The following is a 274,212-nucleotide window of genomic DNA, read 5'->3' as shown; positions in this document are numbered from 1 at the left end:
GGCGCCAGATACCATCAAAGCTCAAGTCCACCTGTTCTGTTTTTGTTTAAACGATCCCCACAAGATCAAAAAAATTTCCCCGATAAAGTTAGAGAGGAAGAGTTGTTTCTGAGGGCAATTTAGGCCCCACATGTTCCGGAACACCATCTTCATAGAGAAAGATTTGGGTTTTTGGGGCCTCCTAGCAGAACAACTGTGGATTCGACACCCTTAGGATCGATAGGGACAAGAGGCCGGAGCTAAGGCTGACTCGGTTTGAATAAAAAAAAATAGTTGTTCAAGTTCTCAAGCTTAGTCGGACTAATCGAGCTCAACCGAGCTTGATTGTTTGATCAATCTCGGCTTGTTTATCTGTCCGAGCTTGCTCGGCTGTTTATATACCCGAATAAGTTCGAGCAGAGCTTAAACGAGTCATGCTCAAGCCGAGCCCGAGCTAGCTCGGCTTGTTGTGCATCCCTAGGCTCCATATCACAACTGATACCCTCAAGAAAGGCTCCATATCACAACTGATACCCTCAAGAAACAAAACAAGTCATCCCGAGTTTTCATGCCAAAAGCCATATAACCTTTCAGAAAGGTGTGCCAACCCCTAACAGTTTCCCACGGGACGGGCGTTTCCTGCGATGTGGCTTTCCCACATTGTCACGTGTAACATACCACCCTTAGACGAGAGCGATTGTCTTGAGGAAATTTTTGTCACACACTTTCAACCGCAGGCTCCATAGCCGTTCATTTAAGACTGTGAGCCAACCAACCTTGACGTTCAACGCTAGATCCCCCAAGTTAATTGTTGAATTGGATGACATTGACAATTTAAGGGTACTGTGTATCGGTATAGGCCCTGAATCGTTTGGCCACCGATATACTCAACTGAATCTTCTGTGTCAGCCCAAAAATAACAAAAAATTATTATGTGTCAATCATAATGAGACGTGTTAAAACCATTAAAATAATATTACAAAAATATTTTTTGATATTTTTTACATTTATTAAAAAATAGTCAATTCAGGCTTGCAGCGTATCAAATTTCTGCTGATTCTGATAGGAAACCGATACTGATAACATTGGGTACTGTCATCCCTAAACATCAAACCACCGCGACTAGGTCTTTGATCCCAAGGGTGGTTTCCCCGTCCTTCATAAAAAAAAGAGGCAGTTGATATTGACAACTCCAATATGATTTATCTTCGAAATTATCTTTAGTAACAAATAGTCTATTAAAAATTTGCATGTATTGTTTACTAAAGCACACCATGCAGATGTAAAGAGTGATTTATTCCAAATCAAGTTTAAACATAAACATTTCTTGATTTATCCGTTCTCCATTAAAAAAAATGAGATCACATTTGTAATTGTAGGGTTAAATCTACAAAGCATTCAATTCCAACCAGGCCAAGTTTTCGTTAGTGTAACAGTGCATTGTTACCATTGATTCTTTTAGCAATGGGAGAACAGAAGGGAAGAATTCCCATTTCCCTTGTTGGATCAACTCCCTGTTTGGAAGTTGGGTGTTCGATGGAATTTACAGAATTAAAAAAGCCAAAGCCATCATTTCCTGGATTTGGCAAATACTACATCTAGAGATATTATTTTCCAATGGTGCTTTTAGGAGCAAATGCTGAGACGAAAATGTCCTGACTACCTCTTTTTCTCAAATGCCTGCTTAATTCCTTCATCTCAAACAACCATTGCCATAATAGTTTCACAGAACTCCAACCCAAATCTTCAATTCCTACCCCCAACAACTAGTGGCTAAACAGAATTTAAAATTATGCGCATGAAACTCTAAGATGAAGCTTTGCCAGATTTTTGCTAAAACTTGTTTTGGTGTTGATCCACCAACCCAATTGCTGCATAACTGATTGGAAACTCTTAGAAGGTGTTGGGATTCCAAAACTGTGATAAGTTGGGATAGAGCATTATGGAGCAAAGTATTCTAATATTTTGCTGGATTCACAGATTTTAATGTTTCCAATAATTTCTCTTCATTAACTGAATGAGGGAGGTTGTAACACGGTTTTGCAGCTTTTGCTCAAAGGCCATCAACCTTTGAGAAGGAAAGATTTGCAACATCCAGCAAATAATTCAAGACCATTTCAACTCCTAACATATCTAAGTTTTTTGAAGCCAAGCCCAAACCTGGCTTCCCAGATGTCTCCAAAGGCACCTTGCTTACTATCTATCAATTATAACCACAAGTTACCTTCCCACAACAAACCATGTAGAGATACAGTGAAAGCAATAGGTCATAGACAATATCAAATAAGAAAGACTCGGCCAAAAGCATAGTATTTCAACAACTATGAAAAAATTGCACGACAATGAGGTTGGGTAAGAAGAAAGATGATACGATACCACAGCCCTGGAGAGAGTCTTGCTGGTAACAGATAAAGCAGGTTACAGATTAAAGAAAAAGAAATCATGAAGGAGATACAAGAATTGCACATTCAGATAAAAGTTCAAACATTCTTACAGATTGGAAGCCCCTCAGAGTTTTCTCCAACAGATATAGTTGGCAGTTAGGTTAAGAGACTTAAGACTTTTGGAGTAACTGTCATTCTTGAAAAAGGGACAAAAATGTGATTAATTGAAATGTTATAGATCCAACTAAATGAGTGAATAAATGAAGATGGGTATCAATATAATAAAGAAAAAATACATTGAACAAATACATGAATATTCAAGACAGGAGGCCAAAAGGTAGCCAGAATGAAGTAGAAAGCTTAGCCAACAAAAACTATTGGCACTCCCTCTGCATGAATACTCACATTCAAATAAACGAAGTACAAGAGACTTGGCATGAACAATTTTGAAGTAGCACAGCAGTAATCATGTGAAACATCCATAAGATGCATGCCCTGAGAATCAATCCTACACAGTTTCCTCCTCCAAATATGCTTCAGTAGAGATTCTTGAGGGGTCAGGGAAAAGGGGACAATCTTCTCCATCTTGCAATTATTGCTAGCCTAAGCTAGCATGCTCGTCACTTTAAAAAAAATGATTGAAGTTCGTGCTAACTGGGCACTAGAAGCATTATATTATAACTAGGGATGGGTGGTTTAGCCTTTGAAATAGATTTCAGGGATGAAAAAAAAATATAGTGACATTGACCATACTCTCTTTAAGAGCAACCTGTATATCAAACAGAAGTAATTTCGGTTTGATGCCTTCTGTAAGCCAATGGATATATGTGCAGTTAAAACTTCAAACTATGCGTAGTTGAAACTAATGTATGAGATCTTCAGAAAACGAAAAGTGGTAACCAGAAAGCACAAATTCTGAGAAAGTATTCAGGTGGAGCAAACTACAAGCATCCAGAAGATCTGTAATCGAAAGAAACAAAACACTATCTCAGGCAGCATAGAGCATTACCTTCCATGTGAAACATTTTACGATCTAGGTTTATATAGCAACTCTCTTAGAAGCACAATTCCAGATGAGAAATGAGCCTCCAAGCTCCATGAGAGGCCTCTGGTAGGTATTAAAACTCCTGTAAGCACTAATTAATGCAGGGTACCAACTAATATAATGCTCCAAGATCATTTGCTCTGTTTACATCCACTAACATAATGTGCAAGGGAATGATAATATAGCCAACTGTATAGAACAATCCAATTGTCAGTTCTGAAGTTCTTAAGTTTTTTTATGTCAGACGTTAGCTCAAAATTTATTACTCATAGCATTTACAAACAAGTGAGCAGCAGGAATGTCTTGATAAAATAAGTCTTAGATTGAACAAAATGGTCTAGAAGCAGGCATCTTTGAAACAATAGCATTAGCATATCCGGCAGCCATAAGTTCACATCAACCTAAGATTTAGCATAACAATTAAACTCTTCTATTACTGAATTTCTCAGGTAAGGCAGCATCAAGAAAATTGTTGCACTAGTTAGGGGATTTCGCCTTTTCTAAGAAGGGAAAGTGTGTACTCAGCGGCATCCATGAGGTCAGCAATGTTGTGGAGAGATTGTTCTTCAGAAGCAAGCAAGAAGATGGTCCTTGCCTCTCCCTTTTTAGCTAGCCGAGCCGCCAAAGTTAGTGGAAGCTTTGGGGAGTTCAAACAACGAAGGATCTGGCGGTAGAGAGAGAGGACGTTTGCTCGATTTCTCGCCAAATCTTCTGCTGTTGCCCAGATCAAACCCTTTGCCATCTTTAGGATAACCAGTACTATTCAGGTCCTAAGATTGTTTCAAGGCAGTTAACTCCAGCATTTCAAGAAGTTATGAATCTGCCATACCTGGATAAAAGAAAAGGATAGATGAAACATTATTAGGATTCAAGATGAAAAAATAGAATGTTTTCAAAACAAATCATCGCAAGGACAAATGCAAATGGCTGCACTGTATTGTTGTGGAAGGCATTGCAGCAAGTGCACGGCAATTCTTGAAGTAGGGTAGGAGCAAAATAATGCATTAAAAGCAAATCTTTGAAGTTGGATACATTTACAACTATGTCACATGGGTGCGGGTGCGGCACTTTCAAAAACCTTGGGTGCGGGTGCGGCAAAATATATATATATATATATATATATATATATATATATATAAGGGGGGCCTGGGGGTTCCCCCGGCGCGGGTGCAAGCACAACTACAGAACCCAACACCAAATGGGGGTAGGAGCACTTCTCCCTGTGGTGGGATGTTGCATGTTCAAAACCTCATTTGTACGTTGAATAATAGCTGGTGGGTCTGCTTAACCCCAGCTGGACTTAAAAAAAAAAAACCACGAAACTGTCCGACCCAATTGTATTGTTAGGATCTATACATCAGGCAGGCATTAGGGTGGGCCGTTCAAGAAATCCCATCTATGAGACTCTTAACTTGGCCATCTTTTCCATCCAAGTTCATCCAGCGCATAGAGCCGTCCGACCCAATATCACAATGACAGTTGTGACTGAACCGTGAATGGAAAGTGTAAAGAAAAATGTCCATAAAGCCCCTTCTCACATAAAACTGCAGTATCATCCATAATGGCTTGTGGTGGGGACCAAACCAATCACATCGCTTCGTTCTACGTGGGTCCCACATAAAAAAACACGAGGCCATGTGGTAGGTCCACCGGCAGAAACATCCAGACACGATTGTCTTCGCAGCGATAAGCATTTTGGGATACGATGGTCATTTTGGAAAAAGAAACGGCAGAGAACATGTACCCCAGTTGCCAACCATTTTCCCAATAAAATGAGGAACCATATATATATATATATATATATATATATATATATATATATATATATATATATATATAGAGAGAGAGAGAGAGAGAGAGGTCATGGCGCTGGCTCAGCAGGATGGGAAGCTGGAGGAGAGGCTTCTGCTGCTGCCCAAGTCGAGGGGAGACGGAGCCACGACGTCCGCGGTGCAGGTGGACCATGGTGGTGGTGGGGCGTCGTTCCCTGGGGCGGTGCTCAACCTGTCGACGGCCATCATCGGCGTGGGGATCATGTCCATCTCGGCGACCGTCAAGGCATTGGGGGTCGTCCCCTCCCTCTTCCTTGTCTTCTTCCTCGCCCTCCTCTCCGACGCCATCGAATTCCTGCTGCGCTTCACCGACTCCAACTCGTCCACGTCCTACTACGGCGTCATGACCGAGTCCTTCGGTCGCCTCAGCTCCCTCACTCTGTAGATTGGACACAAATTTTTTTTAATAAAAAAGTTGGACACAAATGACCCTAGGTGCGGTCAACGCACCTAGGATCGGGTTGACCGCACCCGCGTCGAGTCGCGTCGACGTGGGTGCGGCACCATGCTAGCCGAATCCCTGTGACATAGATTTACAAGGAGAAACTGCCCCAAGATCAGAGACCTAGCAGCGAACTGATTGTAATACCAAGAGAGGTTTAATTGCTGATGTAAGTTAGACAATTAAATGGCTTTCCTGTTTTGTAAGGCATGTGTTAATAAGAAATTTTTTGATTGGTCTTGAATATATAAATTTATTTGGTCTTGATTTGCCTCGTTTTAATCTTCTTTAGTAGACTCACTAACCATGGAGAGATGGTTATGTTAGAAAGTGACTTTGAATATTTTAGGTTCGATAATGAACCCATACACATGCACATTAAGTGCGAATATACCCACTTAAGGGAACAACACAAGCACATCAAGTGCTAATACATAAACCCATAAAAGGGATAAATATGACTTAAAGTCATAAGTTGAATATTATTGAAGAAATATGAAGAAGAGGGTAAAAACCCTATACAATGGAGCATAAGCTCCTCCAAGGAGTAAAGAATACAAAGGGGGAAACCCCTATTTATAACACAAGAGAGGAGCCACATAGGGGGCTCCCAAAGGAGTCGTTGGGAGCCCCCAACGGTCACATTTGTGACCGTTGGGGGCTCCCCAACGACTCTTTGGGGAGCCTCCCTAGGTGGCGCAAACCACAAAAAATAAAAAAAATAAAAACTAAAAAATAAAAGAAAAATTACATACATATTTCAATTGGGATATGCGTAAAATGACAAATTACAAGAATACCCTTGAGGGTATTTTAGGAAGAGAAAATATATATATTTATATATATAAATAGAGATATGTATACATATATATATATACGTATCTTTATATATATATATATAAATATATACTCGTACATTTAAGGATTATATTTCAACATACATATATGTGTACGAGTACACATATTTTAACACCCCCCCTCAATCTTTGCGGGGAAACGAAAAGATTGAAAAAAGGCGCAAGACTCCAAGAGGCTTCCGTAAGGATGCTATTGAAACTTGTAAATGCCTTCTTCCAATGCCTTCCAATGGTGAACATATGTCATGATCCATCCGGGGTACTTCCTTTTATCCTATCTCCAAGATCCTGTAGAATAACAACAAAGAAACAAGTAAAACATATCTTTGCACTTTACTCAAGTGGAACATTTCTAACAAGATTAAGCAAAACAATGGTGCAAAAATATAACTTATGATAGAAATTTGAAGCACATGATAGGATAATTATTTTAGCATGAAAAGTAAATTTAGAAAACCAAAGTTTCAAAATCATACATCATGTTAAAGAGTGAGCGGAAGCAAATTATGCGGAAATGAATTGCAAGAATGCATAATGCATTCATAAGGTCCAACATTGGACAAACATAACCCCATAATGGGGAATAACCATGGTTGTCAGTTGAGGAAGCGGGAGCGGGAAGCGATACGAGAAGCGGGAGCGGGAAGCGAGGCACTTTCAAAATTTTAGGAAGCGGGGAAGCGTGGGACCACTTAGGAGCGATTCGGGAAGCGTCTCGGAAGCGACCTAGGAAGCGTCTCGGAAGCGACCCAGGAAGCGTCTCGGAAGCGAGGGGGAAGCGAAAAAAATAAAAATAAAAAATACAAAAAATTTGAAAAAACAGGGGAAGCGAGGGGGAAGCGTGGGGGAAGCGTTGGGGAAGCGTGGGGGAAGCGCGCTTCCCATTAAAGGGAAGCGTGTCCCCCATTAAAGGGAAATGCGTCCCCCATTAAAGGGAAGCGCGCTTCCCAAAAAAGGGGGACGCTTCCCCCCACGCTTCGGAAGCGCGACGTTTCGCGCTTCGGGGAAGCGCGCTTCCCCTTTTAGCTAGGCGCTTCCGGTAACTCTGGGAATAACACAATGGTCCCTTAAGGGACACCACAGTAAGCCTACGAAGAGGCATAAGTTACATATGCTTTATTGAATGAGAGCCTAAAAGGCCATAAAGAGCATATGCATATACTATCATGAAATGAATTAATACTTAAAGGAATCATTAATGAACATGCTCCAAACATGTAATGAAGTGTCAAACAAGAGAAACGAAGTCTCCAAGCATACTTTAGACAAAATGAACACAAGAGTTCAAAAGGTTTTAAATCCATTTAGGAGGCAAAATAATGAGTGTTATTTGAGTAGAGAACCTTATACATTTAGAAAAATCTCACTCAAATGACAAAAAACCCATTTTTCATATCAAATACAAAAGTGGTCAAAAATATCAATTTGATTTTAAAATATGCATATCAAATATATGATTCACTTGTATCTAAAGTTCATTCATTACAAGCCTCCAAAGTATGTTCAGCTACTATAACAAGAGTAACAAGTCAACCATGGGCTAAAACACAATACATCTCTTGTCTACATAAGATGGCACTTGAAATGAGTGAAATAAGCCAACCATGGGCATACATCTCAGCGACTAGAAGAAGGACACAAATGCCAACATAGGCTAAAATCACACACCATGGTGTGAATCAACGTGCCTTGTCTACATATAATAACACTCAAGACAAGTGTGTTCAGCTACTAGACCAAGAGAGCAAAAGCCAACAAAGGGCTACCAACACACGAAGGTGTAATAAAATTCTTGTCTACATATGATGACAATTAGATAAGGGGCATAAAAGGAGAAGACTTTTGATGCAATAAAACTTGTAATGAAAAACATATAAATAAAACCTTGAAATAATATTCTTCAAAAAGAATACCCATAACAATATCATTTTGGAATAAATACACACACAAAGAACACTTGTGCACAAAAGCACAAAACATAAATGTGCAAAGCACTCACATGATTCATAGACAATAAAAGGTTTGGCAATAATCCCCAAAACCTTGATTTTAATATACCTTAAAACATTTAAGGTTTCAAACATCATATATCCATCACATTTATATATAAATAAGAGCATCCATAAAATCAATGGCCAAAAACAAACGAGTGACACACTCATATACCAAATCATTCTAGAGTCCCAAGGTGCCCATAACTCACCTCAACCACCATCTATAATATGGCAAGTGGACAATCTAAAATGACATAACAAAGAGTGACACACTCATAATTAGAGATCATATACCAAATCATTCTAGAGTCCCAAGGTGCCCATAACTCACCTCAACCACCATCTATAATATGGCAAGTGGACAATCTAGAATGTCATAACACAAGGTGCCCATAACTCACCTTAACAACCATCTCTAATATAACAATAAGGTCATAAAAAAAGAATTTGATGCATCATATAACATGTGATGGATAGAAGATAAAATGTCATAAAAAGGCAATGAATTCTTAGGGAAAACATTTTCCAAATATGTGATTTTTACAAAGAGGGCCGATTCAAAGGTCCAACATAATTAATCACAACAATATGCCATATAACAATAATGATGCATATATACAAAATTATGTTCAATCATGATCATTATACAAAAAAAAAACTTTAATAAACACAACATGAAATATTTAAGCTATGTCATGTGTGAGAAAGGATTTGGAATAATCCAAGAACAAATCAAGCTTTTATAATTTGCAATTATATGTATACCAAGATGCAAAATGACAATAATCTTAAACGTGCAAATTTAGGACAACATGTACTAAGATATTACGGAAGCATTTTAAAAGAAACAATCTTACAAGTCCATTAAGGGATAAAAACAAACACAAGCCCTAAAGAAGGCAATAAGAACATCTTTTTATTGAAAAGAGAGTACTATGTGAAAATGTCTATGAATATACAATACGCATACAAGCATAAATATTTTATAAAAGAAGTGTACGAAGACACTCTCACAATACTTGAACAAAATACGAAAAACGTAATAATATCAAACATGCAATAATGCATGCATTTCATAAAAGATGCAAATGCTTGAGACTCTCAAGCTTTAATGTAATTTAAGACAAAGAAGACCATATTATGGCCAATGTAGGCATCCTTAGAGATACAATCAAGAGGTTTTTGAAACCTTATGTGAAAAATACAAACAAATACGTTTGCATCATTAGAAGAAAATCAAAAAATAAATGAAATCTTTTATACCAAAGGATGCAATAGATACACTATGCATTCTATATAGTGTGGGAAATTCTTTTAAAAGATCTTTTACAATGGTTCGAACAACCTATTTATCACAAACAATTTTTCAAAAATCCTTTAAATAAACCAAAAACATTGAAACATCTTTAGGAGTTCTCATAAATAGTTATCATTAACAAGAACTACTTATGATTCATAACAAAGATAAAGATGTAAGAGATTCTTATATAAGAATTATATCAAGATTTTTCAAAAAAACACGCACTAAAATCCATAAACAAGAGAGGAACTCAAAACAAATTAGACTTTATATGAGAGAAAAGAGTTTTAAACAACGATCACTAATCAAGACATCATATATAATTTTTAAAAAGTAATAAGTCAATCATGAAATACTTATGTAAACATCATAAATCCCACATAATTGAAGACAATTTTAACAACATAAATTACTATTATATGGGATGAGGAATCGATAGCCAAGAATTATATATTTGAACAATAAACAAGTTCACCAAATTTAAAAATAGATATTTTAAAATATACGAACACACGAAATGTGAAAGGAAATGATTCAACTATCTAAAAACACTAAATGTGCAAGAAAAATAGTTTCATAATGCATAATATGTTAAGAAAAGAGATACATACCGAAAACTTCAAAAAAAAGAGAAGGAACAATGAATACTTCACCATTTCTTGAGCACCACGTTTTCCGTTGCGCCAAGAGACAACCCCATCGTAATCGGGTTCTGATACCATGTTAGAAAGTGACTTTGAATATTTTAGGTTCGATAATGAACCCATACACATGCACATTAAGTGCGAATATACCCACTTAAGGGAACAACACAAGCACATCAAGTGCTAATACATAAACCCATAAAAGGGATAAATATGACTTAAAGTCATAAGTTGAATATTATTGAAGAAATAGGAAGAAGAGGGTAAAAACCCTATACAATGGAGCATAAGCTCCTCCAAGGAGTAAAGAATACAAAGGGGGAGACCCCTATTTATAACACAAGAGAGGAGCCACATAGGGGGCTCCCAAAGGAGTCGTTGGGAGCCCCCAACGGTCACATTTGTGACCGTTGGGGGCTCCCCAACGACTCTTTGGGGAGCCTCCCTAGGTGGCGCAAACCACAAAAAATAAATAAAAATAAAAGAAACTAAAAAATAAAAGAAAAATTACATGCATATTTCAATTGGAATATGCGTAAAATGACAAATTACAAGAATACCCTTGAGGGTATTTTAGGAAGAGAAAATATATATATATATTTATATATATATAAATAGAGATATGTATACATATATATATGTATACGTATCTTTATATATATATATATATATATACTCGTACATTTAAGGATTATATTTCAACATACATATATGTGTATGAGTACACATATTTTAACAGGTTACTCAAACACCCAAGTCTTAATTTTATATGAAAATGGCTCTAAGTTTTGATCTTGGTATGACGCAATTTCAACCTCCTCTTAGCCCATCTTTTAATGGGATGGATCGCATGTTGCATAGGTGATAGGTTAAAGATGTATACAGTTTAATCTAGTTGTCTATGGTGAGTTTGGATCTGTTTGGTTGGATTGTGGAGTCCAGATCCAGATATGATCTGATAATCTGTGTTAAGTTAGTCTTCAATCTCGTGATCATGAGTCGGCTCATTACTTGATTGTTTTTTGTTCCATAACTGGATAGAGATCTATTGATCCATCTAATTTTTGTATATGATCATATATTTTGCATGACTAGTAATTTTTTTTTACTTTGTATTTGTACCCACCACAGCATCAAACGAAGCCATTTGGGTGTTTCTTATATCATGTATTTTTGTGCTCAGAAGCCTGAGTGACCCGGTTTGTAGGGGGTGGCGGGTGATAGATTTTGTCAAGTGACCCCATCAGGCCAGTTCAAATGCATCTTACTACTACAATAGGGGGGTCAAGCCCTAGGTCTTAGGGATAACCCGGCCTCCTAACCTCTGAGTGACCGAGGGGTTCATAAATTAAAGTATGTCGTATGTTCGAATTTTGTCTAATGCACATATTAAATCATACATGTATAGTGAATTGTGTGGCTATGGTTTTTTAGTGGGTGATCAACTTTGTACTGGATTAATATTAAGTCCATCTATGTGGTTTAACCACTTATGGATGAAAGGAGTGGAGAGACATACATAACGATGGCTAATTAAAATATACTTTGGAAATAGTAGCATGGAAGAGTGATAAAATGAAAAGGTTGTTTTATGAGATTGAAATATGAATTTGTTAACTATTTTTGTTGACTTATGGTTTTAATAAAATCATTATTTTCCTTGTTAAATAAATAAATAACTTATTGGTTCTCAAAATTGTAAAGTGCATTTAAATTGGACTTTAGACTAGCTTGAAAATTTATTTATTATTGTTTATGAACATTTTCATAAATTTAATTACTTGAGATAATGTTAACTATTTGTCTGCTCTATGGATTAGCCAATTTATAGAACTTTGTTCTTACTTCTTACATTTAAATGGAACTATCCTTGCCATTGAGCCAAAGTTGGATTCGATCTTAAGTGATTCGAACTAGATCTTTTGAGAGGGGTTGGATCGAGTTCATGTAAGGATCTTATAAGAGAAGGATCCAGTTGTAAAAGTTAGATCTAAATGATCTAAAACTTTATGGTGTGTTTTAAAGACCTGATATTAAATTTAATAGCAAAATTCATATGTGTTCTAGATCTTATTGAGATAAGATCAAAAATCAAGAACGAAGTCCTGTAGAAGACATGACTTAGTTGAGATTTCATACTAAAATGAAATTATGAAGTATATTATTATCCAAATGAGCAATTTAGATCTGGATGATATATGATGCATCAAATAAAAAGGAAAGCCAAATCATAGAATTTGGTGAAATACATAACTAAGTGAATTATTATGGATAAACTTTTGTAGAGACGAGGCTAAAGCCTATAATGCCAAACACCAATAGCAAAAACCCTACTTAGAATTCTTGAAGATCTCAAAGCTTAGGTTCAAAGGGACCAACAAGTTATTCAAAAATTAATAATACTTAATATAAGAAAAATTAAAAACAAAATCTTAAAGAATTGTTGAGAATTTCTAGCTTCATATGACTGTAATAATTAGTTAGATGAGATCCGATCTCTTAATAAGTCTATAGGCCTATAGGGTTTAAAAACTTTAATTACAAGGCTCTTTTGATGGATTAACTATATGGATGTGGAAGTGGTCAACTTCTTATAAGACTTAGGCAATCCTTAGAGTATCTACTATATGAGGATAAATATGATGGTGTAATATACCGAGTTTAACAAATGCTTAAATACGCATTTGAAATAGTATATGTGATATATCTGATTTATCAATTAAAGGTCTTTAGTTTAATATTTAAATTTACTTTAACATTTTGATGAATATTTACACAAAATGAACACAATCACAAGAGTCTAAAAATGGTTGAAATATACTATTCATCATATCCATAAATGCAGTTGAAGCATTTGTTAGTTTAAATGGCATCACCACGAACTCATAATGCTCATAACGAGTACGAAACGCAGTCTTTATATCCTCTGCCTTAACTCACAACTAATGATACCCAGATCTCAAATCAATCTTTGAGAAGACCTTAAAAGATCACAAACAACACATATAACACAACAAAATCACACAAGCAAACATCACTTACAAATCATGCACACAAAGATCTAAAGTAAAACTTAATCTTTGTCTTCTGCAACTGATTAAAGAGGTCTTCAATACGGGGTAATGGATATTTATTCTTAATAGTAACCTGGTTAAACATTCGATAATCGATGCATAACTTCATAGACCCATCCTTCTTTTTTATGAAGTGAACGGGCGCTCTCCATGGTGATACATTCGGTCGAATAAATCCACGTTCCAAAAGCTCTTGGAGTTGCTTCTTCAACTCTTCCAACTCAGTTGGCATCGTACGATACGGAGCCTTAGAGACTGGAGCAGTCTCCGACAAAAGTTCAATGTTATACTCAACGGCAAGAAGTGGAGGATGTCCCAGTAATTCGTCCGAAAAAATATCTGGGTAGTCACGCACTACCACCAACTCCTCTAAAGACGAGACCTTAGGCTCCTTAAAAGTCAAACTTATGAGAAAAACAATATCTCCTCCGCTCACATACTTTTGAGCCTTAAGAGATAAAACAACACGATGTCCCAGAGAAGGTCTAAACACACAATAAGCAATCTCGAGACAATCAGGTCATGATAGGACGATTGTGCCCTCACGACAACGGATAACAGCATAGTGCTCGTAGAGCCAATCCATGCCAAGGATAACATCGAATGCCATTATGTCAAGGACAACAAGATTGGCAGGCAAATTTTGCCCACCCAACTCAATTGACAAATTTGATAAATAATAAACACAAATACAGTAGGATTACTAACATTTAGTACATGCTTCAAAGGTTCTATAGGCAACTATAACTGACTAGCCAAACGAGCAGTAATAAAGGAATGTGTAGCTCCACTATCGAATAATACTAGAGCAGCTCGACCCGTAACCAAAATAATACCTTGGATCAAATTACTGTCCTGTTGTGCACTCTTAGATGTTGCGTACGCAGTAATAAAGGGCTTACCTTTCGCTACCTACTCAACTGCTCTCCTCTGATCGTTATGCTTTTTGAAGCAGTTCTGAATGAAATGCCCACCCTTGCCACAGTAATGGCAAGTACTCAACTTCGGTATTATATAACATGCTTAGCAATGTTAATAAACTATACTAAACATGTTAATGACAAGATAAACGAAATTGCTAATTTAATTCATGTCAAACCATCTAATTAGGCAATTCTAACTTAAGTTGCTAAATTTGTACTACACTGGGATTCCTACTCAACATAGTACTTGAAATATATGAGATTAATATCAAACAACAAGAATTTATATTCTACAAATTTAATTTACGAATCTTACATTTGCGATGCGATGAAAAATATAGCGTAACTCAAAAACCAAGAAGTCCTGCTAAAATCGCAACTATTTTGCCGCATAAGTGGAACACCAAACACGTGATGCACAACACGCAACACCAAGCGAAAAAACTCCAGAATGGATCAGCTAGCCGTTCTCTCACAGTGAGAGAGAGTGCTACAGTACTGCACACATAACAAAAAACTTATCAAAATCTGCTTTCGTACATGAGCAACAAAATTTATAACGTAAAACGGTCATCCGATTGGCGAAAATCATGAAACAACCAACTAAAGAATCTAAAACTAGATTGGTCAGCTGCAAGCTGTCCAACACATCACCCCAGTGATGGCACAAAAATTGAGGCACCCGATTTCAAGAAAAAATTACATTCTCTTGGGAATCAAATCCAAAACAGGGAAAACATTTAAAAAAAGGTTAGCAAAGCGAAGGAAACACCTTCTGTCATGGCTGACAAGGGTGCCGACAACAGCCTAGCCAATGCTGAAAATTGGGCACGCAAAATGAGAAAATCTAACACACAAAACAAGAAAATCTAACATCAATGAAAATCAATAATAAAGGTTTTGATTCAGCACATTTTGAGAAAACACATTTTTTTTAATATAGCATGAGATTTTTCTTCCCCACTATTTTCTTGAGAGCAAGATATAATCAGATAGCTTCATTCTTGAGAGCCACGGATTGTGCTGCAATCAGGATCTTCAATTTATACTTGGCATGGAAATGGAAGCACTAATGAACAACAACAGTTAGCTGTGGAAAATTTGCCGAGTTCCTGAAGGTGTGTTCAAATTGATCAGATACCATGTTCTCCTCTATTACAACGACTAACCAAAAAGAGCTTAACAACAAAGTTGCACATGTTATAGCCGTCCAAATCCTCATTAAACTCAACCCAGATGCACTTGAACGAAATTCGAGGACAGCAGTACCCTCTGTGATTCCTCGAATCACCAACAAACCCGTAAACCAAAATCTTAATAAAAATGACCACCAACAACGATAGATCAATAATCCGAGAGCCACTAACCAAAGACCAAGGAACATCTGCTATGAATAGAAAGCGGATCGAACGATTCATATAAATGAGAAACGATCATTACCTGAAAATTAGCGAGAATGCAGGCTACAGAAAGAGATCTAGAAAGCGGAGGCCAGTTGTTTCGAGCCAAAGGCAGCACCAACAGCAGAGGGATGGAGCCCTAAGGGTCTTGAAGACGGCATCCAGTGACGGCGTTTCTCCGTCGATCGTGGGAGCAGAGAAGGGCAGAGAAAGAGAGAGAGATTTTGGCAGGGGAGAAGAGGACGAAGGAGGCGTAGACGGGGGTCACGGCAGTGGCGCAGGGTCGGCCTCCGGTCGGCGCCCGAACGGGGAAGAAAAGAAGAAGAGAGGGGAGGGGTGTCGGTTGGGGTTTGGAGAAAAGAAAAAGAAGTGAGGGGCGAGACGTAGGGATGGCAGTGGACCGGGGCGGGGACAATGTCTCCACCCCCGCCCCGTTTCAAAATCTAAACCTTCAGCCCCGCACGGGGATGGATTTTAACCTCCACCCCCCCCCCCCTCCATCCTCGTTTGATGTCCTCCATCCCCTGTCCAAACGGGGGCGGGGCGGGGCGGGGCCCCATTTTCCCTCGGTCTATAGTCATTCCTTAAAAGGATTGGGGACTGGGCGGAGCCAGGATTGAGACGGGGATGAGGCAGGGCGGGGGGAAGTGTAAGTCCATCCCCGCCTCCATCCCAGCACGGGAATAGATTTTAACCTTCATCTTTCCTCCATCCCCGTTTCATGCCCTTCATCCCCAGTCCAAATGGGGCGAGGTGGGCCCCATTATCCCCCGGTCCACTGCCATCCCTAGAGAGATGAAAAGGAGAGAGGGCACCCTAATGGCCTCTCCCGTTTCTCTAATGTGTGAAGTGTGTTGGGTTCGCATTGGGCCCGATTTGATCCCAAACCAAAAGACAAAAATAGTTATATAGTAATAATAAAAAAATAAAAACTTAAACCTAGTGAACGAATAACAAATTATTATTTTTTTTTATAAAATCCTGTTTTAAAACAAAGCCATGATAAAAATGTAATATATTACTTGTTTTATTGTGAAAAAATCTTAAAAATTTTATGTTTGGGTCGACCTAGTTGAGTCCAACCCATATGGAGTTTTGGTTCCTTATAAAATCATCATTTTTTTTCAAATTTGTTTCTTATGTTTTATTCGTACTAATTACTCATCTAATTTTAAATAGTTCAAGGGTTTTGGTATTTTTCTAAAATAATTTATTCAATTAAAATATTTTTATAATTTATTTTATGACCAAAATACTCTTTATTAGAATTTCTTTCAAAAATCACCAAAAATACATCTAGTTGCGTTTAAAAGACATTGAAAACACCCAGATGAGTTTGTGACCCTCTTAACAATATTTTATCTAAAGTAATTATTGAAATAACTATTTTACCTTTATTGGTTAAAAAGATATAATTAAGCATATAAAATATCCAAAATTGACATTAAAAAGATAAAAGCATAATTTTTAACTAGGGATGGCAGTGGAACGGGGGGAAGCAGGGCCCGCCCTGCCTCTTTCCATTTGAATCGGGGATGGAGGACATGAAACGGGGATGGAGGCGGGGATGGAGGTTAAAATTAAAACCCATGCGGGGATGGACTTACGCTTTCCTCCGCTCTGCCCGATCCTCACCTTGCCCTGCCCCGCACAATCCCCAATCCTTCATGGTGTACTCTTTGGAAAGAAAAATTGATGTACTTTTTTTTTAAATATTTTTTCAGAGATTCCGAACCAGGTGTGTGTCACCCATATCGCCCATTGCTTCATTAATCAAAATAAAAGGTGTAACACCATACTCTGATGTACCATTGAAACAAATCATTGATTTGCACTGAAACTTGCATTCAACGCCATTAAATACCTTGATTTCTAAAATTGAGGAAGTACCAAGTCCTTGCTTTGAAATAGTGAAAGTATTCATCCACCGGGCTGCTATTTAAATTGGTTGTTGATCAACTATCTGTGTTTGATTTTATGGACTCAGTTCTCCCATAATTGATTTTCTTTGTTGGTTCATATGGCCGACCCCAATTGTTTTGGGATGAAGGCGTAGTAGTTGTTGTTGTTGTTCTCCCATAATTGAGCCCCACAACCCAAAAAAAAAAGGCGACCCAAGTTGTAACCTATGTCATAAATATCGCTGGTATTTTTTATTTTATCACGTTAAATACTCAAAAACTTTAAAAAAAAAGGCGACCCAAGTTGTAACCTATGTCATAAATATCGCTGGTATTTTTTATTTTATCACGTTAAATACTCAAAAATTTAAATCCGAAAAACATCACAGTAAATTCCGGGGACTTCAGCTCAAATATGTGTGGATCTGGATCAGTTTTGGAGCACATACAGTTTGTTTGCAATCAGCATAACACAAGTTTTGGATCTAGATCTAACTCTACTTCTTTGAATCTAGTTTGGATCTGGATCTGGATCTGGATTTGAAACCACTGTTGCAATGGTTGGATTTGAACTCGGATCGATGCTGACATGTCCTGATCAGACCCAGATTAATTCAGGCAGATTATCATGATTATCTTGCTCTAATCTGTGGTGTTTTCGTCTTTTACTATTTAGTAGTCCAACACTATATACGGGTCATCAGATCCGAGTACCCGATCAACCCTGCAATGATGTAGTGGTCACTAGTTGAATCAGGTACTGAGACCCCTGTGTCTAGGATAAGTTCCAAGACCCGATTTCCATAGTGAAACGGGCTAGCAATAGCACAAACTCCTTTTTTATCAAAAATATCTCATGACTTTATTGAAAGCAGGAACTCTATTTAAAATATGAATTTCCTCTATTATTCGAAACATTATGCATATTTTTTCTATATTTTGCACAAACTTCCTGCTGCTGATATTATATATATATATATATGGACGTCACACCCATGTCAGACGAGCGCATGCCTTTGATTGCGTGCACTGCTTTTGCATACAAACAGCCTTTAGTTCTGTCACGAGCCTTACATGCATTTTGACAAAAGCATTTTGGCAGCGCTCGACCTCAAGTCTGCTCATTCGATGCTATTACTCGTCTGACATTACTCTCAGCTGTATATATATATATATATATATATATATATATATATATATATATATGAGAAATGTCAGAACCCCATAGTTTGGAAGTGTTTTGTGATAGATCTGAATAGTTAGATGTGTCTAGCATACTCCATTTAGTGAGAATCAGCTCTTGGATCATGTTTTCTTGGTAAAAAAAACATGTTTTTTATGAGCTGAGAAAAATTGGTACCTTCACAACCACTGATTTTGGATCATCGGAAAAAACATGTATAAAGTTAAATTACGGTGATCCAAAAGCTGATTCCAACTAAAAACACTTAATATATCACATTTATGGTGTTATATGTGAGAAAAAATGCCCAAAACAATGATTTTTGAGGGGGCAAAATAGGGCGGAACGAGGTGAGCAAAAGCGTATATTATATATATATATATGTGTGTGTGTGTGTAATACCCACGAATTTGCTAAAATTTATTTAGATTAACTGGCATTTTATTAAAAATTTATGAGGTATTTGGATTTGAACTTCAGTAGAGACCCATGATGATCAACCCTCACAAGCACAAGCTCAAACTATTCGAATAAGCACATTGGATCCACTGGATCTTAAATTATCTAGATTTGGATCTATGAATAATTTTGGTCAACCCAAATGGGTTTGGTAAGGTTTAGACTCGTATTGAGGTTTTAACTAGACATAGAAGAATTCTGAATCTATCCGAGACCCCAATAGGTCTTGCAAAAGATTTGGACTCATTGAAGACCCAATTGGATCTTTCAAAGGTAAACAATATTTTACATCCATTTAAGACCCAAATGGATCTCGTTAATACTAAATGATGATTTGGATTTATTTAAGACCCAAATGGATCTCATAATAAAAAATTAAAGAGGGATTTGGATCCATTTGAGATTTAAATGGATCTCGTTAAAGTAAAAATGATTTGGATTCATTCAAAACTAAAAAGAATCATATTAAATATAATATATATAATGGGTTAGATTTGATAAGACCCGAATGGGTCTACCAAAATCAAAGCCCAAACCCCATGGTTTTTATCTCATAGTTTCTCTCTCTCTCTCTCTCTCTCTCTCTCTTTACCTTGTGTCGATTTTCTTAGAATAAAAGAGTTCATTCTTTTAACAATTTTGCGAGTGAGCTTTAATTAGTTTTTCTCTAAATTCATAAAATTATGGTAACTCTCAAGTGTGGGAAATCACTATTGAAGAAGTTTATTATTTTTGGGATTTTTCGCTCTCTGTAAAACTGCATGAATTTTGAGGTATGAAAAATTTTACACTCTTCTATTTGTATTTGTGGAATTCTAATGCATGTGTGTTAGTGTTGGCATTTATGTTAATTGCTCATTAATTTACAATGTAATATATATATATGTTAAAACTGTGTATTTCCTATTTGGAGTTGAATATGTATATTGCATTCATGATATTGCTCATACCTTGGAAAATATATATATGTATGATTTAAACTATGTATGCATGGCCTTAATTGCGTAGAAAAAACGTAAGCTTGAGGTTTAACTATTTTGTATTATTGAATATGCATGCTTGGATTTACGTATGTATGCAAGATTACACGTATGCATCCTATAATTACCATATGCTTCATGTTTGAATTATGTATATTGAAAGATTAAATGCTTTGATATTCAATTTATGATTGCATGATGAAATGTGATATGCAAGTAGCTATGTTATGACATTAATACATATAACGAGATTCTTCTTTATGATTGAAATGTTACATGATGTGAAGTTATGAATGCATGTGATAAATGTTTAAGCTCATAATTGAGTTATGATTCATATAACTCTGTTGGTTATGCTAAATGCAAGATGGTATGACTTGAAATGTCGTATGATGTGATACATGTTGAATGTATATATACTTGTGCTTGAATTGGTAGCCATCAACCTTGCAAGTGTTTGTATGGCAATAAATTCACTTGATAAAATAACTCATTGATAAATTGTCTTTAAGAGAACGATCATGCAATGCTTTATATATCCAAGACCAGATAATATGGCCAAGATGAGCCTGTGAGAATGTATAAGTCCAACACCAGTAATCTGGCATATACGAGTTTATGAGGGTGTACAAGTCTAATACCTGTAGTCTGGTTAGGATGATTTCGTGAGGGTGTATTGTTCCAATATCAGGTAGTTCGATAAGGACGGGCATGTGAGGAGGTACGTTTTCAAGACCAAGTAATATGACGGAGAACTTGTTTTAATATGTGGTAAATCTCAATGAGTGTGAACATGTTAAATATATTGATTATGATGGATTGTGATGTTCGAATGAGCTGGTTGAGATAGCCACTTATGAATCTATGGATTTAGCTATGCTTCAATTGTTATAGCATAATTAGATGTTTAACTCAAATTGATTGTAGATCATGGTATGATTGAAATAAATATATTGATATATTAGGTAAATTACACATAAATATATTGATATATTAGGTGAATTACACATCACGCCTACAAACGAATATGTTGACTTATTAAGTTAATAACACATCGCGCCTACTTAATCATGTTGCTAATAAATGCATTATGCTTTTCTGATTGACATATATCACATATGTATACCATGATATATGTATATTATGGATATTTGATTAATGTTCTGGTGTAAACCTACCAGTCTTTCGCGAGTCTGGCCTATTTTATTAGTATATAAGTGATTACAGGTTTAGTTGCAGATGCGGAAAGCTGCGGCGGTATCGATGAGCCAATTATTTTTCTTTTTCGAGCACTGGATTTAAATACATTTACTATTGTGTTGGTTTTGTAATACTCTATTTTTTTGTGGAATGTCACCTGCCTAAGGTTTTAAACCAAAGTTTGAAATGTTTTCGCTGATGATTATTCAATAAAAGAAAAAAGTTTTAATTTTTATGTGTTTTACAAGTGATTAAAAATTTTGGGTGTTACATCGTGTGTATGTGTGTTTTAAAGTTTGCTACAATGGTTTGTATGTACAAACAACTCAACAAACATTTTTGCATTATTTGAATCTTACATTAGTCCAAGTTTTTTCAATGATGCAAAAATCAATGGCTATAAAGTATTTTTTTCAACTCAAAAACATTATTCAAAAATCCATTTTCACTAAATCAACCATGTTAAACACTTTTACGAGGTTAGATTGAGTTAAAACAACTTGAATTGTGAGATTTCAAGTAGATAGTAGGTGTTTTGGTAAACACAACCGACATCTCAACTAAAATTACTTTTTTGTTGAAAGAGCATTAACAATAGTTTTAACTGCTGGTAAAGCTCTTTTGGCTATTTTTTTTAGCATTGTTGGATCTATGCCGATCCAATTGCACTAGTCGCATCAGCCCTTGTTCACCCATTTTGGGCACAGGCGTCTCTCTCTCTCTCTCTCTCTCTCTCTCTCTCTCTATATATATATATATATATATATATATATATATACATATATGTGTGTGTGTGTGTGTGTATGTGGTTTATATTTGGTACAATCGATTGTACTTACAATCTAATTTAAATATCATGATGTGAGTTGTTTTGACATAATCTAACCTCATAAATGTGTTCAACATGCTAGATTTAACATAATCAACTCTTGGATCATGTTTTCGACAAAATAATCTTGTATTTGTGAGTTAAGAAAAATTGATGCCTTTATAGTGATTGATTTTTGGATCACCAGAAAACTTGCATACATGTCAAATTCTTGTGATTCAAAAGCTAGTTTCAACTAAACAAAATATGTAATCACATATATGGTGTTAGATATAAGAAAAATAACAAAAAATGAGGGATTCACCCCCATTTGCTAAGTCATTTGCTCATACAAACAATTGTAGCAAATCTTAACCCATATATATGAGAAGGCGGTAGCTCCTAATCACTTTTCTACTTAATTGTCGTGTTAACTGGGTTTTTTAAGGTTTTTTTGATGTTTTACTTAAACCTAACCGTACATATGTGTTTGATATGATCGATTTACTAGAAAACAATACTTGGATCATGTTTTTTTTTTATGAAAAATATAATTTTTTAAGCATTGAATATTCAAAAAATCTTAAATCGTTGCTTTTTTAAACCTTATAAAAAACTATCTGTGTATCATAATCCGATGATCCAAGAGTCAAAAGCTATAAAATCAAATATGTAGAACGCACCTTTAGAGTCAGATTTAAGTAAAATATAGAAAACCCCTTTGAAAGCCCAGTTAACAAGGCAGTTAGCTAAAAAAGTGGTTAGCAGCTACCACCTTTTATATATATATATATATATATATATATATATATATATATATATATATATATATATATAGGAAAATGAAAACCTACAGGACCTATCCATTAAGAAACATTTTTTCAGATTTTTTGTTTTTATTTTTAATTCTGAGATGTGATCTATGTGCTTGTTTTTGTAGGAATGGGACTTGAAGGATTTGATTTTGATGCAAGGATAGGTTTTTATAAGGTTTTAAAAATCAACAGCCTACAACTTTTATAAAAATTTTAGGCTCTAAATATCATTTTCTCATCCAAAGTGCATGATCAATTTACGATAAATCAATCATGCTTGTAAGGTAAAAGTTTTAAAAAATAGCAAAAATGTGATAAATTGTTTCTTAGTAAGTAGGCTTGGTAGGTTTTCATTTCTCTCTCTCTATATATATATATCTATCTATCTATCTATCTATATCTATATATATATATATATATATATATATATATATATATATATATATATATATATATATATATATATATATATATATATATATATATATATGAAAAAGTTTTTTTTTAGCCTCAAAATATTATGAAAATTGTAAGCTGTTGATTTTTGTAACCTTATAAAAACTTATCCATGCATCAAAATCAAATGCTTCAAGAACCAATTCCTATAAAAACAAACTCATAGATCACATATGTAAGGTCAAAATTTCAAAAGAACACCAAAATTCTGATAAAATATTTCATAGTGGCTAGGTTTGGTAGGTTTTCTAGTGAGTAGGTTTTTATTCTCTTATATATATATATATATATATATATATATATATATATATATATATATATATATATATATATAAGAGAGAGAGAGAAAGGATAACTAGAATATGAGAACTACAATGTGAGAACTAGAAATGTGGGCATTTCCAACAGTTTTTTGTAAATCCAACCGTGTGGATGTGCTTGGCACGGTGAATTTGCTAGGAATGAACCATTGGATGAAGCATTTTCGATGAAAATTGTGATTTTTGAATGCTTGAATATTTATGAAGATGATGAACCATTGATTTTAAAACCTTAAAAATTTTACATTTATGCATCAAAATCAGATGATCCAAGAGCAGGTTCTTATAAATCCAAGTATGTAGATCACATCTGTAAGGTTAGATTCAAGAGAAAAGAACAAAAATCTATGAAAATAACGGTTCACACATTAGTTCCCATATTTTCAGTTTTCATATTCTAATATATATATATATATATATATATTGCTAGGAATTAACTATTAGATCGTGTATTTTGATGAAAAATATGATTTTTGAATGCTTGGATAGTTATGAAGATTACGGGTCATTGATTTTTAAAGCCTTCAAAAAGTCTCATTTATTCATCAAAATCTTATTATTCAAGAGATGGTTCTTATAAAACCAAGCATATAGATTACATCCATATGGTTAGATTCAAGAGAAAAGAACAAAAAGTTCATGAAAATCACTGTTCACACATTAGTTCTCATATTTTCACTTCTTTTATTCTAGTAATTATATATATATATATAGTAATGGGTAGGTGCTAAATGAAATATGTTAAAATGATACATGCTAAATGAGTTTTTCAGGTTCTTTTGTTTTATGTTTAAATTTTGACTACATGTGATCTAGTACTTGATTTTATAGGGATCTTAAGTGTTCAATTCTGACACATGGGTGAGTTTTTATAAGGTTCAAAAAATCAAGGAATCAAAATCTTTGTAAATTTTTTAGGCTCCAAATGTTGTTTTTTTCATCATAAACACATGATCCCGGTGTGAATTCCTTGTAAATCAACAATGCTCAATACATTTATGGGGTGGGAACTGCAAAAAAAAACACGAAAAGAGCAGAAAAATCTATTTACCAGGTATCATTTAGCATATTTTATTTGGCACCTCTCTCTCTCTCTATATATATATATATATATATATATATATATATAAATATATATATATATATATGTATATATATAATGCCCCCATGATGCCCATTTTGGTAACCTGCAGTTGTATTACGGTCTTTTTTAGATTAATTTAAAGAACTAGTAAGTTTCTGCCTAACTTTAAATAACATATCATTTCAACACATTCTCGAACCAAAGAAATAACTCTCTCTCTCATCAGGGTTAGATCAATGTTACTGTTAGTTGGTGATAATGTGGTGGGGTTGGTTTTGGTATTAAACCTTTATGTGCCGCTGTTTTCCAATGGCAAAGGGCATGTGCATTAGGTTGACTCACAACAAGATGATGGCGATTATGAAATTGGACCCTAGGTGCCCACCTCAATCTTGGTTGATATTGTCCAGAATGTCCCATCCACCTCCATTCGCCCACAAAAGCTAATTTTCTAATCAAGTTTGGGGTTGCCGTGTGACTTTCTGACAATTGACTTTGGTAAACACTAATATTTTTGTAGCCGGGTCGGATTAGGTGGCCTGATCCGGTCAATTCTTGTGTGGTCAATATTGAACCGGATCCGGATCCAGCTGGTTCCAATAAAGCCAACCTGTTGCAGCTTTGAAAATTATGTGTAGACCAAATTCTTGCTTTTGTGTGATATGAACATCTCCCTAACTTATCTGATGTGAAGTTTTTTGGTTGGACAGTTAGGCTGGATTTGGTTGGACTGAACCATGATCTTAGGGTGTTGACCCGATCTTGTAGTCAACTCATATTTACCAAACCCTCCTCAAAGCCTCAACCATTAGGTTAGGTGCAAACTAGTATTAGGTCTTTTATTGTAACCCTAGCATTGGCCCCATCTCATTATCAAGGGTTTTCCTTTTGGATTATCTGTGGCTTGATACCCCAGAAGGGTGTAAACCTGGGCGCACCCCCTTGACCCCAGGGAGCCACCGGCTTACTCAAGGAGAATTTCGCCGGCTGGAATCGAACCCCGGCTGCCCATCTAACAGCTGAGGCCCATTCCAACTACATTACTCTATCAGGTCGGGTGTACCCATCCATGACTTACCGGTAGCGTAATTGTAGGGTTGATTTCAATCTCAAGGTATATATATATATATATATATATATATATATATAGAGAGAGAGAGAGAGAGAGAGAGAGAGAGAGAGAGAGAAATTGGTTGTTGCTCACACTTTAGGTGCAAAATGATAATGCTAAATGGGTTTTTCTGCTCTTTTGGTATTTTTTTGTAGTTCCGATCCCATAAATGTGTTGGGCATGGTTGATTTACAAGGAATCCACACTTAGATCATGTGTTTTCGATAAAAAAAAAAATATTTGGAGCTTAAAAAATTTACAAAGATTTTGGACCGTTGATTTTTTTGGACCTTATAAAAACTCACCCAAGAATCGAACGCTTCAAGAGCTAATCCCTGTAAAATCAAGGGCATGCATGACATTTGTATGGTCAGAATTTAAAAAAAAATAAAAAAAAAAAGTTGAAAACCCCATTTAGCACAGCATTTGGCACCTAACGTGTGAGCAGTTACCAATCAATATATATATATATATATATATATATATAGAGAGAGAGAGAGAGAGAGAGAGTAGTCAGTAACATCAAACACGCAAAGTGTTTGATGACGATTGAACAGTTTTCCGCTGCTGATCGCATGTGATCAGCGGTGGAAGACCTTTTTTTTCTGTAAAAGGGCCTTTTAGCGGCAGTCGCAATCACCGCTAAAGCACAAAAATAGTGCAAAAAAACACAACAAAAGCATTGGATGCATCCAACACCCAACCCGTCTGAGGATACAAACTACTATATATGTGTGGGTGTTCTATGGTAGTATTGTACCACCATAGCTATTGTGGTAGACTTTATTTATATTGATCTAAGCTCCAAAACCAAAATCTAAATGTTGGATCATATTTAGCATATGATATTTATTAATTTCATGTGTTAGAATTTGACTCAAATATAATGTTTCATACCATTTTTAAACTATTATTTTTCTGAATTGTGAGCCCATCTAAAAAATGAAATCTTATACCACCCAGGTGGTATCTCATGTGGTAAGTGGGATCCTAGCCCAGGTTCTAATCCCTCTGTCACTTGGGGTTTAAGAGACATCTGGTAGGGGTCTGCCTAACCCCAGCTTGCCTATATAAAAAAATTGAAATCTTATGGTGTATTAAGCATAATAAAACATTCTAATATAGTCAATAAATCATCCTAACTACATATGTATGGTTGTATTTTCATATATATAGGGGGGTGATAGGTATATGATATAAAACTCCATGAGTACTCCCTCTGCCTACCTAGAATAGTTTCTAATTTGGCTTTAGCCTTTAGCAAATGATGCAGACTCTTAGCCTCCTTCAACTTAAAGCGTTAAGTTGACTCACCTAACTAGGTAAAAGCCACATGGTTACATGAGGAAATGTTCATATTAAGCCTGGTTCATGTGTATAATTTTGTGCATGATTTTTTCTACCTTTAAAGATTAGATTTAACCATAAAAAGAATAACTCACTTCTTGTTCTCCTACTCACTACTAACACCTTTTGATTAATGCAGCGGGTGTGAGTTTATCTATGATATACACTCTGTGAAAGAAATTAATTAAAAAAAACTAGTTTTGGTGGTTATCCAAGATATTTGGATGATCTATATGTTCAATAGATATCTATATGATCAATTCATTGCACAATTCTTATGGTAGCTACGAAGCATGAATAAAGTTGTATATATATATATATATATATATATATATATATATATATGAGAACTGAACATATTAGACCTTCTTTTCTCGTTCTGCCCAGTTAGGCCGTATAGTTTTAAGCATTTTAAGATAGATTGGCACCATTAGGTGTGTTTATCATGCTCGATTTAGTGGGAATCGACTCTTGGAGCATGTTTTTCGACAAAAAAGAATATGAGCCAGATAAAATTAATGCCTTTGTAGCCATTGATTTTGGATCACCGAACAAAGTTGATTACAGGTCAGATTCGGGTGATCCAAAAGATGGTTTCCACTAAACAAAACATATAGTTCATATCTATCGTGAGAAAAAATATCAAAAACTATAATTTTTAAAAGGACCTAACCGGGCAGAACAAAAAAACAAGGCAGAATGAGCACATTCCTCATATATATATATATATATATATGTGTGTGTGTGTGAGTAATGTGCTCATTCTGCCCACTTTATCATTCTGCTCCCTTAAAAATCATAGTTTTAGTAATTTTTCTCACATCTAACACCATAGATATGATCTATAGGTTTTGTTTAGTGGGATCTGACCTGTATACAGGTTTTTCCAGTGATCCAAAATCAATGGCTATGAAGGTATCAGTTTTTCCTGCCTCATAAAAATATGTTTTTTGGTCGAAAAAACATGATTCAAGAGTCTATTTGCATTAAATCGAGCATGCTAAACACATCTAACTTTTCAGGTCTATCATAAAACACTTTAAAACTAGGGGGGGGGCAGAAGGAGAAATGGGACCTAATATATGCAGCTCTCTCTCTCTCTCTCTCTCTCTCTCTCTCTCTCTCTCTATATATATATATATATATATATATATATAAACTAATAGAAGGCATAACCTGTGGGCAGTCTAGAGCCTTACGGTCCATGGTCCTTATCTTGGGACCCTACCCAACACAACATGCTCACGATGCATAATGAATGAGGGAAGAAAAGGACAGTAAACCCATAGGTTTTTGCAACAATGTGGTATTTGAATTTGTAACATTGGGAACCAATGGACCTCCATGTACAGTGGGGCCCACATCCCGTGCAAAACTAATCTGGCCCACGCATCCAGGGCACTGAATTGGTCCCAAAGTGTGTTTGGATATTAGCAGAAAGCCATTCAAATTTCTTGTACGGTCTTAATAATTGTTAGTGCCCAAACCGGCAAATACAACACAAAAGGGGTATCATTGATGACTTGTCTTGATGGTACAAACTACAAAATATAAACCTTGAAAATCCAAGAAATTTCCAATTTTTTGGCAAAATACAACACAAAGGGTTCTTGGATAATGGTACAATTAATAATGTCTTACTAGGGCCAACTTCAAAAAGCCATGAGGTTCCCAAAAAATTTTGGTGGTACCAAGACCTAAAGCTAGAACATATCATAATTTGATGTGGTTACCCTTAGGTAGTACCTAAAAAGGGTCATCTAGATGTTGGTGATTATATATATATATATATATATATATATATATATATATATATATATATATTATAGTAATGTTATGGTGCTATGGGAGCACCTACTGGAAATAGTTGTAGGTTGCAGCTTGTCAATCAAACCTTATAGATGTGCTTGATACAGTTCATTTGATAGGAATCATGCCTTTATAAGGTCAAAGTAGGTTATTTTAAGTCATTAAATTTTGGTACATTGTGAGTTGTTGATGTTTGAAGATTATTAAATACCTTCATATACATCATTATCACATGATCCAAAACTTGTTTTTGACTAATTAATGATTGTAGATCATATCTATAGGGTCTGATCAACAAAAAAACATTCAAATTTTGAAAATTTGAAGCTTTTATTTGGTGAGAGTAGGTACCCTTTCATATATATATATATATATATATATATATATATATATATATATATATATATATATATATATATATATATATATATATATATATATATATATTCTAGTTGCCTACTAAGGTAAAAGAGTGTTTTTACTGCAATCAGAACCCTTTTCTTTCAAAAGGAGCCCCAGCGGTTTAAAACTTTTGAACATGGTAAAGGCTTTCCCAACATGTCTTGGTCACCTTTCATTGAAGAGTCAAAGTCCCAACCGTACACATTTGGGAATGGGCCTTAGTAAAAAATACAATAACATTGACTTTTCAAGAAAAAATCAAATTATTTTTTTGAGACAACAGGAAAAAATGACACTTTAGTTTTGGACATCTTGTTCCGGGTCGAGAGCAAGTCACCCTGTTCTGTTCTGTTCTGTTCTGTTCTGTTGGCTCAATGACTATCCATGAGGTCCAGAGCAATGTTATCAGTAAAGGCAGAAAATAGATACGATTCAGGGGGTGAATTGGCTATTTTTTAATAAATGCAAAAAAAATACTAGCAATTAATTTTTTTTTAAATTTTTTTTTTTGATAGTTTTAACACATGTCATGATTCACAAGTAATGATTTTTTATTATTTTTGAGCCGATACAAAACGATTCAGTTGAAATTTGGTATGGGCAGATACAGCTGAATCGGTGGTCAAACTATTCAGGGCCAATACCAATACTGACAACATTAGTACAGATAGCGATGGTAGTGGATCGGGGTGGGGGACAAGGTCTTCATCCCCACCCTGTCTCAAAATCCTACCCTCCATTCCTGCCTTCATTCGGCACGGGTTTTGATTTTAACCTTCATCCTTGTATGGGTTTTTATTTTAACCTCCATCCCCGCCTCTATTCCCATTTTATGCTTTTCATTCTCCGGTCTAAATGGGCGGGGCAGGGCGGTGCTCCTCTCTCTTCCGGTCCACTGCCATCCCTAGGTCCGAAGTCGGCAGAGGAAAAAAAAAAAAAGACAAAGAGAGTGATATTGAGATTTGATAGGGGTATTTTGTTTCAAAAGAATGAGTGTGTGTGTGTTTCCTCGCACCGATGAAACGGAGGGGGAGGGGGGCGAGGGACGGATCGCCGAGGACGGTGGTACACGGTGGGGTCCAGTGGAGGTGGGGCCCACATTGGGGCGAGTAAGAAGAAGCGGGTTTTTTCTGTGTGGGAGTTAATTGAAATAAGGGAACAGGCCCTGCGTGTCCTAACGTGGATGGCGTTATTCTTACAGTTGACGAGTAGTAAGTTTCCTTGTTCGCCCCCTCTTTCTCTCTCTCTCTCCCCTCTCTATCCAGTATCAACAATCTTGTTGATGTGAAAACTGAAAAACCCTCTCTCTCTCCCCCTCGTTTGACTAGAGCCCCTGATATTTGTTAATGTGAAAATACTCTCTTCTCTCTCACTGTGGAAGAATGAAGAATGTGATGGTAATTAATTTAGAGGGAGCGGTTCCTCTCTCTCCAGATGACTTTAACAATACCATCTCTCTTTCTCTCTTCTGACAAATAGTTGAAAGATCGCCTCTCTCTCTCTGGCACCCAAACCCCCTCTCTCTCTCTCTCCTGACAAATCGTTGAAAGATCACTTTTCTCTTTTAGAGCCGTTCAACCTCTCTCTCTCTCTCTCTCTGGGTCATAAGTGGTTTACTTTTCTCCTTTTAAAACCATTCGACTTTTTTCCCAGCCCACCTTCCCTCCCTGTCTCTCTTGGGGGTTGTTGCTGAGAAAATTACCTCTCTCTATAGAGAGAGAGGTCGAAGGTCACGTTTTGAGAAAGGAAAAGCAAATTCAAACAAGGATCGCTCGCTCTCGTCAGGTGTTGACTTTCACCTCTCCCCCTCGTTCCCTCCCTAAACACTCTTCTTCTGCTCTAAGAGAAAATGAATGAATGATGCCTTGCTTTTCTGTTACCCAAATCTGCACTTTTCTTAATCTTCTCAACACTAAAAGCGGCGTTAAAGCCACGCCCGAACCCTAGCTTTTCGCTTTCTTGACTATGATGCGTGTTGTTGAGGTAACCATTTATCTGTTAGCGAATTTATCGGATTTTTTCTTCTAATTAATGGTGGTCTTTGTGGATCAAGTCTTGTGTTCAGCTCATCTCTTCTATTGATTATAGATTTGTTTCGTTTTCTCTTTCTTTTCGTTATGTTTCTGCCATTTTTTGGTGAATTGCTGCCAAGTTTTCTGGAATTTGCTGAATGTCGAGCTCATCTTGTTTTTTTTTGGGGGGGATCTTCTTTAGTGTAAATTGTGAGATTCGTGGAGTTCTTCCATTTGTTATAGTGTGGTGTGGTGCGATTTTCTAGATTATTGGATTTTGGCAACCGTTTTCACTCGGTTCCTTAGAAATCGGATGTGGTTTTAGCCCGAAATGGTCTTAGAAAATTTGAGTTTCTTTTTTTCTTTATTGTAACGGTAGTTCCATATTTGGGAAGATGGCATTTTGAATAGCTAAATACGGGTTTGAGGGAACGTTGTAATCTCCATTTCACGCTCCTTCGGTCCTACCCTTCAATGATGGAATTCTTCCTTTTACTAAATCTGTTTTGTAAATCTAGAGAAATCTCGGTCAGTCGCTAGTTTTTTGTTGGTTGAGACTACTGACCTTCTTCACCTGAATATGGACTTCATAGATTACTTGGTATGGAGGAATTCTTCTTCTTCTTAGCCCAAGGGATCTTGGGTTCAGTTGTATGTGTGCCCACTAAAAGGAAAAGGAAAAAACAAAAAGGGCACGTTTTGGATTGTTAGTTGGTCAAAAATTGTGGGATGAACGGTTTCCAAGTATTAACTGAGTGATGTTGAACATGGCTGGTGCTTACTGGCGAGATATTAATGTATATTTTCATTAGGTTATCCTGTTGATTTTGTGAAATACAAGGCCGTTGGTTGTTATGGAATGAGTCTTGTGAGGTTTTTAGTCTGTGTAGATTTTATTTAGGTTCTATTCTCGGAATGATTCTGAGATTAGTCAGTTTGTCACCTGTTTCTTGATTTCCATTATGCTTTTGGAATTGAGGATTAAGCTCGTATGGTTTTTTCGTCAATGATTTTCTGTTATAGCCTATGGAGGTTTGAATAATTTGGGTCCCTTTTGGTTTGTTGGTTGCTTTTTCAGGTCATCTAAAGCGTCATGTGTTTTACAAGTCCACTATTTGGCCTGGGGGGATATTCAACAGGCTCTTATTGTCAAGGATTAGCTCTCCACTGAGATGTTGGCTTTGGTTGTAAGATTGAAGTGAGTGTTTGCTAGCAAAAATGGCAGAAGCGGTCGACGAAAAGGGTTGGCAGGACTTACTGAGAAGAATGCTTCCTCCAGGGGCTCCTCTCCCAGAGTCGGGCAATCTTGATTACTCCATTGCCGTCGAGTACAGTGGACCACCCATACCTTATGAAGTTCCTAGAGTTGAACCTGTAGATTCTGCCATACCGACAGCGGCCATAGCCAATTCTTTACCCGTTGCAGGGAGTTCAGGGACCTATTCCAGTCCTCCTGTGGTAGAACCCATCTCCTTGCAGAAAACAGTTCCTGCAAATTCTCGCCTTAATACTCCAGAGCCAGCTGGAAACCATGATCCTGACCTCGATGAGGCTGATCCTGATAAGTCAGGAAATTCCTCTGGCACCAATCAGTTGGTTTTGTCCCACTTAGCTGCATATTCAAGCCCTAGGCTGTCACATAGCTCGGAATCAGCTACATCAGCTTTGCAGAGACCCGAGTCTTCGGCATGTTCACTTTCAGCTTCTCCACGTTCGGTTCATAGCCTTCCCAGAAGTCCACCCAGGCCAGCTATGAATGAAGGGAAGAGGACTGCCATTGTAACTTTCAATACTGTTGATGGGTCTGGAAGGAAAGAAGCAGGTTCTGTCCGATCAGCTGAGAAGCTGCAATTTCCTAATGCACGTAGAGGAATATCTTCAGAGAAGGAAAGGAAACGGGGGATCTGTAGTAGGTGTGGTAGAGGTAGCAGGCTCTCGGATAGGGAGTCTTGCCTTGTTTGTGATGCTAGATACTGCAGTAACTGTGTGCTTAGGGCAATGGGTTCAATGCCCGAAGGCCGCAAGTGTGTTACATGCATAGGTGAACCCATCAATGAGTCCAAGCGATTGACTCTAGGAACATGCTCAAGAATGCTATCTCGGCTGCTTAGTCCATTGGAATTGAGGCAAATTATGAAGGTAGAGAGGGAATGCTCTGCAAATCAGCTTCAGCCAGAGCAACTAATTGTGAACGGACGGCCACTGAGACAAGAAGAAATGGCTGAGTTGCTAGGATGTCCGTGTCCTCCACAGAAGTTGAAGCCTGGACGATACTGGTATGACAAGGAATCAGGACTATGGGGAAAGGTGCCACCTCTCTCTCTCTCTCTCTCTCTCTCTCTCTCTCTCTCTCTCTCTCTCTCTCTCTCTCTCTCTCTCTCGGTTGTGTGTGTGTGTGTGTGTGTCCGCACACATGTGATGCTTTTGTATTTCAAATACTCATGCCATAGAGACTGAGTTGGGTGTTGGATTGGAATTGAATTATTATAAGAACTCATATCTGTTGCTTTCTTTTTTATGAAAGGAAGGAGAGAAACCAGACAGGGTTATTAGTTCAAACTTGAATTTAGGGGGGAAGTTAAGTCCTGATGCAAGCAATGGCAACACAATGGTTTTCATCAATGGTCGGGAAATAACAAAGATTGAATTACGGGTGCTAAAGGTAATCTGCATCTACCCAAATGCTTATGATATAACTGTAGCAGTTTGATGGTTTTCACAGTGACATTCACTTAAAAGCCTCATTATTGATGCTCCCAATGCTCCTTTCTGGTTTTGTAAGCATTGTCATGGGACTACGTGTCTTTAATCCCCATCAGTTGTAATAAATGCAGAATTTCTGAAAATACAGGCGATATCTGATCAATTCTTTCCCTTTACCAGATTTCTTACTATAGGTTATATAAGAATTTTTTTGATATTTTTTAATACATGCGACTGTTCTTGAGGTTTCCCTTGGGGACCAATATAATTTTTACTCCTTTAAACAAACTATTCATGACTTTTTGATATTGAGAATTATGTCTACTTGTAACTCGGAGACTGGTTAATTTTAGTTTACATCAGTAATGATGGTTACCGGGGTATTGTTTGAATAAAACATTGTCTCATGCTCATATGGATGTATTCATTGGAACTTTTCCATGAAACCATGGTTTTATTCAATGTGTGAGATAATTTGGTCAATTTGTTGTTGATTCTGTACAGTTTAACACAATTGACATAGTCATGTGAGATGACTAGGTCGATCTTGTGGTAGTTTAACATGTTAAACAATCACTTTTCATTCTTTGGCTAGCTTGCTTAACTGGCTTGTGTGATGTTGCAGTTGGCAAAGGTACAATGCCCACCTGAAACTCATTTCTGGGTCTATTCTGATGGGAGCTATGAGGAAGAAGGTCAGAACAATATTAAAGGGAAAATATTTGAGAAGGTACCACTTGATGATGGAAGTACATTAAATCAATGTTCTAAACTTCTCTTACTGTAGTAGAATACAGGAAATATACTTCCTTGTGAACAGTTTTCCTTCTGATCTTTGCTAGGCAGGCGTTCACACGGTTGATATGTTCTCTGTTCTCTCTGCCCGTACTTCATGGGAATTCTCATGGACCACATAGTGATGCTACCAACTACTCCGCCAGATCTGTGCCAGAGTATCTAGAGCATAAAAAGGTTCATAAGCTTCTACTCCTTGGACTTCCTGGCTCAGGAACCAGTACCATTTTCAAGCAGGTATGATATCTGTCTTTTGATATTTTGGACTTTTTCTTTCCTTGTAGTTTTGACTAATTCCAACAGGAAATTTCTTCAACTGGTTTTCCCTTGCGCTTAAGCACTGAGCACATATTTTTTGTGCAGTCATCCATACAAGCACGTGTGCATATTCATGCGTGCATATTCACATCCTTTGACGTGCTTGTGTATGTGCATATGTATGATTTATGGGCTTGCTAAAATTTAGGTTCTGTTTGTTAACCACTTTCTCTATTTTTTACGTCAGCCATATAAGCATTCTTGCATCAACAGTACAAACCTTAGATGGTCAATATACTCAATGTGCTTCCACTTGACGAGCATGTTCTTTTGTGAGTAAAATCATGGATTCAAAGGATAATTGGTAAAAATGCATACTTCAGTCTGGTCCAATATTTTCTAGTTGAAGAACCCATACTCCGTTAAACTTTGTGCACCTATCTATTTAATAGAACAGGGTGGAGTAATTGGATAGAGGTGACCCTTGTGGATCATGATAGTGTGGATTCTGCCAATGTGCTAGCTATTGAAACTGTCAGTCATGGTAAAGGCTATAATGGGTAACATTTCATATGTTTTGAAGTCTTTTCTTAAGCCAGTACCTTTTTCCTGAAAACTCCATTAAAGAGTGTTAATTAAGGGTTTTTTAACCTATAAAAAGAACAGTTGAAACAGAAATATGTGACATAATCATCAGTAGGTGATTGACATCTTCGACATCTGTTAATGATGCTTGATAGCCTTGTGGGCATTCCCCATCCAGCATCTGCAGATGTTCTATTAGCAGCAATGAACTTCTCAAGCCAATGAGAAATATCTAAGTATAGGTAGTGAATTGGGAGGCTGAAGAGGCCTTTCTTGATGAGGGTGACTCTTCCAGGTAATAGTTCATTCTGGCCTTTTGATAATGACAGCCTGTTTCTCAGTTTTCTTAAAGCAAGTGTCCCAGGAAGCCAAGTTCAGTGGCATTTGTGGGGAATGGGCCTAATTGGGTACGGGTATTTGTGGTAGATCCATTCTTGTTATTTGGACATTTATTTGAATCTTTTAAATCATATGTGGATATTAGATCTCAAATTAATCTATATTTAGAATTAGGGTTTCTTTAGATTTCTTTCCCAATAAATAGGGATTAGTGGAGACTTTTAGAAAAGTTCAGAGGTTGGATTGGTTATTTATAGTTAATTTTTTTATTTCTTTGGTTTTTGGTAGATTTTAGTTTATTATAGAATAGTGTGCCGTACTTCATAGATTGTAGTGTAGATCTTTGATCCCACTTTGGGCCCTGCATCACTGTGTATAAAATGCTATTAAGCAAATTATTGGTTTACCATGGGAAGTTCAGTAAACAATGACATGCGTTTGTTTCGTATGCTTGTTGCAATTGAGACCTGTTTTGGATGAGGTTTTTTCTGTGAGTTTAACAGATAAGATTATATTGAATCCAGAACTCATAGTGGTTTTTCCAAGTAGCTAGTTGCAACATTACATTTTCATTTTAAGATCAGATTGAGGGTTGCATGGACTTACCCTTCTTGACACCAGATCTCCTCTTACAGATTGTCCTCAAAATACTTTGATGTACCATTATGTCCTTTCTTTTATCTGAGACAGTGTCCCCTGAAAATGGTGTGATCGTTATCATGTCACCAGCTTTTGTTTAAATTATTCTAGCCCTTTTTAACACGATACTTGAATGTATCTATTCTTACAATGTCTTGATATGTTCATGCCTTTAATGGTAGCTTGGTGCATTTGTGGACTGATTGAGGCATGGTGTTGAACAACTTGGTGATTTATTGCATGTATCATATTGTCAGTTTGAACCTAACTTTACTAGAGGTGTGCACCATGGTGGGATTGTACTTGGCAAGAACATAGTGTTGATAACATCTTTGTGTAGCGACTTGCCAGAAGTGAGAATGCAGAAAGTTATGAAAGACGTTACTGGTGTTTGATTGTGAGCCATATCCTACTCCGGGTGGGGGGATGGATTGAATTTCCAAGTCTTTTTGTTGGAAGGATGTCCTTTACATAAATTTGCTCTTGGCATAGTTTCAGTTGGATTGTGGGGATTAAATACATTCAGAGAGGTAACATTTTGGCAGCACTGCATGCATTTGAGGGAAAGAGGCTGCTCAGGCGGCATTGTTGTGTTGTGATTCTTTCTCTACTTTTTTTTGGCCATGGGTAATGACTGTAGATGGCAGAAGTTATGCACATTTTTTGTTCAGTGCTAAGAGTGGACTATTATGATCATCACTTTGTTGCATCCTATATTCCTGCAATGGTTAATCTGTTGCTTCACAAAAAATTGGGGATTCAAAGACTAGATATGCAACTAGCATCTATTTGTATATTTGTTGTTTGCCTTTTAAGGATGATGTTTAATGGTTTGATTGGTTTCTGATTTGGTACATCTGTTCCAATGTTGAAGAAAAGAAGTAAACTAGGTCAGTTTCAATCTGTGAGACCTAGAGTCGTACTCCAGGCATCATCACTTGATAAGATTTCGTTCCATCATCATTTCCATCTCATTTTGCATCCTCATGATATTAATACCAGGAAATCTCAAGTTTGTTTACTTACATTTATTTTCACCATGGGCCCATTTATTTCACTCCCATGGAAAGGAAGGGTCTTTCATGGGAAGAGGCGCAGATTTTGAAAAGTCATGCCAGATCATCCTACCCATGAAAGTTCTTTCATATAAAGGGACATATGAAGAGATTTACATATGAAAAGAGGAAGATGGTGGGAAAACTGGAGCCCACTTGTGCCAGCATGGCACTTTCCTGCCATGATGCTTGGATGTTTGTTTCATCCATGGTGGAAAAGAGAAGAAAGGGGATGCCAGCTCAGCAATTTCCTGTGAAAGCTATATGAAACAAACAGGCCCTAAAAGTATGATGGGTGCACATTTAGCCTCACTACAAAGTTACAAACTCATATGGAGGATATTTCAATGAAGTCCATCTCCTTTGGCATATATTTTTCAACTAGCCATTTTACATATAAGTTTACACTTTTCTTGGACGGTTTTTATGCATCATTTTCCCAAAGGGTGTCTTGACAAACTCATTTAAGTACAAGTATTGATGGTTATTGTTACGTGTATGGTGTACCTTGTCTCTTTCATCTTTTTATTGCTATATGCTTCGTTAGCCACAGGAAAGTTAGTCTTCCTGTTATTTTTTTTTGCTACAATTTTATGATTTTTCTTTGGGAGACAATTGTAGGTCGTTTGTAGTATTTGGTTAAAAACTTTATAGTGTTTGTTCTATGGTGGTCAATATAGTGTCAGCTTTTTCCCATAAAATACATTTTGTATCTGTCCTTGTTTTGTTTTGTATTTTTTCTTTATGTTCATTTATTATTCTGTTTGGGATGAAGGCGTTGTTGTTGTTGTTGTTGTTGTTCATTTATTATTCTATTTTGTTTTGTGTGTCATACTTTCCTCTGATTATGGTAGTTACTAGTTTCTTAATATTCATATCTTTTCTTCTGTATACTTTTTGGTACCAATGAATAGGCCAAATTTTTGTATGGGAACAAGTTCACCTTGGAGGAGCTGCAAAACATCAAGCTTATGATTCAAAGCAACTTGTACAGATATCTGAGCATTTTGCTTGAAGGACGAGAGCGGTTTGAGGAAGCGGCTTTACTCGAGTTGAAATCTCTTGATCCTCATGACCAAAACAATGCACAAGGTAATTGTCTGCAACGTTCTAGTTAGTTATTTTTTGGTCCAAGTTAATCAGTTCTGTAATGTTCATTGCCTTTTTCAGCTTTAAAACTTATGTGCAATACATAGCTAGGCTGCTTCTGGAAGTACCCTTGCATGGTTTTCCATGCCTTTTTGGTGTTGCCTTTGTGAAATGTGGACCTTCTAAATGGTAATTAATAATTAAACTTTAGCCTGTAGTGAAATTGAAGATTGTGTGAACTCTTATGGAAATTCTCTATGGTCCAAAACTCCAAATGTTATCATCTTACATGCCCAGTTCCAGTTATGCACTTTCATGAAACTAGTCACAAAAGTATTTGGTTTGTGTTATGATGTACGAATCTGAATATTTATAAGCTAATGGAACGTGAAAAAATTATCCCATCTGTCTTTGAATGATGGGTATCACTTTCTGGCCTTTTGGTTCTGCACAGTGTCCTTTGCATCTGCAGCTCTTTCCTTTCTAGACTAGTACCCTTATGGTGCAAGTGTTGTACTGGAAAGTCTTATTTGCTGATATGGGTAAGGAGGTCTTTAATTAGAAGTTTCCAGTGACTTCTGAACACCTTTTTTTCTGTCCATCAGAAATCATTGATTTCATATAAATATGTAAATGTGGTGTATGTATGTATTTGTCATGGATTCATCATCATGATTATATAATATTATACTTTTTTATCTGTTTCAATTGTTATGGGTGCATGATCATGACTATATAATATTATATTTTTTCCCTTATTATGTCAATAGTAGGAAACTGGCTCAGTTTAAATTGACATCATACCAGGAGAGAGCAATAATGAAGGCCCACCTGAATGCATCTATTGTATCAGTCCAAGGTTGAAGCATTTTTCTGACTGGCTCTTGGAGATAATTGCCATGGGAGATTTGGATGCATTTTTCCCAGCTGCAACACGTGAATATGCTCCACTAGTGGATGAGGTATGGAAAGACCCAGCTATCCAGGCGACATACAAGAGAAGAAATGAGCTTCATTTCCTTCCAGATGTCGCTGACTATTTCTTGGACCGGGTATCCTTTCAACACCTTATTCAACTTGCGGTACTTTGTTTTTCATTCATTTTCTTTTGGGTATACCAGTGTCCACTGTATTCAAGCCCAAAACCTTGTTCATTCTCAATGTATATTATGCTTGCCAACAATCAATCCTGTCGATCCTGCAGTTGCCTTGGCTGAACTCAGAGACTGAAAGTTGTCGACTATGCTCAGTCACAGAGATTGGGCCAAATAGGTTCATCTTAAAGTTAATGGAGCTGACCTGATAAGAGAGTATTATCAAATTTGTCACCACGATTAGGGAACTTTATGGCTCACTATGTTAGTCTTGGATTATTGTTGCTCAGTTAGCGTTGGAGGCAGAGATGGCTTTTTGTCGCTTTTTGTGAATGTGGGGGTTTTGTCCTATCCTGCTCCCTCTTTGGGTGCTATCCTTTATAACTTGCATGATGGTTTTATCTTGATGATGAGGTTTAGCCCATCCATGCAGCACTCTTTTTTAGACTGTGGTGGTGCATCTTCTCGCTAATCTGACCTTGGATTCTCATGCGCATATGAACAAAAAATCCTTTTGAACATCAGAAGCTTCATTAACAACTATTCCCAAGAAAATTTATCCTTCTCTAAGTTGCATGATTTTTATTATCCCAATGGACCGGCCTAAACCAGGCCTAGGCCCGGACCATCAATTGGCGAGCAGGGCTTGACTGGCCCTGGCCCAGTCAGCAGTGTCAGAACGGTCTATTAGTGGGCTGGGCCAGCTCGTTGCCCACCCCTAATTTGAAGTCAAGTTGGGAGCTTTAACTCCAATATATTCACAGATAAAATTAAGCTACCAACTTTTAGGCTGAGGAATCACAGTCCTATACATTGAAAACTTGCATCTTTTCTTAGATGTTTCTCTTTTGTTGAATGGAGGATTTTATAAGTTATTTTAGTTGAATTTTGTTGGATTCACTATGCTATTAACATTTTGCAGGCTATTGAGGTGTCAAGCAATGAGTATGAACCTTCTGAGAGGGACATCTTGTATGCTGAAGGAGTTACTCAAGGAAACGGCTTGGCCTTCATTGAATTCTCTTTAGATGACCGAAGTCCCATGTCTGAACCTTACAACGAAAACTCTGAGTGCCCATCGCAGCCATGTATAAGGTGACTTTGTCATTGTCTACATTTTTTATCTTGGTTGTAGCATTTGGCTCACACACACACAATTTTATCTTGAAAAATATAATTGTCATCTTCAAGCATTTTCTAGGATTCAGCATAAATCCTTGCATATTTTGTTCAATCTATTTAGATACCAACTCATCAGAGTAAGCACAAGAGGGATAAATGAAGGTTGCAAATGGGTGGAAATGTTTGAGGACGTCCGCATCATAGTCTTCTGTGTTGCTCTGAGTGACTATGACCAGTTATGGGCAGATACAGGTACCAACACCCTTCGGAACAAGATGATGCAGAGCAAGGAACTGTTTGAGACAGTGGTCAAGCATCCATGTTTCCGAGACACTCCCTTCCTTCTGATTCTGAATAAGTATGATCTCTTTGAAGAGAAAATAAAAAGAGTCCCTCTTAGTGTGTGCGAGTGGTTCCCGGATTTCAGCCCTGTGAGGCCTCACCACAACAATCAGTCTTTAGCACACCAGGCTTACTACTATGTAGCAATGAAGTTCAAGGACTTGTATGCGTCGCTTAGCAATAGGAAAATGTTTGTTTGGCAAGCAAAGGCTCGAGAAAGAGTGACTGTTGATGAGGCATTCAAGTATATTAGGGAGGTGGTGAAGTGGGATGAGGAGAAGGATGAGAATTATTTTGTTGCAGGGGATGAGTCGTTTTACAGTACGGATTTCAGCTCTTCACCTTTCATCAGGCAGGAGTGAGATCACGTGATTTGTGATGCAATTTGTTCATGGAAAGATAGAGGGATGTTGATTGTATCTGAGACGTGTGGGTGAGTTGCCTGTTTCCTAGTAATAAAATGAGCATTTGTTACCTCTCTCTCGTGTGTGTGTGTGTGTGTGATTATGGTGTCCTGTTTAGGCCGTTCTTTTTTTTTTTGCTGTGGATAGCCATTGCCTTCGCCAGACTGCGTTCAGTTTTATGCTTGATTTTAGCATATGAACGATATTATACCAACGGGTCTGCCTGGAATGTTTGTCAGTGAGAAACCCTCTCCAGTTTTACTTTCTAACTTTGAAAAATAAACAGTACAATGCGCATGTCTAAACCCTGTCAACAAGGGGTGAAAATGTGAAAAAAATAGGCTGATGTAATCCATGACTTTTGAAATGTGGCTATCAATTTATGTGAACTGTGAAGTCATGGAGATTTGTTCTAAAATTGAACTTGCTGATTGGTTCTATTACCAAAAAATTGTAAACAGAATATGGCAGAATATGCCTTCTGCTTTACCAACCTGGTTTTAATATTGTAACATGGCACACTAGTCAAGTTATTCCAATATGGCTTAGGGTGGGTGACTTTTTTTTAAGTGGTCATCTAGATTGGGCTGCCAAGTAATTATAAGTTTCCAAGCCTTTTGGGCATTTTAAATTGGATGCTTCATTTTAAGTCATCCTAGGGTTTGCTGCTATTTAATGGCTACGAACAAGCGAAGGTTTGAAATTTGGATGGTCTCAAGAGATTGCAAACTTAAGAATTGTAGTCCATATAACTATTTAAGCCCCAATTCTTGCAATAGCAAATACCTGATCTCAGGCAAGACTACAAGAGTTAAGCAAATTAAAATCATAATATTGTTAGCATTTTTTATTGCAGTTATAAACATCATAGGTGACGCTAGAAAAATGTCCGCAGGGAGTCCCACAGTGCTATAAGAAGCCTTAGGAGGAATTTGTTACACTCCCAGACAAAGGAAGCCTCTTTCTTTTGAAACGGTCACTTTGCAGGGAAAGGCTTTCCCCGTGGGGGAAGGTATGAACCCATTTTAACAGGAAAGCTGTTTTTCACACTTGTCATTTTTGTCCCACCACATACTTCTCATGTTTCACCTTATATAAGAAAATGGCTCTATTTCTTATGAAAGAGAGCCTTTTTCATAGGAAAGGGCATGAGCTAAAGGGAAGGCTCTCTCCATCGAAACAACCACGTGGGGGAACCCATGTTGAAGAGAAAGTGCTTCGCCGAAAGGGGGGGGGGGGGGGATTTATTATGTGGGTTAATCCTTTGTAGGAAAGAGGCCCTATTTACTGTGAAAGAGAACCTCTTTCGGCATGAAACACGCTTGAGGCTCTTATTTTTTAACTTCTAAGCCACTATATTTTTCCATGGTATTTTTTTTTAATACAAAACAATATTATATGAAAAGTCTTTTCATTTCAATTTTTTTAGTTGTTGGTTTCACCAATAAGAGAACGTGAACCAATGAAAAGATGTGAGTCCCATTGAAAACAAAAATTTGAAAGTCAAATTAAAGTACAAAAAAGGTATACATAAACAAATACAAAAAGTAAAAAGAAAAGGGCAAAAGATGTGAGACCCCGGGCGAAAGGGGGGTGAAGATGAGCTGACGAGGCCTATGAAAGTCTATGAGAAATTTTCATTCAAGTGACAAACTTTTGCGACTTTCGCCATAATTTCAAAATTTTGTGCACTTTTTTGAATTTTATGATATGGGTCGCACGTTTCCCGAAAACTGCCAAATAAAGGCCTCAGTGCACTCTTTTCTATAGTGTGTTCGGGTCTGAATGAGCGTCACATATATAAGCACTTGGGGCTCGTATTCTCGTGTGTCGGCATCACTTAGCATAAGAGTCCGATGCGGTTGCAAAGACTTAAGTATCCTTTCTTGCTATTCTCGTCATGAAACGACGGTTTAAGAAAATGATAAAAATGCCCTCCATTCAAAAAAAGAAAAATGATAATTCGAGAAAAGGACAAAAATGTTCTCCATCTAGAAAGTCGAGGATGATGTTAACTCTTCAAAGTCCAAACAACAAAACGAACCTGAAGCGCTCTATATTTCTTTTTTGTTTGAACTTTTCGTCATCATCGTCTTCTTCTTCTTTCTTCTCCGTGAAACACTGTAAAACCCTCTCTCTCTCTAGAGAGAGAAATTAAGAGAGGCAAAGAGCTGGCGATCGTCATCCTATTCCTGCTAGCAGTGACCGAAATGCTGCCATCGTCTAGCGGGCAACCACCTGTGGCGGTCCCTCTGCCACCTTCGAGGGACACCTACAGCGGAATCTTCCTTCAGTATACCTACAACGAAGTCTTTCGAAGTACAATCCGTCTACCCCTACGTCGGCAATACTTCTGATCAGAGTTATGCCTTCCAGGTAGGGGTGGCAATTTCTGACACGACCCGCCAACCTGCCTCTTAGGCGGGTTCGGGTTGGGCTTAAGTCAACCCGTTTAATAAACGGGTCGACCCGTGTAACCCGTTTATTAAACAGGTCGGGTTCGGGTTGGGGGTATGCCAACCCGCCAACCCGGCTGACCCGTTTAATAAACGGGTTAGGCGGGTGGGTCAACCCGCCAACCTGCCAACCCGACCCGCCAACCCGACCTGCCAACCCGTCTGCCCGACCCGTCAACCCGCCAACCAGACCCGCCAACCCGACCCGCCAACCCGACCCGCCAACCTGCCTAACTGCCAACCCAATCCGTCAACCCGCCAATCCGACCCGCGAACCTGAAAACCCGTTTACCCGACCCAACCCATTTATTAAATGGGTTGGCGGGTTGTGTCGGGTTACCCATTTATTAAACGGGTCGGGTTCGTGTTTGCCACAGCCGACCCGTTTAATAAACGGGTCGGGTTCGGGTTGAGGTATGCTGACACGCCAACCTGACCCGCCAACCCGCCAACCCGACCCGATTGCCACCCCTACTTCCAGGCCACCCTGACGCTGCTCAACATGGGCGTTCGCACCCTCAAGTCCTGGCAGGCATTCATCTGGTTCTGGCACTGTAAGGTCCTCATCTCGACCTCTGGTGCCGTGCTCTCCGACAGGACCCACCTCCCCGCCAACATCGGGAATGGCACGTTCCTCTCTGGCTTCCACGTCACGGACCTCAAGACTGCCATCGGACTGGCTGGCGACTAAAGCCTGATCATAGTGAAGATCGTACTCAAGGAGGCAGAGTTCAGCATCGCGATTTACGATTTACACACAGTAGTGATTTACGAAAATCATGTAGCAAAAAAATGTCAAATCGTTATCGAGTAGCAATTTACGAAAATCGCATAGCGAAAAAAAAAATGGCAAATCGTTAAATCGAGTAGCGATTTATGAAAATCGCATAGCAAAAAAATAATAAATGGCAAATCGCTATGCGATTTTCGTAAATCGCTATATCGAGTAACGATTTACGAAAATTACGTAGCAAAAAAAAAATGGCAAATCGCTAAATCGAGTAGCGATTTACAAAAATTGCGTAGCGAAAAAAAATACAAATCGCTACGCGATGTTTGTAAATCGCATTGCGAAAAAAAGGCAAATTGCAATGTGGTTTTCGTAAATCGTGTAGTAAAAAAAAAGAAATTTTGTCCTTTTCTAGAATCGTTGTTTCATGACACCAATGACGGGGAAGAGTGTTACGAAAACCGCGAGTAAGAAACAACCAAAGGAAACAATAAACAAGAACAGTCAAACAAAACACAATGACACACAGATTTACGTGGAAAAACCTCCCCTCAAATCCGAAAGAGAGTAAAAACCCATGGCCGCCCAGAGGAAAAACTTTATTGCTCTTTTTTGACAGTTACAAGAGGAAAAGAAAAGAAAGAATTTATACAAGGCCCAAAAAAATTTCTTTTGGGAGGCGTTGCCCCAGATACCCCCCCCCCCCCCCGTCAGGGCCCCCGCCCGCTGAACGCGCAGCGAGACCCACGTCAGGGAACCCCCAGACCCCCCTTCTCTAAGGGCAAAAACTCTGAATCAGGTTCTACAACTCATCAAGTTGAACCATGCTACAGTCAGTGTGCAGGTCAGTCGGTGCTAGATGGAGCAGTGTAAGATCGTCTGCTAGATGTGCACAGAGGCAAAAAGAGAAGGGAGAGAGAGAGGGTTGATGTTCATGGCCTTCTTCAGGGAAATTCTTTTCTCGGATAATCCTGCAGTGCAGGGATTGGGTCTTAAATAACCATCTATGGGGTACTTAAGTCTTTGCAACCGGTCTTTTTTTAGAATCGCCATTTTATGGCACCAATGGCGAAAAGGGTACTTAAGTATTTACAACCGCACCGGACTCCGATGCTAACTGATGCTGACAAACATGGGGATACGAGCTGCACGTGCTTACATACGTGTCACTCATTGGGGCCCCAAACATGCATTGTAGCAAACAGGGGGGCATATAACCTGCTTCGTGTTATAACCTCCAATGTCTTAGAAAACGTGATTCTTTTGAGCTTTTTATATGGCTCTTTGGAATTTAATTTTTTTTTATTTACCCTAATAAAAAGAAAAGTTAGGCATTTTAACCATTTAAAGGTATTACTGACATTTGACTAAATGTTTTTCTTCGACGCTGGGGTTAGGCATACCCCTACCAGTTATACAACCATACCATTTGGGGTTGGAACTTGCAATGTCCCAACACAAAGTGACGTGCACTCTCTGCTCCTGCCAGACAAGCAGAAGCCCCTGTTGTACATTTGACTAAATGTTACTGATAGTAAGAGTGGGTCTCTGTTGGACAGTTTTCCGAAAAACAGAGGCTCATATCAGAAAATTCACAAATGTGAAGGCCTCTTTTGGGATTAGAGGCAAAAGGAAGGGCTAAATGAAAATTTCCCCGAAATTTCTTCATGTGAAAACATTGTTCAATAAAAAGAAAAAATACGCTCTTTTACACGGAAATGAGCTGTTTTTGGCCTGAAAGCTGAAACAAGCGTGCCCCCGAGAAATCTCTCTCTGCGTACGTGTGCTAACTTGATATCCGGTAAAACTTGGTGAATTTCGCTAGAAAGACAAGTTTGCATAGAAATTATAGAATCCAATATGCAAAACAAGTTGCAGTAGGCAACACTATCCTCTCCACAAGCATCCGTTCCACTCATACCCAAAGTTCTTCTTTGAGATTTCATTGATGCGAGTTGTTTGATCAAATGAGACTGCATAGATGTGATCTACATCATTCAGTTAGTGAAAGATCCGACATTTAAAACACCTAAATCTGACTTGTATGCATGATTTTTTGGTGAATTAAAGGGTTAACAAAACCACAAATTTGTGTGATTTAAAAAATCATATTTTTCATAAAAAAAAATATGATCCAAGGGTCTATTATTATCAAATCAATCATGGTGAATCCATCTATAAGGTCAGATTTGATCTAAACAATTTGCATCATAAGATTTAAGAGCATGAAGTCGGGGGGATGACATAGGGGATGAGTGGAACCGAACTAAAAAACACAGAGACTAGAGAGGCCCTTTTGGCAACAGCTCATCTCATCCTACTCCACCACCACCTAGAAAGTTACGTCTGCTCAGATGCACGTGAAGATAGCAAGCGTAGCAGAAGATGCCAACATCTCTTTATTTCAGCTTACAGTAAGCCAACATCTCTCTCTCTCTCTCTCTTATGAGGCTCAGACACGCTCCCTCTGTCAGACAAGCATACTCGTGACGAAGATGATGCCTGCAGCACTGATACACCACAGTGGATTGCAGCAAGTGCCTCTGATTTCAGCAGCACCTTGTCTATATTGAAATTTCAAGATGGTAGTGATTCATTATTTTTCATCTCATGCTGGTGTGGTATTAGTCTTTTACCATCTAATATACCAATATTATTGTCACTATCCTAGTGCACTTGATTGTGGAAAAAACTACACGTGACTCTTATTATTGTGAAAATTTTCATTAAAATCTAAAAATAATGAGAGAGTGAGACAGAGAGCTTTTCAGAATTCAATCACCCGTTTAGTGTCAATTTCTCACATGGTCTCTGATAATTTCTATCCATGGGAACATAAACATTCATAAGAATTAAAAAATACAGACCTGTCAAGTAGCAGCAAGTAAGAAAGGTGCGCCTCCCACCCCACAAAAATTTAAGCAAGCAAGACTGGAAACAAAGAAAGCCCTGGATCTGAACCAAGTTCCTTCCCTAAGTAGATCTGAATACCAAGATTGTTACAAAGGAAAAAAGAAAAAAAGGCAGATGCTTAAGTTCATGATGCCACTAGATCAGGCGTTTCAGCTTCTACGGATAACAAAGCAGTGTGGACTTTGTCCAACCAACCATCCAGACGATTCTGAAGTGCTTTGATCTGAGGTATACCTAGAACTCGTGGTTGAACCCAAGAAACGTGAACAGTCCCTTCAACTTGGTCTATGATGCCTTCAATTAGATGAACCTGTTGCAAATTTTTCTCTCAATGTCAAAAGATCCACGCAAATCAAGAGCAGTATAATTACCAGTAAGGAACCAGTCTTTAACATTATATGCAGCGACCTACCAGACAGCCATCAATCTTGGCATTTCTCCAGATGGATGCAGTGTCCATCTCAAGAAATGCCAATATGGATGGTCATCAGTAGTGGAGCTGCATGCTGAGCATGAAGCGTACTTCATAAAAAGTGACCTCTATAAATAAAAGGATGACAACCACCAACAGTATGGACAAAAATATCCAACCATACTAGCTTTTGCCTTCTGCCCAGGTGTCTGTGTGTGTGTGTGTTGCATCAAAATTATAGCATAGGTTGGCCAGGTGGAAAACAGTGATTTATAAGATCCTGCACAAGACACCCCCCTGCTTTTTTTTGAGAATTGAAAGAAATTCGCTATCAAAAGAAAATGCCGATAGAGAGAGGCCAAAACCGAATCTGCTCCTCCAGTTTCCAATTTTTGAGAGGATATGGGCCAAGAAGCCTGGAATTTGGACTTGGCATTCTACCACAATACATTTCCCAATAATGACAGCTACTAATACTACCGCTACAATAACACAACACAGAAAAGCCTGAATGATGGCGCCTGTTTGCAACATTTCTGCTCATCAGTGAAACACCTTGTCGCCCCATTTAGCTCAAACTGCATCATTTTGACCAAGTTATCATGACAAGATTCTGGGGAATGGAATTAAGAATGTTCTCGCAGTTACTCTTTTACTCTACCGATTGTTCCACTAAAACCAACAATATATCAATGAAAGTCAAAAAAGTTCTTCCAACAAGAATGTGTGTGCACACACATGCACGAACCAGCTCAATCATGTGGAAGTTAAACAACTAATAATAAGAAAAAAAACATAACCATCCACAACAGAAAATAGCATGATGCAAGCCAAAAACAAAAGGGTTATAAGGGGGGGTTCTATGATCCACCATGCACCTTCAACACTTAGACAAGTAACATAATCTAGGAGTTTCATATTCTGAATGTCAAAAAGGAACCAAGGATGACAAAACACAAGCATAAAGTCGACAAGAACAAAGTTTAATAACTTACAGATAGACTCTTCATAAGTAGGCACTCCACGTCTTCTATGGAAAGCCTAGTTCGCTGAGCAATAACACTTAAGGAGATGGTTCTATCTTCTGAAGGACGACTGTCAAGCACAATGGCGAATATGAACATAATTGTTCAATATATGAAACAATTGAATTCTTTAAAGAGAGGGTTCACATTGAGCTTCACCAAAAAAGACATCCAAACAACAACTAAAGAAAGATGATTTCTCTAAAAGAACAAGTGGCAAAGCAGATATTAACCTGAAGATGATCTCCATTAGACAAAGAACGTTAATTTTCTCAAGCAACTTTTTTTCATTTGCTACCAGTGCAGGCTGTGCATTAAGAGCAGCTGCATGGACACGACAAAGTTCTTGGTAACGAGCCAAATCACCAGTGTTGAATGCCTGTAAGATGTAGTAAAGCCACTCCACATTTGTCCCAAGAAGACTTTTTATCTGCAGAAAACAACAGAGAAGTTAGGAAAATGCATCAAATACTTTGACAAGAAAATAAAACGGAGAAAAACTTATGTGAAACATTGCAACCTTGAACGGTCACAGAATTAGGAAACACGTTATAAGATAACTAATCAAGCATAATATGCAAGTGGCATGTCTTGGCCGTGCATGTAACATTATCAACCAATCCAACAGGAATCAATGGAATAACATTTGGAATAAGATATTTCGATACCAGTAACAGATGGAGCCAAAAAAAAAACTCAAGCCAAGCATTTCATCATTAGGCATTTGAAAGTAAGGTACCCAAGGAAATTCCACAAAATACCCCACCTCCTCTCCAGTCAAAAAAACACACTTTTCTTTTCTTTTAGCCAAGATGAGGGATAGGCACCAGCTGGGTATGACGATATGACCCCAAGATCCCTTGTTTAAAGATAGTGCAACTCTACCACTCCAAGTATCACATTCAATTCACGGCCAAGGAAACATCAGCTACTAGAAAAGATGTTACAGCCAAGTACTCTAGAATGTCACCAAGGATCATGTCAACAAGCATGATATTTCTAGATAGCTTCAATTAAAGCTTTTATGCAAGAAAGCTTGCTTCACATGGACCAAGAAAACTTCAGGAGCTCAAAGATGGACACGGACAAGATTGTCAAACTAGAACCACAAAACTGCACATGAGAAAACAAATCCAGCCCCCACAGGTCTCAATGCTTTCACACCTACAACAACGTTGAGAGAAGCTTGGCTAAAAATAGGTTGTGCTTCATCAACATTCGTTCAAGCCATTAACTGAAATGTTACTCCAGGGAGTCCTCAACGGTGCCTCATAAAGACCAGGCCATCTTTTCACCTTTTCCTTAATGGAGGATTTTACTCGTACATTATGATAAGAAAACAATGGGCATGGTTCTAAACATGGATACTAAGTCTTGATATCATGCAGCCAAGAAGTTTCCACATTTAGAAAGCTTAGTCACAAAACTCAGACAATTCAGCACACTGAGACTAAGACCTGTCAAATAGGCCTTCAATGAGTCTGCAGAAACTAATGCAATCAGATGGATCAACTCAAGCACAAACAGGGTCAGAGCGCAAGCCAGCGACAACTTTTGCTGACCAAACAAACAATTTTGACAATCTTGTTAACAGGAAAGAAACTTGAAACAATAACTCTTTATCAAACAGTCTAAGAATTATTGAAAGTTTGTGTAATATAGTGTATCATAAAGGTAGGTAAAGTAACCTGTTAGACTAATATGTACATACCCTATAAATAAGGGGTATATTAAACATTTAAGCCTTTTACTTTTTGAGGTCTAAGGGGGTTAACCCCTTTATTTGTAAATGTCTCTCTTTCACGACAAGCATTGAATAGAATACTTGTTCTCTCATTTTGTATCGAGCTTCCTCTAACCCTAACCTCTCTCACTCCTAAAACATGGTATCAGAGCTAGAGGGTGCAGGGAGGAGTTTTTGCTGAATCTGGAAGGAAGAAGAGGAGCTTGGAGTTGGTACCCAGGTGACGTCACCGCTCTTGAAACGACTGGTACTTTTGTTCAACTTTTGGTCAGTTTGATTCGTTGGGTTGCTAGAGGCTGATTTTAGACACTCTACAAACCAAACCTCACTCGATTTGGAGCTGTTTGGGATTTTTAGTGATTTTTCCAAGATTTTCTGTATTCTTGAAAAGTTTCAGTCCAGATTTGGGAAAACGTTGATTCTGACTCATATTTTGGTTTTTAGAAGCCCAAATAGACTCTATTCAGGTCGTTTCTAGTTTTTTACTATGAGAGGTTGACCAAAGTGCTTGGGTTAATTATTTTGGGGTTTCGGCGAGGATTTGGATAAGTTTTGAGGCATTTCTAGCTTAGGGTAAGGCATTTTCTGTCTCTTCTAGGTGTCGATTGCACCTAGAGAGCAAGGATGTGCTGCTTTTGTGTAGATTCAACATTTTTAAGCATATTATTGTGTTTAGTTGTGCCTTGTGTCATCTACTTGTGTAACGACTTCATTTCATACCCGAGAAAAAGTGTCAATTTTTTTTTTAAATAAGTGCGGAAACATTTCCAGATACCCGGGGCCTTACAGTTAAACCCCACCACCACCACCACCACAAGGGATCTTATACTCATCTTTCATACCATACCATACCAAACCAAATCTTATTTATTAAAATGCATATAGTTTGAAACATAAGTAAATAAAAAATAAATAAAGCAAAATGAAAGAGCCACGCCGTTCCAAGAATCTGTCGTGCAGTCGTGTAGTCTCCTCGTGACTCTTCTCAAAAGCAAGTCCTCCTCACTAGGCATCTGAGACTGCGAAAAACACAAAAAGTAGGGTGTCAGAATCTAAAGAATTCTGCGTATGAATCCCTCAAATGAAACAAATAAGCATAAAGAACACAGATAAGATTCATGCAATAATTTAGAGAAACACATTTATGACAAATTCGTAATTCAATTAATCATTTATGCAATAGAAAACAATTGTTAAGCATGAAGGACAATTTAATAATCATTAGGGACCACAAGTTAAGCAATATAGACATTTAGCATGCAGTAGAGAAGAAACATCATGCATTCATCAATATATCATAATTAAGAGAACAAGTAAATATTCATGATCTAATACATAGCAAGAATATGCATGATTTCAATGCACATGTATGAACACATTATTATTTTTAGTCAAGTTTTCTTTTCAATATGCATGCCCCTATTAAATGCACACAATCTAAGTTTCTTTTTTTAATTATTATTGCCCACGGATACATCAAACGGGTAAAATCCCCGATGTCAAGTTAGGTTCCCAGGGTAGCTTAGCACACAATTTGTATTTTATTACTGTATTCCAAACTTAACCATCGACCGATATCAGGAAACAACACCATCCATCGGAACATTGAAAATCAGCATCTAATGTCAGGGACACCATAAAAATCAACATCCACTGACGTTACTTTCTTGGTATACCAAAACAACAGTTGTGTCCACACACCACCCCGGGCAAAGTGGCAGACTCTTCCTAAAACCGTGGCCAGAAGAAGAACCTCAATATCGGGTTCAATGTAACAATAGCGCACACGGAGTTTTTGTATCATTTCGGTTCCTCCAAAACCGCAACTCCAAGAGTCTCATACTCTCGATGAGATATCTCAGAAAGTACATTACATTGTTCTTTTTTTTATCTTATTATTAATAGTTACATCAATTTGCAATTCAGCATGCCAAATTAATACCACAAATTCGCATTTTCAAATGCGAGGCTCATCACGGGACTCCAGTCCGTGTAAAAATGCAGAACAATGCAATATAGAGAAAATGTCAGATGTGATTTTTGCGATGCATAAAAACAAGTAAAAGGGCAATCCAGTTCAGGGCTCATCAGGCCCACGATAATTTGTTTTGATCATTGATGCATCTTATGCAAAAACCATAACATGTCAAATATGCAATGAGGTCAACATGTTTCCAAATGCACATTCATATATGCCAATTTAACTATGTGCACGGAACAATAACATTCATAAGCATGGTCTCAAAGACTCATGTGCAAGAGTTCACGTATTCATGCCAAAATGCATGTTGTCATTCATTGATTAATTCTATTATAACAATGTGAACACCCATGTAAGGAGGTTCAAGCAATAAAGCATTAGTTTCATGATTGCTCATGCCCATGAAAACAACTAAGGCAATGATATCTCAATCAATCATAACAAATTCAGCCTAAGCATGTTAGCATATGTTAGCATATCCATTCACATGTATGCAAAGAGCCAAGTATAACACAATTAGCCAGTATTCTGAAAAAATTAATATGCTAAGCTAAGCTTCCATATAAGCCATACTATACATAAACAAAGATTCAATCGACCTGTCATTTGTCCACAGTCAAGGAATAGCATTCATCATATTTTTTTTGTAAAATATGGTCCAGCACCCAGCCAACTGGGTCGGCTGGGCTTGGCAGGGTATCACACGGCCCATGTTGGGCCTGTGCACCACTTGCCAGGGCCTGGCAGTCAGCCAAGTGTCCCTCGGCTGGCTGCCAACCAGCCCAAACCACCCAAAAACAAAAGGGTTGTTTTTTTTTCTGAGTAATCAGAAAAAGGAGAAAAAAAAGGCAAGTATTTTGTCAAGTAACTAAAAGCTCAAACAGGCTACAATAGATAGATGAAACACTTCTCATTATACAGATCTCTCATGATCTCATGCTCTTCTTACCACTCAATACTTATAACAAACCAAAAAAACTAAAATTATCAAAAACTATACAATGTTCAAAATAACTGGTTCTAACGCTAGTCAAAAGCAGATATTACAGCTAGCAACTCCTTTTGCCATTAAAAAGATGAGAAATTCTGAAAATCGGTATGAGCTGGAGAGGGATATGAGTGATTAAGAGACAGACACAATATATGGATACACATCTGTATATTTGACTAGTCAAATTGTCAATACAGAAAATATGACAGTGTGTGCAAAATATAGACACTAAATTCCTAAATCCCTAACACAAGTTACCAAGTCAAGACTTGATAGTACTATTAGAACAATGGAATGTCAAATTGTGAAAAAGAAAAAAGAAACAAAAAGAACAAGGGATCAAGACTTTAGAACATAACACAAATGTGCAAAATCAGGGGCATAGCAAGAACCAAGTCCAAGATATGAAGATGTGCATATTTTTACATGATTGCCCGTGTCAAATGTCAGCAAAGGGTCAAGTGATCTGCCAGCATGACATGTGATTGTAGCATACGCAGAAAAGGAAGACAAATCCTACTAGAGCAAAGAACTCATAATGTCTTGGTGCATTTGCAAAGAGAAGGATAAAGTCACAGGGTATCAATTACAATTAATTGCCAAGAGCATGGACATGGAATATCCAATGATGTTAGGAATGAATGCAGTTCTCAAGTTTAATACCACAGAAGTTGCTGAAAAGTGTTTTACATCACGGCTAGAAGGATAAACCATGCAGGAGGGTCACGGCAAACTTGGACAGATTTTAGCAACATACATATTTCACATGCATTCCTATATAGTTATACATGCACATGATCAAGAGTAATAATCATAAGCATTCACTGTATAAGATAGACATACGGATTCCTACCATGATCATGCAACTATTTAAGGGAAATACATGCTGAAAATCAGAAACAACTTGCATGCCTTCCACGATTCTACATAGATATTAATCTAACATAAACAAGACATGCGCTTTGGATCATGATAAAAAAAAATCTGTTTCAACAAAGAAAAACATGCACCAAAATTTTTATATGAGGAACGATCGAAAGAATCACAAGTATATCCGTGGGAATCGATATTCACCAAAAAAAACCTCTAAATAAGCACATCTACTACCAATAAAAATTCTGTTTTAGCATGTACATAATTTTTATTGCATGAAAGAATGAAAATAATTAAAAACATAACCATGGAGGAAGATCTACACATCATCCTCCATGTGTTTTTACGAAAACATAGATTTAAACATTCTTTCCATGAATTTTCATCAAATTATTGCATGAAAATCCAATCTATATCAATTTCTCACTTGATTCAAGAGAGAAAACTCATACCATGAATAAAAACTTAAAGAAAACGACGGTGAAAGTTGAAAAACGTGGGTAAATGGTTGGAGATGACCCAAACTCCTCTACCTCCTCTTTTTTCCTCACTTTATCTCTCCTCCTTTTTTTTCTTTTTCTTTCTCTTTTCTCTCTCTTTTTTGAGGTCTTTTTATAGGCCCTATAGGGTAGGTCGCCCCTCCCTTTTTCTTCAGCACTAATGGACTCTCTCTCTCTCTCTCTTAGTTTCCTAATTTTTTGAAACTCTCTCAAATGTTGACTTTTCCACATTTGAAATTTTTTTCTTTTTAAAACTCTTTTTTAACCTCTCTTAAGCAATAATAAGGACTCTTTTAGGAAGTCCTACTCAGCCCAAAAATGAAAACTTGGAATTAATATTTTTTAATTAATTATTAAATATTAATTAATAAAAATTATCTAAAAACTTCCAAATTAACCCAGAAGGCTCCCTAACCTTATTAAACCCCAAAATAAAGCTTTATATTAAATTTAAAGCTGGAAATCATGGGGCTTGGATTTGGATCCAGATCCACAAATCCAAACCCATACCGAAAACGAAAATGGATCCAGATCTAGATTAAATCCAGATTAAAGTGGGTCCTATATAAGATCCAAATCCATAATAATTTGGATCTTATGCATCCGATCCAACTCTGGATTTGTTTCGACAAACTGCTCAATTTTCAGAAAAATGTGATTTTCAGGCCAACCGTAGCCCGAATTTAGAAAAGTAAAATATTGTTGCGCTCAGAATTCCGAGACGCATCCAACGACATATTACACAAATATCGAAATCTGAATTTCATCTGAAAATAACCCGAATTCGCTCGAATTTCGCTTGAATTTAAATGTCGAAAGTAAAACTTTTTCTCACATTTCGATTGGCTCGTTTAGACCTAGTTGATGAGACCTGGATCAAACCCAGACTCAAAAACATCAAGTCAAAATCAAGATTCAAACAATTTTTCTCCCAGACTTAGCCAACTTTTTGAAAATCTCAAATTTAACTAAGTGTGAAAATACGTGACATTACAACTTGACCTTTGAAGTGCCTCTAATTGTTGGTGTTTTGTTAAGCTTGCTACTTTCTATCTTTGGTAATATTCATTGTTAGTGGTAACATGGATAAAGAGGAGATTCAAATTATCCCAGTTAAGCTAAATGGGATAAAATATGCTTATTGGGTTGATTTTTTGGAAGTGAAGGTTGTTAGAAAAGGATTGGGAGTGTAAAACCCGGAAGAAAAAAAAAAACTTGGATTCGGGTCGGACCCGAACCCAACCTGAAGCCATCGCCTCCCTTGCACCTTCTAAAGAAGGCGAGGCAGGGGAGGGGTTTCAAATAGAAACCCCCTTTCCCCTCTGCTATCTCGTTCTCTCTCCCTCTCTCACCTTCCTTCCGCTAGACAGACCTCCAGTGAGCTCCTGTTCGATGAACCCCCTCACTCGCAGCTCCCTCTCGTCTGCCGACGCCGACGTCGGCGACCTCGGTCCCTCTCGTCGGCCCCCTACAGGTAACCCCCAACTCCCCTCTCTTTCTTCTTCTTCTTCTTCTTCTTCTTCCCCTTCTACTTCTTCGTTTCCCCTTTTCTCTTCTTCGGCAAGACGGTAGGGGCGACACCCCCTGTCGTCTGCATTTCCTGACATCTTTTGACAGGTCGGCAGGGATGACATCCCCTGCCACCTGCGTTTAGTTGATCGGCAGGGGTTTTAGCCCCTGCCTTTAATGTTCTGACAGGTCAGCAGGGGCGACACCCCCTGCCACCCGTGATAAGGCTTTCGACGGGGGCTTGTTGGCCCCTGCCTCGCTTTTTGCTAGGTCGGCAGGGGCCTTGCCCCTGCCACCTGAGTATTCTTGGCAGGCAGGGACAAAGCCCCTGCCCCCGATCCTCCCTCTTTCCCTTTTTCGTCGGGGAGGGGCAGAGCCCCCTCCCTGTCTCTCTGTGGTGCAAGATGAAGGGGAGGGGCTTCGCCCCCTCCCTATTTCCCTTTTTCGCCAGGGAGGGGTCGAGCCCCCTCCCTGTCTTCCTGTTGTACCGATTACGAGGGAGGGGCTCGACCCCCTCCATGCTTCCTTTTTTCGCCAAGGAGGGGTTGAGCCCCTCCCTGTCTCCCTGTGGTATGAGTTACGAGGGAGGGGCCCTCCATGTTTCTCCTTATCGCAAGGAAGGGGGCTGAGCCCTCCCCCCTAGTCTCCCTGCTCTTGTTAGGGCCCGGGGTCAGGTTCGGCTCATCAGCAGAGCCCACCTTCACCTTTGGTCGCTGCAGGCTGGGTTGGGCCTAGTTTGACTGTCGTGCCCACCTGCCTCCCTTGTGTTGGTTGGCAGGGCCAGGTTCGGCCTGGGTTGTTGTCCCTTTGCCCCTCCCCTTACACACTTTCTCTTCAGGCTTTTGTGCAGCTACTTACGTTTTATCTTTTGCAACTCGTACGACGGATCCAGCTCGCGCCCCACGACCTGAGTCGTCCATCGCTTACACCCGCAGACGCTAGCAATCTTGCAACTCCACAAGGTAGGAGAAGATTGCACGGAGGACTTGGACAATTGAATTGAGTTCAATTAACTAAAAAGGATAATTAAATAAATATAGATGGATATATATATATATACGAGTACGCATTTAACTCAAGGACGCGGTTTCGCGATCCTTGTCCTTTACTTTCTATCATGTCTTTTCTTTATCGTCGCACTTTACGCCCAAGCTCTTGTTTTTGCAAATGTTTCGTTACTACCTTGCCATTGCAGATGATGCTCAAGTTTTCGCTCATTGCATGTGCTATAAAGGCATCCTCGTGGAGGATGCAAGGGGCATTTACCACTCTCTCTCTTGCAACAAGAGTTGAGTCAGGAGCTTAACAATACATCATCGTCTAAGGAGAGGGATTCCTAGCAGGGATCTTGGCTTTTCGAGTGAGCAGTCCTGCAAAGTAGACTTGAGAATTTAGGGAGCTGCGCAAAAACATCAAAGACTGCCCAAATCGAAGTATTCGGAAGGATGTGATTGGCTGGTTTTGTTCGTCTATCCGACATATCACAGGTAACCCCGAATTGGGGCTTGAGCGAACTTCTTAGAGGGGGTTCTGTTGAGAAACATGTATCCCATTTATCGAAGCCAGTATCGAGTCATGTGAGGCACGTAGATATCACGATAGCAAATGAGATTCTTGAAAATCGCATGCCAAATGTTGGCACAAGTTGTTAGTTATTTCAAAAGATATAGAATGTCAAAAGTAAAGTTTAAGAGACATTATATATTCGTGAAACACTTTTGTTGAGGCTCCTATTGAGAAACTATACCCCTTTCATCCCAGAGTATTTGTAGTCGTGCACTACACACCAGTATTGTGGTGATCGGATGAGACAGTCGTGCGACCTCGAACAGTGCTAAATGCACAATGCTGTAAACACATAAAAATGTGATCGCCTTCACAGGTAAGATGCTCATTTGGTCAAAAAACCAGAGCATATAGAATGAGTCGTCAGTTAATTTACCCCTGACGCACTCATTCGCTTCTTGTAGTCTGTCAAGAGAGAGGACAGAGCGGTACACACTGAAATGAAATGGGGATCTTCGAAACACGAGCTTTGATTAACAAGAGCAAGTGTCAAGAATGACACTAAAGCATAACCCTTAAAAAGGGTATAACTGGAAACGAAATAAAAATAAAAATGTATTCTTTATTGATATGAAAAACCAATTGCTTAAGAAGCATTGGAGTAAAATACAAGAGGGGCTGCACCCCTTTATATACACAGCTGAAAGAGGACTCAATAGAGCTGTTGGGCACAGTCCAACAGCTCTATTTAGAGCTGTTGGAATGTGTCAGTCCAACAACTCTATTAAGAGCTGTTGGACTGTGTCAGTCCAACAGCTCTATTGCTAGTCAAGTCTGGACAGGACTTGACTAGCAACAGTCATTCTAGTTCAAACTGAACTAGATGACATAAAGACAAAAAATAAAAATAAAGGAAAAAAAATACAGAAAAGAAAGAAATTAAAAATGTATTTATATATATATATATAATAATATAATATTATTATATATACATATATATACAGTTTTACATTTTAACACTCCCCCTCAAACTTACGGTACAATGAGCGAAAGTTTGTCTAAGAGAAAGTGAAATCGGGGAGCAGCGAGAGGCTTTGTAAAGAGGTCTGCTAACTGATATTCTGAAGTGACATATGGCAGATCAATTATCCCGTGTAGATATTCCTCTCTAACGTAGTGACAATCCATTTCGATGTGTTTGGTGCGTTCGTGGAATGTTCTGTTACTGGCAATGTAGATCGCACTTTTGTTGTCACAACACATTTGTGAAGCCTTTGTTGCTTCAACTCCCATGTCAGCAAGCAGTCGTTGGAGCCAAACTACTTCCATGGTCGTGGTTGCCATGGTTCTGTATTCAGCTTCGGTGGATGAGAGAGATACCTTCTGCTGCTTTTTACACCTCCACGAGATTAATGATTCCCCTAAAAAGACACAAAAGCCAGTGGTTGAGTGTCTGTTATTGGGATCACCTCCCCAATCAGCATCAGTATATGCAATTAAATCAAGAGAAGAGGAGGAAGATAAGAAAAGTCCTCGTGAAAGAGAGGACTTGATGTATCTGATAATACGCATGACTGCTCCCATATGAACAGAAGTAGGAGCATGTTGAAATTGACTTGCTGTATGAACAGCATGTGCTATATCTGGTCTGGTAATGGATAGATAGGAAAGTGCCCCGACAAGCTGTCTGTAAGGAGTAGGGTCTGCAAGAAGTTCTCCATCATCAATCTTCATTTTAACATTAACAACTTCTGGAGTGTCAACTTTCTTATCATCAGTAATACCAGACCTGAAAACAATATCAAAAGCAAATTTAGTCTGAGATAATAAATATCCTCTAGGAGAATAAGCAACTTCAATGCCTAAAAAATATCTCAACAAGCCCAAATCAGTCATTTCAAAATGAGATTTAAGAAGTGTTTTGATTGTTTCAACTCCCTGTTTATCGCTTCCGGTGATGATCATATCATCCACATAGAGAAGAAGCACAATGATCCCTGCATCAGAATTCTTAATAAACAAAGCAGTGTCAGTTAAACAGAATTGAAAACCAATATCAATCATAACACGACTAAACCTATCATACCAAGCTTTTGGTGCTTGTTTAAGTCCATAAAGAGCTTTTTCTAAGAGAAGGACTTTACCCTTAGGAATACTTAGACCAGGAGGGGGTTCCATATATACTTCTTCAACTAGCTTTCCATTTAAAAAAGCATTTTTGACATCCATTTGAAAAATAGACCATTTTTTGATAGAAGCTAAGGCAATTAAGGTTCGGACAGTAGTCATACGAGCCACCGGAGCAAAGGTTTCTTCATAATCAATCCCATATTCTTGGGCATAACCTTTGGCTACTAAACGGGCTTTATATCTTTCAAGAGTACCATCACTCTTGGTTTTAATTTTATAAACCCATCGACATCCTATAGTTTTCTTCCCTGGAGGAAGATCTTGAATATTCCATGTAGAAGCCTTTTCAAGTGCATCTAATTCAACTTTCATGGCTTCTATCCATTTGATATCATTTTTTGCTTGAAAATATGTGGATGGTTCTTCATATGAGTGAATTAATGCAATAACTGCCCTATATGTGGGTGAGAAAGACTCGTATGATACAAACTTTTCTGGAGGCCTCGAGATCCGGGATGATTGTCTAGTTGGAATGTTAGAATATTTCTCAAGTGCACATGGAGTATTAGACTCTTGTCGCCTGGAATATTGAATACTAGTATCTCTATGAACTTCTTCATTTTCAACATTAAGATCAATAATTCTTGGATCATCATCAAAGTTACAATCAAGGTCATATTCATCAGATGTTGATGTTAGATCTAGCAAAAAGGAGTACTCAGTGACGTCTTTTAATTTTCTAAAATCAAAGAAGCTCTCCTTTTCAAGAAAGGAAACATTTCTAGACACATATAGTTTATTATTTTTGAAGTCAAAACATCTATAACCTTTCTGGTTTTCAGCATATCCTAAAAAGGCACAGGGAATCGCACGAGGGGAAAGTTTATCATTTTTGTCAGTAAATATGAAACATTTGCACCCAAATATTCTTAATCTAGAGTAGTCTGGAGAAATGTTCATAAGTTTTTCAATGGGAGTGATATTTTGTAACGAAGAAGATGGCATCCTATTAATGAGATAGGTGGCAGTTAAGGCAGCTTCTGCCCAAAAGTCTTTAGGGACTTGATTTGCTATTAATAAAGTTCTAGTGGTTTCTATAATATGGCGATGTTTTCGTTCTGCCAGTCCATTTTGTTGAGGTGTATAAGGACAAGATCTTTGATGTGTGATGCCATGCAATTTAAGATAATTTTGAAAATCTGTGGATAAAAACTCTCCCCCTGAATCTGTGCGAAAAATAGTAATATCATTTTGAAATTTGTTTTTAACCATATTATGAAAAGTTTGAAAGTATGAAAATACTTCAGACTTATGTTTGAGAAAGTACATCCACGTATGTCGGGAGAAATCATCGACAAAAATAACATAGTAAACAAATCCTCCTTTAGAAATTACTGGTGCAGGACCCCAAACATCCGAGTGTATTAATTCAAGTGGTCTTGAAGAGAAAAAGGTTCTGTTCTGAAATAGTAATCTTTTCATTTTGCCGAGAATACAATCTTTACAATCAAATGATTCAGAGTTACAAAATTTCCCTAGATTTGGAAAATGTTGGATTTTGGCTATATGTGGGTGACCAAGTCTCTTATGCCACAGTTCCAACTCTATTTTTTGAATATTATAACAAAAAGCTTTCTTCGGCATTTCCAAAAAATCCATGTAATAGAGTCCTCCTTCTCTATGACCTTCCCCAATCAGCTTGCCTGACTGGCGATCCTGTACCCAACAACCATGAGAAGAAAAAGAAATATTACACCCATAATCAGAAATTTGAGATACAGATAAAAGATTTAAATTTAATTTGGGAACATGTCTAATTTCTGGAATAAAAAATTTTTTTGTTTTATAAATTTTTTCAAAATCTCCTATTCCTTCTATTTCAAGAGAAGTCCCATCAGCAGTAAAGACCTTTGACACACTTGTTTTATTTTTAACACATTTGGATAGACTTTGATTATTTGGGGTCATATGAAAAGATGCACCAGAGTCAAGAAGCCAAGAAATTTTACCTAAATCAGAAAAAGATGAGGCTGCTGCGCCGGTTGAAGCTTCAGATGAGGAAGAGGCACCTTTGATGAGAGGCTGAAGGATCTCCATTAGTTGGGCCAGGGAAACTGGTGCATCCTGATCTTTAGGCTCCGATCCAGCAATTGCAGCTCTTTTTTCTCTCAGCTCCTTAAGTTTGGGACATTGTGGCCTGTAGTGTCCCGGTTCATGACAGTGATGACAAATAACTTTCTTCTTATCATAGTCACCATTTTGTCGGTTAAAGTGAGGAGGCCTATATGATCGAACATGATTCCCTGGTCTAGACACGGCTAAAACGGAATCATCTTCAATTTTTAAAGAACCTTTCCGGAGACGATTTTCTTCCATTGTTAACTCTTCAATAGTTTCAACAATAGAAGGAATTTTTCCCCGGTGAAGTAGGGCCGATTTAGTGGTTTCAAATTCCGGCCTTAATCCAGTGATAAACTGGTAAAAATGTTCAACATCGAGTTGTTTCTGACGAAGCTCGATGTCTTCGGCACAATGCCACTTTGGTTCTAAAAGGGAAAGTTCTTCCCAAAGTTCGGACAACCCATTGTAATATTCACGAATAGTTTTGTCTCCTTGTGTCATCATTCGAACTTTTTCTTGGAGGTTGCACACGTGTGCAATATCTTTAAGGGAATACATATTCTTAAGGTATTCCCATGCCTTATCGGCATGATCAAATTTGGCAAGACTTGAGCATTTTTTAATGTCAACGTTATTGATAAGCCATGACATTATCTTCGCATGAGATATTCTCCATTCTTTCCATTTCTTCTCGTATGAGGCAATAGCCGTGATTTTCTCTTCTTCCGATAGAGGGACGTCTTTATCTCCCTCCTTTTTAGTAAGAGATAGCTTAGGTTCTGAATCGGAACCATCCACAATCCCCCATAAGCCTTTTCCCCATATATGGTGCTTCATGATTGAAGCCCATGTTACATAGTTCGTATCGCTTAGTTTCATAGGCATGATGGTGACTTTATCATTGTCATCCATCGATTACAAGGAGAGAAAGAATATGGATAGAAGAGAAACAAGAAGGAAAATGAGAAAGAAAGAAAAGAAAAAAAAACAATACAACAAGATGTGAAATCTTCTCCAATGAAGTGATAAAACACTTCTCTTCAAGTGGCGAACACTTTTGCAAACGGGCACGGAAACCGAGGCAGCTTTTCCTCAAGATTTAGTACTTCCGCGGCTCTGATACCATGAAATGAAATGGGGATCTTCGAAACACGAGCTTTGATTAACAAGAGCAAGTGTCAAGAATGACACTAAAGCATAACCCTTAAAAAGGGTATAACTGGAAACGAAATAAAAATAAAAATGTATTCTTTATTGATATGAAAAACCAATTGCTTAAGAAGCATTGGAGTAAAATACAAGAGGGGCTGCACCCCTTTATATACACAGCTGAAAGAGGACTCAATAGAGCTGTTGGGCACAGTCCAACAACTCTATTAAGAGTTGTTGGACTGTGTCAGTCCAACAGCTCTATTGCTAGTCAAGTCTGGACAGGACTTGACTAGCAACAGTCATTCTAGTTCAAACTGAACTAGATGACATAAAGACAAAAAATAAAAATAAAGGAAAAAAAATACAGAAAAGAAAGAAATTAAAAATGTATTTATATATATATATAATAATATAATATTATTATATATACATATATATACAGTTTTACATTTTAACACACACTTCAATGGACAGGTTGTTAACAACCACCCCACGGGCAAAGATCCGACCTCCCCAGTCATTGGAGTTAGAGGAAGGGACTACCAGACATTATCCTAGGTGGTAGATCCCATAGACTTCGGCAGAAGTTGAATGCATCCGTTGCCAAGTACCTGCCTTTGAGGAATCCTCTCTCGGCTAAAATCGTCCCCTTATGAGCGGACTCAACTAGTTATTCAGGTTTTGAAAATACATAGAATAACAGACGCCTGAACTAGTCTCAGTTGTTTCTACGATTTATCTGCGCGTACCCGCAGGCCAATAATATCGAAACATAAAGTCTGTTCACACTGGTTGATGGGTCCTAAGACTTTCGTGTGTTTTGGATACGTATTTTTTGTCAAGTAAAAGCTTATCGATGAAATTACGTATGACTTTGGTGTCCCCGAGATTCTTATGATTATGATGTTTATGTAGGTAAATGACATGTCACGCCTACATAGTTGTATTGCAGAAGATTGCATTATGATTGTTTGTGTGAATATATCATACTTGTATAACATGATTAATAAGTATTATGAATTTTTGATTAAAATGTCTGAGATATGTGTGTGAGTTACACGCTAGAAAGGTCGAATGTGATGTGCTTTGAGATAAGAATTGTGAATGCATATGATGATGCAATGATCTGAATATTTGCATATATAACTTGAATCCTATGTGATTTGTTTTACCATGTGAAGTGATACGATGCATTTTGTTGGTATACATGTTTGTGCCTATATTGGTGGCTATTGACCCCAAGAGTGGTCAATTGTTCGGAGCAGTCGATTGTATTGATGCATGTATCACTGAGTATGGTATCTGTTGAGGACCTGATCTCCAAAGGATTATCTGCGAGGGTGTGTATGATCAAGATCAGGTGACCCGGCTAGAGCGGTAGAATCTCTGTGAGGATGTACATTGTCTAAGAGCGGGTAGTCGCAAAGACGTTGAATTCCTGTGAGGAAGTGTATTGTCCAAGACCAGGTATATCATCTTAGGCGGTAATTCCTTGTGAGGTTGTACATTTCCCAGACGGCATTGATCTTGTTAATTATAATAGTGGCTATCGACCTTGAGAGCGGTCATTTGTGTTGATGCGTGTATCACAATAATTTTTATTGGATATGGCATTTGTCGATGACCGGGTTCCCAGAGGATTCTCTGTGGGGGTATGTATGATCAAGATCTGGTGATCGGCTAAAGCGGTAGAATCTTTGTGAAGAAGTACATTGTCCAAGAGCGGGTAGCCGCAAAGACGGTGAAATCCTGTGAGGAAGTGTATTGTCCAAGACCAGTATACCATCTAGGGGGGTAATTCCTTGTGAGGTCGTACATTTCCCAAACCAGGCGATCCGACGTAGAACTTGTGAATTTTGATTACCATAAAAAGTTATGGTGAGTTGTGATGATCTTCTGAGATTGATTGAAATAGCCAGTTATAAATCTATAGATTTGGCTTTCTGTTGTAGCATGATTTTATGTTGAACCCAGATGTGAGAATCAGTTCTTTATTGATTTTAGATCATGTTTTGGACCTTCTATGGAAGGATAGGCTTTTCTGAGAAAGTATAACGCCTTAAGTGAGTCATAACAGGTGACAGTTGGCCGCGTAAGGCCTTGAGAGATGGAAATAAATTAAGGTCGTTCAGGACAAAGATTTTGTTAGAAGTAGTGAGAGCGACAAACGATGACCTGATAATGATTAAATGCAGAGACCCAGTTCAATGAACGAAAACAAGCTAGAGCAATGTCGCTTTGTGTCTCTTTATCTGTGTCGAATCAAGTAGAAGATAACATTTCTTATAGTCTTCTGCTAAACCCTTTTTATGGCTCTGTATAAACTCTTGCGAAGACAAAAGTTTAATCACACATATGTTTTGTTCAATCGAGCTTTGAACTGCTTACCTGTTTAACTGCATATCTGCTTTAAACTGCTTAGCATGCTAAATTAAATGTACTTAATTCAGTTTTCTGTAGTCTCTCTTATGCACCAACTAGTTTTTTGCGAAACTAACACATTTTATGGGTACAGATGATGATTAGGTACACCACGGACGATGGCGCGATTGCAAGATGGTTGGCTAATTCTTCTTCCTCTGCCACTCATGTCTCCTCCTTTGGTACTTCTTTCTCAAGTATCTCAGGTCCTTCGTCTGGTTGGCTAATAGACTCTGAGACTTCATGTCAAATGACACCTCATGAGTCTGTCTTAAACTAGTGTCGTCCCTGCAGTGGTATCTTTCGCACTGCAGATGGTTCATCTATATTTGTCTCCAAAGTAGATTTCATCAATTATGATTCTTATCCTGATAGTCAATTCAATCTTTCTCAAGTTTATCATGTTTCATCTTTTACTATGAAAGTTATTTTTGTAGGTCAAATTACCAAACTATATTTTTAATGTCATCTTCTCTTATGTTGGTTGTGTTGTGCAGGATCAGTTGTCAGTAGGGATGCACACGAGCCGAGTTCGAACTCGACTCAATGCAAAACATTTTTGTCCAAGCTCGGCTCGAGCTCGGAGCCGAGCTTGAATGACTTTGTCCAGACTCGGCTCGGTTCCGAGCTCGAGCTGAGCTTCAAGGCATTACAACAACAACAACAACAACTACGCCTTCATCCCAAAACAATTGGGGTCAGCGATATGAACCAAAAAAGAAATTCATTTTGGGTCTTCCACATGAATCCTTTTCCTCCAATCATTTCTATCCAATGCCATGTCCTGGGTGAGGTTCAAAGCATTCATATCCTTTCCTATCATCTCCATCCAAGTCTTCCTAGGCCTACCCCGACCTCTTTTAACTAATATATTTTCCCATTTCTCCAACCTTCTAACTGGAGCATCATTAGGCCTTCGCCGAATATGTCCAAACCACCGTAAACGATTCTCTCGCATCTTATTTTCAATGGGTGCAACACCTACCTTATTACGTATCTTCTCGTTCCGAATCTTATCTTTTATTGTATTTCCACACATCCATCTAAGCATCCGCATCTCAGCTACACTCATTTTTTGAATATGATGTCTCTTGGCAGCCCAACATTCCGTACCATATAGTAAAGCGGGTCTAATAGTCGTCCTATAAAACTTTCCCTTCAACCGCAATGGCATTCTACGATCGCACAGCACTCCAGTTGCACTTTTCCATTTCATCCACCCAACCTTTATCCTATGATTTACATCTCCATCAATTTCTCCATACTTTTGAATGATGGATCCCAAATATTTGAAATAATCATTCACCGGTATTTCTTGGTCACCAAGCTTCACTACACTCCCATCACTACTTCGTTGCTTACTAAACCGACATTCCATATATTCAATCTTACATTTACTCAACTTAAAACCTCTAGCTTCCAATGTTTGTCTCCATAATTGTAACTTAGCATTAACCCCAGCTCTAGACTCATCAATCAAAACAATATCATCAGCAAACAACATACACCACGGTACATTTTCTTGAATTGATCTCGTAAGCTCATCCATCACTATCGCAAATAGGAAAGGGCTTAAAGCAGATCCTTGATGTAACCCAACCGTTATCGGAAAATTGGTTGTCACCCCTCCACAAGTGCGGACATTGGTTACTACTCCTTCATACATATCTTTAATTATACTAATGTACTTGAGAGAAACACCTTTCTTCATCATTGTCCACCAGAGAACGTCCCTAGGTACTCTATCGTATGCCTTCTCTAAATCAATAAAAACCATATCAAATCTTTGTTCCTCTCTCTATATCTTTCAATAAGTTGTCTAAGAAGATGTATAGCTTCCATAGTTGAGCTACAAGGCATTCAAAAAAAAATTTAAATATTGTTGAAGGTGGGTTTCGAACCCTAACCCTCTCTCAAGTTTCCCAAGTGACCCGACACTAAACTAAAGCACATATTTTAGTCATTAACACCGAAAATAATAATATATATACTAAAAGTATTCTATATTAACAAAAGAAAAGTGAAAAAACGGGATTCGAACTACGAGCCTTTTGATAAAAACCCGACAGCCTACCCATGACACTAATAATAACTTGTTAAATACAATTGCAAATATATTATATGTATACTTGTACCTAAGCCTTAGAACCATGTTCAAGCTTGGCTCATTTGCTCATCTAAGCTTTAGAACAATGTTCAAGCTCGGCTCATTTAAAGCACAGACGAGCTTCGAGACGAGCTTAACCAAGCCGAGCTCGAGCCGGCTCGGTTCGTTGTGCATCCCTAGTTGTCAGGGAAGAGGATGTTAAAATATGATGTATATTTATACATAGATTACGACACATACACATATATATGATATATATATGTCTATGTGTCTATCTATATATATAAATATATATATATTTATTTTGTAAAACCCGATAGGGGTATTTCTGTCATTTCACCCTGTACACGCATATCATTGATATGCTTTTCTCTTTTTCTTTTTCCTTTATTCATTTTCCTTTTTTGCTTTTTTGCTTTTTTTGTTTTTTCTTCACTTGAGAGGGGTCCACATAGAGTCGTTGGACCCCTCCAACGGTCATCCCCTCCTTGGGTCCCTTGCTGTGTATAAATAAGGGGCACAGCCCCATGTATTTCTTAAGCTTCTTTTGAAGCATTCTATGAAGTGAGATATATTTTTTATCTTCTTTTTGTGCTTGACCACTTTTGTGGTTTATTTTGCCCTTTTGTGGCATCTTGTGTATGTGCGTGCTTCCGTGCTTTCGCTTGGAGACGTTGCTCTTTTCATTTGGCACTTCATTACATGGTATCAAAGCCTTGGCTAAGAAGGCCTCATTGGATCCTCCATTGACAAGTAATACCTCTCCTCTCTCTTGTCTTATAAATTTTTCTTCTAATGGCCAATAAAGATGCAAAAATCGATCTCTCATTCAAATTGGATGGGACCAATTATCGCATGTGGGCGGCCGCTATGGAGAATAATCTCAAAGGTAAAAGGCTTTGGGGTTATGTATGTGGAACCATTCCGGAACCACAACTAAAGTTAACTAAATTTGAAGGAGGTGAAGAAAAAGCCTTGAATGAAGAAGAAAAAGAAAAGGCTATTCTTGATTACTCTTCTAAAATGGAAGATTGGGAAAGTAAACATGCTAAAATCTTAGCATGGTTCATGAATAACGTCGAATTGAAGATTTGTGCAAATCTTGCTAAATTCAAGAAGGCTAATGAAGCATGGTTTTTCATGAAAGGTATGTACACTCAAAGAGACCTTGCTAGGCATTTTTTTCTTCAAGAAAAGGTAAGAGCTACCAAGCAAGGTGATATGAGCATTAGGAACTACTATAGTGCCCTATCCTCTTTATGGGATGAACTTGTCCTTCTCAAACCGCAATGGGAAGGAAGTGCTATTGCTATGAGACAAGAGCAAATGGAAAAAGAGAGGTTCTTTCAATTTATTCATGGGCTTCGTCCCGAATTTGAACAACTTAGAGGATCTCTACTTCATAGAGCCTCTACTCCTCTAAACGATATTTTGGTCAATTTATGTCAAGAAGAAACCCGTTTGGCTTTAAAAAGGGATGTTGATGAAGTTCATGCCGTGTCTAGACCCGGCAACAATGTAAGATCATATAAACCACCACATTTTTGGAAGAATAATGGTGGAGGAAGGAAAATCATTTGTCATAATTGTAATGAACCGGGCCATATTCGTCCCGATTGCCCTAAATTCAAGAAGAAGGTAGCTTCCGTGGGAGAAACTCCTCCAATCATCAATGAAGATTCTAAGAAGGATGGTGACATAAAGGATTCCATCGCTCATCTAACCGAAACTCTCCAACAATTTATGAAGATGAACGCCTCTACATCATCATCCTCACCTTCCACTTCCGGTGCCGCCATTTCTTCATTCCCAGGTATGTCTTCTTGGATTCTTGATTCGGGTGCCTCTTTCCATATGACTCCAAATGCATCACTTTTGTCAAAACCAAGTCTCAATAAGTTTAAATCATATGTATCCACCGCCGATGGAACTTCTTTAAATGTTGAGGGTATTGGAAACCTTGAGAAAATTTATGATCGAAACAAAGAATTTTTTGTTCCCAAAATCCGAATCATCCCAAAACTTAATCTAAATCTTTTCTCCGTCTCTCAAATCACCGATTTTGAGTGTAATGTCTCTTTTTCACCAACCCATTGCTATGTGCAGGATCTCCGGTCCGGGAAGCGGATTGGGCAAGGCCATAGAAGAGGGGACCTTTACTATATGGATTTTTTGTCTTTGCCATCCAAATCATTTTGTAATCATGTTCAATCCAAAGATATTGAGACTTGGCATAAGAGACTTGGGCACCCTAGTATTTCCAAATTGTACCTTTTTCCATTTTTGGAAAAATTTTGTAATACAAATACATTTACATGCAATGATTGTATTCTTGGAAAAATTCACTCTCTTCCATATTCTCATAGCAATTTTGTGTCAAAAAGGCCTTTTGAACTTGTGCATTCCGATGTATGGGGACCGGCACCCGTTATGTCCAAAGGAGGCTTCTCTTACTATGTTTCTTTTATTGATGATTTTACTAGATACACATGGGTTTATATTATCAAGAATAAATCTGATGTCTTCACTAATTTTAAAGAGTTTCACGCTCTTGTTCAAAATCAATTCCAACACAATATAGCCATTTTTAGATCCGACTCAGGAGGAGAATACATGTCTAAAGACTTCCAAAATTATTTTAAAACAAATGGAATTTTGCACCAACGATCTTGTCCTAAAACTCCGCAACAAAATGGTCTTGCGGAAAGGAAACATAGGCATTTAATTGAAACCACAAGAACTCTTCTTGTGTCTAAATGTGTTCCTAAAAACTTTTGGGTTGAAGCTCTTCTTACCGCAACATATCTTGTGAATCGTATGCCCTCTTCCTCTTTGAAAAATGTTTCGCCCTTTGAAAAATTATTTAAAATTACTCCCGATTTTAATAGATTAAGAATCTTTGGTTGCAAATGTTTTGTACTTAGTTTAGGACAAGATAAGTTGTCACCTAAAGCTATTGAATGTGTGTTCATTGGCTATGGTGAGAATCAAAAAGGCTATAGATGTTTTGATATTCGAAACAATAAATTATATGTGTCGAGAAATGTAAACTTTATTGAAGAACAAAATGGTTTCGATATCCACACATCTAAGGAAGACATCGATTATTCTTTTCTATTTGACTTAGCTCCTAGAATTGAGTCTCCTGAGGATATTTCTTGTGATACTAGTTGTGATGGAATTTCACATTATAATGATATACAACAACATGATAATACCTCCCAAAATGAAAACCTTAATGATATAAATGTTTATACCCGGCGGATAGGAAATGAACATCAACCTGCTATTGATAGATACTCTCAAGACTTCTCTTTAGAAGAATCTACTGACAACAATCTACCTAGGAGATCTTCTCGTACCAGTAGGCCACCACAAAAGTTTGTGTCATATGAATCTTTTTCTCCGAATTATAGGACCTGTCTTATGTTAATACATTCGTATCACGAACCTACCTCTTTCAAGGAAGCTAAAGATCACCCACATTGGATTGAAGCCATGAAAATTGAACTAGAGGCTCTTAACAAGGCCCAAACCTGGAGCATTATTCCTCAACCTTTAGGAAAAAAGGCAATTGGGTGTAGATGGGTATATAAAGTCAAAACTAAATGTGATGGGTCTCTTGAAAGATACAAAGCTCGTTTGGTAGCAAAAGGCTATGCCCAAAAATATGGGATTGATTATGAAGAAACTTTTGCTCCCGTGGCCAGAATGACTAGTGTACGAACCTTAATTGCTTTAACATCCATCAAACAATGGCCTATATACCAACTTGATGTTAAAAATGCTTTCTTAAATGGCACTTTATGTGAAGAAGTTCTTATAGATCCTCCGCCGGGTCTTGAAATTGGGAAAGGTAATATTCTAAAATTAAACAAAGCTCTTTATGGGTTAAAACAAGCGCCAAAAGCGTGGTATGATCTTTTTAGCAAAGTAGTTCTTGATAATGGTTTCTCCTCATGTTACACTGATACTGCTTTGTTTGTTAAATCCTCTAATGAATAGATAACCATTTTGTTATTATATGTTGATGATATGATTATCACAGGTAATGATAAGAAAGGTATTGATCTTATTAAAAATATTCTTAAGAAAAATTTTGATATGTCTGATCTGGGTTTTTTGAGGTATTTCTTAGGAATTGAAGTTGCATACTCCCCCAAGGGGTATGTCCTATCTCAGATGAAGCTTGCCTCTGATATTATTGCTAGGTCTGGGCTAACGGATGACAAAAGGGTGGAGACTCCAGAAGTGATCAATACCAAGATGAGAGCCAATGATGGCACTCCTTTAGCAGATCCCACGCCTTATCGTCAATTGATTGGATCATTAACATATTTATCTATTACCAGGCCTGACATTTCCCATGCAGTTCATAGTGCAAGCCAATTTCATACTGCTCCTACCACCACTCACATGGCAGCAGTAATGAGGATTATCAGATATCTAAAAGATTCCATAACTAAGGGAGTATTCTTATCCTCTTCTTCACCTCTTACTTTACTTGCGTATACTGACTCTGATTGGGGGGTAACCCCGATGATCGTATTTCTACCACAGGTTATTGTGTGTTTCTTGGGGAGTCACTTATCTTCTGGAGGTGTAAAAAACAGCGTAAAGTTTCTCTCTCATCTACTGAAGCCGAATATCGTGCGATGGCCACTACCACAATTGAGATTATATGGTTAAGAAGCTTACTTAAAGATATGGGTGTCTCATTCTCAACTCCCTCAAAGCTATGCTATGACAACAAGAGCTCCATTTATATCGCTAGCAATCACACTTTTCACGAACGAACGAAGCATATTGAGATGGACTGTCATTATGTTCGAGATGAGTTTTTACGAGGCACCATTCAACTTCCATATGTTCCTACCGAATATCAGTTGGCGGACTTCTTCACCAAAGCTTTGCCTTCGCCTCGCTTCTACTTCCTCCTCAGCAAACTCTCGGTGATCTCACCATGTGTTTGAGGGGGGGTGTTAAAATATGATGTATATTTATATATATATATATATATATATATATATATATATATATATATATATACATAGATTACGACACATACACATATATATGATATATATATGTCTATGTGTCTATCTATATATATAAATATATATATATATATATTTATTTTGTAAAACCCGATAAGGGTATTTCTGTCATTTCACCCTGTACACGCATATCATTGATATGCTTTTCTCTTTTTCTTTTTCCTTTATTCATTTTCCTTTTTTGCTTTTTTCTTTTTTGTTTTTTCTTCACTTGAGAGGGGTCCACATAGAGTCGTTGGACCCCTCCAAATATGACCGTTGGAGGGGCTCCAACGACTCTATGGGAGCCCCTCCTTGGGTCCCTTGTTGTGTATAAATAAGGGGCACAGCCCCATGTATTTCTTAAGCTTCTTTTGAAGCATTCTATGAAGTGAGATATATTTTTTATCTTCTTTTTGTGCTTGACCACTTTTGTGGTTTATTTTGCCCTTTTGTGGCATCTTGTGTATGTGCGTGCTTCCGTGCTTTCGCTTGGAGACGTTGCTCTTTTCATTTGGCACTTCATTACAGAGGATTGAGATTGGTCGTAGAAAAAGACATTCGTACTATCTAAATTAGATTGATATGAGCGAGCAAAAGGGATTTCAAGCCGGATATGGAGTTTTAATTTTGGATGAGTCTGTTTTGTGGCACCAGAGACGGGCATATTTTAAGCTCTAGGTTGCAAAGTTTAGTGTCCTCAGGAAGTTTTGAAAAAATCAAGTGAATTGTGTCAAATCATGTTAAAATTTGTGTGAGTTATCGCTAGGCCAAGAGTCATGCGCTTTGTCATTCAAGTCTAGTGATAGAGAATCAAAAAGTCCTTTTGATTTGGTACATTCAGATGTACGGTGTCCTCCTGTTGTGTCAAAAGAATGAATCATCCTATTTTGTGATTTTGATAGATAATTGTACAAGGTTTACATTGATATATTCTATGAAAAATAGAAGTGTAACGACCAAAAATTTAACTCGAATTTCGAGGATTTTTTTTATAACAGAAATTTATTCCACGTTAAGCATCTCGAGCACGTCACGGGGGAATCAAAGCAATACCAATCATTCCATATTCAAATGAAATTTAACAATAAACCAAATATTTTGAACATTATAATAGCAGAAATGAAAATAACTAATCTATTTCTAAGTATCTCGGCAACATCAAGAATTCATGCATTACGGCCCATACATGATCCTGCAACCGCTCTGGTTCCGCTATTCTTCACCTGAAAATGGTAAAGTAATTGAATCAGACTATAACCAGTCTGAGTAGAAGGAATATGATCATGCAGATGTACATTGTAACAAGAATGTGCAATGTGGTTGAATATTCAATGAAAGGTGAAGTTATGACATAACATGGAATAATTAAATGAATATCAGAGGATCATTTAATTGCATATCTCATTTCTGATTACATGAATAAGCATAAATAAATAATAATAGGTTCCAGCAGAGAATCTCATAAAAATTTTACATGAATGAAGAACATACAAGGTTTAATTAAGTTTCTCTTTAAGTATCCCACGGATACTTGCAGGCCAAGGCAACCGTAACAGAAGAGAACATTCGGGGGTTTATTATGCTTGGTATTTTATTAACCCGAATGTTTAACTAAAACTGAAATCTTAAGGAAATAGTAAAATAACCGAGAGAACCTCCCGAAGGCCAAACAAACTAGATGCATCCCAACTTCTGCAGAATAACATGGACCTACCATCTAGGACAATTTGGTAGTCTGGGTCTCCTAACTCCGAGGACTAGGGACCAACGAGTCATTGCCGCTCGAAGCTAAATAGCACATCCCCGGAGTTGTGTACCACCTACCCTCTCCAAGGTAAGCCTGAGTCTGAGTGGTTTGCTTAACTTATAAATTTTGTTACATGTCTTTTCAATGTTTCCCTTGATTTGAACCCAAAAATTTAATATCGCAGGTACTCACACATGAATGAATCATACCACTGTGGTATCATACGCCCAGAGGTTTCCACCTTAAGTAGGTAGGTTGCTAATTATTAAGTTATTTATTTAATCTCACTCAGTGTGCTCCGGTACCTTCAAATCTGGCGAGCACAAATGCCCCAGTACCTTTAAACCAGTCAGGCAGAAAAATAAAATTTATATATACTTATGTATTAACATTATCAACTCGAGGGGCCAATGTAGAACCCTCCATTCCCTGGCTTAGCAACTCATATGCCAGTATTAAACCTTTATTTCACATGACGACTATTTACATATAAGGGTATAACCCGTGTGGTTTACTCGAATTGCAGGCTCGATTATGAGCTTATTTTTGCATGAATTGCAGTTAGCTTAACTCAACAGTTACTAAGCATTAATGCAATTATAAAGTTTAATAAAAGTGATAATTGCTAATGTCGCAACTATACTCTCGCTAAGTCGTCAATACCATATTAAAATTCTCATATGTACAGAAAAGAAATGTCAAAGGCCAAGCATGCCGATCCTGGTTTTATAATCAAGAACATTTTCATTTGATAAAAATTCTTTTGTTGTTTCATATATGCATTGAGAATGCAGAGGTTGTAAATTACATTCTGATATATATGCAGAGATGCAGAAACGCAGGCACATTGATGTGTAAAAAAAAATACAAAATCGCAGACACCTGCTAATTCGTATAGAAATGCAAAACTTAACTATCTTGAAGTGCCTGTAAATACAGAACACAGGCACATGCTATATTGCAGAAATATAACACTTTGCAATGCATCAAGATATAGAACACATACACATGCCGTTTTGTAGAAACATAACTTAAACTGCATCAAGATATAGAACACATACTATTGTTGTTTTGCAACAATAACACATGTTGTTTTGCAGAAATATACTTTAAACTGCATCAAGATATAGAACACATACACATGCTGTTTTGCAAAAATATACTTTAAACTGCATCAAGATATAGAATACATACACGTGTTTTGCAGAAATAACACATACACATGTTGTTTTGCAAAAATAACGTACACATGTTGTTTTGCATAAATAACACATACATATGCTGTTTTGCAGAAATATACTTTAAACTGCATCAAGATATAGATAATAGGCACACTCAGCTGGTGCATTGAAAACACAGGAAGTGTAGAAACATGTGTTGAACATGTAAGGTGTGCAAAAGACCTTCAAAAGTGTATTAAAATTTCAGCAAATATTGATTCCTTCTGAAGTGCATTGTAACGCAGAAACGCAGGTACATTAATGAAATGCCGATACACGCTGAGGTTGATTACAATGCCAACTGAGGTTGATTACAATGCCAAAACACAGGTGTAATGATGCATAAACGCAGACATTTCCAGACATGAAGGTACGCAGATTTCATTAATGTCTAACATCACACCTTTTCAGATATAAACAGAATGCCAATACGCAGATTCATAACATGTTACAAATCTTAATGTCAATAAAGATTAAAACGCAATGCAGAGTTTAATTGCGCAGGACCGAGATTCTCAGAATATTTTCTAAAATGAACTACATATATCAAAAATTGAAAACATTCTAGGATATATCCTACGCACACAAGATCATCAGAGATCTGATCGTATTATCCAAAGACCAAAACACAAATCCGAGTTGAATAAACTTCAGAAAACACGCAGATCAGGAGTATATTACCGAAATTAAAACTCGCAGAACAAGGATTTAACATCTTTCAGGAAATATAAATAAACACAGATTTTTTATTTTAACCAGAAAAATCTAGCATGCATTAAAATTAAAAACACGCATAGTATTATTTCACAGTCTGACTTCACGCGTATAACGCTCAGAAAACTTTCGATTTTACATCTCACCGAAACCTACCAAGTCAAAATATGATAAACAGGTGATTGAATATAGATTTCCTAAAATCAGTACATGAAAAAAATTCAATCTTTGTGTATAGCACACATGCAGAACCGAGATTCTGCGTTTGCACAAATTTAACCCACGCAGATGGGTTGTGCCGCGATATTTTACATTCTTGAAACAGGTACACTACAAAAACATAGTAAATCCTACCTTGTACGATGTTCTTCCTCTTCTTGCTGTCGTGGATATGTGAAATCTCCTTTCTGAACCGTCCAAGGAAGAGATAGGGGGAGAGAGAGAGAGAGTAAAAGTGGAATAACCAGAGGGAGACAGAAAGGGGATCTTAAAGAGATGTGTGAGAGAGGATTGGGGAAGAGGAGAGGGGTCGTGGGGTCGGTTCCCGCCCCCCCCCCCCTTTCCCCGCAATACTGCGTGAATAGGGGAGTTTCATGCCCCCCCACTCCTTCACATTTTCCCCTTATAACCCTATTTGTTTTTAAGTATACACGTTTAGGGTAAACGTGTTTAACCAAAAAAAAATTCATTTGCCACACCCCTCACACGTGATAATGTGAGCCCATTTAAAAAAACCATTTTCGAGTTTGGATCTTTTACATGGTGACCCGCGATCCATTATTTTTTTAGGTCCCAATTTGGGCTATCTGGTTCCATCCAAGGATCCGAACCTTTTTAATCTTAAATTACAAGGGTTCAAAAACTTTCGATATGGATCCAAATAAATTACCATGGATCCAAAAATAAAATTTTAATTGGACCCCATCGCTTCCGATGTAAAATCTACATTAAAACATCAAAATTTTCGATGTCCAAGATCCAAATAAAGTAATGTGGTTTCAAACATCCGGTAGACTATTACGGATCCAAATACAATGCTATGGATTCAATATAAGATTTTTCCCATTCAAGAACCAATTTAAAATTCGCAAATCCACGTAATACGCTTTGGATCCAATATCAAATATAACCATGATATCGAGGATCCGATATTAAGGATCTGAACCATTAACTGAAACGTACTATTAGATATCCAATTAAGATGTTCGGGATCCAATATCGAAGATCTGAATAGGATATTAGGGATCCAATATCAAAGATCCGAACAGGATATCCGAGATCCAAATAAGACTAAAATAAAACAATGAGAATATCCTCGTACCAACTTATGAATATGAAATTCAAGTTTAATTAGGCGATAAAATTTTACAAGTGTTACAAGAATAAATGTTTTTGAAATTTTTAAGAATTTTTGTGTGATGGTTGAGAATCAATTTGCAGCTAAGATCAAAACTCTGTGAAATGACTCTGGTGGTGAATACATTAGTTATGTGTTTGAAAAGTTCCTTCAAGAGAGAGGTATGGTTCATCAAAAGTCTTATCCTTACACTCATAAGCAAAATGGTATAGCCGAGAGGAAGAACAGGCATATCTTGGAAACAACAAGAGCTCTTTATGTTTGGAGGAGAAGTACCTAAAGTGCTTTGGGCAAGTGCAGTTCAATTGAGCGTTTATCAAATAAATCGTATGTCATCTGGAGTAATTAAAGGCATATCCCCTTTTCATAAATTGTATGAAAAAGTTTTAAATTATGATATATTAAAAGTGTTTGGTTGTGAATATTTTGTTTGGCTAGTTGACAAATACAGGGACAAGTTATCTCCTAAAGCTGTCAAATGTTGCTTTCTTGGTTTTGTTGAATGTCAAAAAGGATATAAGTGCTATGATCCGATTGGAAAGAGAGTGGGTATCAAGCCATGTGATTTTTCAAGAGAATGTGCTATACTTTAATAATTATGAAGAAAAGTTAGAAAATGAGAATGACCTGTACTTTTGTGTTCTCTTTGAAGAAAAGGAAGGTGAGAGAGAAAGGATGGAGAGTCGAGGAGAGCAAGTTATAGGTAGAGAATATAGGTTTGGTCAGACCTATTCAAGGAGACATGAAGGTGTGATTGAAATTCTATTTTTTGATCAAATGAAAGAGCAAGGAAGTGAAGAGACCAATCTTGATCTTATTCTTACGATAGTTGATCTGGGACATTCACAACAAAGCTTAAAGTTACCATCTTCTTCCACATCTTTTCAGGTACGTAAAATTTCTAGACCTTTTGTACTTCTTTCTTGTTTTGTGTCTTATGAGTCGTTTGTTCCTCATGATTGTGTTTTCCTAGCCTTAGTTCATTCCCATGTTGAGCCAGAGTCCTACGTTAAAGCAACAAAAAAGGAGGGACAAAGAGTCATGGTTGATGAGATGAATGTACTTGAAAGAATGCATGCATGGAAACTAGTAAAACCTCCCCCAAAGAAAAATATCATTGGTGGCAAATGGGTGTACAAGGTAAAGACAAAGGAAGATGGGTCAGTCAAAAGGTATAAAGCCAGATTGGTAGCAAAGGGGTATAGTCAGCGTTTTGGCATTGATTTTGCATAAACATTTGCTCTTGTGGCTCTTGTGGCTCTTGTGGCTCATATGACCACAATTCGTACACTGCTAGTTGTAGCTGCCATGCATCAATGGGATCTTTAGCAATTAGATATTAAGAATGCATTCTTGAATGAGGATTTACAAAGATACTTAGATCCAAAAGGCAGAGTGTGCAGGCTTCGCAAAGTTCTATATGGTCTCAAATAAGCACCTCAAGCTTGGTTTGAGAAGTTCAATTTAGCAGTGAGGAAACTTGGTTTTGAGCAGAGTTATCACGATCCTGCTTTGTTTATGTCTTCCTCTGCTTTTAGAAGATGTACATTGCTTCTTTATATAGATGATATGGTTTTCACTGTAGATGATATAAAGAAGACTGAAGAGACCAAAAGGAAGCTGCCCAATATGTTTGAAATGAAAGACTTGGGGCGTTTGAAGTATTTTCTCGGGCTTGAGATAACCTACTCTCCTAGGGGACTGTACTTGTCCCAACATAAATATCCTACAGATTTGGTTGTAAAAGCAAAGTTGACATATAGCTTCAAATAAGTAAATTCCTCCATGGAGGCAAACTCGAAGATGAGGGAAACTGATGGCGTTGAGCTAGAGGATCCTGTACAGACAGTTGGTTGGGAGCCTTATATATTTGACTATATTCAGACCAGATATAACTCATACAGTTCATATAGTGAGTCAATTTATGAGTGTTCTTAGATTAGTTCACTTGGCAGTCGTACTCAGGATTATCAGGTATGTCAAAGACTCTATGCACTATGGCATGTTTTTCTCATATTCATCTGACAAAGAGTTAAGAGCCTTTTGTGATGCTGACTTTGGAGGCTCTACTAGAAATCGCCTTTCCACTACAGGGTTTTGTGTTTTTCTTGGAAGAGCAAGAAACAACAAAGAGTTGCATTGTCTACTACATAAGTTGAATACAAAGTGATTGCTCAAGTTGTAGTTGAGATTATCTGGATTTGATGGTTATTAAAGGAATTAGGAATTCCATGTGAAAAGAAAACTCAACTATATTGTGATAATATGAGTGCTATTCATATTGCAAAGAATCCAGAGTTTTATGAGCGCACTAAACACATTGAAATAGATTGTCATTATACAAGAAGGGCTTAAGAAGATGGGATTATAACTTTGGAGCATTTCAGCTCAAATAATCAAATTCCATATGTGTTTACAAAAAGTCCTTCTCTTTGCATTTCAGTTCTTTCCTTTCCAAACTTAGAATGATTCCTTTACGTCCTTCCAGGTTTGAAAGGGAGTATTGAAAGTTTGTGTAATATAGTGTATCTAGTGTTGTTAAAAGCGCGCCTTGAGGCGAGGCCCTGTGTGCCAGTCTAAAGCATGAAGAAAGAAGAAAGAAAAAGAAGAAGAGGAAGAAGTGTGTTTGTGTGGAAAACCGATATACGTTAGGACATTATATTTTTTCAAAGCTATATAATTTGTTTCTAAGTTATATAATTAGTTTTTCAATCATATAATTAGTTTTTCAATTATATAATCAGTTTCTTAGTTACTTTTATATGTTAAGCTCATATTTTTTAGTATTTATTTGAGATTTTCTATTTCTTATTGGTTGTTGCTTCATCAATAAAGCATTTTTTATTTATATTTTTAGATATTTTTTATAGGTTTTTTTAAGTTTTCAAAAAAAAATTTAAGGCTTAGGCTTTACTCCTCGCCTCAGTTTTTGGGGGGAGGACCCGGCCACGCCTCAATGCTTTTCACAACATTGAGTGTATCATAAAGTTAGATAAAGTAACCTATTAGACTAATATATACATACCCTATAAAGAAGGAGTATACTAGACATTTTAGCCTTTTACTTTTTGAGGTCTCAAGGGGGTCGACCCCTAAATGTCTCTCTTTCACGACAAGCATTGAATAGAAGACTTGTTCTCTCATTTTGTATTGAGCTTCCTCTAACCCTAACCTCTCTCCCTCCTATATTTGTGATTTTCTAACAAGAATGTGCTTTCCAAGGCCGAGATGTGTTCCATCAACAACAAACAACTTCGACAGTCTTGTTAACAGGAAAGAAACTTGAAACAAAAACTCTTTATTAAACAGTCTAAGAATGTGCTTTGCAAGGCTGAGATTTGTTCCATCAACAGATACTATTGAAGATAAAATTTCAGGAGAAATTTGCACAGTTGCAAAGTAAATGTGACTACTAGAGTAACTAAATGACTAGACAGCACCTTAAACAAAAGAAACACATTATTTGCATCGCTTCAACAAATTGGCCTCCGAGATGATCAGGTATCTTACATGCAAGGTGAATTGGAAGATGCAAAGCTACTCAGTCTGACAATACATCAGCAAAATGCCTTATGTTTTCACAGGCTCACTCAAATAGAAATTCGAATGTTAGTTTTTCCCACTAATTCAGTGGTGAATTCCATTTCTGATTACACAATCAAAATTCAAAAAATAACATGTATCTGTTCTAACAACTAACGATTTTAAAAAGTGACATGCAGATTTCAGAAGCAATCAAATCCAGTTGTACACAGGTCAAAGGTTTCTGATAAGACACTCATCTTGCTATCAGCATTTACAATAATTGGAAGCCAAATATAAATGAAGATACTAGACACATTAAGAGGCAACACTACCTGGAAAAAGAAAAAGAAACACTTAGCAGTAGTAGGTTTAGAAAATGGCCGTTGTTTCCGTTAGGAAAAAAATTAATTACAAAGTACACATTGCTCTAGAATCAGATTAACATTCAAGTAATTGTTCAATTAGGAACTAGGGCATTGAAACTAAGCGCTTGGTAACTTCAAATATTCAATATGGTGGTGATCAATCATCAGCCTTATAACAATGTTGGTGATGATGAAAGTTATGAGTACTGATACAGTAACTACTACAGCATTTCCAGCAATTCAAATTAACATCCAAAATTATTCACCAAATGAGGGTTATCTGCAGTAGTCTTTTAGAAGAAAACAACTACAAGTATTAGACCACTGAAAAATGAACCCTAAGACCTCAAAAAGACACTCAATTTTCATAACAGCTCTCATTGAACAGCATTTAGAAATATGGATGCATGTTAAGCAAGACTTCTCAACAATAATAGCAAAAGAAATAGCTATAAAGAGAACTATATATTGCTTACAAAAATAACTAAAAAGGAAAGGCCTCATTCGATGTGATCAACAGATGCACATAGAAACATACGGATTACTATGCAGATACATACAGCAACTGTGTGCAAAATGATTTATGCAAATATGCAATTAGCAGGTTCCAGCATCCAATGAGCCAGCTAGGGTAGCCACAATCATCTAATGATACCTAATCCAGACAATCATTTTACACAAGTTCAAACTGAGTTTCAACGATCCAAACAGAATACAGGAAATAAGCCACCATTGAAGCAAGACCACTAATAGGTAAATAAAAAGAACTAAAAAAACTATCCAATTTATCTTACAATTGGATGTGCAAGAAGCTCTCCGAAGTTATAGATGTTGTCACCCAACAATGCAGCAAGGGAGAGATCAAAAGCCAAGTCCTGCGAGATAGAGAAAATCACTGAAGGCATAGCACATTTCAAAAGAGAATCAGTAGCAAAGAAGTGTCCCTGTTGAGACATTAAAGATTTTAAATTTTAGTGATAAAAGAATAAAAAATATTATCCACTGGACAAGATATAAATCATACATGCATCAGAAGACACTTTCATGACCAGGAGAAAAGCACTTAAAGAACATATACATTCTGCCAAACATAAGCTCGCTTTTCCCCTCAAGACAGCAATAAAACTCAGAAAGATGCATAAAGAATGACAAAGTGAACAAACAGATCATGTAATAAGCAGTTAGTTCTCAGTAGGAAAGAATGGAAAAAAACCAGCGCCCCACATTTAGACAGACATAGAGGACCTTAGGGAATTCAAAACAATCATATGTTCCAGGAATCAAGCGAAGCCTTGTCAATGCACCACCAGTAAACCATTGTTTGTATGTGGATGTGCATTTGTCAACATAGCCACCCAGCAGATGGTAATTAAAAATTTAAAACTTCCTAATCACACAAGTGGTTAGCAGCAAATCAAAAACATCAAAGAAGAAATGGTGAGACCTCAAACTCCTAACTGTAAAATGGTTTTACCCACTGGTAATCTATACCAAAAATGAGGCAGTGAAAAAAAAAACACAAAAGGAGGTCTAAAAGGAAAATTCACTGGAGCGACCTATTCATTGCAATAACTACCAGCTTCTTGATGAGACGTAGTGCCAAGTGCTGGTCATCAGCTGACACATGGACCTCATTCAGGTAGAAACCTAAGCCTCAATGGGGATTGGGGAGGCATCTGCCCCTGGTGATGATATGCCTGTTCATATATAAGCCTCAATAAGTGACTCAAGGAACACTAGCTCCATCTTTGCCTGAAGGCTGAAGGAATACACCTCATGCCTTGAGAAAGACACCGCTAAAATCTTGACTGACACCATGCGCAAAGACAAACTATACTTCTATAAAGTATAAACTCATAGAATTCACACTGTAAGAATAGCGATAAGAAACTTTCTTTCTTGCTAATCATGTGAATCTAGATAAGCCCTTTTACCATAAAACTAAACTCTAGCTATTGACATCATGTTATTAACCACCTAACAAAAGTAATAGACATTACCAATAGATGAACTGAAACAAAATTTTAAATGACCAGGCAATTCACAGGTGATGAGAAATGTACTGGTTGTGTGTGCATTAACAGGAACTAACCAATAACAATACAGTTATCTGTACTACAGAAGCCATTTGCACGAAATAAATAAATAAATAAAAATCCATCACAACATGACACATGTATGGCTACTTTAATCCACAAACAGTATCCTATTCAGCGTAATCTACAAGCTCTCTTCTTTAAGAACATGCAGGAATGCACACAATGTGTGTGTGTCTGATATAATATATATATATAGAGAGAGAGAGAGAGAGATTATAATACCAGCTTGAATGGTTCTGACAGAGTTTCTACAGTTGTGTATGCTAAATAAAGAAGAGCGCTTTTATAAAACTCTGCAAACTCCTGGCGAGATTTGTGATACTGAGATGAAATCCAATGATAGCTAGCATAAACTGAAGGATCAATATCAGTCATGCTGTCCAAAGTGCTTTTCCCTTCATCAAGAAGCTTCTTGCACTCTTTCAGATCCCCTTGTTCAAGCTTGAATGCAGATATCTGCATCCTTACATAAAGAATTGGTTCCTCTATCCTCATTTCTCTGGTGGCACAGAGCTTCTGAATTACTCCTTCAAGATAGCTAATTGCAGCTTCTCTTTCTGTATACTGACGTGAAACTATTACAGCAAAGTGTGCAAGTTTGAGCAGATTAATTTTTGTCTCAAAGTCGGTGATGAAATTGTGATACAATTGTATGAGTCGATCACCAGCCTGAAGAATGACAAAGCAAAGTCCACCAAATGTGAGTTCACAGAAAGCTCATGACACCATAATATTTAAAGTTATTTAGCATAATAAGAGCACCAAGAAAAGAACTGAAAAAATAAACTGCATATAGAAATAGGGAAGACAATCAAATGACTCATAGAAATTCAATATTATCTCTAATATCACATAAAAGTATCCAATACCATCTCTAGTTTTACATAAAAACATCAGAATATATATATATATATCATAGCCACCAATATCATTCTCAGCAAGGTTTTTCTCTGAAAAATCTCAGGAAAATATCTGAAGTTTTAAATTTTGAAAAACTATAATAAATAATAAAAATATAAGAAATAATAGGTTTTATAGTATTTTTCTTGCAAAAATATAAATAAACAATTAGAAAAGTTTTTTAAATATAAAAGAAAAATATATACTTAAAATATATAAAATAAAGATGTTTTTTTTAAATCTCAAGGAAATATTGTGGTATTTTAGGTTCTGGAAATATTTTGAAAATTTTGGGAAAATATAGACTGACCTTGAAATACCCTATCACCATATTTTCAAAATATTTGTGATATCGGTGACTATGATATATGTGTGTGTGAGTGTGTCATGTTTTCAATATAATTTTACATGCATAGCACATATCATCAATAATTTCATGTAAAAACAAGAGGCTACATCTGAAATGTACTTATTCCTTTTGTTCTTTTCAATTTCCCAATACTCTCAAAGAATAATATAGCGAATAAAAATGTTTATTGAATCTTACTCAAAGTTTACCTAAGCATAAATCACTCCTCACTGTTCTCAACAGTCAAATTAGACTGCCGCCACTCAGTTTTTTTTTTTTTTTTTTTTGGGGGGGGGGGGGTGCAGAAAGCAAGGTTTCAATTCAAACAAAAGGAATGACAAGATGTCATCAATATAAAAAGGAGAGGAAACAAACAAAAGGAAAGCAAGAACGAAAATCAATACAACATAAGAGAAAGTCAGAAAAACAACCAACATCCAAGCTATGTCACATGGGTGCGGGTACGGGTGCGGAGCAATTTCAAAAATTTTGGACACGGGGATATATATATATATATATATATATAAGACTCGGTCAAAGTTGTGCCCATTAGGGGATACAGCTATATATATAACAATAATAAGACTCGGCTATATATATATATAGATCAATTTTTTTTAGTTTTTATACATCTTTTGCCCTAAAAAAGAACAAAAATAGACTCGGTCAAAGTTGACCGAGTCCAAAATGTAGACGGACTCAACCCTAGTGCGTTGACCGAGTCTGACACTTGTTGACTGAGTCCGCCCCGTGTCCGAAGCCGCACCCGTGTCGGGGCGTGTAGACACGGGTGTGTCGACCTCCTAGCCGAGTCTGTGTGACATAGCATCCAAGCATTTCCACCATACCATGAAACAACTTAACACCCAATCCTAGGACATCCAATTCAGACGATGTCAAAACGCACCAAAAATTACATTCAAATAGAATAAAGTACAACAGGGTCACTAAATGGACCATTGATGAATCAGTAGCCTCGTTTTGACTATTCTCTTGTTATGTTCCAACTTCCAACCACATGTACAAACAGGCCAGCATTCACCATTTCCAAACTAGAAACACTTCACCACTTTTTGCCTATACCAAATGGCCATAAAAAACTGACATAGAGACATGAACCCACAAATATTAATTTCCCAATCTGATCATGCAAACTTAAAGATTCCTGGAAAAAAAAAGTGCATTCACTAAAAAGTTGGAAAGAAGATCCTCCCCTTGGAGAAGCAGAGGGGACATCCACTAGCCATCTAAAAGTCTCTCCCCTCGGGATTCTCTATTACGTCACAGCAGCAAGAGAAAAATAAATTCCCCCATACACCGCTCCCTACCCAAAATAGTCTTCTTGGGAGAAGGGTGGATTCTTGGTTCCAAAATAGAATAATAGATTTAACTGTCAATGTCCCTGAGCTTGCATACATCCATCCCACTTCATTTTCTTCCTCAATTGTGGACCTGCCTTCTAACATAAATAACATCTTTTGATATCAAGTTTCAACTGCACATCACCCTATATCTCTTGAAACAAACAGCCAGAGCCTGGGTCTTATACATGAGTTTTTTCAGTTAGCACCTTGATTTGGGCCTATCAGACTCCAACATGTCACTATAGATCTAAATCCTAGCAAGATTACTGCCATGCATGTTAGCAGCATCAGCAACTGATAACAACCAACATGCTCCGGATATTATTATAGCCAAGCACACACATGTGCTGATATGAAACCGCCAATAAGACCTAACAACTCTCACCATAGAATGGATCACCAATTATCAGCAGCTTAGGAAAAAAATGAATCTATTTAAGAAGACAAACAAGTGCACAGACAAAGTGATCATAGCACTGGTGAACACTTGATCCGGACTACAAATAGAATTATGGAGATCCGCAACCAAATATAATCTAATTTTGCACACAGTGTGCTCTCAGAACTCAGATAATTCATCCTTCAAAAAGTCAATTCTTCAGCATAGATTGTGTGGCAGTTTGTGTGGAAACTGCCACAATAGAATGTATAATAGCCAGGCACACTCTAAATAGCCTAGAGTACACAATCCTAGACTTGCAACTTCAATTCACAGTGAATAGCCCATACAGTTATGTTGAATGGGCTGCTAAAGCAGGAAGAAATATTCCACTACTCCCGTGACATCCACTGCAACAGTATCATAGACTCGTTCATGTAGCAGAAAACAGCTCACAGGTTTGCAGTCTCTAAAAGATCTAAGAAAATGCCACTCTTTATGGTGCCATATCCCTTGTAACACCTCCAATATCTCATGCATCGACCAACAACAACTATGTGAGATGACACTTCATGGGGAACTCAAGAACAGTTAAGTCTCCACCATGGCTTGCTAATATATTCACCTCGACAATGCAACAATATCATACACTATCATCCAACTTTGCCTTGGACGGGAAGTAGCAACGCAAATTGGAGGACAAGCCTACAGTGCCATAACATTGTCCACATCATAATCTAAACCAGCAGCTGCTTCAACCACCCAGAGGCAGAGCTGGGGGGGGAGGGGAGGAAACAGTTAAAAAAAATATTTTTAAAAGCCCAGTCCTAGCCCAGCCATGATTCCATATGAAATAGATTTTTATCCATTTTTTTAGCCCAGCCCTGGCTGCAGCAAATAGTTTGATTTGTCCATATGAAATAGATTTTTATTAATAATTGTAGCCGTTTTTTATTTTATCTCAAAAAAAAAAAAACGGGGGCGCTGCCCCCGAACCACCGACTATCACACCAAATTTTTTTTTTTTTGCTACACCCCTGTTTGCCCCCCCCCCCCCCTCACATGAATCCTAGCTACGCCACTGCAACCACCAACACATCAAGCCACACTGCATTAGCCAATTCAATGACTTGCTTCCCCGTCAATTATAAGCAATCGCATTGTCGCTGTTTGTAACCAAATCCTAATAATATATTTTCACTTTCACATTTCGTAATCAAGACCCCGTTATAAGAATGTAACTAAATTCTATACACAAAATCACCCAAATCACCCCACCAGATCATGTTGTCACCTTGGTCCCCCACAGCATGACGAAATTTTTCAATAACTCCCTCTTTTCTCAATCATATACCCCCGCATATACTTCAACTTAAACAATTAGGAGGTTGTTTGGATGTCACCACTTATCCGAAAGTCTTGGAGAAGTCGGGGCATTTCGTCATGATCCCTGAAGCAAAATCCTAACTTATCCGAGTTTTCTGGATAAGTACGTGCACCCAATCACGATATTAAGGAAGCAACGCTTGGTATGCATCTACGAAAAGGAAAAACCAATTCAACAAGAGAGAGAGAGAGAGCACAATAGACAATCACAGAGCTAGATAATAGTATCAGAAGAAGCAGGCGACAGGAGGGGAATAATAAAGGGGGGATCAGCTGGACCTGGAAGACGGCTAGGGCGACGAATTGCTCGAGCTTGAGGGTGAGTTGGTGCCACAGCTTCCTCTGGTACAAATCGGCGAGGGAATTGTACCAGTCCGCGAGCTCCGGCTGAGCGGAGCTCTGCGATTCGAGGTACTTCAGTGCCGCCATGGGATTTCCGCCGGGAAACGGCGATCCTAGGGTTACCTTCCCCAGTTAGGGTGTTCGGGAAGAGAGACGTTTTGCAGAGAGAAACCCTCTCTCTCTCTCTCTCTCTCTCTCTCTCTCTCTCTCTGGTAGGAGGGTTAGGGTTAGAAGGGGAGCGTCTTCGGTTGGTTGCACTCGAAGGAAGAGGGCGAAAGAAAGAAGAAGGGAGGAAAGATTTTTTCCCTTTGTCGATTCCTCTCAGGTCCCTCTCATTCCGATCATGGACCATGATGCCCTCGGTCACTATGTACCGGGTAGTATGTCACAATGACACGTGGACACGAAGGCGCGCGCTAGGGGATTGAAGTCGCACGTTCTAAAAAAAAATAAAAAATAAAACACGAGGACACAAACAAATCTAAATTTTAATCATTTTTTTATTTAATGCTAAAAATGTATTTTTTATTGAAACAACATTTTTAAAAATATTAAAATAACATCAGCCCAATAACGGATAGGTGTCGCTAATGCTGTTGCGGTAAGCTCGCTTCTTGTCTTTTGGCTTGCGTCCTATGGGGTGTGGTGGTTCCTTAGGGCTTGTTTGATGGTACGTTTTGCACATTGTGAGGGACAAAAAGCTGCTTGGAACACATTTTCTAACAAACGTTGGATGCGGCGGAACGTTGTTAGTCGTGTCCATAGTAGGAGCTAAATACCACTCTACCCCTATTACGAAAAGAACAAGAACAAGAGAACGGTAAGAAAAAAAGGTCAGGAGTGAGTGTTCCTTGACTCTTTCTCTCTCTCTCCTCCTTATGCAACGGTTGGGCGGCGAGAGCAGGGTGTCGTTGCCTCACCGCCAGTGATGGCACCCTAGTCTCTCTCTCTCTCTTCTTCTTCGTATTCTTCTCTAAATAAGGCTCTCAGACTTTTTTTATTTCATTAGGGTTTTCCTTTTGATTTGATTTTATTAGGGCTTTGAATCAAATTTCTTAAATTATGGTTTTATAGTTATTTTGATAAGGTTTTTTTTATTTTTTTTTAAATTATAGCTTTGAATCAAAAAATTAAATTAAGGTTTTTTTATAATTAATTTGATTAAGGTTTTCTTTTATTGATTAAAGTTTATTTTTTATTTTATTTGATTAGGGCTTTGAATTTTTAATTAAGGTTATCTATAGTTGATTTGATTAGGGTTTTTCTTTTTTGACATGGACAAAGTCAGGGAAAACCTCTTAAACTTGCAAGGCTAACTACTCGTGGGTGGCCAATAGCAAAGTAGTACCGTGAGGAAAAGGTGAAAAGAACCTCCATCGAGGAGTGAAATAGAACATTAAACCATGAGCTCCCAAGCAGTGAGAGGATTATTTGATATTCGAGTATTTTTAAAAGAAAGCATGCCTTTGAATCCCAACATCTTGATTTCTTTCTTTGATAAATAAACCAACAGTCTTTGACGTTGTCCCCGCATTTTCTTGATGATTAAATAAACCAAGATCTTACAAAAATAGTTGTAAATAAATTGCGTCCAATAGGATTTTAACATATACCAAAGGTACGAGTAAAATATCCATGAATGATGATACAAAAGCGTATTTTTAATCGTAACAAAAACTGCTCAACAACAATCGAACAAGTGCGAATATTTACTTTTTTGTATTCATCTGCTTTATCCGTAAGGTCACTTCATAACCTCTTAAAAAAAACAATTTGCTCCCGACGAATTATTGGAATAATTGTTAGAGACTCATATGATGGATATGCAAGAATGATATGTTATATGTTGTTCTATATCTCTATGAATCTAGGAACTTTTGATTGCATTGTATTATTTGGTCTACATACTCAAACTTATAACATTTGGGATTATGTAGGATTATACATGAAAGATCCTTTTTTGCCAAAAGGGAAAAAGATATTTGAGAGTTGTTTTATCTTGTATTTGATTAGGGTTGTTTTTTATTTTCTTTGATTGGGGTTTGAATTAGAGTTTTTTATTTAATTTTATGTTTTTTTATATATTAGGTTTTTTTTTATCTATTTATGATTTATTTTATTGTATTTTAAGGTTTTATTATTTATTTATGGTTTTTACATTTTACAACAACAACAATTACGCCTTCATCCCAAAACAATTGGGGTCGGCGATATGAACCAAAAAAGAAAATCATTTTGGGTCTTCCACATGAATCCTTCTCCTCCAATCATTTCTATCCAATGCCATGTCCTCGGTGAGGTTCAAAGCATTCATACCCTTTCCTATCAACTCCATCCAAGTCTTCTTAGGCCTACCCCGACCTCTTTTAACTAATATATTTTCTCATTTCTCTATCCTTCTAATTGGACCATCATTAGGCATTCACCGAATATGTCTAAATCACCATAAACGGTTTTCTCTCATCTTATTTTCAATGGATGCAACGCCTACCTTCTTACGTATCTCCTCGTTTTGAATCTTATCTTTTATTGTATTTTCACACATCCATCTAAGCAAACGCATCTCAGCTGCACTCATTTTTTGAATATGATGTCTCTTGGCAGCCCAACATTTCATACCATATAGTAAAGCGGGCCTAATTGTCATCCTATAAAACTTTTCCTTCAACCGCAATAGAATTCTACGATCGCACAACACCCTAGTTGCACTTTTCTATTTCATCCACCTAACCTTTATCCTATGATTTACATCTCCATCAATTTCTCCATACTTTTGAATGATAGATCCCAAATATTTGAAACAGTCATCCGCAGGTATTTCTTGCTCACCAAACTTCACTACACTCCCATCACTACTTCGTTGCTTACTAAACCGACATTCTATATATTCTGTCTTACTCTTACTCAACTTAAAACCTCATGCTTCCAATGTTTGTCTCCATAATTCTAACTTAGCATTAACCACAACCCTAGACTCATCAATCAAAACAATATCATCAGCAAACAATATACACCAGGACACATTTTCTTGAATTGATCTCGTAAGCTCATTTATCACTATAGCAAATAGGAAAGGGCTTAATGCAGATCCTTAATGTAACCCAACCATTATAGGAAAAATGGTATAGTTTTTATATTTTATATAAAAAATATTAATTCTTATTTTTTTCTAAAACTACCCCAAATTTAAACATTTTTTTGTACTTGGATCCAGTTTGAGATCCATATTCGAGGCTAAAATCCACAATTTTTTGATAAACTTTTATAATTAGATCTAATATGACACTGATTAAAGCGTTTATATATAAAAAGAATACTAATAATTATTTTTTTATTAAATTACTAAAATTTTAAAAAATTGATATTTAGATCCATATATGAAGTTAACATCCATAATAAGCATGTTAAAACACTCATATGGTTGGGTGGATCGAGTCGTACGATCCAAAATAAAGTTATCTGACATGTTATCCATGTGTGTCCATGCTCTGAGCACAATGGATATAACAAATGTTGAACTTTGGAACACAGCGTCTATGTACAGTCAAAACAAACATTGGACTTGATACCATTATTACAAAACAGACAGAACATGTGTTTTGCCCGTTTTGTTTGTTTATTTCATCCAATTTTGTACAAGCCCTTAGGGTATGTTTGATGGCTCGTTCAAGATTGGACAGAATAGGATGAACATAACATTTTGTTTTGTAACAATTGTACTAAGTTCAACATTTGTTTTTCACTAAACAAGAAGTTGTGTTTCTTGCGTCCAGTGTTTGATTTTTATGTTGTGCGGACAACTTGGATACATATGGATAATGGGTAAGATAACTTTGTTTTGGATCATACGATTATATCCGCCCAACCATATGAGTGTTTTAACATGTTTATAATGGATGTTAACTTCGAAGATGAATATCTAATTAAATTTAAAAAACTAAAAATTATTTAAAATTTAGGTGATTTGAGAAAAAAACAATAATTTAAATTTTTTATATATAAATATTATAATCGGTGTCATATTATATCTAATTATGAAAGTTTATCAAAAAATCATGGATTTTAGCCCCAAACATGGATCTCAAACTAGATCCATGAACGAAAAAATGTTTAAATTTTGGGTAATTTGAGAAAAATAAGAATTCATATTTTTATATACAAATACAAAAACCATAATTAAATCACATGACCCTAAAATGCAAGCAAATAAATCACAAATAAACAAACAAACTCTAGATTATAAGAAAAATAAATCATAAAACCAAATAAACCATAATTAAACTATAAAACTAAATGTAAAAACTTTAATTCAAACCCTAATGATAGAAGATCAAAGAAAAAGAACTCTAATCAAATACAAGAAAAGCACAAATTAAAGAATTTTGATTCAAAACTATAATCAAAGAAAACCCTAATTAATAAAAAAAAACTAATCAAAGGAAAAAAACCTAAGAAAAAGAAGAACGAAGAAGTGGGAGAGAGACACACACAAAGAGAAACAAAGAAGGAGAAGAAAGAAAAAAAAGGGGGGGGGGGGGGGGGGAGAGAGAGAGAGAGTTCATCCTTAGTCGTTGCACATGTGAGAGAAAGAGGGGGGAGAATGAGAGGGTCGGGGTTAGACCCTCCTCTTCTCATTAAGGATGATAGTAGACCCATGCAGGGGCGAGAGACAAGGTCTCCCACCCATGCCACGTCACAAAATTTTGCCCACCATCCTGCTGTAAACACCCTAAAATTTTCACATCCATTCTCAGACACACCCATCGTGCAGTGCCAACCTTGGTAGGTCAGTGTAGGAGTCAAACTTCGAGTCTGTGTTAGGAAATTACCATTTTACCCACTATTATTAGGAAAATTACCATTTTACTCTTAGGTCATCCTAGACCCCAGTCAGTCGGAGTCAACCAAACTCATTGGTCAGTTCAGAGCAGTTAGAATATCAGTCATTTCAAGCTCATCCGAGCTCATAATAAACAGATCATTTCCATTTCTGACAATTCTTGCCAAAATGGGATCATTTCTTCATAAACGAGCTTATTTCTCACTCAAATCCAAGCCAATTATCTTCCAGTCAGTCATTCTCAGTCAATCCTAGTCTTTTGAGTCTAGCTTGAGCTCACCAGAAGTTCAATTACTCCAGTTTCAGTTCAAAACCGTTTCCAAGTATTCAGGAGCCCATTTTAGCTCATTTCAGCTCTTTCAGATGAAATTGAGCTGAGTTCAGTCAGTTAAGCTAGTATTCGAGCTTTGATTTTAGTTCATCTTAGTATTACTCACCTTTGTTCTAGCTCAAACCCAACTCAGATTCGTAATTCACTTAACTTCAGTGACCATTCCGTACCATTTCTCTAAAAATGACAATTTTTCTTGAAAATCTATTCGGGGAGTTCAGTTGAGTCAGTGTCTTGTGAGCTCATTTGAGTTCTGAAACCCTACAACCCAACTCAATTCAGTACATTTCAATCCAATTTAGCTCAAATCCCAAGTTTCAGTATCACTATGGCCTGGTAGAACCCGAAAACCATTTCTTGAACTATTTTGCAAATTTTATCAATTTTAACACTTTTTGAATTAGTACAAGTGTCAATTAAGGTCCAATATCTAAATTTCTTCATTCAGAGTTAGCATTTCGCGTAGCATTTCATGTCATTTCTCATCATTTCATATCATTTCTCAGCATTTCATTAATTTCTCATCATTACATATCATTTCTCAGCATTTCATAACATTTTATCACATTTCATTTTATTTTCGAAGTCCAGAACTCCAGTTTTATAACTTTCAATCCAGATTGAGTTTTAAAAGTTTTCATAAATCAATTTCAAACCCTGGGTTTCCAAAATTGACATTTTACCCCCAAGAGTCTAAATTTGGAAATATTTTCTCGAGAAAAACAATCCAAATTTCTTTCAAACTCAAATTTTCAAATTCTACACTGGATTTGCTTCACAATGGGGTATTAAACTTTAAATTCCAAGTTTATTTCAAAAACTGCAAAAAATAGCTCATTCCGTCTAGAAATTTTTTAAAAAGACCATTCTAACCCTATGATTCTCAAAATAAAATTCAAATTTGGAAAGTGAGCTCACTCTGAGATGGCTTATCTACCTACATTTTAAATATATATATATATATATAAACATTTCTTTTGCCTTATTTTATTATTTTATTTATTTATTATTATTCTTTCCTTTTTTTCTTCCTCTCCTTTCCTTCTCCTTTTTCTTTTCTTTCCTTTCTTTTTTTTTCCTTCTTTCTTTCTTTTCTTCCTTTTCTTTCTTTCCTTTCTTCCTTCTCTTTTCTTCTTTTTCTTTCTTCCTTCCTTCCCTCTCTCCTTGGTCCAACCCACTCACGTATCACATTTCCTTTCTTCTTCTCCTCTTCCTCCTTTCTCTTATTCGTCTTCTTTCCTTTTCTTTCTTTCTTTTTTCTTTCCTCTCTTCTTTCCTCTTTTCCTTCTTTCCTTCTTTCTCTCTTTCCAAACCCCTAAGACCATATACGGCTGGAGCATTCCCTTAGCCTCTCATTCTCTTCTCAAGCCCTAACTATCTCCTTGATTAAAACCTAAGCTTTGGGTTTTAATTAAGGAGGATGTCATACAGCTGAGGCAATTGAGAGCACACATCTCACGCTACCCTCCCTTGGAACCTCTCTCAGCCCCTAGCTATTATTCTCTCTCTCCCTCTCTCCTCTCTAAGCTCTAACTCCAACCTTCTTCAACCATCCTGTTGTTGCAACCATTGCTGCCATCACTTCTCCTCCCCCAGCTTCTCCATATAGTGACAGTCATTCTAGCCAAAAGCTCAAAACAAGGAACTACAACAACAAACGTTGGTGCAGCCCCTCCAGTGCCGCCATCTCCTCCAACAACACCACCTTCTCCAATCCTTGGCTCCAGCCATCACCAACCTCCTCCATCGGTTCAGAAGCACAACCTCCACTTTGAAGCACTTCCAGAAGGCCCAACCATTGCAGCTACATCATCCATGCAGCTTCCTCTTCAACGCCATCTTCAACTTCTCAACCGGTGCTAGCAATGTTCCTTCCCCAAGGTAAATTCTTTTCCACCCTCTTCCTATTGAGAACTTGGCTTGAATCCGGTCCAAACTGGGTTCACGTTGCTAAGAAAATGATTACAATGCAACTGTGATATTGGTTTTGGCAAATAGTGTAAGGGAAAGGATCCGTCTGATCTATGGATCAGATCCTCCCATTATTAGCCAACATTAAATGGAGCATCATGCCGCCCTAAGTTTTTTTTTTTTTTCTACTTCATTTAGGTTCCATGTTTAAATAATTATTTTAGATTTATTTCATAACCATGTCATTCATATAGTTTGCATTTGTTTATCTTCAATTGATAGCTTATAGTTTTTTTTTTATGTGCGCACTCCTATCGGTATTGCATGTGAATTTTTTTTCAGTAAATCTTAAAAAACTTATGTTGAAAATATGATTATATTCTCGAATCTCTGCCAGAAATTTGGGTTAATTTGATGTATGTAACCCCACTTTAGAAATCGGATGCTATATCAGGTTTTGAACCCTCCAGAAACTCCAATTTCTGTTTTAGCAGACAAGAACCTCTGAGATCACCTAGACGGACAATTTGAATTCCCCTCAAAAAAATACAGTGAGTCACTATTAGAGTCTATTATTTCTCAGTACTTTCCTAGCTTTTTCTAATATCTTTGATCTCTGCTAAAAATTGATTTTCTTAAACCCCTGAGAAAAACTCTCTTTTTTCTTGTGAGGGCCTAGACCGACCTTAATCCACTGTGTTCGTTCAACCCATAGGCTGGATGCCAACACTTCAAACATAGAAGTTGTTTCTAACCCTTTTCTTTGTCATTTCCCAAAAAATGGGAATTTTTAGAATAATTTAAGTATTTTTCTCGGAATTAATTTATTGGTCTGTTAGATTCCCATGTCTCAGAATTTCAGAGATCTAGGTCTCTAATAATCCTCTGCTCTCTCTCTCAAACCATAACTAAAATCCCAATATTGTAAAAAGAGGAAACCTTCCTCTGTTTGTCAGGGACATTTTCCTAGAATTTCAACCATTTTCTCATATGTCTGCTATTTTTCCCATAAATTTTTCCAAAACCTGTCTGTCTGCCCTAAATCCTAGAGTCGTCGGACTTTGATCCAACTTGTCGGAGCTGTCCAGCTCCGACCATAGGTCAAAACCAGAATCTGTAGAAGGAAAAAATCTTTTCCTAACTGTCCTCTTTGACCCCATAAAATTTGGGAAATTTTTATGGAAGTTTAGTATCTGAAATCCAATTTAGAGTTAGTATTTTAGGCAAAATCTTAATTTTTAGGATTTTTAGTTATTTTATACATTAAAAAATAACAAAAAAATAGATTTTTGAGCTTCATTCTATTTTTAGGGTTAGTCTAGGTGTCCATGTCAAATTTGGCTCAATTCCAAGTTCATTTTTTTTGTATGTTAGTTTATTTTTAAATTCAGAGGCGAAAATTAAGTTAAATTTGATATTTTGTGATATTTTTTCCATTTTAGGGTTTTTAGCATGTAAATAAGAACATCATGTCATATTAGGGTTAATTTCAATGTCATTTGCATTTTAATTTCTCATTTTTGCAAAAAAAAATCAGAAAACCCTGGTTTCAAAGCCATAATCTTGTTATCGGGGGCATTTTGGTCATTTTGACCTAAATTTTGAAATTCCAAACTTCAATTTTCCAAATTTTTGTGCATATAATCATATTTCATCATATTATGTTTGATTTTTTTTATTTTCAAATTTCCAAATTTTATAAAAATTATTTCAGAAAACCCTTATTTCAAGGTCATCAGGGGTATTTTGGTCATTTTGACCCCAATTTCGAATTTCCAAGTTTATTTTCAAATTATTTTACTTTTTTCTCATGTTTATATCAAAGGGGGTACGGATTTTTGTTTATATCTGAATAATATCTGATAATTTTCAATATTTCTGGATAAATTCAGAAAAACCTACATTCATGTGCAAACATGTTTTCTAGTTTTGCAGGAACATTCAAGAAGAAGACTTTTATTTGCTTATTTTATTTCAACTCAATGTAATATCAAATGTAATAATTTGGAATAAGAGTTACTTTTTAGCTTACAATAGGACTGCATTGCATATAGTTTAATTTCTGCAAATTTTAATATATAATATACCACTCATGTGCATATTTTTACAAATCCACTATGGTTGACACAAATGGCATGTGCATAATTTCTTAAGGAGTTCACAAATTTGGTGAAATTCGTATTTATAGCCATAGTCAGAATACAAAGAAAACCAAGATTTGTGATCTTCGTATTAGCCACATTCAGCCTACACTCTTAGGCTAATTTAAAAAATGCACTGCAATTCTCAAAATTTCAAAAGGATTTCCCAATTCTTCAAGGAATTATCTTTCAAAATCATATTCATTCATTCAATATACATCATTTTCAAAATCATGTTCCAATTCTATTTCAGAAAAATCAAATTTTCCCAAGAATTTCCAAGTCTTTCTCAGGATTTGATTTTCTCATAATTCTGAATTTTCAAATGAGATTTCAAAGTATTTCCCAAGTTCAAAATCATGATTTCCAAAGGTTTCCACGTTCTTAATTTCATTTTCAAATCCCAAAATCTATTTTCTCAAAAACTTTGAATTATTTCTGAAATTGATTTTCCTAGAATTATAAAATCCTATTTAGAAATCGATTTTCTTAGAAAAAACTATTCCAATCTCAAAAATCAATTTTCTCAGAGTTCTCATTTTCCTGAGAATCTATTTTTCATTTTAAAAATCATTTTCTAATGAACTTCATGATTTTCTCAAGATTCTCAAATCCATTTCCTCAAAAAAAGCGATCCAAATCTCAAAATCGATTTTCTCAAAGTCCAAGTTTTCTTGAGAATCTGTTTTCCAATGCAAATTTCTTATTTCCAATGAAATTCAATGATTTTCCCAGAAATTCCATTTTCAATCACTTTTCCATAGTATTTTTCAAGCACATTTTAATTTTCCAAGGCAAACATCATATTTCTCAGAGTTGCATCTTTTCAAAATTTTATAGCACATGCCTGATTCTTTGTGCATTCTAAGAAAATAGAGCATAATTTAGATATTTGAGTCAAGTTAAAACGCACAATTGATCCTTAGTTTGATTACCTCTGGTAAGGGCGCCAAGAACGGTTGAACCTCGTACCGACAGGCGGATCTCATTCCACGAAATTTTCTCGCAAATTTTCAAAACGGAGGCGAGTAATTTTCAAAACAATTTTCAAAACTTTGGTCGAGTTTGACTCGCAGAATCGTTTCTTCTTCTCTCTCGCAGAAGGAGGGAGAAAATTTTTGCGATGCTAACACTTGTCTCCATCTCCGATCAATTCCTCATTTCTTATTCTCCCTCCCCAATCCAAATGGGGTGAGGTGGGGCAAGGCCCCATTTTCTCAATCCTTTTGCCACTACTGCCTTCCGTTATTGACGCCTTCCACCGTTAAAAAAGGGAGAGGAAAGAGAGGAGAGAAATGGCAGCTCGCCCAACTCATTAGAGGAAGGAGAAAGGAGAGATTTGAGAAAGGGTTTTATGTTAATGTTAGGAATATATATGTAGTTGTTAGAAAGTTAAGACACATATCTCAAACTTTCCTATTTTGAGTAAGATCCAAAATAACCCTCCAGGCTTCTCATTAATGAGATACAAATCCGAAACATAAAATTGTTCTGCAAAATGTTACAATCAAATAGTTTGTGTTTCAGAAGGTATTTATTTTCAACAATTCATCAGATCAATGTGATCTTGGTGACGTTGGAAAGTTAACATCTTGATCTTCCTCTATTTTTTTTTCTCGAGTTCTTGGCAGAGGTGATAACAAAATATCATATAATCATCGGGATAGGCACAATTGCGTTTGTTTATCTCTTGTTTTAGGAACGTTCTCAAGGTTGTATTTTAGTGCCCATTTATCATTTTTTAGGGAATAAAATATTATTGGAAAGATATTTTTGTCTAGAATTTCTATTCTTTTTTTTTTTAGTTTTTTTTTGGATTCCTTCATTTTTTGGGTAAAAAATCAGCGACAAGCTGAAGTGTTGTCGATGTGTGTTTCATCAAAAATGAAATATCGCATTTAATGCGGCAATATTTTCACACACTGAAAAGAAATTTGGCATCACTGCATACGAAACTTTATTAATTCTGCAAACATTTCAAGAATTTTGCAACCAAAGACTCAAAACTCTTAACGAACTACATAAGTAGTGTCACAATTTTTGTACTATAGATGAAAAAATTCTTAGGAATTTTGCAACCCCAAAAATAAATTCAGAATTTTGCATTAGGGTTGCGAAATTCTCCTTGAATTTCACAACCCTTATGTAAAATTCCTTTTTCTTGCAAAATTTCTTATTCGCCTCCACCATTCATAGGAGATTCGTCAAAATAATCATTTTTGAGGGGGCAAAATTCAGTGTTTGCAAAAATAGAGCATCATGATGCAAAAAAGGGGTTGAGAAACAAAGCGTTATTCTTTTACAAAATAAAGTCGCTCATGGATTGCATTCATTTTATTCTTTCACAAAATGAAGACTCTCATACATTGCACTCAATCTATTCTTTCATAAAGTGAAGTTGACCATACATTGCATTCATTCCATTATTTCATAAAATGAAGTCACTCATACATTGCATTCATTTCATTCTTTTACAAAATAAAGTTGATTATAAATTGCATGGGGAGAAAACATCATCATCACCCAACACATCTTAGAGGCTTTTCACAATGCACTCACGAAGAACTCATGGACTTTTTGCTTCCTATCACACCCATGCCATAAGATCTCACCATCGATGTTTTGACCAAAAAACTCATTATTGATGAAGTACCGCCAATCTTTTCACCGTCAATGCTTTTATCGAAAAAACTTATTGTGGATGAAGTGTCATTGATCTTCTCACATTTGATGCTTTTACCGAAAAAACTCACCATCGATGAAGTGTTGCCCATGCTTTTATAGAAAAAGTTCACCGTCGATGAAGTGTTGTCCATGCTTTCCGGGTTTTCCATCACAGATAAACTACTATCGATGAGGGATTTTGGAAAAGTGAGAATGTCACATGTGTAACACTTCAAATTTTCTATCCTAAAAAACGTGTAAAATATTTTTTTTGAAACAGTTTTTATAAAATTACAACAGAAATTCAAATGAGATAAAACTCTGGCGTATTACTTCACGATCACATTTTTTTCTAAATATACATTGAATTTAAAATTTAAACATCCATAATTAATCAAATATCCATTATATATCAAATTTAAAGAATAACAGTCCATTCCAAAATAAATTAAAACCAGAGTCTTGAGCATTTGTAAATGCTTGCAATCCAAAACTATCCAAAAGTGGGAAAGACTTGGCTCGGCCCCCGTCGCAACCTCCCATCATCGTCCGCTCATTCATTCACTACCTAAAAATATTTAAATTAAATAAGTCAGACAATTAAGTCTTAGTAAGGTAGAGCTATTCAAAACACATAAATTAAAACAAGTAGACAAAAAATAATTCGATTTTTCACACATCCAAATAAGATTAAATACAACAAAATTTTATGCAAAAATTTATAACATGGCATTCAAGTATACATTTACAAAATTTCTCTCAATCACTCACTCACTTAACTATGAACAATTAAAGATGCATGAATAGTTAAAAAAATGCATGCACTTACCATTACAGGAGTCGACTATATGCATGAGTTATTTATTATTTTTAATTAGGTTTTCCTTCTTACATGATGCATGTCATGCCTATCTAAATGCACATTCAATTTATGTTACACTTCTTATCCCTGTGAGTACAAACATACGCAGTAATCCTCGATCAGGACCATGGTAGGCGGTGTTTTCAAATAAGGGTAGCTTTGGCCTGTCCGGGAACCATTCATCAGTACTGGGTGAGGGACGACAAGAGCGAGAGAATCTCCCAACAACACCATCCCGATGTATCAAACTTTACTCATAAGATTTTGTTCCTCCATGTTGCAGTCTAATGTGGAGGTTTTCCCTATCTTCATAGCTGGGAGGAGCAACCTTCTGTGCTCAATTACGATACCCACGAAGTCATACTAGTACCGCTTACATTCTCCTTGTAAGCATTAATCTTTAATATTACATGGTTATACCTTTTTAAATTAATCATTTTTTATGCAATAATTACATATGAATCCACTTCAGGGATTCAACTTCTTCAAGGCTCATGGATGCACATTTTTAAAACATATGTTTCAAGTATCATTGCATATGTTTTTATTTCATTTTGGACTTGAGCATATACGCAAAATAAAGCAATGATATTAAACGACTAAATGCATCCAACCATTTACATCATCATGTGCAGGTCATTTGTATAAAAACAACATACATGATCCATTAACAATTGCATTTGATTCAAAAGGCAGACTCTTTTCGCCCCATTTATTAGCGAGAGACCATGAAGGCAAGATAGTGCATTAGGACTTTCTTCAATGCATACCTTATATTTGGTACTTAATTCCGTTCAAAAATTGGTCTTAACAATGCATATACACTGTGATGTTCATTCACAAAAGCACACATGAAAACATATAGAAATTTACAAGTACATGATAATGGGGACTTGAACCAGTTTAAAACTTATAAAAACTTAATTTTGTCTTATTGTTATAGAGGTCACATAAAAATATACACTCATTAGAGAGTGCTAAAATTTTTAAAGTTTATAGATCATTTCGTCAGCTTTCTGATGTCACAAACCGTTCAAAAAAATTCTTCTAGATGAGGGAGATACGATCAGTTTAGTGCACATCTATACTTTTTTGTTCCGACTATCACGGTTCAGTGTTCATTCTGATAACAGAGCTCAAAATTTAACAGAAGCTATAAATTTTTGTTAGCTTTTCAACGCAATAAACCATTACTAAAAACTTCTCCGAACGAGGGAGATACGAATGATTTACCGATCAGGTGTTAGGCTGAAAATACGTAATAATGGGAAATATGCATTCGGGTGAGCCAAAACAGGCCACACAAATTCATAATTTCATTATTTTTTTACATGAACATATCAAATAAAGCTTAAAAAACAATATCACATGGTTTATAAATAATCTACTATAGACAAATCTCATTTTACAGCTATTAGGCTGAAAAATCGATCCATCTCTCTAAACCCTATTTCTTAAAAAATAGTTTCGGTATTTTTAGAATAACACACGTAACAATGATAATTTTTCATGATAAAAATAATAAAAAACATGCTAATCACCATAGTACATGTACAAAAACATTAAACTAAGATTTCTAACTAAAATTTTGCAAGAAATAAAGAAACATTTCATGAATTTCAATAAATTATAATTTTTACTTCTGACAAAGTCTATAACATATGTTGCCTTATTTTTTTGTTCATCTTTAATTTCAGTAATTCGACCATTAGGGGGTGGAACAAATTTCTTCTAGGGGAAATCAACACCAACCCTCCTTAATTAAATCAAATTTGGATTTTACGCAAAATTATTTCTTTAACAATAGCTTGAATCGAATTAAAAAATAGCAATTTTGAACAAAACGATTTTTTAGAGGGGTTTTCTTCTGAAAACCTTCTATTAAATTTTTTGACAAACCCAACGCCAATCTCATGTATGGGGAGGGGGGGGGGGGGTTGGCACAAGGTTTGTTCTTGAAAAAAAAAGCATAATAACTTGTATCTATAAGTTTTAATTTACGTATAGAGAATAGAACCCCTTACCTATTTTGCGAAAACACCTCTTTTGGTTGTGTAGACGAACTCCACAAGTGAACCGGCCATCTGCTTCGTACGGTGATCACGTTAAGACAACCTTCATACTCCAAACATGTATGTTAAGACAACCTTCACACTCCAAACATGTATGTAGGTTCACCCCCTCAGTTGGACAAGAGGAAAGCACAAAGGGATAGAGGATAAGAGAGGGGAAGGAAGAAGGAACAAGAGGGAGCACGAGGGAGAAAAGCCAATTCCAAGAGAGGCAAAATGAGGGGGGGGGGGGGGGTTGAGCCCTTCCTATATATTTATAAGGTTTAGGGATTAGGTCAAGAGGTGAGCTAATCTCAGGCCTTGAACTAATTCATGTTCTTCTTTTCATTCTTCTACCTCTTCTAATTTCCTTCTCTTTTAGTTTTTTTTCATTAGTATTTTATTTAGCTTAGGTTAGATTATATCATATGTACATATTTTTTTATAGTATATAGGATATACTATATCTAATAAGGAAAATATGGGCCGGTCGACCCTCATGGGGTTCAACCTTTCCATTTTTCAAGTAGCCAAACTTGCTTGATTGGCAAGCAAGTTTGACTAGTCAATTTTCTTTTTTTTTTTTCTTTCTTTCCTTTTCCCATGTCACATTCCTTTCTTCTTCTTTATTCCAGCCTTCCCATCCCTTAAGGCTCTGGGATGGGATGCTCCCCTTTCTTGGGTGGCTTCCCTCTTTTTAAAATGATAAGTTTTGATTTGTATTCTTGTTTTTTTTTTTTTGATAAGTTTTAAAACCTTATGAATTTAAAGTGTTAAATTTCATTTTAACTTTTTAAAGTTGAAAAGGAGGTGTCATATAGGATGAGACGGCCCACCTATGGACTCCTATCACTTTATTAAATTTAATTGAACCATATTTTTCATTCTAAATAATTATTTTCTAATTAATGAAACTTGGTAATTTGGATTTCAATTCTTTCAAAATTAGAATTTAGATTTAAATGGAATGACTCTAAATGCAACTCAAATTAGGTTCAAATGTATGTAAAATGTCTCTAAACCAAAATTTTAGCTATATTGATTTTTTTTTCTTTTTTTTTATAAAAATTTGAATTCTTCACAAATGGATTTTGAAAGAGAATTTTCACTAAGGTCGATAGGACCCCTTTTGGCGTGTGAGTGTATTTCCTATATTTTTTTCTAAGTCTTACATAATCTATGGTATAACACTTGGTACATATTAGCACTATCAATTGATCACATATAAATGCGATTGCGAAAATTTATGAAAATTCCTCAAAAAATTTGCAGGTATTACAACATGAATGTCGCCGAAATGATTGGAGACCAAAAGAACCCTAGGGTTGCAAAAATAGGGCATCCAAATGCAATTAAAGTTTTGAAAAACAAAATGTTATTTTATAGATAGAAATTTCGCAATAAAAAGGAATTTTACAATTCAATTGTGATACTCCTTGAAAATTTTGCAATATAGGATGTTCACAAGTTTCTAGTAATTTCACAATACTTCATGTGATACTCCGTGAGAATTTTGCAGGTTAAATGATTTCCACAATAATTTTTGAAATAGCACAATATAAGTTGTGATTTGTTGACGAATTTCGCAAGTCCATCAACTTTTAATGTCATGACTTGCGAAAATGGAAATTTTGCAGTTGGGAGGAGTAAAAGCATCAAGAAAAAACTGGGAACATACAAAATTATCCATTTGGTGGATTTGATAAATTATGGGGCATTTCGAAAAACATGTCAAATTTATTGTACAATACGATCATTTTCTAATATTATTATTATTATTACTATTTAAGTGTGTTTCCCCAGTCTTGTTCTCAGCACAACAGAGGGGGTGGAATGATGTTGAGCCCAAAAAATAGATGTGGTCATCAGCCGCATCCAACGCTTGTTAGTACAATCGTTCCCAGTGACCGCAACATCTGAAATCCACCATCGAACGATAGATTGAACACCCTTTGTTTGTTCAAGATTGGATAGAATAACAAGGACAAAACATGTGTTTTGTCTGTTCTTCAACAAATGTTCTTCATCTAGTGCTTATTTTAACTCAAATAAGAGATCATATTTTTCTTATATGAAAATAAATAAATTGTGAAAAAAATCAAAATAAATCATAAAATCAAATAAGTTATAAATCATCCATAAATTAAATATAAAAACATCAATTCAAACTTCAATCAAAGAAGAAAAACTTAATCAAATTAAATATAAAAAGCTTTGACTAAAGAAGTATTATTTAAATCCTTAACTAAAGAAAAGTCTTATTTTTGTATTTAATTCAAACCATAAAATTAAAATCAGAGAAAAGTCCTATCAAAACCTAATTTGAAACCCTAGATCAAAAAGCCCTAATTAAAGAGAGAGTGAGTGTGAGAGAGACAAAATATATATATAAGAGAGAAACAGAGGTATGAGGAACAAGGGAAGGGAGAGAGAGGAACGAGGAGGGAGATGGGGGTATACCCCCTCTGCCACAAACCTTATTTTATTTTTTTAAGGGTGAGAACGTTGTTTTGTTTCCACCATTCTAGGGGTTGAAATGTTGAAAATAATGTTCCTAGGATGCGAGTTCCTTTGCATCCATCGGTTGTCATGATGCACATTTCGTGCCATCATAGTGTCCTGTATGATCAATCAAACACTCCCTAAGTGCATGTTGGCAATTAGGGATGTAAACGGTTCAAGTGCAATCCAATACCTTACCTGAATCTCAGCCCATTAAGTAGGTTTGGTAGCCAAATCTCGATTTGATTAATAATCGGATCTGGGTTTGGTATTTAGTTTTGCATTCAACCCCAAACCCAAATCTGACTATAAAACCCAACCCGATTAAGTGTAAATATTGGGTTTGAAGTTAGTCGAGTCTGGCTTTGGCTTTATCTTTTTTCCCATTTACATCTAACTCTGAACCCAATTAAGTCATTCTTGGTAATGTGTAGATTCGACCCAGATCCGAATTGTCTACATCCCTACAGATAACCAACACGGCTCCATACCCATTTTGGGATTTCATTATGGTTTGTATCTGAATTTATATTTTGGGATTTAAGATATGATCCTTTAATTCTCCTTTAAGAACTCCCATGGAGTGGTGAACTAAAGGAAGAGGACCTCGACCAGCACTGCGACAAATTTATTGTTAAGCATTGGGGCTTGTTAAGGTCTTCCCCGAGGGTTGGGTGATGGTAAGTCATTTCAATTCAATTCCAAGTCATTCATGGAGCTCTAGTCTATGTTAAATTGTATGTTAGCAAGACATCCCATCACAAATATGGTTCAGAGTTGGAGATTAAGAAAGAAGCCAAATCCATCAACTTTCCTACCATAACCACTTGTGCAAGCTTGGTCGCGATCTCCACAACGAAACCACTGTCATTTTCATAGACAATAAGAGCTTTGCTCCTTCACCACCGCGAGGTTGCCCACATGGCCAACGAGGTGGTTGTGAGGGTGTTGAGTTAAAGACCCTAGATCAAACCTTGCAGGAACACAAGTATGTTTGTAGCTTTCAGAAGTAGGCCACGTAAGGTAGGGTGGCCATGGGGTCCCACTCGGTGCTTTGTCTCTCTTCGACAAGATTCCTCATCATAAAAAAAACTGCTTCATCCAAAACTAAGCATCATTGAGTTCCAACGAGCAACCAACATATATTGCTTGCAATATAGAAATCAACGCAGTATAATTATTAAAATATTATATACACATGCCATTGCACACCACTGAAATGGTGTGTCCTTGTGGTATAAATTGGACCTATCAGTTAACAACCAGATAATTTGTAACTTAAAAACATTTATTAATAATATAATATAAAATTGTAATTAAAATATGGAAAGAAGTTTGTTATTTGTTTCAAACCATAACAATGATATTGCTTGGTTTGCTAGGCCACACAAGTATATTCATATAAATCAAAATCCCAAGAAGCACTTTGGGATGCCAATTCTCTATAATGATCCAAACTGGGGCCTATCGAGCCTGAGTTTATGGATGTTACTTCCTAGAGAAAAATTACTAAAATAACCTTGAAAAAATCATGCAATTTTTTTTTCATAATAAGGTCCTTACGTCCATCAATAGCAATGATTACCATCACAACAAAAGGTATTCAAATTATATATTCTGAATGAAAAGAAAATGTAAGGATGAAAAATACTCCAAGTATTTATGAGTTCGATAGTAGTCAAGTCTGAGTCCAAGGTCAAATCTTTCAATTTGCAGCACTCCCTGAACCTACAGTTGTAACCAAGAGAGGAGGTGAGTCTAAACTCAATAAAATTACATTTATAAATCAAACAAGACCGTTACAACTGTAGTGAACTCGAAGCTCTTAATCTTAGTTTAGTTTGCTAACTAAGCATATATGTTATTCATGGATTTTATCCCACTTTATTGTTTCTCTATTGTCATTCTCAAAGTAGATATTCATTCTACACTAATCGGCTATTCTAAAAATAACCTTCTTGGGTGTAGCACCCCATGTAGACAACTCAAAGTCTACGGTGTTGCCATACATATGAACCACTTACAACAACATAGTCCAAATCAACCCATACTATGGACTCACAATCGTTGCAACTTACTTGTCAATTGCAAGTCGTAAGCCTCAAAATGCTCATCGATAGCTAGCCGAAGAGCTCGACAGGCTGTACATGCCCCCAAGGTGCATGAGAAGCTATACTTGCCCCCAAGGTGTCTGAGAAGCTATAATTGCCCCAAGGTTTGTGGTTCATGATACATCCAACATGTGTCTAATATGCAATGTTTTCAACCCCTAAAGGTTACCTATGAATCTTTGAGCAAATCCTGTGATACGAACAAGGTACACATACCCCAAACAATGCCCTCGACCATGTCTCTCCTAGTAGAGTTCTTTATCATACCCTGCATTGTTATCCTATACAAATTATTCTTTCAGCTTTCATTTCTTGGCGTTAGTGCATTATACAATAACCAATGTATATTCACTAACTACTTTTAACATATATTATCAGACACATTACATATTTCTGAGGATAACAACCCACCACAAAGTTAGCTCATTACGTCATGACACTTACAATGCCCTACTCAAGGCATAAGCGTGACATTCTCAGGATAATTCCTATCTTGAAAACTCTAGAACTCTACTCTAATTTCTCAAGACAAGCATCCATATTTAGCAATATTTTACATGCATCAATATCATAATTTTCTCCATACAAGCTACATTCATAATCTAAATCATGTCATAAATCAAAGAACATGTAATATGTGTCAACATTTTTAAGCATCAGGCTACTCAATTGTTTTGTTCAAAACATGATAATACTAACATACTTACACCACATGGAATCCTATTGCAAGATGTCTAAACTAATCAACATGTATTTTATTTAACTAAGGAGGAATTTGCAAATGTTCACTTACCTGGAATGCTTAAATTTCAATTCTACAGAATAACCTTAGTCTTCTTACAAATTCTGATATGAATTAGACAAAAATCCTGTATCATAATTTAGAGTCTCGTCTTTATAAAAAATTATAAAAATATCTCTAGGCTTTTATGCCAAACTCTGACTTCAATTTCTCAGAGTTTGTCATCATGTCCCCTACTAATGGATCCTACTCAAAAAGAAGAATCCAAGCATTCAAAAATAACCTTCTTTCTGAATTTATGTTCTTTAAATTCTAAAATCTCGATTGGTTCTTCACTAATACTTAAGTCTTCTTGAATATTCAACACGGATTCGACTATATCCAGTATGTATAAAGGATCTGGCACGTACTTCCTTAACATGGATACATGAAACACATTGTACATCCTAGATAATAATGAAGGTAATATCAACCGATAGGATGCAGAACCTATCTTTTTCATGATTTCAAAGAGTCCAATATATCTTGGACTTAATTTTTCTTTCTTTCTGAACCTCATTACCCCTTTAAAATGTGATATCTTCAAGAAAATGTGGTTACCTTGCTCGAACTCCAACTCACATCGCCTCTTATCTGCATAACTTTTCTGATGACTTTGAGTTGTTAGGAGTCTTTCACGGATGAATTTGATTTGCTCTTCCACCTGTCGAACCAATTCAGGCCATAATGTCTTTCTCTCACCTACATGGTCCCAGCACAGAGGCATTCTACAACGTCTCCCATATAAAGTTTTGTGGGCAGTCATACCAATGTTAGCTTGAAAACTATTGTTATATGCGATTTTCATTAATGACAGAATCTCGTGCCAAGAGTCATGATATTCTAATACACAAGCTTGCAATATATCCTCCAGTGTTTGGATGGTCCTTTTCGATTGTCCATCTGTCGAGTAATGAAAAGTCATACTCATTTTTAATTGCGTCCCCATTTCTTCTTGAAAGCTTTTCCAAAACTTGGAGGTGAATTTTGAATCTCTATTGGAGACAATATAGTCTGGCACTCTGTGCAATCTCACTGTCTCTCTAATAAAGCGACGAGTTAATTGTTCGAAAAAACACGTTATCTTGCACGCGAAAAAATATGCAAACTTCGTCAACCTATTGATAATCACCCAGATATTATTCAATCCTTCCTTGATCTTACAAAAGCCTGTGACAAAATTCATTATGATATTTGCCTACTTTCATACAGTTATGGGTAGCGGTTGCAAGAGTCCACCCGATCTCTAATGTTCGATCTTTACTTGCTGACATACAAGGCATCTGCTGACAAAATTAGCAACATCCTTCTTTATTTTATTCTACCAAAAGTTGTCCTTTAAATCCCTATACATCTTCGTACTACTTAGGTGAATGGAGTACCTGAAATGATGAGCTTCATCAAGTTGTTTCCTAAGTTCTTCATCCTTAGCAATACACACTCAATCTCAAAAATCTCATAATACCTTGGTCATCCACCATGAAATCTCAAACTTCACCTTTAGATACTACTAATTTAATTCCTTCTAATTATTGATCTAAGGGCTACTTCTCCTCTATCTTGTCTCAATTTTCAGACCCCAAGGTCGTATGAACAAACATTAATCGACTTGGTAGACATTGCACTTATGTTTTTTATTCCACAATGCTGACAAGCAGATTTGATAGAAAGTCTTAAAGCCGCTTCTGCTTTCTAACTAAGTGCATCAACAACCATGTTAGCTTTCTCTGGATGATACTTTAATTCAAAATCATAAACCTTGAGTAGCTATTGCCATTGCCTCATATTCAATTCTTTCTGTTAGAACATATATTTCAAACTCTGGTGTTCAGTATAAACCTTAAATGGTTCTTCATATAAGTAATGATGCCAAATTTTGAGTGCAAATACTACCATCATCAACTCTAGATCATGGGTTGAGTAATTAATCTCATGCACCTTTAATTATCGAGATACATATGTGATAACCCTGTCATGCTGTATCAAGACACAACCCAATTAATTATGTGATACATCATTATAAATGGTAAAACTGCCAGTGCGAGAAGGTATAACTAATACTGGTGCAATGGTTAATCATTTTTTATTTCTTGAAAACTTTATTCACACTTCTCATTTTACTCAAACTTCACATCCTTCTTTGTAAGCTTAGTCATTGGGGTCGCTAATATTAAAAATTCTTCAACAAAATGCATGTAATGTCCTCCTAAATCCAAGAAACTCTAAATCTCAGTGGCATTCTTGGGTCTAGACTAGTTGGTCACTGCTTCAACTTTTGTTGGGTTCACCACCACCCCCTATTTACTGATGATATGTCCTAAAAATGAGACTTGATCTAACCAGAACACACATTTAGAGAACTTAGCACATAGCTTATGTTCCCTAAGTTTTTGCAAAACTATTGTAAAATATTTTGAATGTTGTTCCTTATTGGCTGAATAGATGAGAATAACATCCACAAACACCATCACAAACATGTCCAAAAATAGTCTAAACACCCAATTAATTAAATCCATGAACACAACTGGGTCATTCATCAGACCAAAAGGCATGACCAAAAATTCATAATACCCATATCTTGAGCGAAAAGTTGTCTTGGCCACATATTTTTCCCAAATTTTTAAATAGTGATACCTAGAGCGTAGATCCAACTAAGAAAAATAGGATTCCCCTTGAAGTTGATCGAATAAATCATTTATCCTTGGCAATGGATATTTGTTCTTTATTGTCACTGCATTTAATTTCCTTTAGTCGATGTACATATGCAGTGACCCATCCTTTTTCATAAACAAGATCGGTGTGCCCCATGGTGACACCGATGGTCGGATAAATCCAACATCCAATAACTCCTACAACTGATTCTTGAGTTCTTTAAGTTTTGCAGGTCTCATCCTATACGGTGCAATAGAGATGGGTGTTGTGCCAGAAAATAGGTTGATCTAGAACTCGACTTTCCTATTTGGTAAAAGTTCTAGTTTCTTCAGGAAAAACATCTATAAATTCTCGTATAATTTTAACTTCTGTGATCGTGAGGTTATCACTACTTTTATCTTTATATAAATCAAATACCCAAGAAAACCCTTCTGTAGGTAACGGTTGGCCTAAAGATATGAAATAATTGTTGGTTTTGCTAGTTTTTTAACACCCTAAAAGGTGAATATTGAGGCTTCAAGGTATTGTAAACTAACAAATTTTCTTCGACAATTGATAGTCGCATGAAGGTTAGATAACCAATCCATACCTAAGATAATTGCCTACTCCCTTAAATTCCAATATCAGGAGGTCTACCAACAATAGACATTCTTTAATTTGCACATTGCAGCCTTTGGTAACCTTATCCATATAAACGGTCTTTCTCACTGGTGTTTCTACTTGGTAATTTATGTTTAGAGCTGTAGGTAAAAGAGGTAATAGTGCAACAAAAGTAGGGGTAGTAAAGCTATGTGTTGTTCTCGAGTCGAAAATAACATGGGCACAAACACCAGAAATAAAAAGTGTATCTTTCACAACGTTTGAACTAGCAAGAGCTTCCTGCAGAGTTATCGAATAAACTCAGCCTAGAGCAACTGATTTGTCTTTGGGTTTTGCTCCATCTCCTTGCTCTGGCTAGGGACGCTTCCTGGCGATGTGTCCCGTCTGTCCGCAATTATAGCACTTGATATTTCTTTCATTACAACAACCTTCATGCTTGAGGCCACAAGTCCTACAATTGTTATTGTTCTTAGAATGTGACCCTTGGTGCCAGAGTTTTTTTTTGTTAAGGCTTCTTCCCATGTAGCTTATTGTTGCTTTTTCCACTGCTTTCTTCTTGTGCCTTCGAAAACCTGTTGTTATTTTTTTTCTTTTTGAAGAAACCTTGGGACGACAAACTAGATTGTCTCTATTGTACTTGCTTTGGCTTCTCCTCTGTCTTTGGCTTTGATGTCTGGGCATCCCAAAACTCATAATGAGATGTCATTTCCACAAGTCTAGCAAACTTTTGAATTTGCAGTGGTCCCACTATCCCCAATATTTCAGACTTTAGTCCATGTTCATAAAGCTTGCATTTCTGCTTTTTGGTTGAAACTAAAACTATTGTGAATCTAGATAACAAATTGAACTTGGCGGTGTAGGCCGCCACACTCATGCTTTCTTACTTCAATTTCCTGAACTCTTCTTCTTTTTCCATTCTTTCGATCTTGGGAGAAAATTGTCGGTAGAACTTGTTCCTGAAAGTGGTCCAGGAAACAAATTCTCTATTACCCAGGACACCTCTGATGGATAGCCATCAGTACTCTACATCTCCCACCAGGTTCGGTGCTGCCACACAAGCCTTTTGGCCCTCACAGCATTGTATAACATCCAGTGTCTTTTCTGCCTGCATCATTCATTTCTCTACTGCCTCTCCCCGATGAGTTTCATCAAAGGTGTACACCCTCATATTCTTGAACTTCTTAGCCCAAGAACTGCTTTCATATGCAACTTGGTTTTGGTTCTATTGTAGTAAATTTTGTAATAACTCATACAAAATTCTTTATGTGGTATAATCGGGAGGCACACCCCTCTCCACAATAGCATGTTTTTGCCTATGAAAATTTGGTGATGCTCCTCCACCTTTTGCTCCCATACTACGAGGAGGCAAACTCCTTGATGCTTGTAGAGATACAAGACCACTGGGGCTTGCAGTACCCCTCATTGCAGAACCTTTATCTGCATACCTTACTTAAGGAGCAACTCAGCTCCTGCTTGCTTCGAAGCCCCGGGATTGATAGGATATACCTTGGCGAGTCCTCATACTGCAATTAAGAGTAGAGTAAGCTATTAAATAAATACACTTGTGCATTTTACGCATTCAATATAATATGCAAACAAACATATCCATCACACATAAACTATTGTTTTATTAAGCAACTTCTTTATAAAGTTAGCGAGTATTTTCATGAGTTCTTTAGCAAACACATTCTATACTGCTACTGGCAGGTGTAGCAGTGTTTGGCTCTACTACACAATGGCCATAATGGGGTCTATTACAACCTGCCCCATAAGCTACTGCATCCATGGTTTCTCATTCATCTTCTCTTGACATGACTATAAGGAGGACGTTCCCGTGATATTGGCGTTCCCCAAATGGGTGGTGCTACCACATCAACTTCATACCCTTGACCCCCCGGTCATTGATTATGACGACGACTGACGTCGGGAGAGGAGTGAGAGGTGTCATATTCTTGATTGCCCTGGACACATCCATTAGGGTTGTCACAAAGAGTGATAAGACGATGACCATCTGGTCTGTATGAATAATCTCTGGATGCCTCTGTCTTTCTGCATCCCTACCAATTCTACGGTTGTTTTCATTGTTGTTGTTAGCATCTATAGCTGCTAACATGAAAGACCTTCTAAACTGAGGATCTAGCCACTATGTGCACTTTTCTATGACTCGATGCTACTGATTTAAACTTGGATGATACAAATTATCTTTCTTATAGGATCATATAATCTTGATAATCCTCAATTCATAATATTTTTTTTTCAAAACTTGGTTCTGATACCAATTGTAACAACCCAAACTAGGGCCTCTCGAGCCCAAGATTATGGACATTAGTTCACAGAGGAAAATAACCTCGAAAATATTCATGCCTTATTTTTTTCATAATAAGGTCCTTACATTCATCAATAGTAATGATTATCATCCCAACAAAAAGTATTCAAATTACATATCTTAGATGAAAATAAAATGCAAGGATGAAAATACTTCAAGTATTTATAAGTCTGAAAGTAGTTGAGTCTAAGTCCGATAGTAGCCAAGTTTGAGTCCAAGGTCAAATCCTTCAGTTGGCAGCAGTCCTTGAACCTACAATTCTAACCAAGAGAGGGGGGTAAGTCTATAACTCATTGAAATTATATCTACAAATCAGACACGACTGCTATAACTGTAGTGAGCTATAAGTTCCTAATCTTAGTTTAGTTTGCTAACTAAGCACACATGTTATTTATAATTTTTATCTTTTTTTATTGTTTCTCTATCATCATTCTCAATATACATATTCATATTCTACTCTAATCAGTTATTCCGAAAATAGTCTCCTTGGGCGTAGCAACCCATGTAGACAACTCAGAGTCTACGGTATTGGCCAAACATATAAATCACTCACAACAACATAGTCTAAATTGGCTTAGACTATGGACTCACAATTGCAATAATTTGCTTGCCGGTTGCAAGCCGAGAGCCTCAAAATGTTCATCGATAGCTAGCCGAAAAGTCAAGAAGCTATACCTGCCCCCCAAAGTGTTCGAGGAGCTATACATGCCTCCAAGGTTTGTGGTTTATGTTGCATCCTACATGTATCCAATAAACAATGTTTTTAACCCTTAAGGGTTACCTAGGAAGTCTTGAGCAAATCTCAAGGTACGAATGACATACACACACACAAAACAATACCCTAGACCATGTCTCTCCTAGTAGAGTTCTTTATTATACCATGTATTGTTATCCCATGCACATTATTCTTTCAGCTTTCATTTTTTAACGTTAGTGCATTATACAATAATCAATGTATGTTCACTAACTACTTTTAACATATATTAACAGTCACATCTATATTTCAGAGGATAACAACCCATCACAAAGTTAGTTCATTATGTCACAACACTTATAATGCCCCTCGCAAGGCATAAGCGTGACATTTTCAAGATAATTTCTATCCTGAAAACTCTGAAATCTAATCTCATTTCTTAAGTCAAATATCCACATTTAACAATATTTTACATGCATCAATGTCATGATTTTATCTAAACAAGCTACATTCATAATCTAAATCATGTCATAAATCGAAGAACATGTAATATGTGTCAACATTTTTAAGCATCATACTGACATCAAAATTATGAATTCATAAGCATGATACTCTATTGTTCTATTTAAAACATGATAACACTAGCATACTTACAACACATGAAATCTCATTACAAGATGTCTAAACTAACCTGCATGTATTTTATTTAACTAAGGAGGAATTTGCAAATGTTCACTTACCCGAAACACTTAAATTCTAATTCTATATAATAACTTTAGTCTTCTTGCAAATTTTAATCTGAAATAGACAAAAATCACATATCATCATTTAGAGTCTCGTCTTTATAAAAAATTCTAAAAATACCCCTAGGCCTTTATGCCAAACTTTGACTCTGTTTTCTCAGAGTTTGTCATTTTGTCTCGTGCTAATGGATCCTAGTGAAAAGGAAGAATCTAAAGATCCAAAATTCACTTGAATATGATATCGAGATAAAAAGTTATGCATAATCTACTAATCGGGTACATCAAGGGCAAAATGGTCTTTTTACTTTTTGACCATCCTTGGGCTCATGAAACTTTTTTTCAAATTTCTTTTGTGTCGAGTCACATCTTGTCTTTACACCACACCTAATTTACACTCATTATGATCCAGATTTAGTTCAACTGGATCTGTTGATTGAGTTTATGATTTAAATCCAATCTTACTCTAATATAAATCAGTTAAGTTTTCAAACATAAACTCAACTAAATCCTGGATCAGGTACAATAGATTCAAACCTTGTTCCTAATAGGTTTGGTACAAGTGTGGTGTCAACGATGGAAAGAGCTTAAGTTTGAGCTAAACTCAATTGGATCCAATTTGCTTTGGATCAACTGTATGTAGACAATATCCGATTTGAGTTTGGATCTAAACCGGTATTCGACTTGTATTGAAAACTGAAACATTCACTGTCTCGATTTTCACCTTGTTCAATATATACGTATATATATCCGCACACACACATATATATATATATATATACATATATATGTATTTTTTATTTTTTAAAAACTTGGTCGACTTGGTTATGTCAATAGCAAACCTGATTCAGTCTTGGACCAAGTCGGTCTGTCCAAAAGCAGACTTGACTCGGTCTGGACCGAGTTGGCCTGCCAAAATAGACCTGACTCGATATGGAGTACATCCAGACCGAGTTGGTCTGGTATATATATATTGTTTATTTTATTATTATTTTTAATATTTTGTTTTTGTTTTTTTTTTATAAACATGGCCAACCCGGTTTAGACCGAGTCGGTCTATCAATAGCAAACCTGAGTCAGTCTGGTATTTTTTTTCTACCTGACTTGGTCTGGACCAGATCCAGACTGAGTCAGCTGATAGACCCGCTCTGACTTGGTTTGGGGCACGCTCAGACTGAGTCAGTCTGGGTTAATACCTACCTGGCTCAGTGCTGAGTGGTTTGGTTTATTCAGTTTGCTATGCTACGCAGACCGAGTCAATCCCTTTAGAACCCGAGAACCATGAGGTCTCTTTTTTTTTCCTCAGACCCAACTCGGTCAAGTTACCCAGATCGAGTTTGGTATGTCGTCTCAGATAGGACTGCGCCCCTTTCGACCAGGCTCGGTCTGACGCGTTCGAACCCAAGATGGCCCAACATTTTGGGGTTAAGACAGAGAGTAGAAACTCTGTCTCTCCCTTCTCTCTTTGTTATTGTAGCCTCCAGCAACAACCATACGGTTGCCGACGCTGAAACAGGGCAACCTTCCTGCCTCCCACCATTAATGCAGTGGCACTGCCAACAACAAAAGTTGTCGATGGCAGTTCGCCCCCTCTCCCTTCTATTTTTTTTTTTTGAAACAGTAAGCTATCGGCAACTGCGTTGCCTACAGTGAGGGCAGAGGGGTGATCCCCTCTGTGCCTCTCCATTGAGGGTGGCAGGGACATGATCGATCTTTGTCTCTGCCTTTTTTTTTATACCGAGTCAGCAACCCTCGTGGTTGCCAATTTTGTTTTCTAGCCACCTGCAACCTACTGGTTGCCAGTTGTGAGGACAGAGGGAATGCCCCCCACTGCGCCTCCTCAATGAGGGTGGTAGGGACAGGGGCGACTCCCTGTCTCTGCCCCTCTCTCCTCCTTGATGATACCCACCATTGTCGTTGACAATCGTGGTGGTTGCCGATTTTTTTTTTTTTTAAATCAGGAGAGAACCAACCTACCTCCTGCCGGCGAAGACACCTCCCTCTTCTTCTTCTCCTCTCCTGCTTCTTCCTTCTTTCTCTCAATCTCTCTCTCTCTTTCTATGTCCCATCTCTCTTTCACAACAAATTTTACAGAAATAGAGAGGGAAAATGTTTTTCTACCCCCACTACTACTCCTCGTTAAGAGGTGTTCCCCTCTCTTTCCCCACTACCCATACGTGGGAGAGAGGGGGTTACCCTCTTTACTTAGAGGAGGCAGGGGCCCCTTCCTCTCCCCTATTACCCATTTAATAACTGAACCAGGTGGGATTAATCCCACTTGGTAGGTGTTACATTCTCACATAAACAAGAAACAACAAATAAGAGTCGGTTTCTCAGCACTCATTTTCTAATGTATGAGTAGATGTGTCAATTAGATTCATTCTCTCTTGTGCATAAGAGCTAGAGTCTCATGAAACATTGCCAAACATGCCTTGAGTCATTAATTTTTCTTATCTGACTCATTGGCATCCTAAATCTTCAACAACAATTTTTTGTCAATTAGATTCATTCTCTCTTGTGCATAAGAGCCAGAGTCTCATGAAACATTGCCAAACATGCCTTGAATCATTAATTTTTCTTATCTGACTCATTGGCATCCTAAATTTTCAACAACAAATTTTCAAAAGTCTCATTAGCATTATGCCCATGAACTTGATGAGCAAAGCGATTTTTCCTTAAAAAAGAAAACATTATTCTCATGATTCATGTCAGCAGTCAATTGACCCTTGGTGGTCTCACATGCCTTCCATAATTTATAATTTACACCTAGTACAACCAAGAGGAAAAGCACAAAGGGAATTGCATTTTTAGCATTGAAAGGTATGTATTTGGCTTTCCCAATTCTTAATGTTCTGACTTAAGACATGGAATCCAACAAGTGTAACTCAGTTCACATCTATAATTCCCTACTTGTTCTACATGAATTATCCATTGTTTCTCTAGTGTTGTTTTGGGGCACATTTGAAGGCAAGAAAAACTTCTAAAAGAACTTATGAGAAGTTTTGATATGATTTTTTTTCTAAATGAAAATTTCTCACTTGTTTGAGTAGTATGAGAAAAATAAAATGAAAAACCTTAAAAAAATGACAGAGATGAGGAGGAGGTGGTGTTGGTGGTGGAGCTTCTCTGGTGCTGTATTTCGGGAGGTAGGTGATAGTGGTAGTGGTGGTGAGGTGGAGCTTCTCCAATAAGGGTTTTTGGTAGGTGGGTGATGATAGATAGTAGTGGTGGTGGTGAGATGGATGATGAATCGTGGATGGTGGTGGTGGTGAAGCTTTTCTTGTGCCGTTTTTCAAGAGGTGGGTGATAGTGGGTAGTAGTGGTGGTGGTGAGATGGATTGTAGTGATGAATGGTGAAAAATCATCATAGAGAGGGTGGTTTTACATGAGGTAGGTGATGGTGGTGGTGGTGAAAGTGAAGATAGATGGTGGTGGTGGTGAAAGTGAAGATGGATGGTGGTGGGTGACAGTAGTGAGATGGAGAGAGAGATCACAATGGAAACATTCCTCCACCTCTCGTTGAGGAATGTTTTCTATCAAAAAGTGTATTTTTTAAAAAAGCTCTCTCAGCGAGAATGATTGAAAAAACAGAAAGAATTTTTCATTTTGTATCACTTTTCCTACATCTTTCCCACTTCCAAAGGCCAAAGCTTTTGATTGCAACCTTGCAACTTTAAAAACTTTTCAACCCTTCATTTGTATTCCCTAGATCTGGAATATGTTTGAATTTTTTATCTTGTATCAATTTTCTTACATCTTTCCCACTTCCAAACGCCAAAGCTTTTGATTGCAAACTTACAACTTTAAAAAAACATGAATAAAAACTTTCCAAACCTTGATTTGTCTTCCCTAGATCTGGAATATATTTGCAAGCAGTTGTTTTAAGTCATTGTCATTGAAATGGTGATGAACATGTGTTTACTCTGGTATGCATATGCTATCAAATTCCAAAATCGCAACTTCCAACCTACATCACAATGAGAAACCATCTAGAGGGCGTGTCATGGATGACACAAGTTCGGGCATTGTCAAGTCCTTGACACATAAAGATATTATCTTAGGGTGCGTTTGAATACCCACTTTGAGGAACTGGAAGCCGAGAATTTGAAGTCCAACCCCTCCCCATCGGATTTCAAATCCATGGCACTCTTTTATTTCTCACAAAAGTGAGGATCTTAAATCTGAGGTAGCCAAATTTGAAATATATCACTTGCAAGATTTTATACTTGTGCCACATCAGATCCTTGGATCTAAGATTCAAAGCATTCAAACGCACCATTAGAGCACATTTGAAAGCAAGAAAAAATCTCATAAAAAAAGAAAATTTTGCCTATATGAAATTTTGATATGATATTTTTTTATAAATAATTTTTTTTTTAACTTGTCTGTGTAGCATGAAAAAATTAAAATAAAAAATACTAGAAAATGAAGGAAAGGAGGAAGGGGTGGTGGTGGAGCAGCTTCTCCACCATGGCTGCTGCCCAGCCATATTTAGCATCAGCGGCATCCTTGGCTGTTTCATCCTTAGTTTGGTCACCTCGACTTCTTTCTAGCAATCTCGTTGATTTTTTTGTCTGGCAGAATCCTTTTAGTTATTGATGCCGGCATCACTGTCCTTTCTGCCAGATGAAAAAGTAAAAAATCTTTAAAAATAATAAAAGAAAAAATAGAGGAAGGAAGAAAAGCTCACTATCTTACAAGGGAGAGGAAGGCGATGGCATGCAAAGGACAAGAGGCGACAACATGGAGTGAAACAAGGCAATGGTGTGTAGAGAGAGGACAGTGACATAGAGAAAAGGGCGATGACACACAAAGAAAAAGGGCAATGACGCCAGAGGACAATGGTGGTGTCATGGAGAAAGGCCTGGTTAGTGGTGGTGGTGTGTTTGTGTTAAATTAAAATTCTCTTGGTAGGAAACTCTTCAGAGAAATGCTCTCATTTGGAATGTTTTAATAGTTTTTAATAATATCTTAATAATTATACTATTTTTGTGACAGGTTTGTAAAAAACACACGTTTAAACTAAAGAAACAAGGAGAGAGAGGCGTTGATTGGGGTAGAAATGTAAACGGTTGGATTCAGATATGATGTGGTCAAATACTATATCGGACTAATTGGATGTTAGCTAAATGAATTCAAATTCAGTTTTGGATGTTCAAAAGTTCATACCAGATCCTCTTTTTCTTTTTTTCATGTAAACCAATTTGGATATCCGTTAATTTCAGATATTTGTCAGATTCAGTGGCAATAAATAATAAATCAAAACTATATCTGCATCCAGTTATATTTGGATATGGTTTTGGCTTACCAAATACTACACGAAATCAAATTGGGTCAGATATCATTGACATTCCTAGTTTGAGGGGACCTACCGAATCTGCAACCATCTTTCTTTAATTGCCATATCAAGTTTGGGTCACCTAAATCTGCAATGTTTAAATTTTACTGAGGAATTTGACAACTCCTTTCTAGATTCAAACCGTGGGTGTTGCTTTGGCCACTCTACATTATGTTTGTGATCCTATGGGCAGCTCTACATTTAGGTCTGTAAAATTGGTTGGACTTGGGGTGTTCAATCTAACTTGAGTTCTAAACAATCAAGTGAGGCTAATAAAACGGCTAAGCCATTTAAGTCTTCAACCACTTGAATCCAACTTGTTTTTCCCTTTTTTTTTAGCTTAAGGTGGATTTATTATGCATTCAAAATAATAGAGTTCAGCAGTCTTTTTATATGTTATTGCGGGGAAACATTGGTTCAAGTGATTGCGCTTGGAAGAGATTGATGTTGTATGGTCCATCTCTAAGTGGTTAAAACCCTTTGCTTGCCTACTGCTCCATTTGGAAATTGGCAGATAGAGATTGTGTATATGAAAAAGTGGTAGTTGCCAAATGTTGGATTTGATAGCTATGGTAGTTGTCAAATCTACAAGGTAGTAGCTGTTATTTTCATTCAATACAAAAGAGAAATGTTGGATTTGATAGCTATGGTTGTAAGGTTATACGGCCATAAGGTGACTGTTGGGGGTTATTCCGGCAGTCTCAATGCTCAAATATAAAGAGACGTGTCTCATGAGGGATGAAGGGATTTCTCACAGGGATGTGTCTTAAACTTGAATTCTTTACACAACTATAAATGTAATGAAAGGCTATGATACACATACACAGAAAAGTAATGGTTACAGTTACAAAAAGGCATTTAAATTATGAAAGAGTTGAGAGTTTAGACCTTCCTCATGATTTCGAGCGTAACAGTGTATTCTTCACCCCACTGCAATTATGCATTCTAGCATCCAAGTTCCTACATTGGTATCAAAGTGGGTTTGACAGATGCCTGACGGTGTCGAAAGCAACCTATGCGTGCAGGTGTGTTGACTCAGGAATCGAACATCGATGATGCTAGACCGAAACACCCCTTTCACCACAGAGACTCATCACTGGAAAAGAAGCACATAAAGAAAAAAAAACAAGAGCTCCGTTTTATTTTCTAATTTAGACAAATTAATAAACCAAGGGTTCTTGATTTGTGTAAACTTGAAAAAAAATAGGCGAAAGTATTCGGCGCTCTTCGATTTTTCCCTTTTTGTTTTCCTTATCTAATAGTAAGGTCACAATATCTCAGGAAATAATAAATAAATGCCCAAATATCATAAATTTGAACTGACATAAACTTACTAGAGAATAGCAGTTACTCAAAAGAAAAACATAACGACAGAGAAGATGGGCATGCCGCTATCATGCTTTTAAGTGAAAACCAATTTTGTTTTATTGCAAAGGGTTTGCAAGAAAAAGAACAATTATATTATCACATATTTCCACACGCACACACACACACACATATATATATATATATAAGCTATAATGAAGACCATAAAATCTGACAAACTATGTTATGGCTCTATATAGGCTTTGAGTATTTTGGATGTTCAATCACTGAATGAATCACCAAAACTAACTGCACAAGAATTCTAAGTTACTGACAGCCAGCACTTATCAACTAGTTATCTCTGGAACTAAACTTGATTTAATGAAGTAAAAAAATGCAGTTAGGCCAATCATTGAATACCATGACCACATCAATTAAACACCAACAATGTATGCTATATGAGTGTCATCACCGGACAACACTAACAAACTCTATTTGGAAATACATTCAAGACAGATCCTGGATTACAAGCATTCAAAGTGCAATCTTTCTAGTGCATTTTTATCATGACAAAGTTATATAAGCAGGACATTTCAATCATGTTTCACTACCATGTGTAAATTTTTATCATCAATACCATTTCAATCTTGCCAACAGACAGTGCAGGGTGTTCTCACGATTATTTGACCCTAGAAAATAAACTCCCAAACATACATTCTCCGTTTTATTTGGGGTAGAGAAAAAAAAAAACTGGTGGCGGCCTGGTTGTTCTTACACACTCTCTCTCTATGCACCGAACAACAAGGGTTTTCTGGCCCCTTGATGAAGAAAGGTAGCATTGTGTTGTCGCCAGACCACCTGGTTTCACAGCAGGGTCATAGTGCCGGAAGAAGAAAAAAAAAAGGAGAAGAGGAAGAGGGTTTTGTTGCTGTCCTCTTCCCTATTTCTTTTTGGCATTCGCTCTGTCACTAGAGAGGGACTGCAGCGCCAGAGGGCGGGGACTGAAAAATAAATAAATAAGAGAGAACCCAAAACCACTCATCCTTTTTGAGCGGAGGTCAGATTCACCGCCGGAGGTGCCGATAGTGGCACCATTGTCAGAAAGTGATTGGCCAGATTTTTTCAGCCCTCAAAACCTCGTCAGTGGAGGCCTCATCCTTTGAGATCGTGCGGTGATCGCCGGTCACCTTGTCTGGTGCGATGTGTTGTTGTCGGACTGGTCGCTAGGTGTCGTCGGGTGCGGTGTGCTACCGTCGAACCAGTCGCTGGCTTCCGCCTATAGCGGTAAGTGAACGAAAAAAAAAAGGGGAAGAAGGGGAAAAAGGCTTTTACCTTGCCTGGGTGTCATCGGACAAGCTGGATGAGGTTGCCAAAAAACCCGACGCTGCTCCAATTGTCATTCCTCTCTCTTAAATAAAAGAACAAAAAGAAAAAAAAAATGAAAAGGGAACCCTCATCGGGTTTCCCTTTTGTTTTTACGTATAAGCCTTTCTTTAAAAAAAATCAGTTTAAAATTGAAATTTTCTAAAACTTCTGAAAAAAGGGTCTTTGTTAATTCTATTTTTCTGAAAAAAAAAAATAGAAAATCAGTACACTGACTTTTCTAAAATTATAAAAAAGTGATTCCTTTATTTTTTGTTAAACTAAGGAATTTTCATATACATATATGGCTTATTGGATAATTATAGAATGGCTATTGATATTTTAATAGATTTTAATAATATCTTAATAATTATACTATTTTTGTGACAGGTTTGTAAAAACACGTTTAAACTAAAGAAACAAAGAGAGAGAGAGAGAGAGGGGTTGATTTGGGTAGAAATGTAAACGGTTGGATTCAGATCCTATGTGGTCAAATACTATATTGGACTAATTGGATATTACCTAAACGAATTCAAAATCAGATTTAGATTTGGATGTTCAAAAGTTCATACCATATCCTTTTTTCTTTTTTTAATGTAAAGCAATTTGGATATTCGTTAATTTCAGATATTTGTGAGATTCAGTAGCAATAAATAATAAATCAAAGCTATATTTGCATCCAATTATGTTTGGATATGGTTTTGGCTTACCGGATACTACACGGAATCAAATTGGCTCAGATATCATTGGCATTCCTAGTTTAAGGGGACCTACCGAAGCAGCAAATATCTTTCTTTAATTGCCATATCAAGTCTGGGTCACCTAAATATGAAATGTTTAAATTTTGCTGAGGAATTTGACAACTTCTTTCTATTATTTGATTCAAACTGTGGGTGTTGCTTTGGCCACTATACATTATGTTTGTGATCCAATGGGCAGCTCTACATTTAGGTCTGTAAAATTGGTTGGACTTGGGGTGTTCAATCTAACTTGGAGTTCTAATCAATCAAGTGAGGCTAATAAAATGGCTAAGCCATTTTAGTTATCCCTAAGTGGTTAAAACCCTTTGCTTGCCTATTGCTCCGTTTGGAAATTGGCAGTTGGATAGAGATTGTGCATGTGAAAAAATGGTAGTTGCCAAATGTTGGATTTGATAGCTATGGTAGTTGTCAAATCTACAAGGTGGTAGCTGTCAATTCCATTCAATACAAAAGAGAAATGTTGGATTTGATAGCTATGGTTGTAAGGACATACGACCATAAGGTGACTCTTGGGGGTTATTCTGATAGTCACAACGCTCAAATACAAAGCGACATGTCTCATGGGGATGAAGAAATTTTTCCCAGGGATGTGTCTTAAACTTGAGCTCTTTACACAACTATAAATGAAATGAAAGGGCATGATACACATACACAGAAAAGTAATGGTTATAGTTACAGAAAGGCATTTAAACTGTAAAAGAGTTGAGAGTGTAGATCTTTTTCGCGATTTTGAGTGTAACAACGTGTTCTTACCCCACTGCAATTCTGCATTCAAGAATCCAAGTTCCTACATTGGTATCAGAGTGGGTTTGACAGATCCCTGACGGTGTTGAAAGCAGTCTGTGCGTGCAGGTGTGTTGATGCAAGAATCAAACATCAATGATGCTGGACCGAAACACCCCTTTCACCGCAGAGACTCATCGTTAGAAAAGAAGCACATAAAGAAAATAAAAAAAAACAAGTGGTTAGTTTTATTTTCTGATTTAGACAAATCAGTAAACCAATGGTTTTTGATTTGTGTAAACTCGAAAAGCAAAATTAAACTAAAGTATTTGGCCCTCTTCGTTTTTTCCCTTTTTGTTTTCCTTATCTAATAGTAATGTCACAATATCTCAAGAAATAATAAATAAATGCCCAAATATCACAAACTTGAAAAGACATTACCTTATCAGAGAATAGCAATTACTCAAAAGAAAAAACATAACGACGGAGAAGATGGGCATGTCGCTATCATGCTTTTAGGTGAAAACCATTTTTGTTTTATTGCAAAGGGTTTGCAAGAAAAAGAACAATTATATTATCACATATTTTCACACACACACATATATAAGCTACAATGAAAACCATAAAATCTGACAAACTATGTTATGGCTCTATATAGGCTATGAGTATTTTGCATGTTCAATCACTGAATGAATCACAAAAACTAACTGCACAAGGATTCTAAGTTACTAACATCCAACACTTATCAACTAGTTGTCTTTGGAACTAAACCTGATTTAATGAAGTGAAAAAATGCAATTAGGCCAATCCTAAGGCACATTCTCAGTATTAATCATTGAATACCATGACCATATCAATTAAACACCAACAATGTATGTTACATGAGTGTCATCACCAGACAACACTAGCAAACTCTATTTGGAAATACATTCAAGACAGATCCTGGATTACAATCATTCAAAGTGCAATCTTTCTAGTGTGTTTTTATCATGACAAAGTTACATAAGCATGACATTTCAATCATGTTTCACTACCATGTGTAAATTTTTATCATCAATACCATTTCAATCCTGACAACATTCAGTGCAGGGTGTTCTCACGATTATTTGACCCTAGAAAATAAGCTCCCAAACATACATTCTTCAGTTTTTTTCAGGTAGAAAAAAAAAATCACTATTGATGGTGGCATGGTCGTTCTCACTCTCTCTGTGCACCGGACGACAAGGTTTTCCTGGCCCCTTGATGAATAAAGGTAGCAGTGTGTTGTCGCCAAACCACCTAGTTTCACAATAGGGTCATAGTGTCGAAAGAAAAAAAAGGGAGAAGAGGAAGAGGGTTTTGTTGGTGCCCTCTTCCCTCTTTCTTTTGGGCATCCGCCCTCTCACTGGAGAGGGACTGCAGCGACAGAGGGCAAGGACTGGAAAAAAAATAAATAAAAAGGCCCCAGAACAGCTCATCCTTTTCGATCGGAGGTCAGATTCACTGCCGAAGGTGCCACTAGTGCTTCCATTGCCAATAAGTGATTGACCAAATATTTTCAGCCCTCAAAACCTCGTCGGTTGAGGCCTCATCCTTTGAGATCGTGCGGTGATTGCCAATCACCTTGTCTGGTGCGATGTGCTGTCGTCGGACTGGTCACCAGGTTCCGTCGGGTGCAGCGTGCTACTGTCATACCAGTCACCGGGTTCCGCCTACAGCAGTAGGCAAACGAATAAAAAAAGGGGAAGAAGAAGGGGGAAAAGGGCTTTTACTTTGCCTGAGTGTTGCCGGACAAGCCAAATGAGGTTGCTGGAAAACCCGAGGCCGCTCCAGCTGTCGTTCCACTCTCTCAAAGAAAAGAACAAAAAGAAAAAAAATGGAAAGGAAACTCTAATCGGGTTTCCCTTTAGTTTTTACGTATAAGCCTTTCTTTAAAAAAAAAATAGTTTGAAATTGAAATTTTCTAAAAATTCTGAAAAAGGGTCTTTGTTAATTATATTTTTCTGAAAAAAAAAATCAGTACACTAGCTTTTCTAAAATTAGAAAAAAATAATTCCTTTCTTTTCTGTTAAGCTCCGGGAATTTCATATACATATATAGCTTATTGGATAATTACAGAATGACTACTGATAGTTTTTTAAATTATAGAAAGTGGGTTGAATATTTTTGTTTAACTCAATTTTTTTTAAGTTTCTATTTTCATTTTTGCTTAGAAAGGCTTCTGCTTTTCTGAAAATTACAGAAAGGTTGTTTATCTTTTGTGATAAACTCAAAAATTTCAAACGGTGTTTAGTTTTTTTGAATTTTTGCGTAATAAAAGCATCTAATCTTTTTTTATAATACAGAAAGAGGGTCAAAACTTTTTGTTTAACTCAGAAAGTTGCAGAAACAGTTTCTGTGGTTTTTTTTACATGGAACCTCTTGTTTTATTTTTCTAAAATTACAGAAAAATGGTCATGAGTTTTTAAAAATCACCTACTACTTATTTTTGTCAAATAGTGCTTAATATTTAGCAATGCTTTTGAACTTCTTGCGTACTTAAAGACCATATTACTTGTTAAACTAGTTTAGAAGGATCAAAACTAGTTATACTTACAAATATTAGTTGGAATAAGCTTTATTAATTATAATATTTGTTCACAATTAAGAATATGGCAAATAAAAAACTCAATAGAAAATTTGTTTGAATGTGAAGAATGATGATAGAATATCTATTAACACGTGACAAGACTATATATGTATTGAGTAATGTAAAATTTTTACTAAATGATAAATCGAGTGATGAACAAAAGAAAGCTCATAATAAGTTTATCGAAGACGATCAACTTGCTCGAGCAACTCTTCTAACATTTATGCAAGATGACCTTATTCGGGTGTTTGAAGACTTAGACATTGTAAAAAGAATGATGAAAAAAGTCAAAAAGAAGTATGTTATGACTTCAGAAACTCACATTCAACTTCTTCTGAAGCAATATAACTCATGCAATATGAAAGAGTCAGACAACGTAATCGATCATGTGAATCGAATGCTGGTAATGACTAAGAACTTAGCTATAGCTGAAAATGATATTATCGAACGAATGTAAATCTCCACCATACTAAACAACCTTCCCCCAACTTGAAAGATGGTATCAATTGCCATGATATTAAACCAGAAAAATTTTACTCCAACTAAGCTCCCTCTGTAATTAGCCCTTGAGTAAGAGCATATATCAAAAAATATGAAGGAATAAGTTATGAATGCCCAATAATCCTTTCTGACAACCTCTCACAAGTTCAAGCCTAAAGGCATATTCTTCAAGAAATTTAAGAAGAATAAATTTAATAAGAAGCGTTCAGTGCAAACCAAATACTCCAAGACTGCAACCAGGGAAGCATATTTTTCTTGTAGAAAAGCTGAGCATTTCATTAATAATTGCTCAAATAGAAACAAGAAAGAGAATCTAGAAAAGCAAGTAAATGAAGAACGAGAATTAGTATGCAGTGTGTCTGAATCATTGATCGTAGATAGTGATTTCCCAGGGTGGTGCATTGATTCATGGGCGACACAACATGTGTCTAAGTCAAATGAAGGACTTGTGTAGATGAAGGAGTTGAAGCTTGAAGACCATAAGGTGTATATGAGAAATAACACCTATGGTGATGTGGTCGGGATAGATATCTGCAGGCTTCAGGTAGAAGGGGCTAGTCTCCTACTAACAAATGTATTTTATGTACATTTCATGAGAAAGAATCATTTAGTAGTGAGAGATTTTGCTAAAAATGGCTTCAAAATTCACTTATAGGTTGACAAGTTCACTATTGAGAAAGATGGAAAAGTGAAGCTTAGGGGGCGCTATGACGTTGGCCATAGTCTTTTCCGTTTAAATGTAACTCCTATAAATAATGCAATAAACATTTCTAGTTATATTAATTATGCATTTAATGTCGATGCATATTTATGACATTTAATGTTAGGACATATAAATGTCAATAAAATGAAAAGAATAATTTGCATGAGATTATTACCTTCTCTTAAAAATATAGAATTTTTGTAAACAAAAGAAAGCAATTTTGATCCTAAAGATAATTGTGTCTTTCTGAATATTATAAATGATCATGGGGTACTAACTCAAGAGTTTGAGCATAATGATCCAGTTATGAATAATGAGCAAAACTCACAACTAGTAATTGGACAGAAAATAACAAAAACTCCTTCATCCTATTTGAATGATTATTATACATTCTTAAGTAAGGAATTATGTTATTTCATGAATTTAGATAAAACTCTTGACAACTTGAGTTTTGAAGATGCAATTGTTTTCAATGAGTTTGAACTATGGAAGAAAACAATGAAAGATGAGTTGAACTTCATAGAAAAGAATGAAGTTTGAGAACTAGTCACTTTGCCTAATGGATATAAGGCAATTGGTAGTAAGTGGGTTCTCAAGAAAAAACTCAAGGCATATGGATTTATTAATAAATTCAAGTCAAGACTAGTAATAAAAGGTTATTCTTAAGGAGAGGTTAATTACGATGAAACTTACTCTCCTGTAGCCAAGTTGACATCTATTCGTATCATCTTGACATTGATAGCTTATTTTGATCTTGATCTATATCAAATGGATATGAAAATGGTCTTCTTAAATGGTGAATTAAATAAAATTATTTTCATACAGCAACCAGAAGGTCTTGAAATTGTAGGTCAAGAGGATAAATTATACAAGTTAAATAAATCTTTGTATGGACTTAAGCAGTCAACAAGACAATGGTATTTGGCTTTTCATAATGCTATAGCCAAATTAGGTTATGAAGCAAATAGTTTGGACCCCTATGTATATGCCAAGAATAGTGAGTGTAAGTTTATTATGTTATCCCTCTATGTTGATATATTAATTGCAAGAAATGACAAATGCATGATAAATATGACTAAATCATGGTTAAGTTCTCAATTTGAAATGAAGGATATGGGTGAAACTTCACATATCCATGGATTTAAAATATAGAGAGATAGAAAATTGAGATTGCTATGTCTAAATCAAGAAAAATATTCTGACCACATTATAAAAACATGTAGAATGAAAAGTACCAAGGCAAAGGGTACTCATGTAGTAAAATGCAAAAAACTAAGTAAGAATGATTATCCAAAAGATGGATAAGAAAAGTTGAATGTTTCCTATGCTCAAGCAATTGGAATCTTGATATATGCAATGCTTTGTACTATACCTGATTTAAGTTTTGTTGTAAGTCTAGTAAGTAGATATCAAAGTAATCCTGGGCTCTTTCATCGAAAAGTAATGAAGATAATTTTTTGATATCTAAATGAAACTAAGGAACTCAAGTTATGCTATGAGTCAGATAGTTTAACGCTTGTATGCTACTAAGATGTTGACTTTGTTGGTGATAGAGATCAAACAAAGTCCACCTCTAGTTATGTATTTATGTTAGGAGGTAGAGCAATTGCATGGTCATGCAAGAAACAAGGGTGTCTGACACAACATACTTAAGAAGCTTAGTATATTGACTGTAACATGACAACTACATTTGGTGTGTAGATAATCATTTATTAAATGAGTGAAAATTGAACATTCTAAAGGATCCAGTTCAATTTTATTGTGACAACAGAGCTACTATAAGACTAATACAAACATGAACTGATTAGCTCTAAAAGTAAGCACATTGAAGTTAAATATCAACATATTCATGATAACAATGAACTATATTACTTCAAGTAACATGATAGCAGATCCGCTAACCAAGGTAGTTACATAGGATGTTTTCACTAGACATGCGAGTTAGATGGGACTCAAATATGTCTAAGTGGTAAGTGTGGTGAGTGCATAAAGATCACTCAAAAAGTATGTATGCAAGGTTTCGATTGAGAACAAGCATATAAACATAAAAAATCCTTTATGGCTAAGTGAGAGATGTAAGGCTATATGACAAGATTTCTCTTAAAGATGTGTCTCAAACTTGAACTCTTTATATAACTATAAATGTAGTGAAAGAGTATGATACACATACGTAAATATACACAAAAAAGTAATTACAGAAAAAATTCAAACTGAAAAAGAGTTGAGAGTGTGGACCCTTCCAACGATTTTGAGCATAACAACGTGTTCTTCACCCTACTACAATTCCGCATTCAAGTTCCTACAATGATAGTTGTCAAATCTATGAGGTGCACATTTACAAATCAAACTGGTGACATTCTTAACTTAATGTTTTAAACCAACCTACATAGTCACCTATAAGAAGCCCTTGTGAGCATTCTTTAACTATCTAAACTATCCAAGTGCAACAAATGTGTTTTATCATTTAATAATAACAAGAAAAATGTGCAATATTCTCAAAATAACATTTTTTTTTTCAAAATAATTTCGGCGCAATATATCCAAAGTGTTTGTGACTGCTTTTCACGGTAGGTCCCACAAAAGACCACGATGCATGGGGTGGGTCCCGAGACAAACACCTTGACTTGGCTCGAGCCTAGTATGACTCGGTTAGCCAAGGTGGGCCAATCTCCCATCTCCGTTTGTCTCTTCCTTGAATAGAGCCCTTAAACCCTAAACCCTCTGGTCTCTGGGAGTCTTGGGCAAGGGGTTTTGGTTACTTGCCCTAAACTCTCTTCCTCCCCCGCGAAGGATGAAAAACCGTTGTTTTCCCTCCTCCGCGAGATCCCCACCACACTAAAACCCTCGAATCCGACCCTTTTTTGATGCAGTATTTTTAGTGTAAATCCATTTTTTTCATTGTTTTGGGGGTTTCCATTAGCTGGGTGTTCTTTGTTGCTCAATAATCGGTATAGTTCACGCCGTTTCGGCGAGGTGGTGCCTCAGAAATCGAAAGTTTGAGGGTTTTTGCTTTGTGGGTACAGCGAAAAGATGGCTAAGGCGCGCGCTGTAGGGTTGGTTTCTGCGTTGGCGTCGGCTTCTTTGGTCATGGAGCCGGCCTTTGCAGACAGCACTTTCCAATTCCCTCCGTTTTCTTCCGCCCCTCAGGCACCGCCCAACCCGCCTCCGCCGGAGGCGCCGAAGGAAGAAACACGCGCTCGGAACGATAACCCGAGGACCACCGCGGCGGGGTTCGATCCGGAAGCGCTGGAGCGAGGAGCCAAAGCGTTGAGAGAGATCAACAACTCGCGCGATGCCAAGAAGGTCGGTATTCTTCATGGAGGTGTTTTCGCATATTTTAAATTCCTTTGATGGCTATACTGAAACCAAAGGAAGTTTGAACTTTGTTTCGGTTGTCTTAATCATGAAATATTTTATTAATCACCGCGGTTTTTTCCCTATTATATCTTATCCTGTGTACAGGTGGTAGAGTCTCAGGAAGATTGAATTTTGATCTTGGTGTTTTACTTTTCGATCCTAAATGGTGTTTTTCTTGGCTTGTTGGTTTGATATTTTGATATATGTTTAGGTGTTTGAGCTAATGAGGAAGCAAGAAGAAACAAGGCAGTCTGAATTGGCAGTGAAAAAATCAGAGTTTCAAGCAATGCAAGCTCAATATGAGACTGTAAGCCCAGTGAAATCTTTGCAGTTTTTTTTTTTTTTATCACGAAGACATTTGTACTCACATATTTATATTTTTATGTTCATGTAGGAGTGAGGCATGACTTTCTTTTATTGGTTATTTCTTTGAATGGGTATCTTTATATCATCCGAAGAGATAGTGATTACTTAATGACCCCATGTTTCTCACATGATGGTTGTGTGATTTTTTGTCAGTTTTGCGGCAGAAAAATCACTCATTCGCCACTTTATTTATTTAATTATATGTACTTATATTCTTTTTAATCTTAAGTTCTGTTTGCGTTTGGCATATATCATATGCATAGCATACAACACTATCACGCATTATTGTCACATCTGCTATTATTGTATTTTATTATTGTATTTTATGAACATCCTTATTACCAGTTCTTGTTTTTCTGTCATTTGTGTTGCTTGGTAGCTTGACAATGTGAAAAAATGGCAAGGGCAGATCCAAACCTGAGAGATAGGAGCTTTGTTGCTCCAACAGTTAATATTGTCTTCTTTCTATGTTCAAGCTATGCATAGGTACTTCTAACAGTTTTCCATATCGGTATCGTACTCATGTCATACCTGTACTAGGTTGTGACAACTGGGTTTCTAACTTGATCAATTTTATCTATCTTATGTTTCAACGAATGTGTAGTCTACACTCAGCATCAAAAGCAAGGTTGTAAGTATTGTATCGTAACCCGTATCGGTCAGGCCCAAATAAGATACGCATCGTATCGTTCATACATTTTGAAAAAATTCTAAAAAATCAGAAAAATAGCAAAAATTCTAAAAAATCATAACACACGAAACAATGATGAAATGCACAAAATGCAATCATAAAATCACATATGAAGCGTTTATGTCTACATCATCAATCATCAACTATCTCGCAAGAAGAATGCAAAACATTAATATCTTGCAATTAAGAACATGCCACAGGATTCATACTTTCATATTACATAAACAAAAAACAAAATAACCAAATTTATGAATACTTAACATTTACGTAACCAAGTTTTTTAAAAGTATATCATCAATAATCATCATCATTATCATTATCTTCTTGTTATTCTTCTTTTTCTTCTTCTCCTCCTCCTTTTTCGACATTAAAATCATCTCCAATGTACGTGGGCTCTTTATCATCTACGTCTTGAGCTCTTTCCACGTTTATCCACTAAATGTCCATTTCATTTAGAAAGTTTGCTTCTTCTTAAACCCATGCATTCAATACATCAAAGTTTTTCAAACTAATGAGATCAATTTTTGCTATATGCCTCCTTGATGATAACTTTTCTATTTGCCTAAAAAAACGATATGAAAAAATTAAAATTAGTTGGGTTTTGTATAAATAAAAAATATTAAATAAACACATAAATATGACAAATAAACTTTATAAATTTATATACCTTTGCCTTAGCCGTAAGTTGTAGCGAACATACACGAGGTCATTGAGCTTTTTGTGCTCCAATCTATTTCTTCGTTTTATATGTATTTGCTTAAAGACGCTCTAATTTCTTTTGCATCTACTTGCACTATATGTTTGACTTAGAATGCAAATGCCAAAAGCTCTCAAGTTTAGAATATTACTTCCAAACATAGTCCACTACATGTTTGAGAAAAAAAAACAATAATATGAGAAATCAATAACATAACAACTGAAAAAATCATACAAAACATCATAACTAAATAATAATATGAAATTAAAATTGAAATAGACAAAATAAATTACCTGGACGCATAGTGGTATAGTTTCGTACTACTGCAGGTCTCTCAATATCATACAATGTGTTGTCATAAATTTTCATTTCCTTATGAATCTGATTATGAATGTCATAATCAAGGTTCAACCTTTCGATGCAATCCAAGAGACCCTTGTTGACTTCCCTATCCATTTTAAATATAGGGAAAGTGTCTAAATACTATGTTGTAGTATGAAGATGTTGATGAAGTTGCCCAATCCACTAATGATTAATGATGTTCCATGTACACTTTTTTCATTCTATTCAAATTATCTCTAATGACCTCTTTTGCTTTATCCATAGCTTCGTAGAGATAACCCATAGTTGGTTTGTCTTCATTGTCAACTAATCGAAACACCTTCATCAAAGGTATAGTTATTCTCATCAATTTAATGCATGAATCTTATAATTCACTTTTAAATACAATATATACAATTTTTTTTTGTTTTTTTGTGTGAATGGGGATATGCATTCCACTCATGTGATCAAAACATTTTTTTAGTGCACTTTTATTCTTTACTGGACTTTGTACTGTCAAAAAATTCGTAGCAAATCTAGTAACTGGAATGCGAATCAACTTAGCGCCATTAGTATACCTTTTCATTAGGCTCAAAACCCATGCATGATTATAAATAAATTTAGTATTTTTTTGGCAGCATTTAACTGTATATTGTAATAAATTGAACAATGTTTTGAAGTTGAACCCAAGATTGTAAGTATCGTATCGTTACCCATATCGGTCTGACCCAAAGTGATACCGTACCATATGGTATCGTATCATAAAATATTATAAAATTTTAATAATTTTTAATAAATCCAAAAAATCAAGAAAAATCAGCAAAAACTAGCAAAAATTCTATAAAAAATCATATTACATAAACAATGATAAATTGCATAAAATACAAACATAAAATCACATATGAAGCATTTATGTCTCCATGAGCTGCTATGAACGACATGCATATCTTACAAGAAAAATGTAAATTGTGAAATCACTAAGTTAACAATTAATAAGATGCATACCAATTCATGTTTACATAAACAAAAGCAAAATCCCCAAGTGTTTTTCAATACTTAAATTTTACATAACCAATTTTTTTTTTGAGTTCAAACAAATTGCAAGAAATCAAACCCTAAATCACTCTCAAGTTCTCTAGGAGTGAACACAAACTCACCTTAAGGAGTCTTATATATTTGAAAAAAGACAAAAAATGAATTGAGTGCCATATAAAATGCACTAATTGTGTATCGTAAGATACACCCTGCATTTGGGTGTATCGTATAATACAAGCGGTGTATCGTTCGATATAGGTGTGTATTGTATCGATTAGGCCCAAAGTGACTGATCCAACACATTTAGACCAATCCAGATTTACGTGAGGTGCAGGACCCGATCTGCATTGCCATACCCGAGACCCCCAAGAAAGACCCAATTTGGGTCCAAATGGGGTCTAGGGGTAAAATCATCTTTTTACATGTATTTATTTTCTGAGAATTTTTCTATACATCTCAGAAAATTTATTCTCACACTTGATTCCTATTTTGTGATTTTCGGAACCTAGAACAATATTATAATGTTTTTATTTTATTTTTTGTATAGGTGTCGGATCTTACGGATCTAGATAGTTCTAGTATCCAGTAGGATTCTTTTGAGGTACTAGAGGGTGTAGTGGGTCTACTGGATAGTTTTTTTTATTTTTGATCCAGATCTGGATCCATTTTTGTTTGGAGGCCCACATCCTTAAGACAAGGAAGCTGTACACGACAATTCAAGTACAAGATTTTGATGATGAACAACTGAATTTCAGCTAAGGCAATGAAGAAAGATGAAAAGAATTAAAGAATTCGTTGAAGAATCTGTGAAGACAAGTGTGCAAATGTAAATTTCTTTAAAAGTCTTAGATTCTTGTAAGGGCCTTACTTTGATTGCATATCTTACTTGCATTTCACCTAAAAATACTTAAGAAAAACTTTTCTAAAAGAACCCTTGGCGAAAATCATTCTAGAAAGCTATTTATCCATATTTTCAGGTTTATCAGTCGACCAATAGATTTATCAGTCGACCGTTTTTTTGCGCCAGTTTTTCAAGGAGTCTACTGAATTTTTTTTAGTCTACTGATGATTTTCACCAGTCAACTAACTTTTCTTTAGTTGACTAAGTTTCAAAAACCAGAATTTAAATCTGTTCGGCTAGACACAGTAGTCGACTGACTTTAACTGTCAGTCTGCTAATATTTGATTTCAGTCGACTAATAACTATTCCAATCGACTAATATAGTTGTTTTCTAAAACTGTTTAAAGGTGCGCCTTTTCAGTTTTTCAAATGATTTGATCAGTCAAAACTGACTGTTTTGACACCTTTTTGTACCTCCAACGTATGGAATTCATCAGCTATAATTAATAGTGTGATCTATACTCAAAACAATCGAATTGAATCGAATTACATTGATTTGAAAGATCGAATTCTTTGTTTTTCACTCCTATTCATTCAAGTATTCGTTTTCTCACTCACTGAGTATTTTCACTCTAGTTTTTCACTCAAATTCTTTCTGTGAGTTAGCGAAATTGTGAGTTGAGTATTTCAGCAGCCTTAGAAGCCTATTTCAATCTATTTGCATTCATAAGAAAGGGTCGTAGGTTGATTGTAAGTTGGTTATTTCAAATTTTCTTTAAAAGGACAAAGTCTCCTTGGTTTAAAGGAGAAGTTTGCTTTCAGCAGAGTTGTTGTTGAAAGTGAGACCGATTTTGGTCTGTTTGATCTTGTGGTGACACAAGTATGATAGTGGAAATCTAAAGCGGGTTTTGCTTAGAGACTGGATGTAGGTCTGAAAGACGGAACTAGGATAAAATTCTTGTGTTCGTTGTGTGTGATTGCTTTGTAGTTTTCAAATTCCTTCAAATTTTAAAGACAAAGATTAAAAACACTATTCACCCTCCCTCTAGTGCTCGTTGCATCGATCCTACAACACTTTAATTTGGTATCAGAGCAAGGTTTGCTATGTTTTGATCTTACCATCATCTAGCATGGCAACAACATCGTCTTCCCAACACAAAGAATGATGCTCCTCAGTTCGCCCTCCTCTCTTTGACAGAACAAACTATGACTATTGGAAAGTAAGGATGACAATATTCCTACAATCTTTGAAATTTGGAGAGTCAGTTCAAAAAAGTACCAAGCACCATCAACTGATTTCAGCTTATGGACCGATGAAGCAAAGAAGACTGCTTCACTCAACGCCAAAGCTATGAATGCACTATATTGTGCTGTTGACAAAGTAGAGTTCAATCATATCTCTTAATGTTTTATTGCAAATGAAATTTGACATACTCTTCGCGTGACTCATGAAAGTACGTCAAAGGTAAAGGAATCTAAAATTGCCTCTTTAATTTACAAATTTGAGTTATTTAAAATGAAGCAAAATGAGTCAATTTCTGACATGATAACTAGAATGACCGATATTACTAATACTCTCAAATCTTTTGGGAAATAATATTCGCAAGTGAATTTAGTTAGAAAACAGAAAATGTGACTCTTGACTATAAGAACAATTTATTACTTCAAGAGATGGAAGATCTCGAGAAGAAAAACTTTTTTCAAGCATCTAAGATAAAAGAAATTGGCATTAGAACCAATGTCTTACAAGAAGAGATATCTGATTTGAAAGAAAAATCTAATGATCTTCTCTCTATAGTGACTAAGTTCACTAAACAACAACAACAACAACTACGCCTTCATCCCAAAACAATTGGGGTCAGCGATATGAACCAAAAAGAAATTCATTTTGGGTCTTCCACATGAATCCTTTTCCTCCAATCATTTCTATCCAATGCCATGTCCTCGGTGAGGTTCAAAGCATTCATATCCTTTCCTATCATCTCCATCCAAGTCTTCCTAGGCCTACCCCGACCTCTTTTAACTAATATATTTTCCCATTTCTCCAACCTTCTAACTGGAGCATCATTAGGCCTTCGCCGAATATGTCCAAACCACCGTAAACGATTCTCTCGCATCTTATTTTCAATGGGTGCAACACCTACCTTCTTACGTATCTCTTCGTTCCGAATCTTATCTTTTATTGTATTTCCACACATCCATCTAAGCATCCGCATCTCAGCTACACTCATTTTTTGAATATGATGTCTCTTGGCAGCCCAACATTCCGTACCATATAGTAAAGCGGGTCTAATAGTCGTCCTATAAAACTTTCCCTTCAACCGCAATGGCATTCTACGATCGCACAGCACTCCAGTAGCACTTTTCCATTTCATCCACCCAACCTTTATCCTATGATTTACATCTCCATCAATTTCTCCATACTTTTGAATGATGGATCCCAAATATTTGAAATAATCATTCACCGGTATATCTTGCTCACCAAGCTTCACTACACTCCCATCACTACTTCGTTGCTTACTAAACCAACATTCCATATATTCAGTCTTACTCTTACTCAACTTAAAACCTCTAGCTTCCAATGTCTGTCTCCATAATTCTAACTTAGCATTAACCCCAGCTCTAGACTCATCAATCAAAACAATATCATCAGCAAACAACATACACCACGGTACATTTTCTTGAATTGATCTCGTAAGTTCATCCATCACTATCGCAAATAGGAAAGGGCTTAAAGCAGATCCTTGATGTAACCCAACCGTTATCGGAAAATTGGTTGTCACCCCTCCACAAGTGCGGACATTGGTTACTACTCCTTCATACATATCTTTAATTATACTAATGTACTTGAGAGAAACACCTTTCTTCATCATTGTCCACCAGAGAACGTCCCTAGGTACTCTATCGTATGCCTTCTCTAAATCAATAAAAACCATATGCAAATCTTTGTTCATCTCTCTATATCTTTCAATAAGTTGTCTAAGAAGATGTATAGCTTCCATAGTTGATCTTCCAGGCATAAAACCAAATTGATTCTCCGATATCATGACAACCTTCCTCAACCTAGACTCAATCACCCTCTCCCAAAGTTTCATAGTATGACTCATGAGTTTTATACCACGATAGTTTGTGCAATCTTGTATATCACCCTTATTCTTATATAAAGGCACCAAAGTACTCTTCCTCCACTCATTAGGCATCTTATTTGTTCGCCAAATCAAGTTAAAAAGATTTGTCAACCATTCTAAACCTTTCTCTCCCAAGCATTTCCAAGCCTCGATAGGTATACCATCTGGGCCAACTACCCTTCTTGATTTCATTTTCTTCAAAGCCTCTGCAATTTTTTTCTTTTGATTCTTGCGCATGAAGTCACGATTCATCTCATGAAAAGGAATGGAGAAGTCTCCAAGATCTTGAGCATGACTATCATTAAATAGCTTATCAAAATAATCTTTCCATCTCTTCTTAATCTCCTCATCTTTGACTAAAACCCTTTGCGTTTCATCTTTGATACATCTAACCATACCCAAATCCTTCGATTTCCTATCTCTCATCTTTGCAAGCCTATAAATATCCTTCTCGCCTTCTTTGGTATCCAACTTGTCATAAACCTCCTTATATACCTTAGCCCTCGCGTTTCGAACAACTTTTTTAGCTTCCTTCTTTGCTATCATATACTTCTCCAAATTCTCATTATCACGACTCTTACTTAGATTTCTATAACACTCTCTTTTAACCTTAATAGCTAATTTGACATCCTCGTTCCACCATGATGTATCCTTACCTAGTGGTGCACCGCCTTTAGACTCACCCAATACCTCCTTAGCTACTTTTCTCATACCACCCGCTATCTTATTCCACATTGATTCTGAATCCTCCTCGAGACACCAATCAACTTCCTTAACTACCTGCTCTACAAACATTCCTTGTTTAGCTCCTTTCAGTGCCCACCACTTAATTCTAGGATCTATCCTATGTCTATCCCTTTTGCGGTATTGTCTAATTCTAAGATCTAAAATTAAGACTCTATGTTGTGTAGCTACACTTTCTCCTGGTATAACCTTACAATCGATGCAACAACCCCTATCTCTCTTTCTAAGTAGGAAAAAATCTATTTGACTCGTATTAACCCCACTTTTAAATGTTACTAGGTGAGACTCCCTCTTCCTAAACCAAGTGTTTGCTAAGATCATATCATAGGACAAACAAAAATCTAAAATCCTTTCTCCACTTTCATTTCTTTCTCCTATACCATAGCCTCCATGGATATTCTCAAATCCATCCCTACTAATGCCTACATGTCCATTAAGGTCACCGCCGATGAAAAGCTTTTCTCCATAAGATGTCTCTTGTACTACTCCATCTAAATCTTCCCAAAATTGATGCTTAATGGAATCATCTAAACCTACTTGAGGTGCATAAACACTAATAATATTAATAATATCCGTACCTAATACTAATTTAATAAGTAAAATTCTATCACCCTTCCTACGGACCTCAACTACATTATCTATAAACTGACGACTCATAACAATCCCTACTCCATTCCTATTCCTATTTATTCCTGTATACCAAATCTTATATCCCCAAGGTTCTATCACTTTAGCTTTCTCACCTACCCATTTGGTCTCTTGAAGACATAAAATATCAATCTTTCTCCTACACATAACATCTACTAACTCTACCAACTTACCAGTTAAAGACCCTATGTTCCAAGTGGCTAACCTAATTTTATGGTCTTGGACTAACTTCTTTACCCCCACCCGTCCAACAAAGTGAGGGAACCCTTGCCTATTTGACACCACACTCGGGCGCCGGTGTGACGCGTCGCTTCTGGGCGACGACCTAGCAACCCTTGCACATTTATCACTGCCTCCGGGCCTAAAGAGTACAGCGCGTCGCTCAGTAGGGAACGCCCCAACGAAATTCTCATATTGGTTCATTTTCATAGGATATGACAAAGTTTTTATGCTGGCTGTCACAGGCCTACCGCAACCCTCCTCCTTTATCCGGGCTTGGGACCGGCAGTGTATAACTACACAGGCGGAGTTGACTAAGTTCACTAAAGGTCAAGAAAATTTAGAAAAACTTTTTGGTTCTCAAAGATGCTCGGTTAACAAAACTGGATTGGGATATAGTTTTTTTGATACTCAAAATAGATCAAACTATGTGGTAAAGAATCAAAGTCAAAATTCTCAATCATTGGTTCAAAGAACTCAGTTTTCTAGACATGTATATCATGGAGAAACATATCACATCATGGTACTTCCAATGCATCTAAACATGATTATCCATCTTATTATTCTAGAAATACTAAATTATTTTATGATAGAAAGAGTAATTATTCTCAAAGAAAACCAAAATCCAAATGGATTTGGGTTCCTAAGACTAACTCTCATGGATCTGAATATAAAAAGGGGTCAAATGCTTTGTCTTGTAATTTTGTTATAGGTACACAAAATAAGAAACAAGTGGATCTTGGACAGCGGTTGTTCCAAACATATGACCGGAAGGCTGGAGTTATTTTTCACCCTTCAAAGTAAGGATGGAGGAACCGTCACCTTTGGTGACAATAGTAAGAGAAAAATAATCGGTATTGGTGATGTTGGTAATCCAAATTTTTCCTAGATAGAAAATGTTCTTTTAGTAGATGGATTAATGCATAATTTGTTATCTATTAGTCAATTATGTGACAAAGGTTTTCTCATTTTTTTAACTTGATTTATGCTTAATTTCTGACTCTTGTTCTAAAAAGATCATCTTTAAAGGAAAAAGAAGGAACAATGTATATGAACTTTATCTTGATGAGTTACCTACCTTCAATGAAAAATGTCTTATTGCTTCAAATGAAATTCAATGGCTATGGCACAAGAGACTTTGGCATGTTAACTTCAAATTAATTTATAAGTTATCTAAGAATGATCTTGTCAGAGGCCTACCTAGAATATCATATAAAAAGAATCATTTATGTGATGCTTGCCAAATGGGTAAACAAATCAAGAGTTCTTTCAAAGCAAAAGATATAATTTCAACAAATCGTTCTCTCGAACTTTTACATTTAGATCTATTTGGACCATCTAGAATTCAAAGTTTGAATGATACTAAATATGCTTTTGTTATATTAGATGATTATTCTCGTTTTACTTAGGTGATTTTTCTGAAAAGCAAAAATGATGCTTTTTTTGAATTTTCTAAACTCTGTAGAAGAATTACAAATGAAAAATCTACCTCTATTATTACTATTCGTAGTGATCATGGAGGGGAATTTGAAAATGAATCTTTTCTAAAGTTATGTGATTTACATGGAATATCTCAAAACTTTTCTTTTCCTAGGACAGCTCCCCAAAATGGAGTTGTTGAAAAAAAGAATAGAACATTGCAAGAATGTGCTAGAACCATGCTTTAAGATAAAAATTTACCAAAATACTTTTGGGCTGAAGCAGTAAATACAACATGTTATGTTTTAAACCACGTTCTTATTCGGCCATTTTTACATAAAACATGTTTTGAATTGTATTATGATCGTATACCAAAGTTCTTATATTTCAAAATTTTTGGTAGTAATGCTTCTTGTTAAGTACCAAAGATAATATTGATAAGTTTGATTCAAAATCAGACGAAGCAATATTTCTTGGATATTCTTCTAGAAGCAAAGCTTATCGTGTTTTTAATAAAAGAACTTCTTGCATTGAAGAGTCTTTACATATTGTATTTGAAGAGAATTGTGAGCAGGTTATATCTCTAAGCGAAGGAAAGGAAGTCATACCTCAAGGAGAACTTTTGATAGAAAGCACTTTACAAGAAAACATCCATCTTCCATCGGTTTGGAAAGACATTCTAATCATCCACATGAGCAGATTATTGGAGAAACAAAGAGTGATGTCAAAACTAGAAGGCAATTGGAAGAATATATTGCAAATTTTGTTTTCATATAAAAAATAGAACCAAAGAATATCAATGAAGCTTGTGATGATGAATTTTGGCTTTTGGCCATGTCTGAAAAACTTAATCAATTCACTTAGAATGATGTATGAGATCTAGTTAATAGACCAAAGGATCATCCGGTAATTGGAACGAGATGGGTCTTCCGGAACAAGCTGGACGAGAACGATGAAGTCATTCGAAACAAAGCAAGGCTAGTAGCACAAGGCTATAATCAAGAAGAAGGCATAGATTTTGATGAAACCTTTGCACCAGTGGCTCGATTGGAGTCAATTCGAATGATGCTTGCTTTTGCTGGCTCCATGAATTTTAAGTTATACCAAATTGATGTTAAGAGTGCATTTTTGAATGGATACATCAATGAAGAAGTTTATATAGAATAACCACCAAGCTTTTAAGATGAGAAATATCCAGAAAGAGTCTATAAATTAAAAAGAGCTTTGTACGGACTCAAACAAGCACCAAGAGCATGGTATGAAAGAATGCGAAGTTTTCTAGAAAAATCTGGTTTTTTTCCATCGGTCGGGTAGACTCCACTCTATTTATTAAAAATCTAAATTCATATATTCTTATTGTGCAAATTTATGTTGATGATATAATATTTGGTTCTACTAATGATTCTCTTTGCAAAGATTTTGCTAAAGCTATGCAGAAAGAGTTTGAAATGAGCTTGATGGGTGAATTGAACTACTTCCTTGGACTTCAAATAAAGCAAACTGATGAAGGAATTTTCATCAACCAAGCCAAGTATACAAAAAAACTTCTTAAAAGATTTGGCATGGACTCTTATAAATCAAGAAGAAATCCTATGAGCACAACTACCTCTCTTGACAAAGATGAAAATGGTAAAACTGTAGATACTAAGCTCTACAGTGGTATGATTGGATCTCTATTATACTTAACTCTTAGTCGACCTGATATAATGTTTAGTGTTTGTATGTGTGCTAGATTTTAAGCTAATCCGAAGGAATCTCACTTAATTACTGTAAAACAAATTCTTCGATACTTGAAAGATACTTCAGACTTTGGATTGTTTTACTCGAAATCATCTTCTTTCGATTTAGTTTCATATAGTGATGTAGATTTTGCTCGAAGCAAATCTGATCGCAAGAGTACTAGTGAAACTTGTCACTTTATAGGACATTCCTTAGTCTCTTGGTTTAGTAAAAAGCAAAATTCAGTATCACTCTCAACTACTGAAGCGAAATATATAGCGGCTAGTTTATCATGTTCACAAGTACTATGGATGAAACAAACCTTAAGAGATTTTGGTTTGAATTACTCAACAACAATAATTTATTGTGATAACACTAGTGTTATAAATCTTTTAAAAAATCCTGTTCAACACCCAAAAATTAGGCATATTGAAGTGAGACATCATTTTTTACAAGATTATATTTTAAAAGGTGATATTTCTTTAAATTTTATACCCACAAATGCACAACATGCCGATATCTTTACTAAACCACTAAAAAATGAAGATTTTATGAAAATTAAAAGAGAACTAAGCATTTGCTCATTATTAGATTTATACTTTGTTTTTAAAATCTTTGTTTTACTTGAAAATTTTCAAATCTGAACTTTTTAGTCGACTGACATTTGACGATTAGTCGACTGATAGTTGGTTAATTTAAAAAAAACAGAACCGACTTCTTACTTATTTTTATAACAAAGGGCATCCGACTTAGGTTACAAACCCCCCATGTTTCTCTCTCTTTCCCTCTCCTCTACCGTCCCTTTCCCTCTTTTCTAAAAACCCTTGAGAATTGGCGTCCCTCTTCCACTTGCTGGACGACGACAACCTCTGCAGTGCCGGACGTTGCCACTGCAATGCCGGATTCCTCACAACGTCCTTTCCTTCTCCGCGGCAACGCCATGTTCTGCAAGTTCCATCTTTTTTGTCTTCTCTTTCTTGACGATGATGCCTCGTCAGAAAACCGCTTTCGGACATGCTTCCCCTTCCTCATCCACACTCACAGCCAAGGCTCAACATGGATTCTCTCTTAGCCTCCTTAGAAATCCTCTTCTTTATGACACATTTGGCTCTATTTCTGCCTTTCCCATCTTACCCGCTAGAAGTGTTCTTTTTTACGTTTATTCAAGATATGATCTCGAGGCATTGTTTACAGGGATTTCACATCTTTTTGATGCTTCTTCCAATTGTGATTATTATCCTTTATTGATCCATTTGGTTTACATAAATTTGCAAATAGATCACGATACCGGTTTTCTTTCCTCTCTCGTTAGAGATGTTGAAATCGAATTTGATTACAAACTTCTTGGAAAGATTCTTAAATGTTTTATCTTCTGGCACTCTTCTTAATTCCATTGAACTTGAGGATGAAAAGATTTTCGACCAAATACTACTTCTAGGCACTCCTCATTGTCCTTTCAAAAATACAAACCTTCAACCTCGCGCTCGAATTGCAGGAAGAATTCTTGCTCATAATGTTCTCCCAAAAACGGGATCTTTTGATTATTTTTCAATTGATCTTTCTACTGCTGTATATGTCTTATTTGGAAATATATCTACAAATTGGCGCACGTCTTTTTTACTATGTTGTGGAAACAAATACCTTTTCTTCCGTATGAGTGTATCCTTACCCGAATCTTTAAATATTTCAAAGTGCCTCTGAATAATGAAAAGTCTGTTTCTCAAAAGGAAATCTTTGATGAAACTGTTTTTAAACGAATGAAACTTTTCTATCTAGTACCTTCATCCTCTGGATCTCCTATATCTTCTGAACCATCACCATCTTCTATATCGCCTCCATCTCAAGGCAAAATGAAGAATTTTTCTATTGAAAAAGATGATGAAATTCTGAAACGCATTGAAGCTTTGGAACTGCAACAACATACATTTCATGAAGATGTTACTCAACAACTTTCATCTATTCAGTCTGATATAGCTGAAATCAAGGAGATGCTCAAGCAACACTTCTCGTGAACTTTGTTTATTGATATTGCTTTGATAACATTTTGATTGGGTTGTAATATTTTGAACTTGTATCTGCATTTTTTTTTTTGATATTCTGACTCCACCTACTCCTTTTGATTATGACAAAGGGAGAGAAGAAAAACAATATGCATGAGAATAAAAACAATATGTGTTAACAATGTTGATATTATGATAACTTGTTATGTTTTGATAGCATATTGATAGGGAGAGTAAATTTTTTATCTGTTTATCAATGCTTTAGTTGTGACTAATTTGTCATTATAAAAAATAGGAAGATTGTTAAGACAAGGAAGCTGTACACGACAATTCAAGTAAAAGATTTTGATGATGAACAACTGGAACAATTGAATTTCAGCTAAGGCAATGAAGAAAGATGAAAAAAATTGAAGAATTCGTTGAAGAATCTGTGAAGACAAGTGTGTAAATGTAAATCTATTTAAAAGTCTTAAATTCTTGTTAGAGTCTTACTTTGATTGAATATCTTACTTGCATTTCACCTAAAAATACTTAAGAAAAAACTTTTCTAAAAGAAACCTTGGCAAAAATCATTTTAGAAAGCTCTTTACCCATATTTTCAGGTTTATCAGTAGACCAATTTTTTGCGCCAGTTTTTCAAAGCAAAACGTCAACTTTCTGATTAGCCAGAATGTTCGATTTTTTAAAAATTTAGCAGGAGTCGACTAAAAGTTTTTTTTAGTCTACTGATGATTCTCATCAATCGACTAACTTTTCTTTAGTTGACTAAGTTTCAAAAACCATAATTTAAATCTGTTCGCTAGACACAGTAGTCGACTGACTTTAACTGTTAGTCTGCTAATATTTGATTTCAGTCGACTAATAACTATTTCAGTCGACTAATATAGCTGTTTTTTAAAACTTTTTAAAGGTGCGCCTTTTTAGTTTTTCAAATGATTTGATCATTCAAAACTGACTGTTTTGACACCCTTTTGTACCTCCAACGTATGAAATTCCTCAGCTATAATTAAGAGTGTGATCTACACTCAAAACAATCGAATTGAATCGAATTACATTGATTTGAAAGATCGAATTCTTTGTTTTTCACTCATATTCATTCAAGTATTCGTTTTCTCACTCACTGAGTATTTTTACTCCAATTCTTTCTGTGAGTTAATGAAATTGTGAGTTGAGTATTTCAGCAGCCTTAGAAGCCCATTCCAATCAATTTGCATTCATAAGAAAGGCTCATAGGTTGATTGTAAGTTGGTTATTTCAAATTTTCTGTAAAAGGACAGAGTTTTCTTGGTTTAAAGGAGACGTTTGCTTTCATCAGGGTTGTTGCTGAAAGTGAGACCGGTTTTGGTCTGTTTGATCTTGTGGTGACACAAGTGTGATAGTGGAAATCTCAAGCGGATTTTTTTTGAGGACTGGATGTAGGTGTGGAAGATCGAACAAAGATAAAATTCTTGTGTTTTTTGTGTGTAATTGCTTTGCAATATTCAAATTTCAAAGACGAAAATTAAAAGCACTATTCACCCCCCCTCTAGTGCTCGTTGCATCGATCCTACAACACTTTCACACATGCCATGTGGGCACTTGTGATAGGGTTCTGAATGAGGTAGCCACTTGAGTGACCAACCAAGGGCCATCCACCTCATCTCATACCCATTGGCTCTTCTAGAGGTGCCACTCATATGGGGCTTTCCTCTCTCTCTTAGTGGCTCTCCATTGGCGAGCCAAGAGGAGAGTAAGACAAGAATTTTAAAAGATGGCCTTCATTGGCCTCTTGGGAGGTGGCCTCCTAAAGGACCAATGGGAGCCACAACCACTTTCTTCCCTCTTTAAAAGAGCTCCATAAAATTGTGTAGGGGTCTTTTGTCTAATTTTAAAAAAAAAATCTTAAAAGAAAGAATGAAGAAAATGAGAGAAGTGGAGAAAACGTGAATCTGGAAGCTTGTGAACCTTTTAAAAACGTGAACCTGAAATCTTGAGAAGCTTGTGAAGAATGTGTGTATTTGAGAACCGAGTGAACCCTTGTGGGTGCAAGCTTGTGATTCAAGGCTAACCTAGTGACTGACGGCCATAGAGGTGCTGCGTGTCGTTGGAGTTGCTGAGTACCCGTTCGAGTCATTGTCCATCGTTCCCCAGTTACATATTGGTGGTTGCCAAGCGAAATCAGGGACTTTCTTTTTCGCTGCCGACAATAAGTTTGTAGTTTGAACTGTTTGCCGTTTGGTGCTCAATCTACTGTGCTGAATTGCATTTATGATATTGTAGTTTGTTGAATGTTAAGTTATTGCCTGTGAATGTCCATCTGAATATCCTGCTTGTAATCTTTTGAAGGTCGGTACTGATTTCCTGTTTACAATGATGTATTTTGACCTGCGTGTAAGCTGGAATGATCCTGATCTAATCGTTTGATGCTAATGAAAGTTTCAAACTGCTGACCTGTTTGAGGTTCAATATGACTTCTCTGAACTTTGTTGTGTGTTTCCTGAATTGTGACTAATGTTCTGCGATTCAAGAAAGAAATGTTATATTCTGATAAACATTTTTTATGAACTGTGTTGTTTTCCGAGTTGCGTGTTGAAGATCATCACATCAGTGAGAAAATGTTGGTAGCATTCTCATCTGACTCACTGTCAACTGTTTGGCCAGTGACTTGCTACGTCATTTAGTAGCACAACTCAATCTGTTGGGTCAAATCTTCCAAGATGTCCAACTAAGTGGTGTCACTGCTGATGTCTCCATTATTGGGTTACTATTGGGCTCATACATTAGCTGAATCATCGCTATTAGTTATTTTGTGCACTTGTTGTTTGCTGATTGCGTATTGTTCCTTGCCATCTTGATTTATTCGTGTTTGAATCTGAATTTTGAGGTGCATCATATCTTGAATTTTGGCATTGGTTGGAAGTGGGTGAAGAAATATACAGAGTGTTTGCTACAGGTCGCAATAATCAGTATATATATATATATATATATATATATATATATATATATATATATATATCGAATAAATCGCGGGTCTGCGAGCAGATTTGGTTTTACACATCATATCTGATTTTACTTTGAAATTTACACCTTGTTTAAAAATCCAAATCGCTTCTGCATTTAGAATCCAAGTTGTAGGTGTGTTTGCGAACCAACCACCATAGTTGGTTGCATGAGTAATAATATGTATTGTACGATACTTACTACACTGGTTGAACCTCTTCCACAACTTAGAACAAAAACCCTGAGCAATACATCTCTTGTCTTGAGTGTATAAGATAGATCAATAGACTTCAAAAATGTAGTTTCTTTGGGGAAATAAACAAAGAAATTGATCAAGGTTCTTGACTTTATGTTTGTTCACCCATCTGCCATGATGCTACACTCAATTTCTCTTCACTACTGCATCATCTCATCACAATATTCTTTCACTTCATTCACATTAGTATTTAAATTTTTTTCTCTCAAAGCATGATGTGAAGGCATTTTATATTTAGGCCTCATACTGGTTATGACCTCTGTGATGCCATGGCCTGAAAATGAAAATGAATGCATGCATCTTAGAACCATCTCTCAATCACGACATTCGTCTGCTCGACTAAATGTTGAGAAGTCATATTTGTACGAATGTCAGGTTGCGTCCCACGAGGAAAAAAACTTCTAATAGAACCTCTACCTCTACTTCCTCTTAAAGAACTCTTTCATATTCTTCTTTCTCCTCCTCTTCTTAAAGAACTCCCTCCTATTCTTCTTTTTCCTCCTCTTTTTGTGCCTGCGATACTATTACTGCTAGCACCAGTCACACCTTTTCCCTTCGTTGCCGAACTTCTTACTTCTGATGCTATGTTAGGAGCTATAGAATCAAAAGTAGGGATTTCATCTTGGTTCTCCCAAGGCTGCGCATACCCCATTTCTACCTCATATCTTTTTTTCTTATCTTTTTTTTCTAAGATCAATTAATAATTGCTGGCATTGCCATTTTACGACATCCAATAAATTCTTTGACATGCAAGGGATAACATTCTGACATGTCCCAGCTAAATGATGCTTCAACTGAGAGATACCACCCGAAAAAATAGTATGATACTAGTTGCACTCTATTTTTAATCGATTTTCACTCTTTACTTGAGTGCTCCATTGTTATGTTGGATCATTTGATACCATCTTTCTCCCAAAAACCTCAATAAGAAGCAAAAAATATGTTTTTTTTACCTTAACCCACTTCATTGAGTGAAAATGTTGAAACTTCACTATTGATGAAATCACAAAAGCCCTTTCTCTTGCACACAGATGGACTCCCAAATCTCTCTCACGGCTGCTATGGTGCCCTACACAAATGAGTGAGTCGGCCTTCAAAAGGTGTTTAAAACCCAAAAACATGAAATTATTTTTTAACCCTTTTAAAGTGCGCCGACATCGTATCATACGATACATGATGTATGACACAAAACGATACAGGCCCGTATCTTACGATACATATACGATACACAATCATATGACGATACGAGTTTGTATCATATCGTTTTTCTAAAAAGTAACGATACACTATCATACAATATGCTACAATAAGTCCCAATGATAGAGTCTCAAACATAGTCAACTTTGGCATATTTTAGACTTTTAGTTCATAATTGATAGTTGATGCCTTTATATTTATAGCAGTTTGTAAAATAGCATGTTTGTGCATTTTTTTGCATGTGTTGTATATATATATATATATATATATATATATAGACACACACACACTCATTTGACCTAAGCACAAGGCTGTGGATATCAAACTTGTCTGAAACGTTTGGTTCCAAATCTTACTATTTTCAAGTTGGCAACACAATGTATTTGTTTATTGTTATATTATTTATTCCAGTATTTTGGGAAATATAGAGAAGGATGATAAAAAAACATGCATGACATTTGAATATTGAGTTTTGCAGAAAATCCTTGCTTTAGCGATAGTTTTCATTCTTATGTGTTTGAAAATCAAACTTTTTTTTTAAATTGATCCTGTTACTGGTGTTCCATGCTCTTGTAGGAAAGGCAACGTGTAATATATGATGAGCAGAAAAAATTAGTTCAACAGCAGGCACAAACAAAAGCACAAATGGCTCGCTATGAGGATGAGCTAGCAAGAAAAAGAATGCAGGTTTGCCTTCTGGAGATTTTGATCACCTTGTACTCTTGTTTGTACGTTTGATTGCCTTTTATCTGGATGCTTACTTTACACATGCAGGCAGAGAATGAAAGTCAGAGAGGTAGGAACCAAGAACTTGTGAAAATGCAAGAGGAATCAGCCATAAGGCTGGAGCAAGCTCGTCGTGCTACAGAAGAACAGATTCAAGCCCAACGCCGTCAAACAGATAGAGAGCGAGCAGAGATAGAGCGTGAAACTATTCGAGTGAGAGCTATGGCAGAAGCAGAAGGGAGAGCCCATGAAGCAAAATTAGCTGAAGAGGTAAATAGGCGGATGCTCGTAGAAAGAGCCAGTGCAGAACGAGAGAAGTGGGTTGCAGCTATAAACACAACTTTTGATCATATTGGAGGTGCAAGGCGCAAAAATCTATTTAAAGTTTATTCACATATAGAGGGGTTAATGGGTTACTAGTCTTAAGCAAGGGAAAAGAGAAATAGAATAAGAATAGAAGCATATGTGACATAATAATTCAACTTTTAGTGTGCTTATGATTTGGGTTCTGTATGAGTTCTTAATATCATGTTGTTGTTTTTTGTTCTGAAGAGTTCTTAAGATTGTCTTGTTACCTGTGATCCTCATATGGCCAACCTAGTTGCTCTGCATTTCTCCCCATTATTGCATTGTTATGCATACCATCTGTCACTTGTGGTGATGTGTGCTTCCAATAAATGATGTTGCAAACCATCTTGGCTTTAATTTAACCGCCCTTTTTTTCAATTAACCATTTGTGAGAAGCGTGTTCCCTACTGTGTCGCACTTTCATGGAGTTGACCAAGTGATTGAATGGAAGGCTTCCCTACAAAGTTTTTTTCAAATTACATTTGATAGAAAATTTGAAAGCAGGTATTAGGGGAATTAGTGGAGATGATAGTGGTTAGGTTGGGCTCACTCTGACAAATGTTTAATCTTGACAAAAATCAAGGCAGTTTTTCTTGGATATATATTTTTTATTTTTATAGATCTATCTGTTATTAGATGTGTTAATAGAGATAAATTCTTTGGTTAGGCTTAGTGTCATAGAATGTGCTTGCAAATATTGTTGTCTTTAGCATCATTCCAGGAAAAAATGATTCTTCATGGATTATATGCATGATATGTCTTGTCGGAGACATGTCCTACTTGGCTCATGTGTGTATATATATATATATATAAACTTTTAGCTGTGGGGTTTTTATACAGGAAAAGCAGACAGTTAATTGAGGTTCTCACTAATTTTTGGCACTAATCTTCCGGGTAACTGGAATATATATATATATATATATATATATATATATATATATATATATATATATATATATATATATATATATATATATATATATATATATATATATATTTTGGCTGTGGGGTTTTTATACACGAAAAACAGACATTTAATTAAGGTTCTTACTAATTTTTGGCACTAATCTTCCGGGTAACTGGAATATGTTTACCAGCAAAACATGTTTGCTGGTATGAACTGAGATTTTCATAGTTTTTTTTTTTCTAAAATTTCACTGTACGGATGTGATCTAGGTGCTTGGTTTTATAGAAACCGACTCTTAGATCATACAATTACAATATATAAGAAGGATCTTTTAAGGCTTGAAAATCAATGGCTCAGAATTTTTGTAAATATTCAAGCATAAAAAATCACATTTTTTTATCCGATTACAGGAGGTTGGTAAGAGGGGAAGGGTGGACATGAAGTTGGTAATTAGCAAATGCAAATCCATTATGTTTTTTTGTAAATTCTTAACTAAGAATGTTGAAACTTTCAGAGCATTGTTCAAGTGCTAAATATTGGGTTTCACATCTCTACCGTTTTTTTGAATTTATAACCCGAAGAAACCTCACCCGGCACGAAGACCTGGTCGCGCTGGCTCAGCCTGCCATACCTATGGTCATCGTGCAGCAGCATAAAACTCCGAGGCTAGGACCCCTGCCCTATGCTATGCATTGGTTTGCGCAGAGGGGCGACTCACATGAGAATCGTACCTTGACTGCATCCAAGGCCCCACCCCACTATGCCAACCCCACTCGGGGCTCACATCTCTGCCTTAAAATCAAAGAAATTTGAGTTGCGTTCTTTTATTCTTTTAGAGTAAACTTGGGAGCTGGGAAAATTCAGTTTTGTAGTACCTGAATTCATTTTGTATTTTCTTGATTTTTTTTCAGTTATTTTTTTTCCAATCAAGAACATGTACCAACTGTAATCAGTCTTTTATATTTGGGTTATCCTTTTTCTTTCTTAGGTGGTTTGCATGCTATATTGACTGACCAGAGTAAGCTGATTGTTGCTGTTGGAGGAGTAACTGCTCTTGCAGCTGGAGTTTACACTACCAGGTTTTCTCTCGAGTTTTTTTTCCATTATTTATTGTTAGAAGCCAAATCATGTTTTCTCAACTTATCTGTGGTGTTTGTGAGTTGCTGTTTGTTATTAGTTATTTGTCACAGTTTGTGTGTGTTGATTTGTCAACTAACCTATGTGTGTTTTCTCATCCTCTAATACTGCATGTCAAGAATTAAATATACATTTGCAAGTACAATAGGGCTGTCAATTGGGTCAGTTCTAATTCAGATCGGACCTGCCTGGTTTCCTTTACTCATCATCTGGACATGCAAGATGAGTCAGTTTACCCATTTAGGTCAGGTTGGTTTGGAACTGGATCCTGTTTTGCCATTCTTTGGTCTGATTTCAATGACCAGATGCTGTCCATCAGAAATCTGGCGCACTTGCTGTTGCAATATAGAATGCTTTGGGACAAAAGCTCTGGGGTTGTGATTTTCCTTGTTGATTTGAGATAATTGGCATCTAGCATTGCACTGTGCTATAGGTTTAGGTCAGAGTTTATGGCCCCCGTCTCAACAGCACTTGTCTAATATGCAGAGTTTTGTCCAACTTGAAGCTTGAATGCAGTCTCTAGCTGTTTCCGGGCTTCTTATAGGAAGAACTACTGCAGGCTTTGGTCCCTTGCTGTGCTTTAGGGTTATAATCACATTTTGTATCATCCTCTATCTTCATCAGGGTGCATGCTTTTTCATAGTTTCGGCGAACTGCATGAATTTTTGCCACCAATAAAAGATATCTCAGAGTTTAGGAACTCTCAGTTACTAGCAAAGTGCTGTTGGGCTTTTGTAAGAGTAAATTGCAGTAATAGTCGCATGGATAGGCGCCAGTGCTAGAATTCCCTTTTGCTTTGCTTTTTGCAATAATGTGGTGAAATTTTCCAATTGAATTCTACTCGACTTGCTCTCTTTTAATGCAGAGAAGGTGCAAGAGTGGTTTGGAGCTATGTTGATCGAATATTAGGACAGCCATCTTTGATTAGGGAGTCCTCCAGAGGGAAATACCCATGGTCTGGGTTGTTTTCCCCTGCCATGAGCTACTTAACCAAGAAAGGAAATAACCCAGGGAAAAATGGAAATGGTTTTGGTGACGTGATCCTCAACCCCTCTCTGCATAAAAGAATTGAACAGCTTGCTGGCGCCACCACAAACACAAAAGCTCATCAAGCACCATTTCGCAACATGCTCTTTTATGGTCCTCCAGGAACAGGAAAAACTATGGCTGCTAGGGAGCTTGCCAAGAAGTCGGTATGAGTTTCTTTGTGCCTTTTAACTTTTTGAGGAACCAATCTTCTGTTGTATTTGACAAAGAAATTGTAGGCCTATCTTAGGATTTGATTGGGTTCACATCTGAATAACTGATTTGGATTGATTTGTTCAAGTTGGTACTGTTGGATCAACCAAAACACCAACTTGTTTTCCCCAAGTCTGTGCAACTACTGGCACAGTTTAGGGGCGACACTAGCAACTATTGTAGCTTTCATGTCCTCATCTGTTGAAATGTTGGCAACTATCGTAGCTTTCTGAAACATCTGTGTGCATATTCAGGGGTTGGATTATGCATTAATGACTGGTGGAGATGTCGCGCCTTTAGGTTCACAGGCTGTTACCAAGATACATCAGTTGTTTGATTGGGCCAAGAAATCGCGTAAAGGGTTGTTGCTTTTCATTGATGAAGCTGATGCATTCTTGTGCCAGTAAGTGTGATATCTTATGCCCTTGGTTGTGTATTTTGTGATGGGTGCACATTTTTTTTTCCTGCTAAAAAGTTCTTTATATTTGTCAGTAATTATCGTTTGTGACGATTCGACTCTCAGAGTCGCCATTTTCTTGAATTAACAATTTTGCATAGATTTTTTTTAAAACAAATTAGAAAGGTGAAGAAAAAGTAGGTCTCTGCTGTTACTATTTTTTCACCTGATCATGGATTCACTGAAGAAAGTCAATTTCTGCCATTCACCATTGCAGACGTAACAAGACTCATATGAGTGAGGGCCAACGCAGTGCCCTCAATGCCCTCTTGTTCCGGACGGGCGACCAGTCAAAAGATATAGTCCTGGCACTAGCCACAAATCGTCCCGGTGATCTTGATTCTGCTATTGCCGACCGTATTGACGAGGTCCTCGAATTTCCCCTGCCAGGGGAAGAAGAGCGCTTCAAACTGATCAAACTCTACTTAGACAAGTATATTGCTCAGGCTGGTGACAAGAAAATGGGTTTATTATCTCTCCTTCAGAGACAGCAACAGAAAATACAGATCAAAGGTGTATCCGACGAAGTGATTCATGAGGCCGCTCTTAAAACTGAGGGTTTTTCTGGCCGAGAGATCGCAAAACTTATGGCTAGTGTTCAAGCTTCTGTTTATGGAAGCACTGTGTGTGAACTTGATGCTGCCCTCTTCAGAGAGGTAGTAGACTACAAGGTTGCAGAGCATCAACAAAGAAGAAAACTTGCGGAAGAGGGGGCTGCTTCAGTTTAACATACAATTATACATTGTAGTGCACCTTATCTTTTCCAAGGTTAACAATTGCTGGTATATTTATAGGTAAGCAGGTGAGTAGCTGCTTACTGGTATATTCATTATTTCCCACTTGTGGGATTTTTTTTTTGGATTTTGGTTAAAAAGTTCTGAAATATCCACTTTTATCCCCATCTCTTTTGCTAAAGTTATTGTAATTCCAAATTCATAAGAAATATGTACCCTTTGGTTTCTGATGATGGTCAGAGCAGAGTGCTGATATGTTTACTGGTTTACACTGTCAGGAAAGCGACCTTAAGTATGGCAGACTTAGCTAGCACAACTAAGTCTCTGATCTCGGGTGGTTTCTTCATTCTTCATGAAAAGAAAAAAAAACGGCAAAACAAAATATGATCGGTCTGCCTGTATCTACAGGGATAAGTGACCAATCAGAGATATTAGAATATTAACCGCTTGACTAATGGCGTTTCTAACTAGCAGTTGATGGACATTTTATGTTAGTTCAGTGTGATCCCACACATTTAGCAAAATAACAGAGTCCGTATACTAATTTAACGGCAAAGAAACAGTTGGGAGAAAAAAAATGAAAGAAAAATGAATTATAAAATTTCCTTTGACATGTTTTTCATGTGTTTTTAACGTGTTCGTAAAGAACGTTACTGAACTGCGTCTCCTTTTATAGGTTATATTGATGGCCCTTCTGCGGCTCTGCCCAGTATTTGTTAGCCCAAGATTGGTACATCGTGGTATCCCTTGGGGTGGATTCGTGATGGGTTTGATTTTTTGGGCAAATAATGCGTTAGTTTCAAAAAAAATAGTGGAGTTTGGCGATAACTGTGGCTGATTGTTCCTATGAAACAAATAAGGATGATATTTTGATAATAATTCACTTTTATTGTGATATTTTCAGAAGCTGATCTTTTGCCGAAATGGTGCTATCTTAAAAGTGCCACTTATTTCTAAAATAAGATGTTTTTATTGTGATTAACGCATTTAAGACATCTTTTTAATGTTTTTACATATTTGAGTTTTACAATTATAGATTTTATGTCGTATATTATTATATATGGTGACATCTTTGCAACATTTTTCATTATATCATGAGATCTTCCGTGAGCGAGATTCATGACATTGGCTGTTCTAATAGTCTCTAGTGTTGGCACATGTAAATACAAAAGTATTATTGAAGATCTAACGGCAACCTGAACATCTGACCATTCATGCTTAAAACAGGAGAGAGAGAGAGAGAGGGGGGGGGGATTGGCATGTTTGGTAACATCTCATGAGATTTAGATTTAAACTCTTATGCAAATGAAAGGAGGAATTTCGTTGACACGGCAAAAAAAAATCAGAAAAGATGCAATGAGAAATCGAAAGTTGTTTTCTCGTTTATGTGAGAATAAGAATTGCAAGGGGCCTAGGCTTCTAAGCAGGTGGTCTAGGTTCGAATCGCATGGACATCATCCCTTGTGTAAGCCGAAGCGTGACGACTCTCTGAGGGCAAGGGGTAAGTCTACCAAGTTTTATGCTGCCAGGACAGTAATTGTAAGTATGGCAGGACAGTAATTGTAAGTATGGCTGGCAGGCAGAGCCAGCGCGGGTAGGTCGCTGATCGTGGGGGTTGTTTCTCCGTATAAATATCAAGAAAAAGGGGCTGGTCTCTTGCTGTTCTGATTCAGAGTGACGCGGCCCAACAAACCAAACATATGCTGCCATCATTTCATCATTTGGTGGGGATGGGAGGTGTTTCATTTTGAAGACCTTTTATAAATTGTGCAGGTGTTGCAGATTTTCTGTTAGAAATGAACTTTCAACTGGAAACGGGAATGACACCACACCATCGGCATGTCAAAGGTGATGTCAGGAAGCAAAGATGACTTAAATCTTTTTTCTTTTCTTGGATAACTGAAATGGAGAACGGGGATTATCTTGCCCTTTTTTCTCATTAGGTCACCGTTAGGGCCATCCAAACATTACAGTTTTAGGTGTTTTATGCTTGATTTGAACCGTTAGGCGTGTTTATCATTGTTTATTGAATAAAAATACATTTATTTGATTAAACATTTTTATGCTCTTATTTTAAAGAGGTACATTTTTACATCAAATCAATTTGAAACAAAGCTTGTTGGTTAATAAATAAGTAATGATAGCACATCTAATGGTTCAAATCAAGCATAAAACACCTTAAACTATGATTTTTGTAAGGTCCGTGACCTAGGATGATACCCATTCTCACTGAAATGAGGCACAACTATAACAAGATGGATGATTGATGCTGTAGATCAAATGGTTTATGATGAACTAAAATTGGGGTGAGGGTCACTGCTTGGTGCGATCATAAGGTCAAATTCGAGTCCTGAGAATGGCTAGTTCTTGCATAAAGAGCAGGAGGTTAGGACCAATCGAATCTTGGGGATGGCTACTACTACTTGCATAAAAAGCAAGGTTAGGACTTAGGACCAGCCTGTGTTCTCCCCAGTGCGCCAGAGGCCCTTTAAGAACTAAATTCTGATAAAAATGGACTTAAATATTTTTATCTTTTTTCCCTCTCCTCATCTCAGCAGGCCACACCGACACACAAGAAGCAGGTGCTATATGGATCGAGCTACTTGAAACCATGGTTGTCTTATTTATTTCATAGCCCCACTTAGTGGATAGAGGGGATTTGTCTGCAGGTGTAAATCCCCGGAGTGGAGATCAATGATGGGCACTTTGTGCTTTGATGAAAGGTGAAACATCAATTTGATCGCTTCATTTCAATCTAAAATCTCAATTTTCATGGGTATTGCAGCACATGATGTGCTTCCCTTAGGCGTGTCTATTGCATCAACCCAAAAAAGCTCTGCAGACCTGGCTGGGTGAGCCAGCTTAAGCATCCAAGTTGAAGAATGTCAAGAGTTCAATAACCAGAGTGTGCAGTGCGGCGACATATTGAGACACCAAACGTGTATAACCGAAACCGAAGGTAGTACAACAAAGAGTATGTGTACATATTTATGTTATACAAACAGAGCACCACTTTTTTTCTTTGACAATCAGCATGGCTATTTCCACTTAATCTTTAGGTGCATTGCAATTCTCAAGCAGTTCTGTGATGCTGTGTTCAGGGGCACTGAGTGTAGGCAGAAACACAGGCGTAATGGGGGGAGATGGATGCCTGACATCAGCTTTCTCAGGTTGGACTTGTGCTTCTTCATCCTTCATTATGGGCAATTCCTCTCGCCTGCGTGCATTTCCAGCCAGCCTTTCTTTCCACACTCTCGCATCCTGCGATGCTAACACTTGAGTGAATCTTCAAAGTAATAACAAGCCTCCATGGAAAAGACCTCCATGCAAACTGGATTGGTTAAGCTTAAAAAGAAGATTAGGATTACTATGTTCATTTGTTTGGCTGGGATTACTTTATATTCAATTTCAAATAAAAATGCACCAAATATGGTCATTGTTTCTGTAACGGCTTAATTCTATGAAACTCTCACAGATTATCACAGCTCTCAGATTAACAATGGACGCCTAGTAAATTCTGGATTCCAAAGCATGGTCATGATAAAGAAAACAAAGGCATATTAGTAATTGCACTTGAACAAGAAAAGCCCTCATGGATTAATCATGAAATCTTGCTCAACGAAACCATAGCTGATGGCTTAATGAATAATGACAGATAACCGACTCCTAAACCATGATCAACAACATAAAGCTTCATAAAATGTCTCTATTTTGGATAGTAAAAGGGCAACAAACTCAGAATCAGAGCCAGTCAAGAAAGTTAAAAATAGATCATTGAAGACTACAAGCATATTGAAGAGTCACCACAGCATCTAGGCCAATCTACAAAATACATACATGAAATAATGCACAAGTAAATGAGTGAAGAGTCCTGCAGAAAAAATTGAATATTGGAATTTGGAAGAGAAATTTCCACATCTTGTTGGAAGACACTTGGGGAAGAATAGAGAAATGGAAAAGCATATCACTGCAATCTTGGTTTCTAAAAAGGAGACAGTTTGTTTAATCTGGTTCACTGCAATTCCCAAGGACCTACTACATCACAGCATACTAGATTTACACCTTTTAAAAGAGTTTTTTATTGCATCCGATGAGTATAGCCAACCAATCCTCACATATCAAATCACTATTCCTTCTCGGAGAAAATCACTACTGCAAAGACTTTCACCCTAAAAGCAGAACACTTTTGAAGCACTTATAGTTGAGCATGACAATATTTAACTTAAGCATCTCAATAAAAGCAGGAGACATGCTGTGATGCTGACTATAAAACACTAGACATTCTGGTTGAGTTTAACTGAATACAAATAGAATAATAGATATTTTATCTTGATCATCTTGAAATCATAAGAGTACACATGCTCATATTGTAAGCTAGCTCCCATCAGCATCTTAGCTAATTCACCCTTCCATAGCCTATGAAAGCATTCAATACATGCTTCAAACAACCTCTGAGCTGCTGTTTTGTCACATTCCTCTCATGCTGGTTTGATGGCTTGCTAAGATGCAAAGGCATGGAATTTTATGCCAATTGATCGCTTCTATGTTCTCTTTAGGTAAGGCAGTTCCTACAATCAAGGCAAACTACCACACCATGGGGCTTGAATGATTTAGAGGTTCCCCACTTCTATGCCAATTCATGGCAATAAGTGTCATCTTCCTCGATGTTTTTTCACAAGTTCATGAAGAACAACTTAACACTAACTTACCTTGGACCTTCAGATGGATATGTCAGAGAGTGTTGATTAGATTTTAATCATCGGGGCATGTCAATCTCTTGCTGCCCCTCATAAATGTTTGGATATGTTTGTCTATGAGCATTTTACAAATGAGCCCATGTGGATTAATTAAAAACTTAAAACATGGCAATTAACTCACTAAAACTTGGGAAGAATGTGGGGTCGAATGAGATAGCTGGATGGTTAGGTCACACTATCATAACCGAGGGGTTTCAGGTCTGAATCCCAAGGAGATTATCCCCTGGGTTGCCTATCAAAAAAAAAAGTTGAGAATAATGCAACCTAAGATAATTCACAGAGGTTATAAAAAAAATCTTACGACTAAGAGGAGTTGATGTCGGTAAAACCTACAAGTTTGATTCCAATATAAAACATAAAGATAATTTTGCTAATATCATCATATCGAAAACTCTAGTTTAAAGCTAAAACAATTGCAAAACCCTATGCATTTATCTTTTTCTTTTTTTTTGTTTTACAATGAAAAAACTACTAACTACCCAGGATGAAAAGATTCACCTAAAGAGAATTGGAAACAAAGGTTGCAACTAGGAGAAGGAATTATGGTAATTACCACTTTAAATCCTTTCATGGTAAATGAACCACAATCACAAGGTTGTGAATTGCAAATTGGGGCAACAAGTTGCATAGTCCCGTGTGGTCTCATTGAATCTTCCGTTGTTTATGCTTATTCACTACTAATGTAATGAATTCTTCGCATATGTACAGCATTGAAGGCAATTTTGTTGTTTTTCCTATGTTATGTATTAGTTGTGGTATACAAGTGGGCATTCTTTTGCTTTCAGCAAATATGTTTTCAATCATGTATCTTATTCAAGTTGAGGAGTCCACAGTCTCTATCTCCAAGAAGTTGTGCTTTGCTCTTCTCTCAACAAGACAGTTTCCACTTTTGGTTTGACTACCAGGAAAAAGTAAAAACAGAAAAACCAAAAGAAAGCATAAATCAATATTTTCATACAGCTGGAAGAGAAAATTATGGAAAAAAGGAGAAAAAAAAAGCTAAGAAAGCTTGGACATGTAAAAGCTCAAGTATGAATTACTAGCCAAGTACGGAATACAAATCTGGACAAAAAACTAATAAAGGATCCCATTATCAAGTTCCAAGAAAAGCAGTTGTGTGGCCTCACTTTTAGCTGTATTTAACCATATAAAATGGAGCACCCCAACAACAGCATAAAATAGCAGAAGACCACTGAACTAACTCACAAAGAAAAAACCAATTTGTTGGCAAAGAAGAAAAAAGTCATGGAATTATCGGAGAAAACAAGTATGATGTACACTACTTACATTTAATATTGAAGGTTCTGGTGCTGGACATTTAACCGGATGATCATTGTCAGGTGGTTCACTTGGATGTTCTACTGGCTTAAAGTCGACCATTGCTTCAAATCCATGGGGCATAACAACAGCAACAGTAGAAGTTGTCATCTCTGAGTTCGGAAGCACTGCCTCCCTGTCATCCTAATCCCCAAAACCCAGACAAATTTAAGGCATCAACTCCTATATCCCATGAAAATAAAGCAACAAAAAATTGGGATCTCAAAACAAGGAACCAGAATAAGAAATACCAAGATAGCAGTTGCAGTAACATAATATCAACATTAACCACATATGTCAACAAGACTAATTCTACACAACAACCTCTACCAACAATCTAAGAACAGAAAGCATGATGAACCTAACAAACTATTTTTATTTCTAGAAATAAAATTTGTTGTTGTTACTGTTAATTGTTATATTTGTTAAAACAACAATCAGATGAACCGAGATAAAGGCTTTGTCAAGTTTTTTAGCCCTTATGACAATATGCAAGCATCATATATAATAAGCACAAATGCTAGCTTAAAGGTCACGTCAAGGACAACTCATACTCTTATTTTCAAATGGTCATAACCATGGTTCTACAAACACTTATGACAAAATGGATCAGTTCTAAAAGGTATCTGATAGTTGATACACAATATTCTCTTCTAGTCTGCTCAGATATCAATCTTGCGCTTCTTGACAAATATATTGGGAGATGATAAAATAAAATCTCTTTTTCTATAGAAAAAATTGAGAAAATAACAGCAAAGTTCAGAAAAAGTAAAAAAGTGCAACTTTTTGGAATAATTTTCTGATGACAATACCATGATAATGAATTTGGTGACTAAAAAAATAGAATTTGGTGGATTTCCAATTATCTTTTTTTTTTGCAATTTATTTTTTTTAAGAAAATCCAAATAAGAACATGAAAATATTTCGAAAATACCAGGGACACTTATATAACTCTTTTAGTGTAATTGCATAAGTTTATTGCCTTTGTGTTTTACACTATTATAGATATCCTCTTTATTTTGATATAGATAGAATCAAGATATTTTCCTTAATCAGGTGCCATTTTCCTGAAAGACCACTAAAAGAACCTCGTTTGCCCATCAAAGATGACGCTCATATGCGTATACTATATAGATCCAAAGATTTTCTGCATCATCATTTCCACAGCTATTTCAACTTTCTCTAAACGTATTTTGCCAATCAACCTCTAATTGGATCTGCTTCTTGGTCTGCTTTATCTGTCCACATACACACACACACACAAAGAGAGAGAGAGAGAGAGAGAGAGAGAGAGAGAGAGAGAGAGGACGCTAAAAAAGAACAATACTAATAGGAAAGGAAGTCTTACCATCAACATTCCGCTCGACCGGATCTAAATAAGATGATAGACAGGCCACATTAAATAGTTTCTGGCAACTTAGATCTTCATTTAAATTAATGTTTTCCAATTCATGCAACACATACATGTAGGACAGTAGGAACCGATTCCTATAGTACCTAAGGAGACAGCTGAGCACTGGAAGTTGTTTATAAAAGGATGCTTCAATATCCAAGAGCCGTAATTATTCAAGTACCTTGGCATGCCATGTGCAGCCTTAATTTTTATCTTTTTTATACACAAAGGTGCAGCTTCAACTTCCAAAAAATGCTACAGTGGTTATACGCAATAGATTCACTATAACAATGGTTTTTGATGATTTCTCCCTCCCCCACAGCACCAACAGATTACATGGTAAGGTAAACTGTGTCCAAGGTAATTCCTGTTGCACCTTCACAACTTAACTACTCATCCTTACACCAATTTAAAAAACAGGGAGATGAACCCAATGACACTTCGGGGAAAAACATTAAGAGTTTATAAAAATCTCACCACCACAAATCATACCCCATAATCAAGAAACTCACCACCGCCCAAGATTCCAGGATAACATAACAACATCCAACAAAATCAACCATTTCATAATAAAGCACAAGAAAAAATGATTTCAAATACCATGACTTAAGGCACCAACATGCACAAAAAACATCAAAACAAAAACTTCTCCCCACCCCCACCCCCAAAAAAAGAAAGATTGGTCAAAACAACACAGGAACAACCATGAAAAAAAATGAAACCTACCAAACAAGATCTAGACCGTCTGTGGCTCCCTCTTCCTCCTGAGAGCCTGGAGAAGATACCCACCATCTCCCTCTCAACTCCAAGATGGGTTTCCCTTATTTATCTTCAAATTCAAACGGTGGTGAAGGCTAATGGAAACACAGTATCCAAACTCCCCCCTTGGTGGATTCTTGAGTGAGGTGAGGTTCCTTGTGAAGGAGGGGATGTCCTCATTCTTGCATTTATAGCGAAGGATGTGTGGGAGGCCCAAAACACACAGGTCCCATTCCATGGTGTGCATGTAGGAAAAGGAAGGCTGGTGGCGTGAACAAGGTAAAAACTGTGTGGAATCGTGCTCTCATTGGTTGGGGCAAGACTGTAAAATGCTGAGTTCCTCCTCCTGCTTTCCACATGGACGTGGAGGGGTGTTCTGCAAGACTTTCCTACTGCACCATGTGACGTGTGAGTGGTAGTGACCAGTGAGTCCCCGTCTGGCCCATGCGATGGTGGTACCCAAGTTGGTTTGTGGGTTTCCACGGTGAAATTAGGGGTGTCAACGGGTCGGGTTTACTTAGACCCGATCCGTATTAAACAGTATAGGGTTCAGGTATAATGATAAATAAGAAGATCTGATTAAGACTAGGGTCCGGACTCAAAGGTTCAATTAATACATTAACCCAGGTATATAATTTGGTTCATGTAGTTATAATCGGGTCCGAGTATGATTTTGATTAAGCCCGAGTTCAAACCCGATACCATACTAAAAAGTTAGGGCTAGGTCTGTTTTCACCTGAGTTCGAACCCAAACCAACCCACACATACATTAGCAATATCTTATTGCTCGTGTTTTTTCAAGTGAATTTAACCATACAGATATGATCTACAAGTTTGTTTGGTGGGGATAACTTTTAAAACATTAGAATATGTTGTGTGGACTGTAGTGACAAAAGTTTAAAACGGCAAAATATCGGCAGTCAAAAACTCGAAAGAATTTGAAAATTTTTATAAATCTTGCATTTTTTCTGCAAAATCTTGGCAATAAAAAATAAAAAATAAAAATCATAAGAAAATATAAATAAAACATATTTAAAAATAAAAATCTTGGGTTTTTTTTAAGATGAATATCAGCTAAAAATGTAAAATATCGTGATATTTGTCATGGTTTGAAAATCTTGCAAAGAATTGTTGTTTTAAACTTTCATGCAATTTGTCATGATATTATGCAAGATTTTTATAAATCTCGCGATATCAAGTTTTTTAGTGATTCATAAAAACAATGATTGTAAATGTATAAAATTTTCACGACTTGAATTACAAAAAGAGAGAGAGAGAGAGAGAGAGAGAGATGATTAAAGGTCGATCTCTAACAAATGGACTATGTTGGACATATCTTCAGGGTTAGATTGAGTCAAAATAATATTCAACTATGAGTTTTAACTCATTGATACCTAATGCACATTTGCCCTAAAAAATTGTAAATGCGGAAACGCAGAATTTGGCGGGCTGAAGCATGTGAATTACCAAAAAAATTATACACTTTTCAACCCTTACCGTAATTCTCTTAGAGAATTTGAATTCAGTATCTTTCTCATAGTCATACCTCTATTTATAAAGGGTTTAAGCTTGAGACACATCCTTAGAAGAAATCCCTTCAGCCCCTCAAGACACATTTCTTGGTGTTTGATACATGTAACTATATTTTAAGTATGTTTTTATTTTTTGATTATTTTATATGTAATAGGTTTGCAATTTAACTGTTACATATATGAACAGTTGTAACTTTTGAGAGAAAGTGACTACTGGGACGGCTCTTATAGCCACATGACCTTACATTTACAAATATATGTTCATTGTTAAAAAAAATAATTCTGAATAAAAGCATGATATTTATGTGCATTTTTATGTTATTTTTATACTTGCTTTCATTATTGTTTTGTTTACTCAGAAAGTGTTTGCTCACTTCCCCTTATGCTTTCAAGGCACTTATAGCCATTTTCTTTTTTTTTTTTTAAAAGAAGAAAAATCTATTAGCCAGGATAAAAAGTTAACCAGAAGAAGTCACCATAGAGTAGACCCAAGTGGTTTTGTGTAGTGGGATGGAGCCTAGGCCATTTGACAGGCAGTCTAGGTTCAAATCCTATAGGTGTCGCTCCCTCCGTAAGCCGAAGCTTGGCGACCTTCTAGAAGTTTTACGCTGTCAGGACAGTGACCGTAAGTACAACAGGCCGAGGCAGCGCGCCAGGGGTGGTTTCTCCAAGTTAAAAAAAGAAAAAGAAAGAGACAAACAGAGAGGCACTGATATACATTCTAGACATCATTTTTACTCTAGGAACTATTTGTGAACCATTGGGATGAATCTCAATAATTGGTTTTATTCATTAAAGGGATTAAATGCATGAAAGCGTTGATGATTTTTATATTCGGTTTGTTATGGGAGGAAGAACAAAAAACTTACAAAGCAATTCTCTCTCTCTCTCTCTCTCTCTCTTAAAAAGAGAACCTTTCAAGCAATCATTAGAAGGGTTAATAACATTTAACAGTTTAATAAAACACATAATTGTTCATTATTATATCTAGTATATATACTTATAAGAATAATGTCACTTTCTATTATTTATTATATTTGATGGGATCCACTACATTATGCTACTAGACGCTCCTAATAAATTGCTAGTAAGTAGTTCAATCTGAATATAAGTAGTTCAAAATTTCAAATGCCCACCAATCGATGCACAGTTTTTCGTTTTCACCAACATATTATAATGAGCCACATTTAAGTAAAGAAAGTAGGAAAAAAAAAAGGTAAGTGAAGGATTTCATACTAGAAAGATGCCTACATGACCCTTGAAAATTAACATGTTGGATTTGGATCCGAGATAATGGCCCAAGATCCAATGTAGGGCCTTGAGTTTCATATGTTCCAAGTCCGGGTCCAATAGAAATGCCAAATGCATGTGCTTTGTCAGCCGCAAATGTCATGGGGTTCATGTGGATCTGGTATTTGAATCCAGATCCAATTTGCAAATGGCTGGTTCCATTCATATTTAGGTCTACATGTTTTCCAATCAAATCTCTGTTGATCTGATCCGTATTTACAGAACCAAATCAAGATGAATGCGGAACCTAACCCAAATCCACTCCATTTTAGTCCTAGGTAGCATTTATGCGTGCTTATATTGGATGATGCATGGTTCGGACCATCTAGCTTGAACATTGGTCCAGTTACTAGGGTCGTATTCCCACATGTATGGTTTAGCCCTTTAGGGTCTTGGTTGATGGTGCATATGATGAACGGGCAATTTCAATTCCAAATCAAAATCTAAGCAATAGATCTAAACTCAGATATGGATAAAAATATATATATGATGAGGTGGGGTTGATTCCGGATTTCAAATTCCAGGTGTTGATCCTGAATCCCAAAACAGGCTGATAAGCTTTTTTTACTGAAGATGTTCAAAATGACACTGGTTTTCAGTCCAGATCCAAGCATAGATCCCATGAAAATTTGTGACCAGGATCTGGATCTGAATCGGAAGTACGACTGGTGAACTCCAATCTGAGGCAGTTTCTTATTCAGATCTTCTTTTATGGCCCATATTCAAGAACCCAATGTCTGATCAAACCCGATCCGTTTTACCTTAGCTCACCAAAGCCACACGTGCATGAGGCACGTGTAATCACTACTCTAGACTAGGGGTGGCAAAACCTGACACGACCCGCCAACCCGCCTCTTAGGGGGGTTCGGGTTGGGCTTAAGCCAACCCGTTTAATAAACGGGTCGACCCGTGTAACCCGTTTATTAAACAGGTCGGGTTCGGGTTGGGGGTATGCCAACCCGGCTGACCCGTTTAATAAACGGGTTAGGCGGGTGGGTCAACCCGCCAACCCGGCTGACCCGTTTAATAAACGGGTTAGGTGGGTGGGCCAACCCGCCAACCCGTCTGCCAACCCGCCAACCCGACCCGTCAACCCGCCAACCCGACCCGCCAACCTAACCCACGAAACTGAGAACCCGTTTACCCGACCCAACCCATTTATTAAATGGGTTGGCGGGTCGTGTCGGGTTACCCGTTTATTAAACGGGTCGGGTTCGTGTTTGCCACAGCCGACCCGTTTAATAAACGGGTCGGGTTCGGGTTGAGGTATGCTGACCCGCCAACCCGTCGGGTCGACCCACCAACCCGACACGATTGCCACCCCTACTCTAGACCAATCTTCACCAGAAGCTTCCAAGCGCGAATGTGTGATGTACGAAAATCAACTTGTCCCCACAACTGAATAGAATATCATGGTTGAGAGAACGGGTCCGAATCATATACTGGATCCAGTTTCCCAGTCAATTATGAAGGTCGGATAGAGCTAGGGCATGTACATGAGAATTAGACAATTGGGGTTGGAAGAGCACAGATCTGCACCAGTCCAGACCATATTATTGGATCCAGCTTTTAATGAGATGGTGCTTATGTCCAGCCATATGTGGATTGGGTCCAGATCCGTATCCATTTATCTCATCGTTTCCAACTGTTCTGACCCGTTTGACAATCCTACTTCAACCTTTAAAGATGATGTTATAGGATACAGGTGGATCGACAAGATCCTCAATTCACCCAGAGTTGGTGGCCCAACCAAACCAGAGTGGGTCCAGATGACGTTTTATAGACCTTTTGTTAGTTAGTGCTTCATAGGATCAAGTTCTCATGAGCCAAAATCCACTTTAGGCTTGTCATGTGGGTCCACCTAGGAAGTTCTAAAACGATCCTTTGGATTTATGTGGCCTTTTCTTTTTGGCATAATCAAGTCAGTAGACATCATGGTATTACGGGTCCAAATGGGTCGGACTTGGTCATACCCCTAATCCAATTCCAGATTCCGCATATTTGTCTGAATATGTAATCTGATCTGATTTTGATTTATGTGATCTGGCTTTTTGATATTTGGATTCAGGCCTTTTTTCAGTCTGTTTTGTTTGTAATTTTCACATACCAAACGCTTGTTTCCAACCATTTTTACTGGATTCACTGTCACCATTTAAATTTTGGATCCCATTCAAATTCATATCTGCATTCAGACTTAGTAGCTAAAATACGATCCATCTGAAGCAATCAGTATAATTTTCTTTCTTCTAACATTGTCATTTAGGGATGCAAATTGATCGTATATGGTTGGATATTCAATCCAAGTCTGACATATGTTTTTTTTAATTTGAGTCCTTTAAATAAGATGCAAATGTACATTTGGATCGGATTCCAATATGTTTAATCAGCTTGTTTTCAAAATCGGGTCAGATTTGGATGTACATCTTATGTCGGATCTAAAAATGATCCAATTCAAAATCCAACTCCATTACACCCTTATATTGTTAGGAAAGTTCTAAAATATTAAATCTTGATGATTTTGTTTACTACCAAAAGTGTTTTGAAAAAGTTTAGTCCCATATCTAAGAGTGAAAAGTTTTTCAAGAGGTTTAAATAGAGAGTTTGTTATTTATTCTTTACTTTGGTAAGCCTTGAGTCTTTAGGTGGATTGTGGACGTTGTTGCGCATTGTGCACACGCAGACGCGATGTGGCGTTTTGATGGCGCACTTCGCACGCTCGTAGCGGTGCGAGGTGCAAATGTTCGTTTTGGATTTTTGGTTTTGAGATATTTGGCCGTTTGAAAGGTTTTAATAGCATTTATATTGAGTTTATGTTCCATTGTGACTGTTGGATGGTTTTGAAGGCCTTTGATTGACAACCAAAGGTGGGTGACCGTTCAAGGACCTTTTCGTCTTATTTTCAAACGGTCTGGATTATGACCATTAATCTCATTTATCTCAAAACGTTTTGCTCTTTCTCACAAGTCTATAAATATCTTCCTTTTTCGTCTTTTAAATTATCGGAATTTCTGACTCTCCAGTTTTTTCCTTTCTTTCTTCTCGGTTTTGGCTTGCAGAGTTCATGTGTGGGAGTGGTCATTTGTTCTTGCGAAGCAGTGACTCTATTGAGGTTCAAGCCTAGCTGTATCCTGGGAACTCAGTCGTAACAAAACCCTTTTTTGCATCTTCGGAATTCCCGGAGTGGGACGATTGAAGTTCTAAAGATAGCGATCTTAAGAACATGCCTCTAGGCTTGAAATCGCTTTTCTGAAATCCATTTTTCACAAGGTTGGAATAACAATTTTAGAACTTCACCATGGCCTCTGGTTCGACATCCAACTCCATCAATCTGCTTAGCCGTGACCTTGAAAAACTCGATCGATTTGATGGGTCAAACTTCAAGCGGTGGCAATCAAAGGTCTCTTTCTTGCTGTCCGAACTGCATATCGACTATGTCCTCAAAAAGCCATGTCCCATTGTCATTGCTGGAGAAGTTGAGACAGAAGAACAGAAGAAAGAGCGAGATAAGTGACATACTGACAACTACCGATGCAAAGGGCATATCATGAACACTCTAGCCTATTCTCTCTTTGACTTGTATTCACCATTGGAGTCAGCTGGAGAGTTGTGGAATGCTGTCGAGATCAGGTACAATGCAGAAGATGCTGGTAACAAAAGGTTTATCGTAGATCAATATATTAATTTTTCTATTGTTGATGATAAGCCGATACTTGCTCAAATTCATGAGATGCAAATTCTGGCCTATAAGATCAAAGAAGAAGGTATGTATCTTGATGATGACTTCCAAGTTGTTGTCATCATTGGAAAACTGCCAGATTCCTGAAAAGATTATAGGAATCACCTAAAACATAAAAATGAGAAAATCACTTTAGATGGTCTTCTTAAAGACATCCGAATTGAGGAGGAGACTCGTCTTCGTGACAAAAAGAATTCGAGTTCAAAAGAAGGTTATCCTAAAGTGAATTTTATTAGTAACAAGGGTGGCAAAATCATGAAAACCTAGAAAATAAAAAAAAAAATCGTGAAAGGGAAAAAGCCAACTGATAAAAAAAAAATAGTTGCTATGTTTGTGGCCAGTTTGGCCATTTTGCTAGAGAATGCAGAGAACAGAAGAGAATTGGTCCTAAGCCAAATGAGTCAGAAGAGAGGCTTGTTGCTGTAATCTCTGAAACCTTTAAGGTGACTGCAAATAAGGACTGGTACTTGGATACTGGAAGCACTGTTCATGTGGCAAATGACAGAAACTTGTTCAAGTCGTATGAAGTAGTGGGGGAGGGATGCAATCTCTTTATGGGAAACTCTTCCTCAACTAAAGTGCTGGGAAAAGGGAGTGTGGAAATTAAGTTCACCTCCGGGAAAGTCGTAACACATGAGAATGTCCACTATGCTCCAAAAGTTTGAAAAAATTTAATCTCTGCAGATCTACTGTCACGAAATGACTTTAAGATTGTTATTGAGTCTGGGATTGTAACTGTGACCAAAGGAAAAATCTTTGTAGGAAAAGGGTTTGCCACTGGTGGTATGTTCAAGATGAGCATAAATGAAGCTACTACTTCTGTTTATATGGTTGACTCCTATTTTCTTTGGCATTCAAGATTAAGACATATAAATTCTCGTTGCATTCATAATATGAATAACTTTGGTCTTCTTCCTTGTCATGTTAGAATAGAACATAAACATAAGTGTAAGACATGCATTCAAACTAAGCTAACTAGACTCCCGTTTCCTAGTGTAGAAAAGAATTATAGATTGCTTTAATTAGTGCATTCTGATTTGTGTACGATGGATAATGTTTTAAGTCGTGGTGGCAATATGTACATTATCTTTATAGATGATTACTCGAAATTCTGTTATGTTTATTTGATGAAACATAAATCTGAAGCATTTTCCAAATGTCTTCTTTATCTTGCTGAAATACAAAATAAGTTTAAAATAAATATTGTACATTTAAGAACAGATAGAGGAGGTGAATACTTAAGAGGATAATTTGATAAATTCTGTGGAGATAATGGCATTATCCATCAAACTTTAGCACATAGAACTCCTGAACAAAATGGAGTAGCAGAAAGGAAAAACAAAACACTTGTAGAAATAATGAATGCTATGCTTCTTAATACGGGTTTGCATTCCAACTTATGGAGAGAGGCTATACTTTCTGCTTGTTATATTCTTAACCGAGTTCCTTATTCCAAATCTGAAAAATCACCTTATGAATTGTGTTTTGGTAAGAAACTTAATCTTAGTTATTTTTGTGTTTGGGGTTGTTTAACATATGTGAAAATTCCAAAAAATAAAAGGAAGAAGGTTGGACCTAAAGCATTTAAATGTGCATTTGTTGGGTATGCTGAACATAGTAAAGCATATAGATTTCTGGACATTGTTAATGATGTTATTATAGAATCTAGAGATGCATCTTTCATAGAACATAAAAATGCATTTGATTGTCTTCTTGATGGCAATCGCATTAGAGTAGATGAACACTCTGTTAATGACATGATTGAATATTCTAATGATTGTGTTGATGAATCAGAAACTGAAGTTAGACACAGTGAACGCATTAGAAAACCAACTAATTTTGGTTCTGACTTTTATACATTTCTAATTAAGAAAGATCATATGTCTTTTCAAGAGGCTATGTCTTCTCAAGATGTTGCCTTTTGGAGAGAAGCTATTAATGATGAAATAAAATCAATTATGTGTAATAATATTTGAAAATTAGTGGATTTACCTATTGGTTGCAAATGAATTTTCAAAAAGAAATTAAAAGCTGATGGTACAATCGATAAATTTAAAGCACGTTTGGTTGCAAAAGGCTTTAAACAAAAAGAAGGTATTGATTATTTTGATACTTTTGCTTCTGTAACCAGAATATCTACTATTAGAATTCTGATTGCCATGGATGCCATATATAAGATTCAAATCCATTAAATGGACATAAAAATGACCTTTTTGAATAGAGAATTAGATGAAGAGATATATATGGAGCAACCTGAAGGTTTTGTAGTGCTAGGGCAAGAGCACAAAGTTTGAAAACTTGAGAAATCCTTATATGGATTAAAGCAAACCCCTAAGCAATGGCATGAAAATTTTGATAGTTCTCTGGTACATAATGACTTTAAAATTCATGATGCTGACAAATGTGTCTACAGTAAAGTAGATAGTAGCTCAATTATTATTGTATGTTTATATATTGATGATATGCTTATTTTGGGTAACAATAGTAAATGCATAAATCAAACAAAAAAGATTTTTATCTTCCATGTTTTGTATGAAAGACTTGGGTATTGCAGATGTTATTTTAGGAATCAAAATTATAAGAAATAAAAATGGCATTGTATTATGTCAATCACATTATATTGAGAAAATTCTTACAAAGTATGAATATCTTAATAGTTCACCAGCATGCACCTCATATGATCCAAATATGAAATTGACTCCTAATGTTGGTGCAAGTGTTCAACAATTAAAATATGCCAGTGTTGTAGGTAGCCTTATGTATGCAATGAATTGCACAAGCCCTGATATTGCCTATGCAATGAGTAAAGTGTGTAGATACACTAACAATCCTGGTCATCAACACTGAAATGCAATGAACATGATTCTTAGATATCTAAAGCATACTTTAGACTATGGAATTCACTATACCGAGTTTCCTGCTATTATTGAAGGGTATAGTGATGCAAGTTGGAATACCGACTTTAAAGATTCCAAGTCTACGAGTGGTTGGGTTCTTACCCTTGGTGGAGGAGCAGTTGCATGGGGGTCTAAGAAACATACCTGTATAACTTATTCTATAATAAAATCTGAGTTTATTGCTTTAGCATCTGCTTGTAGAGAAGCTGAATGACTTAAGAATATGCTAGTGGATATTCCACTAGGTGAGAAGCCTATATCTGCTATTTCAATGTTTTGTGATAGCCAATCAACTATATGTAAAGCATGTAATATGAAATATAATGAAAAGTCTAGACATATTAGTCTAAGACACAGTTTTATAAGACAAATGATTGATGCCAATATTATTTTATTGAAATATGTGAAGTTATGTCAAAATTTGGCAGACCCATTTACGAAAGACCTTTCGAGAGATGTCATCAATAAAACATCGAGGGGAATGAGAATTAAGCAAATTAAGTCATCACCTAAGGATACTCAACCTAGAGCGCTGGAGATCCTACATGCATAGGTTCAATGGGAAACGAATTGGTGAATGACAAATATTGAGCATATTTATGTAAGCTCATTACTGATGTGTGCTCATGAGCTGTAACTAATATGAGGGTTGAGCTAATAGCTCTTAATGAGTTTGTAGGCCTTAAGGCTAGGGTGTGTGTTTTTGAAACATACCTGTATAACTTATTCTACAATGAAATCCGAGTTTATTGCTTTAGCATCTGCTTGTAGAGAAGCTGAATGACTTAAGAATATGCTAGTGGATATTCCACTAGGTGAGAAGCCTATATCTGCTATTTCAATGTTTTGTGATAGCCAATCAACTATATGTAAAGCATGTAATATGAAATACAATGAAAAGTCTAGACATATTAGTCTAAGACACAATTTTATAAGACAAATGATTGATGCCAATATTATTTTATTGAAATATGTGAAGTCATGTCAAAATTTGGCAGACCCATTTACGAAAGACCTTTCGAGAGATGTCATCAATAAAACATCGAGGGGAATGAGAATTAAGCAAATTAAGTCATCACCTAAAGATACCCAACCTAGAGCGCTGGAGATCCTACATGCATAGGTTCAATGGGAAACGAATTGGTGAATGACAAATATTGAGCATATTTATGTAAGCCCATTACTGATGTGTGCTCATGAGCTGTAACTAATATGAGGGTTGAGCTAATAGCTCTTAATGAGTTTGTAGGCCTTAAGGCTACGGTGTCTGTTACAGTACACCTAGACAAACTCACCTATATGAGTGTAGAAATGTGAGATGTTTCTTATGAGAATTGACAATTCTCTAGAGCACTCATGAATCCAGGAAAGCACAAGGCTCTAAATGTGCCAACATGAAATCCACACAATCAAACTTTTGGAAACCTATGTATGATTGAAAACTCCGTTAACAATATAAGAAGCTAAGTTCAAGGTAAGTTCACTTAGCACCTTGGTTAATTTAGGTTTTCTTTCAAATAGTGGGGGTTCAAGTCATGCAGACACTCTCACTGATGCATAAGTTTCTATGCAAGCCAAATATATTTTAAAACTAGTGGGGGATTGTTAAGAAAGTTTTAAAATATTAAATCTTGATGATTTTGTTTACTACCAAAAGTGTTTTGAAAAAGTTTAGTCCCATATCTAAGTGAGAAAAGTTTTTCAGAGGTTTAAATAGAGAGTTTGTTATATATTCTTTACTTTGGTAAGCCTTGAGTCTTTAGGTGGATTGCGGATATTGTCGCGCATCGTGCAACAACGGACGCGCTGTTCGTGCACACGCGCACACGCAACGGCGCTTGAGGCGCAATGTGGCATTTTGATGGCGTACTTTGTACTTCGCACGCTCGCAGCGGTGCGAGGTGCATATGAGGTGCAAATGTCCGTTTTGGATTTTCGGTTTTGAGATATTTGGCCGTTTGAAAGGTTTTAATAGCATTTATATTGAGTTTATGTTGCATTGTGACTGTTGGACGGTTTTGAAGGCCTTTGATTGTCAGTCAAAGGTGGGTGACCGTTCAAGGACCTTTTCATCCTATTTTCAAACCGTCTGGATTATGGCCATTAATCTCATTTATCTCAAAACGTTTTGGCCTTTCTCACAAGTCTATAAATCTCTTCCTTTTCTGTCTTTGAATTATCGAAACTTCTGACTCTCTAGTTTTCTCCTTTCTTTCTTCTTGGTTTGGCTTGCAGAGTTCATGTGTCGGAGAGGTCATCTGTTCTTGCGAAACAGTGACTCTATTGAGGTTCAAGCCTAGTTGTATCCTCAGAACTCAGTCGTAACAAAACCCTTTTTCGCATCTTTGGAATTCCCGGAGTGAGGCGATTGAAGTTCTAAATATAGCGATCTTAAGAACGTGCCTCTAGGCTTGAAATTTCTTTTCTGAAATCCATTTTCACAAGGTTGGAATAACATATACATGTAAATAAATTGTTTTTGTTTAGTTTTTCCTTAGATCCGGTATTGCAACATGCATTTCAGATTTGGTTTCAACTTTACCTCCTCGGATCTACTATTTACATTTTGGATTTGGATTTAGATATGACAAGATTCAGCTTGAAACCGACCGGTTTACACCCCTATTGTCATATCATGCAATAATAATAAATAGTTCAAATAGAAAAAAAAGGAATTTTCTTATATGAGAATCGTACTCGTCTCCTTTCTGTTTATTCTTCAACTTTTGTTTTGGTGCTTGCCACTAATTATATGTTGTATATGTGCATTTTTAAGTTATGAAGTATAAACTAAATAATAAATAAATGTACTCTCCGGTGTAAAGGGGGGACCCCAAGGGTTTTACCTTGGGTGTCAACGGGTTGGGTTTGGTTCAAACCCTGGTGAAACCAGACTTGGATCAGATTTTCGGGTATGGTATAAGTCTAGACCCTGGTCTAATCGGGTCTACTATAACAGAAACCATACCTGGACCTGATATACCTGATAAAATAATATTTGTTATCATTTTTACATTTGAAAATTTGTGGGTCTTAATTGGAACTCGGGTTGGGCCCGGGTCTGGTATAAAATTCCACAAACTATACCCAGGTCCATGTATTAATCAGACTTTCGGGCCTGAACCCAGGTATTAACTGGGTCTTCTTATTTGTCACCATACTCGGACCCTATATGGTTTGGTTTGGGTAAACCCGACCCGTTGACACCCCTACTTTTACCAACCCGAGGCAAGCCAATTTGCGGTCGGTGATAAGGAATTTTTTATTTTTCCTTTGATTGTCAAAAAATAACAATTGATTTATGAATAGAAAGAATTAGTGGTCATTTTAAACAATACATGTTTTTTCAAATTCAACATAAAAAAGTTCATAACTTTTTAAATTTGAATTCGAATCTTATACACATTTGCATCCATAAATGGTCAAATGAAATTCTTTTAGCCATCTTAATGAGAGGCCCATAATTCCCACGGTTGTTAATTTATGTAGCCACTGCCGGATCAGTGACAAACCTTATCACAATCCTTTGGTGATAGGTCATCCTAACCGTCCAGAGCTATAATCACTACCATTGATACGTGGTTGTTGAGTATTGGTTAAATGAAAATCTTTTCACTATCTTTTCAATTTTAAATTTTTGCTAGTACAAGTACAATTAAAGTCAAAATTTAAAATACACGTAATCGTAGAAAATTTTCCAAAAACAAAGGGCATGATTTTTTTTAAGGCAAGCTAAGGTTATCTCTTAAGCCCCATGTGGCAGAGGGATTCGAATATGGGCCTTCAGCTTGGCACAGGACCTGGCTTACGACACGATGTTGCAACATTCATAACAATATTAATACGAGATACACACATTGTCACGTGCTTACTTTTTTCAATAGGTCAGTGTAGTGCGATGGTCCTTCTTTAATGCTACAAGCCTTTTGATTGTTCACTTGCCGTTGCAGAAGCTGTGATAGCTGAGAGTGCAAGAAAGCGATAGAATAGAGAGGAAGATAAATTGCAATCACTCAAAAATAATCACAATGAGGGTGAACAAAAGAGAGCTCAATGCATTTGCATTCATTCACAATTTTGCTCGTAGGCGCATTACAATTCAAATCTATGGGCTAACCCTCCAGGGTATTGATCAACCTGAAGCAAAGTGCAAGGGTGGCCTAAAGAAAGTTACACGTGACTGTACACTTTACATCAAGACTCAACCAAAGTAAAATAGACTCTAGACACAACTGTACAAAGTAGGTCACAGGAGAACATGTTTTCCCCTTCAAATCATGTGCCGCCTTCGGCCCCATCTGCTCTATGGTAGACCCTAACTTCAGTTGGATAGCAGCTCTTCATCTGAAATGCTGCCTCCCATGTTGGCTCTGTTGTCATCTCCCACTGCACCAAATATTTTTTTGCTTCGCCCAAGTAGTTGAACTTGTGGCCAAGGATCTTACTAAGACGTTTATGGGCTTGTTATACTGTCAGAGTTCTCTGCAGGATAGGAGCTCGTTGTGGCATGCTACGTTCTGGATCCCCCTCATCTGCATAAATAGTTTCAGGTTGTACACGTGAAACAATGGGTGCACTTTGAAATCAGGGGGAAGGTCCAACTTATACGCTACATTGCCCACTTTCTTGGTGATGATGAATGGTCCCTCGTACTTCCTGATCAGTTTGCGGTGTTGTCCACGAAAGATGCTTGTGCGATCCGGGTAAAGTTTCACCAATACCTGATTCCCAACACGAAACCAAGCAGGTCAACGATGCTTGTTCGTCTATTTCTTCATCCTTTTAGCTGCCTTGTATAGAAATGCCTTCGTCATCTCGATCTGCTCGTGCCAATCTCGAAGAAACTGATAGGCAAATGATGACCTTCTCTTCTCCTGTGCGGCTAGAGTGTGCGGGGTTAGTAGTTGCTGACCCATAGCTATCTCGAATGGGCTGTGACATAAAAACTCACTCTTCTGAAGATTATTCACCCTCATTGAGTTTTCTTTTGTTCACCCTCGTTGTGATTGCTTCCGACTGATTGCAATTTTTCTCCCTCTTTATTCTATTGCTTTCTTGCACTCTCAACTATCAAAGCTTTTGCATCGGCAAGTGAATGATTGGAAGGCTTGCGGCGATATTGAAGGACCGTCGCGTTGCACTGACCTATTGAAGAAATAGGCCCATGACAAATAGACATCAGAGCAGAAAGATTCACGGCGACCTTGTTCTTCATGGAGTGCGACACTGAAGAGGATAATGATGGTTTATCTTGGTTACGCAAATTTATGCAACTGAAGTATTGTTGAGCGAGCATAAAAGCAAGATGTTAATAGGATGATATAGGTCATCTTGACCATGATAATCATAAGTGTAAGGTTGTTGTTTAGTTGGCTAAGAGAACGTGGATAAGCGAAAGATTCATACTAGTTGTGCGTTAAGGTCGTAGGTGGAGCGTGACGTTTGCCTTGTGCATGCAGAAAATGCACGTTGGATGCAACTGGATGGATTTACACATTTGGGCATGAGAGACTCAACTAAACTTTTATATTCTCTCCCAAGATTGTGGGTTAGCAGAGTGCTCATCTTTAGCAGAATACTCATTGTTTTGGGTTCCTTGACTTAACAATTTCTCTGTGAATTGTATGTGTAGAAAAAGTTATTGTTCGTGGCTCATCGATTTGGTTTTTGCGAAAACGTTTTGCTGACTTTGGGAGAGAGTTACAGCATGCTGGCTCTGGATGAAAGTTGCAACATTTAGCCAAGGTGCCTTTGTGAGGACGACTGCTCAAGAAGACACTTTGAAGGACCACTTTTTGAGTGATACGCGAGTAGGCGTCCCCCACTTGAGGACTAGTTTTGATCGTTGAAAAATCACAAGTTGGTGCCATAAGGGAGTTGATATCCCTACGACATGCGTTGGTGATCGTCCTTCTCTATAAAATCCACGAAGGGCTTAAAATTGTCCTTACTGGGGTTGGAAGGCACCCCAACCATGAGCATGAAGATGACAAGTTTGTCTTGCGGGCGGTGATGATCCGCTTATGTATGAGACTACACTGGGGTCTCACGAGCAAAGAATGCTCGATGTTAATAAAGCAAAAGACCGCTGTATAAGTGATCAGAGGCGCGTTAATGAATGCGACTTAGCGTGTTAAAGGTTGCAGCGATGATTGATAGAAACCAGAACAAGTTGAGTAGGCTGAAGAAAAAGAATAAACCAAAGATAAGTACAAAGAGAAACTAGCATATCTGTTAAGGTTGTGTTCTTACCTGCACCGGCATTGTCGAGGACGACAATGGTTTGGTGGGAGGAGAATGTTCCAGACTGAACATTCGGAATAAGACAAGTTGCAGTGCAAAGCTCTATTGAGTGAAAAATGCAATAACTGTAGGAACACGTTGTGTGCGTTGACTTGATCGGTGACGTGCAGTGGTAGCATGGCATGTGATAGGCAATAATATCATCCTTAGTGCATCGCTGTATGGTGGCACAAACGTGGAGCATTGTTTGGTTAAGCAGTGCCAGCGGATCAGGTGATGTTGCCTTTGGAGATTTGGTCAAGGACCTTTCGGCTTCAGGAGTTCCCATACGTAGCGGTTGGATGCACGGGAGTGCGTGTGGGTTAGGGTTAATTTCCTCAGGAATCACCTTAAGTGATTTCAACCGAGTATGGTGACTCGTGACTAGGTGAGTAAATGCTTAGGCACCGACGAATGAGTCTGGGCGGTGCTCTTCGTTATGGTGTTCAATCATCAATTGGTCTTTAGATTGGGGGCCACAATGTCTTGTTCCTTCAGTGGTGAGGTTTTGCTGTAGCGTGCGCGTAGAGTCACAATACTCTCCATGGACTGCAAGGATAAGGTAAGTTTGTGACCCTTTAAAAAATGATAGCTGGTATGAGATGGCTATGCACTAAGCGGCATGAACTAGATGAAATTTATATTTGAAAATGCGCTTGATCAGCTTTCGCTAGACAACTGCGTAGGAAGTAGTGTGCATGGCCAATGAAAATGATTCAGCACATGAAAAAAGTGTTGGTGCACAACCTTTGGCCGTTAGGCTGTTGAGACTTGGTAGTCTGGCGCCATCGTGGGTTTGCAAAAGATTCTATGCCCGTGACAAAGCGACAGAAAGGATTGCAGCAGTAAAGAATGACCGTTGCACCACACTGGCTTATTGAAAAAGTAGGCCCGTGACACACATAATGCATCAATTAAATTGCTTGCATGACATATTTGATATAACTCTTAACCATTCATTCTAGTTCTACTCTTGTTGAAACACACTTAACTATAACTCTATACTACCTTATTCGCCATTCGCAAGTCAGTTCTTGCCTTGCCAGGTTTTTAAAATTCATCCTCGTTTTTGTCACCGTTATTGCAAAAACGATCCTTACCTTGTCCATGGTTTACTATTCAATGAGTACGCCCCCCCATCTCTCCCTCTCTCTCTTTATCAATGACTCAAAATTTGGTGGTGAGAGGAAGAGTGAGACGCAAGACAAGAGTGAGATGTGAGTCATCGAGGATAAAGGTAGAAAAGAAAAAGGAAAGAATAATTTGGATTTTGGTTTTGAGATAGAAAGCTGGGGTTAGGCAGACCCTTACCATATGAAACTTGCAACTTCAATACAAGGTGACGTGTACTAAGTGCTCTTGCAAGACAAGCGGAGCTCTCATTGGTCATCATTTGGAATTTTGGGGATGTTAGAAAGTACCATTGTTTACTAGGGATGGCAATGGACCGGAATAGAGGCGGGCGGCAAGGTCTCCACGCCTGCCCCATCTCAAAATCATGCCCTCCATCTATGCATAGGTTTTGATTTTAACCTCCATCCCTAGTCCAAACGGGGTGAGGCATAGCGGGGTATCGTTTCTCCTCGATCCATTGCCATCCTTAAAGAGGGATTGAGAACAGAACGGGGCAAGGCGGGTATTGGGCCGGGTGCGAGGCGGGGAAAAGTCTAAGTTCATCCTCACCTCCATCCCCGCATGGGTTTTGATTTTAGCCTCCATCCCGGTTTCACGTCCTCCATCCTTAGCCCAAACAGGGCGAGGCTGAGGACCCGTTTCACCCTGTCCACTGCCATTCCTATTGTTTACACCAACGTCGTCTCGAGGTTGATTCTAAGGAGAGTGGCTCGTTTTTTATTGCGTTTTTTGCAAATCAGTCACTTTCTTATGGGTTCTTTTCTCAAAGTAGTCCTCGCTAGTCACTACATAGAACAGTCTTTTTACACGCTTTTTGCAAGTCAGTCTTTGTTTTTTTTCTTTTTCTTGTGGTGCAAAATGATCCTCAATTAGGGTAGAACAGTCGCTTTTACTGGCGTTTTGCAAATCAATATCATTTTTGTTCAAAATAGTCCTTGACGACGGTAGAAGGGTCTTTTTACACATTTTTTCAAAATCAGGATATTTTTTGTTTTTGGCAAAATGGTCCTCAAGAAAGGTAGAACAGTCATTTTATACAGTTTTTTTTTTTTTAAGGCAAGCTCTAGACCGACCCCTTCGGCCCTACCAGTTAAACTACCAATAGGTTTTGAACCTGCAACGTCCCCACCCAAGGTGACGTGCACTAACTGCTCCTACAAAACAAGCCGTTGGTCATTTTATACAGGTTTTGCAATTTAGTTCCTACCTTATTCGGTAGGGCAAAACCGTTAATTTGGCTCAGAATCAAATTCCTCTGCCACATAGGGCGGCTGTTGTTCTGGTAGGGGTCCGGCAGACCCCAGCTTGCCTTAAAAAAAAAAGGGTGTAAATGGTTCGGACAGAGGTTGGATTTCAAATAATCGGATATTGGCTAAAATGGCTCGGGATAGTCAAAAGCTCATACCGTAACCAGAATCTGATATCCATCTAATTCGGATATTTTTCAAATTCGATAGCAATCAAAACCATGTCCGCATCCAATTATAATCAGATATCATTTTGGATTACTAAATTCGATCAAATGGAATCAAAATTGGCTAGATATTGAATAAAATCCGATCCATTGACCCATGTGAGATAGATGGTGTGGACTGATCCAAAATCGACTGTCATCCGACCCTTTTGGTGGCCTTCTGATCCAAAATTAATGACAATGAAAACCAGAATCTTCAACTCTTCTGCTCCCTTCCTGACCGCCATAATTTCCGTAAGGCCCCTATTGACGTTCAAAATAACCCTCTCGCAATCATAAAACCCCTCTCTTCACCTGAAAACGGGAAGAAAACTTGCTCCTTTCCTCTGAGCGATGGCTGCCGGAAGGAAACTAGGGTTTCTCCTTCTCTCTTCGTATCTGAGGAAGACCGATCCATCACACGGTCGAAACTCCGTTCGGAATCTATCCCTCGTTAGTGCTCACACGGCAAAATGGATGCAGGTTTCTCCTTTATTCTTCGATTATCCAATACACAGTTTTTTTCTGGCCATTTTTTTTTCTATTCTCGCATGATTTCGGAGTTTTTTTGAGCACCCATTTAGATTAATGTTGCTTTTTTGGAGGATTTCCGTTTCTTTATGCATCTGCGACGATTGCACCTTTCCATCTCTTTTTTCCGTAGTAACATGAGATTTGCCGAATATTGATGATTAGGAATTGTTATCTTCCTTTCTATGATAAATAATTGAGGGTTGGGTGATTGGTTCTCTGGGTTTGGCGAATTGGGGTGAAGTTTTTGCAATTTGAAGTTTTTATTGGTGGTTAATTGGTAGATGGTAGCTCTTGGAGTGAGGAGGAGCCTGCAAATATTTGGGTTTTCGGTGCTCGCCGCCTTGGCGAACAGCTGATCGTTCATTCTTGAATGGGTTTTGGTTAATGTGATGAGGGACGAACGGCTAAGGTCGATTCGATCAGATATTGTGGAGTTGCCAGAGAATTCTACTGCAGTTGACAATGAATGTTATGAATTGGGTTTTTATTAATGTGATAAGGTGTGATAAGCTAAGGTCGATTTGATTACTTGTGAGGGACTTTGCCTTAAAAATTCTAGTTCAATTGTCTGGATTTTGTGTACAGATATGAGAATGAATTGACATTAATTGATGGTTATACTCTTTCTCTGTGCGATATGAAATTGCCATTCAAACAATCTTTTTTAGGGTATTGTACCATGGGTAGCATGAGATGGTTTTGTTTCATCTTATTTTCAGTTTAAATTCGTGAAATGAGATGCTAAAATAGTGTCAGGAACCTGTTGCGACAATGCATGATCAAGGACTGGGTTTTCTGTTTTAAGTATATGTAAAATATCCGGGGTTCTATATCACCAGAGGGCAGTTATAGGAAGATGGATTCATGTGATTTTCATGGAATACACCGTAAAACGGTGCAAGGGAATACACCTATGAAGTAAAAATGAAACATCCTGCAAAAAGTTGGGGTTCCTTTTGAAGTGAATGCACCTTGCGTCCAGTTAGAGGCAAGATGTAGCACCCTTTTTCTGCTCTCTCTCCTTATATGTGGGAGGGAGCGGGGGGGAGGAAGAAAATTGAGGACAAATTTTACTACTGGTTGAAGCTCACAGCCATTACATTGCCAATAATGGATTAGAAAGTCTTGACTCTTGTTTCTATTATCATGAGCATAAATATTGAATCTACACTTTCATCAGCTTGGTTTACTTAGTTTTGTTTTCTTTTTTTATAGCTTTTTATGTCCAACCATGATCCTTAGTGTTCTTGAGCTGGTGAGGATGATATAGGGAATGAAGATGTTCATGGCTGTCTGATAAAGGTCACTGCGAGCTGCTTCTGCACCTTTTGGGCTTATTTAATGCGACTTTGAAGAATTGGTGCAATGAGCTAGTGATGTTCTCCTTTGATATTTGTCAGTGTACAAGATTGGTGCATAAAAAACATTAGATATAAATGATGTACAAAGTGATGAAATTTGTAATACCATACATTATTTCCATATGATACGCAAACTAGTTAGGTTTAGGAGTGAAATGTAGGCATTCTTAAAACAGAACCGAAATGTAAAAGCAATAATACATACCGGTAGACTCCATGGATGAAACAAGCATTGGCGCAGGTGCACGGCATTCTTCTCAGCCTATCGACGCTCACGATGAGCCTAGGCCGTCAAGTCGATGGTGAGCAGGACCCTGAACCCAAATGAGAGAAAGACGACACCCTTGGTTGAACTCATCAAACAACTATGCCTCTTTATAGACTTTTGAGAGAAGCCTGTAGTGTGAGGTTATACAATCAATGGTTACCCTGCATGGGAAGTTGTAATAACTACCCTATAACTCCCATGAGTCATGCTATCCCATGATGTACTCATGTCAAACCGGGTCACATCAGGTTGGATACAATCCATATTCCATCATTCTCCTACTTAACCCTTTGACATGAAAAAATACTTCATCAAGGTTTTACTATTATCTCGATTTAATTTTCATGTAGGTTCACATGCTATCCTTTATCACAAGAATAAATCATGAGTCATGGAGATGAACACCTCTTTATGAAATGTCATATTTCCATGCACTATAATATAATTTATTTTTAGTGTTTTAGCATGTTAAAATTATTTTTATAAATAGGTTAGTCTCTAATCCATTATATTGGTCCTTTAACATTGTTATTCTACTATTTTCTTTACCCAAATGAAAGATTCTTTATGCAAAATCACCAATATAAATCCATAGAGAATAAATTTAGCTTCATAAATGTACTTACATATAACTATAATGTATTGTCATACATCATAAGGAATCAAACAGACCCATTCCCTTTACATGTTAGGAATATAATCCCGATGCTAGCTCTTTATGATGCAATGCTACGGTGGACTCGGTACACGCCGATCCACGATCCAGGACCCAAACAGATCCAAATGCACGCGAAAGCTTATACGATGTAGAGTCTGAACAAAACTCTGTAAAACCGATTTTCGGGACCTGTGCACTTTGTATCAATAGAGGCGGTCCAAATAAAAGTTGTGCGCGATTCTCACAGCTTTTCAACGAATCCAGAAACACTAGATTCGAAGCAAGAATGTCCGATCCACGGACTCGACACCGGGACTGCTAAACGAGTCCAACACAGATTATCGATTTTCAGGGGCAAACTGTTTAAAGCAATTTTTGACCCTTCAAACGTTGGAGTTTGCGAAAACTCACAACTGACGAAATGAAGGTCAGATCCAGACCTTTTCAGAACACTAAAGATCACAATTTTTCAATGTTTCTACAATCCTCTACGAATTTTTGAATATCCAGAATGATATAAAAAATATTGTTGTAGGAAATAACATAAGTATTCGATGACAACAGAAATTGATATTTTCGGAATACAAAAACAATAATCCAATAAAATCACCAAACATGAAAGATGTGGGTTTTGATCTTAGCTTTTCACAGAATAAAAAATTTCTAATTTTTTTGCAGGGGATCTTCAGTTAACGGCAAAATACCGAACACTACTAGGAGTGTTCTGAACCAAATAAATAACAGTGGGTTACTGTAAGTCCGAGACTTTGACAGTAGTTTTCAGGGCCTCAAACAATCGAATCATGAAATAGTCTCAACTACAAAGTTGGAGACAATTGTCTTAGCTTTCCGGGAAGCTAAAGAACGCGAAAATCAATTCAGGAACGTGTCCGACACGACTGTTTTATCAAAGACTTCTCTGTTATCACGGAACAGTGATTTGGCCTTTGTGAAAACATCCGAGTTTATGCATACATGTCAATAACCCGAGAAAAAAATTAATTTCAAATAGACAATCGATGACGTAAAAGACCTTTAATATGCATTCACCAAACAACAACGATCTAGTTACAACTTAGCAACAATATGTAACGAAAACCACAAGATACAAATGATAATAGTAACGAAGGGAAAAGAACGAAGAACCAATGACGATATCCAGCTTGAAGCGGATAATGGCCGTCATTGGGAAGCAACCGATGCAGTAGGGATAGATGAGCAACCACCACGAACAAACTCAGAACAACCACCACGAATAGAACCTCTTAACAAGAGCACCTTTCAGGCAAAAAAGAAGTTCGGTTTTTCTTTCACACTAAGATAACTTTCTTTTTAGCACCAACCACACCAAAACTTGATTTTTCCTCACTCTAGCACCAGCCACACCACCAATTTCGAAAATAAAGAAGACCCCTAACCCCTTTTGTCTACCTCCCTAGTTAAGGGCTTAGGTTGCTTGAGAAGAGGCACAATAAAGAGACCTTGGGCCTTCCCAAGCTTTGCACAAAAAACGAGTGTGCAAGCCTAGAATTTGTCAAATGCTAATAACTCCACCAACAGTCCATTTTTGACTTTGGGTTGGTCAACATGAATTCAAATGAGCTCCAAGATGGTCCACACTAAAGTGGCGTCACCTAGGACCCTCCTCATGAAGACGGATCAAGATCCGGATCCAAATAGGTTGCGAATTGGATCCTGCACCAACACCAAGAGAGAAGCGAATTTGCAAAAAAATAAAAACTACGCTTGAACCCCATACACCCTCTAGTACCACAAAAAGATCATACAAGGTACCAGAACTATCCGGATACGACTCCTAAAAAAAATAATTTTTTTTACATAAAATAACTATTGCTAAAACAAAGTCCAAAATACGATTCCTCAACGGAATCAAGACAATAAAAGGAGCACGACGAACATCGGCTAACTGAGAGATCCACAAGGACCAGGGATGTCCTGCAAGCGTGTGGATCACTTTGGGTAGCGATGATCGGAACAGGTCTGGATATTTGAATTTGGATTCAAATTCACTTCTGTCTTTGGATGCTCTGCATCATTTCCCCCTGGGTCGAAAGACTTCGTCCTCGGAACCTGTATCTGCTCAAGCGTCACTCCATAATCCCTGCACAAGTTCAAAATATAATCAGCGTAGACACTGTTCAAGGCAAATAGAAGTGAAGTAAACATGGCAAGAGATTCAATATTGGAATGACAAAAATATTTGATGCAATGCAATGCAATATGCTCTATAAAATGTAATTCAGACAAATACAAAGCAGAACAATGAAATTGAATCTCAAAAGCATCTAAGACATTATATTTAATGACCTTACCTTGCACCAACGCTAAATTTGGGTAAAAAACAAATATCAATTGACTATATAGCATGTGATTCAAAATTGCAAATTTTGCGCTATTGGTTTGAAAATCACATGATGAGTCACAAGCAACATAAAGTAACAACATACCAAATGTACTATCAGGATTTATCAAATTGACAAAATCAACATTAACCATTAAACCCTGGTGGTCATAAACAAGATTTGGGGTTTTTATGCCAACTAGACCTATTGCGTCATGACTAAATTGAGACTCTAAATTCAATTCCGCAGAAGGAGTTTCAACATCTAAGCGCTCATTGACACACATGTCTTGTTGATTCTTATCAATAAAATCCACCTTTTTGACCGTTGACTCGACAATGGATATACTAATGAGACTTGTCGGAACAATGTCGACAATCATGTCAGACGCAACGCGGGGGTAAACTGTAACATCCATCGGTTCACCATGAGAGTTTTAAAAAATGTTGGGTTCATTGATAAGGATGTCCATGAACTCATTGTTAAATTATGTAAATAATCATGTAATGTAATATATATATATTTTATATATATAAGGTAATACATATACATATATTAATATATATGTATATGTATCTACCTATTATATATATAAAATATATATTTCTATTTGTTTAGCCGTAGGGGTAGTTTAGTCTTTTCCACTGTTTTACACACATTCATAAATTTATTTTATTTTATTTTTTCTTTTCATTTTTCATTTTTTCTTTTTTAAAGTACCAAAAGGTACCTTGGGGGGCCCACTCAAATAGACGTTGGGCCCCTCCAACGTCTATGAGTGGAGCCCCTCCAAGGCTCCCTTTGTGTTGTTATAAATAGGGGCTCTCCCCTTTGTATTTCTTCATGGCTTTGAGTCAAAGCCCAAGTGCTCAATAAAGTGATTCCATTATTTTTATGCCTTTGTGCATTTGTGAGTTTTTGTGAGTTGTGCTTTTGTGCACAAGTGTTCTAAAGTGTTCTTATTGTGCATTTGTGCCGGGTTTATTATCAAGAATATTAAGGTCTTGATCTTAGTATCTTGTTTGGAGATACTTTTACATGGTATTAGAGCCTCGTTGAAGAAGGAGGATCGTGCATCTCTTCACTTGTGAAGTGCCTCGAAAAATGTGCCCTCAAGTTAGTGAAGTTTTGAAGTGAACCATCTCCTTCGGGCAATATTTTAGAAGCATCTTTTGTCAAGAAAGGTTTGAAAATCCTTTAAGGTACGCATTATTTTCTATTTTCTTCCCTCTCTAATGGGTGAAAAAGACTCTCACTTCTCCCTTGGTTTTAAACTTAGTGGTTCGAACTACCATGTTTGGGTCGGCAATATGGAAGCCCATATCAAAGGGAAAGGTCTTTGGGGTTACGTTCAAGGTTCCATATCGGAACCCGAACCCAAACTTACTATCATAGAGAAAGGGGATATTAAGATTCTTGAAGGTGAAGATAGACAAAAAGCCCTAGAAGAGTATTCCAAAAGGCATGATGAGTGGAAGATGAAGAACTTCAAAATCTTGTCTTGGATTTTTTCATCCGTTGAAACCAAGATCAATGCCAACATCATTAAGTTTAAAAGGGCCTCTGAAGCTTGGTTGTACCTTGAGAAAATGTATACTTCAAGGGACTTATCTCACAAATATTACCTCCAAAAGAAGGCTTTGACCCTTCAACAAAACGATTTGTGTATTCAGGAATATTTTGCCGACCTATCATCTATTTGGGACGAGCTTGCTATGCTCGAACCAAAATGGAGCGGAGAAGCTATTGAGTTAAGACACAAACAACTAGAGGAAGATCGATTCTTCAACTTTCTAAATGGTCTTAGACCCGAATTTGAGCAAATTCGGTCCTCTCTTCTATCCGCCTTCACATCTCCCTCTATTGAAGATGTTATCACCCAACTAAGTGGTGAGGAAACCCGTATGGGGATTAGTAAAAATAATCCTAGCATCCTTGCTACACCTTCTCAAAATGATTATGAAGCGGTTAATGCTGTGTCAAGACCCGTAAATAATTTGAAGACCTACAAACCTCCCCATTTCAAAAATCAAGGACAAGGAGGAAATGATCGATATGGCAAGAGAGACTATAGCAAATTAACTTGCCATTTTTGTAAAGAACCGGGACATATCAAACCCATTTGTCCCAAATGGAAGAAATTTCTTGCCGCGACTTTGGCATCCCAACCAGAGGAACGACCTTCTTCATCAAATGAGCCTCTTTCGCTTCAACAAATTGTGGATGCTCTTCAACCTCTTCTCAAAGGAGGCATTTCTGGAGCCGCTATGTCATCCTCCTCTTCTCTCGGTAAGACATTTTGGCTCCTAGATTCCGGTGCTTTATTTCATATGACTCCAAGTCCTTGTTTTCTTTCTGATTTTTCTAAAAATTTTCTTCCATCTTTTGTCTCAACGGCGGATGAAACACCTCTTGAAATTAAAGGAATGAGCAATTTTGAAAAACAAGACTTCTTTATTCCAAAAATTCGTCTTATACCAAAACTAAACTTAAATTTACTTTCCGTTTCTCAACTCTCGGACTATGGTTGCGATATAAAATTCTTTTCTGATAAATGTTGGATACAGGATCGCCAGTCTGGGAAGTTGATTGGGGAAGGCTCTAGGAGAGGAGACCTCTACTATGTTGATTTTCTCAAAATTCCCAAGAATCAATTTTGTAATGTTGTTCAAAACAAAGATATTCATGTATGGCATAAGAGATTGGGTCATCCCAACATTGTTAAAATCTCTTATTTGCTTTTTATTAAGCATTTTTGTAATGAAAATTTTCTTTGTAATGAATGTATTCTTGGGAAAATGAAAAGTCTTCCTTTTTCTCAAAGATCCATGTTTACAACAAAATCTTTTGAAATTGTTCACTCCGATGTATGGGGTCCGACTCCGGTGATATCTAAGGGAGGTTTCTCATACTATGTTATCTTTGTGGACGATTTCACTAGATTTAGTTGGATATACTTTCTTAAACATAAATATGAAGTTTTCTCAACTTTTAAAACATTTCATATGATGATTTTAAATCAATTCAATGAAAATTTAAAAATTCTTAAACCGATTCGGTTGGCGAATATCTTTCCAATGAATTCAAAAGTTATCTTGAAAATCATGGTATTCTCCATCAAAAGTCTTGTCCTAAAAGTCCACAACAAAATGGGTTGGATGAACGAAAACATAGGCATATTATTGAAACAACACGAACTTTGCTCATTTCACAAAATATTCCTAAAAAACTTTGGGCTGAGGCAGCCCTTACATCTATCTATCTCATAAATAGACTTCCATCTAAAAACTTGAACAAGATTTCCCCATTTTAAAAATTATATGAAAAAGAACCTGATTATAGCAGGTTAAGGGTTTTTGGATGTAAATGTTTTGTCCTTACTGATAAAAATGACAAACTCTCCCCTAAGGCCATTCCTTGCGCCTTTCTTAGTTATTCTGAAACTCAAAAAAGCTTTCGTTGTTATGATATTAAAAGTGATAAACTATATGTTTCCAGAAATGTAAGCTTCTTGGAAAATAATAGTGATTTCGAAAAACTTGAATCTAATGACGTGAATATAGACTATTCCTTTCTGTTTGATTTGTTGACTGAAGATGATGATATTAGTGATGATGAGTCAAATCAAAATGACTTAAGTAATAATGAAACCAATTCTGAGCCCTCAACGCTTCATCAACATATCAATGAAGAACCGCATAGAGATCCCATAACCTACTCTCATAGAGATAGGAATACTTTTAGAAGTGCCCTCGAAAGATATGATAATGGTAGTGGGATGTTAGAAAGTGACTTTGAATACTTTAGGTTCGATAATGAACCCATACACATGCACATTAAGTGCGAATATACCCACTCAAGGGAACAACACAAGCACATCATGTGCTAATACATAAACCCATAAAAGGGGTAAATATGACATAAAGTCATAAGTTGAATATTATTGAAGAAAAAGGAAGAAGAGGGTAAAAACCCTATACAATGGAGCATAAGCTCCTCCAAGGAGTGAAGAATACAAAGGGGGCAAGCCACTATTTATAAGCACAAAAGGGACCACCTTGGGGGCTCCCAAAAGAGACGTTGGAGAGCCCCCTACGTCTCTATTGGGAGGCCCCCAATGTGAAATGAAAAATAAAAAATAAAAAAACATAAAATTAAAGGAAATATTACAATGCATATTCCAATTGGAATATGCGTAAAATGACAAATTACAAGAATACCCTTGAGGGTATTTTAGGAAGATAATATATATATATATATATATATATATATATAAATAGAGATACGTATACATATATATATATGTATACGTATCTTTATATATATATAAATATATACATGTACATTTAAGGATTATATTTCAACATATATGTGTACGAGTACAGATATTTTAACACCCCCCTCAATCTTTGCGGGGAAACGAAAAGATTGAAAAAAGGGCAAGACTCAAAGAGGCTTTGGCAAGGATGCAATTGAATCTTGAAAATGCCTTCCTCCAATTGTCTTCAAATAATGAACACATTTCTCGATCCATCAAAGGTATTTCTCTTTGTCCTATCTCCAAGATCCTGTGGAATAATAACAAAGAACAAGTAAAAAATATCTTTGCACTTTTCTCAAAAGGAACATTCCTAACAAGGTGCAAAATTTATGCATAATAGGATAATTAGTTTAGCATGAAAAGAAAATTTAGAAAACCAAAGTTTCAAAAATCAAATATCATGTTAAAGAGTGAGCGGAAACGAATTGCAAGAATGCATAATGCATTCATAAGGTCAAACATTGGATAAACACAACCCCATAATGGGGAATAACAAAAAAGGTCCACTAAGGGACACCACAATAAGCCTACGAAGAGGCATAAGCTATACATGTTTTATTGAATGAGGGCCTTAAAATGCCATAATGAGCATATGCAAATACTATCATGAAATAAATTAACACTTAAAGAAAATTATTAATGAACATGCTCCAAACATACTTTAGTCAAAATGAACACGGATGCAAATGTTTCAAAAGCATGATGAATATGAACTTCAAGGGGCTTTATAATTTTAACACGCATAGATCAACAATAGAGTTTTTCACATCTTTAGGGCGAAGATCTATGTCAAACAGAATGTCATATATAAGAAGCATTAAAGCATCCACCCAAGATTCAAGAATGAATATCATTTGAGACAAAAGACTCATTTTGCATATCAAATACAAAAGATGCCGAAAAACTGTAAGCACTTCATATATAGATTAAATGCTAAAATATCAATTTGATTTAAAAACATATCATGGATATGATTCACTTGTATCTAAAAACACAAGTTATGAATGAAATTTAACAATTTTCAATAGTAGTTCATCCACTACAAGCAACTACCTCATTAGTCCTCCAAAAACTTTTAAATCAAGTGTATAAGCTACTAGATCAAGAATATAAATAAAATGCGAACAAGAGAATACACGCCAACATGGAACAAAAACATCTCTTGTCTACGTAAAAAATACACTCAAAACCAAGTATGTTCAACTAATAGAACAAGAGTAACAAGCCAACCATGGGCAAAAACACAATACATCTATTGTCTACATAAGATGACACTTGAAATGCGTGAAATAAGCCAACCATGGGCATACATCTCAGCGACTAGAACAAGGACACAAACACCAACATGGACTAAAATCACATACCATGGTGTGAATCAACGTGCCTTGTCTACATAAAATAACTGTAACGACCCCAACTCCTCCTTTTTTTAAAAACGCAATTTTTTTTTTTATATATAGAAACCTTCCCAAGGATCTGGGGTCCTCACAGTTCCACTTTCCATTGGATATCCCATCACCACAAAGTACTGACAATCATCATCAATGAGTAGTAACACCAACCATTTATTTATGAACCGAAGTAAATTGTTATTACCATTCTTTATACAACCAAAGAGTACAAGAACTGAAGAGAACAATGGAGTCAAAAACAAAAATAAAATCCCTCTGCCACTGCCGAACTATCCACTCCAAAATGTGAACCTCGTCCATCCATAGTGAACAGCTCATCCCTCACTGCTCTCCATTTCCTGTAAAACCAACGAAGTAGAAGGGTCAGAACAAAATTCTGAGCACTACTATTTCAAGGAAATTAGGTGAGACAAAGATCATGAGTAAGATTTCATATGTTGGTTTGAGTGAGTGCAGATACAACCAACATGCAACATCCGATCATGCATAAGTGTAACAGATTTTTCATACTCACGGCTAAAGGACAGTAAGACAGTAACACATAGCAATAATAAAAATTTCAACATGCTTTTAAGAAATGAATTGCATACATTTACCATATCATGAACTAGAGCTCATTTCAATTGATGCATGACTTAGTGCAAAGAAGAAAATGCATGGCTTCCTTATTATCTTATATTTAAGTTTGAGTTTTCTTTCCATATGCATGACCTTTTTTAATGCATACAACTTTAGGTTTCTCTTTGAAATTTCCATCGCCTGTGGATACACCAAACGGGTAAACACCCCGAGGTCAAGTAGGTTCCCAGGGTAAATTAGCACACAAATTGGTATTTTATTACTGGGTTCCAACCTAGCCCTCGACCGAGTCACCCTCGGAACATTAGACCTCCCCATCTAATGTCGGGGACACAAGAGACACCCCACGCCCACAAGTGCCACTTCCTTTGGTACCAAACAAATTCACAGCTGTGACCAACACCACCACTCCCGGGTAAAGTGGCGGGTTCTCCCTAAAACCGTGGCCAGGAGAAAGAACCTTCATATCGGGTTCTGGGGACCAAAATTCACGCACACGGAGTTTTTGTATCCTCACAGCCTCCCCAGGACTGGAAACTCTAAGATCTCCATTCTCCAGATGGAAGACCTCAGATCAAAAGTTACACTGTTCTTTATTATGTGTTTATTTAATTCAGTTGTAAATTTTGCAACACCCTATGCAAAAGTGAAGTGTAAAGCTCGCATACACCCCTGCGAGAACTTATATTGGACTCCCGCCCACGAATACCATGTGAACAGTGTAGTAGTATGCCACCATCTTACGTTGTGTAAGTGATGCAGCCAATGTGCAAACAAAACAAACTTTCTTAATAAAGTGCACAAATTACCACACCATATGCATGTACTATCCATGTACAAGTGTCTCTATGACACCCCCTACCTCTTATGCATTCATCCATCGATCATAAATTCATGACAACAATCCATGCATGATATCACATTTTAAAACCCACATTGATCCATATATGCACATGAGGCATTAAACAATACATACTTCCATGTAACATACCACATATTTCAACAAGCATTCATGATTAACACAAACAACAGAATACTAACCAAGCTCACATTTAACTATCATGAAATGAAATGCTATCATTCATCCATCCATCAGCAATTGTGTAAATCCCAGCACCTACTATGAGAAGTAGTTAGGCTTGCCACACTCGTTCTTTTGTCCTACTGTCTAAGTGGTCCACCCTACTTAGACTGCTGGCTGGAATTGGGTCATCCAGCCCATCCCTGATCATGTTACTGCACACACCATCTTAAAACGAAAGAAAAGAAACAAACAGGCTATTCCCCTACGGCTGGTGGTCTTTATAACAGAGAAAACACACCATTAGCAGCCGATTATGGAGAAACAGTAATAGCATCTAGAAGAAATGCTAATAATGTCAGTCATTGGTACCCAGACATCTGTTGACAGGGGGATCCCCTGCAAATCCTTATAACATTAAAATGAACATCTTAAAGTGCATTATGTAAATGTTTTAGATTTAAAACATGCAGAATGTATACTTAAAATATTTCAGAAACATAGGCTTAAGAGTGTCACTATAAATCCCCAACTATCACCATTGCTCTCATGAACTGCAAATGAAATTTAAGAGTTATTTCGATACAACTCATAACTGGTTGAGTCCAACCCTCAATACCTTAACACAACTCAGAAAAATCATAGACTTCAGCAGACCCATGATAAAAATGACACTTCACAGCCCTTAAATTATGGTGAACCGAGCTGCTGATATGAGACTCCCTCATACATACACAAAATTTAACCCACTGTTGCAACTTAGTATAAAGCCCATGATCAAGACTATTGTAATCAAATGAAAACTGTAAAAAGATACTACGCAAAATGTAACTTAACATTCATGGTTTTAGTTCTATCAACACCCCTGTACAGGAGAAATCAGATTTTCTTTACGGGAATCGTGTTTACCCCAAAATCGACAGACGAAACCCTAGATTAGGCAAATCAGGTGCTTCCACACTGATTCCCTAAATTACTACACACCAAACCCAAAATCGGTGTAGAGCACGTATGTAAAGTCAGGGATTTACATTGACAAGTTAAACCCTCATTGCTGTCCGAGTTAGGACTTCCCCTATAATCCCTCACATGGAAGATCCGAAACCCCAAATTCACCGATTTGGGGTTTTAGGTTTAGGGCTAATGAAAACCCCAAATCCTACCCTCAAACCCTCATACAAGATCGAACCCACGTTCGATCCCTCACCCATTTCCAAGAATAGCCGTACCTTTTTACGGTGATTTCCGGCGGCTGGTGGCTTCCGTCGTGAAGAGGTGCAGGCCGATGGTGTTTCCCCCCTACAGCCGTGAAGGGAAATCCTCGCAAGAGCCTTGACGGGTGCGGAAGGTCGAAGCTCCTGCCGTGAAGGGCTCCTTCCTTTACTGTGTGCGCACCGGTCGTGAGAGGGAGGGAGGTCGAGTGGGAGAAACAAAACCTGAATCTGGGGACTTCCCCTCCTTTTTAATGCCGAGCTCCCCCCCTTTCCACCTCCTTCCGAGAAAAGAGGGGTTGGTTACGTTCTGCGTAACCCCCCTTTCACCCTCTCGACTTCTTGAAATGTAAGAATCGTGCTTGAGGCACGATTCTTGATTTTTGTTTCATAAGGCTCGCACTCGGGTCCGGGTCCAAACCCTGCGACCCGCAACACCCGATCCAAGATATACTTGGATCCGGGTCTTTCTGTGCTAACGGATCCTCAGTTGGATCCTTGCGGGTCCAACTGTGGATCCGACCCTAATACCTGAGTATTTTCCTAATTAGATTTATTATAAAAATCCGAATTTTACACCCATTTATTGATTCCTTTATGGGTCCGGATATCGGGTCCTAGACCCAAATCGACTAAATATGCCCTAATTCTTCCGGATATTACATCCTACCCCCCTTAAAAGAATTTCGTCCACGAAATTAGAACATACCGAATAAGTGTGGATAATGTTGGCGCATGTCCGCCTCAGGTTCCCACGTGCATTCATCCAACCCATGATGCTGTCAGAGCACCTTTACAAAAGGGATTGTCCTACTGCGTAACACTTTTTCCTGGCGTTCCACCACCGCTATCGGCTTTTCATCTGTAGTTAAATCGGGTTGTACCTCGATTGCCTCATAACGAATTACGTGCGAGGGGTCTGATACATACTTTCTCAACATAGAGACATGGAACACATCGTGAATCTGCGAAAACTGAGGAGGAAGTGCTATACGGTAAGCAGTTTCTCCGACCTGACCAAGAACTTCGAAAGGTCCTACGTATCTAGGACTCAATTTTCCTTTCTTACCAAACCGAAAAATACTTTTCGTAGGTGAGATCTGAACAAAAACGAGGTCGCCAACCTCAAAATTGAGCTCGCGCCGCCGCCGATCGGCGTAGCTCTTTTGCCTACTCTGAGCCGCGACCAACTTTTGCCGTACTAAGCGCACCTGATCCGTATAATGCTGAATGATTTCGGAAGACTCCCCCGCTCTAATCCCAACTTCATCCCAACACACTAGAGACCTACATGGTCGACCATATAAAGCTTCATAGGGCGCCATCCCAATACTTGCATGGTAGCTATTGTTGTATGAAAACTCCGCAAGTTTCACGTGCTTATCCCAATCTCCTGCCCAGTCCAGGGCACACGCTCTCAACATATCCTCGAGAGTTTGGATTGTACGTTTTGATTGCCCGTCCGTCTGCGGATGGAAAGCTGTACTGAACTTCAAGGTAGTACCAAGAGCCTTCTGCAGTTGCCGCCAAAATCGAGATGTGAACCTTGGATCTCGATCTGACACTATAGAACGAGGCACACCATGGAGCCTAACAATCTCCTCTACGTAGAGGTCGGCCAAGCTCTCCAGACTCTGGCTGATCCTAATCGGAAGAAAATGCGCACTCTTAGTCAAACGATCCACAATTACCCAAATGGCGTCATGCTGACGTCGAGTCTTAGGAAATCCTACGATAAAGTCCATTGAAATATCATTCCACTTCCATTCTGGAATCTCTAGTGGCTGCAGAAGTCCACCAGGTCTTTGGTGCTCGATCTTCACCTGCTGACAAGTGAGGCATCGGGACACAAATTCCGCTACATCCCCCTTCATTCCATTCCACCAGTACGTGCTCTGAAGATCCTTAAACATCTTGGTGGAGCCAGGGTGAACAGAGAACCTAGACCTATGAGCTTCACTTAATAACTCTTCTCGCAAAGCCTTCGGGACCCACCATCTATTCCCAAACATGATGGTTCCATCCTCTGTTCTGCGAAATTGTGCTTCTGGTTTCTTTGCACTCTCACATAACTTCTCAAAGTCTGGATCTTCTGACTGAAGTTCTTCGATCCGTTCCAATATTTCCGGTCGTACCTGCATCCCCGAGCAAAGGATACGTCCAGAGTTATCCACAAAAGGTTGCCATCTGACAAACTCCTCGACCAGATCCCAACTACGTTCTATACAGATTGCCGCTGTGACTGATGCCTTTCTGCTGAGCGCGTCCGCTACCACATTCGCTTTACCCGGATGGTAAGCGATGGAAAAGTCATAATCCTTCAAGAACTCCAACCACCTCCGCTGCCTCAAATTCAAATCCCTTTGAGTGAAAATATATTTGAGGCTCTTGTGATCGGACATAACCTCAAACTGTTCCCCATAGAGGTAGTGGCGCCAAATCTTCAACGCGAAAACCATTGTCGCCAACTCCAAGTCATGCGTGGGATAATTCTTCTCATGCACCTTCAGCTGTCGGGAAGCATATGCTATAACCCTTCCGTGTTGCATAAGAACACATCCTAACCCAGTCCCTGACGCATTGCTGTATACCACCAAACCACCTGTACCGGAAGGCAATGACAACACTGGTGCCGTGGTCAACCGTTTCTTTAATTCTCGAAAACTATCTTCGCATCGAGGGGACCATTCAAACTTTACCCCTTTCTGCAACAACCTAGTCATTGGTGCTGCAATACGAGAAAAGTCTTGGATAAATCGACGGTAATACCCCGCCAGTCCCAAGAAACTTCTTATATCAGTCACAGTCTTTGGTTGTTCCCAAGACAACACAGCTTCTACTTTGGATGGATCAACCTCAACACCCTTTTCTGATATTACGTGACCGATGAACATTACTTTATCAATCCAAAACTTGCACTTTGAGAAGTTAGCGTAAAGCTTATGTTCCCTCAGCGTCTGCAGTACAATACTCAGATGCTCTCTATGATCTTCCACGCTCTCCGAGTAGATTAAGATGTCGTCAATGAACACGATGACAAAAGAATCCAGCCATAATCTAAAAACACGATTCATTAGATCCATAAACGCCGCAGGAGCATTAGTGAGTCCAAAAGACATCACCAAGAACTCATAATGCCCATATCTGGACCGGAAAGCTGTTTTTGGAATATCCTCAGTTGATGATATCCCGACCGAAGGTCAATTTTTGAGAATACTTTTGCCTTTCTCAATTGATCAAACAAATCGTCAATTCTCGGCAGGGGATACTTATTCTTTATGATCACTTGATTTAACATGCGATAGTCAATACAAAGCCGCATAGAACCATCCTTCTTCTTAACAAAAAGGACCGGGGCTCCCCAAGGAGACACACTTGGTCTAATAAATCCTTTGTCCAGAAGTTCCTGCAATTGTTTCTTTAATTCTCCCAATTCCGCGGGTGCCATACGATACGGAGCGCGAGAGACTAGTGCCGTGCCAGGCACTAGCTCAATTGAGAACTCAACTTCCCGCTGCGGGGGAAGCCCCGGTAAGTCCTCAGGAAAAACGTCTGAAAACTCGCAGACAACATCTAACTGATCTAAAGGTATCGCCTGATTATCTTGAGCGGATACACTAGCCAAGAACACCATGCAACCTTGCTTGTAATACTTGGATACCTTCAAGGCGGAGACAATCTTTACTCCACTGGTCGGTCTCTGCGGAAGGAAAAACAACATAGACAATTCGGGGCGCTCCAAGATCACTTTCTTGCCCCGACACTGGAGAGTCGCGTTATGTTTTGATAACCAATCCATACCTTGGATAACGTCATAAAAGGTCATATCCAAAATAACCAAATCAGCGGACAATTCATGGCCCTCGATCACGACGCATATCGCGGGAAAATACTTCCCGCAGGAAGAAGACACACCCATTGGTGACATCACATCTAAAACTTTTTCGAGGCTAGAAGGAACTAAATTGAGTGATTTTGCAAATGCAGAAGAAATAAAACTGTGGGTTGCACCCGAATCAAACATCACACGTGCAAGATGATCAACAACTAGGAATATACCTTCGATTAGGTCAGGCTGATCGCCCTGAGGGGCTGCTGTAGCAGCGTAGACTCGCCCATTGGTTCTACGTGGACCTTGTTGTTGTTGCTGTTGGGGCCTCTGTTGTTGTTGTTGACCTGCGGCTGCTGGCTTGTTTGGGCAGAAGGGAGCGATGTGCCCCGGTTGCTGGCACTGAAAACAAACCCATTTGAACAATGGACAAAAGCCTGGTTGATTGCTCTTGCCGCACTTACGACACACGGGCGAGACCCTCCCCTGCTGCCTCTGGTGCTGGGGTCGTCCCTGCTGTCCCCCACCATGGGTCCGCTGTTTCTTGCCACCATGCACCTTACCCCCAGTTGGTGGATTCTTCCTTGTTCCACCAGAAGAACCTTCTCCGTTGCCGCCTCCTTTCTTAAACGTAGCTCGTGACTTCTCCCAATCTTTGGTTAGGACAGTGGCTGACTCGATAGCATCGGCCAACGTAGGAGGCCGGCTAGTCAGAACGCGAGTCCTCAACCCATCTTTCAGTCCGTGCACATATTTGGCCGCCCTTGCCTTCTCGCTCTTAAAGAGGTTCGGACAATACTTCTCGAGATTCCGGAACCGGGTAGTGTACTCCACCAGACTCATGGTTCCCTGAGTGAGATCAAGGAACTCTCTTTGCATCTGTTCCTCAGCATAAGGAGGAAAGTATGCATCCATAAACTCATCCCTAAACAATTCCCAGGGAATCCCGTCCTGGCCGGCGAACTTTACCCTTCGTAGGGTATCCCACCATTTCTTGGCATCTCCCTGCAGACGGTACGTGCCAAATGGAGTCTTTCTGTCCTCGGGAACAGGTAGGACGTCGAACGCTCGTTCCATTTCTTCGACCCAGCTCTCGGCGGCTTCTGGGTCCGACTTTCCTAAAAAAGTTGGCGGGTCCAACTTCAGGAACCTTTCGAACGAGACACCACCCACATGAGTACCAATGTCAACCGGATGGTCACGCGCCGCCGCCTGAGCCGCCTGTGCTGCCTGAGCAGCCTGCACTGCCTGAGCAGCTTGCGCCGCCTGCATGGCCTGTGCAGCCTGCAAAGCCTGAGCAATCTGATTTGCCTGAGCCGTCATAGTCTCGGTCAGGGTGTGAATGACTTCCATCATAAAGTCTCTCTGCTCCTGCCAGTTTGCGGGAGCAGCAGTAGATAACGAAGCACCTCTCCAGGTATAATGTGACATCTACAACACCCACATTATTAACATGATTAGCCTCATAGTGGTCCTACCCTCTCGGGTTTAATCACGAACAAGAACGTTCGTAAAAACATATTAAACTTTTAATTCCATACTAATCAAACACATCGAACTATGAATGCAATCAATCATATATAGTTCATATACTTTTAAATAACAACATTAAATAACTTTACCAGTGAGGATGACTGCTCTGGAGGACGGGTCACAACCAGTGGATGTTCCGGGCAGGGCTCTCTTACCAAAATAAAGATCTCTACTACTTAGAGATGATAAAATTTTCAATCTTTTGTGGTGGCTCTGATACCAAACCTGTTACGACCCCAACTCCTCCCTTTTTAAAAACGCATTTTTTTTTTATATACAGAAACCTTCCCAAGGATCTGGGGTCCTCACAGTTCCACTTTCCATTGGATATCCCATCACCACAAAGTACTGACAATCATCATCAATGAGTAGTAACACCAACCATTTATTTATGAACCGAAGTAAATTGTTATTACCATTCTTTATACAACCAAAGAGTACAAGAACTGAAGAGAACAATGGAGTCAAAAACAAAAATAAAATCCCTCTGCCACTGCCGAACTATCCACTTCAAAATGTGAACCTCGTCCCTCCATAGTGAACAACTTATCTCTCACTGCTCTCCATTTCCTGTAAAACCAACGAAGTAGAAGGGTCAGAACAAAATTCCGAGCATTACTATTTCAAGGAAATTAGGTGAGACAAAGATCATGAGTAAGATTTCATATGTTGGTTTGAGTGAGTGCAGATACAACCAACATGCAACATCCGATCATGCATAAGTGTAACAGATTTTTCATACTCGGCTAAAGGACAGTAAGACAGTAACACATAGCAATAATAAAACATTTCAACATGCTTTTAAGAAATGAATTGCATACATTTACCATATCATGAACTAGAGCTCATTTCAATTGATGCATGACTTAGTGCAAAGAAGAAAATGCATGGCTTCCTTATTATCTTATATTTAAGTTTGAGTTTTCTTTCCATATGCATGACCTTTTTTAATGCATACAACTTTAGGTTTCTCTTTGAAATTTTCATCACCCGCGGATACACCAAACGGGTAAAACCCCCGAGGTCAAGTAGGTTCCTAGGGTAAATTACCACACAAATTGGTATTTTATTACTGGGTTCCAACCTAGCCCTCGATCGAGTCACCATCGGAACATTAGACCTCCCCTTCTAATGTCGGGGACACAAGGGACACCCCACGCCCTCAAGTGCCACTTCCTTTGGTACCAAACAAATTCACAGCTATGACCAACACCACCACTCCCGGGTAAAGTGGCGGGTTCTCCCTAAAACCGTGGCCAGGAGAAAGAACCTCCATATCGGGTTCTGGGGACCAAAATTCACGCACACGGAGTTTTTGTATCCTCACAGCCTCCCCAGGACTGGAAACTCTAAGATCTCCATTCTCTAGATGGAAGACCTCAGATCAAAAGTTACACTGTTCTTTATTATGTGTTTATTTAATTCAGTTCTAAATTTTGCAACACCCTGTGCAAAAGTGAAGTGTAAAGCTCGCATACACCCCTGCGAGAACTCATATGGGACTCCCGTCCACGAATACCATGTGAACAGTGTAGTAGTATGCCACCATCTTACGTTGTGTAAGTGATGCAGCCAATGTGGAAACAAAACAAACTTTCTTAATAAAGTGCACAAATTACCACACCATATGCATGTACTATCCATGTACAAGTGTCTCTATGACACCCCCTACCTCTTATGCATTCATCCATCGATCATAAATTCATGACAACAATCCATGCATGATATCACATTTTAAAACCCACATTGATCCATATATGCACATGAGGCATTAAACAATACATACTTCCATGTAACATACCACATATTTCAACAAGCATTCATGATTAACACAAACAGCAGTATACTAACCAAGCTCACATTTAACTATCATGAAATGAAATGCTATCATTCATCCATCCATCAACAATTGTGTAAATCCCAGCACCTACTATGAGAAGTAGTTAGGCTTGCCACACTCGTTCTTTCGTCCTACTGTCTAAGTGGTCCACCCTACTTAGACTGCTGGCTGGAATTGGGTCATCCAGCCCATCCCTGATCATGTTACTGCACACACCATCTTAAAACGAAAGAAAAGAAACAAACAGGCTATTCCCCTACGGCTGGTGGTCTTTATAACAGAGAAAACACACCATTAGCAGCCGATTATGGAGAAACAGTAATAGCATCTAGAAGAAATGCTAATAATGTCAGTCATTGGTACCCAGACATCTGTTGACAGGGGGATCCCCTGCAAATCCTTATAACATTAAAATGAACATCTTAAAGTGCATTATGTAAATGTTTTAGATTTAAAACATGCAGAATGTATACTTAAAATATTTCAGAAACATAGGCTTAAGAGTGTCACTATAAATCCCCAACTATCACCATTGCTCTCATGAACTGCAAATGAAATTTAAGAGTTATTTCGATACAACTCATAACTGGTTGAGTCCAACCCTTAATACCTTAACACAACTCAGAAAAATCATAGACTTCAGCAGACCCATGATAAAAATGACACTTCACAGCCCTTAAATTATGGTGAACCGAGCTGCTGATATGAGACTCCCTCATACATACACAAAATTTAACCCACTGTTGCAACTTAGTATAAAGCCCATGATCAAGACTATTGTAATCAAATGAAAGCTGTAAAAAGATACTACGCATAAAGTAACTTAACATTCATGGTTTTAGTTCTATCAACACCCCTGTACAGGAAAAATCAGATTTTCTTTACGAGAATCGTGTTTACCCCAAAATCGACAGACGAAACCCTAGATTAGGCAAATCAGGTGCTTCCACACTGATTCCCTAAATTACTACACACCAAACCCAAAATCGGTGTAGAACACGTATGTAAAGTCAGGGATTTACATTGACAAGTTAAACCCTCATTGCTGTCCGAGTTAGGACTTCCCCTATAATCCCTCACATGGAAGATTCGAAACCCCAAATTCACCGATTTGGGGTTTTAGGTTTAGGGCTAATGAAAACCCCAAATCCTACCCTCAAACCCTCATACAAGATCGAACCCACGTTCGATCCCTCACCCATTTCCAAGAATAGCCGTACCTTTTTACGGTGATTTCCAGCGGCTGGTGGCTTCCGTCGTGAAGAGGTGCAGGCCGATGGTGTTTCCCCCCTACAGCCGTGAAGGGAAATCCTCGCAAGAGCCTTGACGGGTGCGGAAGGTCGAAGCTCCTGCCGTGAAGGGCTCCTTCCTTTACTGTGTGCGCACCGGTCGTGAGAGGGAGGGAGGTCGAGTGGGAGAAACAAAACCTGAATGTGGGGACTTCCCTTCCTTTTTAATGCCGAGCTCCCCCCGTTTCCACCTCCTTCCGAGAAAAGAGGGGTTGGTTACGTTCTGCGTAACCCCCCTTTCACCCTCTCGACTTCTTGCAATGCAAGAATCGTGCTTGAGGCACGATTCTTGATTTTTGTTTCATAAGGCTCGCACTCGGGTCCGGGTCCAAACCCTGCGACCCACAACACCCGATCCAACATATACTTGGATCCGGGTCTTTCTGTGCTAACGGATCCTCAGTTGGATCCTTGCGGGTCCAACTGTGGATCCGACCCTAATACCTGAGTATTTTCCTAATTAGATTTATTATAAAAATCCGAATTTTACACCCATTTATTGATTCCTTTATGGGTCCGGATATCGGGTCCTAGACCCAAATCGACTAAATATGCCCTAATTCTTCCGGATATTACATCCTACCCCCCTTAAAAGAATTTCGTCCACGAAATTAGAACATACCGAATAAGTGTGGATAATGTTGGCGCATGTCCGCCTCAGGTTCCCACGTGCATTCATCCAACCCATGATGCTGCCAGAGCACCTTTACAAAAGGGATTGTCCTACTGCGTAACACTTTTTCCTGGCGTTCCACCACCGCTATCGGCTTTTCATCTGTAGTTAAATCGGGTTGTACCTCGATTGCCTCATAACGAATTACGTGCGAGGGGTCTGGTACATACTTTCTCAACATAGAGACATGGAACACATCGTGAATCTGCGAAAACTGAGGAGGAAGTGCTATACGGTAAGCAGTTTCTCCGACCTGACCAAGAACTTCGAAAGGTCCTACGTATCTAGGACTCAATTTTCCTTTCTTACCAAACCGAAAAATACTTTTCGTAGGTGAGATCCGAACAAAAACGTGGTCGACAACCTCAAAATTGAGCTAGCGCCGCCGCCGATCGGCGTAGCTCTTTTGCCTACTCTGAGCCGCGACCAAATTTTGCCGTACTAAGCGCACCTGATCTGTATAATGCTGAATGATTTCGGAAGACTCCCTCGCTCTAATCCCAACTTCATCCCAACACACTGGAGACCTACATGGTCGACCATATAAAGCTTCATAGGGCGCCATCCCAATACTAGCATGGTAGCTATTGTTGTATGAAAACTCCGCAAGTTTCACGTGCTTATCCCAATCTCCTGCCCAGTCCAGGGCACACGCTCTCAACATATCCTCGAGAGTTTGGATTGTACGTTCTGATTGCCCGTCCGTCTGCGGATGGAAAGCTGTACTGAACTTCAAGGTAGTACCAAGAGCCTTCTGCAGTTGCCGCCAAAATCGAGATGTGAACCTTGGATCTCGATCTGACACTATAGAACGAGGCACACCATGGAGCCTAACAATCTCCTCTACGTAGAGGTCGGCCAAGCTCTCCAGACTCTGGCTGATCCTAATCGGAAGAAAATGCGCACTCTTAGTCAAACGATCCACAATTACCCAAATGGCGTCATGCTGACGTCGAGTCTTAGGAAATCCTACGATAAAGTCCATTGAAATATCATTCCACTTCCATTCTGGAATCTCTAGTGGCTGCAGAAGTCCACCAGGTCTTTGGTGCTCGATCTTCACCTGCTGACAAGTGAGGCATCGGGACACAAATTCCGCTACATCCCCCTTCATTCCATTCCACCAGTACGTGCTCTGAAGATCCTTGAACATCTTGGTGGAGCCAGGGTGAACAGAGAACCTAGACCTATGAGCTTCACTTAATAACTCTTCTCGCAAAGCCTTCGCGACCCACCATCTATTCCCAAACATGATGGTTCCATCCTCTGTTCTGCGAAATTGTGCTTCTGGTTTCTTAGCACTCTCACATAACTTCTCAAAGTCTGGATCTTCCGACTGAAGTTCTTCGATCCGTTCCAATATTTCCGATCGTACCTGCATCCCCGAGCAAAGGATACCTCCAGAGTTATCCACAAATGGTTGCCATCTGACAAACTCCTCGACCAGATCCCAACTACGTTCTATACAGATTGCCGCTGTGACTGATGCCTTTCTGCTGAGCGCGTCCGCCACCACATTCGCTTTACCCGGATGGTAAGCGATGGAAAAGTCATAATCCTTCAAGAACTTCAACCACCTCCGTTGCCTCAAATTCAAATCCCTTTGAGTGAAAATATATTTGAGGCTCTTGTGATCGGACATAACCTCAAACTGTTCCCCATAGAGGTAGTGGCGCCAAATCTTCAACGCGAAGACCATTGCCGCCAACTCCAAGTCATGCGTGGGATAATTCTTCTCATGCACCTTCAGCTGTCGGGAAGCATATGCTATAACCCTTCCGTGTTGCATAAGAACACATACTAACCCAGTCCCTGACGCATTGCTGTATACCACCAAACCACCTGTACCGGAAGGCAATGACAACACTGGTGCCGTGGTCAACCGTTTCTTTAATTCTCGAAAACTATCTTCGCATCGAGGGGACCATTCAAACTTTACCCCTTTCTGCAACGACCTAGTCATTGGTGCTGCAATACGAGAAAAGTCTTGGATAAATCGACGGTAATACCCCGCCAGTCCCAAGAAACTTCTTATATCAGTCACAGTCTTTGGTTGTTCCCAAGACAACACAGCTTCTACTTTGGATGGATCAACCTCAACACCCTTTTCTGATATTACGTGACCGATGAACATTACTTTATCAATCCAAAACTTGCACTTTGAGAAGTTAGCGTAAAGCTTATGTTCCCTCAGCGTCTGCAGTACAATACTCAGATGCTCTCTATGATCTTCCACGCTCTCCGAGTAGATTAAGATGTCGTCAATGAACACGATGACAAAAGAATCCAGCCATAATCTAAAAACACGATTCATTAGATCCATAAACGCCGCAGGAGCATTAGTGAGTCCAAAAGACATCACCAAGAACTAATAATGCCCATATCTGGACCGGAAAGCTGTTTTTGGAATATCCTCAGTCTTAATCCTCAGTTGATGATATCCCGACCGAAGGTCAATTTTTGAGAATACTTTTGCCTTTCTCAATTGATCAAACAAATCGTCAATTCTCGGCAGGGGATACTTATTCTTTATGGTCACTTGATTTAACATGCGGTAGTCAATACAAAGCCGCATAGAACCATCCTTCTTCTTAACAAAAAGGACCGGTGCTCCCCAAGGAGACACACTTGGTCTAATAAATCCTTTGTCCAGAAGTTCCTGCAATTGTTTCTTTAATTCTCCCAATTCCGCGGGTGCCATACGATACGGAGCGCGAGAGACTAGTGCCGTGCCAGGCACTAGCTCAATTGAGAACTCAACTTCCCGCTGCGGGGGAAGCCCCGGTAAGTCCTCAGGAAAAACGTCTGAAAACTCGCAGACAACATCTAACTGATCTAAAGGTATCGCCTGATTATCTTGAGCGGATACACTAGCCAAGAACACCATGCAACCTTGCTTGTAATACTTGGATACCTTCAAGGCGGAGACAATCTTTACTCCACTGGTCGGTCTCTGCGGAAGGAAAAACAACATAGACAATTCGGGGCGCTCCAAGATCACTTTCTTGCCCCGACACTGGAGAGTCGCGTTATGTTTTGATAACCAATCCATACCTTGGATAACGTCATAAAAGGTCATATCCAAAATAACCAAATCAGCGGACAATTCATGGCCCTCGATCACGACGCATATCGCGGGAAAATACTTCCCGCAGGAAGAAGACACACCCATTGGTGACATCACATCTAAAACTTTTTCGAGGCTAGAAGGAACTAAATTGAGTGATTTTGCAAATGCAGAAGAAATAAAACTGTGGGTTGCACCCGAATCAAACATCACACGTGCAAGATGATCAGCAACTAGGAACATACCTTCGATTAGGTCAGGCTGATCGCCCTGAGGGGCTGCTGTAGCAGCGTAGACTCGCCCATTGGTTCTACGTGGACCTTGTTGTTGTTGCTGTTGGGGCATCTGTTGTTGTTGTTGACCTGCGGCTGCTGGCTTGTTTGGGCAGAAGGGAGCGATGTGCCCCGGTTGCTGGCACTGAAAACAAACCCCTTTGAACAATGGACAGAAGCCTGGTTGATGGCTCTTGCCGCACTTACGACACACGGGCGAGGCCCTACCCTGCTGCCTCTGGTGCTGGGGTCGTCCCTGCTGTCCCCCACCATGGGTCCGCTGTTTCTTGCCACCATGCACCTTACCCCCAGTTGGTGGATTCTTCCTTGTTCCACCAGAAGAACCTTCTCCGTTGCCGCCTCCTTTCTTAAACGTAGCTCGTGACTTCTCCCAATCTTTGGTTAGGACAGTGGCTGACTCGATAGCATCGGCCAACGTAGGAGGCCGGCTAGTCAGAATGCGAGTCCTCAACCCATCTTTCAGTCCGTGCATATATTTGGCCGCCCTTGCCTTCTCGCTCTTAAAGAGGTTCGGACAATACTTCTCGAGATTCCGGAACCGGGTAGTGTACTCCACCAGACTCATGGTTCCCTGAGTCAGATCAAGGAACTCTCTTTGCATCTGTTCCTCAGCATAAGGAGGAAAGTATGCATCCAAAAACTCATCCCTAAACAATTCCCAGGGAATCCCGTCCTGGCCGACGAACTTTACCCTTCGTAGGGTATCCCACCATTTCTTGGCATCTCCCTGCAGACGGTACGTGCCAAATGTACTCTTTCTGTCCTCGGGAACAGGTAGGACGTCGAACGCTCGTTCCATTTCTTCGACCCAGCTCTCGGCGGCTTCTGGGTCCGACTTTCCTGAAAAAGTTGGCGGGTCCAACTTCAGGAACCTTTCGAACGAGACACCACCCACATGAGTACCAAAGTCAACCGGATGGTCACGCGCCGCCGCCTGAGCCGCCTGTGCTGTCTGAGCAGCCTGCGCTGCCTGAGCAGCTTGCGCCGCCTGCATGGCCTGTGCAGCCTGCAAAGCCTGAGCAGTCTGATTTGCCTGAGCCGTCATAGTCTCGGTCAGGGTGTGAATGGCTTCCATCATAAAGTCTCTCTCCTCCTGCCAGTTTGCGGGAGCGGCAGTAGATGACGAAGCACCTCTGCAGGTATAATGTGACATCTACAACACCCACATTATTAACATGATTAGCCTCATAGTGGTCCTACCCTCTCGGGTTTAATCACGAACAAGAACGTTCGTAAAAACATATTAAACTTTTAATTCCATACTAATCAAACACATCGAACTATGAATGCAATCAATCATGTATAGTTCATATACTTTTAAATAACAACATTAAATAACTTTACCAGTGAGGATGACTGCTCTGGAGGACGGGTCACAACCAGTGGATGTTCCGGGCAGGGCTCTCTTACCAAAATAAAGATCTCTACTACTTAGAGATGATAAAATTTTCAGTCTTTTGTGGTGGCTCTGATACCAAACCTGTAACGACCCAACTCCTCCCTTTTTAAAAACGCAATTTTTTTTTTTTATATACAGAAACCTTCCCAAGGATCTGGGGTCCTCACAGTTCCACTTTCCATTGAATATCCCATCACCACAAAGTACTGACAATCATCATCAATGAGTAGTAACACCAACCATTTATTTATGAACCGAAGTAAATTGTTATTACCATTCTTTATACAACCAAAGAGTACAAGAACTGAAGAGAACAATGGAGTCAAAAACAAAAATAAAATCCCTCTGCCACTGCCGAACTATCCACTCCAAAATGTGAACCTCGTCCATCCATAGTGAACAGCTCATCCCTCACTGCTCTCCATTTCCTGTAAAACCAACGAAGTAGAAGGGTCAGAACAAAATTCCGAGCATTACTATTTCAAGGAAATTAGGTGAGACAAAGATCATGAGTAAGATTTCATATGTTGGTTTGAGTGAGTGCAGATACAACCAACATGCAACATCCGATCATGCATAAGTGTAACAGATTTTTCATACTCACGGCTAAAGGACAGTAAGACAGTAACACATAGCAATAATAAAACATTTCAACATGCTTTTAAGAAATGAATTGCATACATTTACCATATCATGAACTAGAGCTCATTTCAATTGATGCATGACTTAGTGCAAAGAAGAAAATGCATGGCTTCCTTATTATCTTATATTTAAGTTTGAGTTTTCTTTCCATATGCATGACCTTTTTTAATGCATACAACTTTAGGTTTCTCTTTGAAATTTCCATCGCCTGCGGATACACCAAACGGGTAAACACCCCGATGTCAAGTAGGTTCCCAGGGTAAATTAGCACACAATTTGGTATTTTATTACTGGGTTCCAACCTAGCCCTCGACCGAGTCACCCTCGGAACATTAGACCTCCCCATCTAATGTCGGGGACACAAGGGACACCCCACGCCCACAAGTGCCACTTCCTTTGGTACCAAACAAATTCACAGCTGTGACCAACACCACCACTCCCGGGTAAAGTGGCGGGTTCTCCCTAAAACCGTGGCCAGGAGAAAGAACCTCCATATCGGGTTCTGGGGACCAAAATTCACGCACACGGAGTTTTTGTATCCTCACAGCCTCCCCAGGACTGGAAACTCTAAGATCTCCATTCTCCAGATGGAAGACCTCAGATCAAAAGTTACACTGTTCTTTATTATGTGTTTATTTAATTCAGTTCTAAATTTTGCAACACCCTGTGCAAAAGTGAAGTGTAAAGCTCGCATACACCCCTGCGAGAACTCATATGGGACTCCCGCCCACGAATACCATGTGAACAGTGTAGTAGTATGCCACCATCTTACGTTGTGTAAGTGATGCAGCCAATGTGGAAACAAAACAAACTTTCTTAATAAAGTGCACAAATTACCACACCATATGCATGTACTATCCATGTACAAGTGTCTCTATGACACCCCCTACCTCTTATGCATTCATCCATCGATCATAAATTCATGACAACAATCCATGCATGATATCACATTTTAAAACCCACATTGATCCATATATGCACATGAGGCATTAAACAATACATACTTCCTTGTAACATACCACATATTTCAACAAGCATTCATGATTAACACAAACAGCAGTATACTAACCAAGCTCACATTTAACTATCATGAAATGAAATGCTATCATTCATCCATCCATCAACAATTGTGTAAATCCCAGCACCTACTATGAGAAGTAGTTAGGCTTGCCACACTCGTTCTTTCGTCCTACTGTCTAAGTGGTCCACCCTACTTAGACTGCTGGCTGGAATTGGGTCATCCAGCCCATCCCTGATCATGTTACTGCACACACCATCTTAAAACGAAAGAAAAGAAACAAACAGGCTATTCCCCTACGGCTGGTGGTCTTTATAACAGAGAAAACACACCATTAGCAGCCGATTATGGAGAAACAGTAATAGCATCTAGAAGAAATGCTAATAATGTCAGTCATTGGTACCCAGACATCTGTTGACAGGGGGATCCCCTGCAAATCCTTATAACATTAAAATGAACATCTTAAAGTGCATTATGTAAATGTTTTAGATTTAAAACATGCAGAATGTATACTTAAAATATTTCAGAAACATAGGCTTAAGAGTGTCACTATAAATCCCCAACTATCACCATTGCTCTCATGAACTGCAAATGAAATTTAAGAGTTATTTCGATACAACTCATAACTGGTTGAGTCCAACCCTCAATACCTTAACACAACTCAGAAAAATCATAGACTTCAGCAGACCCATGATAAAAATGACACTTCACAGCCCTTAAATTATGGTGAACCGAGCTGTTGATATGAGACTCCCTCATACATACACAAAATTTAACCCACTGTTGCAACTTAGTATAAAGCCCATGATCAAGACTATTGTAATCAAATGAAAACTGTAAAAGGATACTACGCATAAAGTAACTTAACATTCATGGTTTTAGTTCTATCAACACCCCTGTACAGGAGAAATCAGATTTTCTTTACGGGAATCGTGTTTACCCCAAAATCGACAGACGAAACCCTAGATTAGGCAAATCAGGTGCTTCCACACTGATTCCCTAAATTACTACACACCAAACCCAAAATCGGTGTAGAGCACGTATGTAAAGTCAGGGATTTACATTGACAAGTTAAACCCTCATTGCTGTCCGAGTTAGGACTTCCCCTATAATCCCTCACATGGAAGATCCGAAACACCAAATTCACCGATTTGGGGTTTTAGGTTTAGGGCTAATGAAAACCCCAAATCCTACCCTCAAACCCTCATACAAGATCGAACCCACGTTCGATCCCTCACCCATTTCCAAGAATAGCCGTACCTTTTTACGGTGATTTCCGGCGGCTGGTGGCTTCCGTCGTGAAGAGGTGCAGGCCGATGGTGTTTCCCCCCCTACAGCCGTGAAGGGAAATCCTCGCAAGAGCCTTGACGGGTGCGGAAGGTCGAAGCTCCTGCCGTGAAGGGCTCCTTCCTTTACTGTGTGCGCACCGGTCGTGAGAGGGAGGGAGGTCGAGTGGGAGAAACAAAACCTGAATCTGGGGACTTCCCCTCCTTTTTAATGCCGAGCTCCCCCCCTTTCCACCTCCTTCCGAGAAAAGAGGGGTTGGTTACGTTCTGCGTAACCCCCCTTTCACCCTCTCGACTTCTTGAAATGTAAGAATCGTGCTTGAGGCACGATTCTTGATTTTTGTTTCATAAGGCTCGCACTCGGGTCCGGGTCCAAACCCTGGGACCCGCAACACCCGATCCAAGATATACTTGGATCCGGGTCTTTCTGTGCTAACGGATCCTCAGTTGGATCCTTGCGGGTCCAACTGTGGATCCGACCCTAATACCTGAGTATTTTCCTAATTAGATTTATTATAAAAATCCGAATTTTACACCCATTTATTGATTTCTTTATGGGTCCGGATATCGGGTCCTAGACCCAAATCGACTAAATATGCCCTAATTCTTCCGGATATTACATCCTACCCCCCTTAAAAGAATTTCGTCCACGAAATTAGAACACACCGAATAAGTGTGGATAATGTTGGCGCATGTCCGCCTCAGGTTCCCACGTGCATTCATCCAACCCATGATGCTGCCAGAGCACCTTTACAAAAGGGATTGTCCTACTGCGTAACACTTTTTCCTGGCGTTCCACCACCGCTATCGGCTTTTCATCTGTAGTTAAATCGGGTTGTACCTTGATTGCCTCATAACGAATTACGTGCGAGGGGTCTGGTACATACTTTCTCAACATAGAGACATGGAACACATCGTGAATCTGCGAAAACGGAGGAGGAAGTGCTATACGCTAAGCAGTTTCTCCGACCTGACCAAGAACTTCGAAAGGTCCTACGTATCTAGGACTCAATTTTCCTTTCTTACCAAACCGAAAAATACTTTTCGTAGGTGAGATCCGAACAAAAACGTGGTCGACAACCTCAAAATTGAGCTCGCGCCGCCGCCGATCGGCGTAGCTCTTTTGCCTACTCTGAGCCGCGACCAACTTTTGCCGTACTAAGCGCACCTGATCCGTATAATGCTGAATGATTTCGGAAGACTCCCCCGCTCTAATCCCAACTTCATCCCAACACACTGGAGACCTACATGGTCGACCATATAAAGCTTCATAGGGCGCCATCCCAATACTAGCATGGTAGCTATTGTTGTATGAAAACTCCGCAAGTTTCACGTGCTTATCCCAATCTCCTGCCCAGTCCAGGGCACACGTTCTCAACATATCCTCGAGAGTTTGGATTGTACGTTCTGATTGCCCGTCCGTCTGCGGATGGAAAGCTGTACTGAACTTCAAGGTAGTACCAAGAGCCTTCTGCAGTTGCCGCCAAAATCGAGATGTGAACCTTGGATCTCGATCTGACACTATAGAACGAGGCACACCATGGAGCCTAACAATCTCCTCTACGTAGAGGTCGGCCAAGCTCTCCAGACTCTGGCTGATCCTAATATGAAGAAAATGCGCACTCTTAGTCAAACGATCCACAATTACCCAAATGGCGTCATGCTGACGTCGAGTCTTAGGAAATCCTACGATAAAGTCCATTGAAATATCATCCCACTTCCATTCTGGAATCTCTAGTGGCTGCAGAAGTCCACCAGGTCTTTGGTGCTCGATCTTCACCTGCTGACAAGTGAGGCATCGGGACACAAATTCCGCTACATCCCCCTTCATTCCATTCCACCAGTACGTGCTCTGAAGATCCTTGAACATCTTGGTGGAGCCAGGGTGAACAGAGAACCTAGACCTATGAGCTTCACTTAATAACTCTTCTCGCAAAGCCTTCGCGACCCACCATCTATTCCCAAACATGATGGTTCCATCCTCTGTTCTGCGAAATTGTGCTTCTGGTTTCTTAGCACTCTCACATAACTTCTCAAAGTCTGGATCTTCCGACTGAAGTTCTTCGATCCGTTCCAATATTTCCGATCGTACCTGCATCCCCGAGCAAAGGATACCTCCAGAGTTATCCACAAAAGGTTGCCATCTGACAAACTCCTCGACCAGATCCCAACTACGTTCTATACAGATTGCCGCTGTGACTGATGCCTTTCTGCTGAGCGCGTCCGCCACCACATTCGCTTTACCCGGATGGTAAGCGATGGAAAAGTCATAATCCTTCAAGAACTTCAACCACCTCCGTTGCCTCAAATTCAAATCCCTTTGAGTGAAAATATATTTGAGGCTCTTGTGATCGGACATAACCTCAAACTGTTCCCCATAGAGGTAGTGGCGCCAAATCTTCAACGCGAAGACCATTGCCGCCAACTCCAAGTCATGCGTGGGATAATTCTTCTCATGCACCTTCAGCTGTCGGGAAGCATATGCTATAACCCTTCCGTGTTGCATAAGAACACATACTAACCCAGTCCCTGACGCATCGCTGTATACCACCAAACCACCTGTACCGGAAGGCAATGACAACACAGGTGCCGTGGTCAACCGTTTCTTTAATTCTCGAAAACTATCTTCGCATCGAGGGGACCATTCAAACTTTACCCCTTTCTGCAACAACCTAGTCATTGGTGCTGCAATACGAGAAAAGTCTTGGATAAATCGACGGTAATACCCCGCCAGTCCCAAGAAACTTCTTATATCAGTCACAGTCTTTGGTTGTTCCCAAGACAACACAGCTTCTACTTTGGATGGATCAACCTCAACACCCTTTTCTGATATTACGTGACCGATGAACATTACTTTATCAATCCAAAACTTGCACTTTGAGAAGTTAGCGTAAAGCTTATGTTCCCTCAGCGTCTGCAGTACAATACTCAGATGCTCTCTATGATCTTCCACGCTCTCCGAGTAGATTAAGATGTCGTCAATGAACACGATGACAAAAGAATCCAGCCATAATCTAAAAACACGATTCATTAGATCCATAAACGCCGCAGGAGCATTAGTGAGTCCAAAAGACATCACCAAGAACTCATAATGCCCATATCTGGACCGGAAAGCTGTTTTTGGAATATCCTCAGTTGATGATATCCCGACCGAAGGTCAATTTTTGAGAATACTTTTGCCTTTCTCAATTGATCAAACAAATCGTCAATTCTCGGCAGGGGATACTTATTCTTTATGATCACTTGATTTAACATGCGATAGTCAATACAAAGCCGCATAGAACCATCCTTCTTCTTAACAAAAAGGACCGGGGCTCCCCAAGGAGACACACTTGGTCTAATAAATCCTTTGTCCAGAAGTTCCTGCAATTGTTTCTTTAATTCTCCCAATTCCGCGGGTGCCATACGATACGGAGCGCGAGAGACTAGTGCCGTGCCAGGCACTAGCTCAATTGAGAACTCAACTTCCCGCTGCGGGGGAAGCCCCGGTAAGTCCTCAGGAAAAACGTCTGAAAACTCGCAGACAACATCTAACTGATCTAAAGGTATCGCCTGATTATCTTGAGCGGATACACTAGCCAAGAACACCATGCAACCTTGCTTGTAATACTTGGATACCTTCAAGGCGGAGACAATCTTTACTCCACTGGTCGGTCTCTGCGGAAGGAAAAACAACATAGACAATTCGGGGCGCTCCAAGATCACTTTCTTGCCCCGACACTGGAGGGTCGCGTTATGTTTTGATAACCAATCCATACCTTGGATAACGTCATAAAAGGTCATATCCAAAATAACCAAATCAGCGGACAATTCATGGCCCTCGATCACGACGCATATCGCGGGAAAATACTTCCCGCAGGAAGAAGACACACCCATTGGTGACATCACATCTAAAACTTTTTCGAGGCTAGAAGGAACTAAATTGAGTGATTTTGCAAATGCAGAAGAAATAAAACTGTGGGTTGCACCCGAATCAAACATCACACGTGCAAGATGATCAGCAACTAGGAACATACCTTCGATTAGGTCAGGCTGATCGCCCTGAGGGGCTGCTGTAGCAGCGTAGACTCGCCCATTGGTTCTACGTGGACCTTGTTGTTGTTGCTGTTGGGGCATCTGTTGTTGTTGTTGACCTGCGGCTGCTGGCTTGTTTGGGCAGAAGGGAGCGATGTGCCCCGGTTGCTGGCACTGAAAACAAACCCCTTTGAACAATGGACAGAAGCCTGGTTGATGGCTCTTGCCGCACTTACGACACACGGGCGAGGCCCTACCCTGCTGCCTCTGGTGCTGGGGTCGTCCCTGCTGTCCCCCACCATGGGTCCGCTGTTTCTTGCCACCATGCACCTTACCCCCAGTTGGTGGATTCTTCCTTGTTCCACCAGAAGAACCTTCTCCGTTGCCGCCTCCTTTCTTAAACGTAGCTCGTGACTTCTCCCAATCTTTGGTTAGGACAGTGGCTGACTCGATAGCATCGGCCAACGTAGGAGGCCGGCTAGTCAGAACGCGAGTCCTCAACCCTTCTTTCAGTCCGTGCATATATTTGGCCGCCCTTGCCTTCTCGCTCTTAAAGAGGTTCGGACAATACTTCTCGAGATTCCGGAACCGGGTAGTGTACTCCACCAGACTCATGGTTCCCTGAGTCAGATCAAGGAACTCTCTTTGCATCTGTTCCTCAGCATAAGGAGGAAAGTATGCATCCAAAAACTCATCCCTAAACAATTCCCAGGGAATCCCGTCCTGGCCGACGAACTTTACCCTTCGTAGGGTATCCCACCATTTCTTGGCATCTCCCTGCAGACGGTACGTGCCAAATGTACTCTTTCTGTCCTCGGGAACAGGTAGGACGTCGAACGCTCGTTCCATTTCTTCGACCCAGCTCTCGGCGGCTTCTGGGTCCGACTTTCCTAAAAAAGTTGGCGGGTCCAACTTCAGGAACCTTTCGAACGAGACACCACCCACATGAGTACCAAAGTCAACCGGATGGTCACGCGCCGCCGCCTGAGCCGCCTGTGCTGTCTGAGCAGCCTGCGCTGCCTGAGCAGCTTGCGCCGCCTGCATGGCCTGTGCAGCCTGCAAAGCCTGAGCAGTCTGATTTGCCTGAGCCGTCATAGTCTCGGTCAGGGTGTGAATGGCTTCCATCATAAAGTCTCTCTCCTCCTGCCAGTTTGCGGGAGCGGCAGTAGATGACGAAGCACCTCTGCAGGTATAATGTGACATCTACAACACCCACATTATTAACATGATTAGCCTCATAGTGGTCCTACCCTCTCGGGTTTAATCACGAACAAGAACGTTCGTAAAAACATATTAAACTTTTAATTCCATACTAATCAAACACATCGAACTATGAATGCAATCAATCATGTATAGTTCATATACTTTTAAATAACAACATTAAATAACTTTACCAGTGAGGATGACTGCTCTGGAGGACGGGTCACAACCAGTGGATGTTCCGGGCAGGGCTCTCTTACCAAAATAAAGATCTCTACTACTTAGAGATGATAAAATTTTCAGTCTTTTGTGGTGGCTCTGATACCAAACCTGTAACGACCCAACTCCTCCCTTTTTAAAAACGCAATTTTTTTTTTTTATATACAGAAACCTTCCCAAGGATCTGGGGTCCTCACAGTTCCACTTTCCATTGAATATCCCATCACCACAAAGTACTGACAATCATCATCAATGAGTAGTAACACCAACCATTTATTTATGAACCGAAGTAAATTGTTATTACCATTCTTTATACAACCAAAGAGTACAAGAACTGAAGAGAACAATGGAGTCAAAAACAAAAATAAAATCCCTCTGCCACTGCCGAACTATCCACTCCAAAATGTGAACCTCGTCCATCCATAGTGAACAGCTCATCCCTCACTGCTCTCCATTTCCTGTAAAACCAACGAAGTAGAAGGGTCAGAACAAAATTCCGAGCATTACTATTTCAAGGAAATTAGGTGAGACAAAGATCATGAGTAAGATTTCATATGTTGGTTTGAGTGAGTGCAGATACAACCAACATGCAACATCCGATCATGCATAAGTGTAACAGATTTTTCATACTCACGGCTAAAGGACAGTAAGACAGTAACACATAGCAATAATAAAACATTTCAACATGCTTTTAAGAAATGAATTGCATACATTTACCATATCATGAACTAGAGCTCATTTCAATTGATGCATGACTTAGTGCAAAGAAGAAAATGCATGGCTTCCTTATTATCTTATATTTAAGTTTGAGTTTTCTTTCCATATGCATGACCTTTTTTAATGCATACAACTTTAGGTTTCTCTTTGAAATTTCCATCGCCTGCGGATACACCAAACGGGTAAACACCCCGATGTCAAGTAGGTTCCCAGGGTAAATTAGCACACAATTTGGTATTTTATTACTGGGTTCCAACCTAGCCCTCGACCGAGTCACCCTCGGAACATTAGACCTCCCCATCTAATGTCGGGGACACAAGGGACACCCCACGCCCACAAGTGCCACTTCCTTTGGTACCAAACAAATTCACAGCTGTGACCAACACCACCACTCCCGGGTAAAGTGGCGGGTTCTCCCTAAAACCGTGGCCAGGAGAAAGAACCTCCATATCGGGTTCTGGGGACCAAAATTCACGCACACGGAGTTTTTGTATCCTCACAGCCTCCCCAGGACTGGAAACTCTAAGATCTCCATTCTCCAGATGGAAGACCTCAGATCAAAAGTTACACTGTTCTTTATTATGTGTTTATTTAATTCAGTTCTAAATTTTGCAACACCCTGTGCAAAAGTGAAGTGTAAAGCTCGCATACACCCCTGCGAGAACTCATATGGGACTCCCGCCCACGAATACCATGTGAACAGTGTAGTAGTATGCCACCATCTTACGTTGTGTAAGTGATGCAGCCAATGTGGAAACAAAACAAACTTTCTTAATAAAGTGCACAAATTACCACACCATATGCATGTACTATCCATGTACAAGTGTCTCTATGACACCCCCTACCTCTTATGCATTCATCCATCGATCATAAATTCATGACAACAATCCATGCATGATATCACATTTTAAAACCCACATTGATCCATATATGCACATGAGGCATTAAACAATACATACTTCCATGTAACATACCACATATTTCAACAAGCATTCATGATTAACACAAACAGCAGTATACTAACCAAGCTCACATTTAACTATCATGAAATGAAATGCTATCATTCATCCATCCATCAACAATTGTGTAAATCCCAGCACCTACTATGAGAAGTAGTTAGGCTTGCCACACTCGTTCTTTCGTCCTACTGTCTAAGTGGTCCACCCTACTTAGACTGCTGGCTGGAATTGGGTCATCCAGCCCATCCCTGATCATGTTACTGCACACACCATCTTAAAACGAAAGAAAAGAAACAAACAGGCTATTCCCCTACGGCTGGTGGTCTTTATAACAGAGAAAACACACCATTAGCAGCCGATTATGGAGAAACAGTAATAGCAGCTAGAAGAAATGCTAATAATGTCAGTCATTGGTACCCACACATCTGTTGACAGGGGGATCCCCTGCAAATCCTTATAACATTAAAATGAACATCTTAAAGTGCATTATGTAAATGTTTTAGATTTAAAACATGCAGAATGTATACTTAAAATATTTCAGAAACATAGGCTTAAGAGTGTCACTATAAATCCCCAACTATCACCATTGCTCTCATGAACTGCAAATGAAATTTAAGAGTTATTTCGATACAACTCATAACTGGTTGAGTCCAACCCTCAATACCTTAACACAACTCAGAAAAATCATAGACTTCAGCAGACCCATGATAAAAATGACACTTCACAGCCCTTAAATTATGGTGAACCGAGCTGCTGATATGAGACTCCCTCATACATACACAAAATTTAACCCACTGTTGCAACTTAGTATAAAGCCCATGATCAAGACAATTGTAATCAAATGAAAACTGTAAAAAGATACTACGCATAAAGTAACTTAACATTCATGGTTTTAGTTCTATCAACACCCCTGTACAGGAGAAATCAGATTTTCTTTACGGGAATCGTGTTTACCCCAAAATCGACAGACGAAACCCTAGATTAGGCAAATCAGGTGCTTCCACACTGATTCCCTAAATTACTACACACCAAACCCAAAATCGGTGTAGAGCACGTATGTAAAGTCAGGGATTTACATTGACAAGTTAAACCCTCATTGCTGTCCGAGTTAGGACTTCCCCTATAATCCCTCACATGGAAGATCCGAAACCCCAAATTCACCGATTTGGGGTTTTAGGTTTAGGGCTAATGAAAACCCCAAATCCTACCCTCAAACCCTCATACAAGATCGAACCCACGTTCGATCCCTCACCCATTTCCAAGAATAGCCGTACCTTTTTACGGTGATTTCCGGCGGCTGGTGGCTTCCGTCGTGAAGAGGTGCAGGCCGATGGTGTTTCCCCCCTACAGCCGTGAAGGGAAATCCTCGCAAGAGCCTTGACGGGTGCGGAAGGTCGAAGCTCCTGCCGTGAAGGGCTCCTTCCTTTACTGTGTGCGCACCGGTCGTGAGAGGGAGGGAGGTCGAGTGGGAGAAACAAAACCTGAATCTGGGGACTTCCCCTCCTTTTTAATGCCGAGCTCCCCCCCTTTCCACCTCCTTCCGAGAAAAGAGGGGTTGGTTACGTTCTGCGTAACCCCCCTTTCACCCTCTCGACTTCTTGAAATGTAAGAATCGTGCTTGAGGCACGATTCTTGATTTTTGTTTCATAAGGCTCGCACTCGGGTCCGGGTCCAAACCCTGGGACCCGCAACACCCGATCCAAGATATACTTGGATCCGGGTCTTTCTGTGCTAACGGATCCTCAGTTGGATCCTTGCGGGTCCAACTGTGGATCCGACCCTAATACCTGAGTATTTTCCTAATTAGATTTATTATAAAAATCCGAATTTTACACCCATTTATTGATTTCTTTATGGGTTCGGATATCGGGTCCTAGACCCAAATCGACTAAATATGCCCTAATTCTTCCGGATATTACATCCTACCCCCCTTAAAAGAATTTCGTCCACGAAATTAGAACATACCGAATAAGTGTGGATAATGTTGGCGCATGTCCGCCTCAGGTTCCCACGTGCATTCATCCAACCCATGATGCTGCCAGAGCACCTTTACAAAAGGGATTGTCCTATTGCGTAACACTTTTTCCTGGCATTCCACCACCGCTATCGGCTTTTCATCTGTAGTTAAATCGGGTTGTACCTCGATTGCCTCATAACGAATTACGTGCGAGGGGTCTGATACATACTTTCTCAACATAGAGACATGGAACACATCGTGAATCTGCGAAAACTGAGGAGGAAGTGCTATACGGTAAGCAGTTTCTCCGACCTGACCAAGAACTTCGAAAGGTCCTACGTATCTAGGACTCAATTTTCCTTTCTTACCAAACCGAAAAATACTTTTCGTAGGTGAGATCCAAACAAAAACGTGGTCGCCAACCTCAAAATTGAGCTCGCGCCGCCGCCGATCGGCGTAGCTCTTTTGCCTACTCTGAGCCGCGACCAACTTTTGCCGTACTAAGCGCACCTGATCCGTATAATGCTGAATGATTTCGGAAGACTCCCCCGCTCTAATCCCAACTTCATCCCAACACACTGGAGACCTACATGGTCGACCATATAAAGCTTCATAGGGCGCCATCCCAATACTAGCATGGTAGCTATTGTTGTATGAAAACTCCGCAAGTTTCACGTGCTTATCCCAATCTCCTGCCCAGTCCAGGGCACACGCTCTCTAACATATCCTCGAGAGTTTGGATTGTACATTTTGATTGCCCGTCCGTCTGCGGATGGAAAGCTGTACTGAACTTCAAGGTAGTACCAAGAGCCTTCTGCAGTTGCCGCCAAAATCGAGATGTGAACCTTGGATCTCGATCTGACACTATAGAACGAGGCACACCATGGAGCCTAACAATCTCCTCTACGTAGAGGTCGGCCAAGCTCTCCAGACTCTGGCTGATCCTAATCGGAAGAAAATGCACACTCTTAGTCAAACGATCCACAATTACCCAAATGGCGTCATGCTGACGTCGAGTCTTAGGAAATCCTACGATAAAGTCCATTGAAATATCATTCCACTTCCATTCTGGAATCTCTAGTGGCTGCAGAAGTCCACCAGGTCTTTGGTGCTCGATCTTCACTTGCTGACAAGTGAGGCATCGGGACACAAATTCCGCTACATCCCCCTTCATTCCATTCCACCAGTACGTCCTCTGAAGATCCTTGAACATCTTGGTGGAGCCAGGGTGAACAGAGAACCTAGACCTATGAGCTTCACTTAATAACTCTTCTCGCAAAGCCTTCGCGACCCACCATCTATTCCCAAACATGATGGTTCCATCCTCTGTTCTGCGAAATTGTGCTTCTGGTTTCTTAGCACTCTCACATAACTTCTCAAAGTCTGGATCTTCCGACTGAAGTTCTTCGATCCGTTCCAATATTTCCGATCGTACCTGCATCCCCGAGCAAAGGATACCTCCAGAGTTATCCACAAAAGGTTGCCATCTGACAAACTCCTCGACCAGATCCCAACTACGTTCTATACAGATTGCCGCTGTGACTGATGCCTTTCTGCTGAGCGCGTCCGCCACCACATTCGCTTTACCCGGATGGTAAGCGATGGAAAAGTCATAATCCTTCAAGAACTTCAACCACCTCCGTTGCCTCAAATTCAAATCCCTTTGAGTGAAAATATATTTGAGGCTCTTGTGATCGGACATAACCTCAAACTGTTCCCCATAGAGGTAGTGGCGCCAAATCTTCAACGCGAAGACCATTGCCGCCAACTCCAAGTCATGCGTGGGATAATTCTTCTCATGCACCTTCAGCTGTCGGGAAGCATATGCTATAACCCTTCCGTGTTGCATAAGAACACATCCTAACCCAGTCCCTGACGCATCGCTGTATACTACCAAACCACCTGTACCGGAAGGCAATGACAACACTGGTGCCGTGGTCAACCGTTTCTTTAATTCTCGAAAACTATCTTCGCATCGAGGGGACCATTCAAACTTTACCCCTTTCTGCAACGACCTAGTTATTGGTGCTGCAATACGAGAAAAGTCTTGGATAAATCGACGGTAATACCCCGCCAGTCCCAAGAAACTTCTTATATCAGTCACAGTCTTTGGTTGTTCCCAAGACAACACAGCTTCTACTTTGGATGGATCAACCTCAACACCCTTTTCTGATATTACGTGACCGATGAACATTACTTTATCAATCCAAAACTTGCACTTTGAGAAGTTAGCGTAAAGCTTATGTTCCCTCAGCGTCTGCAGTACAATACTCAGATGCTCTCTATGATCTTCCACGCTCTCCGAGTAGATTAAGATGTCGTCAATGAACACGATGACAAAAGAATCCAGCCATAATCTAAAAACACGATTCATTAGATCCATAAACGCCGCAGGAGCATTAGTGAGTCCAAAAGACATCACCAAGAACTAATAATGCCCATATCTGGACCGGAAAGCTGTTTTTGGAATATCCTCAGTCTTAATCCTCAGTTGATGATATCCCGACCGAAGGTCAATTTTTGAGAATACTTTTGCCTTTCTCAATTGATCAAACAAATCGTCAATTCTCGGCAGGGGATACTTATTCTTTATGGTCACTTGATTTAACATGCGGTAGTCAATACAAAGCCGCATAGAACCATCCTTCTTCTTAACAAAAAGGACCGGTGCTCCCCAAGGAGACACACTTGGTCTAATAAATCCTTTGTCCAGAAGTTCCTGCAATTGTTTCTTTAATTCTCCCAATTCCGCGGGTGCCATACGATACGGAGCGCGAGAGACTAGTGCCGTGCCAGGCACTAGCTCAATTGAGAACTCAACTTCCCGCTGCGGGGGAAGCCCCGGTAAGTCCTCAGGAAAAACGTCTGAAAACTCGCAGACAACATCTAACTGATCTAAAGGTATCGCCTGATTATCTTGAGCGGATACACTAGCCAAGAACACCATGCAACCTTGCTTGTAATACTTGGATACCTTCAAGGCGGAGACAATCTTTACTCCACTGGTCGGTCTCTGCGGAAGGAAAAACAACATAGACAATTCGGGGCGCTCCAAGATCACTTTCTTGCCCCGACACTGGAGAGTCGCGTTATGTTTTGATAACCAATCCATACCTTGGATAACGTCATAAAAGGTCATATCCAAAATAACCAAATCAGCGGACAATTCATGGCCCTCGATCACGACGCATATCGCGGGAAAATACTTCCCGCAGGAAGAAGACACACCCATTGGTGACATCACATCTAAAACTTTTTCGAGGCTAGAAGGAACTAAATTGAGTGATTTTGCAAATGCAGAAGAAATAAAACTGTGGGTTGCACCCGAATCAAACATCACACGTGCAAGATGATCAACAACTAGGAATATACCTTCGATTAGGTCAGGCTGATCGCCCTGAGGGGCTGCTGTAGCAGCGTAGACTCGCCCATTGGTTCTACGTGGACCTTGTTGTTGTTGCTGTTGGGGCCTCTGTTGTTGTTGTTGACCTGCGGCTGCTGGCTTGTTTGGGCAGAAGGGAGCGATGTGCCCCGGTTGCTGGCACTGAAAACAAACCCATTTGAACAATGGACAAAAGCCTGGTTGATGGCTCTTGCCGCACTTACGACACACGGGCGAGGCCCTCCCCTGCTGCCTCTGGTGCTGGGGTCGTCCCTGCTGTCCCCCACCATGGGTCCGCTGTTTCTTGCCACCATGCACCTTACCCCCAGTTGGTGGATTCTTCCTTGTTCCACCAGAAGAACCTTCTCCGTTGCCGCCTCCTTTCTTAAACGTAGCTCGTGACTTCTCCCAATCTTTGGTTAGGACAGTGGCTGACTCGATAGCATCGGCCAACGTAGGAGGCCGGCTAGTCAGAACGCGAGTCCTCAACCCATCTTTCAGTCCGTGCATATATTTGGCCGCCCTTGCCTTCTCGCTCTTAAAGAGGTTCGGACAATACTTCTCGAGATTCCGGAACCGGGTAGTGTACTCCACCAGACTCATGGTTCCCTGAGTCAGATCAAGGAACTCTCTTTGCATCTGTTCCTCAGCATAAGGAGGAAAGTATGCATCCAAAAACTCATCCCTAAACAATTCCCAGGGAATCCCGTCCTGGCCGACGAACTTTACCCTTCGTAGGGTATCCCACCATTTCTTGGCATCTCCCTGCAGACGGTACGTGCCAAATGGAGTCTTTCTGTCCTCGAGAACAGGTAGGACGTCGAACGCTCGTTCCATTTCTTCGACCCAGCTCTCGGCGGCTTCTGGGTCCGACTTTCCTGAAAAAGTTGGCAGGTCCAACTTCAGGAACCTTTCGAACGAGACACCACCCACATGAGTACCAATGTCAACCGGATGGTCACGCGCCGCCGCCTGAGCCGCCTGTGCTGCCTGAGCCGCCTGTGCTGCCTGAGCAGCCTGCGCTGCCTGAGCAGCTTGCGCCGCCTGCATGGCCTGTGCAGCCTGCAAAGCCTGAGCAGTCTGATTTGCCTGAGCCGTCATAGTCTCGGTCAGGGTGTGAATGGCTTCCATCATAAAGTCTCTCTGCTCCTGCCAGTTTGCGGGAGCAGCAGTAGATGACGAAGCACCTCTGCAGGTATAATGTGACATCTACAACACCCACATTATTAACATGATTAGCCTCATAGTGGTCCTACCCTCTCGGGTTTAATCACGAACAAGAACGTTCGTAAAAACATATTAAACTTTTAATTCCATACTAATCAAACACATCGAACTATGAATGCAATCAATCATGTATTGTTCATATACTTTTAAATAACAACATTAAATAACTTTACCAGTGAGGATGACTGCTCTGGAGGACGGGTCACAACCAGTGGATGTTCCGGGCAGGGCTCTCTTACCAAAATAAAGATCTCTACTACTTAGAGATGATAAAATTTTTAGTCTTTTGTGGTGGCTCTGATACCAAACCTGTAACGACCCCAACTCCTCCCCTTTTTAAAAACACATTTTTTTTTTATATGCAGAAACCTTCCCAATGATCTGGGGTCCTCACAGTTCCACTTTCCATTGGATATCCCATCACCACAAAGTACTGACAATCATCATCTATGAGTAGTAACACCAACCATTTTTTTATGAACCGAAGTAAATTGTTATTACCATTCTTTATACAACCAAAGAGTACAAGAACTGAAGAGAACAATGGAGTCAAAAACAGAAATAAAATCCCTCTGCCACTACCGAACTATCCACTCCAAAATGTGAACCTCGTCCATCCATAGTGAACAGCTCATCTCTCACTGCTCTCCATTTCCTGTAAAACCAACGAAGTAGAAGGGTCAGAACAAAATTCTGAGCACTACTATTTCAAGGAAATTAGGTGAGACAAAGATCATGAGTAAGATTTCATATGTTGGTTTGAGTGCAGATACAACCAACATGCAACATCCGATCATGCATAAGTGTAACAGATTTTTCATACTCACGGCTAAAGGACAGTAAGACAGTAACACATAGCAATAATAAAAATTTCAACATGCTTTTAAGAAATGAATTGCATACATTTACCATATCATGAACTAGAGCTCATTTCAATTGATGCATGACTTAGTGCAAAGAAGAAAATGCATGGCTTCCTTATTATCTTATATTTAAGTTTGAGTTTTCTTTCCATATGCATGACCTTTTTTAATGCATACAACTTTAGGTTTCTCTTTGAAATTTCCATCGCCTGTGGATACACCAAACGGGTAAACACCCCGAGGTCAAGTAGGTTCCCAGGGTAAATTAGCACACAAATTGGTATTTTATTACTGGGTTCCAACCTAGCCCTCGACCGAGTCACCCTCGGAACATTAGACCTCCCCATCTAATGTCGGGGACACAAGGGACACCCCACGCCCACAAGTGCCACTTCCTTTGGTACCAAACAAATTCACAGCTGTGACCAACACCACCACTCTCGGGTAAAGTAGCGGGTTCTCCCTAAAACCGTGGCCAGGAGAAAGAACCTCCATATCGGGTTCTGGGGACCAAAATTCACGCACACGGAGTTTTTGTATCCTCACAGCCTCTCCAGGACTGGAAACTCTAAGATCTCCATTCTCCAGATGGAAGACTTCAGATCAAAAGTTATACTGTTCTTTATTATGTGTTTATTTAATTCAGTTCTAAATTTTGCAACACCCTATGCAAAAGTGAAGTGTAAAGCTCGCATACACCCCTGCGAGAAATCATATGGGACTCCCGCCCACGAATACCATGTGAACAGTGTAGTAGTATGCCACCATCTTACGTTGTGTAAGTGATGCAGCCAATGTGGAAACAAAACAAACTTTCTTAATAAAGTGCACAAATTACCACACCATATGCATGTACTATCCATGTACAAGTGTCTCTATGACACCCCCTACCTCTTATGCATTCATCCATCGATCATAAATTCATGACAACAATCCATGCATGATATCACATTTTAAAACCCACATTGATCCATATATGCACATGAGGCATTAAACAATACATACTTCCATGTAACATACCACATATTTCAACAAGCATTCATGATTAACACAAACAGCAGTATACTAACCAAGCTCACATTTAACTATCATGAAATGAAATGCTATCATTCATCCATCCATCAACAATTGTGTAAATCCCAGCACCTACTATGAGAAGTAGTTAGGCTTGCCACACTCGTTCTTTCGTCCTACTGTCTAAGTGGTCCACCCTACTTAGACTGCTGGCTGGAATTGGGTCATCCAGCCCATCCCTGATCATGTTACTGCACACACCATCTTAAAACGAAAGAAAAGAAACAAACAGGCTATTCCCCTACGGCTGGTGGTCTTTATAACAGAGAAAACACACCATTAGCAGCCGATTATGGAGAAACAGTAATAGCATCTAGAAGAAATGCTAATAATGTCAGTCATTGGTACCCAGACGTCTGTTGACAGGGGGATCCCCTGCAAATCCTTATAACATTAAAATGAACATCTTAAAGTGCATTATGTAAATGTTTTAGATTTAAAACATGCAGAATGTATACTTAAAATATTTCAGAAACATAGGCTTAAGAGTGTCACTATAAATCCCCAACTATCACCATTGCTCTCATGAACTGCAAATGAAATTTAAGAGTTATTTCGATACAACTCATAACTGGTTGAGTCCAACCCTCAATACCTTAACACAACTCAGAAAAATCATAGACTTCAGCAGACCCATGATAAAAATGACACTTCACAGCCCTTAAATTATGGTGAACCGAGCTGCTGATATGAGACTCCCTCATACATACACAAAATTTAACCCACTGTTGCAACTTAGTATAAAGCCCATGATCAAGACTATTGTAATCAAATGAAAACTGTAAAAAGATACTACGCATAAAGTAACTTAACATTCATGGTTTTAGTTCTATCAACACCCCTGTACAGGAGAAATCAGATTTTCTTTACGGGAATCGTGTTTACCCCAAAATCGACAGACGAAACCCTAGATTAGGCAAATCAGGTGCTTCCACACTGATTCCCTAAATTACTACACACCAAACCCAAAATCGGTGTAGAGCACGTATGTAAAGTCAGGGATTTACATTGACAAGTTAAACCCTCATTGCTGTCCGAGTTAGGACTTCCCCTATAATCCCTCACATGGAAGATCCGAAACCCCAAATTCACCGATTTGGGGTTTTAGGTTTAGGGCTAATGAAAACCCCAAATCCTACCCTCAAACCCTCATACAAGATCGAACCCACGTTCGATCCCTCACCCATTTCCAAGAATAGCCGTACCTTTTTACGGTGATTTCCGGCGGCTGGTGGCTTCCGTCGTGAAGAGGTGCAGGCCGATGGTGTTTCCCCCCTACAGCCGTGAAGGGAAATCCTCGCAAGAGCCTTGACGGGTGCGGAAGGTCGAAGCTCCTGCCGTGAAGGGCTCCTTCCTTTACTGTGTGCGCACCGGTCGTGAGAGGGAGGGAGGTCGAGTGGGAGAAACAAAACCTGAATGTGGGGACTTCCCTTCCTTTTTAATGCCGAGCTCCCCCCCTTTCCACCTCCTTCCGAGAAAAGAGGGGTTGGTTACGTTCTGCGTAACCCCCCTTTCACCCTCTCGACTTCTTGAAATGCAAGAATCGTGCTTGAGTCCCGATTCTTGATTTTTGTTTCATAAGGCTCGCACTCGGGTCCGGGTCCAAACCCTGCGACCCGCAACACCCGATCCAACATATACTTGGATCCGGGTCTTTCTGTGCTAACGGATCCTCAGTTGGATCCTTGCGGGTCCAACTGTGGATCCGACCCTAATACCTGAGTATTTTCCTAATTAGATTTATTATAAAAATCCGAATTTTACACCCATTTATTGATTTCTTTATGGGTCCGGATATCGGGTCCTAGACCCAAATCGACTAAATATGCCCTAATTCTTCCGGATATTACAATAACACTCAAGACAAGTGTGTTCAACTACTAGAACAAGAGAAATAAAGCCAATAAAGGGCTACCAACACACAAAGGTGTAATAAAATTCTTGTCTACATATGATGACACTTAGATAAGAGTTATAAAAGGAGAAGACTTTTGAGGCAATAAAACTTGTAGTGACAAACATATATATAAAACCTTGAATCAATAGGAAAATATTCTTAAAAAAGAATACCCATAACAACAATATATTGGAATAAATGTGTGAATATACACACACCAAGAACACTTGTGCACAAAAGCACAAAACACAAATGTGCAAATGCACTCATAAGATTCATAAACAATAAAAGGTTGGCAATAATCCCCAAAACCTTGATTTTAATATACCTTAAAACATTTTAAGGTTTCAAACATCATATATCCATCACATTTATATTTAAATAAGAGCATCCAAAAGATCAATGGCCAACATCAAACGAGTGACACACTCATATACCAAATCATTCTAGAGTCCCAAGGTGCCCATAACTCACCTCAACCACCATCTATAATATGGTAAGTGGACAAACTAAAGTAACATAACAATGAGTGACACACTCATAATTAGAGATCATATATCAAATCATTCTAGAGTCCTAAGGTGCCCATAACTCACCTCAATCACCATCTATAATATGGCAAGTGGACAATTTAAAATGACATAACACAAGGTGCCCTTAACTCACCTTAACAAATATCTCTAATATAACAATAAGGCCATACAAAAAAAGATTGATGCATCATATAACATGTGATGAATATAAATAAATGTCATAAAAAAAAGGCAATGAACACTTAGGGAAATCATTTTTCAAATATGTGATTTTAAAAAGAGGGTCGATTCAAAGGTCCACCATAATTAATCACAACAATATGGCTTATAATAAATACGAAAATTATGTTCAATCATGATCATTATCGAAAGACTCAATAAACACAACATGAAATATTTAAGCTATGTCATGTGTGAGAAAGGAATTGGAATAATCCAAGAAACAAATCAAGCCTTTATAATTTGCAATTATATGTATACCAAGATGTAAAATGACAATAATCTTAAATGTGTAAATTTAAGACAACATGTACCAAGATATTGCGGAAGCATTCATAATGATAAAAGAAACAATCTTACAAGTTCATAAAACATAAACACAAGCCCTAAAGGAGGCAATAAAAACATCTCTTTATTGAAAAGAGAGTATCATGTGAAAATGTCTACGAAGAGACAATACACATACAAGCATAAATACTTTATAGAAGAAGTGCACGAGAGCACTCACACAACACTTGAACAAAATACAAAAAAACGTATAAATAATAAACATGCGATAATGCATGTATTTCATAAAATGGAAGCAAATGCTTGAGACTCTCAAGCTTTAATTATGTAATTATATGCTTGATAAATGCAATTTAAGACAAAGAAGACCATATTATGGCCAATGTAGGCATCCTTAGAGATACAATCAAAGAGGTTTTGAAACTTTATATGAAAAATACAAACAAACATGTTTATAAAGTTGTATCGTTAGAAGAAAACTCAAAAATTAATGAAATCTTTTATACCAAAGGATGCAATAGATACACTATGCATTCTATATAGTGTGAGAAGATTTTAAAAGATCTTTCCTAATCAATTCATACAACATATTTATCACAAATAATTTTTCAAAATCCTTTAACTAAACCAAAACCATTGAAACATCATTAACAAGAACTACTTAGGATTGATAACAAAGATTTAGATGTGAGAGATTCTTATACAAGAATTATATCAAGATTTTTCAAAAAAATGCACTAAAATCCATAAACAAGAGAGAAACTCAAAACCAATTAGACTTTATATGAGAGAAAAGATTTTTTTTTTAAACAAAGATCATTAATCAAGAGAACATATATAATCTTTAAAAGTTAATTTATGAAATACTTATGTAATCATCATAAATCCCACATAATTGAAGACAATTTTAAGAAAGAACATAAATTACTATTTATATGTGATGAGTAATCGATAAACATATAAACAAGAATTATATATTTGAATAGCAAAACAAGTTTACTAAATTTAAAAGGAGATATTTTAAAAATTTTTGAACATGCGAAATGTGAAAAGAGGTGATTCAACTATTATAAACACTTCATATGCAAAAAATAGTTTCATAATGCATAATATGTTAAGAAAAGAGATACATATCGAAAACTTAAGAAAAAAGAGAAGGACAATGAATACTTCACCATTTCTTGATCAACACGCTTTTCGTTGCATCAAAGGACAACCCCATCGTGACCTTGCTCTGATACCATGTTAGAAAGTGACTTTGAATACTTTAGGTTCGATAATGAACCCATACACATGCACATTAAGTGCGAATATACCCACTCAAGGGAACAACACAAGCACATCATGTGCTAATACATAAACCCATAAAAGGGGTAAATATGACATAAAGTCATAAGTTGAATATTATTGAAGAAAAAGGAAGAAGAGGGTAAAAACCCTATACAATGGAGCATAAGCTCCTCCAAGGAGTGAAGAATACAAAGGGGGCAAGCCCCTATTTATAAGCACAAAAGGGACCACCTTGGGGGCTCCCAAAGGAGACGTTGGAGAGCCCCCAACGGTCACATTTGTGACCGTTGGGGGCTCCCAACGTCTCTATTGGGAGGCCCCCAATGTGGAATGAAAACGAAAATTAAAAAATAAAAAAAATAAAATTAAAGAAAATATTACAATGCATATTCCAATTGGAATATGTGTAAAATGACAAATTACAAGAATACCCTTGAGGGTATTTTAGGAAGATAAAATATATATATTTATATATATATATATATAAATAGAGATACGTATACATATACGTATACATATATATATGTATACATATCTTTATATATATATATAAATATATACATGTACATTTAAGGATTATATTTCAACATATATGTGTACGAGTACACATATTTTAATAGGGACTACTACTCAAAGTGAGTAAAATCTTCGTAGGACCGAAAGACAGAGAAAACCCCCTTCTAGGTTCATCTCATATGAGTCTTTTTCACCTAAATATAGAGCCTGTCTAAGCGCCATTCACTCTTACATAGAACCTAGGAACTTCGAGGAAGGACGAAAATGTCCGGAATGGATAGTTGCTATGAATAATGAACTTGAAGCTCTAAGGAAAGCAAAGACATGGGAGTTTCAAGACCTCCCTAAAGACAAGAAAGCAATAGGGTGTAGATGGGTGTTTAAGGTCAAGACCAAGAGTGATGAGTCCCTTGAGAGATACAAGGCCCGTTTAGTTGCAAAAGGATATGGAAAAAATATGTGATTGATTATGAGGAGACCTTTGCCCCGGTAGCTCGGACGGTCACTGTCCGATGTCTTATAACCGTTGCCTCAATCAATAAGTGGAACATCTATCTGATGGATGTTAAGAATGCTTTTTTAAACGGAGATCTAAACGAAGAAGTGTATATGGATGCTCCTCCTGGAATGGAGTCTCCTAAAGGAAAAGTGCTTCGCCTTCGAAAAACACTTTATGGTTTGAAACAAGCCCCCAAGGCTTGGTATGATAGGTTTAACTCCGTAATGTTAGAAAATAGTTTCTCATCCTGCTTTACTGATACTGCGTTATTTGTTAGAAAATCTAATGCAGGGATTGTTATTCTGCTACTATATGTGGATGACATGCTTATAACCGGAAGCGATTCTAAAGGGATTAAAAGTATAAAATCAATTTTAAAGTATAAGTTTGAAATGTCTGACTTGGGTTTCTTAACTTATTTTTTGGGTATTGAGGTAGCATACTCTCATAGAGGATATTTTCTGTCTCAAACTAAGCTTGTATTTGAGATTATTGACAGGTCAGGTATTACAGACGATAAAATTTGTGAAACTCCTGCTATAGTAGGAGCTAAAATGAAGATTGATGATGGTGTTCTTCTCTCCGATCCTACTCCCTACAGACAACTTGTAGGATCGTTGATGTACCTAAGTATTACAAGACCAGATATCTCACATGCGGTGCATACGGCAAGTCAGTTTCAGCATGCACCAACTTCTGTTCACATGGGTGCTATCTTACGTGTCGTGAGATACCTAAAACACACTATTAATAAAGGAGTTTTTCTGTCTTCCTCTTCTGAGTTAAAATTAATTGCTTATACTGACTCTGATTGGGTAGGTGACCCAAATAACCGTCACTCCACCACTGGTTTTTGTGTATTCTTAGGAGACTCATTGATCTCATGGAGATGCAAGAAGCAGCAAAATGTGTCTCTATCATCAACTGAAGCCGAATATCGTGCCATGGCGACTACTACCATGAAAATTGTTTGGATTCATCAGTTGCTGGAAGACATGGGGATCACAATTGAAAGGCCTACCAAGCTATGCTGCGACAACAAAAATGCGATTTATATTGTTAAGAATCACACTTTTCATGAGCGGACAAAACACATAGAGATGGATTGTCGCTATGTTCGGGAAGCATACCTCAAAGGAATCATTGACCTTCCATATGTCACGTCAGAATATCAGTTGGCGGATTTCTTCACTAAAGCCTTGTGTGCTCCGCGTTTCAACTTCCTTCTTAGCAAACTCTCCGTCATCCTGCCCTAAGTTTGAGGGGGGGTGTTAAATTATGTAAATAATCATGTAATGTAATATATATATATATTTTATATATATAAGGTAATACATATACATATATTAATATATATGTATATGTATCTACCTATTATATATATATATATATATATAATATTTCTATTTGTTTAGCCGTAGGGGTAGTTTAGTCTTTTCCACTGTTTTACGTACATTCACTTTATGAATGTGATTGTAAATTTATTTTATTTTTTCTTTTCTTTTCATTTTTATTTTTTCCTTTTTTTAAAGTACCAAAAGGTACCTTGGGGGGCCCACTCAAATAGACGTTGGGCACCTCCAACGGTCACATTTGTGACCATCTATGTCACATGGGTGCGGGTGCGGGTGCGACACGGGTGCGGTGCAATTTTAAAAATTTTGGACACGGGGACTCGGCTATATATATATATATATTTAAAATATATATATATATATATATATATATATATATCCAGTGTGTGCATATGTCTATATAAATTTTGGACTCGGCTCGTGACTCTTCCAAGTTGTCTCAGATCCTGAACTAACTGAGTTAAAATAGTAGTATAACTGGGTTAGAACCAAACTAGGCTGAGTTTATCATTGACTCAGCCGAGTCTTAGCTACCATGGGAATAAAACATCATCAAGGTATTAATTAAAAGCATTAACTAAAAGCATGTTCTGGTAAATGCATTAAATATCTTTTGCTAAAATTCATAACATTAATTAAAAGCATTAAAAGCATTAAAAGCTTTTAATTTTTCAAAGCTAGATTTGAAAAAGAGAGAGAGAGAGAGATCTCGGTGGATGAGAAAGTGTTGCTACTCGTGGATGAGAATTTATTAGCTTTTATAAGAGAGAGAACTTGGTGGATGAAAAGTGTTGGTACTCGTGGATGAGAATTTATTAGCTTTTAAGATTGAGAGAGAGAATTAAATGATAATATTTAAGAATAATTTTTTTTTCTGGGCCTAATGTTTAAGACTCATGCTATATATATATATTTTTAAAAAATATATAAAAAAATCTTTTTTTTTTATTTTTTGTACTACAAATGGACATTTTTGGACTCGGTCAACGTTGACCGAGTCTAAAATTAAGACGGACTCGGCCTGGACTCGTTGACCGAGTCCGACTCGACGTTGACCGAGTCCAGGCTGTGTCCGAGGCCGCACCCATGTCCGCACCCGTGTCGGGGCGTGTCGACTCGGGTGCGGCACCTCCCTAGCCGAGTCCATGTGACATAGGTGGCCATTGGAGGGGCTCAAACGTCTATGAGTGAAGCCCCTCCAAGGCTCCCTTTGTGTTGTTATAAATAGGGGCTCTCCCCTTTGTATTTCTTCATGGCTTTGAGTCAAAGCCCAAGTGCTCAATAAAGTGATTCCATTATTTTTATGCCTTTGTGCATTTGTGCCGGGTTTATTATCAAGAATATTAAGGTCTTGATCTTAGTATCTTGTTTGGAGATACTTTTACACTCATCAACGCTTGGATTGAGCTTTTCAATTTCGACATCAACCTCGCAAATGGAATTATGAATGACAAGTGTGAAGTCATCGATGACATCTTCACACGCAAATGCTTCTTCATCTTTGATGTCTTCATCAACATCGCCATAGAGTGGATTATCAAAGATGAAGTTGTCCTCGAACCAACTTAGATAACCTTTAGAGTTCTCTATGAATAAAGGGTTGTAAAAAATGAAGTGAGATCGTTCTTCACGATCTTCTATGTCAGAAAGTGAAGAAAGGTCGGACAATTCATTGGACTCTCTAACAAGGATGGGTCTTTCACTCAACTTTTCAAAGACTAAATCAGAAATGAACGCACTCATCGAAACTTCCTTAAATACAGGTGAGGGTTCAATCATGGATTCCTCATTAACTATCAACGATAGGATCACTACCAACTTCGAGAGAAGGATCCGCTAAGGAATCCTTTGCGACAACATGATATTTCAATAAATCTTGAGGTTCATGCCTGACGCTGAACACACTGGGTCCCTTTATTTGTGATGCAGCGATCTTAAGGGACTCATGAGGCGAAATGGGGGTAACAACATCAGATGGAGGAACCATAATAGGAATGGTGGTTTGGACCACGGATGACGAAGTGGAAGACAAAGGAGGCAAATCTTTTGAAGGAAGCAATTTGATTTTTCTACCCTCAAAAGTGAAGGAATAGACATTAGACTTACCATGATGTATGACATTTCAGTCATATTGCCAAGGTCTTCCGCGAATAAGATGGCTCACATCCATAGGGAGCACATCGCACCAGACTTGATCAAAGTAGGTATTTCCAATAGAAAACTTGACCAAGCATTGCTGGTCGACACGAACATCGATGCTCTTTTGGATCCAAGACATCTGATACGGATGAGGATGAGTCTTACAACTCAAACCTAACTTGGTCATGGCTTCGATCGAAATCACGTTCTCACAACAACCGGAATCTATGATGAATCTGCATACTTTCCCATTGATGGTACAAGTAGACTCAAAGATGTGAGTTCTTAGCCATCGATCATTCGTTTCTTGTCTCGGGGCTAAACAAACTCGCCTAGAAATGAGTGTTTCGCCTCTATCAGGCAACAACACATCCTCTTCCACAAACTTTTCTTCAATATCTCCCTCAAAATCTTCTTGTTCTTCATCATAAACAAGATTGGACTCTAGATCGAATCTCAAATCATCCTTAATTGGCGATCCTTCGATGAAGAAGACCTTGCCACGACACTCTGTGGACTTATGACCGGGTTTCCCACAAGTATAGCACTTGATGGGATTATTGGAACTAGAAGTTCGACTGATCATTCTGACTCATAACCCTAGATGGGTTATTTGTATTGGGGTGTCGGTAGGGTGGGTCAACTCTTCCACTTGGGACTACTGAGACCCGCACTGGGGTCTAGTAGTCTGACTAGATTTCGCTAAGGTCTTTCGTTGAGTAGACCTTTCCCATTGACACGCTTTCTGATGAGCCTCGGACACAGTCCAACACTTAACGAAGTTAAGCATATCCTGTAATTGAAAGTTCAGACCTCCAATATATTTCAATACTAACTGTTCTTCGCTTTCACGAATGTCATTCCGAGCAATGAGATCATGAAAATCTTCAGTGTATTGGTCCACTGAACGGGTTCCTTGTTTCAGACTTTGATATTTCTGATAAAGTTCTTGGTGATAGTTCAATGGTAAGAATTGAGCATAGAGTTTCTGCTCCATGTGCTCCCAACACTCAATTGGGGCATGACCTTGATGTCTGCGTGTTTGCTTGAGCTGTCGCCACCAGGCTGCAGCTCGACCCTTTAATTTGAGTGATATCAATCCCACATGACGATCCTCCGACACTTTCTTAAATTCAAAGATTTTGCGAACTTCGCTAATCCAATCTAAGAATTCTTCCGGAGTTCCAGTTCCCTTGAATTCTCGGATATCAAATTGCAAGCCCGAATCTCAATGAGATCTCCTAGACTGAAGGTTATCTCTCCTCTCTGGACTTCGTCGGTGTGACTCAAAGTCATCATCAGAATCATATGATTGGGTTTCACGATTTTCTCAAGAACTGTGCAAACTCCTCTCCTCACGCCGATCGTTAAATCTAACATTTTCGGCTATTTGACGAGTTAAATCTTCAACTTGACGATTAGCCTTGGTGAGTTGTCTTTGCAAATCACGCACCTCATATCGGTGGTCACGATCATCGTTTTCCCTATTAAAATTATTTTGACATCGTTCGCTCATTCGACCCGCCATTGTGAATGGTACTTAAAAAAAATTTTGGACTCCCTACAACACCGGGAATCGTGTCGGATTGAAAAATCCAACAACCCTCGCTCTGATACCAAAATGATGCAATGCTACGGTGGACTCGGTACACACCGATCCCCGATCCAGGATCCAAACGCACGCGGAAGCTTATACGATGTAGAGTACGAACAGAACTCTGGAAAACCGATTTTCGGGACCTGTGAACTTTGTTTCGACAGAGGCGGTCCAAATGAAAGTTGTGCGCAATTCTCACAGCTTTCCAATGAATCTAGAAACACCAGATTCAGAGCAGGAATGTCTGATCTACATACTCGACACCGGGACTGCTAGACGAGTCTAACACAGATTATCCATTTTCAGGGGCAGACTGTTTAAAGCAATTTTTGACCCTTCAAACATTGGAGTTTGCGAAAACTCACAACTGACGAAATGAAGGCCAGATCCAGACCTTTTCAGAACATTAAAGATCACAATTTTTCAATGTTTCTACAATCCTCTACGAATTTTTGAATATCCAGAATGATATAAAAAAATATTGTTGCAGGAAATAACATTCAAGTATTCGATGACAAAAGAAATTGATATTTTTGAAATACAAAGACAATGATTCAATAAAATCACCAAACATGAAAGATGTGGATTTCGATCTTATCTTTTCACAAAATAAAAAATTTCTAATTTTCATGCAGGGGATCTTCAGTTAACGGCAAAATATCGAACACTACTAGGAGTGTTCTGAACCAAATAAATAAGAGTGGGTCACTGTCAGTTCGAGACTTTGACAACAATTTTCAGGGCCACAAACGATCGAATCATGAAATAGTCTCAACTACAAAGTTGGAGACAATCGTCTTAGCTTTCCAGGAAGCTAAAGAATGCGAAAATCCGTTCAGGAACGAGTCCGATACGGCTGTTTTATCAGAGACTTCTTTGTTATCACGGAACAATGATTTGGCCTTTTTGAAAACATCCGAGTTCATGCATACATGGCAATAACCTGAGAAAAAAATTAATTTCAAATAGACAATCGATGACGTAAAAAACCTCTAATATGCATTCACCAAACAACAACGATCCAGTTACAACTTAGCAACAATATGTAACGAAAACCGCAAGATACACATGATAATAGCAACGAAGGGAAAATAACGAAGAACCAATGACAATATCCGGCTTGAAGCGGATAATGGCCGTCGTTGGGAAGCAACCGACGCCAATGGAGAACCACGAACAATAGGGATAGATGAGCAACCACCACGAACAAACTCAGAACAACCACCACGAATAGAACCTCTTCACAAGAGCACCTTTCACGCAAAAAAGAAGTTCGGTTTTTCTTTCACACTAAGATAACTTTCTTTTTAGCACCAACCACACCAAAACTTGATTTTTCCTCACTCTAGCACCAGCCACACCACCAATTTCGAAAATGAAGAAGACCCCTAACCCCTTTTGTCTACCTCCCTAGTTAAGGGCTTAGGTTGCTTGGGAAGAGCCACAATAAAGAGACCTTGGGCCTTCCCAAGCTTTGCACAAAAAACGAGTGTGCAAGCCTAGAATTTGTCAAATGCTAATAACTCCACCAACAGTCCATTTTTGACTTTGGGTTGGTCAACATGAATTCAAATGAGGTCCAAGATGGTCCACACTAAAGTGGCGTCACCTAGGACCCTCCTCATGAAGACGGATCAAGATTCGAATCCAAATAGGCTGCGAATTGGATCCTGCACCAACACCAAGAGAGAAACGAATTTGCGAAAAAATAAAAACTACCCTTGAACCCCATACATCCTCTAGTACCACAAAAAGATCCTACAGGGTACCAGAACTATCCGGATCCGTAGAATCCGGCTCCTAAAAAAAATACTTTTTTTTTACATAAAATAACTATTGCTAAAACAAAGTCCAAAATACGATTCCTCAACGGAATCAAGACAATAAAAGGAGCACGACGAACATCGGCTAACTGAGAGATCCACAAGGACCAGGGAGGTCCTGCAAGCGTGTGGATCACTTTGGGTAGCGATGATCGGAACGGGTTTGGATATTTGGATTTGCATCCAAATCCGCTTTTGTCTCTGGATGCTCTGCATTACTTTAGTAAGGAGATCCACAGTCATTTTCTTCGTATCGATTATATCAATACACACTAAATGATTCTCAGTCATTTCTTTAACAACAAAGTACTTTAACTCCATGTGTATACACGAGGTTGAGCTATTGTTGTTATTCGAGAATGACACAACTTTATTATCACAAAAGATCTTTTGTAGTGTCTCAGTAGAGTCCACAATCCGAAGACCCATAATAAAGTTTTTTATCCAAATGGCATGAGATGAAGTTTCATATAGAACAATGAATTTCGCTTCTATGGTATGAGCAACGGTTGTAGACTGCTTTCCGCTTCTTTATGAGACGACACTACCTGCCAGTAAGAAGATGTATCCAATTGTAGACTTGCTACTATCGAGACATCCTCCCAAGCCCACATCAGAGTATCCAATGACCTCTAGGTGGTCAACCTTTGTGTAGGTCAACATATAATCCTTTGTTCCTTGCAAATAGCGCATGACCCTCTTCGCTGCTTTCCAATGCGCAATGCTTGAATTAGACTGATATGTGTTAAAATGTATCTCCGAAAAACCTAGTTGTAAATATAAATATATATATTTATATATTTAGAGATACATATACATATAATATATGTATATGTATCTCTATATATATAAAAATATATATTTATATACCTTTTTTTTATTTCTTACCCAAAAAGAGTATTATTGTAATCTTGCGCATATTCCATTTGGAATATGTTGTACTTTTCTTTTTTATTTTCCTTTTATAATCCCTTTTATTTTTTCTTTTTTTATTAAAGGTGCATTGGGGGTCCCCCAATAGAGTCGTTGGGGGCCCCCAACGGTCACAAATGTGACCGTTGGGCGCTCTCCAACGACTCCTTTGGAGCCCCCTTTTTGTACCTCTTAGTTCTTGTATAAATAGGGGTGTTCCCCCTTTGTATTTCCTAAGCTTGAGAGTCTCAAGCATTTGCTTCCATTTTATGAAATACATGCATTATTGCATGTTTATTATTTATACGCTTTTTGCGTATTTTGTGAGAGTGCTTTCGTGCACTTCTTTTTTAAAGTATTTATGCTTGTATGCGTATTGTCTCTTCGTAGACAATTTCACATGGTATCATAGCATGGTTGGTGATTAAGGATCGTGGGATTCTCCTTTTTTTTGAGTGCCTCGAAAATCGTGCCTTCGGATCCTTAGAAGTTGAAGTGGTGGATCTTGCTTCTCAAATATTTTAGAAGGATCTTGTGCAAGCTAGAAGTTGAAGCATTGTGTTGGTACGCTCTCTTCTTCTTTTCTTTACTCTTTAATGGGTGAAAACGAGTCTCACTTTGCTCTTGGCTTCAAGTTGAATGGGTCCAACTATTATATTTGGGCCGGGAATATGGAGGCTCACATAAAAGGTAAAGGATTATGGGGTTATGTGCAAGGCACAATTCCGGAACCGGAACCCAAAATAACCGTGATGGACGGAAGTGAAATCAAGATTCTTGAGGGAGATGAAAGGATCAAAGCTCTTGAAGAGTACTCCAAGAAGCACGACGAATGGGAAATGAAGAACTTCAAGATTCTTTCTTGGTTCTTCGCATCCGTCGAAACAAAGATTAATGCCAACATTATCATGTTCAAGAAAGCATCGGAAGCTTGGCATTATCTCGAGAAAATGTATACATCAAGAAATCTATCCCATAAGTATTACCTTCAAAAGAAGGCCCTCTCCCTTACTCAAGGTGAAATGTCTATTAGGGAATATTTTGCCGACCTTTCCTCCATTTGGGATGAGCTTTCCATGCTTGAACCAAAATGGAGTGGAGAGGCAATTGAACTCCGTCACAAACAACTTGAAGAAAATCGGTTCTTCAATTTTTTGAATGGGTTAAGACCGGAATTTGAGCAAATAAGGTCGTCACTTCTATCCTCCTTTACTCCTCCCTCTCTTGAAGATGTTCTCACCAAATTAAGTGGTGAGGAGACTCGTATGAGTTTATGTAAACAAGGACCAAATGTTCTTGCGGTTCCTTGTAATTATGAAGAAAACAATGAGGTCAATGCTGTATCAAGACCCAGAAATAATGTAAAGACCTATCGTCCTCCTCATTTCAAATCACAAAATCAAGGAGGAGATGGTGAACAAAGAGGAAAGAGGGAAGAGGGACTATAGCAAGATTGTTTGTCATTTTTGTTAAGAACCGGGGCATATCAAGCCCATATGTCCCAAATGGAAGAAGCTTCTCGCCATGGCTACCATCGGTGTACCGCAAAAGTAAGAGGCATCATCAAGTGGGTCACTCTCTTTAAATCAAATAGTGGAAGCCCTTCAACCTCTTCTCAAGGGAGCTATATCCGGTGCCGCCGTATCTACTTCTTCCATCCCAGGTAAAGTCTCTTGGCTTTTGGACTCAGGTGCATCTTTTCATATGTCCCCAAACATGTTTTCACTTTCCGATTACTCAAAAAATGTTTCTCCATCCTTTGTTTCCACTGCGGATGAAACCTCTCTTGAAATTAAAGGAATAGGTAATTTTGAAACTCAAAATTTTTTCATTCCAAAAATTAGATTTATACCTAAACTAAACTTAAATCTTCTCTCTGTTTCTCAACTCTCGGACCATGGTTTCGATATTAAATTTTCATATGATAAATGTTTAATACAGGATCGCCGGTCCGGGAAATTGATTGGGGAAAGCTTTAGAAAAAGAGACCTATACTATATGGAATCTCTCCAAGTTCCAAAATCTTTTTGTAATGTTGCCCGGAACAAAGATATAAATGTGTGGTACAAGAGACTTGGTCATCCTAATGTCACCAAGTTATCTTATTTACATTTTGCGAAGGATCCATGTAAAAGTTCTTTTTCTTGTAATGATTGTATTCTCGGAAAAATGCAAAGTTTACCTTTTGAGCAAAGAACTATGTTCTCATCTAAAAGCTTTGAAATTGTTCATTCCGATGTTTGGGGACCCGCACCTGTTGTTTCAAAAGGAGGCTTTTCTTATTATGTCATTTTTGTGGATGATTTGTCCAGATATTCATGGATCTATTTTCTTAAGTTCAAACATGAAGTTTTTACGTGTTTTAAAACATTCCATTTAATGATCAAGAATCAATTCAACAGTAATATAAATATTTTTAGAAGTGATTCTGGTGGAGAATATCTCTTCAACCAATTTAAAGTATATCTTGAAGATCACAGAATTATTCACCATAGGTCTTGTACTAAAACCCCCCAACAGAATGGGTTGGCCGAAAGAAAACACAGGCACATCATTGAGACCACTAGGACCCTTCTTATTTCCCAAAACATTCCTAAAAATTTTTGGGCTGAAGCAACTCTTGCTTCTGTTTATCTGATAAATCGTTTACCATCTAGGATATTAGGGAAAATATCTCCCTTTGAGATCTTATACAAGATTGAACCTGATTATAATAGGTTACGAGTTTTTGGGTGTACGTGCTTTATACTTACAGATAAAAATGACAATCTCTCTCCCAAGGCTATCCCCTGCGCCTTTCTTGGGTATTCTGAAACTCAAAAAGGGTTTCCATGCTATGATCTTCGAGATGATAAGTTATATGTTTATAGAAATGTAACGTTTTTAGAAAATGAAAGTGGATTTGAAAAAAATGTTTCTCCTTTTTGACTTATTAACTAGCAATGATGATATATCTAGTGATGATGATGTATCATCAAACCATGATGAGGATAATGATGGTGATGTTGAAGAACATAACTCACTCAATGGACAAGAAAATCGGATTTCAAGTGATCTCATAACCTACTCACGTAGAAACCAAGACACCTTTAGAAGTGCCATTGACCAATATAGTGAGCTTGTTTCTGCTATCGATCACCGAAGATCTGAGAGGAATAGGAGACCTCCAACTCGTTTTGTCTCTTTTGATTCCTTTTCACCCCGGTATAGGGCTTGTCTTAGTGCCATTCACTCTTACTTTGAGCCAAGGAATTTTGAAGAAGCTAAAAAATGTATAGAATGACAAGAAGCCATGCAAAATGAACTTAATGCTCTTAAAAGGGCTTGAACTTGGGATTCCCAAACTCTACCCATAGGAAAGAAAGCTATAGGTTGTCGATGGGTTTTTAAGGTTAAAACTAAGAGCGACGGATCCCTGAAAAGGTATAAAGCTCGCTTAGTTGCAAAAGGGTACGAGCAAGAGTATGAAATTGATTATGAAGAAACTTTTGCTCCTGTAGCCCGAATGGTTACATTCAGATGTCTTATTACTATTGCATCTATTAAAAATTGGAATATTTTTCAAATGGATGTGAAAAATGCTTTTTTAAATGGTGATCTTAATGAAGAAGTGTATATGGATGCTCCACCCGGCATGGAGATCCCTAAAAATAAAGTTCTTCGTCTTCGAAAGGCTCTCTATGGTTTGAAACAACCCCCCAAAGCCTGGTATGACAGATTTACCAGTGTAATGCTGGAAAATGGTTTCTCCTCATGTTATACTGACATTGCTCTATTTACCAGAAAATCTAATGCAGGGATTGTGATATTATTACTCTATGTTGATGACATGTTAATTACAAGTGATGATGTTCAAGAAGTCAAGAGTATTAAGTCCGTCTTGACTTCAAAATTTGAGATGTCAGACTTGGGTTTTCTGACATATTTTCTTGGAATTGAGGTTGCCTATTCGCAACGTGGTTATTTTCTATCACAGTCTAAACTTGCTTGCGAGATTATTGACAGGTCAAGAATTTCTGATGACAAAGTATGCGAAACTCCTGAAGTTGTTGGAGCAAAAATGAAGATTGACGACCGTGTTCTTCTAACCGATCCTACTCCTTACAGGCAGTTGGTAGGTTCTTTAATGTACCTTAGCATTACTCGACTTGATTTGTCACATGCTATACACATCGCCAGTCAGTTTCAGCACGCTCCTACAACCGTTCATATGAGTGCTGTGCTTCACATCATCAGATATTTGAAGGGGACTGTGAATAAGGGAGTATTTCTATCTTCTTCTTCTGAATTGAAATTGCTTGCTTATACTGACTCAGATTGGGGAGGTGACCCTAGTAACCGTCACTCCACCACTGGCTTTTGTGTTTTCTTAGGTGAGTCTTTGATCTCATGGCGATGTAAGAAGCAACAGAAGGTCTCACTATCATCCACTGAAGCCGAATATAGGGCCATGGCATTTACCACCATGGAAATTGTATGGATTCGACGCCTTTTAGAAGATATGAGAGTGTTTATCAGAGAACCAACAAAGCTATGTTGTGACAATAAAAGTGCAATCTATATTGCCAACCACACCTTTCACGAGCGAACAAAGCATATAGAGATGGACTGCCATTATGTCAAAGAAGAATACTTGAAGAAGGTCATTGATCTACCATACGTGACGTCTGAGTATCAACTTGCAGACTTCTTCACAAAAGCTCTATGTTCGCCCAGATTTCATTTTCTTCTTGACAAACTTGCGGTTATCACATCGTAAGTTTGAGGGGGGGTGTTAAAATGTATCTCCGAAAAACCTAGTTGTAAATATAAATATATATATATATATATATATATTTAGAGATACATATACATATAATATATGTATATGCATCTCTATATATATAAATATATATTTATATACCTTTTTTTTTTATTTCTTACCCAAAAAGGGTATTATTGTAATCTTGCGCATATTCCATTTGGAATATGTTGTACTTTTCTTTTTTATTTTCCTTTTGTAATCCCTTTTATTTTTTTTATTTTTAATTTTTTTTTTTTATTAAAGGTGCATTGGGGGTCCCCCAATAGAGTCGTTGCCCCCCCCCCCCCCAACGGTCACAAATGTGACTGTTGGGGGCTCTCCAACGACTCCTTTGGAGCCCCCTTTTTGCACCTCTTAGTTCTTGTATAAATAGGGGTGTTCCCCCTTTGTATTTCCTAAGCTTGAGAGTCTCAAGCATTTGCTTCCATTTTATGAAATACATGCATTATTGCATGTTTATTATTTATACGCTTTTTGCGTATTTTGTTCAAGTGTTGTGAGAGTGCTTTCGCGCACTTCTTTTTTAAAGTATTTATGCTTGTATGCGTATTGTCTCTTTGTAGACAATTTCACAATATGTACCAAACATTTCCACAACAAATGTGATATCTGGTTGAGTGCAGTTCTGCGCGTACTGTAAACTCCTAACCGCAAGCATATGGGACAATTGTCATTTGAGTCTTTTCATTATCATCTTGAGAATAGTCCTTTAGACTCAATTTATCATCTGATATAGGATTTCTGAGAGAGGCCATGGGCACCATTAGTTTTATCATGACGGATCTCAATTCCAAGGACATATGCGGCCTCACCCATGTTCTTTGTCTCGTGTAGTATGCTTAAATCATTAGTTGCAAGAATAATATCAACATATAAAACCAAAATTATAAGCTTACTCCCACTAGCCTTAAGGTATATGCACTGATCAAGAATGTTTTCAGTGAATCTAAAGTTTAAAATTACCTGATTAAACTTTTTATACCACTGGCGGGAGTATTGTTTAAGTTCATAAATTGACTTCTTCAATTTGTAAACTAAATGATTCGAGTCATCTACACTGAAACCAGGAGGTTGTTGCATATATATCTTCTTTTTTCAATTCTTATTCAGGAAGTAGTTTTGACGTCCATTTGATATAATTCTAAATCAAAATGAGCAACGAGGTCCATGATTATCTTCAACGATTCCTTAGTTGAGACAGGAGAAAAAGTCTCATTATAATAAATGGCCTGTATATGTGTAAAATCCTTTGCAACGGGCCTAACATACCTCTTCACTTGTCCTTTGAAGTCTCTCTTGGTTTTAAAGACCCACTTACAACTAAGAGGTCTTACTCCATCAGGTCGAGGTACCAGATCTCGCACTTGGTTCTTTGCCAAAGAGTCAAGCTCTTCTTTCATGGCATTGATCCACTGTGTCAATCTTTCACTTTCAATGGCTTCTGCAAAGGTGAAAAAATCATCATTGGGCTCTTGCAAATACACTACATAGTTTGGATGAATAACATAATTTTTGGTCCTCTTAGACCTCGATACAGGTGCTACAGGTGGTTCAAAATGAATTTTTGTATCTCGTTGTTGTATATCATCATCAATAACTTGTTCTATTTAGGATTGTCATTCATTGACAGGATTTTCCTGACATTATCCAAAGGAACAATGATAGGGAAAATTGGGATCTTATCCTTCGCAAGTATGAAACCTAAATCCTGCATTTCCTCAAATTCGAAACTTTGAGATGCATCTATCCCAACAGAACTACTTTCAAGAAATATTGCTTTATTTGTTTTTGCTATCTGTGGTGTATGAGATGAACAATAAAACCTAAAGCCCTTTAATCTTTCTAGATAACTAATGAAAAATCCACTAGTCGTTTAAAGATCAAAGACTTTTATATGTGGGTTATACAGTTTAGCTTCAGTTGGACATCCCCATATGCGCATATATGGCAAAGAGCGTTTTTTACCAGTCCATAACTCGTAAGGAGTCTTTTGGACGACCTTCGTAGGAACCTTATTCAAAATATACAATGCAGTCTTAAGAGCTTTACCCCACAAGGTCAAGAGAAGGTTTGAGTGATTCAACATCGCTCAAATTATTCCTTTAAGCGTACGGTTTCTTTTTTCAGCTGCACCATTTTGTTTAGCATTACCAGAAATGGTATATTGAGGTACAATACCTTCACCGGTCTGTTTATCTACTCTCTCTTTTAAGATGTGTCCTAACTTTCGATGCCAAAGCAAATATGATTGATCATCCTGCTTGTAAAGAATTGGAAATGTGTACTGTGACACCAGAATCAATCCACCAATTATGCAATGAAACATGGATTAAATTGCACTCATGAGAAACAAACGACTTATTACATTTATTCTTGAGTCATTTCTTGTGTTTCAGGCAGTCTACATTCTTATGTCCCTTCTTATAGAAAAAACACTTTATAGAAAAAACTCTTGCTTGGGATATGATTTTCGCCTGAGAGTTTAAACTTTCTCCAGAGGTTTTTTTCTTGTTTTTCTTCTTGAAGGGACTTTTCTTTGCTCCCGACCTATGTTTTTCCTAGTGAAAGGTCATATGTGCACTCAACACCCTCTCACTCGTCAGTCTTTCTTTCTTTTCAACACACTTGGTCAAGAGGTCATTAAACGACTACTCATCATTATGTGTATTGTAGGAGATCTTGAAGTGTTTATATTCAATAGGCAACAAGGTCAAAATCAGATGAACCAGAAACAAGTTTGAAATAACGAACTTCATGTCATTTAGTTGAGATGCAATGTTTCTCATCTCTAAGATGTGTTGTCGGATGTGACTATCACCATAATATTTTATAGACACCAACTCTGACATCAGTGTACTGGCCCTAGCCTTATTAGAACTGACGACCTAAGCCTCAATGACTCCTAGGAATTCCTTCACTGTCCTACAGTGACAGATGGCGCCTCGAATGCTCTTAGATACTCGAGATTGCAAAAGCGACATATGCTAAATCTATTCGAGCGCTCCCACTTTTCAGAGGTAGCTTTCTACTCGGCTGTACTCTGCTCTGTAATAGTGAAAGCTTCGTCAATTCTAAGAGTCAAATCTAGGTCCATATAATCTAGAGTACAACAAACAACAACAACAACTACGCCTTCATCCCAAAACAATTGGGGTCGGCGATATGAACCAACAAAGAAAATCATTCTGGGTCTTCCACATGAATCCTTCTCCTCCATTCATTTCTATCCAATGCCATGTCCTCGGTGAGGTTCAAAGCATTCATATCATTTCCTATCACCTCCATCCATGTCTTCCTAGGCCTACCCCGACCTCTTTTAACTAATATATTTTCCCATTTCTCCATCCTTCTAACTGGAGCATCATTAGGCCTTCGTCGAATATGTCCAAACCACCATAAACGATTCTCTCTCATCTTATTTTCAATGGGTGCAACGCCTACCTTCTTATGTATCTCCTCGTTCCGAATCTTATCTTTTATTGTATTTCCACACATCCATCTCAGCATACGCATCTGAGCTACACTCATTTTTTGAATATGATGTCTTTTGGCAGCCCAACATTCCGTACCATATAGTAAAGCGGACCTAATAGTTGTCCTATAAAACTTTCCCTTCAACCTCAATGGCATTCTACGATCGCACAACACTCTAGTTGCACTCTTCCATTTCATCCACCCAACCTTTATCCTATGATTTACATCTCTATCAATTTCTCCATACTTTTGAATGATAGATCCCAAATATTTGAAAGAATCATCCACCAGTATTTCTTGCTCACCAAGCTTCACTACACTCCCATCTCTATTTCGTTGCTTACTAAATCGACATTCCATGTATTCTGTCTTACTCTTACTCAACTTAAAACCTCTTGCTTCCAATGTCTACAACAACAACAACAACAACAACTACGCCTTCATCCCAAAACAATTGGGGTCAGCGATATGAACCAAAAAAGAAATTCATTTTGGGTCTTCCACATGAATCCTTTTCCTCCAATCATTTCTATCCAACGCCATGTCCTCGGTGAGGTTCAAAGCATTCATATCCTTTCCTATCATCTCCATCCAATTCTTCCTAGGCCTACCCCTACCTCTTTTAACTAATATATTTTCCCATTTCTCCAACCTTCTAACTGGAGCATCATTAGGCCTTCGCCGAATATGTCCAAACCACCGTAAACGATTCTCTCGCATCTTATTCTCAATGGGTGCAACACCTACCTTCTTACGTATCTCTTCGTTCCGAATCTTATCTTTTATTGTATTTCCACACATCCATCTAAGCATCCGCATCTCAGCTACACTCATTTTTTGAATATGATGTCTCTTGGCAGCCCAACATTCCGTACCATATAGTAAAGCGGGTCTAATAGTCGTCCTATAAAACTTTCCCTTCAACCGCAATGGCATTCTACGATCGCACAGCAGTCCAGTAGCACTTTTCCATTTCATCCACCCAACCTTTATCCTATGATTTACATCTCCATCAATTTCTCCATACTTTTGAATGATGGATCCCAAATATTTGAAATAATCATTCACCGGTATATCTTGCTCACCAAGCTTCACTACACTCTCATCACTACTTCGTTGCTTACTAAACCGACATTCCATATATACAGTCTTACTCTTACTCAACTTAAAACCTCTAGCTTCCAATGTTTGTCTCCATAATTCTAACTTAGCATTAACCCCAGCTCTAGACTCATCAATCAAAACAATATCATCAGCAAACAACATACACCACGGTACATTTTCTTGAATTGATCTCGTAAGCTCATCCATCACTATCGCAAATAGGAAAGGGCTTAAAGCAGATCCTTGATGTAACCCAACCGTTATCGGAAAATTGGTTGTCACCCCTCCACAAGTGCGGACATTGGTTACTACTCCTTCATACATATCTTTAATTATACTAATGTACTTGAGAGAAACACCTTTCTTCATCATTGTCCACCAGAGAACGTCCCTAGGTACTCTATCGTATGCCTTCTCTAAATCAATAAAAACCATATGCAAATCTTTGTTCCTCTCTCTATATCTTTCAATAAGTTGTCTAAGAAGATGTATAGCTTCCATAGTTGATCTTCCAGGCATAAAACCAAATTGATTCTCCGATATCATGACAACCTTCCTCAACCTAGACTCAATCACCCTCTCCCAAAGTTTCATAGTATGACTCATGAGTTTTATACCACGATAGTTTGTGCAATCTTGTATATCACCCTTATTCTTATATAAAGGCACCAAAGTACTCTTCCTCCACTCATTAGGCATCTTATTTGTTCGCCAAATCAAGTTAAAAAGATTTGTCAACCATTCTAAACCTTTCTCTCCCAAGCATTTCCAAGCCTCGATAGGTATACCATCTGGGCCAACTGCCCTTCTTGATTTCATTTTTTTCAAAGCCTCTGCAATTTCTTTCTTTTGAATCTTGCGCATGAAGTCACGATTTATCTCATGAAAAGGAATGGAGAAGTCTCCAAGATCTTGAGCATGACTATCATTAAATAGCTTATCAAAATAATCTTTCCATCTCTCCTTAATCTCCTCATCTTTGACTAAAACCCTTTGCGTTTCATCTTTGATACATCTAACCATACCCAAATCCTTCGATTTCCTATCTCTCATCTTTGCAAGCCTATAAATATCCTTCTCGCCTTCTTTGGTATCCAACTTGTCATAAACCTCCTTATATACCTTAGCCCTCGCGTTTCGAACAACTTTTTTAGCTTCCTTCTTTGCTATCATATACTTCTCCAAATTCTCATTATCACGACTCTTACTTAGATTTCTATAACACTCTCTTTTAACCCTAATAGCTAATTTGACATCCTCGTTCCACCATGATGTATCCTTACCTAGTGGTGCACCGCCTTTAGACTCACCCAATACCTCCTTAGCTACTTTTCTCATACCACCCGCTATCTTATTCCACATTGATTCTGAATCCTCCTCGAGACACCAATCAACTTCCTTAACTACCTGCTCTACAAACATTCCTTGTTTAGCTCCTTTCAGTGCCCACCACTTAATTCTAGGATCTATCCTATGTCTATCCCTTTTGCGGCATTGTCTAATTCTAAGATCTAAAATTAAGACTCTATGTTGTGTAGCTACACTTTCTCCTGGTATAACCTTACAATCGATGCAACAACCCCTATCTCTCTTTCTAAGTAGGAAAAAATCTATCTGACTCGTATTAACCCCACTTTTAAATGTTACTAGGTGAGACTCCCTCTTCCTAAACCAAGTGTTTGCTAAGATCATATCATAGGACAAACAAAAATCTAAAATCCTTTCTCCACTTTCATTTCTTTCTCCTATACCATAGCCTCCATGGATATTCTCAAATCCATCCCTACTAATGCCTACATGTCCATTAAGGTCACCGCCGATGAAAAGCTTTTCTCCATAAGATGTCTCTTGTACTACTCCATCTAAATCTTCCCAAAATTGATGCTTAATGGAATCATCTAAACCTACTTGAGGTGCATAAACACTAATAATATTAATAATATCCGTACCTAATACTAATTTAATAAGTAAAATTCTATCACCCTTCCTACGGACCTCAACTACATTATCTATAAACTGACGACTCATAACAATCCCTACTCCATTCCTATTCCTATTTATTCCTGTATACCAAATCTTATATCCCCAAGGTTCTATCACTTTAGCTTTCTCACCTACCCATTTGGTCTCTTGAAGACATAAAATATCAATATTTCTCCTACACAAAACATCTACTAACTCTACCAACTTACCAGTTAAAGACCCTATATTCCAAGTGGCTAACCTAATTTTATGGTCTTGGACTAACTTCTTTACCCCCACCCGTCCAACAAAGTGAGGGAACCCTTGCCTATTTGACACCACACCCGGGCGCCGGTGTGACGCGTCGCTTCTGGGCGACGACCTAGCAACCCTTGCACATTTATCACTGCCTCCGGGCCTAGAGAGTACAGCGCGTCGCTCAGCAGGGAACGCCCCAACGAAATTCTCATATTGGTTCATTTTCATAGGATATGACAAAGTTTTTATGCTGGCTGTCACAGGCCTACCGCAACCCTCCTCCTTTATCCGGGCTTGGGACCGGCAGTGTATAACTACACAGGCGGAGTTTCCATATAATCTAGAGTGAATAATGTTATTTCTTTCCAATTCGAGAAATTAGATCCGTCTAAGATGGAGATGTTATTAAAACCGTCAATGATGAAAGAACCTGATACTGCAAGAAAAGAACTTATAATTGCTCAAACAAGACTCATCTTGAAAAGGTAAAAACCGAGACCTTTTATTATTTACCTTTTCTAAGATAAGCATAATTGGGTCATTATCGTTCCACTTTTGGTAAAAGCGATAATATTCATAATTGCTTCGTCTCCTCAATTTACAAGGAATTGACTTCAATTGGTGAAACTAGTGTAATGAAATAAGTGTAATGAAATAAGCGGAAGAAACCAAGAATGCTAAAGCATTCACAATGTCCCACACAGACAAGTGCAACAAGCACAAGAGAGAAAATCCACTAAGGGATATACAAAGGGCCTTATAAAAAGGCTACACACATGAAAAATAATATCACTATTATTGAAGAGGAGCTCTCAAGAGCAATACAACATACATGGGGGGTTCCCCCTATTTATAAGAAAAGGAGACCAAAGGGGGCTCCCAATAGAGTCGTTGGGAGCCCCCAACGGTCACATATGTGACCGTTGGGGGCCCCAACGACTCCATTGTGGGGCCCCTTTTCGTTATCCAAAAAATACAAAAATAAAAATAAAAATAAAAAATAGTGAAATTAGAGAAACAAAATAAGTACCCCTATGGGGTACTTTGTGAAATGACCATAATACCCCTATCGGGTATTATGGTATTATTACATATGTTTTAACACCCCCCCTCAAACTTTACGGGGGAATGACCGAAAGTTTGCCAAGGAGGAACAAGAAGCGAGGAGCAGGCAGGGCTTTGGTGAAGAAATCGGCAAGTTGATATTCTGAAGTGACATATGGCAGTGTTACTGTCCCACGAAGATATTCATCACGTACATAATGACAGTCCATTTCAATATGTTTCGTCCTCATGGGAAGTGTGGTTGCTGGCAATGTAGATGTCACTTTTGTTGTCGCAACAAAGCTTCGAAGCCCCGGTAATTTCGACTCCCATATCTTGAAGAAGACTTCGAAGCCACACCAGCTCCATTGTAGTAGTTGCCATAGCCCTGTATTCTGCTTCAGTAGAAGACAATGAGACTTTCTGCTGTTTCTTGCACCTCCAAGCAATTAGTGAATCTCCTAGGAACACACAAAAGCCAGTAGTTGAGATTCGATCATTTGGGTTTCCTCCCCAGTCAGCATCAGTATAAGCTAGTAAATCTAAGGAAGAGAGTGAGGATAGGAATAGCCCTTTAGTCAAAGTATTTTTAATATATCGAATGATCCGGAGCACAGCACTCATATGCACAGATGTAAGAGCATGCTGAAATTGGCTTGCAGAGTGCACAACATGAGCAATATCGGGCCTGGTGATAGTCAGATAGGTGAGGGAGCCTATGAGTTGCCTGTAGGGCGTAGGATCATCCAACAGAACTCCATCCTCCAGTCGTAGCTTAGCATTGATAACCTCGGGAGTTTCCACCTTTTTATCATCTGAAATCCCAGATTTGGAACATATGTCTGCAGCAAGCTTCATCTGTGACAATATATACCCTCGAGGAGAGTATGCAACTTCTATACCAAGAAAGTACCTGAGAAAACCTAGATCAGACATATCAAAATTATGTTTTAACATATTTTTAACTTTAAGAATACCGCTTTCATCATTGCCAGTGATGATCATATCATTAACATAAAGCAGAAGGATGATGATACTATTACCTGCATGTTTAACAAAAAGAGCAGTGTCAGTATAACAGGAGCGAAATTCCAATTGTAACATGATAGCACTAAATCTATCATACCAAGCCTTAGGGGCTTGTTTAAGACCATATAAGGCTTTTAATAACCGAAGGGTTTGACCTTGGTTAACACTGATTCCCGGCGGAGGGTCCATATATACTTCTTCATTCAACTGACCATTAAGAAAGGCATTTTAACATCTAATTGGAATATAGGCCATTTCTTAGATGATGCTACCGCAATTAAAGTTCTAACGCTTGTCATGCGAGCCACGGGAGCAAAAGTTTCCTCATAATCGATGCCATATTCTTGTGAGTATCCCTTAGCAACTAATCTAGCTTTATAACGCTCTAGGGAACCATCACTTTTTGTTTTGACTTTGTAGACCCATCGACATCCTATAGCTTTCTTATTTGGAGAAAGGTGAACTATTTCCCAAGTTTTAGCTTTATTTAAAGCATCTAGTTCAACTTTCATTGCTTCAACCCAATGAGGTATACTTTTTGCTTGATTATAATGGGAGGGTTCATAGTAAGAATGCAAGGCTATTAGACAAGCTCTATATTTAGGTGAAAGAGTTTCATATGAGACAAACCTATTAGGTGGAATTGATTCTCTAGAAGAACGCCTAAGGGAGGTTTCTTCTAGGGGTTCATTAAGCCGCAAGAATTTTTCTAAAGCACTAATAGGTTGGGCTTCCTCACACCGAGTGTATACTTGGAGATTGTCACCATTAGTTGGTGATACATCATTATCATGAGAATCATGAGTATTTTCTAAACATTCCGGATGACTCAAAGAGTCATCATTTGAATCTTCTAAAAGATCATTGATAAACATATAATCAATTTCATTTGATTTTTCCAATATGTCAAATCCATTTTCATCTTCTAAAAAGGTTACATCTTTGGAGACAAATAACTTATTGTGTTTATGATCAAAGCATCTATAGCCTTTTTGATTTTCACCATATCCTAAAAATACACATTCTATTGCTTTAGGTGACAATTTATCTCTTTTATGTAAAAGAACAAAGCATTTACACCAAAAAATCCGAAGACGATTGTAGTCGGGTGTCATATTAAAAAGTTTTTCATAAGGAGAGATATTATTCAATTTTGAAGATGGCATCCTATTGATTAAATAGGTGGAGGTTAACACGGCTTCGGCCCAAAAATTTTTAGGAATATTTTTAGAAATGAGTAAGGATCTAGTGGTTTCCAAAATATGCCTATGTTTTCTTTCCGCTAGACCGTTTTGTTGAGGAGTTCTTGGGCAAGATTTTTGATGACAAATGCCATGTTGTTTTAGATATGATTGAAAATCATTTGATAAGTACTCTCCACCCGAATCGGATCTAAGAATGGATATTTGACTTTGAAATTGATTTTGAATTTTTGCATGGAATTCTTTAAAGAAGTTAAAAACTTCCGATTTAAAGTTAAGAAAATAAATCCATACATATCTAGTATAATCATCGATAAAAGTAACATAATATGAATAACCACCTTTAGATAGAACCGGAGATGGCCCCCAAACATCGGAATGCACCAATTCAAAAGGTCTTGTTGTCACAAAGGATCTAATAGGAAAAGGAGTAGACTTCATTTTGCCAAAAATGCAATCTTTGCAATTGATATCTTTTTCTTTACAAAACTTGTGTCCAAAAGGAAAAAGATACATTTTAGAGTAACTTGGATGTCAAAGCCTTTTATGCCAAGTTTCAATATTTTTGTCTTGGACATAAGTACAAAATGAGGTATTTGGAAGCATTAAATTATCCATAAAATAAAGGTCTCCCTTCCTATGGCCTTGCCCAATCCGCTTCCCGGACCGGAGATCCTGCACAAAGCACCCTTGGGATGAGAAAGATATTTCACATCCATGGTCGGCTATTTGAGAAACGGAAAAGAGGTTAAGATTTAATTTTGGAACTATTCTAACTTTTGGAACAAGGAAATTTTGAACATTTTTAGAATCAAGAGTTCCAACACCATTTATTTTGAGAAAAGTTCCATCGGCCGTAGAGACACAAGACATTTTTGAATTGGTGTGCACATTGGTTAATGCATTTTCATGAGGGGTCATGTGAAAAGAAGCTCCGGAATCTAAAATCCAAGAGTACGTACTGGGAGGTGATGATGAGGCAATGGCGGCACCGGAGGTGGAAGAAGTGACCTTTAAAATTTGTTGAAGAGCCAAGGAGATTTGTCCAAGAGTATCTTTGAGATCCCCGTTCTTGCCGTCATCTTCTTTGGTGGTGGATTCTTCAACGGAAGCCACCTTTGGCTTGAATGCCCCATTTAGCTTTGGGCAAACGGGTTTAATATGTCCCGGCTCATAACAATGGTGACATATAATCATTTTTCTTCCACCACTCCCTTGCTTACCAAAATGAGGTGGTTTGTATGTTTTAACATGATTGCCGGGTTTAGATACGGCAAGAACTTCCTCTATGCTTTTACCCATGCTATGCCTAGTCTCTTCTTGAGTAATCTCGGCAATAGCTTCTTCTAAGGGAGGAAACGTGGATCTATGGAGAAGTGAGGATCTCACTTGTTCAAATTCGGGACGAAGCCCAAATAAAAATTGAAACAATCTATCTTGTTCCATTTGTTTTTGTCTTAGAACCACATCCTCCATAGATACCTATTTAGGCTCTAAAAGAGCTAATTCATCCCACAAAGGATTTAGAGCACTATAGTAATCTTGTATGCTCATGTCTCCTTGTTTTGTGGTTCTTACTTTTTCTTGCAAGAAATAAGCTCTTGCAAGATCCTTTTGGGTAAACATACCCTTCATAAAAAACCAAGCTTCATTTGCCCGACGGAATTTTGCAATATTTGCACATACCTTAAGTTCGACATTATTCATAAACCATGCTAGGATTTTTGCATGGTTGCTCTCCCAATCTTCCATTTGATGATTATAATCTTCAATGGCCTTGAGACGAGCATCGCCTTCAAGTGCTTTCTCTTGATCTCCTTCCATCTTTGTGAGCTTAAGTTGGGGTTCCGGAACGGTTCCCATTACATAACCCCAAAGCTTCTTGCCTTTGAGATTATTCTCCATTGCGGATGCCCACATCATGTAATTTTTTTCATTGAGTTTGAATGATAGATCGATCTTGACTTCCATTGCTACACAATGAAGATGTGAGAAAGAAAAGAAGTAGAGAGAGACAATATTTTACCTTTAGTAGATCTTATGGCTCTGATACCATGTAATGAAATAAGCGGAAGAAACCAAGAATGCTAAAGCATTCACTATGTCCCACACGGACAAGTGCAACAAGCACAAGAGAGAAAATCCACTAAGGGATATACAAAGGGCCTTATAAAAAGGCTACACGCATGAAAAATAATATCACTATTATTGAAGAGGAGCTCTCAAGAGCAATACAACATACATGGGGGGTTCCCCCTATTTATAAGAAAAGGAGACCAAAGGGGGCTCCCAATAGAGTCGTTGGGAGCCCCCAACGGTCACATATGTGACCGTTGGGGGCCCCAACGACTCCATTGTGGGGCCCCTTTTCGTTATTCAAAAAATACAAAAATAAAAATAAAAATAAAAATAAAAAATAGTGAAATTAGAGAAACAAAATAAGTACCCCTATGGGGTACTTTGTGAAATGACCATAATACCCCTATCGGGTATTATGGTATTATTACATATGTTTTAACAACTAGCAGATCATGTAAACAGAAACAATTCAACACTGTACCTTTGGGTACGAACATGCTTCATGGGGTGGTATACACATTTACTATTATACCCTATATAAATTTGGAACATAATAACTTGACCTACTTTTGGTTTGAATCATTGTTTCATAAAGTCACACACAATCATAATACTGAATCTTAACGTGGTCCAAAGAATCCTCAATCAACAAAACTCAGATCACTTTGGTAATTGCATGAGTCAGTTAATCGAGATCTTTTACCGCAAACATATTCATATTATGGAGTATGCCCATCCACACATGATAATGCATGTATATTCATAACAAAATATCTATTATATCATAAAAAATACAAATTTATGCTTCAACTTATATGCATAAATAAATTTTGATGAAAACACATCGCATATGTCATGAATTTAGTCATAATTCATGCTTAAATATCATGTCTAACTTAAATAATATCAAATATATATAAAAAGTCATGCTTCCATGATAATAAATACCTATACAACATGAAAAAATAACAAAAACATGCTCTTATAGGTAAAACCCGGGATCTTCATGCTGAAACTTGTCTAAAAATGCTCTGAACCGATTTGAAACGACCCCAAACTGATCAACTAAAGGCCTGAATCGGTCCTGAAACTGTTGAATCAGCATGAAACATGTACAAAAGCCTATAAACCCTTAAAACTGAATGAGAAAATCTCTGCTCTTTCATAGATTTGTGAAAAATTGATAGGAATAGGTCAAAAATTGCTCTAAACCGGTCTCGAAACGCCTCATATCGGTCACGAAACCGATTCAGTTTTAAATAGTACATGGACCTTATTTCGGACATGATCTAATTCAATCCATATCCAGATCTAATGGATCCCGGGTCGGATCCCCCTGGTCCAAATTCAAACCCATTAATTACCTGTTCATGGGTTGGACCCCACGATCCATGATCCGACTTGGATCCATACTCGATCCAAACATAATTCAGATAGGATCTTAATCCACAAACCGATCCATAATCGGACCCGATCCAAACAAGAACTGAGTTGTCGAACTGATTCAGATCCATAAAGTATCTGGGTTAGATTCGTATCAGACCCAAACCCGGAACTGCATATGGGTCCGGGTCCGGTCCGGTCTCCGAATCCGAATCCGAGCCAGACATCAGATCCAGACCTGATCCACCCAGTCCATAACAAATTCAAGTCCGCCCCGGGATGGGCGGATACTCGATCCACCCAGACGGAGAATCCGGGTCTGGATCGGGTCCCTCGAATTCTGATCTAATACTTGATCCACATGGATCGGGCCACCCGACGGGCATTCAATTTTAAACCGAACGCCTTCGGTTTTACACAGAAACCGAAAGCCCCACGTTGCCCCTCTCTTCAGGTGACCACCGACACCGATGGTTCCGCCGGCGAAAGCCACCCCGCGACGACAGACTGATGCCAGCGTATCCTCCCCACCGGCGTTGGCGAAGGTAAGGAGAAAAAGGTTTTTATATTTTACAGAGGGATTACCCCTTCTACCAGGTATCCGACGATCGACCACAGTAGCCGACGACGACTGCCCCTTGCGAGGGCGACCATCTTTCGTCAGCCAACCCCGCCCACCGATGATACCAATGACGGAGGAAAATCGACAGAAAATTTTTTTTTGTTTGCAGAGGGTTTACACTCTCTTCCTATTTTCCTGGCCACCGCCACTGGTAGCCGCCTTCGGCGGGCGGCTCCAATTGTCGTCAGCCACGACCAGCCTCTAGTGGCCTGCCATCACCGGGGGCTGCGGCGGGAGAAGAAAAAAAAGAAAAAACTGGGTAGGGATCGGCCTCCCCCCCCTTGAACCTTCATGCCGACAATGGCCACCACTGGCGGCCGACCTCTGTCGCAAACGGCGACAGCCAGCTGCCATCATACCCCGCCATTCGTCGGCGTTGGCTACACTTACTGTGGTTGGTCACAGCCACAGTAGTCGGCCGTCTCCTGCAGCCACTATAGGCGGTTGTCCTCAGGCTGCCGTTGGCGATGTTCGGCCACTGTCCAACAAAGCCTGACCTGGTGTTCAAGCACCCCATGGCGACCCATCTAAGGTGGCAGAGCGCTCCTTGTGGGGGAGTTTCAAAGAAACGACAGAGAACCCATATCCGGCAACCACCGCCATCCTTCACGGGGAAAACAGTAGCTACTACTGTCAACCCGCAGGCGGTGGTTCAATGCCTCCCCCATCGCCGTCCAACTTCCCAATGTTAAAAGGGAGTCCGGCGAGGTAGAATGCCGACATAAGTTTCAGCAAGTGTCACATGAATGTCGGCGCACCCACACCACAAACACAGCAGAATGCGTGGCATGGGCCTATAACCCAATGTAAGCGTTCTTAAAACAGAACCAGAATGTAAAAGCAAGAATACATGCCGGTAGATGCCATGGATGAAACGAGCGTTAGCGTAGGTGCGCGACGTTCTCCTCAGCCTATTGACGCCCACAATGAGCTCAGGCCGTCAAGTCGATGGTGAGCAGGACCCTGAATCCAAATGAGAGAAAGAGGACATCCGTGGTTGCACTCATCAAGCAACCATGCCTCTTTATAGACTTCTAAGAGAAGGCTGTAGTGGGAGGTTACCACAATCAGTGGTTACCCAGTATGGGCAGTTTCAATAAGTGCTTTGTAACTCCCATGAGTCATGCTATCTCATGATGTACCCATGTCAAACAGGGTCACATCAAGTTGGATACGATCCATATTTCAACATGAAAATGTTATCATTTATAGATTTGAAAGATCCAAATAAACGTATTAGTCTACTTGTTCATCAATGCCAGAAGATGTGAGCATGTACGAGTGTGGGGAACTCCAGAAACCTTGGGGATTCCCCATTAAGGATTCACAGAGAATTCATTGGGTTGGATGCTAACATAACTACATAAGTGCTGTGGAGGTACGAGAATTGATGTTGGTGACGACACACCGTCATACCCAATTATCTGGGTTGTGTTGTCAGTCTTTCTTGCACATGACCAAATAGGACTATCTGTATATCCAGTGCAGCTTGTGCTTATAAACTTGCAACAAATTGATTCATGGATCATTTGCTTTGAAACAGATGTGCTTTCATCTAGTTATTGAAATGACCAGCTGTTTCATCTGGTTATTGGAATGAGCAGCTTGTGAATCGAAGTTCAAAATTGTAATCACTGCTTCTTCACATGTTTCAACTGGTACTATTTACTGTTTTTTCTTCCTTTTTGTTTTTGCTCCTAATGCTTGGCCATCCAGACAATTTTATATCATCTGAGTTCTCCGAGCATGTGTATTGTCTTGATTGATCTTATTTGTATGGATAATTGTATGCTGGTTAGCTAGGACTAAAGTGCTGGAGAACTTTCATAAAGATAAAGGCGAAGGAGACTAAGCCTATGGTTCCTTTTCTTAGCCTACCTTTGATGAAACATAGTCCACAATGCACCTTGTTTTGGACTTGCCCTTCGTCATCACTTCATGTGGGATGATAAGACTTCAAATGAAATATTATAACTGTATTTTCCTCTCGTGAGCCCATCCTGTCAAACTTCTGAGTTTATAGTATAACTGTTTCAATAACTATGTGACTTCAACCGACATTTCTGGGCTTGCAATCTCCTTTCTCTTGTAATTGTATTTCTGCTAAGACAACTGCATATGTGTCCAGTGACCTAGAGCATCACGAAAAGGCACTCTTCATATCTCAGCCACCAAACTGTTGTTTCTGAGAGGCCTCTAGATGGCTTTCTTTTGGTCATGGGTTTTTCTGAAATCTGAACTAAAAAAATAAACAGGTGGCCTTTTATCAATATATAAACTACCTTGAAATGTTCTTGATTTTTAAACACCCCCAAATGCTACAATGAGCGAAACAACATATAGATGTTTCCAGTATGATATCAGTGATAGTTGATAGTTGACAGGAGATTCTGCATGGTGAAAATGAGGTTTTCAAGTAAGCATCTTGTTGCTTGTGAACATTGTTAGTGGCCATATTTCCAAGCTATTAAGGTGAATTCTGAAGATATCCAGAAAATGAAAAGGATTTACTGGTGAAGTGGAAATTAGTGAAAAGGCAAACTTGAATTGAAGCTCTCATAACAATTTAATATTCCAGCAAGGTACATGATCTGTGAATCATGATGCCAATTATTAAGAAAAGCACTTTGAATTGGCAAGTGAATGACCGACCCACAAGTCTTGTCATGTTCACTGTTGCTGCCGATTTGGATCTCTAATTGACCTAGTCTTTGGGCATATCTGAATCCCCAAGTTGCTTATGGATTCAAGGATCTGGAATGATGTTTTGGATGCTATATCCAGCAAAACTACCTGGCAGAGACAGTGAATGAAACAATCCAACAACGCTATCTAATGATCCTGGGAATTAGTAGGATTCTATTTTCTATCCAAACATCAGCTATCCTTTGACCATCACTATAATAAAACATTATGGCATGTGTGGTTTCTTTTTTTCCCTTTAATGCGGTATGAGCATAGAGATGGATGATTATCTTGATAATGGGCTTGAACTTTTCTTTGAGCTGGGACTCTCTCAATTAGCAGGAGCAACCTCATAAACTCACTAACAACAACAAACAACAACAACAACAACTACGCCTTCATCCCAAAACAATTGGGGTCGGCGATATGAACCAAAAAATAAAATCATTCTGGGTCTTCCACATGAATCCTTCTCCTCCAATCATTTCTATCCAATGCCATGTCCTCGGTGAGGTTCAAAGCATTCATATCCTTTCCTATCACCTCCATCCATGTCTTCCTAGGCCTACCCCGACCTCTTTTAACTAATATATTCCAAAAATTGTTGCTGCCATAGGAAGGTGCTAATAGCTGCATCAGCATGAGAAACGGGTTCCCAATTGCTCCATATTCTCGATTCTCTTATTTTGGTCATGTTTACTGTCTTTTGGACCATAAGCTATGAGGCTATGTGCCATGCCGTAAAAAGAAGTCATTGCACCTGTCATGATGCATGGTGCAAGATGAACAATCCACAAAGCACAACCACGATTGGTGGAAAAAAAATCCATAAGATTTCTTAGAACCTCATAAATGGTTTTCTTAGCAATGACATTTATTGCCACCTTTCTTTACCATGTAACTGAAGTCATTTCAAATTCAATATTCACTCGCAGCTGGGATCAGCTCTTTAAGGATCCCCGATGAACTCTTGAACACCATCTTGCAATAAATATGAAAGGAACTTGGAAGGTTAGCTTAAGCACCTTAATAGAAAAAAATTGGGGTTTTTTATCTGGAGAAAAGTTCTCAAAGAAGCTCAGCAAACCTTGGAAGACTGAAATGGAGATGCTAAACAAGTAGTACCGCTGAGCTGCTTATTTTGTGCCCTGACTCCAATTGCAGAGTTTTGCTTCCAACATTTTGGGGTTATCTCTTGCTTCCTAATCTATGTATTCATCAAGATATTTTATCTCTAATAAATTTTTGTTTCGTTCAAAAGAATTTATCATCCATCCTAATGGCAGCATCATATAAATAATCATGAGTTGATGCATGTGTGGTTCATTTGTTTCCTGTGTTTGCAGTTGTCTTTTCTTGCTATTTTGAACACTTTCTATGATGATTTCTGAATCTTAATCCATGCAGGACACCAATAGGAAATCTCCCATGGAGCTAATTAATGAAGTTCCACCTATCAAAGTCAAGGGTCGGATTGTTGCTTGTGAAGGAGGTAACAACAGTACTTTTTTTATAAGCAAGCTGGGGCTAGGCAGACCCCTACCAGTGTATTAAGTAATAAAAATGCTTTACAAAAATTAATCTTCCTCTAACAGAGGATGCCAGTCTGGGGGATGGTCCTTCCACAACCTCATCATCCCCATCCTAGCCATTTTTGCTAAGGTGCCTGCCCAAACAATTCTGATTGCAAAAAATTTTAATGTAGCTAATTATATGTTGGTTGTACTTGTACATTCTTTGTTCACAAAAATTGGTGAAGATATCCACTGATGCCCCCTGAAGGTTGCTCAAATCCTTTCGGGGAGGACCACCTTTCCTCTTGAATGCCAGATTGCCAGGCGACCAGATTTCTGGATCTCTAGGTCTTCTTTGCCCTGCCCTTTGGGTCTCCTTGCCGACACTGCACTTCTAACCCGTATGGATACTGGGTTTGGGTCGCTAAAGCAGAGAGTTTTCATGAGAACAAGTACTGTTACTTAAAAATGGTCGGGGAGAAGCCTGGGCCGCCTTCTGTTATTCACTCCGTCGCCATTTTTAGGTAACAACATTACTTGTTCTCATGAAAACTTTCTCCTTTGATGACAAAAGGTTGGTTTTGATTATGTGGGTCGTGGAAGACAAGCCACTTCAATCAAGGAGGACTTCTCTAAGTGTGGCTTGCTTGAGACCATCCTATCACCTATGCATTATGGTGCATGACATTGGTAGCACTCACAATTGATGCTCATTTCTGATGGTCTTTTGTGTTTTTGGTATTTGTTCGCAGATAACAATCCAGCTCTTGGGCATCCTATTGAGTTCATATGCCTCGACCTGAAAGAGCCAGCTGTATGTAAATATTGTGGCCTGCGCTATGTTCAACGTGATCATCACTAGAAGTTGATAGTGTCCTTCATTAGGTTCCTGCTACTGATGAATCGAGAAAGGCCTCCTATCCTTGTGAGTGTCATGTTTGCGGCCTTCATTTCTTTCATGTAAGAACTCTGGGATATATGTGACATGTACTTGCTTGTCCCCAATAAGAATGTCACTGATCATGATCAATTTGTTCTGCACTGAATGAAATGCAAAAGATGACTTATGTATCTGAAATGGGTTCTTTTTTTAGATTGTTTTCTCAACATTTTCCTCCGATTTGGTTCATACTATTTATGGATGTGTTGCCGACTTTGCTGGTAAATGATGACTATAATGAAAGAACCATTGGCCAAGAAATAATGATCCCAGTTGAATGGGAAGCAATGCAGTAGGTTACAAATTGCATCCCCAACAAGAGTAGCCAGTTTTTTAGGCGAGTCTTGTGGCCTTGCCCCATGAGCACGTTGTTCCAATAAAATGGATCCATATTTATTTCTTTTGTAAAGTGTTTTTTTTATTAAATTTATTTAAACATTCCTCGCAATAACTGAGTTTTTCAGCCAATTTCGTGAATAAGATGGATTTTCCTTTTTTTCTTGATATTCAAAGATTTATTATAAAAAACATATTTTAAATGAAGCTTTGCTAACTTATTATTGTTTTTTTTTTTGCCACCTTCACAAATTATTCTTGAATCGTCCAGGCTGAATGTTATCTCCAGAACTCAGGTGACCTTGCAAGATGATCCTGTCGATTCTATCAATAATTATCCTGTCATGCAACTAGGACTGGTAAACGAACCGAACAAAGGCATGTTTGGGCTCGACTCGGCTCATGTTCGTGTTTAGCCATCCGAACACGAGCTGGCTTGTGTAAAAATATTCCATGTTATTTAAAAATGGAATATATATCTTTTTAATATATTACACTTAAAATATATATATTTCTTTATATATTATACTTAAAAGTTGATCTTTTATGTATATTTTTCATTCATCATTATCCTTTTATATATGTTTTATGCATTCTTCTTTTTATACATTACACTTTTATTGATTATTTATTTATTTATTTATTTATATGAGCTCTCGTGAGCCGAACACAATCGTTTAAGCAAAATGAGCTGCTGATGGCTTGACTCGCCAACTATACGAACTGATCACGAAGCTGCTCAGTTTGTTTACCAGCCCTAAATGCAACGGATCCAGCTTTTCAGAGTTTTTTCTTGCCTATGGGTTCATAGACCCCTCAATCATGTGTTGGTGAGACTTGCCAAGCTTGGTGCTATTAGAATCTCACGTGTTTAGAAGGATGCCCCAAAGGGTTTAGCACAGTGGTATGGGGCCTAGGCCGCTAGGCAAGCTGTCTAGGTTCAAATCTCATGGGCATCACCCCCCTTGCGCAAGCCCAAGCCTGGCGATTTTCTGAGGGCAAGGGGTAAGCTTACCGACTTTTACACTGTCAGGACAATGATTGTAAGTACAGCAGGCAGAGTCACCACAACTAGGTCTCCTATCTTGGGAGCCAGCAAGGCTGGCAGTGCTGGTGTAAATTAGGATGATATGACCATGGACTCTAGTTGATCATGGGATGGTAAAAGATGGATCACATATGACATCTTATTGATGTATTCTACATAGTTTATTTGCTATGCATCGACTGTTGGATAGGATATTTTTTACTAGAAAATATGATTTTTAGATGCTTGAATACTTAATGAAAATTCTGAGTTATTGAGTTTTGAGCCTTGAAAATTCTGCTTACACATTGTTATTGGGTTATCCAAGAGTTGGTTCCTATAAAACCAAGCATGTACATCCATACATTTAAATTTTAAAAAAATATCTCCATGAAAAGTATCAGTTCACACATATTCTAATGGTTCAAATAGAAAAAATAAAAAAGGAATGATGTCATGTTGTATGCCCTGTTCCTAAGTGACTAAGAGCAAGGAACAGGTGTAATGTGATTGCATAAAAAAACTTGTCTCTCCATCTTACTAAGGGACACCCGTCTGACTTAAACTTGTGGGTTTGGGCTTAATTAGACAGATGTCATTGCATGAGAAGGGATGACACATGTTTCTTGTGCAATACTGCAATCATACAGATCCCGATCCCCAGGCAGTAGGGTTGCAAACGGGTCGGATCTAGTAATAAGAATTTGCAAAATTAAGCTGTCCCGAATACAAACTGTCCTACTCCCTAATGCATTTTGAAATCCAAAACCCGACCCATTGGCATCCCTACCAGTCAGTGGTAAAACATCTTTGGATCTCCCTCTCTCTTACTAAGGAACCTGCTGCTTCAGCCTTATAGAAGGCTCACTCTGGGTATTGCACCTTGACGTTCTTTTAGCTTGAAGGATTTGAGCCCAACTTCCTAGACAAGTGTGCAGAACCCTTGTGGGCTGACTTTACAGCAATTTTGGGACAAGAATGATACCAAGTACATTCTGATATCTGTTGTACTTGTATGTAAGGGGTATCAACGGGTCTAGTTTACCCTGACCCAACCCAGACCAAACCCTATAGGGTCTGGGTATGAACAAATAAGAAGATCCAATTAAGACTTGAGTCCGGATCTGATGGTCCAATTAATACATGAACCCGGGGGGTATAGTTTGTGAAATTTTATACCAGACCCAGACCCGACCAGAGTTTCGATTAAGACCCACTATTTTTCAATATAAAAATGATAAAAAATATTATTTTACAGGGTATGGTCCGGGTTTAGTTCATGTAATTATTATTGGGTCCAGGTATGGTTTCTCTTATAATAGACCCGATTAGACTCGGTTCTGAACCCGATACCATACCCCAAAATCTGGTCTAAGTTTGGTTCCACCTGGTCCGAACCAAACCTGACCTGTTGACACCCTTAGCTGTATGACACGGTAAAAAACCAGATGCAGAAACCCAACTTGCCTACCAAATCAGAAACTGGTACAGGTGTAGTTGTGGTACACTTTATGCCTGTCTGTGTTGACCAATGTTGTCAGTATCGGTTTCGACTTGAATCCCGAATATGTCGATTTGGAAGCTAATTGAATCAAGTTTAATAGGACATTTTTAGTTTTTTTTCAAGGTAGAAAGCAAAATCATTAAAAAGTAAAAATATATTAAAATATTAACATGATTTAAAAATATTAAATCATTTTTTAAAATACTACACTATTAAAAATTGGTCCTTATCAATTTGATTTTGGGCATGTACAAATACAATGCGAATTCATAGTGATAACACTATGTGGACCATTGTTTTTCCCTTTGCTTTTCAGTTATAGTGTGGTAAAGGGGTAGTGAGCAGGTGCTTGATTAACGTGCTTGATGGGTTTTTCAGCTTTTTCTGTGTTTTTTATGCGATTGTGGTCCTGTAAATGTGTTGGTCATGGTCGATTTACTAAGAATCCACACCTGAATCATGTGTTTTTGATGAGAAAAATGATGTTTGGAGCCTAGAAAATTTACAAAGATTTTGGACAGTTGATTCTTTGAACCTTATAAAAACCCACCCATGTGTCTGAATCCAACACTTCAAGAGCTGATCCTTATAAAATCAAGTACATAGATCACATCTGTACGGTCAGAAATAAAAAATAAAATGAAAAAAGGCCGAAAAAACCCATCAAGCACCCACTACTCACTAGAGCTAGTGGTTGGTAATGCAAAACAAATAGTTAAAAGGGTTTGGTACTTAATTAAAGCAAGAATCACTAAAACATGAGAAATGAAATATGAGAACTAGAAATTATGGCCATTTTCAACGCTTCTTTTCAAATCCAACCATGTGGATGTGCTCGGGACAGTGAATTTGCTAGGAATCAACCACTAAATAGAGTATTTTTTATGAAAAATATGATTTTTAATTCTTGAATATTTATGAAGATTATGAGCCATTTATTTAAAAGCCTTCGAAAAATCTCATTTATGGATCAAAATAGGATGATTCAAGAGTGGGTTATTATAAATCCAAGTATGTAGATCACAGGTTATTATAAAACCAAACATGTAGATCACATATGTGCGGTGCCCTAATCAAAGGAACCTGTTGAAAATTATACCCTACTTAGTGGGTCAGGCAACTAAGATTGAACCAGTGAACTCGAAGGCACGCGTAAACGCGTTGTCTTTCGAGCGGTAGTTGCCCTACTTAGGACCAAGTCCTCAGTGCAATGGGTATTCGTGAAATTACACTCCTAGGATACAACAGTGCTTTCGCTTTCTTGAGAATGATTGAACCACTTTCTTCACTGAGTGAGCTCAACAACCTCATCACGAACTACCTTCAACAACCTCTTAACTAGGGTTGAATAGGGTTTGGATCTGGATTTTAATAGTAAGTAGATCAAGATCCAAACTATAACTGGATATGGATCTGATCAACAATCAGATCTGAATATGGATCCAAACTATAACAAATTTGAATCTTGGATCTAGATCTAAACTATAACCAGTATTGGATTTTTGGATAGAGATCCAAACTATAATGGATCTAGATCTTAGGATTAAATCTTAAACTAAATGTGGATCTTAACCATAACTGGATCTATATCTGAACTAGGGTTGGATATGGGTTAAACCAAGTCTGTATCTTTACCTGAATTCGGGTCTAACCTAGGAGAGAGAGAGGCACCAAAATTAGAAAGAGAGAAAGCTTCTCAACTCAAGAGAGCAATAAGGGATGAGAAATAAGGAGGGAAAACTAGGTTTATATAGGCCTCAACTCTGAGGGCTCATTAAAGGGTCATAAGTCAAAACGTCTAGTCATTATAGGCCATGGCTGGCAAAACGGCTAGTCATGAATGCCCAAAATGGCTTAGCTTAAAGAGGACACAAAATGTCGATAGAAACTATCCTGAAAAGTCCAAGGGCAACCTTGATTGAATCAAAAGTCAATGGTCAATAGGTCCAGGGATAAGGGGGCGGATCGTAGAACGTTTGGGTCTTAATAGCCATGCAAGTCAGTTTGGATAATATCTTAACTGATCCAAAAGGGATAACTTGGGATCAACATTCTCCAAATGCTAAAAAGATTATAGCCTAAACCATACCATACCAAACCAAACCAAACTAAACCAAACTGAGTCGAGCAAGGCCGGGTCGGTTCTGAATCCTAATATAAATCAAAATATGAAACTGAAACTGCAAATCCAAACCCAAACCCAAATCCAAATATAAATAAATAAATAAATAAATAAATAAATAAATAAATAAATAAATAAATAAATATTATTTGTGATCCAAGATCCAAGGTTTGTTCAAGTCCAAAATCTAATGCTCTTAGGGCCATGGCCTCTAAGGCATGAACAAAGAAAGTTCTTACAACTTTCAGTGTAATACTTAACTTTTATAGAAAACCCTACACCCACATATATAGGAAAATTTGAAAAAATAGAATGTAAACATAGATAGTTTTGAGCTAAAATCCAACAATCTCGCACGTGGATCAAAACTATGAGAAGAAGATTCAAGAGGTTATTCATGAAAATTCAGTGCATAAGTAAAAATATTTTTTAAGTTTGAACCCCCATGTTAGTGTTACTTAGTCTTAGTCAACCTGAGACTTCAATAGTGTTAGCTTTGAATTGAGAATTCTAATTGACCTTCCAGACACTATAACACACACTTTTATTTCAGGTGGTCATATTATCAATCAATATATAGAAACCGCGTATTAAGGGTTTTGTAATGTATCTTAATTTCATAAGTGTTCTAGAGACAAAGTCCAAGTCCCATAAAAGGTGACCCCATCTTTACACTCATATAGGTAAGTTCATCAAGGGTGTAAATCTGTTTTAAACTCCATAATCATAAGGCCTATGGATCTTATTAAGAGTTTAATTCGAACTCAACCTCCTTACATAAATTTTGAGCACTTGACATGAAGAATGAAAAAAATATTAAGTGCTCGGGGTGTTACATGGCGGGTATACGCAGGATTTTGGATAATTTTTATATTTTTATTTTTATTGTTTTCTTTTCGACGAAACTAGATCCACCCATGGGCAAATTCGGATCCAGTCCAAGTTGTACCCATTTGGAAGCTTCTAGTTGTTGGAACCAAGAACCTGCCTCATTTGGGTCTCTTGGGCAGCTCGTGAAATTTAATTGCAATATGTGTTTCCTGTTCTTAGAAAAGAATATTTTTATGTTACTCTGATAAATGTTTGTCTTTGTTCATCTCATTGAACTACTCAACATGGTTTGACCTTTACCATGTAGCTGGGTTTCCATCAACGATGATTGCTTTTATAGACTTTAACCTTATTCTCCTCAATATCTTAAATATGATATATCAAGAAAGTTTCTTTATCAACAGATCTGCTAAGTTTTGATAAGATTTTGCATATTCAATTGAGATTACTTTTTGCTTGAGTAAACTATTCACATAATTGTGCTTTAGACTGTTATATCTAGATTTTTCATCACAAATATTATTTTTTCTTTATATATAATTGTTTGACTATCGCATAGCTATCGGTGGTACTGACTTATCTCTTAATGATATCTCAATTAAAAAATTCTTTAGCCATTCAGCTTCCATACTAGCTTATGCTAGTGATATCAACTTTTCATCCATTATAGAATGAGTTATTATAGTTTGTTTCTTGGATCTCTAATCTATTGATCTAGATCCAAGGGTAAATATACATCCACTTGTAGATAATGATTCATTGGAATCAGAATTCTAGTTTGCATCAGTGTGCCTTTCTTGTACAACAAGTTTTTTTTTTCCGTAGAATATTCCATATTCTAGAGTTTTTCTTAATTAATTCAGGACTCAACATATTGCATTTCAATACTCTTGTCCTAGATTACTTGTATATCGACTCAACTTACTCATGTTGAAAGTTATGTGTAGTCTAGTTCCATTAATCGCATACATGAAACAACCAATAATACTTGCATACTTCAATTGAGATATGCTTATTCCAGTGTTAATCAATAGCTTAACACTATGATCAATCGGAGTAGCATCGGGCTTACAATCATAATGATTTATTTTTTCAATATAGTAGGATTAGGATTGAGTTAATGCATAACCAATTTCATGTCTAATCAGTTTAATACCAAGTATAACATAAGCTAATCACATGTCTTTTATGTCAAACTTAGATGAAATAAAATATTTTGTATTATTTATGCATTTTACATTATTAATCAT

The 274,212-nt window shown here is 38.1% G+C and overlaps 6 protein-coding genes across 10 annotated transcripts; 3 read left to right on the top strand and 3 right to left on the bottom strand.

The window, feature by feature from the left end:
* Positions 1–3,682: 3,682 nt before the first annotated feature.
* LOC149845238 (COMPLEX 1 LYR-like protein) lies at positions 3,683–16,185 on the bottom strand. Of its 2 annotated transcripts, XM_089997520.1 has the most exons (3): positions 15,915–16,185; positions 14,791–14,972; positions 3,683–4,237 (listed from the first exon to the last, which is right to left on the bottom strand). In XM_089997520.1, the coding sequence occupies exon 3, from the start codon at positions 4,148–4,150 to the stop codon at positions 3,890–3,892; it is 261 nt and encodes an 86-aa protein (XP_089853646.1). In that variant the 5' UTR covers positions 4,151–4,237; positions 14,791–14,972; positions 15,915–16,185; the 3' UTR covers positions 3,683–3,889. The 2 variants fall into 2 exon arrangements, with proteins under 2 accessions (XP_089853646.1, XP_089853645.1); XM_089997519.1 differs by lacking the exon at positions 14,791–14,972.
* Positions 16,186–31,219: 15,034 nt separating this feature from the next.
* Positions 31,220–42,253, top strand: LOC149845237 (extra-large guanine nucleotide-binding protein 3-like). 2 transcript variants are annotated; one of them, XM_089995632.1, is made up of 9 exons: positions 31,220–31,732; positions 32,840–34,068; positions 34,286–34,423; positions 35,090–35,194; positions 35,311–35,496; positions 39,050–39,227; positions 40,032–40,276; positions 41,241–41,413; positions 41,562–42,253. In XM_089995632.1, exons 2-9 carry the CDS (start codon positions 32,980–32,982, stop codon positions 42,142–42,144), a joined length of 2,697 nt encoding a protein of 898 aa, XP_089851758.1. In that variant the 5' UTR covers positions 31,220–31,732; positions 32,840–32,979; the 3' UTR covers positions 42,145–42,253. The 2 variants fall into 2 exon arrangements, with proteins under 2 accessions (XP_089851758.1, XP_089851759.1); XM_089995633.1 differs by having other exon boundaries at positions 31,588–31,732; positions 40,032–40,186.
* A 5,883-nt stretch (positions 42,254–48,136) lies between these two features.
* Positions 48,137–89,832, bottom strand: LOC149845236 (26S proteasome non-ATPase regulatory subunit 13 homolog B-like). Of its 3 annotated transcripts, none has more exons than XM_089995628.1 (6): positions 89,481–89,832; positions 85,046–85,492; positions 83,519–83,599; positions 49,956–50,152; positions 49,693–49,792; positions 48,137–48,595 (listed from the first exon to the last, which is right to left on the bottom strand). In XM_089995628.1, the coding sequence occupies exons 1-6, from the start codon at positions 89,628–89,630 to the stop codon at positions 48,410–48,412; spliced, it is 1,161 nt and encodes a 386-aa protein (XP_089851754.1). In that variant the 5' UTR covers positions 89,631–89,832; the 3' UTR covers positions 48,137–48,409. The 3 variants fall into 3 exon arrangements, with proteins under 3 accessions (XP_089851754.1, XP_089851757.1, XP_089851755.1); XM_089995631.1 differs by lacking the exon at positions 89,481–89,832 and adding an exon at positions 89,110–89,201; XM_089995629.1 differs by lacking the exon at positions 48,137–48,595 and adding an exon at positions 49,107–49,275.
* A 42,957-nt stretch (positions 89,833–132,789) lies between these two features.
* Positions 132,790–157,443, top strand: LOC149845235 (uncharacterized). The gene is made up of 8 exons (XM_089997518.1): positions 132,790–133,353; positions 133,619–133,714; positions 152,244–152,354; positions 152,442–152,751; positions 154,637–154,727; positions 155,651–155,978; positions 156,279–156,427; positions 156,699–157,443. Exons 1-8 carry the CDS (start codon positions 133,081–133,083, stop codon positions 157,207–157,209), a joined length of 1,869 nt encoding a protein of 622 aa, XP_089853644.1. The 5' UTR covers positions 132,790–133,080; the 3' UTR covers positions 157,210–157,443.
* A 2,697-nt stretch (positions 157,444–160,140) lies between these two features.
* Positions 160,141–165,689, bottom strand: LOC149845234 (uncharacterized). The gene is made up of 3 exons (XM_089995627.1): positions 165,409–165,689; positions 163,260–163,433; positions 160,141–160,476 (listed from the first exon to the last, which is right to left on the bottom strand). The coding sequence occupies exons 1-3, from the start codon at positions 165,472–165,474 to the stop codon at positions 160,264–160,266; spliced, it is 453 nt and encodes a 150-aa protein (XP_089851753.1). The 5' UTR covers positions 165,475–165,689; the 3' UTR covers positions 160,141–160,263.
* An 18,319-nt stretch (positions 165,690–184,008) lies between these two features.
* On the top strand, positions 184,009–267,274 carry LOC149845233 (NADH dehydrogenase [ubiquinone] iron-sulfur protein 6, mitochondrial-like). The gene is made up of 3 exons (XM_089997517.1): positions 184,009–184,248; positions 266,096–266,180; positions 266,955–267,274. The coding sequence occupies exons 1-3, from the start codon at positions 184,120–184,122 to the stop codon at positions 267,062–267,064; spliced, it is 324 nt and encodes a 107-aa protein (XP_089853643.1). The 5' UTR covers positions 184,009–184,119; the 3' UTR covers positions 267,065–267,274.
* The last annotated feature ends 6,938 nt before the right edge of the window (positions 267,275–274,212 follow it).

The sequence above is a fragment of the Nuphar pumila genome, chromosome 2, assembly GCF_984573655.1.
Source record: "Nuphar pumila chromosome 2, dmNupPumi1.hap1.1, whole genome shotgun sequence".
Lineage (NCBI taxonomy): Eukaryota > Viridiplantae > Streptophyta > Magnoliopsida > Nymphaeales > Nymphaeaceae > Nuphar > Nuphar pumila.
This window is presented reverse-complemented; position numbering and strand designations above follow the sequence as displayed.

Bases quoted from the DNA above. Each gene is read 5' to 3' on its own strand.
- LOC149845237 (XM_089995632.1), top strand. From the start codon at position 32,980: ATGGCAGAAGCGGTCGACGAAAAGGGTTGGCAGGACTTACTGAGAAGA. The intron at 34,424-35,089 runs GTAATCTGCATC...GTGATGTTGCAG, and splicing joins TTGAATTACGGGTGCTAAAG to TTGGCAAAGGTACAATGCCC. The intron at 40,277-41,240 runs GTATCCTTTCAA...AACATTTTGCAG, and splicing joins CTGACTATTTCTTGGACCGG to GCTATTGAGGTGTCAAGCAA.
- LOC149845238 (XM_089997520.1), bottom strand. From the start codon at position 4,150: ATGGCAAAGGGTTTGATCTGGGCAACAGCAGAAGATTTGGCGAGAAAT.
- LOC149845234 (XM_089995627.1), bottom strand. From the start codon at position 165,474: ATGGTGGGTATCTTCTCCAGGCTCTCAGGAGGAAGAGGGAGCCACAGA. The intron at 163,434-165,408 runs GTAGGTTTCATT...TTTGGGGATTAG, and splicing joins GACGGTCTAGATCTTGTTTG to GATGACAGGGAGGCAGTGCT. The intron at 160,477-163,259 runs GTAAGTAGTGTA...TTAGCATCGCAG, and splicing joins CAGAACCTTCAATATTAAAT to GATGCGAGAGTGTGGAAAGA.
- LOC149845233 (XM_089997517.1), top strand. From the start codon at position 184,120: ATGGCTGCCGGAAGGAAACTAGGGTTTCTCCTTCTCTCTTCGTATCTG. The intron at 184,249-266,095 runs GTTTCTCCTTTA...TAATCCATGCAG, and splicing joins ACACGGCAAAATGGATGCAG to GACACCAATAGGAAATCTCC. The intron at 266,181-266,954 runs GTAACAACAGTA...ATTTGTTCGCAG, and splicing joins GATTGTTGCTTGTGAAGGAG to ATAACAATCCAGCTCTTGGG.
- LOC149845235 (XM_089997518.1), top strand. From the start codon at position 133,081: ATGGCTAAGGCGCGCGCTGTAGGGTTGGTTTCTGCGTTGGCGTCGGCT. The intron at 133,354-133,618 runs GTCGGTATTCTT...ATATATGTTTAG, and splicing joins ACTCGCGCGATGCCAAGAAG to GTGTTTGAGCTAATGAGGAA. The intron at 152,355-152,441 runs GTTTGCCTTCTG...TTACACATGCAG, and splicing joins TAGCAAGAAAAAGAATGCAG to GCAGAGAATGAAAGTCAGAG.
- LOC149845236 (XM_089995628.1), bottom strand. From the start codon at position 89,630: ATGGCGGCACTGAAGTACCTCGAATCGCAGAGCTCCGCTCAGCCGGAG. The intron at 85,493-89,480 runs GTCCAGCTGATC...GTCATTCTTCAG, and splicing joins TCGCCCTAGCCGTCTTCCAG to GCTGGTGATCGACTCATACA. The intron at 83,600-85,045 runs GTATTATAATCT...TCTATCTCGCAG, and splicing joins TGTCAGAACCATTCAAGCTG to GACTTGGCTTTTGATCTCTC.